This window comes from Mytilus galloprovincialis, chromosome 1 (genome assembly GCF_965363235.1).
Source record: "Mytilus galloprovincialis chromosome 1, xbMytGall1.hap1.1, whole genome shotgun sequence".
In the NCBI taxonomy this organism is placed as follows: Eukaryota; Metazoa; Mollusca; class Bivalvia; order Mytilida; family Mytilidae; genus Mytilus; species Mytilus galloprovincialis.
Window position 1 is genome coordinate 22,048,876 of NC_134838.1, and position 288,358 is coordinate 22,337,233.

The 288,358-nt window shown below is 32.1% G+C and overlaps 7 protein-coding genes across 14 annotated transcripts; 2 read left to right on the top strand and 5 right to left on the bottom strand.

The window, feature by feature from the left end:
• Positions 1 to 27,042: 27,042 nt before the first annotated feature.
• LOC143069144 (uncharacterized) lies at positions 27,043 to 36,489 on the bottom strand. Its single transcript, XM_076243631.1, has 4 exons — positions 36,336 to 36,489; positions 34,291 to 34,372; positions 29,344 to 29,519; positions 27,043 to 28,621 (listed from the first exon to the last, which is right to left on the bottom strand). Exons 1-4 carry the CDS (start codon positions 36,394 to 36,396, stop codon positions 28,410 to 28,412), a joined length of 531 nt encoding a protein of 176 aa, XP_076099746.1. The 5' UTR covers positions 36,397 to 36,489; the 3' UTR covers positions 27,043 to 28,409.
• A 9,099-nt stretch (positions 36,490 to 45,588) lies between these two features.
• On the bottom strand, positions 45,589 to 51,152 carry LOC143069167 (transmembrane protein 187-like). Of its 3 annotated transcripts, none has more exons than XM_076243679.1 (3): positions 50,739 to 51,152; positions 48,142 to 48,280; positions 45,589 to 47,317 (listed from the first exon to the last, which is right to left on the bottom strand). In XM_076243679.1, the coding sequence occupies exons 2-3, from the start codon at positions 48,254 to 48,256 to the stop codon at positions 46,494 to 46,496; spliced, it is 939 nt and encodes a 312-aa protein (XP_076099794.1). In that variant the 5' UTR covers positions 48,257 to 48,280; positions 50,739 to 51,152; the 3' UTR covers positions 45,589 to 46,493. The 3 variants fall into 3 exon arrangements, with proteins under 3 accessions (XP_076099794.1, XP_076099776.1, XP_076099784.1); XM_076243661.1 differs by lacking the exon at positions 50,739 to 51,152 and adding an exon at positions 50,261 to 50,530; XM_076243669.1 differs by lacking the exon at positions 50,739 to 51,152 and adding an exon at positions 50,044 to 50,123.
• On the top strand, positions 50,555 to 81,956 carry LOC143069153 (host cell factor 1-like). Of its 2 annotated transcripts, XM_076243643.1 has the most exons (22): positions 50,555 to 50,740; positions 56,692 to 56,913; positions 57,335 to 57,422; positions 58,138 to 58,346; positions 60,137 to 60,328; positions 60,730 to 60,875; positions 61,173 to 61,206; positions 62,777 to 63,007; positions 63,343 to 63,408; positions 67,581 to 67,705; positions 67,948 to 68,119; positions 68,302 to 68,495; positions 68,864 to 69,016; positions 69,658 to 69,922; positions 70,655 to 70,756; positions 72,102 to 73,922; positions 74,986 to 75,113; positions 75,796 to 75,942; positions 76,371 to 76,559; positions 77,012 to 77,312; positions 77,666 to 77,741; positions 79,593 to 81,956. In XM_076243643.1, the coding sequence occupies exons 1-22, from the start codon at positions 50,581 to 50,583 to the stop codon at positions 79,651 to 79,653; spliced, it is 5,082 nt and encodes a 1,693-aa protein (XP_076099758.1). In that variant the 5' UTR covers positions 50,555 to 50,580; the 3' UTR covers positions 79,654 to 81,956. The 2 variants fall into 2 exon arrangements, with proteins under 2 accessions (XP_076099758.1, XP_076099763.1); XM_076243648.1 differs by lacking the exon at positions 63,343 to 63,408.
• An 8,663-nt stretch (positions 81,957 to 90,619) lies between these two features.
• On the bottom strand, positions 90,620 to 138,825 carry LOC143069242 (uncharacterized). Of its 2 annotated transcripts, none has more exons than XM_076243787.1 (6): positions 138,782 to 138,825; positions 99,579 to 99,750; positions 98,855 to 98,971; positions 94,336 to 94,593; positions 93,845 to 93,915; positions 90,620 to 91,219 (listed from the first exon to the last, which is right to left on the bottom strand). In XM_076243787.1, exons 2-6 carry the CDS (start codon positions 99,736 to 99,738, stop codon positions 91,013 to 91,015), a joined length of 813 nt encoding a protein of 270 aa, XP_076099902.1. In that variant the 5' UTR covers positions 99,739 to 99,750; positions 138,782 to 138,825; the 3' UTR covers positions 90,620 to 91,012. The 2 variants fall into 2 exon arrangements, with proteins under 2 accessions (XP_076099902.1, XP_076099893.1); XM_076243778.1 differs by lacking the exon at positions 138,782 to 138,825 and adding an exon at positions 101,010 to 101,947.
• On the top strand, positions 112,536 to 153,416 carry LOC143069232 (ubiquitin-like modifier-activating enzyme ATG7). Its single transcript, XM_076243767.1, has 19 exons — positions 112,536 to 112,771; positions 118,581 to 118,635; positions 119,788 to 119,905; positions 127,453 to 127,530; positions 134,194 to 134,310; positions 140,755 to 140,898; positions 141,351 to 141,439; positions 142,753 to 142,874; positions 143,698 to 143,788; positions 144,198 to 144,342; positions 145,477 to 145,635; positions 146,363 to 146,414; positions 147,168 to 147,304; positions 147,869 to 148,033; positions 149,563 to 149,678; positions 150,459 to 150,543; positions 151,402 to 151,482; positions 151,971 to 152,090; positions 152,566 to 153,416. The coding sequence occupies exons 1-19, from the start codon at positions 112,627 to 112,629 to the stop codon at positions 152,614 to 152,616; spliced, it is 2,070 nt and encodes a 689-aa protein (XP_076099882.1). The 5' UTR covers positions 112,536 to 112,626; the 3' UTR covers positions 152,617 to 153,416.
• Positions 135,933 to 137,697, bottom strand: LOC143069257 (uncharacterized). The gene has a single exon (XM_076243797.1). It carries the CDS (start codon positions 137,631 to 137,633, stop codon positions 136,362 to 136,364), a length of 1,272 nt encoding a protein of 423 aa, XP_076099912.1. The 5' UTR covers positions 137,634 to 137,697; the 3' UTR covers positions 135,933 to 136,361.
• Positions 153,417 to 155,668: 2,252 nt separating the features above from the next.
• Positions 155,669 to 233,486, bottom strand: LOC143069265 (protein kinase C delta type-like). Of its 4 annotated transcripts, none has more exons than XM_076243810.1 (19): positions 233,330 to 233,486; positions 216,408 to 216,581; positions 202,803 to 202,947; positions 200,635 to 200,831; positions 191,113 to 191,173; positions 189,161 to 189,326; positions 179,175 to 179,206; positions 178,049 to 178,134; positions 177,613 to 177,742; positions 176,886 to 177,043; positions 175,688 to 175,741; positions 173,498 to 173,683; positions 172,597 to 172,770; positions 169,747 to 169,838; positions 163,997 to 164,059; positions 163,532 to 163,670; positions 162,522 to 162,710; positions 161,943 to 162,083; positions 155,669 to 160,356 (listed from the first exon to the last, which is right to left on the bottom strand). In XM_076243810.1, the coding sequence occupies exons 3-19, from the start codon at positions 202,930 to 202,932 to the stop codon at positions 160,210 to 160,212; spliced, it is 2,145 nt and encodes a 714-aa protein (XP_076099925.1). In that variant the 5' UTR covers positions 202,933 to 202,947; positions 216,408 to 216,581; positions 233,330 to 233,486; the 3' UTR covers positions 155,669 to 160,209. The 4 variants fall into 4 exon arrangements, with proteins under 4 accessions (XP_076099925.1, XP_076099935.1, XP_076099951.1 ...); XM_076243820.1 differs by lacking the exon at positions 233,330 to 233,486 and adding an exon at positions 227,649 to 227,795; XM_076243836.1 differs by lacking the exon at positions 175,688 to 175,741.
• Between the last annotated feature and the right edge of the window lie 54,872 nt (positions 233,487 to 288,358).

Below are 288,358 nucleotides of genomic sequence, written 5' to 3' on the forward strand. Positions count from 1 at the left end.
TGAACAGCAGGTTTATTCGCTCTCCTATTCTACAATAGTGTCAATTGACTTCTCTAAGTCAACGCAGGTCTAGTGTGCAAAAATTTTAAGTTATGGTATCTATGATGAGTTCAGTATCAAACATTTAAGATTCTTCACTTTATTTCTTTTGAAGAGTCTTGCAATATGACTGAATTCTTATCAGATAAAATTAATCCCCATCCAAGCTAAACTAATTACATGTAGGGATAAAAAAGGAATATTTAATAACACGTAGTAATTAATTTGAATCATTAATATTGGTTTTCATTTTTATATTGAAAAAAAATTGTAAAACAAAATAGTAATTTTATTTTTGTTGCTGTTTTTGCTTGCATAGTGATTGAGAATGAAAATCTTTGTAAATTTGTGCGTAAGTTGCGCGTTTCTAGATTTATCGTCATACCCAAACCCAAAAGTAGAAAATCCAAAACTTAAGGACTTATACAACCAAAAGATACATAATAAAAACAGCCATGGATTACTACTTTCAACCAATTGGTCAATTAAGGTTATATAACAGAACGTTATTTTCCAAATCGATACAGAAACGTATCCGGCTTGGATGCCTAAACAAGGAAGCATTTTGAGGTGAATATATCATTAATTAACTTTTTATCATTTTCCAACTAAAAATAAAAGTGTAGCACATTTTGCACAATTCTAATTTGGTTCATTTTTCAAATCTTATTTATATTTCACCTGTAAATGGAGTTTATTTTTTATGGATTTATATCTCTTAAAATTTTCGGCAATGATTTTTGTCCTATCATTTTCGATCTTTATATAGTTGATATCATTTCGAGGCCGAATAAACATATACTTTTATATACATTTTGGCAGGTACCACAACAATGCAGATAATGTATCAAGTTTTAACACTCCTGGCATTTACCATCAGCTCAGTGATATGCGCAAACAAGATGAATTTACCTTGTCAAGAAGCACGCCGTAAGTGTTGTAGAGTTGGTAGAAAGAAGGTAAATGTGGATTGCTCGTATAGTAATATGTCGACAATTCCAGTACTGCAGTACGATGTAACTTTTATCAATCTTCAGTTCAATTCTATAGAAGTTCTTCCCAGCGGGATACTAGGAAATCTTTCACAGTTGTCTACATTAGATATTTCGTATAACAAGCTATTTCGGATTGAACCAGGTGCTTTTGACGGTCTTCGTCGTTTAAGGAAATTAATTCTTCAAAACAATGCTTTGAAATACAATACTGTTTCGTTTCCATTAGGCATTTTTAAACCGTTGGTATCACTCGACTACTTGAACATCAAATTCAATGACCCTTCAAATAGTGAAAACTTTCCAGGTAGTGTCCTTTCAGACCTTATAGAGCTTACTGACCTCGAGCTTGATGTTTTTGAATCTCAAGATTGTATGGTGTTTCCTAAAGTCTATATGTCCTTCAAAAGACTGCAGAGACTGGTGACTGGCAATTGTACTATGAACACTATGAACAATACATTCTCTTATTTACCGTATCTTCAGTATATAGATATTTCTTCGTGTAATATCAGCAATTATCAAAAAGGGACATTGAACAAGAGGAATCTGACTTATTTAAGTATGCCAGGCAAGGGATGGACATATTTAACTTATGATCAAAATGTTATACGTGATTTAAACACAACAAATTTGACCATTTTAGTAATGAAACACAGTACGTTTTCATTAGAGTCTGCATTTCATTACAAGTATTTGATTCATTCAGGTTTAAGAGAGTTGTACATACACAATAACAACCTAAATCAAATAATAAATGAAGGTGAACCAGTAGAATTCACTCTCCCTTCTACACTTGAGATTTTAGATCTTTCAAACAACAAATTAAGACAATTCTGTATCAATCTCCGAAACGTGACTGTTCTTGGTCTATGCAACAATTTGATTGGTCCATTCTTAGAGCAGGATCTGTGCATACAAAATGAAGCTAGTAACCTAAGAAGAATAGATTTATCTTTTAACAGAATTGAACATTTTAGTTTCTCTATATTCCGGCAACAAGCAAATTTAAAGTTTATCAATCTGAGCTACAACAATATACTAGATATATCATTTGACGTTTCTTACATAAATTATTCTTCAATTTTGGATTTGTCCAGTACTAACTTAAACTTTTTCGATCCGACTACTATGAGCAATTTTAGTTTAATGATGCTCAGTTTCGGATTAAAACTGAATTTATCTAACAATACGTTTGAATGTAATTGTGAAGGAATTTTGTTTCTGTTATGGATATATGACAATTCTAATCACCTGGTAAATAGTGAAAATTATAAATGTAAATTTGAAGATGGCTCCGTCATGAAATTCTTGCATTTAAGAAATATCATTTATAATTTGCAAATAAATTGCATATCATACCATCTACTTGCCGCCTCTCTATCAATCATTATTCTATTGGCTTTTGTTATACAAGGAGCAAGACTCGTGTTCAAATATCGTTGGAGATTGCTTTATATGTATTACAGTAGAGGAAGAACAGTTGACAATGGGCAATCAGTAACAAAGTTCAAGTTCAATGCGTTTATTGCATATTCAGAAAATGATAGAGATTTTGTTCTGAATGACTGTATTCAAAACCTGGAGAGTGATGGGGAGTTGAAACTGTGCATTCATCATCGTGATTTTCTACCAGGCGAGGAAATAACAGCAAATATTACAAACGCGATTCACAAAAGTAAAAAGACCATTTGTATTATAAGTAAATCATTTTTCCAGTCCTACTATTGTATGTTCGAGTACAACATGGCATTGACGGAAGGAATGTATGAAAGAGAAGAAGATAACATTCTGATTCTAGTTTTCTACGAACAAATTATGCCTAGAAATTTACCATTAGTCATACAAGAGCAAATACGACAAAGGTCTTATATTGTGTATCGCAACGATGGAAGAGGAAACGTAGACTTTTGGGAGAGATTAAAAGAAGCTATAATGTGATGCAAAACAACAAGACATTTAATATGGAACTTATGGGGAAATTAAAAATAACTTGTTGGTAGGGAAAAGAAAAGAAAACTTTAGAAAACATGTCATTGAGACTAAAGATGTGATAAATCTGCTTTAAGTTAAATGTGGTTTCTTTTTCTTTACACCCCAGTTCTATTGATATATTTGAATTTTTAATTGAGATTTGAATTTTTGCAAAAAGTTAAAAATATCTATTCCGATATAGATAATATGGATAATTTGGATAAATTGGTTTTATGTCTTTCTTGTCCGTCAATTATGCAGTATGCTGCTTCATTTGTTAAAAAGTCATGGTCACTGAGGAGGGTGGACTCAACAACTGCATAATAGATACATATATGTATATAATGTTTGGTTCTTTTGTTGGTTTTATCTGTATGATGTATTGTAAAATTACTATGTTGATTTATGTATGCCTTCAACCCATATGGGTACAAATGTGCATTATATTCAATAAACTACTATAGCAAATTGATATATTTCATAGTTTCTATTTGAGAAACCAGTGTAAATTGAATAATTATATTGTTACGTTATATATATAATTACAGATACAAATATAGATACCTATGAAGATATCAAATTGTATACCATACTGATTGAAGAAAAAGTTTAAAATGTAGTTCGTCTTTTTTATCATTCACCAATGTTTCAATGCCATTCAACTGTTCTAATTTCCTGGCTCTGCTAATTTATAATCTTATTTTCAAACATCGGATCTTACTTTCAAAAATACATTTTATCAATTACCATATAAAGCAGCGTATATATTTCCATTTTTTTTCATTGATGTTTAACTACTAATGAGTATATGTAGACGTATCAAATTATAAGACTGGTGTCTTTAGTGAGTTTTAAGCAGCGTAGCAAAAACTAAAATAAAGTCGTGAATAGGATAAACACAATAAAATAGTTAAGGAAGAATTTCAATATAAACAATCACATCCACTGATGAGATTTTGACACTGGCACATTGGCTTCTAGTAGGCTTGGTATTAGGATAACGCAAAGCTTTTCCCTGATATTCTTATTCTTTATAAGGTTAATCCATTACAGCGCATGACAATTATAAACTCTTGTTAACATAATATAAATATAAACTGGGTTTTCGATATCACAAACTGGTCAAAACATTTACTAAATTTTATCACCGGTATAAGGAAATAATTCGTAAATATAACTCAACATGCAGACATCTTATACGTTCAGGTATTTCACATCCAAAATTTTATGGAAATATTCTTTATAAAGCACAAAAATGTCAGTATTCTCCTCAGAAACTAACAAAACCTTTAAATAGACTTATTAAAAGGGGATATAGTTACGATACTGTTGTCAGGTCATTAAAGATTGCATATTTTGACTTTAACATTGATTCACTGATAGGGTCTTTGCATCGGAACTAAACACATTTATTTTAAAAAAAAAAACAGTTGTTGGCATGACACGGGTTATGTTCTTCTCATATATTTTATGATAGTATGATACTAAACCCCTAACGGGAGGGATTGTACCTGATATTCATATGATGAAGACATAATCTTTCAATCAGTTTAATTGAGGTCTGGAGCTGGCATGTCAGTTAACTGCTAGTAGTCTGTTGTTATTTATGTATTATTGTCATTTTATTTATTTTCTTTTGTTACATCTTTTGACATCAGACTCGGACTTCTCTTGAACTGAATTTTAATGTGCGTATTGTTATTTTTTTACTTTTCTACATTGGCTAGAGGTATAGGGGGAGGGTTGAGATCTCATAAACATGTTTAACCCCGCCGCAATTTTGCGCCTGTCCCAAGTCAGGAGCCTCTGGCCTTTGTTAGTCTTGTATGATTTTAATTTTTAGTTTCTTGTGTATAATTCGGAGTTTAGTATGACGTCCATTATCACTGTACTATTATGCATATTTTAGGGGCCAGCTGAAGGACACCTACGGGTGCGGGAATTCTCGCTACATTGAAGACCCATTGGTTGCCTTCGGCTGTTGTTTGCTCTATGGTCGGGTGGTTGTCGCTTTGACATATTCACCATTTCCTTTCTCAATTTTATTTTTTACAGAGTTTGTCTTTAGTGCCGTGTGGAGACAGTAGAGTGCCTCCCCGTGCTTAAGGTTTATGCTCTTATATTATACTAGATTATGGAGTGTGTGTCCGAGCGAGAACTTCTCTATGTTCATTACTTTAGGAATATCTATCAAAAAGTAGTATTTTAATATTCAGCCCCATTCATCTATTTAGTCAGACGTCAGTCGCTACCTTGATATACCCTATCTTTTGTTAAATTTGTCGGGTAACTTATGACAATAAGCATTTGACGTCTTGAGCCGAACAGTTTTATCATTTTTACACAATTTAATCTACTGTGTGATGGTTCATATTCTGGACGCCAGTCTTTGCTCCTTTGTAATAAATCTACATACCAAAAAACAAATATGAAGCTTAGAAATGGAAAAATATTAAATACTAAACTCGTTCAAAGGGTATCTACACGTCTCAATCTTCAGAATCGCTTATCTAAAAATACTACCATAGCTAACGTTTTTAACAATAAAAATCGTGGTTACCCTTCTATCGATAAGTGTCATGCCAAAAAATGACTTACGTGTCCCCGTCTTTCCACCAACAATACAGTAAGGTCCACATTTAATGGTCGCACATTTTCTCTAAATTTTGAAACTGATATTACTTGAAAAACAAACAGTATTATTTATTTACTCACATGAAACAAACCGGGATGCGGTATTCAGTACGTAGGTGAAACTGGGCGATATTTATCTAAACGCACGCAAGAACACCTGTATCGTTTTAAAAGACCCAATAAATTCAAAAGTATCATTTATCAACATCTTAAGAAGCACAGTCATCCTATTAAATATTTAACAGTTCAACCTTTAGAAGTAGTAAATAAGCAGCCTGGTGAATCTCATTCCAAGTTTGTACGATCACGAAAAATAAATGAATTAAATTGGATTAAAAAATTACAGACAGTCTACCCTCTCGGTCTTAATGATAATATCATGGGAATTGGCAATATATCAAGAACCGATTCTGTTAACATTTTGGATATAGTTTCTAAAACTGTTCGTAAAAATCGTTCTCATGGACGCAGAAAAAATCGCAATCAAAGAAAATTTCGGACCAACCATACAAATATTTCGGACCTAATTTCCATTTCAAAAAACAACGGCAGACATTATCTGTTAACCAAGCTTTGTTCTTTACCTATAAATAAATTAAATAAAATTTTAGAGGATTGCAACACAATTTCATATTACAGTCCTAAGTATGAAATTGTCCAAATTATAATGGCATATTGTTATTCTAAACTGTTTCCAAAAATTGATCGCCCTGAAGATCATAAAAAACATTTTATTAAAATAAAGTATGTCAATAAAGGTTTTGATTTTGTAAATATTGCCGGTATTTTTAACGACCATTCTGTTAAAGACCAAATTCCTGGATATTTTGATAATACTGAACTCCCTCTCATTTGTTATATTTACAAGAAATCTACCCGAAAATATGTGTTTAATTATAGCCAATTGTGTAAAGATGTAAATATCACTGAAAATACACCTATGTCGTGTAATTGCAGTAATTCAGAATACACCTATGGACCAATTTCCCATGTTATAACAGGAGACCTTAACATCGTTCGCGACCGAGAGTTAAAATCATTCCTCAGTAAAGGACCTAAATATCGTCCCCCGTCAACTATTAACTGGAATGAGTGTCGTAATATCATCAACGACTCACTCCGCGCCTACTGGTTGAAATGGGTAAAACGGGAAAAAGCTGACAAAAAATCTTTGGACTCTTTTTTTAATTCAGTAATGAAGATAGTTGATATTCGAATACAACATTTTAAAGAACATTTTACCCTCAACAAAAACTATAAAAACCCTATTTCGCGTATCAAAAATAAACTAACAGAACTAGCCAAGGAATTTGTTTTTGTCCCGGCTGATAAAGCTGCTAATAATATCATTATTGTTTGACGTAAATTTTATATAGAGGTTCTGCAAAAGGAAATCACGAATTCACCAACATTCCAACTGACTTCATTTTCAGAAAACGACATCTGTAACAAACATAAACTTTTAGCTACTTCTTTACAAGCAGAACCAAACACAATGAAAGTCCCAACTATGTACTGGCTTCCGAAGCTGCACAAAAAACCTTACAAATATAGATTTATTTCATCTTCCAGCCATTGTTCAACTACTAAATTGTCTGTTTTACTTACTAGTACACTTGGTACAATAAAAAACCTGATAATAAATTGTTCAAATAAGGCCTTTGAAAATAGTGGAATTAATTACTTTTGGAGTGTCAAAAACTCGTTGGAAGTACTTGATAAATTGCATGCATATATTGGTGATTTTGAATCTGTTCAAAGTTTTGATTTTTCTACCCTATATACCACTTTGCCTCATATTCTTATTAAGAAAAAATTCACATCCCTAATTAACTGGGCATTTAAAAAGTCGGAATGCGAGTACATATGTTCAAACTCTTTTAGATCATTTTTAGTAGCAATAAACAAAAGAACTATGTCAATTGGACATGCTTTGATACTATTTATGCACTTGAATTTTTACTTGATAACATTTTTGTTCGCTTTGGAGATTCCGTATATCGTCAAGTTATTGGAATTCCAATGGGGACTAACTGTGCACCACTTATTGCGGACCTGTTTTTGTATTGTTATGAGTTACAATTTATGACTAAAATTAGCAAAGACCCATCAAAACAACATTTGATACAAAAATTTAACAATACTTTTAGATATTTGGATGATATATTGGCTCTAAATAATGACGACTTCAGTATGTATACTAAAGAAATTTATCCTGTAGAACTTACTTTAAATAAAGCTAATGATAACAATGACCACTGCCCTTTCCTCGATCTTGATATCTATATCATAAACGGGAAGCTTAATACAAAAATTTATGATAAAAGAGATGATTTTTCATTTCCTATTGTTAATTATCCATTTTTAGATGGTGACGTTCCCTTGTCACCATCTTATGGTGTTTATATATCTCAACTTGTACGATTCGCTCGTGTATGTAACAATGTATTAGATTTTAGCGAGAGAAATTTATGTATTACTGAAAAATTATTACACCAGGGTTTTCGATATCACAAACTGGTCAAAACATTTACTAAATTTTATCACCGGTATAAGGAAATAATTCGTAAATATAACTCAACATGCAGACATCTTATACGTTCAGGTATTTCACATCCAAAATTTTATGGAAATATTCTTTATAAAGCACAAAAATGTCAGTATTCTCCTCAGAAACTAACAAAACCTTTAAATAGACTTATTAAAAGGGGATATAGTTACGATACTGTTGTCAGGTCATTAAAGATTGCATATTTTGACTTTAACATTGATTCACTGATAGGGTCTTTGCATCGGAACTAAACACATTTATTTTTAAAAAAAACAGTTGTTGGCATGACACGGGTTATGTTCTTCTCATATATTTTATGATAGTATGATACTAAACCCCTAACGGGAGGGATTGTACCTGATATTCATATGATGAAGACATAATCTTTCAATCAGTTTAATTGAGGTCTGGAGCTGGCATGTCAGTTAATTGCTAGTAGTCTGTTGTTATTTATGTATTATTGTCATTTTATTTATTTTCTTTTGTTACATCTTTTGACATCAGACTCGGACTTCTCTTGAACTGAATTTTAATGTGCGTATTGTTATTCTTTTACTTTTCTACATTGGCTAGAGGTATAGGGGGAGGGTTGAGATCTCATAAACATGTTTAACCCCGCCGCAATTTTGCGCCTGTCCCAAGTCAGGAGCCTCTGGCCTTTGTTAGTCTTGTATGATTTTAATTTTTAGTTTCTTGTGTATAATTCGGAGTTTAGTATGACGTCCATTATCACTGTACTATTATGCATATTTTAGGGGCCAGCTGAAGGACACCTACGGGTGCGGGAATTCTCGCTACATTGAAGACCCATTGGTTGCCTTCGGCTGTTGTTTGCTCTATGGTCGGGTGGTTGTCGCTTTGACATATTCACCATTTCCTTTCTCAATTTTATTTTTTACAGAGTTTGTCTTTAGTGCCGTGTGGAGACAGTAGAGTGCCTCCCCGTGCTTAAGGTTTATGCTCTTATATTATACTAGATTATGGAGTGTGTGTCCGAGCGAGAACTTCTCTATGTTCATTACTTTAGGAATATCTATCAAAAAGTAGTATTTTAATATTCAGCCCCATTCATCTATTTAGTCAGACGTCAGTCGCTACCTTGATATACCCTATCTTTTGTTAAATTTGTCGGGTAACTTATGACAATAAGCATTTGACGTCTTGAGCCGAACAGTTTTATCATTTTTACACAATTTAATCTACTGTGTGATGGTTCATATTCTGGACGCCAGTCTTTGCTCCTTTGTAATAAATCTACATACCAAAAAACAAATATGAAGCTTAGAAATGGAAAAATATTAAATACTAAACTCGTTCAAAGGGTATCTACACGTCTCAATCTTCAGAATCGCTTATCTAAAAATACTACCATAGCTAACGTTTTTAACAATAAAAATCGTGGTTACCCTTCTATCGATAAGTGTCATGCCAAAAAATGACTTACGTGTCCCCGTCTTTCCACCAACAATACAGTAAGAACCACATTTAATGGTCGCACATTTTCTCTAAATTTTGAAACTGATATTACTTGAAAAACAAACAGTATTATTTATTTACTCACATGAAACAAACCGGGATGCGGTATTCAGTACGTAGGTGAAACTGGGCGATATTTATCTAAACGCACGCAAGAACACCTGTATCGTTTTAAAAGACCCAATAAATTCAAAAGTATCATTTATCAACATCTTAAGAAGCACAGTCATCCTATTAAATATTTAACAGTTCAACCTTTAGAAGTAGTAAATAAGCAGCCTGGTGAATCTCATTCCAAGTTTGTACGATCACGAAAAATAAATGAATTAAATTGGATTAAAAAATTACAGACAGTCTACCCTCTCGGTCTTAATGATAATATCATGGGAATTGGCAATATATCAAGAACCGATTCTGTTAACATTTTGGATATAGTTTCTAAAACTGTTCGTAAAAATCGTTCTCATGGACGCAGAAAAAATCGCAATCAAAGAAAATTTCGGACCAACCATACAAATATTTCGGACCTAATTTCCATTTCAAAAAACAACGGCAGACATTATCTGTTAACCAAGCTTTGTTCTTTACCTATAAATAAATTAAATAAAATTTTAGAGGATTGCAACACAATTTCATATTACAGTCCTAAGTATGAAATTGTCCAAATTATAATGGCATATTGTTATTCTAAACTGTTTCCAAAAATTGATCGCCCTGAAGATCATAAAAAACATTTTATTAAAATAAAGTATGTCAATAAAGGTTTTGATTTTGTAAATATTGCCGGTATTTTTAACGACCATTCTGTTAAAGACCAAATTCCTGGATATTTTGATAATACTGAACTCCCTCTCATTTGTTACTATACTATATATAAAAATATTAATTTTCGCGAACCATTTAGGTCACGGAAATTCCAAAATATGGCATCAGTAAGGAGAGTTGTGCAAATAATGTGAATACACAGAACCCCCATCCAAATTATCTTCAGCTAAAAGTATTCATCATTTTCTATTTTATATGTACTAACAACATTCCATTTTTCTATAATTTCGATTGAAATATTCCAAAATCTTAGTTAAAATCGATCGAATGCCCCAAATAAACATTGTCTGATTGGTTGAAGTACTGTGGCGTCGATGATTAGCATAATAAGCCTCGATGTAAAGAATAAGCCTCGATGTCAGGGCCGTAACTAGCCCCTTTTAATACTGAGGCAAAATATATGCGCCGAGCGTAGCGAGGCGAAAAATTTTTGGCGAGGGGTCTGGGTTAATAACGCAAAATCGTGCATTCTGAGAGTTTCCCGGACTCTTTCTTACATAGAAACGCAAATTATTTTTAGCTATTTTTTCGACAATATTCTGGTCTCAAAGCAAAAACATAGATTCATTGTTATTTAAGACTTTAAAGTTTTAGGGAAATTCAAAACATTAAAAGACCGATATGTAGGATAAATCAAAAATCGTAATTCTCATAATCATTAATACCGGATATATCTGTCTGTTCTTGTCTTGTATTGTGCTGATTTGAGATTTTTTATGACTAGATTTAAATATAGTGACAGTCATTAGTGCAGTAATATACGTTAAATACTAGTATTGCTCAAGTCGACACTAGGAACCATATTGACCTTGTTTTACGGTATTTATGGTTCTTTCATTATTGAAGAACCTCCAGCAACTATCAAGATGAAGAACAGGAATAAAAATTTGACCATTGATCATTTGTATTTTTTTCTATACATTGAAATTGTGTGCGATTAGCTTCCGTGTACGTGTACTTCATATTCCTTTATTTTCTGTTAAAGGGTCTGAACACGACTTAATGCAAACGTAAAAGGTCATCTGGCAATACATTGATGTTTTTTTTTCAACAAATGATTTGATACCGGGAAATTGGTGGTCTTACTTTAATTTAAACCATGTCAGCTATCTAGTTTTATCCACAGGCGCTTGGGTATATGATAGTTTTTTTTTTTTTTTTTTTTTGTTGTTGATTACGATAATTATTCAATTTTCTATATTTATAATACATATCTATCACTTCTGTGCATATCTCACCTACAGAAAATACATAATTTTGCAATCCATACTAAGAAAAATTGGGTATGATTTTATATACAAGAAAGGCATTTTCGTATTCTTTGAAATCAACTTCAATTCTCCATGCAGAAACGACCACTTTTTTCTGGGTCCAGTAGCATCGTATATTCTTAAAATATTTCTCGCATAATGCCTGGACATCGGCGGACGTGCAGCATTACACAGTGTGACACGTTTACAAATGAAAATCAACACTCAGACTAGTCACTTAGTAGGACAATAAATGAACAAAAGACAAACCCGGCACACAGAAGTACAAACAATAGACCATCAACTCTGAAAACCAAAAGTAAAATAGAAACATGGATTACGAAAAATATGCAGGGGCGATATCAGAGAGTGAAGAGAACTTGCTTCTTGCAAGACACTTTCAGTGAAAACTATTTGATATGAAGACAATCATATGAAGACAATCTTGTTTTATTTTATTTTTTTTTTTTGAAATTTAAAACATGAGGCATTTGCCTCATTTGCCTCAATGTAGTTACGGCCCTGGATGTAAAGCACATGCTTCACATGAATAAGGAGAGTTTTACAAATAATGTGAATACACAGATCCTCCATCCTATTTATATTTTGCTGGAAATGTTGCAGTGTTCATCATTTCTGTTTTGATTCTGCTCACAACATTCCATTTTTTCTATAATTCCGATTTAAATATGTGGAACCCGCAATAAAAATAGATGGCCTCAATGATCATGATGATCTAATAGCAACGCAAAAAATTCCGTTACCCTGAGTTCTACGATGTTACATTAGCCTGGGATCCGGCCCAATCTAGCTGCGCGTCGTAAGGTCAAGATTAGCCAGGATCCCAGTCTAAATAAATGTTACATAAACCAACCAAATCACACATACAGAACTTTGCGCTCAAATGTAATTCTTGGTGAAGTATACGGGTAACTTCGTTTACGAAAATTTATACACACTTTATCATGAACATATTACCTGGCTTTTGCATATTCACGTTTTTTATGCTGAACTTCTAGTCGAATTCAATTCTATACATTTTTTTTACATGAAGCAATAGGAGTAAGAATATTTATTTAGCGCCAATTTAACCAGCATCCTCACAAATCAACAAAATTATTTACCGGTATTTTTGTGAAATTTCAGTTCTATAGGTTATCAATTAGAGAAATTTTGGTAAGTATTACTTATTTATGTTAAGGTTCTACTGATGTGCTTCTCCAGATCTTTTTGACGGTCCGTTTTATCCCATTTATCTCAATACTATCTCCGATGACAGGAATGTCAACTCGACCTATTCGTGTCGAAAGGGAAAATCCAATCTATTTGATGAAATAACTTCTTCTTCAACGGTTCATGCATTATTTTTGTATTATTTGATAACCATTCACATTCACGTTGCATGTTTGCATGAAAATGGTTATGTACATGTATTAGTGAATTGTAAGGGCGATGCAGCATGCGAGGTCAGTGCGCGATCACGTGACATTATTGTTTGTAAACAAACATGCTCCCCGTGTAACACGTGTCTGAATTATCCTTTCAAAGTGTTATGAATCTTTCAATAACTATTTTATAATATTTTTTGTTTTTGTTTTTAGGTTTGCATATCAGTAGTCTAAGTGAATTAGAAATAGTTCCGAGTTGTGTGTGGTTTTTTTTTAATAGTCTATAGAATTAGAAGGTAAGTCTACATAAGTTATATGTACATGTAACTAAATTAAAGTCTAAAGTCTAAAAAGATGACTCCACTTTCCCTCTATATTTAAAACCCGCTTAACAATTTAAACAGCATTTGCTCCCCTTGAAAGCTAATTTGCCCCTTTCCCGTCATTTCCCTTTAAATTTGCTCAAAAGTCATACTTATAGTCCATTTACATTAACGGCTGATTTGTGATTTTACCATCTTAACTGAAATTTTCATATTGAACACATTTGACCATTCAGTATGAGTTCCGATGTTTTTTGTCTTATATGAAGGAGGTTTTAGGTCATGTTTTCCTAAACACCTTATTGCTATTTGTCTGTCCGGATTGTTAAAACCACAAAATCAGATAGTGATGAATATGCAAGTTTTCAACAATCCCGGAAATTACACCTTATTTAATTATCGCTATTTAGTCCAATCTGGGAAAAACAGTCATACACTGTATGTACAACTTCCTGTTGGGGTCATGCGGCCGAAAATAAAGGTTTTTTAGTAGAGAGCTGAGGGAGGAAAACTTTAGAAAGCGATCATCAAGAAACTTTAATAGAGTATGATCCACTTTTTTTCCAAATTAAAATTGAAGTAAAAAATTATTTTGTTTAAAGTATTTACAATAAGTTAAAACGGGTCTCATTAAAAAGTATTGTGCATGGTAAATTGTTTCAACAGCCCCCAGATAGCTTCAACTGGATGAAAAAGTTGTGTAATTTTAGAATTTATCCGGTATGGAATAAATAGCGATTAGGTGTATTGACATCCACGAAAAAATATAGAAAGTAAAATACATGTAACTCCCCTTTAGGTTTTGATAAATATTGAATATGACATTAAAAGTTATAAAACTTTATTCTTTGAATATGTTTCTAGCGTAACATGCACGCTTAGTACTGCTTTTTATACGTCCGTCAAAGACGTGACGTATTATGGTATACAAATGTCCGGTGTCCGTCTGTCTGTCCAGCGTAAACATGTGGCACCGTAACTTGAGAACAACTTATCCAAATTTCATGAAACTTAATATTGTTGTTTCTTATAATGGTCACATGATCTGTATACTTTTTGGTGAAAATAAGATTAAAACTTTTTGAGTTACGACACATTGCAACTTAAACAGGGGTGTGTTTTTTTCACATGTCACACCGTATCTCAAAACCAATTCTTGATTATGGCTTAAAACTTTAAACACTTCTTAGTTACATTAATCTTAATATCTGTATACTTTTTGGTGATGATTCAAAATTTCATTTTTGAGTTATTGAGTATTTATCATGTTTTTTCCAAGTCCGGATCCATAATTAGTATCAAAAACCGGAAGTGTGCCATTTGGCCACAGACCACAATTAATTTCTCTATCATTTCTTTAGAACATTTTGTATCATTAAAAAAATTGCACCATGCACTTTTGTCAAATTTTTTGTGTGTCTTATGTATAGCACTAGTCCAAAAATATATCAAAAATTCAGAAAGATTGAAGCAATCACTTTTACAAATTTAGCCAATATACATCCATACCCCTATGGACAAGTCAAGAGATGTTCCGAAAACTGTAAATATGACCTTTTTGCACTTGGCCTAATCACTCATTCCATATCAAAATCAGTTTAAATACAACATCCAAAAAATTATTTCACCTCTCATCTTTCATTTCCACCCAATAAAATCTAAGAAATGAGTGGGGAAGGGAAAGAAAAAAAAATAAGGAAAAATACACTCTAATTAAAAGGAACTACGAAAAGCGGGGTCATTAATTGTGGTCTTGGGCCATTTGCAATGTTTATGAAGCACCTGCTGTGCAAATTTCTTGGATTTTAACCTATTTGGAATACCTTTTGACATTAATAAAATGTTTTACTGCCTTTCTATGCAAGAGGAAGCAAGAGAGAAAAAAATATGTCATTTATCAGAAGCCTGTGTCAAAAACAGGGTCGATTGATAATTTTTTTTTAATTTTTTTTTTTGAAAGATCCAATAAAAAAGTTAGGGTCGGGGTTTAAAAACAGGGTCGGTCGGGTTACCTGAAACGGGGATCTTTTTTTTCTCGGCCCAAGGAGAGTTGTTCAAATAATGTGAATACACAGAACCCCCATCCAATTACGGTTATTTTTGGAAAACAAATAGTGTGATTTGTCAAATTCAGCTGATTTTTTAATCGTCTGGAAAAAAGTGTACATTTTATGAGGGGGGATAATCCCAAGCTTAAAAACACCCGATCCCGGAGTCCCGATAAAGGTCCTATCCCCCCTCTTTTATGGTCATGTCTAAGAATTACTGTTTAATCTTCATTTGGCAAGAATACTTCAGTAAAATACCCCCATTTCTACCCTCATACATGTATATGGACAGATCATATGTTATCCTATGTCATTTGAAATTGTGACGCTAGAATGCATTGAGGTCAAGGTGAATTCCGAGTATTGTCTGATAAGTTAAAGTCCGAGAAACTCGAAAAAAGTAAATAAACAAGAAGGAGGAAAATAAATCTTTCTATATATTTCTTTCGCCAAATTCTTAAGCAAATGACGAATTTCTATCGCCACAAGTATTATTTTTCGCAAATTTGGGAAAATGGCGACCGCCAGTGGAAACCCTGTGTGAGGACACCCTATCAAGCTTGCGCTCGTGTTGTGTTAAAACATTTTTAGTATGCTGAAAAATAAACAAATAATCGATATTGTAAAATATCATTGGTTGAAGAGCCAATGATTTACATACATGTATATACATAAATATATCAACCATAAAATACAACTAATTTAATTTACACCACAGTCCTGTTGGAAAAAACCTTTATGTCTATCATGTACATGTATATAACTTATCTCATTCTAGTCCATTCAACTGACAGAATCAGTGTAAATTTCATGAATTCTTTAATATCATGCAGAGCTCCAGATAAGCTGCGTATTTGCGTGATCCCGCAATACAAATAATAGAAAACCCAATGCAATTGTCCATTGAAGGGTTCAACAACCCAATTAATTCAACGGAAAACCCAATTATATGCCAAAACCATGAGTTCTCAACCCTTTTATTGGCTACCGTTTGTGTTATTTACCCTTATCTGTTTACAGTCGTCGCTTAAACTTTTTTTTATAATTTTTATAATTGGAAATTTCCTGTCGTTCTAAAAATAGATCCCTGCATCAAGTAGCTGTAATGGGTCCCTGTTTGAGTTTTCCGTTGCTTGATAGGTACACGTGTTTTTGTAAATATTTCGATCCTCTCGGTGTTTATCCAATTAGCGTGTGTCATGTAGTCATATTTTCTTTCGCATTGCTCGGGATTTTTCATAACATACATCGAATTAAAACGAAAGTGAATGTCCGGTTAAAATATTGAATAGAAGCATGTTTTCGGCTTATTTTGGAAAATTGAGGGAAAGTTATGATAACAAGACTCAGCTAGTGTCTTTAGGAACAGTCCATCGAACGCACGGGCGTGTGTGCGTACCATAACGAAAACATTGCTAATAAACACAGGGTTTCATCAAAAACGAATTCAGTTGGAAAAAGTGAGAGGCCCAATCAATTATGAAATGATAAAGCATCAGAAATCAAAAGTTCTAATAAAATACAACTAAACCCAGATTTATGTAAATTGAATAAAAGAAAATCATTCAAGTATAATTAGTTTATATACTATTTTTATACGACCGCAAATTTTGAAAAAATTTTCGTCGTATATTGCTATCACGTTGGCGTCGTCGTCGTCGTTGTCGTCGTCGTCCGAATACTTTTAGTTTTCGCACTCTAACTTTAGTAAAAGTGAATAGAAATCTATGAAATTTTAACACAAGGTTTATGACCATAAAAGGAAGGTTGGTATTGATTTTGGGAGTTTGGGTCCCAACATTTTAGGAATTAGGGGCCAAAAAGGGCCCAAATAAGCATTTTCTTGGTTTTCGCACTATAACTTTAGTTTAAGTTAATAGAAATCTATGAAATTTTGACACAAGGTTGATGACCACAAAAGAAAGGTTGGGATTGATTTTGGGAGTTTTGGTTTCAACAGTTAAGGAATTAGGGGCCAAAAAAGGGCCCAAATAAGCATTATTCTTGGTTTTCGCACAATAACTTTAGTTTAAGTAAATAGAAATCAATGAAATTTGAACATAATGTTTATGACCACAAAAGGAAGATTGGTATTGATTTTGGGAGTTGAGGTCCAAACAGTTTAGGAATAAGGGGCCAAAAAGGGACCCAAATAAGCATTTTTCTTGGTTTTCGCACCATAACGTTAGTATAAGTAAATAGAAATCTATGAAATTTAAACACAAGGTTAATGACCATAAAAGGAAGATTGGTATTGATTTTGGGAGTTTTGGTCCCAACAGTTTAGGAAAAAGGGGCCCAAAGGGTCCAAAATTAAACTTTGTTTGATTTCATCAAAATTGAATAATTGGGGTTCTTTGATATGCCGAATCTAACTGTGTATGTAGATTCTTAACTTTTGGTCATGTTTTCAAATTGGTCTACATTAATGATTAAGGTCCAAAGGGTCCAAAATTAAACTTAGTTTGATTTTGACAAAAAATGAATCGGTTGGGTTCTTTGATATGTTGAATCTAAAAATGTATATAGATTCTTGATTATTGGCCCAGTTTTCAAGTTGGTCCAAATCTGGGTCCAAAATTAAACTTTTTTGATTTCATCAAAAATTGAATAAATGGGGTTCTTTGATATGCCAAATCTAACTGTGTATGTAGATTCTTCATTTTTGGTCCCGTTTTCAAATTGGCCTACATTAAGGTCCAAAGGGTCCAAAATTAAACTAAGTTTGATTTTAACAAAAATTAAATTCTTGGGCCTCTTTGATATGCTGAATCTAAACATGTACTTAGATTTTTGATTATGGGCCCAGTTTTCAAGTTGGTCCAAATCAGGATCTAAAATTATTATATTAAGTATTGTGCAATAGCAAGTCTTTTCAATTGCACAGTATTGTGCAATGGCAAGAAATATCCAATTTCACAATATTGTGAAATAGCAATTTTTTTTTTTAATTAGAGTTATCTTTCTTTGTCCAAAATAGTAAGCAAGAAATATCTTATTGCAAGAAATTTTTTTAATTGGAGTTATCTTTCTTTGTCCAGAATCAACTTAAATCTTTGTTATATACAATATACAATGTATATTCACTTTTTACTACCATTTTTACCATTCAGTGATAACAAGCAGTTTTTTACATCTCAATATTTTATGATGTATTTAAATGAGTAGTTATTGTTGCAAACTCCATTAGAATATTTTAATTGAGATTAGTTTTGGAATAAGGGAAAGGGGGATGTGATTAAAAAATTGGGTTCAATTTTTCTCATTTGAAATTTCATAAATAAAAAGAAAATTTCTTCAAACATTTTTTTGAGAGGATTAATATTGAACAGCATAGTGAATTGCTCTAAGAGAAAACACAAATTTTAAGTTCATTAGAACACATTTATTCTGTGTCAGAAACCTATGCTGTGTCAACTATTTAATCACAATCCAAATTTAGAGCTGAATCCAGCTTGAATGTTGTGTCCAAACTTGCCCCAACCGTTCAGGGTTCAACCTCTGCGGTCGTATAAAGCTACGCCCTGCGAAGCATCTGGTTTATTCATTTTACGGTTAATTAATGAATACACACACCATGCACACAGCCACTGATCAGGCACTGGTCTCAGAATTTATCATATAAAGGTATAAGACGAGTGCCTGTGAATACACATATCCTTTTTTTGAAAAAAAACTGTTTGAAACTGGACACAAATTTAACCTACAATTGCTTCTCAGTGAATAAACCAAATAAAACAGCTAGCAAATAACCCTAACCAAAACCCTAAACCAAATAAAAGAGCTAAACAAAGACAGAAACATATTACATGTATTAATTTAAGATGGAAAAAAATTGGGGTTGATATTGCCTAAATATTCAATATTGTGTTGATGAAAAAACCCAATACATGAAGGAGCTTGGTGGTGAAAAACCCAATTTGATATTAACCTGAGGGGTGAATTGGAATTGATAATGCAATTAAAAAACTTTATCACCCAATTATATAAGAAAATGGTGGGTAAAAACCCCAATTTATGAATTCTTATCTGGAGCTCTGATCATGTACATGTATAATCATGGACTATTCTTTTATATAGCAATATCTGTTAGCCATTTAGAGGTCTTTTGCATTTAAAGTTCAGTTTAAGTGGGCTTATTTTGCGAAAACGAAGTCAATTTCCAGATCATAGTTTACATTTTCTTTATATTTTGCTGTGTCAAAATAACCTCAATATCAAGGACAATATATAGACCCAAAAACCATCTATCACATTCTACACATGAGATTTTAGCAGGAAAGACTGTGATTGGAGTATTTAACCATTGCAACTTTTTAATTTGATCTCCTCCACTAATTGAAGTAGAATATTTAATGAAGGTGTGTCCACAATTTAGAATATGTTTATATATGTTTAGAAATGATGTTGAGCCTGTTTTATAAATTGAAAAGGTTACATTTTCCCCCTTATTTCAAAATCTAAGCTTGAACCTCTGCGGTCTTACAAAGTTGCCCCCTGCCGGGAATCTGGTTGTAACATGTACAACAATCAAAGATCAACCCACACTAAACTGAATGTAATTGAAAGACATCTAGAGGTTGATATCAGAGGCGGATTTAGGGGGGGGGGGGCCTGCTTTTTGAGAAAAAATTTGTTTGCTTATATAGGGAATCACTGAATCATGACTTGAGCGAGCCCCCTCTTAGGTCAGTCAGTGGGCCCCCACTTGAGAAAATTTCTGGATCCGCCACTGGATATACGGTATCTAACAGAAGATGAAAAAGGGAACAATATGGTGAATTTTAGAGATTTATATTATTTCATGTACATGCATTTGAAATATATCAGATATATTGTTTCGATTTTTTTTAGTTCTAAGTTCCAAGGTGACCTAGCTTCCATTTTAGAAATCGGATTTAAATGCTAGTCTATCAGAGGGATTTTTCCTTTTAATTGGTTGTAGATATGGAATCTTATTTTACCATGAAGTCAGATTTGAAAATGACTTTGGGAATGAATGTCAGTTTTAGTCTTATATACAAACATGTATGTACTTTATAATTTTAGTCTTGCATGTATATAATTATGTGTACAATACATATATCACTGATTCAGTGGCAATGGTAAATAGACACTGACAAGTCTTAGATCTATAATATTTTATAGTTTTGAATGTTTTGTCCATTGACTAAAACTAGGTGGAGGTTTGTGTGTTCTTATTTCCAACAGAGGTACACTCAACATATATCAATATGTGCATTAAGCAAATTGATAGTTGCTAGATACGGAATGATTATACAACAAGAAAGTTTAAACCTGTGTTTATATACTTAAAATATGATAAAAAAAATCATGTCTTTTTCAGGACTTCAGAATCCAACCATGTAGTATGGAATGTTGATGAGATATGGTTTTGGTCAATGGATGTTAATGAAGGACCTGTAGTACAAAGTATATCACTGGATTTAGCTCTTTGTCTTAGTGTATTATTAAAGTACTTTGCTTTGAGCTCAGTTCATTGTTATGCAATTCATTCTTTGTGAAATAAAGATTTGACAGAAAACTCTCATGTACAAGGATTTGTCAAAGTAGTACCACCTCTATTTACAATGTAAGTATTAGGGAGATAAAAGCATTCTATTTTGATTTGAACCAAACATATTATAAAAAAAAAGAACAAATTTTCCCGAGAATGCTACTCCCACTACTAGCAATATGATGCTAGGTTGTTTTAATACATCTGTAGACTGTACTGCCTACTTATGACTCGGTCCTGAGTGTAAATGGTCCTTCAACTATGTGGGGGAAAATTATAAGGCCTATCTAGGCTTATCAATTTCTAAAACTCTATTTCATTGTACATATTTGAAATTTTTATACAACCACAGAAATTTTTGCAGTTGAAATACATGTAGGTATCCTGTCGTCGTCTTCCCAAGACGGATGGTTTCCAGATAATAACTTCAGTATAAGTAAAAAGGAAGCCATTTAATTATAACATAATATTTATAATCATAAAAGGAAGCTTGGGATTGTTTTGGGGCGGTTATATATATATATAGTCCCTAAGGTTTATGAATAAAGGTTCCAAAGGTGCCCAAAACAAGCATTAATCTTGTGTCAGTACAAAAAAATGTGTATAAGTATTTCAATTGTTCTGAAACTGTACCATAATATTTAATACCATAAGTAGAAGTTTGGGGTCTATTTTGTGGGTTATGGGGCAAACAGTCGAGGAATTGAGGGCCAAAAACAAACATTTTTGTAGATTCAAGACAATAAATTGGAGTTATCTTTCTTTGTCCAGAATGGTTGTTGAATTAATATAACCTAAAACCATTGCTTTATGAAATCTTCTTTGAAAATTGGAGTTATCTTTCTCTGTCCAGAATAGTAGTTGAATCGACTAAAAATAATGCTATATATACAATATACAATGCAAAATTCACTTTACTACCAACTGATAAATTTAAGCAGTCTTTAATAGCCATTCGGTGATTACAAGCACTTTGATTATCATTCTAGGGTTATCCCCTTTCACAAATGGAAAAATTTCTCAAGTTTGTCTCAACTAAATTTAGTGAAATGTGTATATAATGCTTATTACCGGTACCTCTAAACTCGGTTTAAGTTCAATTTTTAGCAGCTTCACTTTTACAGTTCTTGATTTATGTACCTTTATAACGTTATATGCTAGCGGAGGCATCATCACCATGACTATGACATTTACACTTTAATACTTTATGATGTATTAAAATGAGTAGTTGAATAATTACTGTTGCAAACTCCATTAAAAATTTGATTTGAGATCATTTTTATACAACCGCAAAAATTGAAAACTTTTTGGTTGTACATTGGAATCACGTTGGCATCTTCGTCTTCATCCAAAGACATTCGGTTTTCGCACTCTAACTTCAGTAAAAGTAAAATAGATATATATGAAATTTAGACACAAGATTTATGACCATGAAAGGAAGGGTGGGATTGATTTGGGGTATTTTGGTCTCAACAGTTTAGGAATAAGGGGCCAAATAAGAATTGTTCTTGGTTTTTGCTCTATAACTTAAGTATTAGTAAACAGAAATCTATGATATTTTAACATAAGGTCTATGGCCACATAAGGAGGGTTGGGATAGATTTTGGTAATTTTAGTTCCAACAGACAGGCCCCAAATAAGCATTTTTCTTGGTTTTTGAACAATAACTTTAGTATAAGTTAATAGAAATCTACAAAGGTTTATGACCACAAAAGGAAGGTTTGGATTAATTTTGGAGTTTTGGTCCCAAGGAATAAGGGGCCAAAATTAAACTTTGTTTGATTTCAGCAAAAAAATGAATTACGGTATTGTGCTTCTTTGATATGCCAAATCTAACCATGTCCAAATTTTTAATTTTAGGTCCTGTTTTCTAATTGGTCTACATTAAAGTCTAAAGGGTCCAAAATTAAAATAAGCTTGATTTTAATAAGAATTGAATTCTTGGGGTTCTTTGATATGGTGAGTCTTAACATGTACTTAGATTTTTGATTATGGGCCCAGTTTTCAAGTTGGTCCAAATCGGGGTCATAAATTATTATACTATATTGTGCAATAGCAAGAAATTTTCAATTGCGCAGTATTCTGCAATAGCAAGAAATCTTCAATTGCACAGTATTGCACAATAGCAAGAAATATCTAATTGCACAATAGCAAGAAATAGCAAGAAATTTTCAATTGCACAGTATTGCCAATAGCCAGAAATATTCAATTGCACAGGATTGTCCCGTTTTCAAATTGGTCTACATTAAGATCCAAAGGGTAAAAAATTGAACTTTATTTCATTTCAACAAAAATTGAATTCTTAGGATTCAAACGCATTGATTTCAGCAATTTCTTCACTGTCGTTCCCTCAATAACTGAATTAAACAGTTTCTAATCATTAATCATTCAAAACCTTTTTATTATACCAATGTCTCACACACAACATATTATAGTATACTGTTGTCTATCAGTCCATCATCCACACTTCAGACAATAACTAGAAAACACTTCCCCTTCTTTCAAGAAACTTTGTTGAAATGCTTATATCTATTAACATTAGCTCCACATCGATTTTATAAATTTTAGAATTTTCGTTTCCATGTTATGAAGAGAGATTTTATCCTTAAAAAAGAGAGAATTTTCCAATTTTGAACAATAATACAAAAATGCATCCATCACCTTTAATTAAACTTTGGTGAATTGTTTAAACTATTGACCTAAGGTCCCTTTTGATTGTAATAAATTTCAGGTTATACATTTCTGTGTTATGAATTTTTATATATGCTTAAAAAAAGAAGGGATTTTATAGTTTTTGGACACCTATAAGTGCAGGAGTTTCTGGCTACATTGAAAACCCATTGGAGACATATCATGCGCTTACTGTGCAGCTATTTATTAACAAACTCCATATTCAAACACTCAAACAACTTATTCATAGACAGGGGTGGAAGTTGAAGCCCCCTTTTTTTATCAGTCAATGCATTTGAATGAAGACATGTACACATCAACTCAATTTGTTAATACACATTTCCAGTCTAGCTTTCAATACATTTGTAACGACTTTTAACCCCACTGACAATTTGCGTCTGTGTCCATACTTGTTATATTTACAAGAAATCTACCCGAAAATATGTGTTTAATTATAGCCAATTGTGTAAAGATGTAAATATCACTGAAAATACACCTATGTCGTGTAATTGCAGTAATTCAGAATACACCTATGGACCAATTTCCCATGTTATAACAGGAGACCTTAACATCGTTCGCGACCGAGAGTTAAAATCATTCCTCAGTAAAGGACCTAAATATCGTCCCCCGTCAACTATTAACTGGAATGAGTGTCGTAATATCATCAACGACTCACTCCGCGCCTACTGTTTGAAATGGGTAAAACGGGAAAAAGCTGACAAAAAATCTTTGGACTCTTTTTTTAATTCAGTAATGAAGATAGTTGATATTCGAATACAACATTTTAAAGAACATTTTACCCTCAACAAAAACTATAAAAACCCTATTTCGCGTATCAAAAATAAACTAACAGAACTAGCCAAGGAATTTGTTTTTGTCCCGGCTGATAAAGCTGCTAATAATATCATTATTGTTTGACGTAAATTTTATATAGAGGTTCTGCAAAAGGAAATCACGAATTCACCAACATTCCAACTGACTTCATTTTCAGAAAACGACATCTGTAACAAACATAAACTTTTAGCTACTTCTTTACAAGCAGAACCAAACACAATGAAAGTCCCAACTATGTACTGGCTTCCGAAGCTGCACAAAAAACCTTACAAATATAGATTTATTTCATCTTCCAGCCATTGTTCAACTACTAAATTGTCTGTTTTACTTACTAGTACACTTGGTACAATAAAAAACCTGATAATAAATTGTTCAAATAAGGCCTTTGAAAATAGTGGAATTAATTACTTTTGGAGTGTCAAAAACTCGTTGGAAGTACTTGATAAATTGCATGCATATATTGGTGATTTTGAATCTGTTCAAAGTTTTGATTTTTCTACCCTATATACCACTTTGCCTCATATTCTTATTAAGAAAAAATTCACATCCCTAATTAACTGGGCATTTAAAAAGTCGGAATGCGAGTACATATGTTCAAACTCTTTTAGATCATTTTTTAGTAGCAATAAACAAAAGAACTATGTCAATTGGACATGCTTTGATACTATTTATGCACTTGAATTTTTACTTGATAACATTTTTGTTCGCTTTGGAGATTCCGTATATCGTCAAGTTATTGGAATTCCAATGGGGACTAACTGTGCACCACTTATTGCGGACCTGTTTTTGTATTGTTATGAGTTACAATTTATGACTAAAATTAGCAAAGACCCATCAAAACAACATTTGATACAAAAATTTAACAATACTTTTAGATATTTGGATGATATATTGGCTCTAAATAATGACGACTTCAGTATGTATACTAAAGAAATTTATCCTGTAGAACTTACTTTAAATAAAGCTAATGATAACAATGACCACTGCCCTTTCCTCGATCTTGATATCTATATCATAAACGGGAAGCTTAATACAAAAAATTATGATAAAAGAGATGATTTTTCATTTCCTATTGTTAATTATCCATTTTTAGATGGTGACGTTCCCTTGTCACCATCTTATGGTGTTTATATATCTCAACTTGTACGATTCGCTCGTGTATGTAACAATGTATTAGATTTTAGCGAGAGAAATTTATGTATTACTGAAAAATTATTACACCAGGGTTTTCGATATCACAAACTGGTCAAAACATTTACTAAATTTTATCACCGGTATAAGGAAATAATTCGTAAATATAACTCAACATGCAGACATCTTATACGTTCAGGTATTTCACATCCAAAATTTTATGGAAATATTCTTTATAAAGCACAAAAATGTCAGTATTCTCCTCAGAAACTAACAAAACCTTTAAATAGACTTATTAAAAGGGGATATAGTTACGATACTGTTGTCAGGTCATTAAAGATTGCATATTTTGACTTTAACATTGATTCACTGATAGGGTCTTTGCATCGGAACTAAACACATTTATTTTTAAAAAAAAACAGTTGTTGGCATGACACGGGTTATGTTCTTCTCATATATTTTATGATAGTATGATACTAAACCCCTAACGGGAGGGATTGTACCTGATATTCATATGATGAAGACATAATCTTTCAATCAGTTTAATTGAGGTCTGGAGCTGGCATGTCAGTTAACTGCTAGTAGTCTGTTGTTATTTATGTATTATTGTCATTTTATTTATTTTCTTTTGTTACATCTTTTGACATCAGACTCGGACTTCTCTTGAACTGAATTTTAATGTGCGTATTGTTATTCTTTTACTTTTCTACATTGGCTAGAGGTATAGGGGGAGGGTTGAGATCTCATAAACATGTTTAACCCCGCCGCAATTTTGCGCCTGTCCCAAGTCAGGAGCCTCTGGCCTTTGTTAGTCTTGTATGATTTTAATTTTTAGTTTCTTGTGTATAATTCGGAGTTTAGTATGACGTCCATTATCACTGTACTATTATGCATATTTTAGGGGCCAGCTGAAGGACACCTACGGGTGCGGGAATTCTCGCTACATTGAAGACCCATTGGTTGCCTTCGGCTGTTGTTTGCTCTATGGTCGGGTGGTTGTCGCTTTGACATATTCACCATTTCCTTTCTCAATTTTATCTTGTTAACATAACATTTTCTATGGAAACATGTCAAATATTCAATATTGCTTAAATAATATGCGTGTGTTTGAATTGAGTTTTTTATTTTGTGTTTCTTTAGTTTTTTGTTGTTGTTGATTTTTTTTATGATGTCTTGAGCATAATCATATATGCTTTTTTACCTCCAAACTCCATTAGTTTTCATTTATAAATGTACATGTGCTTAATCAAAGTCACTTTGGTGTCACTCCAGACCTGTGAAGCATTGACAATATGTAAATGAAAGAAAGTTTACAATTGAAATTTCAACACTTTATGAGCCTGATTGTGTATGTTCATATGAACAATTTCAAAACTAAAAAAGCACTCGCTAGTCTTTTGATTTTTATTGACTTTAAAGCAAACCAAAAGCATAATATACTTTTAAAACAATGAATTGGTGATAATATTTATCTTAATTTGTAAAATATATGTACATTTAATACTCCTTTATAACAATTAACAAAACTAATAAACCCTCTGAATAACTTTAATATAATTATCTAAGATCAATTGTTAGCTTCTGTAAAAAGTACCAATTCGAGTTAAACCCTGGGTTTTATTTGCATACATATAATATGGTTGGTCGCATCAGTAAAGGGGTACAAATGAAGATCTTGATTATATTCAAATTAGAACGCACTATGTGAAATATCAATCAAAACATGTAAATAAACAAACAACCTTAAAACAACGCTGATACATTGGCAAACCCTCATAAAATGGTACCTGCATAGCAGGTTTTGTAATTATAAACATATAAAAGTAACTGCCAGCAGTCACGTGATGATGAAGATGGGGATGAGGAGAATGAGGATGTGGATGGGATCTAATTTGTCTTCTCTCGTCAAATAATGACAAGAGAACTATTCGTGTCACTACATACCAATGAATTTATATTTATGATAAAAATCTTAATGCAAAAAGCACGATTCTAATATATCATTATTCAGCACCAATAAAAACACAACTTGATCAATGTTTATAGTAAAATAGGTTTGACAAACCATGGCCTTATGGGAACGACCATTTAACTTCAAGGAAAATGAATGGGTGGGTGGTAGGAGGGTGTCCATATGTTCTTCATACCTTATGGTGATAAATTAAAATCTTCTGACAAAAAAAATCCCCCTCGAAGTTAAATGGTTGCTCCCATACCAAACTGTAAGTTTGGTTTGCATTGAGTTTATTGAACTTAAGATTAAAACGCTGCCTTCAACGTGGGTTTTCATGATGGAATCGATCTTCATTCATTTTTATTTTCAACAGTTCAATACATTTCATTATTTTTCAATAAAAATCATTTAAAATCGAAAAGTTAAAAAGTGTTAAAAAGCTCAAAAGGATAAACTAATCTTCACACTGTGACGGCGTCATGTAAATAAAATGGAAATTCTTAAATCAATCACATAACATTTCTTCACAAATTGCTATGGTTTTCTCTCATTTAAATCTATTTGGAATTAATTTATATAAAAATTACTATACTAAAGACGAATTTCCACATTTGATGCTTAAAATGATTGTCAAATATATCACATTCGTGTAAAAAAAATGAAGCTGATTTAGTTTCCAATCATATGCATTAACTTTTGATTGAGGCATATACATATATAAATACAGGGTACATTCAAGGTTTGTGCTGTTCTGTCCACCATATCATGACCTTATTTCACTGTATGGCGGAGCTGCTAATCATCATGACCTCATTTCACTGTATGGCGGACATGGTGATGCTGGTGACGATATTCCTTGAAATGTAGTATTTGATGGCGGCGATGATACACTAATGTCTTCATACGCTGGTGGAGGATTTACATCACTACTTGTATACTGTGGTGGCTTTGTTACTAATGGTTGATACGGAGGCGCTGTCGGTGGTATATATGACCAGTTATTGTGAAGAGGTGCTAAAAACGAAAAAAATCACATTTATATTGGCATTCTTGAATTAGAAATCCGAAATATACAAAGGAAAGATTTGCAAAACATTATATTAACAAAGTATCTGTTATAGGAACTTCTACTTTACTATTCGAATACAAGTTCCCAAATGAGAAACATATTTGTGTTCCGTTCTTTCGAGATAATTTTGCTTTTGTACAACATTAATTATTATATAGAATTCTTTAAAAATACAGTCACAATAATACATGTCGTAGTCAAGAAAGACTGGTATAAAGTTTGGTAAGTTACTTCATTCACATCGCTTTTTCGAAGAAGAAAAAAAAGACTGGCTCCAGTTCGCAATAACTTGCTAAATAACATGCAGTCTCTGCCTTAACATTATCGTTCTTATGTAGTTCTAGAATACCTATTCAGATATATTTTGAGACAGGCAAACGCGACCAAGATTGCATCATTATTCAAATAAGAATGTTAAAAAAAAACATCACTGTAAAGAAATTATTTCTGGATGTATTGGTATGAAAAGGTATCTTCTTGATTCCGTTTGTTCGAAGATTAAAACGTAGAATCAATCATATTAATAACACAGTTGTATAAGATACATTGTTGCAAAATTTCATTTGGGCATTCCCTTGGCACATATATACTAGTATCTAAATTTCAAAATTACACAATGTTTCCAGTTTCTTTATTTGCACTCGAGTTAAACTTAAAACAAACTTACTGCTGTAAGGGGCTCTTGAAGTAACTGTGGCTATTGGTGTTTGACGTATAGTGTGGCCACGTATACCGTGTGTTTTACAGCAATTACAAGCGTGTACAACCACAATGACAATAGCTATGACGATACACAGAGCAATCAATCCACCTATGATACTACCAGCTACCATACTGGCAGACCTGATATAAAGACAAAAATAGAAGTAATAGTTATATAGGATATGGTTGATGGCAATGAGACACTGAAACAAAAGACATATAACAGGGGAAATTCGAAAATTGACCTGATCGTTCTGAAATTTTCTACTATATGATTGTAATAATTACAAAAATAAATCATCATTAATAAACTGCCTGCATTTGCTCTTTTCAACAGGGGATAATTCTCCTGCTTTTATTTTTGTAATCAAAGATGGTCAAACTTATACAAGAAAATAAAACATATACAAATAAATGATCTTAGACTTTATCACTGTTACAATAATTTTAATAAAAAAAATTGGAGCAATTTATTATATTGTTTCCTCTTAATTTAAGCCCAGATCAGCGAATTTGTTTATTGCATACGTCCATCAACGTTAGTTCAAAAGATTTTTAAAGTTTTTGTTTGTTGATTTCTTGTTTGCTACAAGCATGCTCAACTACGAACAGTAACATTTTAATTGTTTGACCAATCCAATTAAGTTGTGTCTGCGGTTGTGTAACAGTCATAATCGCTATTTTAGGAAATTTTCCTTTAATCTTACTGACTGATAATTTCCTTTCTCAGCAAAGTAGAGTGAAATGAAAAATTACCGCTAGATACTAAGGGCGCACGTGCCAGTTGTCAATGAAATTTACACAGTCAGTTAACAGGCTGTTGTTTGACTGGACAGTCAATACATGCGGTCGTGTGATTGGACATTCAATACATGCCATTGTATGATTTGACAATCGATACATGCCATTGTGTGGTTGAACTGTCAATTCATGCGGTCGTGTGATTGACATTCAATTCATGCGGTCGTGTGATTGACGGTCAAAGCATGCGGTTGGGTTATTGGTCAATAGTACATGGGGTTGTTCGTTCTTTCGTCTTCGGTTTTATAGGCCGACAATCCGGAAGGATATCGCGGACCTACATCTACCTATTGTACGGTTACAGATCTGTTGACCATTTTGCTTTCACCTTGTATCGAGGAGTATGGTATCGAGTATCTGGCCGCTCCAAGATTGACATAGCTGTTGTTACGGCCTCTGGAGACGGTATTATCAATGACGATGTGTGTGGTGGTGTCCGGAGTAACTCGGGATCGTCTAGGTCAAATACCTCGTCGTAGTCAATCCGACATCGCTTGCCTCTGTCGGTGGTTGGATGGAGATAGTATTGGCGATGTCATGCCTTTCTGGGGTTGAATGGACTGATGACAATGTCTGTTTTGATGACGATCCCCTCAGGTTCACCTTGGTATTACGTAGGTGTTATCTCCCTGTTTCCCTCTAGCGATGTTTTGGCTTCTTTCAGGTGATTCTGGTATACGCTGGTGATGGATGGCATTACCTAAGCCGATGTTGCAGCAGAGCTTTTGGCCTGCACCCACTGGTCATAACGCTTGGCGTCCCTTCTCCTGGTGGATAGTGGTTTGTTCTTTTTCAGGGCCGGCTTGGTTTTACTGGAGGATGCCTCTTGTTCCTTAGCCTTGTTCCATGTTAACTGTGCTATCACCTGGTCATTACTTGCCGAACATTTCCAGATAGGTTCTTTTCCACACACGTTCATGGCTGCCAATAAAGCGTTCAATTCATCAGGAAATTCCATAATGATTTGTCCAAGAAGGTAGTTGTGTTGTAAACTGTGATCAATAGATATAGGTGCGGGATTGGACAGTCAATACATGCGGTGGTGTGGTCGGACATGTGGTTATTTGATTTAACAGTCAATACATGTGGTTGTGAGATTGGACAGTAAATACATGCGGTTTTGTGATTGGACAGTCAATGAATATCATTGTGTTATAGGACAGTCAATACATGCGATTTGGTGGTTGAACAGTAAATAAATGCGGTATTGGTAAATGGGTTAGATGTTTGAACAGTCGATACATGCGGTTGTTTGATGGACAGTCAATACATGCGGTTGTTAGGTTGGACAGTCAATAAATACAATTGTGTGATTTATAACATATGCATGTGGTTGGGTGATTGAACAGTCAATACATGCGGTTGGGTGATTGGACAGTCAAAAAAACAGTTGTGTGATTGAACAGTTTATAATTATGCGATTATGTGATAAACAGTCAATGAATACGGTTGTGTGGTTGGACAGTCAATAAATAATATTGTGTGATTGAACAAACCAATATATCCGGTTGGGTGGTTGGACAGTCAATGCATGCGGTTGGGTGATTGGACAAACAGTACATGCCATTGTGTTATTAGACAGTCAATGCATTTAATTGTGAGATTGGACAGTCAATACATGCGGTTGTGTGACCGAATAGGCAATACATGTGGTTGTTTGATTGAACAGGCAATATATGCGGTTGTGTGATGGACAGTCAATGGATGCGCTTGTGGTTGGATAGTCAATGCATACCATTGTGTGATTGGACAGTCAATGCATGCGGTTGTGAGATTGGACAACCAATACACGCGGTCGTGTCATTAAACAGTCATGATTAAGTGATTGAACAGTCAATACATGCTCGTTAACAAAAGATTGACATACGAACGGCTAAATATAAGTTTAAATTTCTAAAGGAAATTTCTTGTTTAACACTTTTTTAAATTATAAATTTACATTTGTAAAACCATTTACCCATTATTCAATCCGTGGCTCTTTATAGTGTTTAAACTGGGGACATTTAATTTTTAATTTGCACATGTTGAAATAAGAAGTAATTTGATACGCACATTATGAAATTTGTACTGAATATTTTGAAATGCATAATAGGAATCGAATTCAGTTACTTGTCATTTGGCACACAAACGCAAATTTATGCTTATGCGTGCCAAATGACAAGTAACTGAATTCGATTCCTATTATTATTTCTGCACACAAAGAGTGAATGTATTTTCACCAAGGGTGAAATTGGAGTATGCTGCATTTTAAGATATTGACGATATACTTTAGGCATATTTCAAAGACTTTACATTGTTTTTATTCTCACAAAATTAGATTTAACAAATAAAAAACTGACTGTTTACATTATCCTTATGTCCATATAGTTTTTTTTATATATGAGAAAATGTTGTTGTTCTACATTGAGTGACATAAATATTTGCCCATCTAATGAGACAAATTTTGATATCCATTTCGAAATTATTTATTTTCATTACAAATACACTTTTAAGTTTATATTCTGTTGTCAGCTGTGTTAATAATGGTTAACATTATTATATAGTTCTTCCACGCGTACATATAACTGGATATAATCTTCTGAAAATCAAGTGGTTGTGTCTGTCAACACACTTGGATGACAACTGGAAGTGTCTAGTTACATGTCAGAACTATGCATGTTATGTAATAACTATTTTAACTTTTATAATAACAAAGTGCTGTGCCAAAATAAATAATTTAATGACATGCTTAACTTTATAATACCATAATGTATATTCACTTTATATGGCTATGTAATTTTATTATGTAGGAAAGTTATGAGTATGTTTATGATAAAAACAAAAAATGTGGGGCACCATCCATGACACAAAATCAGCACATGCACAACAACACATACAAAAAAGCAAAGAAACTGGCGCCCTCCGTTGTACGTTGGGAATCAGTCAATACACATTGGATTAAAAGCACGTTTAAAGAATAATCTACAAAAATTCGGATGTGGAAAAAAAAGCTATTTGGTAAAAATAAAAAAAGAAATAAACATCACATAAAAAATGGATTAAAGGTGTGATACAGTCCTACGTCAATTCCGGAAATTCATGTCCTTATTTACTGACCGGAGAAATCTCTTCAACCGCGTTTAATTTTAAAAATTATAACTAACGGTTTTATCCTGGCTTAATTCAGATGACTTGTTTTTATTTTTTATTTTTATGATTAAAGAAAGCTTAATTACTTAAATCAATTCAATATACGATGGTATATATTTTACACACACATATATAGAATGAAATTCAAAACAGTGTGGCTGTGGCCATTGATTGACACATTAAATTCATCCATTGACTGGGACAATTTACGTGAACGTTTGTCTGTAACGACCACTGTTCACGACGTACCTACGATAGACATTTAAACTGTGGGGTCACCAAAGGTTTCTTAACGCCTTTAATTATAAAATAATTCGAAAAATTAATCAGGAATAACCTTTATGTTTTGATTTATATAATTGATATAAATCAAAACATCGTGTTATTTCTGATTAAGTTTTCGAATTACTTTATTAAGGTGTTGAGAACCTTTGGTGACCCCATAGTTTAAGTGTTTTTAAAAAGTACACAGTGAGCAGTGGTCGTTACATACAAACGTTCACCTAAATTGTCCAAGTCAATGGATGAATTTAATGTGTCAATCAATGGACACAGCCACACTGTTTTGAATTTCATTCTACAATATCTTCGATGTTCAGATGCAGTTCAGTTCATATAATTTTTCATCACTAAATAGCTTTAGAATAAAAAAAAAAAGCAGAAGGTCGGAAGTACTTCAGATAGCATAAAAGCACAACTTACAAAAAAAATATGTACAGGTATTCTTGTGGTCATTATATCCTTTATATGTTTGTCGAATATATTCTTAAAATCAATTTTCCTAAATAGGCTTGAATAATTGTTTTCATGCTCTACGATAACATTATGCTTTATAGGCGTTTTTTACAACTTCTGGTATTTTTTTAGTTGAAATTCATATTATGTAAGGCCACGTACAGAGGGAAATATGATTTAAGCCAGAACCACTGAGGTACCTCTTACGGGGTTAGAATTAATCATTATTGATATGTAGATATCTTACCCATCATATCCCTCATAATAATAGTAGTAGTAAGAATTATAGTGGTAATATCTTCTACTATGGCTAGAACTGACAGGACATACTGAAATAGAGAAAACAGTCCGTAAATTATTGATAAGTAAGTAAGTAAGTAATGACTTTAGTTAAAGAGGGTGACTCAATTAGCTTTCGCTAATCTACCTTGAGGCCCTCACAAAGAACAAACAGTACAGATATTACAAAGCTTACAGTTTCTAACATATTATGTAAATGCAATATTCAACTATAAATTGTCTGTAGAACAAGAGAAAAATAAATTCATATATATATATATATATATATATATATATATATATATATATATATATATATATATATATATATACATAAAATACAAATCATTAGAATATTTGAGTAAGTTGTTATAAATCATTTATAGTCAAGAAATCAACACATTTTTGTTTAAAAGTGTCCAGGTTTTCACAACATTTTATTTCATTTGGTAGTTTATTCCAAAGTATTGGTGAGCTATATGCAAAAGATTTCTTCATTGAATTTGTGTTCGGTCGTACAACAGAATTGTTACCATTAAACAGTTGTTCTGGTATAAAAACCATGGTAAAATTATTGTTTTGTGGTCCGATTTATTTTACATTGACCTTAACAAAAATAAAACTGGACATCAGAGATTCTATAAATGACATAATCTCCATGAAGTCAAGAACTCATTCTATATTTAAAGTATTGAACAGAACTTCTGGTATTCTGGATATTTTGTACCTGTATGGAATTGCGTATTTATTATTTCTTATATATAAACCAAGAAGCTTTGAAATATCAAAGGCCGTTCCACATTTTGACTTTGGAAAATGTATGCAAGGGGATTATATATAAGCAACTAGTAGTGCGCATAACAAAATATTGGATACAAAGAAAAATTACCCAATATTTAAATGCAATGATATAGTTTATATCTTTTATTAACTTGTTAAAAATCAATGTGAAATTTGAAAATCGAAAATTGAATCTTGTAAGCTTTAATTTGATCTCAGTGAATGTCTACGCCACGAATCTCTAAAGTGTCTCTTTTTTATACCTTTATCTAATAGTTTGCTAATTAAGAGATATAACAAATTACTTGCTTTAACACTTCTTATCTTTTTACCCCAAGAAGGGTACGTAAAATCATGAAGTAATCAAGCCATATCACATGAATATGACTAGACATATATTGATTATATAGACAAAAATAGATATATTCAATTCTAGTAATAGACATCTTATGTTACGCCCATTAGCAAATATGTTAACTTAAAGACACATATATTAATAATTAAACATAGAAATGGGAAGAGGTTGGAAAAATAATAAGCAAATAACTTTATTTCAAACATTTTTTCAATGTTTGAGTTCTGTAAATGAATGAACAAATAACAGTGAAGCAAAACAATAACAAAAACACATTTCAAAAAGGAACATATGCAAGATACGGTATAGTATTTAACTTAACAAGAGGTTGTGATCTCTTAAGTTTTTCTATCTCTCAATCTTCCATTCAAGTCAATTGATAATAGTTTTATTATGTTAGATTCCCCTGATGTCGATGTTAGAAAGAAACTCAAGTCTAGAAGTAATTGGAGGGGGTTGCTTTCTCATGGAGGTAACTATACCCGACACTTCCTTTCTTTCAAGGTTCAAGATTTTATTTGAAAATTCCGTCACAGATAAATGTGTAACAAAGATCATAATTAATAGCAGAAATATGACATGGCGAAATAAATATGTGGTATCAATAATGTACATATAACACGCAGAAATAATAATAATATATAGGAATTCTTGCTGCATTGAAGACCCATTGGTGGCCTTCGGTTTTTGTCTGCTCTTTGGTCGGGTTGTTGTCTCTTTGGCACATTCCCCATTTCCATTCTAAACTTTATTTCAATAGTTCTAAACATATCAAGATAGTGTCTGCCACTTCCTAAGTGACTTCCCTTATAATAGACTCTATGTATCCACTATCATTATTGTTGTTAAAATAATTTATATACGAATCTAGTGATTACCTGAAAAGAGAACTCCAAAGAAATAAAAACAAAAATATCCAAAAAAGTCAACTACATCCATTTTGAAAAGAGTTTGTCGTCCTATATAATTTAAATCACCGACATCATAACTCTATTTATTTACATACATACGTCTTGTCGTTAAGACTATATTTCAATGGATAACCTCTTAATTCGTTTAAAATGTTTAGTCATGCGATCTTTTGTCCATTTTAAATACATCTATACCTACTATATATAAGACTACCTGTCACGAAATAGTCGAAACAATGCCATATGAAATCAAAATTTAAAAAAAAAATAGGATCTGAAATTAGCTTGGATGCGATAAGGAGTAAACAAACATTTTTATTGTATCTTTTATGAGTATAGAAATAAGTGTAGCTATATAATCGTTTACACGTTCCTTTCACAGTATATTTACATATTTTAGATAAGCCAACAAATTGGCAATGTTTAAATGTAGATATAGTATTTACAAGGCATCATAAATAATCATATAATACTCTTTTGAAAACGGCACGTTTCTTTACCACTATAATTTTTTGATATGTTCTTCAAAATCATGATAGAATGTGACACAAAAACAAATTGCTATACCCTAGAAATTCTTGCATAGGGAACGCATTGTAAAGCTGTTTTACGGCCCTCATTGTTGAAGAACGTAACAATGAAGGCCGTACGATGACCTATCGCTGTTAATTTCTGCATCATTTGGTCTCGTGTAGAGAGTTGTCTCATTGCCAATCATACCATATTTTGTTTAATAAATGAAGGCTTTCGACCATTTTAATTGCACCTAAAACCTTAAAACCCTAAAACGTTCGTTCTAAATGTGCCATATGAATTTGATTTTTTTTTAATGAAAAGTAATGAGAGGATCGAGAAACATAACATGATCTGCCTGAATATGATTATCTAACAAATGGCTCTAAAGCATGTGTCGCTCACAACAATTATTATGAACACTCTCGAACATTGTGAACTAGAATAATATGCTAATCTTTTTTGTTGATCGTGTATGCTGATTTTTTTATTTTATTTTAACCGTTTCTTTCTATCTTCTTCGGTGTTTGCCCAAAACACGAAATCGTCTTCTAAGGGCAGTCACTTCTACGAAAAATTTGCTGTTTTCTGCTCTTTGGTCGGGTTGTTGTATCTTTGACATATTCCCCATTTCCATTCTCAATCTTAAAAGTCTTGGGAAAACATTTTAAAGCTACACAAAACGCAAACATTTGGTCGTAGACACCATGTTAAATCTGAAATCAAATATAGACAATAAACATGCGAAATAAATCAAATGAAGACAGTTGACAGGGCCGTAACTACCTATGAGGCAGGGGAGGCAACTGCCTCCCGTGAATTTTCTACACCAAATTTTGTTTTGAAGTAATAAAATGAAATATGGACAATATGTACACGAAGAAATTGAATTTATATTATAAACAAAACAAGTTTACAGTTTTAACAGTGTTATCATGATACGTGATATGTCTGTCATTTTCCTGATTTTTGATCGATAGTGAACCGTTTCAGTATTTGCTTTATTTTATTTTTTTCGTGTGGCCGACCGTCTATTATTCAGTATTCGTACAAGACACATATAAAACTTTGCTTTCGACAATTTTGAAAAAAACATAACTATTCACACTTATAAAGGGGCTCAAGTAAGCAGATGAAGTTCCCTTTGTAATGTGAATCTTTTATGATATCGGAAATTCGTTACCGGCTGAATCAGCTGTTGGGTCATTTTTTTAACGTCTCCCGATCGTACGAGAACATTATGGATTGGTCAATGCCTTAGTAGTTAAACACTCCCATTCGTTGTAGCAGGGACTTTCTATACTAAGTATATACTACTATAGAAAGTCCCAGGTTGTAGTTATATACATTTCTGTTCAGCTTTCAACAATATTGAAATTAAAGCCGTTTCTCGATAAAAAAAAAATGTCTTGCGTTATAATGATCTTGCTTTATATGTTTTTTTTTAACTTACCAGTTTGATTTCTACCAAAATATCTTTAAATACAGATAATAATTGTTTGCATAAAAATTGCTTCCAGGTTCAAGCAATACTGATGTTTCTTAAAGTTAGAAAATCGAAGGAAAACGCTGCCTCCACTGAATTCGAACCCTAGTTACGGCCCTGGTTGAGCAAATAATCAAGACAATTTATAACAGTATACGTTAGATTTCATTGTCAGAAAAAATTTATAATTTGTTTGCATTACCTTAAACATGTGTTCTTCCGTGAGCAGAAGTAGTGTGATGATATCAACTTGCAATGTTCGTGAGAGTTTATGGATTATGCTGAGAAGAGTATATCTATATATGTTCCTGGTTTATGTTGAAGGCATTGTGACTTTGAGTCATAAGAGCGCGGTTTCTTTCCCTTTTTTTATGTGCGGGTAGTGATTTGATTTTGTTTCATGAATTTATACACCATATCCTGGAAGTATATATCCGTTGAACTGAAAAATAATGCAAACAACCAAAATTTAAATCCGAAGGTCTTAACTTTCCACCTTCAAAAACCCGATCCTATAAAATAAAGTTTAATTTCTGATTTGCATTCAACACCCACTCTATTGTCCAGAAGTCAAATGAGTCTAAATCAACAATGGTCATAGTGAGCTGGGATCCAGGGGGGGGGGGGGGGTGGAACCCCCTTTTTGCCGATCAATGCATTTGAATGGGGACATATATATTTGGAACCCCTCCCCCTTTGTCCTGGGTTGGGAACCCCCTTTTTAAAATGGCTGGATCCGCCGCCGCCCCTGTGAGCAGTGGATAAAAATGGAATTTAGTTTACGCACTCGCCAGATACATTCAGATAAAAAAAAAAAGGTGATTTCATACAAAACTCATACATGTGTGTCTGCGTAAATTTCTTTTTGAGTCAGCAATGAACACAAACTCAGACTTTTAAATTAGAACATTTAGCATTGAAATTGGAACTCCTTCCCCCAAAGTTCTACTTTCTACATACATACTAACTGTTTTACAGCGCAGGCACACACATATCATTTTTAATCATAATTTTTTTTGTTCAATATAATAGACGAGAACCATAACTTACAGTGATTTTGACGACATCAAAACAAGACAAAATTGTGTTAATACTCTTTTTAAAAGCATGTAGATTTCCCATTACCATTCTCATTTTTTTTATTAGGCCATGATAGTAATGACAACAGTATAAAACCCTTGCACATTTTTGTACGATGCTGCCTATGCCTACCTGGAAGTAATGCTCAAAGAGAGTCAAAAGATACCAGGGGGACAGTCAAACTCATAGAAATAAACTGAAAACGCTATGGCTATGGCTAAAAAAGAAAAAAGACAAATAATAGAACACAAGACACAACATAGAAAACTAAAGACTAAGTTGTTTGAAGTGTTGAATAACCGATGGAGTAAGTATATATATGGTGTAACAGCTTTCCGAATAATACGTTTAACGTATCACGAGTTTTTAACAACTTAACCCTATCATTTTGTTCAAATCCTTTTCGGATAAGTTATTTAACAGTTCGAAAGTTGAACTTCCTGACCGATAAATTCCTTAATTATAAATGTCCAATACAAGTTCAAGAGGGTTTAAATCAAAATGAAAGTGGCGAGTCTCTAGTACGTAATGTCCTTGGGGTGACGTCTACCCCATAAACAACATGTAGCTAAATTAATATGATAGACTCGCTGTTAAATTCGATACCAAGTGCATTTAAAGTCCTTCACATAATCTTTTCTCAAGTTAGATGGTGCAGGTTTCGAACAAGGCTTCAATACGGACAATTGAATGTGATATGATGCATTGTCTATTACTACAATACGTTTTGAAGGCAAATAATTATTAAGGGACTTACTCTTTCTCAACCCATTGTTTAAATATTTTTTACTTCATCTGTATGTCAATCTCGACCATCTGTTTACATACCTTTTAAAACTAAATCGCATTATGCCATACTTTAAAAAGCCTTCTCATAAGAGAGACGAAAGATACCAAAGGCATATGACATACTCATAAGTCGAAAACAATAATTATCAAAGGTACCAGGATTATAATTTAAAGGGGCACTAGCTGTCAAATTTATGTTCACCAATTTGACTTATAACAATGTAAAACATTTATCCAAACTATCAAAAGTCTAAAATAAACAGTTAACAGTGCATGGGGTAGATAATATATAGGTTCGTTTCGTGTGTATTTTAGTCCAGACGCCATCTAATTACCTATCGATTTGACCTCAGATGACAATATAAGCGATGTAAACATAAATAAAGATATGAATAGATTAAACCAACACGTGCAATTGGATTTTTATAGGTCTGTTTGATTTTATTTTATAGATTAAAAATAGACGTTTCTCATTGTTTTTAACCGTATGAGAATGATTTCATGTGCATGGAATTAGTAATCAAATGATTTACTGTAGTTTCACTTTCATTGTTGACATTCTTTTTTCTTTAAATAACCTGTACACGTACAATGCATGCGTTGTCAATCTCTAGCAGGGGTTAAATTAAAGTTCACATGAATACGGATGTAAATAGGTCGACTCATTCACTTGCAAGTGAATTACTAATTATCAATGTTTCTTAACGTAATTTGACAAAATTGAACCTTTTTGGCTGCAAAAAGCGAATTGTTATTTCACCATTTCACTTTCATTATTGATTGAATAGAAAAAAATCAAACTTTAGATTTTTTATATATCTCGTAGCTAGTGCCCCTTTAATACGCCAGACGCGCGTTTCGTCTACATAAAACTCATCAGTGACGCTCAGATCAAAATGGTTATAAAACCAAACAAGTAAAAAGTTGGAGCATTGAGGGCCCAAAATTCCAAAAAGTTTTGCCAAATACGGCTAAGGTATAATCTATTCCTGGGATAAGAAAAATCCTTAGTTTTTTTCAATAATATAAAGTTCTAAGACAAGAAATATATAAACAAACTGACAATTCTCAATGCCACGGCAAAAAAAAAAAAAAAAAACAACCCGAGATACTCCCGTGAAAAATGACGAAAACACATATACAACACTACACAAAACACAATATAGAAAACGAAAGACTAACCCCACCAAAAAACCGTGGTGATCTGCACTAAAGACTAACCCCACCAAAAAACCATGGTGATCTGCACTAAAGACTAACCCCACCAAAAAACCGTGGTGATCTGCACTAAAGACTTACCCCACCAAAAAAACCGTGGTGATCTGCACTAAAGACTAACCCCACCAAAAAACCCTGGTGATCTGCACTTTACGTAGAGGTATATTTTTTTTTTCTATTTCTAATCTCATTGGGACTGGTCCAATGGTGAGATGAAGTAATTTATGTCACAAATAAATACGTGTTTTTTTTTCTCCTCTTACATGTACTCAAATTTTGATACGTTGATTTATAGTATTTATAGTATTTTTAGTTGTAACAAAAGTTTTACCTTTTCTTTTTATTCAACTTGTTATTTCATTTACATAATAGACCAAAAGGAAGAAAAGGCTTAATCTGTTGATATGAAAACATGTTTCCCTCCACTCTAATATAGGTGGCGTTAACTCGGAAGAAAATTTAGTACCGCGACTTCAAACGTGAGTTGTTGCAATGCATCTGAGACCATCGTAAAAGAGAGAATATTAATATAAGTTGTCGTTGCCATTATTTGTTTACCACATCGACAGTTTTTTTTTAAAACATTCCTTAAAGATGTCAATTTAAAAGTTCACAACTTTAAGATTACTAGTAGTTAAAAGTTGGTTATAATAAAGGTATACTGGAAGCTATAATCCAATGTACATATAATGCGAAGATCCGTTGTCTATATGCACTGTCTACATATCTTAGATCAGTTTGGTAAAGGGAATATGGGGAATACGTCAATCAGCAAGAACACGGGAGAACTAAAGGGATATTCTACCTCATAAGTGGAAGAAAAATTGATAACGCGATGATAAAAAAAAAACACGAAAAAACACGACGAAAGGACAACTGAATAGTCTACAAAACTGAATATTAAGCAATGGAAACCCAACCGGGATTGATTTCATGGTACCCTTTGATGGGTAAGGCCTAAGCAGACCATGCTCCATATGTGACACCCGTCGTAATGCATATGAAAGTTCAAATTCTGTAACAAGTCTCATATGGTACCGACAAACTTGAGAAAGGAAAAAGGGAAGACTGTGATCGTCTTCTGTCAAAGACATCCCAAAACGGCCTTTGACCGTTCCTGGTAAAGTTAAATCCAGAAAATTGCTTCCGATCATAAAATTTATAGTGTTGTTTTCGTTTTTGACACCAGCACTGGGTCGATTCTGCTATTAATGGAACTTCAGCTCATTTCTCAGATGATTTAAAACAAACGATTTAAAACAAACCTATCTTAATTTGAGCATTTATAAATTTTGAAATTATTAAGAAACTAAGACCCCGTTCACACTAGGACATTTTTATCGATTTAAACTAGACCAGTCATTCTCTACCGTAGCATAGATTTGCGAAATCTGTGTCTTCTTTTCTTACATGTATGTTGATTTATTTTCTTTGCAGGAACCGCAGTATTTCCGGCGCCGTGTTGTAACTTCGTTGCTCCTGTTATTTTTTTCAAAATTAAAGGAAACTGCAATAACACCAGTATCAAAATTTTAACTTGACGTTGTGATTCAAGAGAAACAATAACTTTATCCAATGTTTGTTTCAAGTGTGTGTATTAGTGTATCAACACATGAATTTGATCAATCAGTTCTATTTATACCAGATCCAGAAATTTTCATAAGTGGGGGCCCTCTGACTGACATAAGAGGGGGCCCGCTCCAGTCACACTTCAATTATTCCCTATATAAGCAACCAAATTTTTCCCCAAAAAGGGGGGACCCGGGCCCCCTGCCCCCCCCCCCCCCCCCCCCCCCCCTAGATCCGCCTCTGTATACACAATGTTTAGTTTTACGGGTAAAAAGGTTATATCGATTGCGTTTTTAATTGTAGTGTGAACGCAGTGGTTTCGATTAGACCGATAGAGATCGTTATGATTAAAGATAATATGAACACTAACTGGTTTTATTTAGATCGATTCAAATTAGATCGATAAAAAAATGCTAGTGTGAACGGGGTCTTAGCTAGGTTTCCAAAATCCTCATGCAAAGATGGCCGTAGATTTGGGACTATTTAAAAAAAAATCTGTAGTTCTTTTTTGTTGATGAAGCTCTTCAACCTTTTCGGTTCTTATGTGTATACATCATTGACTTTAAAATTATATGTCTCTGGCTTTGCTTATGAAGGTAAATCTAGAAAAGCAACCTAACAAGTGCACACAAAGATAGAAGCATGCATTACATGCTTGTTTGAAAACTAAATAATATGTGGCAATTTTTTTGTATAAAAGTCCCACAAACTTCACGTTGATCACTGAACCATAACAATAAGATTGAAGCCAGTTGTGTTGCCTTTAGCTGAAGAGGGACTGGTTACTCTTCCAGGCGCGTAGCTCCCTATACGCTAACACGCAGTTGCGTGCACATCGATTCGGCAAGCAAAAAATAAAAATGCCAAAATAAAAATTTATAAATTAATTATGGTTAAAGGAAACACATATGTTGTCACTTTTTTAATTGATAAACTGTCATTAAATAACGGCATTTCAAAATAAACGTTTTATTGGAGATCATGTAAAAATCGGACAGTAACTTGCATCTTTTAACAGATTTGATCGGTCTAAAACGTGTAGTTTCTGAGCACTTTTTACAGAGTAAGGCTTATCTGTTTGCGATGCGATGTACGATACTACCAATCGACCATTAGATTTATCGAAACCCTTTGATATTATTGAAAATATGCCAAGGTGATGTATTCGACAGACTACCAGAGCCAATCACCCTGAAAACACGCCAAAACAGCATTGGAAAGTCTCATTGTATTTTGCGTTCACACACGTAGACCATATGATAATGGAATTGGAGAGTAGAGGGTGTCTGGTATTATCAGAAAATAGCTTCTAATCTTTGTGTCGTATCTGCTTCCTCGTGTTGTAGGAAATATAAACAACGAATAATTCTCAACATTGTCTGAGACATACAAAATGACCTGGTATGTATTTGGCAGACAATTTCTATCGGGAGGTCGCTCGATGGAGAACACGTACGCTGGTTTATAACATCTCGCGAGTGCTACCATGCAGATCTATCAGTGTATTAAGTCTGTTGAAAACAAATATACGATCAACAATGAACAACGACAGGTTATCATCGCTAGCATTACTGCATATTGATCGGGATTTCAGTGTGAATGTTGACAAAGTAATAGAGAAGTTCGTTTCTGCTTAGACCCGAAGAGCAGATTCTGGTCAATGTTGAGTAAATTCTGTAACTTCAAAAATGTGTTGTTTATGTATTAACCATGATTTACTCTATTCAGAAGATTCAAGTATTAATAGTTTTCGTTCATAAATTGTTTATAAGTCCTATCTACATGTAGCTCCTATTTAAACCGTCCTATGACCGAAAACTGAAAAAAAAAAAAAAAAACATTTTTCTACATTACAGGGTCCCAAAATGTGTAGTTGCTTGCACATCGTTTTCTTCTAGCTACGCCCCTGGAAGTCTTCTATCAAATTTGTAGTATCATTAGTAACAAAGTTTGATGGCAGTGTGTTTATTATGCATGTTATGGTATCTATATTCATAAGAGAATCAAAAAGGTTATCATTATCCCAAGTTTGAAAGCTATATACCTTTTGCCAAATTTTCAGAATTGTTGTATTGTTTTTTTTTTAATATCTCAATTTAGAAACAACTACAACAATTGCTTATAAGCAAATTTAAAATCAATTGGTTTAGAGTTTCAGAGAGAGTATTTTGTAACAGTTTACAGCTGAAAACAGATGACAGACATGTGTAATGGGAAAAGTTCTTACTACCCCTCATGGGCAGGTGAGCTAACAACATATTACAATTAGGACATTTTTATGAAAATGGTAATTAATAAAAGGGTCAATAAGCATCTATGTCATTAAGGCATCCATCCTCTTTATTCAGTCACTGCAGGATAAATAATCTTTCCATATAACTATAAACTCAATAGCCAATCACCTTTGACAGACATTCTTACAATTCAAATTTTTGAATAAGGACATACTCTGGCGACCTACTCAAGCACATTATTTCAGCAATAACAACTACCAAAACCAGCATTATATAACCAACATGTAGCCATACCAGGACAGAAGATTAGTGGCTAGAGTAAACAATAAAATCATCTTTTTTCTTTATTATTTTCAATGTTGCAAGATAAATTTATCTATGGATAATAAAAATTGAGCTAACAATGTGCATCTTGTAAATTCAAAATTAAAATCTTCTGTCACATACGTATCGCATCCAGGCCCGTAGCCAGGAATTTTTAAGGGGGTGGGGTATTTGGACTCACTAACTCAACTTTAAAAGTCACAATTCAAACAGAACATTGACTTTAACAGTGCTTATTTGTTTTCAAGGGGGGTTCGGACCCCTGAACCCCCCTGGCTACGGGTATGACATCAAATATTCAACATACACTAAAGTAATTATCATCACAGTCACAGTGTTAAAATTTCATTCTTTCCATGAAAAAGATTGCTTGTCTTACACTCAATATCAAGAATCAAGAATATGAGGTCAAGGTCAAATGAACCATGCCAGTTTATAATGTACATCTTACACAAGTTTCATTTTATTCTAACAAGTGCTTGCAGAGGGAGATGGGAATAACAAAAATGTGTACTTGCCTCCATCAATACAAATGAAGTTCAAAGGGACATAACTCATGGAAAGCAAATTTGACTTTAAATTAAAATATTTCAAACCAAGATGTTATACTTATCGTGTATATAAAGATAGAATTGTTCCCAGATTATTTAAAGCTTCCTTTTTTTTAAAAGGAACATAATTTAAACACATATACATATCAAAATGGATCAGAACTATGGTTAATAGTATCTTAGTAGTTCTTGAAACAATATTTAATTTATACACATGGTTGGTTAACATGGTTAAAAAGATGATAAATTTCATTTATTTCCATCAAAATTTTAACTTTGGAAACTTGTTCACAAGACAAGGAAGGAAAAACCAAGATGTTGTTCATAACAGAGCAAACTTAAAAATAATTGTAATGTTGACTCACTTATCTTTCTTACTTTCAAAATTATGCTTATAAAATGTCAAAGCAAAAAAGTACATGTTTACATAATGAATCTGATAAATGTCTGCAATCTTTGACAAAAAATGTCCTGAAATTTTTGTGAATATAGGATGCACTTTTGGTAAATCTAAATCAATTAACTTCAATCCAACAAACCCAGCACAACATAGGATAGACATTACAAATGGATATTTACAATCACTAGATGGAAATTTTTGATAGGCTAATATAGCTCCAATTATTGCTATAATTATATGAACTCCGAGTGCAATCTCAAATCCTACATCTGTATATAATGTCAAAGTATAGCTACCAACTGAAAATATCATACACTGAATGATGAAAATCATGTTCCAACCAGATGTTAGAAAGTGTCCCCATACAAATACCCACATAAAGAGTGGGTACGTATACCATTGATCTAAAACAGCAAATTGTTGAAGCTGAGTCAGAATTCTTAAAAGTTGTATGGGACCATAACAACCAGCCATAAAATTGAATATATAGGATATATATGCATCTATTAGTGTGATCCTGTTTGCTTGGAAGGCTGCTGATGTATAAGCACACCAATACGCTGCCATTATAACATATCCAAAATTAACGGCTGAATTTAATGGCATCTTCATCCACTTTGGTAACAGAGCTTTCATTCCAAGTCCAGGTCTCTCAGCATAATGTTCAATCCCATTCTCTGTGAAGACTGAATCAAACACACCCATGTAGACTAGGTAAAAAATGGAACAGGATGGTAAAACTACACTTAGAAATGCTCTGAACATTACTTTGTACATGGCAAAACCTGGAAATATACAAATAAAACATATTAGTTGGGTAAATAACATTGACATTTAGAGTGATTGACTTTTTGAACAGAAAATTGCCACATGCAATAGACAACTTTCGAGTTCGATGCATTTACTTCAAAAACTTTGGTTTTAGTGAAAGTCCCTCCTGTGTTTAGGTGACTTCCGTTTCAATGTTGAGCGAGTGGTTGAAAAACTATAAAGCTATATTGCACAAATTATTCGGAAAATTAAATTCTCATAATTGACAATCTGCACTGCTGTCATTAGGGAATTGTGATTAAGTACCTACTAAACAAACTTTATTTCTAGTTTATCCTGCACAATGACGATCACTAAGATGCTTGATGAACATATATATAGTGACATAATAGTGCAGAGATACAGGCGAGCCCCTCTATCTGGTAAATGACATCACAAAGGTGCGTATAATTGACGAGTTTTTTTCCGGTGACGGATGAACTCGAAAGTGGTCTATTGTTTCAAGATGCCCCCCATATATACTTTAATAAAATCATGTTATATTAAAGAATAAAGTAAATTTTTCCAGAGACAAGTGCCTGTGTAACTTGCCTATTGTTGAGGACCTTCTGGACAATATGCTTATGTCTGAATGGCTTTTGGATTTATTGTGTTGTAGGATTGCTGTCTTTTTACTGCATACTGCAGGGTAATGAAGAATATGACTTAAATAGGCACTAAACAGGTTTTATGGTCACCATCATCATGATCATCATTTCAATGTGTCTGATTTTCCAGAATTGAAGAAAGAGTATTTGATCAAAATGGAATACAATTTCCTTAAAATTTAATTTCTTACTGTCAATTTCAGCTTCATTTTGATCTGTGCCTTTTTGTTTTCCTAGAGAATCTTCACAATTCTCAGGTTTTACTCTTTTCTTTGTCATGTTTGCCATGGTTGTGTTTTCTGCCATTATATTCTAGTATGTAAATATTTCCTGTAAAATAATAAAATAAAGAAGTTTTATAAAGAATAAAATTCCAAACAACTAATTTGGTTTTGACACAATAAAGCCAGTTTCAAGTTACCTCGAGACACTGCATTTAATCCAATTATTACTGTCAACAATATATAAATCTTTTTATAAATCAAAGCATGCCTTGATTTCTTCTTAGATAAAACAACTGTCCACTCATCAGTCATCACAATATCAAAGACTCTTGGCTAATATTTTGCATAGTCAATTTTACACACAACTATTAAAAAACAAATAGCATAATATTCCCTGTAAAATAATTGTTCATGTTATTTCACTGAATATCAATTGCACTTCTAAGAGATTTCATGTATATGATATTTGACTAAGGGACCAATATCCCACAGGCAACTGTTCTATTAAAATTCAAACCCATGCATATTTATACAAGAATTGTTTTGTCATATTTTATCCATTTAAAAAGAATGTTTAATTTGAGTAAATCTATGGATGAATTGGGTCAATTCATCAAAAACAGCGCTTTAAAGCAGAGGTCTCTTAATTTGTAGGATTTAATAATGTCCTCCATGAAAAAATGTCCACCAGACACATTTTGACAATATTTACTTATTTAAATGTGTCCTGGACACAATTTCCTATGAAAACATGTCCTCAGGTATGAAAAAGTGTCCATGAACATGGACATTATTCACTACCATAATATTGTCCAGGTGGACATTTTTTTCACAGGACATTGTAATTATGATTGTGTCTGCCTGGGCATTTTTTGATATGATTAAAGTATTAAATGATATCCATTGCCTTGATATTACTGGACACATTTTAACTTTGATTACGAGCTTGAATTAATTGTTTCTTTGACATAAAAATTTTCTCATTGGCACTCATACCATCCTTATCTTCATATCTATATTTTTTAATATAATTATATACATGTTAGATGCTGTTCCATTTTATTTTCCTTTGAGGACACAATTTAATAACATTCACTTCGAAAATTTCTTCTGCAGATGGACCATATTTCATAACTGTTGCTGTAAAATGCTTTCCACTTAGGAGACAATATTGCATGGCAATGGACATTATTTATTTTCTATTGCCTTCCTCTTTGACATAATAAATATAATAAAGTTCTTCATATTTGATTTTACACTTCCTTCTTATTGTTATTCTTTCATTGCCATTAACAATTTGCTGGGAATTTCTTAGAACTTAAATTTCTCTACATTCACTTCCATCCATTATTTTTTTGTTTACATTTGTATATTGATCAATTTCTCATCAATACTTGATATTTTAATTAAAATTCAAGTACAATGAAACTTTGTAATGACCTTTGTATTACTTCCCTTGGAGGACAAAATTTACGAGAAAATTTAATAGCAACTACTATGAAAATTTGTCCTGTGAGTGGACACTATTTCATATTGTTAGCAGTAAAAATCTGTCCTTTTAAGAGACACCATTCCATGGCAATGGACATTATTGAATACCAAATTTCAACGAAAAAGTGTCCATGTGGACACTTTTTCATAGGACACTATTATGTGTTACAAATTAAAAATCATATTCTAATACATTTTCCGTGCAAATACCGTCTTTTAGATTAATTCATGTTCAGTTACATCATGTATATCATACATTATGTTATCAACCACACAGTGTTAAATTTTTGGCAAATCACAATAATTTCATCATTTTCATGTCCTGTTTTCAATGCCCACTTTGAAACCAAGTAATGTCTTGTGATGGATCTTAGTTACTTAATGTTTTATCAGTTTAGCTGTTTAATCTGTTAATAATTTCATCTCATGATCTTGTTCTCTCCATCATATATGGCATATGCCCTTATTTATATTTATATTGATCAGTCTTTAATACTATTAATAGTAAACATGTGATTGTTCAAATAGAAATAATTCTAATGTATCAACAAATAATTAACAAAAAATAATTTTAAGCGAAAAAAACACTTGTTACCCTTGTGTATAATGTTTGCAACAGAATCCAAGTGTGCTTGTTTGCAGAACCACACAGTTCAAAGGTGTTTTCCTGATCTATTTTTAGAAAAGCTGCTTTCCCGACTAGGAACCAGTTGACACAAAATAACGATAAAAATAAGTTATCAGAATAAATTTACAATATATGTAATTAAGAAATCAATGAGTACAGATGAAATAAAATAGTACTAATAAAAACACATTCATTTTTTCTTGATTCACGTCTTAATTTTGTCATGTGATATTCAAATTTTGTTTGGACATACGGGGTCGGCAGATGCATTGTGGGTTAATTTAAACATGGCGGCACCCATATTGAAATGGAAAAGGCTAACAAATGCATCGGGACCATGCCCAAGACCTCGACATGGACACCGTGCTGTTGCAATAAAAGATTTAATGGTCATTTTTGGTGGTGGAAATGAAGGGATCGTCGACGAGTTGCATGTGTACAATACCGGTATGTTTTGTTTACAGCTCTTCGGAATACAAAATGGCAGCCATCATTGTTTAACTGTCAAACTACAAGAATTTTCATTCCCCCGTTTGAGTGATTTTATCAATTAAACACTAGAAATGCATTTGCTCAAAATAAACGGGTTTCGATATATGTATTTATTTTGATAATTGAAACATAAAAATGGTAATGCTCATTCAATGGGGGGACTTTTTTGCGGCAAAAACAAAGATGGCGGCACCCTACATCTCTGCTTTATTTAATAGTTCATTGATATTGAAAGATTTGAATGCTTGACATTCTTTTGATGAATTACAAAAATCAAAATCAACTTTATGATTGTCATTGGAAATAAGGCTATGTTATTTCTCGTCTATTTTTGCGATTGGAGAAAGGTTTTTCAACTGAACGCAGAGTTGAATAAATCAAAATGGCGGATTGTTTTGCTGAATTTATCGGAGTGACGAGAAGACGTCATTAATTAAAATTTAAAACTTTTTTGATAATTATTACCATTTCCCGTCTTCAGAAGTATCGGTATTATTTTATTCATAATAACAGGATAAATTTTTAGCAGTTTTTTTTTTATTACCGGAAGTAACCTTATATTTTTGGGGGCACAAAAGGTTAAAGATGGGGTTCCATTGGGGAAATTAGAATATTAAAATTTCACGTCATGCATTTAAGTAATGATTAATTGAACTTAAAATATGGAACGTCTTTGAGTTAAGTTCTTTGTTAAAATGTAGGTAAGGGGAAGGATGTTTGGTCTGTTCACCCTATTAGGCTAATAAAAAGATCATTTGCAGAATTTATTTTGGTGAAGGGGGTAGGACCTTTATCGGGAGGACTGTATCAGGTGTTTTTATGCCCCACTTACGACAGTAGAGGGCATTTATTATGTTTTCTGGTCTGTCCGTCTGTTCGTTTGTATTTCCGTTCGTCCCACTTCAGGTTAAAGTTTTTGGTCAAGGTAGTTTTTGATGAAGCTGAAGTGCAATCAACTTGAAACTTAGTACACTTGTTGCTTATGATATGATCTATCTAATTTTAAAGCCAAATTAGACCTTTGACCCCAATTTCATGGTCCACTGAACATAGAAAATAAAAGTGGGAGTTTCAGGTTAAAGTTTTTGATGAAGTTGAAGTCCAATCAACTTGAAAGTTGGTACACATATTCCCTATGATATGATCTTTCAAATTTTAATGCCAAATTATTTTTTTTACCCAATTTCATGGTCCACTGAACATGGAAAATGATAGTGCGAGTGGGGCATCCATGTACTTGGATAGAAAGTAACTGTTTACAGTAAAAATGATGGTTAACATGATCAACCAAAAAGACATTTTAGTCTTTCTGTCCCTATAGAAATAAATTTTAACTGATGGTTTCTGAAATGCCATCATGGGTGTTTATGATGCACTAATAGTCTAGGATCAAGGTGAGCTCAGTAACCCCTGGGGCCTTTTAGCATCATGGTAATGTTATACTATATATACCTTAAATGTGATTAAATGTGATGCTACATGTATATGACTTGATTTTTGTCGAGCCTGCAACTTTTGTTGCAGAAAGCTCGACATAGGGATAGTGATCCGGCGGCGGCTACGGCGGCTACGGCGGCGGTGTTAGCTAACTTCTTAAAAGCTTTATATTTTAGAAGGTGGAAGACCTGGATGCTTCATACTTTGTATATAGATGCCTCATGTTACGAAGTTTCTGTCAGTCACATGTCCAATGTCCTTGACCTCATTTTCATGGTTCAGTGACCACTTGAAAAAAAAGTTCAGATTTTTTGTAATGTTGAATTCTCTCTTATTATAAGTAATAGGATAACTATATTTGATATGTGCGTACCTTGCAAGGTCCTCATGTCTGTCAGACAGTTTTCACTTGACCTCGACCTCATTTCATGGATCAGTGAACAAGGTTAAGTTTTGGTGGTCAAGTCCGTATCTCAGATACTATAAGCAATAGGGCTTGTATATTTGGTGTATGGAAGGACTGTAAGGTGTACATGTCCAACTGGCAGGTGTCATCTGACCTTGACCTCATTTTCATGGTTCAGTGGTTATAGTTAAATTTTTGTGTTTTGGTCTGTTTTTTTCATACTATATGCAATAGGTCTACTGTATTTGTTGTATGGAATGATTATAAGGTGTACATGTCTAGCGGGCAGATGTCATGTGACCTTGACCTCATTTTCATGGTTCAGTGGTTATAGTTAAATTTTTGTGTTTTGGTCTGTTTTTTTCATACTATATGCAATAGGTCTACTATATTTGTTGTATGGAATGATTGTAAGGTGTACATGTCTAGCGGGCAGATGTCATGTGACCTTGACCTCATTTTCGTGGTTCAGTGGTCAAAGTTAAGTTTTTGAGTTTTGGTCTATTTATCTAATACTATATGCCATAGGTCAACTATATTTGGTGTATGGAAATATTTTATAATCTTTATGTCAGTAGGGCAGGTTTCTTTTGACCATGACCTCATTTTCAAGGTTCATTGCACAGTGTTAATTTTTTGTGTTTTGGTCAATTTTTCTTAAACCATAAGTAATAGGTCAACTATATATGTTGTATAGAAGCATTGTTAGCTGTACATGTCTGCCTGGCATGGTTCATCTGACCTTGACCTCATTTTCATGGTTCATTGGTCTTTGTTTAGTTATTTTGGTTAATGTTAAGTTAATTAGACAGTTGTAATTAAAAGCTTTATACTTAGGACTATCAACATAATATCAATGATTAATATAGAAGGCGAGACATTTCAGCGTGTGCACTCTTGTCTTATAGATGTGATGCTTTATTTTTATACGACCGCAAAAATTTTAATTTTTCGTCGTATATTGTTATCACGTTGGCGTCGTCGTCTGCGTCGTCGTCGTCGTCCGAATACTTTTAGTTTTCGCACTCTAACTTTAGTAAAAGTGAATAGAAATCTATGAAATTTTAACACAAGGTTGATCACTAAAGGAAGGTTGGGATTGATTTTGGGAGTTTTGATCCCAACATTTTAGGAATTAGGGGCCAAAAAGGGCCCAAATAAGCATTTTCTTGGTTTTCGCACAATAACTTAAGTTTAAGTGAATAGAAATCTATGAAATTTTGACACAAGGTTTATGACCACAAAAGGAAGGTTGGGATTGATTTTGGGAGTTTTGGTTCTAACAGTTAAGGAATTAGGGGCCAAAAAAGGGCCCAAATAAGCATTATTCTTGGTTTTCACACAATAACCTTAGTTTAAGTAAATAGAAATCAATGAAATTTAAACACAAGGTTTATGACCACAAAAGGAAAGTTGGTATTGATTTTGGGAGTTGAGGTCTGAACAGTTTAGGAATAAGGGGCCAAAAAGGGGCTCAAGTAAGCATTATTCTTGGTTTTCGCACCATAACTTTAGTTTAAGTAAATAGAAATCTATGAAATTTAAACACAAGGTTTATGACCACAAAAGGAAGGTTGGGTTTGATTTTGGGAGTTTTGGTCCCAACAGTTTAGGAATAAGGGGCCCAAAGGGTCCAAAATTGAACTTAGTTTGATTTCATCAAAAATTGAATAATTAGGGTTCTTTGATATGCCGAATCTAACTGTGTATGTAGATTCTTAATTTTTGGTCCCGTTTTCAAATTGGTCTACATTAAGGTCCAAAGGGTCCAAAATTAAACTTAGTTTGATTTTGACAAAAATTGAATCCTTGGGGTTCTTTGATTGCTGAATCTAAAAATGTGCTTAGATTTTTGATTATTGGCCCAGTTTTCAAGTTGGTCCAAATCGGGGTTCAAAATTAAACTTTGTTTGATTTCATCAAAAATTGAATAATTGGGGTTCTTTGATATGCCAAATCTTACTGTGTATGTAGATTCTTAATTTTTAGTCCCGTTTTCAAATTGGTCTACATTAAAGTCCAAAGGGTCCAAAATTAAACTAAGTTTGATTTTAACAAAAATTGAATTCTTGAGCTTTTTTGATATGCTGAATCTAAACATGTACTTGGGTGTCAGTATTCACCTCAGAAACTTACAAAACCTTTGAATAGACTTATTAAGAAGGGATATAATTACGATACTGTTGTCAAGTCATTAAAGATTGCATATTTTGGCGTTAATATTGAGTCATTGATAAGGTCTTTGCATCGGAACTAAACACATTTATTCTAAAAACAGTTGTTGGCATGACACGGGTTATGTTCTTCTCATATATGTTATGATGGTATGATACTAAACCCCTAACGGGAAGGATTGTGCCTGATGTTCTTATGATGAAATCATAATCTTTCAATCAGTTTAGTTGAAGTCTGGAGCTGGCATGTCAGTTAACTGCTAGTAGTCTGTTGTTATTTATGTATTATTGTCATTTTGTTTATTTTCTTTGGTTACATCTTCTGACATCAGACTCGGATTTCTCTTGAACTGAATTTTAATGTGCGTATTGTTGTGCGTTTACTTTACTACATTGGTTAGAGGTATAGGGGGAGGGTTGAGATCTCACAAACATGTTTAACCCCGCCGCATTTTTGCGCCTGTCCCAAGTCAGGAGCCTCTGGCCTTTGTTAGTCTTGTATTATTTTAATTTTAGTTTCTTGTGTACAATTTGGAAATTAGTATGGCGTTCATTATCACTGGACTAGTATATATTTGTTTAGGGGCCAGCTGAAGGACGCCTCCGGGTGCGGGAATTTCTCGCTACTTTGAAGACCTGTTGGTGACCCTCTGCTGTTGTTTTTTATTTGGGCGGGTTGTTGTCTCTTTGACACATTCCCCATTTCCATTCTCAATTTTACTTAGATTTTTGATTATGGGCGCAGTTTTCAAGTTGGTTCAAATCAGGATCCAAAATTATTATATTAAGTATTGTGCAATAGCAAGAAATTTTCAATTGCACAGTATTCAGCAATAGCAAGAAATCTTCAATTGCACAGTATTGTGCAATAGCAAGAAATTTTCAATTGCACAGTATTGCGCAATAGTAAGAAATCTTCAATTGCACAGTATTGTGCAATAGCAAATATTTTCAATTGCACAGTATTGCACAATAGCAAGAAATATCTAATTGCACAATATTGTGCAATAGCAAGAAATTTTCAATTGATTGGAGTTATCTTTCTTTGTCCAGAGTAGTAGTTGAATCAACTTAAATCATTGTTTTATACAATATACAATGTATATTCACTTTTACTACCAACTGATAAATTAAAACAATCTTTACCATTCAGTGATAACAAGCACCTTTTGTTACATTTTAATATTTTATGATGTATTAAATGAGTAGTTATTGTTGCAAACTCCATTAGAAATTTGAATTGAGATCAGTTTTGGAAAAAGAGAAAGGGGGATGTGAAAAAAAAATGGGGCGGGGGGGGGGGGGGGGGGGGGTTAAATTTTTCTCATTTCAGATTTCATATATAAAAAGAAAATTTCTTCAAACATTTTTTTGAGAGGATAAATATTCAACAGCATAGTGAATTGCTCAAAGGAAAAAAAAGTATTTTAAGTTCATTAGACCACATTCATTCTGTGTCAGAAACCTATGCTGTGTCAACTATTTTATCACAATCCAAATTTAGAGCTGAATCCAGCTTGAATGTTTTGTCCATACTTGCCCCAACCGTTCAGGGTTCAACCTCTGCAGTCGTATAAAGCTGTGCCCTGCGGAGCATCTGGTTTTAGAATAAGATCGTATTTCAATTTCCCTTGTGTACCAGGATGCTACATGTATATGGAATATCTGGGAGGAACACTGTCAGCGACATAGGATTTTTAGGGACTCTAGTTATTTATTTTAAAAGTAAAACTATGGAATAATGCATATATATACCATGGATACCAGCACAGTATCTGTTCAAATTGGGGCTTTTCATTTATAACTAATTCTAGTATAACATCTATTTATTGGTAGTAAGCACGCACACTTGGTTAAAGTATTTTTCATTTAATTTTTGGTAATTTTAGCAACCAACCAGTGGTTTGTGCCAGCTGTTAGAGGAGATATCCCACCAGGATGTGCAGCCTATGGCTTTGTTTGTGATGGAACAAGAATTCTGGTTTTTGGTGGAATGGTGGAGTATGGAAAATATTCCAATGAGCTCTATGAATTGCAAGCCAGTCGATGGGAATGGAAAAGGTTAAAACCTAGACCTCCAAAGAATGGGGTTCCACCATGCCCAAGGCTAGGTAAGCAATGTGTTGTTGATTTGCAACACATATAATCTAATAAATGTAACTGATTTCTATGATAGTACAATGTATTTATGTGTGTTCAATGATTGATTCAATAGTTTATAGATATTTGTTTTGCAAGCCAGCTAGGAGTATCAGTAGACTGCAATTTCCAGTCTAATTTTTCTGCTTTGGGTTAAAACATTTGTGAGGAATAAAATTACTTGAGAGCAGGTCAAAACTCAACTGACATCACACAGCTTTATATAAATGAAGAATTGTACAAGGTGAAACCTCATAATTGCTTTAATTACTTGATTGTTTTTGTGTAATAACTGTTGGTTTCTCAATCATTTTCAGATCTGCACAGTCACAAGAAAAACTATGTACTTCTTTATCACCTATAAAATGTTTGCTTTTTCTTTTGTTTAAACAGGACATAGTTTTACCTTACTAGGAAACAAAGCTTATTTGTTTGGTGGTTTGGCAAATGATAGTGAAGATCCAAAGAACAACATACCAAGGTAAAAAATCACCTTTTTAATTATAAACAAATATATGTTTCAAAATCTCATTGTTCAAAGTCAGAATTGATTTGTAAACTTGCTAAAAAAACATGAATTGCTTTATTTCATTTAATGTTTGTATTGAATGTTGCATCATTTTCATAAGGCAGTCATTTTAAAATAAGTTTCAAAATTCTTTTAAGCATGATATTGATATATTAAGAAATGTATGGAATATTGAATACTATAAAATTATGTGCAGTTTTAACTACATTGAATACTAAAAAATGTATGTGGAGATCCATATTCAATCTATGGTAAATAAGTGTTTTCAAGTTACTTCAGGCTCTAAATCATCTCAGTCAAGCATCTTTGTACCTTCTGGATAGTGAAAAGTAATTATTTGTAAAACAAAATGCCTACATGTATAGTTAGGAAAGTAAATCTGATGTGTATTGCTATTATTTAGTACTTTAAACATAGTTTATGAAAGTGTATAACCAAGAATACATAAATCACAAGTAAAAATGAAACAAACTTATTTGTAAATATAAAATTTTAAAAGAACATTTAAAAGAAAGAAGTACATGTCATGCATGTCTGTCTTGCATACATGACACATAAAATTTCTCCAGATGTTTAGCTGAAAACTTTAATAATGTTAATATACTGACATTTTGAATAGCATGGTGTTATAACAATAAGGAGATGTATGTTTATTTTCTTATTTCAGATATTTAAATGATTTGTATACACTTGAAATGAAGCAGAACTCAAGTACCATGTCATGGGACATCCCACCAATAGTTGGTCAGCCTCCACCTCCTAGAGAATCTCATTCCTGTTGTGGATACACAGAAAAAGATGGGCGTCGCCCACGATTATTGATATATGGTGGCATGAGTGGATGTCGCCTTGGAGATTTGTGGCAGTTAGATATAGGTAAACAAAGTCATAACATTATAGAATATGTAAAAAAGGGATATAGGATATGTTGAGTATAACATCTGTGAGACAGCTACCACACAATAGTGTCAATAACACTGTACCAAAAAGAGATATCTAGAGATCAACATGATCAGTGATTTTGCTAGCGCTCGTCACTTTCGTATTTTACGAAAAGGTTTTCTCATTGACGAAAGTATTTCAAATCAATTTCGTCACTTTAATTTTGAAAGTGTAAAAAAAATTTCGCAATAAAAACCATAAATCTACCTGTCTTCATGTTTTTGACAAGTTTATGACCTCCAGGTAATTAACATTTTCAACAGGTGTTACAAGTTGTGATTACAACTAATCCGCTTATCGCCATCAGATGGGTCACTTATCCGTAATTTATTAATTAACCCCATCATTGAATGACCATCATATTTATTTCCCCAGGAAAATCTGTCAGTCGGCATTTCAACAACCAGGAGTATAATTTCGTCATTTAATAAAAAATGTAACAACCCGGACAGTTCGCATTTGGATTTCAATATTTCCCAAACGATCACAATCTGAAGTTAGTTTGTCGTAGATTCGTCATTCAAAGGCATTTTCGTCATATTTGATTTAAATTTTTCATCAAAAACTTTCGACAATTTCCATTTAAAATAAAGAACTTTAATGTGTTTATTCAAAAAGTTCACGATGTTAAACAGGTGCTTCCTGTACTGTGTTCTACGCATGCGTGAAAGTATTCTTTTGACTATTTATAGACATTAAAAAGTAAACGTAAAATATGAAATCATTTAGAATCAAATATATATCTCTTACTAAAGGAAATTAAATCGAAAAATGATAATTTTCTGATGAATCCGGACTCGTTTTGAATTTATTATCCATGTGTCACTTCCCGTTTTCGTTTCATTTTAAAACCGAAAGTAGTAAACGTGATCTATTGTTGATTTGTTTACAACCTCCTTTCAGTCATTATAATCGTTCCAAAAAGGATTTTATACATTTCCAACTTGATAGAAATGATTTCCAAATATCGACTTCGACGTTTTATAAGGATAATGATTATGCAGTGTAATAATCATTGCAAATTAATTTCTGCTTTAAAAAAAATAGAATCCAACTTTTGTTGATCAGGAATGACCCCTGGAACAAACTGAAGAGAAATTGTGAACTAAATTTCTGGATTCCATGTCAGAATCTTTCATAATGGCCAATACAGTCAAATCATACAATAACTGCCAATCATGCTGGTGCCTCAATCCCTTAAAATCTGACTAAGCTAGTAATATAATCATTGGTCCATTGCTTTTACACAAAATAAGGTTGATTTTAATAGCGCGCAAAAGTGACTAAAGCCCTCAAAATCCTAGCTTAAACCCTGAACATGATGCATGGATTTACTTGAAATTTGAAAAAAAATAATCCCCCTTTCCTTTTTAAAGTTTTTATGCCCCTGCCATAGTGGAAGAGGCATTAAGTTTTATTGTTGTCTATCTATTCGTTCATCTGTCCCTAAGTCCCAATTTTTTTATTTGTTTGTTTCTTGACATGCCAGAGTTGTCTGACTTAACTGTTGCAATAAAAAATTGTTCACATATTCCACACTAAACTTTGGTATTCTTTGATTATATAAAATAACACTAAAGTTTAAGAGCTGATACATAAAAAGGATAACGGCTACTTCTATAGAAAAAGTTGTTTAAAGTTTTAGATATTTAAGCAAGAACAAATTTTTCTGCCTTACATGTACAATCAGACATTTCTATGATTTGGATAAATTTATTGAACAGATTCTATGACATGGACGAAACCAGTTATTCAAGGAATCCCACCATTACCCAGGAGCCTTCATTCATCAACAGTGATCAGCAATCGTATGTTTATATTTGGAGGATGGGTTCCACTTGTTATGGATGATGTCAAAGTTGCCACTCATGAAAAAGAATGGAAATGCACAAATACATTAGCATCATTAAATTTAGGTGAGTATTACACACACACACACATACATACACTAAAAAAAAAGAGCATGAAAGTGGACTTTCCACAAAATTTTGAAGTAGTCACTTTTATTTCGCCTGACAGTAATAGAAAAAAATGGATGCATCTTCAGATCCAATGTCTACAGTTGATAATTAGTCAACATTAAGGTAAACATGAAATTATAATTATTTCAGTTATAAAATAACAAAATGCAATGAATGTCTTTATGATAGCTTAATTATTGAATGTTATATTTAATATTATATAATAGATGTTACTTGTAGTGGATAATTATTGTAGGTTGAATTAAAATATTTAAAGTGTTAGTGAAACTGGATATTAAGCTGATACTTCAAAGTTATTCAATTCAAGCTTTAAAAACTGCCATACTTTTCTTTAGATACAATGACTTGGGAACCTCTTGCAATGGAGGTATTTGAAGATGCACTGCCCAGAGCCAGGGCTGGACATTGTTCTGTGTCCATACACACACGACTATACATATGGAGTGGTAGAGATGGCTATAGGAAGGCTTGGAATAATCAGGTACTGGCCAGGTTCTCTATTAATGGTACCATGAGGTGCATCATTCTTCTTTCATGAAGCCTTTAGTCCACACTTGATTTAGAACATGACTAAAATAAAAACACATAAACTCAACTCATATTGCCTCTGTTCTGTATTGTACAGCGACATATTTGATTCTGACTTTCAGATGTTATTAAAAAAGTAAAGATGTTAAGGAATGATTTCATGTATGGGTATTAAAAATTTCCATCAAACTAATTAGTGGATTTGTTCAAACTGATTCTTTATCTTTTTAAAGTTTTCATGTTGTTTCAGGTTTGCTTCAAAGATCTATGGTTCCTAGAAACAGGTATGTATCTAAATCTTCAGTTAAAAAAATAATTTGTAAGCATTATTCATATATACATTTTGATTCATGAAGTAAAGCACTTCTTCCACCTGGGAAGTAACATATAGAACTGAGGGCTCACACTACTTCAGAATCATAGGGAGAAGTGACTTCTCTTTCTGAAACTGATGGGGAGAAGTGGTGAGATTTGAAAGAGAAGTGCTCCTTTGTGCGCTGCGCTACAATGTTTGGATTTTACTATAGTATAAACGGTCATATATAAATAATGTTCTTTTTATATTGTTCAATTCATATCTGAGTATACAATTAAAGTAACAGTTCAAATTCAAAGTTGTTTGAGTTTAGGTTCTTGTAAGAAACTATACCAACTAAATATCTAGCACTTAAAAGATTATTTTTTTTATGTCAAAAAGGTAAAGAAATTATGCTATATCAATTACAATTTAATTAAAAACTAAATTTTGTATGAAATTCAGTGTTTCTCATCAAAAGATATGTACAAAGTTAAGCTGGGCCATAATAAATTGAATTAATATAATAGTCTCAGAGTTAAGCAACTTCAATCAATATTTTGAATCAATCCGTATAAATTATATGGAATATATACACTAATCAATTAGATGTAACAGTCTGTCAATGCCTGTGGAATGCGTAATTTTCTGTTTTGTGATCAATATTGTTCTGTCAGCTGTTCCATCCATGCATCTGTAGTTATTATTGTAAAAATACAGATTTCGGTCATAGCTGGTCCGGTTCTGATCCGTAGTTAGAAACTGTCAATGGCGGACAAATGCAAGAAAATTTACAAAAATAAATGATGTTTGACAAGCTATTTGGAAAGGAACATGACGTTTATAATGCAATAAATGGAATAAACATTTACTGGAGACAACTTATTTTGCAGCCAAAAGTTACGTTGATGTATGTTTTCTAGTAACAAGCTCCAGAAGTGCATGAAGTTATAAAAAGTTTTCTTTTTATTAAATAACCTGCTACACACTGTAAAGACAATGCTTCAACCTCTTTTATTACGAAAATTTATCGTTTATATCTGAATTTCTTTGATTATCAATAAAAAAAAATGATGTTTCATCAACTTGGAAAAATTGAAAATGTCAGATGACGAAAACGACTGAAAGCGAGTATCGTAAACCACAGGGCGACTTGTTTTCGCTCTTGGGGGTCGGGGAAAGCGAAATGACGTTCGGGAAAGCAACTTCTTCGCCCTAGTCGCCTGGTAGCGTGAGCCCTGGAATTTGAAACCCTGACACCAAGGCCTAAACATTCCCCCCCCCCTCTTAATTTCTTTAGCAAAAGAGTGTAATTATCAAAGATGTGTATTATAAACATCTATTGACAGTTGTAATTTTGACATCTTTCATGTAAAATGCAATGATCAAGGTTAAATAAGTAACATAGGAAATCAACTGAATGGTCATTGCTTGATACAGGAACAGTAACTTGATTAACAACGTCAAGAGACAGTTGGATCTTATTTTTATCATAAAAGCCTCCAGCTCCATTGTGAGCTCAGTGATAGCCAACATTGACACATAATTGTTATTTACAGAAAAGCCACCAGCTCCCTCACGAGTTCAGCTAGTGAGAGCAAGCACTAACACATTGGAAGTATGTTGGGGAAGCGTACCCACAGCTGATGCATACCTGTTACAGTTACAGAAATATGACCTGCCACCTGCACAGGCCTTGACTCCTACTGCTGTACCTCAGACCAATCCACTGACTAAAGCAATTGCAGCACCACAGCAAACTACAACTGTGGTCAGACCACAAACACAAGGTGAATTTCATTTAATAGTTTTCACATTCATCTTTTGCATATTGTTTTTCCTGGATATGGTAAAATCATCCTCAAATATGATTCAGATAAGAATTAAATGCAGAAACAATATAAAGGAAAATGCGAATAAAATATTCTCAGGATTTTATTTTTTTAATGGCTTTGAAAGTTATTGGTATATTATCATTAACAAGTTACATTATCACAAATTTGGTTGTGCAAAAAAATAAATTTAAGTTATATTGATTCTGTATCAGTATTGAAAACAAAGGAATAAAAAAAAATACTTTTTTGTCTTTCTTTTTCTATCTTATGATTCTGTCTTCTTGCTTTAGGAATAGCACACCTACGTGCAGGGGCTTTGGGTGGTGTTTCCATGACAACACCCCAAACCATCAGAGGTAGACATTACATTACTGCATGTTTTATTTCTATTTCTTCTGCAATTATTGTGGTGTATGGATAGTAGTTTTTGTTGTAGTATGGTAATTAATAAGACATAGGTTGATGAATGCCCCCCCCCCCCCTTTTTACATATTAAATCTGTTGTACCTTTCCAAAACTATATGCATTATATATCCAAGAATTTCTATTAATGCCTAATACATGTTAAACAAATGTTTAACAAGATTATGTTGTAATTTTGTAAATTTTAACAATATTATTATATGTATAGAAATATATAAGCTTTATCAATATCAACCCCTTAAAGATGTATAGTATATTGTTGAAGTCTACTGTACTTTTGACAATTTAACACAGTTAGCAAAAATTGTTTCATATCTGGAAAAATGAAGAGCTCATACTTGGTTCTCTAAGAATTTTTCTCCTATAAGAACTTTCAATGAATGGATAGTTATACAACTGCTTCAAAAAATTGTGTGCATGGCATATTTATTTTTATGTAGTATGAATTCAATGTTTCAAGATTAATTAAGGAATGACTGTAATATTTTTTCTGTCTATGAAGAAATAACATAAAAAATTTGGTGCACACTGAATAACTTGGTAGCGGGTTATTTAACAGTGTGCACCACATTTTTTATGTTATTTCGAATAGACAGAAAAAATATTAGTCATTTCTTATAATTTAATTCTAAATTTCATTTTAAACCGTAGAAAACCTTGAAAAAACGTTGATGACGTCACGGTCACATGACTAAATTATGTCTATGGTCTGATAACAAAATAACGTCAGCCAATCAGAAGACGCGTTACATCCAAAATTAAATTAAATAAAGTTAAATTGTGTCTGGGTTTGAAGATAAGTTTGACAAGCATTTGTTTTAAATAATTTTAATTATGAACAGTGCCTGATGTCTATAGTTTTATAGTAGATAAAGGTGCAAACAGATATTGTTGATTGTTTCTGGGACATTCTACCATAGTTGCAAAAATTTCACTTATGAACAAAAGGATGATTTGTATTTGAATAGAGATTTTAGATCCATGAATGAAATTATAACTGGGATAGCAAATTATTTCTTCTTTATCTGTGCTTGGTTGGGTGTTCTTTAAACATCATATTTGTTAAGATAGCCTCATATAAAATCTGTCTCATAGTATAGTACTAAAAAAAATTATCTAGTCATTACATACACTCTAAAAGAGTTACAAGACTGGTTTTGTCATGGATTATATATTATTAGTTACACAGTGTTCAATTATCCTAATACAAGAATTTTATTGACCCGATAAATTCCGTATTAGGACAATTGAACACTGTGTAACGAATTTATCCTGATTTTGTTATATTACATATCATAATATTTAAATACAATATTAGGACAATATCAACCAAATATATTTTAGATATTTAATCTAAAACTGTGAAAAATTCAAAATATTAGGACTTATATATATAATCAACTCAAATTTTCTTTTTTTTATTAGGTCAATGTTATAAGGGAGATAATTCCAATTGACGTAATAAATAAGGGAGATAATTCCAATTGACGTAATAAAAAATTGTACTGAAATTCATTAGGACAATATCAGCCAATCAAATTGCGAGAAATTACTTTAAATCAGGATAAATATATTTATTATATACTTAGTAGAAAATACAGATAAATTGTATGTGAAATACAATCAATGGCAAGCGTGCTGTATCAGCCACCCGTGATGATATCGATATCAGCACGGTTGCAAAAGCTTTATCACACCTTTAATCTGTATGACATCACGTCATCGATTGCAGTCACTGTTGCAAAGGCTTTATCAAAACCCTAATCTGTATGACATCATGTCTAACCTATAATCCGTATGATGTCATTTCAATCCTCCTTATCTGTATGATGTCATGTCACATAAAAAACATCTACTTGAGATATATGTATATGATATGGCTTTTTATACAACCGCAAAAATTGAAAATATTTTGGTCGTATATTGGTATCACGTTGGCGTCGGCGTCTGCGTCGTCGTCGTCCGAATACTTTTAGTTTTCGCACTCTAACTTTAGTAAAAGTGAATAGAAATCTATGAAATTTTAACACAAGGTTAATGACCACAAAAGAAAGATTGGGATTGATTTTGGGAGTTTTGGTCCCAACATTTTAGGAATTAGGGGCCAAAAAGGTCCCAAATAAGCATTTTCTTGGTTTTTGCACTATAACTTTAGTTTAAGTAGATAGAAATCTATGAAATTTTGACACAAGGTTTATGACCATAAAAGGAAGGTTGGGTTTGATTTTGGGAGTTTTGGTCCCAACAGTTTAGGAATAAGGGGCCCAAAGGGTCCAAAATTGAACTTTGTTTGATTTCATCAAAAATTGAATAATTGGGGTTCTTTGATATGCCGAATCTAACTGTGTATGTAGATTCTTAATTTTTGGTCCCGTTTTCAAATTGGTCTACATTAAGGTCCAAAGGGTCCAAAATTAAACTTAGTTTGATTTTAACAAAAATTGAATCCTTGGGGTTCTTTGATATGCTGAATCTAAAAATGTACTTAGATTTTTGATTATGGGCCCAGTTTTCAAGTTGGTCCAAATCGGGGTTCAAAATTAAACTTTGTTTGATTTCATCAAAAATTGAATAATTGGGGTTCTTTGATATGCCAAATCTAACTGTGTATGTAGATTCTTAATTTTTGGTCCTGTTTTCAAATTGATCTACATTAAAGTCCAAAGGGTCCAAAATTAAACTAAGTTTAATTTTAACAAAATTAAATTCTTGGGCTTTTTTGATATGCTGAATCTAAACATGTACTTAGATTTTTGATTATGGGCCCAGTTTTCAAGTTGGTTCAAATCAGGATCCAAAATAATTATATTAAGTATTGTGCAATAGCAAGAAATTTTCAATTGCACAGTATTCAGCAATAGCAAGAAATCTTCAATTGCGCAGTATTATGCAATAGCAAGAAATTTTCAATTGCACAGTATTGCGTAATAGCAAGAAATCTTCAATTGCACAGTATTGTGCAATAGCAAATATTTTCAATTGCACAGTATTGCGCAATAGCAAGAAATATCTAGCAAGAAATTTTCAATTGGAGTTATCTTTCTTTGTCCAGAATATTAGTTGAATCAACTTAAATCATTGTTTTATACAATATACAATGTTCTCATTTCAGATTTCATAAATAAAAAGAAAATTTCTTCAAACATTTTTTTGAGAGGATTAATATTCAACAGCATAGTGAATTGCTCAAATGCAAAAAAAATATTTTAAGTTCATTAGACCACATTCATTCTGTGTTAGAAACCTATGCTGTGTCAACTATTTAATCACAATCCAAATTTAGAGCTGAATCCAGCTTGAATGTTGTGTCCATACTTGCCCCAACCATTCAGGGTTCAACCACTGCGGTCGTATAAAGCTGCGCCCTGTGGAGCATCTGGTTCAATATCACACATCGTATCAACCCTCAACCAATATAATCCCTCGAGCACAGCTCTTGGGATTATATTGGTGTCTCGGGTTGATACTGATGCGATATTGAAAAAGCCATATGATATTCTCTATATATATAAACTAATGCTTTGCATGTTAACATGCTTAGAAGATAGAAATATTACATGTTGTAGCATGATAGAGCTTTAATGAATGTTGTCATGTACAATTACAATATGTAAAATGAGCTATATGTAGATTCATTTTCAATCTTTTTTTCATAAATGATATATTTGATCTGTAACCATGATTAAGAAATGCATGGCAACTTTATGCTCAAGGCGATTTTCATTCTTTTAAAAAAACAATTTACATTATAGTCTTTAAGTCACTTTGGAAGAAAACTGTAATATTAATGGTTACTATTGAAAAAAAAACCTGCTATACCTTGATATAGATTTCTGTTTGAAATCAAATGTTTCAGGGAAAAAATACTTTAATTTTGTATACAAAATGTTTTTTGAATGTGCAGAGTATAATTTGAGCATTTGCTGTGATTTCCAAGAGTGAAATTTAGACATTAGAAGTGGCAAATGTTGAACTTTCCAGTGGATAAATAGAAGTATTTTGCTGTGAAATAGTTTGTCTAGCAAAATAAATATTCCTGGATATGGATTAAAAATATTTAATCGTATTAGTAGCAGCTTTTATTTATAGTCTTGTTTGTGTTTAGTTACAGCTGTGGCAGCCAGACAGAAGACACCTATCACTGTTAACCCAGCAGGATCAGCCATTAGAGTAGGGTCTCCACATATCGTTAACCTGACACAAGCTCAGAAAGCTAACATAGTCACATCAGTAAGAATTCATATTTTTCTTCAAATATTTTTTTTAATTGTCACTTAGTTATAAATAGTGTTTAATTCCTACATAAGAAGGAAATAAACCCAGGTTCAAACTAAATTGATATCAATTAAGTTAATGGAACAGAATTATATATTTTTTTGGATGGCATATATAAATAAAGCTAACTTACAGATATAAATAGAGATAAGATGATATTTAAACATAATTTGACATAGCTTTATAACATATTTCAGTCTAGTGGAATGACAGGCATTGCCGCTCTTGCTGCAGCCGCTGCTGCCACACAGAAAATACCTGGTACAACTGTCTCTACTGGTACTCCAAACGTTTCAGGGATTAAAGTGGTCACACCTACTATTGTTACACCTTCAGGAATGAAAGTTACACCGGTACAGAGTAGAATAGGTAAGTCTGATGTTATTGATAAGTCCAATGAGCACAGCAAAAGAGAGGCAGAACTGAATTATAACAGCTTGAGAAGAAATATATGCATTTCTGAAAATTCAAATAAAATTGCAGTTCAATTGTAAAAAACAATTTGCCCTAAATTATTTAAAGGCTCACTTTTGTATTTTATTTTTTATCAGGAACACCTACTCAGACAGTGAGAGTTGCTACACCAGGAACCACCATATTGAAATCTACACCAGGATCAATACAACAAACCATAGGAGGAAAACAAATCATCACAGTACACAAAGCTGGGGGAGGATCATCAGGAACAGGTCATCCACAGATTGTTACACTGGTGAAAACAAATCAAGGCATGCAAGTAGCTACGGTAAGAATTACAAGGTGGTTTTACCACTTAGTTGAATTTTCTTACATTTACTCTATGTATATACTGTAAATATAAAGATCAATGTAAAGTAAAGGTCCAAAAATCTGAATTTTCAGTAATGACATTTTCACATTTGTTTTTGAGGTATTGTTTATTAACAGAGTCATAAGAAGTCATTTTGAAAACATTACTTAACATTAGTGCCACACTATTACCATCTTTGCTCAGATAAACATTCCATATCAAATCTATTGAAAAACACATCTGTATGTATATTTGTAGCTAAGGGGAGACTACATGACTTGTAATAAAAAGTTTTAAAGAGTTAAAATTGAAAAATTAATTCCACGTATTAACCATTTATTTAGACCAAAGGACCTCTGCCACAAGGAGCCACTATTGTCAAGTTGGTAACCACACAAGCAAGTGGTGCTCATGGTAAACAAACAGCTATTATTACTACCAGTCAGCCTGGGCAGACACCTTCTACTATTCTAGGGATTAACAGTGTACAACCACAGGTAAATAGGTTAACTATGGTTTTTTATGCCCCATCTGTGGTGAAGGGGGGTTCAAGTTTTTCCCTGTCTGTCTTTTCATCCAAAAATAAGTTTCCATTCTCTTACTGAAATTTCCCTCAACCAAATGTAATTAAACTTTCATACAATACTTAATTCCACCAAATACAGATCTAGTTCAATTTGGATGGAGTTGATGGCTGAATTTGCCATACATTTACAAGCGGTGGCATCTGTCCCATTTATTTTCACTAAAAGTTCAGTGCATTTGTACTTTCTTAGATTATTGTAATTGATGTCAGGTTACTGGCATGGGGGTGTCATTTGATATTTTTTCTTGATTCTTGTAAGGGTTGTTCAAGAAATGAAAGCATAGGGGTCAGATAGGGGTCAGATAGCACTTTGATTACTTGTCCTTGTATAAAATGTCAATTGATTATTTCCTAAATTGTTAAGACTCCTTTTTGAAATAGTCCACACAATCAATTCTGAAACAGCCCCAATAATTTTGCAAACTTTAAAAGTAATTTTTCAGATATAATCAATTAAAGCAGGCACAACATTACAGTGTAACAAATTTTGATGTACTTCTTCTATTTCCATCTTATTGTATGATAGTTCTAATTCTCCTTTTCTTTTATCAGCAAGTATCATCCAACACTAGAACGATAATAAAGACCATTCCTTCGTCAATGTTGTCAATGGCCAAGGCTGGGACTGGTACTGTAACAACACAAGCTGGATCTAAAACAATCGTCATTGCAGCACCTAAAGGTAGCACTTCAGGTCTGTCTGGAAACCAGCATAAAATCATCACATCAATGCCAAAGTTGGGTGGTACTGGAAATACTCAGTTTATTGTTGTTAGTCCACAATCATCTCAGGGAATATCCACATCATCAATTACTGGTATGTCTATATAATATGGTGTGTATGGAGTATTAATTTAATAAATATCATGTATATGGAGTATTTATTCAGTGGGTCAATTTTAAAATCCAGTGTATGTAGATTTTTTTGTACTGACAAATGACATTATGTATGTATAAACCTAAAATTGCATTACTGCTTCATGCATATGGAGTTGAATGTTTATAAACTCTATAAACTCAATCAAAAACTTCCAATGTTGATGCTGAAAATTGTTAGTTATTTATTAGAACAGAGCTACACTAGGAATTATCACTATAGACTGTGTTAAGAGAGAGCCATATCTCTTGCACGTTAAAAACACCCTTGTAGATTTCGAAAAAGAGTAGGCCAATGCCGCTACAAGGCAGAACTCGCACCCGCGAAGTGGAAAGGGATTAATATAAGTTGCAAAACTTGTTTCCCAATCAACTATAAAGAAATATGTTTAAACTTAAGACATAATGGCATGCAGTGTGTAGAAAGAGGAGCTTATAATAATTATGGATTTTAGAGTTCAGGCCTAAGACTCAATAATATTTAACCATGGTTTCTAGTAAATTAAACACCAGTCAATCATTCTAGTTAACTATGTTATCTAAATATATAAATTTTGATCCCAATTTTTGTATTCTTTTTATACAAATGAAAGAAAGCCTTGCATAATGTTTTTTAAACATGTAGTTCATTTTATATTGAACAAGTCTTGAGAACAAACACTTTATTTTTCAGGAAAACCATTATCAGTGACGACACTTCCAGCAGGAACACAACAACACATTATATCGGGATCACCTTTAGCTAAACCAGTCGTCAATATTATTTCAACACAAGGTAAAATAATTTTTTTTACTGTTTTTTCTTTTGGACAATAACTCAAAAGTGCATAAACCAGTTCACATGAATTTTTGGTGAATTAAAAATATCTATTGACGTGAGCTCCCTTTCGTTTTTCATAAATTTTAGATTTAAAGTTTCCGAGTTTGAAGTTTTTTATTTATTAAAAATATAAGTTGCAATAACTTGTTTCCAAATCCACTATAAATAAATATGATTAAACTAAAAGGAGGATTTTCCTTTTTTCGGACAATAATTTAAAAACTCACTAATTTGCAAGAAACTTTGTTAATTGTTTATATCTATTTACATGAGCTCCCTTTTGATTTTTATAAATTTTAAATTTAACACTTCAAAGTAAATGAGGTTTTATTCATTAAAAAGGGGGATTTTCTAGTTTTCAGACAATGATTCTTTATGAATCAAAAATGCTTTCAGCAGTTTTCTTGAAACTTTGTCTAATTGTTGATATCTATTAATGTAAGCTCCCTTTCAATATTTATAAATATTAAATTTTATGATTAGTATTAATATGTGATTTTATTAATAAAAAAGGGGTATTTTTCAGTTTTCAGGCAATGCTTTAAGCAGTTATCATGAAAATTAGGTGACTGGTTTATATCTTTTAAGATAACCTCCCTTCAGTTTTTCATAAATTTCTGATATGACCTTGAGAAGTTATTGAACTTTATTCTTTGAAAAAACAATGGGCGTATTATGCACTTAATTGATATATGAAAACAGCTACATTTGTATACTAATATTGTTTATATGCATATAAAAACCACCAAATTACATCACACATACATATTATTTGACTTGAATGTTTACCTGTAAAAAAAGGTGATCAATACAAATAACCTCTTTAGGATAAAAAAGACATAACACAACCAAAACATTACCTCAGTCAAGCAAATGTTACACCTTTATTGTTAAAATATACAACCTAACCTGACAATAATTCTATCTATTGGCTGACTTTTGATGCTTGAAAAATCATTGTTATTTTATAACAGTAACAATGATCGATTTCATTTGTTTGTGAAAACTGAAATTTTAACTCTTATTGGCATCATACATCATGTACATAAAGACAGTTTAATAATGTGTTGAATTATTTATAATCCTGCAAGATATAAAGCTTGCCAATTTGTCTTCCATTTAAATTTTGTGAAAATATGTTAACTTAGGGAAAAGTACAAGTTAAAGTAAACATGTAATCTTATAAAATAGAAATCTAATAGTACTGTTGTTTAAATAAATGATTCAAAATATCATGATTCTGTAAGCATTAGTTTTTCCAACAACCAAACTTATAATGTCTCAAAATTTCTTATTTCAGGAACACAGCAGTCTGGTGGAACAATAATTAAGACCATAGCTGCCACACCATCCCAGTCTTCAGCCACATCATTATTATATACTACACAGGCTGTACCAACTCCATCAACACCTACTATATCCCTCATTACACAGCCATCAATCTCTCAGTCTCCAGTCACAATGACTACTCAGCCAGTATCAGTGGCAGCTCAAGGCATCTCATCAACACCAAAACCAGTTCAGATAACTATAACTCCAGCTAGTGCTAAACCAACGACAACAGCTCCAGTTGTCCTAACTCAGGCCGCTACAACACAGCAAGCCCCATGTACTGATGGTCATAATTGCCCGGGAGATGAAACTCAGCCACCAGCTGTTTGCACAGACGGCCATAATTGTCCGGGAGATGAACCACCTAAAGCAGTGTGTACAGATGGCCATAATTGTCCTGGAGATGAACCACCCGAGCAAGTGTGTACGGATGGCCACAATTGTCCTGGGGATGAACCACCCAAAGAAGTATGCACTGATGGCCATAATTGTCCTGGGGATGAACCACCCAAGCAAGTGTGTACGGATGGCCACAATTGTCCTGGGGATGAACCACCAAAGGTAGTATGTACTGATGGCCATAATTGCCCAGGGGATGAACCACCAAAAGCAGTGTGTACGGATGGCCATAATTGTCCTGGGGATGAACCACCTAAGCAAGTGTGTACGGATGGCCACAATTGTCCTGGGGATGAACCACCAAAGGTAGTATGTACTGATGGCCATAATTGCCCAGGGGATGAACCACCGAAAGCAGTGTGTACTGATGGCCATAATTGTCCTGGTGATGAACCACCCAAGCAAGTGTGTACAGATGGCCATAATTGCCCAGGGGATGAACCACCGAAAACAGTGTGTACTGATGGCCATAATTGCCCGGGAGATGGCGGAGATGAAGTTGATGGAACCCCACCTGGTGTATGTAAAGATGGCCATAACTGTCCTGGGGATGAAAATCCGACTCAAAGTGGAGCTTGTACAGACGGCCATAATTGTCCAGGGGATGAAAATCCGACTCAAAGTGGAGCTTGTGCAGATGGCCATAATTGTCCAGGGGATGAAAATCCGACACAAAGTGGGGTTTGTACAGACGGCCATAATTGTCCAGGGGATGAAAATCCAACACAAAGTGGGGTTTGTACTGACGGCCATAATTGCCCAGGGGATGAAAATAATCCAACACAAAGTGAAGTTTGTACAGATGGCCATAATTGCCCAGGAGATGAAAATCAAGGACAAACAACAGATTCTACGCAACAAGCCTCTATGACTGCTGATAGTGCTATAACAAACTCTGATCTTTTAAGTAATGTGCCAATGATTGATCCAGTTACAGCCGCCATTCCATCACAGCTGACGTCACATGACCCAGAACCAGAACCAATGGATATATCTGGATCACATGTTAGTGCATTACAACAACTGCAAGAACCTCTTGCCAACATTAATCCTACTTTACCAGCAGACATATTACAACCTTCTGAAGGTCAAATATCAATGCCTACACAAGAGGAAGCTTTAGCTGTGACACAAGCTCTAGCTCTTGTGCAGGATCAGGCTCTAGCTGCAGCTCAGGGACATGCCTTAGAACTGCCTGATCAGTTAATGGCTCAGCCAGAACCAAAAGATGAAGCTATGGACACATCTAATGGTTTATCTGCAAGTCTCCCCAATACCAGTGCTCAACAGTTGACTGGTCCTGCATCAGTAGATAGTTCAGCCATGTCACTTGGACTGGTACCACCTACACAAGGAATCCTCCCTCAGATCTCAAGCTCAATGGACTCGGGTAAATATAATGAATCCATTTAACAAGTAGAGTCTACTTTTGCTCTAAAGTAAACGGTGTAAAATATAAAGGAAAATTTCAAAAATTATCCAGTTTTTTAAAAAGATTAAATTCCAAACAAGAGAGGGACTATACTCCTAATTGAATTGTATTTTTATTATTTGGATCTTTAACAACAGACACCAAGGCAGGATTTTTAAAATGGATTCATTAACAAGCTGCATATAACAACACACATTTTTGAATTCTTATTCAAATAATTAATAGGATATTACAGTTAACAAACATGCCACCAAGTTGACTCCATGTAAGCAATTCACACAAATCTTGTTTTATGAATTATTTGTTTTGTATGAATTTACTTAAGAGACATTACAGTGATCGTTAAATTTTATGTATTAAATAATAAATGATCAACAACTCATTAATAAAAATTTTAATTTGTTTATGACGCCAAATAAAAATATATGTGTGGTTCCAGTTACATACTTTTAAAAAATAGGGTCGGTAGGTCAGCATTTTTTTTTTTTTTTTTTTTTTTTTTTTTTTTTTTGAATGTCAAAATCCGGAAAAAAATCGTGTTTACTGAAATTTTTTCCGGTATTATACACGCCCCAACCGGAAGTGCGCCATTTTTACATGTGTTTGGTTGTAAAATAAACAGTCATGATACGTTTTTAGTTAATTTTGTTGCATTCTGTTATGAATTGTTGCATTTTAGCCATAACAGATACTTGTGATGGAAATTCAGATGACAGAAATCTATGAATTTAATTATTTTAATTCACATTCCTCAAAATTTGATCGTTTGAAAATTTATTTTTCAGAAATGAAAAAAAAAAGTTCTAGGGTCGGGGGGTTTTAACTAGGGTCGGTCGGGTTACTGGAACCACACATATATTTTTATTTGGCCTGACTTCTATGAATAAGACAAAGGAAATTTTTGGCTTGTTGGTTTATTTAAATGAGCAGGTAACTTGTTAATCAATAATTGAAATTTCATTAATGCTTTTTCGTAAAATAAAATTGCACTGAATGCATTTTGTATTTTGTTCCTTCATAGATCCTTTGTCCACTTTGGCATCAGCAGCAATCTCGTCAAATTCAGCAATATCTTCTACAAATGGCATAAAACAAGAACCTGATGCAGCTAATGCAATTAAAATAGAACCAGGAACTGAAATCAAACAGGTAATTACTTATTGAAGAAAAAATTGTCATTTTATTTGTAATAAAATCATCATTTTGTCGAACAAAATAATTGACATCATTATTTTTGTGCTACAGTGAAGAATACAACTGAAAATTATAAAATAAATGCAAAGTTTGTCTATTTGAATAGATTTTTTTTTATTTTGTTGATACACTTCGTTGTTATTATCATTTTGTAAATTAAGTTTGATAACTTAAAAAAAGATTGAGCACAGTGTATTCTATAAATGTATTGTTTAAAAATACAGTGTGAACCCTAACTACAATGTGCTATGATGGAAAACTGAAATGAACTGAACAAAACTGCTGAGATCTCTTTGCAATTGAATCTTATGAAAAAGTCAAAATACTTCAATTTCTATACAAAAATAAATTATTTGATATGAATTAAATCTATTATGTTATAGCAGAATTTATTTATGTCTAATTTCTGGAAGCTGATTCTGAGCTGTTCTATTTAAAAAAAAAAAAAAAGCTATTCAACTGATGTCTCAGGGTCAAGTTATGTTTTACTAAAGAGAACAGTTGGAATCATGTGACTTTACCTTAGACTCACCTGAGTTCTACCTGAGCAAATTTTTGGTAACACATAGACAAATTTTTATTGCCCTTGATCATGTTGATAAAATGTAAATTAAAGTTTTGTTGGTTGTAATTTCAGGAAACAAGTACCACTCCAATTAAAATGCCAACAACTCCAATAAAGAAGGAAGCTAACCAGTGGTATGATGTTGGAATCATTAAAGGATCATCATGTTTGGTCGCACATTTCTATCTGTCATCCGATGGACTTCAGGGCAATGGGGATGTAAGTTTAATTTCACATTTTTTTCATTTTCCTTTATAGAAATAATTTTCTTTGGTTAAGAGAACATGAAATTATGAAACCTGAAAGAGGATCCTTGAACACAGTTCTTCATTTTCAAAAGTGTTTGTAAAAATAGAAGATTATACACCTTGTAATAATAATGTAAATGACTAATCTGACGATACACATTGGCTGATCTTGATATGCTTGGTATACACTTTTTGGTACATCATTGAAAGTCTTCCATCAAATCTAAAAGAAAGAAAAAACAATAAGAGCTCTTCTTAAATGTATAAGTTACTTCATATTTCTTGGTATACTTGTCCTGTTCAACGTCACTGGATGTTAAACAGCCAGCCATAATTACCATGATATTGTAGTATTATTATATCCTTATCAAACAGTAAAATATATATCTATTTGAACAGGATGTTGATGTTGTTAGCATACCTGATCACAGTGTTCTAAAGAAACAAGAGTTACTACCAGGAACAGCATATAAATTCCGAGTGGCAGGTATAAATGCTTGTGGACGAGGACCATTCAGTGAGATATCTGCATTTAAGACCTGTCTGCCAGGCTACCCTGGTGCCCCATCAGCAATCAAGATTAGTAAGGTAAGTTGCTAAAATATTCTTACACAAACAGAATTCACTGAAGAAAAACTTGTCATTCAACAAAAAGAGCCATTACTGTATTACTGTGACGAAATGATAAAAAAATTTAAGAGTTCAGGATGTATTTAATGATTGGAGAATTCCTCTATCTATTTGTTTCTCCCAACCCCACCTATAATTTTTCTATCCTAAACTGCTCCTGATCCTGTTGACAGAATTAAATGGAACTTCCAAAGACTCGTGCATCAGTTAATCAGAACGGTTGTAGTGAACTTCTAAAAAGGTAAATTTGTATTTATATTCTACAATGCCATATAAATAACAATGAAATCAATTATTTTTGAAGATTCCCTTAACAAATCATTGTGCCACTACTGTATCTGTGGCTGGGGTACAATTTTATCTAATTTGCATACAGTATATCTATAACATGTATTATCCAAAATTTTCAGAGTCCTGAGGGTGCACACTTATCATGGGAACCTCCACAAAACACAGCAGGAAAAATTACAGAATACTCTGTATACCTGGCTGTTCGTAATGCTGCATCACAGACGGATCAAAAACCAGGAGCTCCAGCTCAGCTAGCATTCGTCAGGGTCTACTGTGGACCTGCACCAACATGTACAGTGACAACAGCAAGTCTGGCCTCGGCTCACATTGACTATACAACAAAACCAGCCATCATCTTCCGTATTGCTGCTAGAAATGAAAAAGGATATGGACCTGCTACACAAGTCAGGTGGCTTCAAGGTAGGTTGATATGTTATGTCAATAGTGTTTTTCTTATTTAGCAAACTTGGTCTTTTGTTTGAAATTATTAAAAAAAATGGAAACACAGTATTGTGTATTTTTTAGACGCTTTTGTCCCTTTAATAAATATGTCTGTGATGCATTTTCTGTTAAAGCATTTAATCTGAAATACCAAGAAAAATGTGAAATGATAATCAGCAACATTTCACCCAAAAATTCTTAAAGGAGTATATACTTTAGTATAATTTTTTTATTGTAAGAAATTTCACGAAAAGAGCATCTGCCCTATAAGGAAAAATGTATTCAGTTCAACATTTTTAATTTTTATTGATATGTCAATATTGTTTACACAGATGCCCAAAGTCCTGCCACACAAAAGGTTGCTGTGAAGAGAACAATAACAACTACTGCTGTTACAACAGCTGATGTGTAAGTTTCATATGTGATGTAAATTAAAAATTCATTGTATATGTGAAAAGTTAAATACCTGGAGTGTGTACAAAAGTTGGCATGACTTCACTTCAAAGTGTAATCTTCCAAAACATTGCAGAATTTGTAATTTTTTTACCATGGTTATGGTCATGAATTTGGGGAACAATGATAGGTTGTTTGAAATGTTTTCTATACGATATTGAGTATTAAATTGAGAATGAAAATGGGGAATGAGTCAAAGGGGCAACAACCCAACCATAGAGCAGACAACAGCAGAAGGTTACGAACAGGTCTTCAATGCAGCGAGAAATTCCCGCACCCGGAGGAGGGCCCCTAAACAAATATAAATACTAGTTCAGTGATAATGAACGCCATACTAAACTCCAAGTTGTACACAAGAAACTAAAATTAAAAATAATACAAGACTAACAAAGGCCAGAGGCTCCTGACTTGGGACAGGCACAAAATTGTGGCGGGGTTAAACATGTTTATGAGATCTCAACCCTCCCCCTATACCTTTAGCCAATGCAGAAAAGTAAACGCATAACAATACACACTTTAAAATTATTCATTTCATATTTTGATATGTTGTTTTTTCTTCTTCTTCCCGGTTACGAGTCGAAATTTATTAAAGTGTAATTGACTTTTTAAAGTTTTATAATAACAAAATTGTAGCCAAGTTCAATTTTGAAGATTTTCACTTTCTTTAACCCTTTCACCGATTGCTGCCCAGACAGAAGCTACTCTGAGACGATGGCTTCCCTGGCTACTATTACTCAAGTGGGAGATCTTCATAATAAATGTCAATAAAAACTTGTTTGTAGTTATTTGTGTATTTATTTCATTCACTAACACCATGTTCACAGTTTTATTCATGTTTTAATAATTTTTTCTTCTCAAAATATTCAAATTTTCAGATTTTCGGCATTTTCTAGGTGAAATTCTCAAAATTCTGCTCTTTGACCCCAAATCGTAATTTTTTAACCCAAAACGGCAAAATTTTGAAATTTTTTATGAGGCTGTACAAATTCCTCACACTGAACGATGTCCATTCCAAGTGTTTTGTACTTAAAACGACATTTTATGTCAAAAAAGTATACTAGTTTGGCTTCAATTCTTCCATATTCTTTCAAAAAAAATGTTCCCTCATTTCAAATTCTCGTAAATTCTGTAAATTTCCTCTGATTTTGACACGGTTTTCAACAAACGGAAGCGCAATGTTTACACTTTCATCCGGGTATCCATCAAAGAAAGATAACTCATGTTTGCACTGTTTTAAGCGGGAAACATAAAAGAGGTATTCCGATCCCGGTAAAACGGGACTCATCGTCAGCTGTCTGAAGCGTGAATCCCGGTAAACCGGGACTCATCGGCGAAAGGGTTAAGTTGTTTTTTGAAGAGTTACATGTATTTTTTATATTTTTTTTATGTTGTTTCAAATGATAGTATGCAGATGCAGGTGAATTTCAACAAATTCAACCTTTGTCATTTATGACTTGGGGTACTGTGGATTCATAAATATTCGTTGGATACCAATTTTCGTGGATTCCATGGGTATACGCGAACCACAAAATAAAATGTTCAACGAATGACAGATTTTTCTGTGGGCATTGTATGCAGGTTTTGTCAAACCACTAAATTCAATATCCAGGACCATGCAAGTTTTTCTCAATCCATGGTACCCCCAAAAATATATGAGTCCACAATATTCAATTGACTGAAAAACAGTCCTGTGTATTGTTTTTATAATATGATAACTTTTGAAAAGTTTTAACCAATTTCAACTGCTTCCATAAAATAATGATGATCTTCAAATTGGTGTATTTTAATTCTTTTTTATCATTTCAGACGGCAGCAGTTAGCTGGCATAGGACAAGTTAAAAAGATCAAAACAGAAGAAAATCAGTGATAAATTGATCATTAATTGTTGTTGTTAGTTAGTTATAGTTTGTTAACTGAATGTAACTGTTAAGTTTGTAATATCAAAAAATTGTGTAAAACTTTACCTAGATATCAACTGGTATGGTTGTAAATTGAATGTGAGAAAAAACTATTTCATTCGACTTGTGCAAAGTTAAATGTTACATTGATATATGATTAATCCTGCTGACACTTATTCATATGGTAATATGTTTTGTTGAACTTGATTTGAAGATACTAAAAACTAGTTTATTTAATGGTTTTGTCAGAACATTGAAGAGTTATATTTCCCAGTTGACTGAACTAATAATTGTACATCTTGGGGAATGTTTGGTTATTTTTCGCCACAACACTTATTCAGCTTAGTTGTATATGATGGGGAAAGCTGGAGGTTGTACGAACTATTTCTTGGATAATTGACAGTCTTTAATACTAGTGCTTATACTTCTTATTTGTTAATAATGTTGGCAATGTTTTAATGCTGAAAATATTTTTAAGTTTCTTTTTTCTAATGTAGTCATTGTTTTAATGTAATTCACCCAAAATATCATTTAAAGCAGAAGATCTCCTCATAGATTTTGATCATACATTCGTCATGTAACATTAAAGTGCTTGTTAAACAATCATAAAATATCAATAGCAAATGAGGGAATTGTTCTAATTTTCATTTTTTTTCTCTCAAAATAACATATGATATTTATTTTCTTATTTGCTTAATTGTATTACTGGTAAAGATATTCTGTCAATTGTGCAGCTTTTTAAAGTGTATTGACTGACCTATGAGTTTGAAAACTTTAATGTAAACTATTATATTTGTTTGATTTTACCGATGGCTAAGATTGATTGTTATTTATTTAGATGGCGTTACATAAAAAAAGTGAGCAAACGCATATAAGTACATGTATAATTCCTGCGGTTCTATGATAATATCCTCTTATCCTTAAAATTATGCATAAACATGTTAATGAATTACAGATTACAAGTAAAAATAAATTATGTTCACCTTTACGGAGTTTCAATCCAAATCTATTTGGTGTAATTAAACAGAAATATCATGTTATGGAGGGTTATTTGCGAAAAATATCAGTCCATAACATGATATATCTGTTCAGAAGTTCACTTGTTTCTTCAAGTTGTGTAGCGACATCTTCCGAGCTTGTTTCAAGTCTTTTGATGGTTCGCTCTGTCTCATCACGCCAAACCTGGGATTTTAAAAACTGTCAACTGCTTGCAATATTTACAAAGTGAAACTATTGTTTCTTTCCAACAATATCCATGGTTTGGAAATTCACTTTTTCTTTGCATTAGTTCAAATTCAGTACAGAATAAATGGCAAACATAATAAAAACTAGAGGAAAATTGGCCTTAAAACAAAACAATAGAGAATAACAGGCAGCTAAATTATGAAGAAAGGATAAGAAGGGAGAGGAAAATGGCTGATTTTTATACGTTAAAAAAATAAGAAATGAAAGACCCCCTCAGACCTTCGTATATGCTCCTTTTCCATGGAAAGGAAATATGTTCCTGATCCTGAATATATGTATCTTAGAAATTATAAAGAATTTGTGTTATCCATCAAATTTTAATTTTACCCATGTAAATGGGTGTGTAAATTGTAAATTACTGTAAATATAGACATGATAAAAGAGAATTGTAGTTAACTCTCATTCATTATATATCATCCTGTATAACAACATTATTGTATGTACTCTTGTGGTTACTTATACCAATCATTGTTTTGAAATATGGATACAGAATTAAATAAATTTTCATTTATAAAGAACATCTGATAAACTATTAACAAAACGTCTGACTCAACTGGTTATACTGACAGCTATCTTAAAAGCAATAAATAAGATGAAATGGGAAAAACAAAATAAGTTGGTGACAGATAAGTGAATTTATTTCTGTTCATCACATTCATATGATTTCTGTCCTATAAAATATGAAAAGTTCTTGATAAGTTATCATGAAGGCACTCTGTTGTTTTACAGTAAGACCCAATAATTGATCAAAATTTTTGTATTTGGTAATATTGTGTAAACACAAATGATTGCAGGGTAAGGGTGCAGTTTTGATAGAAGACGGTTAGGGCATTATTTAGATGAAAGAAATCAAGATGTAATTGTATTTAAATATTAAGGATGATTCTTATATATATCCATATAAAAATGAAATAATATGTCAACATGTTTACTTGTATATTTCGTTTACACCATTGTTGTAATTGTAAAATAATCATCTGTACATTGCCATCAACGTATTGCTTTTAAATATAGCATACAAAATATTTTTGTTGAGTCTTTTTTTTTTGCCCAGCTGTAGCAGAGGGAGCATCAAGTTTACCCTTGTCTGTCTGCATATCCCAAAATTGGTTTCTTTTCTTCAACTGCAGTAACAACGAAGGTTTGTCAGAATAAAGATATATATATATATAACAACCACAGTTGAAGTTCCTGACTTGCATAATTAACATTTTTCAAAGTAAGACTAGATTTTAAATGAGTTGACTCTCTTACTATTATATCAATCTATGAGAAGAAAAGATGCTTAGAAGAAAAGATGTTGAGAAGAAAAAGCACAGGAAACCCACTTGATTTAATCATAAAGATGATTAAGTAGAGGATAAGACTTGAAAATGACGATATACTATGGTTATATAAATATGGTGGCTAACTGGCCTTTGTCCAAGACCTGAAAATGATGATATACTATGGTTATATAAATATGGTGGCTAACTGGCCTTTGTCCAAGACCAGAAAATGACGATATACTATGGTTATATAAATATGGTGGCTAACTGGCCTTTGTCCAAGACCTGAAAATGACGATATACTATGGTTATATAAATATGGTGGCTAACTGGCCTTTGTCCAAGACCAGAAAATGACGATGGTGAAGTGTTTGTAGATCTTACTTTACTGAACATTCCTGCGGTGTACAATTATCCCTATCTATAATGATTGGCCCAGTAGTTTCAGCGGAAAATGTCAGTAAAAATTTACTAATTTTTGAAAATTGTTAAAAATTAACTATAAAGGGCAATAACTCCTTAGGGCGTCAATTGACCATTTTGGTCATATTGACTTATTTTTAGGTCTTACTTTGCTGTAAATTATTGCTGTTTCCAGTTTAACTCTATCTATAATAATATTCAAGATAATAACAAACTAGAGGCTCTAAAGAGCCTGTGTCGCTCACCTTGGTCTTGTGCATATTAAACAATGGACACGGATAAATTCATGACATAATTGTGTTTTGGTGATAGTGATGTGTTTGTAGATCTTACTTTACTGAAATTCTTGTTGCTACAATTATCTCTATCTATAATGAACTTGGCCCAGTAATTACAGTGGAAAATATTTTCAAAAAATTTACAAAAATTTATGAAAAATGTTTAAAATTAACTATAAAGGGCAATAACTCCTTAAGGGGTCAATTGACTATTTTGGTCATGTAAACTTATTTGTAGATCTTGTTTTGCTGAATGTTATTGCTGTATACAGTTTATCTCTATCTATAATAATATTCAAGATAATGACAAAAAACGGAAAAATTTCCTTAATATTACCAATTCAGGACAGTAACCTAACAACGGGTTGTCCCATCCATGTGAAAACATCAGGGCAGATAGATCTTGACCTGCTAAACAATTAAACCCTGTCAGATTTTTCTCTTAAAGCTTCGGTTTTTGAGTTATAAGCCAAAAACTGCATTTTACCCTATGTTCTATTATTAGCCGTGGCAGCCATTTTGGTTGATTGGCCAGGTCACGCCACACATTTTTTAAACAAGTTACCCCAATGATGATTGTGGCCAAGTTTAGTTTAATTTGGCCAGTAGTTTCAGAGAAGAAGATTTTTGTAAAAGATTACTAAGATTTACGAAAAAATGGTTAAAAATTGACTATAAAGGGCAATAACTCCTTCAGGGGTCAACTGACCATTTTGGTCATGCTGACTTATTTGTAAATCTTACTTTGCTGAACATTATTGCTGTTTACAGTTTATCTCTATCTATAATAATATTCAAGATAATAACCAAAAACAGCAAAATTTCCTTAAAATTACCAATTCAGGGGCAGCAACCTAACAACCAGTTGTCCGATTCATGTGAAAATGGGCAGATAGATCTTGACCTGATAAACAATTTTACCTCATGTCAGATTTGCTCTAAATGCTTTGGTTTTTGAGTTATAAGCCAAAAACTGCGTTTTACCCCTTTGTTCTATTTTTTAGCCATGGCGGCCATCTTGGTTGGTTGGCGGGGTCAAAGGACACAATTTTTAAACTAGATACCTCAATGATGATTGTGGCCAAGTTTGATTTTATTTGGCCCATTAGTTTCAAAGGAGAAGATTTTTGTAAAAGTTAACGACGACGGACACGACGGACACCAAGTGATGAGAAAAGCTCACAGGTGAGCTAAAAAGAGAGCAAACAATAATACCCAGTATAAGAGTTATCTGTCAAATAATCTATGAAGAAGTATGTTCACAAGTTTGTTTATGTCAAAATACACATATTAATTGTCAAAAGTCCCATAACTTATTTACAAATGATTGGATGAAAATGACTATATGATACGGTCAACTGCACATGATGGCTAACAATCCTACTAAAATGAGTGTTTTCTGTGAAACAGAATTGAAGATGGTGTTATGATACTTAAATATGGTCATATAATTCTCATAGTAATTAGTCAAATCTTACTGACAATATAGCATGGTCAAGCCATTTGAGGGAATATGACGACAAATGGTCCAACCAAGTACAAAAATTAGGTCAAAAGGTCTTGGAGTATTGATGTGTTTGAGACAGAAATACCTTGATCCCACGCCAGTGTTACGAAATGAATGTACAGAAAACTGATAAAACACTTACCGGTATGTATTGTTTGCCATCATATTCAGAATACTTAATTATATTGTCATTCTGTACTGTATTTTATTCCCCACCTACGATAGTAGAGGGGCATTATATTTTCTGGTCTGTTTGTTCGTCCGTTCGTCTGTCCCGTTTCAGGTTTAAGTTTTTGGTCAAGGTAGTTTTTGATGAAGGTGAAGTCCAATCAACTTGAAACTTTGTACACATGTTGCCCATGATATGGTCTTTCTAATTTTGATGTCAATTTAAGTTTTGACCCCAATTTAATGGTCCACTGAACATAGAAAATGATAATGCAAAGTTCAGGTTAAAGTTTTTGATGAAGATGAAGTCAAATCAACTTGAAACTTAGTACATATGATCTTTCTTATTTTAATGCCAAATTTAAGTTTTGACCCTAATTTCACGGTCCACTGAACATGGAAAATGATAGTGCAAGTGGGGCATCCGTGTACTTGGACACATTCTTGTTGTAATGTTTAATTCTCTCTTATTATAAGTAATAGGATAACTATTAAGTATGTGCGTACCTTGCAAGGTCCTTATGCCCGTCAGACAGTTTTCACTTGACCTTGACCTTATTTCATGGATCAGTGAAAAAGCTTAAGTTTTGGTGGTCAAGTCCATATCTCAGATACTATAAGCAATAGGTCTAGTAAATTCGGTGTATGGAAGGACTGTAAGGTATGCACGTCTAACTGACAGGTGTGAACTGACCTTGACATCATTTTCATGGTTCAGTTGTTATAGTTAAGTTTTTGTGCTTTTGTCTGTTTTTCTTATACTGTATGCAATAGGTCTACTATATTTGGTGAATGGAATGATTGGAAGGTGTATATGTCTGGCTGGCAGGTGTCAGCTGACCTTGACCTCATTTTTATGGTTCAAGGGTCAAAGTTAAGTTTTTGTGTTTTGGTCTGTTTTTCTGAAACTACAAGCAATAGGTCAACTATATTTGTTGTATGGAACAATTGTTAGCTGTACACGCCTGATTGGCATGGTTCATCTGACCTTGACCTCATTTTCATGATTCATTGGTCAATGTTTAGTTTTCTTGGTTTATGTTAAGTGTATGTGACCGTTGTAATAAAGCTTTATATTTAGGACTATCAACATAATATCAATTATTAGTAAAGAAGGCGAGACATTTCAGCGTGTGTACTCTTGTTTCTCATTTTTTAGTCCTGAGTAAAGGCCAAACATATTGGGGGGTATCTTGCTTTCACAAATGCAAGAATTCCTTGATGATGTAACTCTTTTATTTTACTGTTTACACGACAGGGCCACATGTAAAGCAGCATCTGCTTACCCTTCTGGAGCACATGAGATCAGTTTTTTTGGCAAAGTCGAGGGGACTTTAGGTTTGTTATCTGTCCGTCCATCCATAGTCCATCAAAACAGTTTTCTATACTTTTTCTTCCTGATTGAAAATACATTTGATATTTGAGGTATTGTTTAATCATAAGTCAAATTTTGTTCTGGTCTGTGATTTTGAGCAGTTATTTTTGGTCCTTGGACTTCGAAAGTTCACTAATATGATAAGTTTTGCTTACTTTTTTGGTCATAATTTATGAGGTGGGTAATATAATAATGGTATACTGATATAAGAGGTCTTTTAACACATAGCTCCAAATGTTAGTAGAAGTCAAAACTAATTATGTGAAAGCATTTGTGCTAGTTTTATGAGATACAATTTCATGTAACTGAATCCAGATTCATCTGAGCATGGAGAGTTGTGTTAAATATAGACAAAAACAAACTCAATCACACTGAACACATTTTATTTTTCAGCTGCTCTCAGAAATAAACTTTATAAAAACACATTATATATACTAAAAACTTAATAGTCCACTTATGTAAATTGATAAATTATATACTTTAAAAATAAAAACTACAGCACTACTTATCTTACACTATTCTAAACTTTACATTTCTTAAAAAACAAACTATTAAAACCAATAATGACAATAGAATATTCATATAACTTCTACTGGTTCATAAAATATCTTGGAAAATAAAAAACGAACCTAAACCATCCTTCCAAAAAGCAATATTATATATAGATTTTTATGAATTTGTCCTTGATGACTTGATATATTAAACATTGAATTGAAATAACTTCAAAATAATGTGATGTGATCATTTTAAAAGGCAGAAATCAATACACAAACTAAAATTTGTCATAATTGAACCAAATGCATGCTATTTTTAAATAAAAAAGGTTGTTACATGTTAAAACAGAATGGGTCCCAAGTACACGGATGCCCCATCCGCATTATATTTTTTTATGTTCAGTTGACCGTGAAAATGGGGTAAAAACTCTAATTTGGCATTAAAATTAGAAAGATCATATCAGTGGGAACATGTATACCAAGTTTCAAGTTGATTGGACTTCAACTTCATCAAACCTACCTCGACCAAAAACTTTAACCTGAAGGGGGAACGAACGGTTGCACAGACCAGAAAAAATAATGCCCATAAATGGTCCATAATAATAATAAAATTAATAAGGGTTCCACGGAACCCAGTGTCTTGTCTACTTTTGCTGTAAATCGCAGGCACAACAAAAATGAGGAAAAAAATCAATAAAAATATTCCTCTTGATACTATCTTTTGATTGTAAGAAGCTTCTGTCCAAGTTTGGTAAAAATCCAGGATAGTTTTTTAATAAATGTTTTAAAAACTTTAACTGCAGACTGTATGTATGTAATGTTAACTGGAAGAAAATCTAAGTCCATTTAAAATTATAATACGGAAAAAAAGGATTTATTTTTTTACAAAATTTACTTCTGGATACTATCTTATGATCATAAACAAGCTTCTGTCCAAGTTTGTGACAAACCCAGGATAGTATAAGAAAGTTATTAAGATTTTAAAAACTTTAACCACAGAGTGAATAAATTTGGACGCTGCCCAGGACACCGACACTGACAGAATGTAGGATCGCTTAGTCTTGCTTTTTCGACTAAAGTCGAAGGCTCGACAAAAAGAGTTTTTTTTTTTATGATATCAACTTCACTTGCATATTAACAAAGCTGTAACTTGTTTAACCGTTTTACAAAAAAATGTTTTAAAATTGCTTCACAAATACATAATTACTGCAAAAAAAAAATATTGAACAGTTGGGTAACTTTTTTTGTTACCATAGCTTATGCATATGTATTTATAGTTCAGAAAAAGTTATTTACTTCGTCTATCCACTCTTACTGGTTCTTACGTACTTTGCTAAACCGAAAATATGCTGAAATTTGAAATAATATAAATTACAGTGGATTTTTTTAAACAGCTTATGCCAATTTATGTGAAACAAAATTGTTCCACCACAACATGAAAATTGTAGGAAAGAGACAGATTTGAGTGGTTTCTTTCTCTATATAAGCTCACATATGTCATTAGTATAGATTCACTTTTTAAAATGTATAAAAGTAAGAAGATTAGGTATAAGTGCAAATGAGACATCTCTCTACTAGAAAACATATAAAAGTAAATTTAAGCAATTAATAGGGTCACAGAGCGAGGGCTGTTTACCCAGTTATGGTCATTAAAAACTTTCATTATCAACAGGGTCAATGTTCAGGCTTCAACAATGTTCAAAACCTATACTGAATAGTAAGCTATAATAGGTCCAACATGCAAAATGTTAAAAAAAAACTCAAACTTAAAAAAAAAAAAAACAGCATTAAATTTATGTACATCACAAAAAAAATATGATAGATAAACAATCAACACTACATGTGTTACTTTATAATTCCAAGACAAAAAGCATGCAAGTTCAGGAATGCAGTATTTATAAATTTACAATTTGAAATGCAATCAATATTCTACATTTAAATCCAATCTTAAATCTCAGATATCTGATGGTATCTTTCTTTCTTATCGTTAATTTTAGAATGAAGTTTAATGCATATTATTTTTGTAAAATTAACTGTAGATTTATCTCTCATAGATAACAAAAATTGTTAAAAACCATTTAACTTTTGTCATTGACTATTGAAAGGCTCTGTAGTTCATTGGTTTGCATTTCATCCGAGGGTATCACAATCTAATCTTAATCAATGATGATATTTTCAAGAATAAAATTCATAATATTTATATTACACCATTTGTGAGAATGCCCATTAAAAATAATGCTATTCTGTGAAATAGGGATGATATGCTAAAATTGCCTTTGTATGAAAAGCTTATTCAATATGCAAACTGCTGTTGAATGGTAATTTTCACACTTTGCAGACAGGAGAGGAATAACCTTAAATTCTTATATTGTGCTTCCTAATTCATTTTAAAAAATACATAAAAATGTAAGCCTATTTAGTCAAATATTATTCACTGGCCTTAATATGACACATAATCATACTACATATTGTATATATCTACCATTTTTGTGTGAGTTAACATTTCATAATAAAATTAAATTTTCTTTGACAGAAATAATTGAACTAAAATGAAATTTGATAAATGAGAAACAACCTCAATGTGAACAATTAAAATGAAGAAAAATATTTCTGTGTACTGGCTAATTTCATTCCAAATACATTATCTACTGATAATATTTGTTCAGTGCTGCACAATCAATTCAAAAATATGGTTAGATGTAAACATTATAAGAAAAGTCACTTAATGATGTATATAAAATACAAATTTCGATTCATACTGGTCTTTTGATCAAAATCTATCATAATGTAAACATAATATCTCAAATAAAACAATAGGAAAAAACTCAACAAAAAAAGGACAACATTCTAGACAATTACAGTATAAAAAAACAATACTACACACTTATCATGTGTAACATATCTTTACCATTTCTGTAAACATGATATTTATGTAAAGTACTTATGAGACAATAACTCAACCATATAAAAAACATTAAAAAAACCATGTGGAGATGAATAAGTATCTACCACTATAACGGATTTATGATCATTTCCAATAAGGCTGGCCCGAATGTTTCACAATTCAAAGTATTATTTAAAATGAGCAAATGAAAAAATGAAAAAATGAAAAAAAGGGCAGTTTCACAATCTAAAGAGTTATAGGTAATTTCATTGTTCGTTATTTATTCAAAATGAAAATAATTGCAAACCATTGGTTTGTTTCAATTGTTAACCTTTTCACTACTCAAAGTTTTTTTTTGTGTGCTATGAATAATTTACCCATAATGCCATAGATTTTGAAGCTAAAAATTATAAATTCTACATTTACATGTTTTGATTTTAACTACAATGTTGTATTCTGGTATTCTTGATTAAATACCATGATGATTTGAACAGTGTAATCCCTAATGTTAATATCTAATTTGATCATGAAGATTATAGATTGGGTTTTTTTTCAAATTTGATTTTATACCAGGGTCATTGAATGGTTATTCCCTTTTATTAATGACATAAACGTTATATTGTCAGGTTGCAGATGCTAATCGCACTAAGCACCAACTATGAAATATGGAAGACATGTTAATACGGATTTTTTGTGTTATTAAAATTTGCTGTTACAAAATATTATAAATTATTATAAATTAAGGAATGTATCTCCCTCATGCAAAGCTCTGATTCCTTTCACAAATTTGGTTATACTTTTTGGACCTTTTGGATTATAGCTCTTCAACTTTTATATATGCTTTGGATTTCAAATATTTTGGCCACGAGCATCACTGAAGAGACATGAATTGTCGAAATGCGCATCTGGTGCAACAAAATTGGTACCGTTGATTTTATTACTACCACTGGGTCGATGCCTCTGCTGGTGGACTATTAGTCCCCGAGGGTATCACCAGCCCAGTAGCCAGTACCTCGGTACTGGCATGAAAATACGGATTTTTTGTGTTATTAAAATTTGCTGTTACAAAATATTATAAATTATTATAAATTAAGGAATGTATCTCCCTCATGCAAAGCTCTGATTCCTTTCACAAATTTGGTTATACTTTTTGGACCTTTTGGATTATAGCTCTTCAACTTTTATATATGCTTTGGATTTCAAATATTTTGGCCACGAGCATCACTGAAGAGACATGAATTGTCGAAATGCGCATCTGGTGCAACAAAATTGGTACCGTTGATTTTATTAATCATCAACTTAATAAAGCAACAATTACAAGTTGTATTAATTTACAAATAAAGACTTCTACTTTGTCAGACAAAAAAAATTATCTTTGCAAATTTAAAACCTACAACTTCTCTTCTGAACATGTCATAAATATATCAAAAAGATTTACTCAGAAGTGTACCACCAAGATGTTTGGGTAAAACAAATATATATAATTCTTCAACAAATTCCCATTTTACCCAGGGATAAACTTTTCACCCCTTTAATTTCTTTAAAAAAAAACTTTCACAATAATGTAAAAGGAATTAAATTTTATGCAGAGAATGACAGACAATATATCAATTCATTATAATATCACATTTTTTGGAAGCAATTCCTAAGTATCAAATGAACATCACTGCATGTTTAAACATACAATCATTTATCACACACTGGGGATCTTTTCTGTTCTTTGATGTTATTTCTAGTCAGTAAACTGTTTTTTCTTGTGATCTTCTCCAAGGATTTTACAGTTTTGGCAAAGCTTCCAGGCGATTCAAAATATACTGTCTGATTGTATGGCAATGGTTTTGGACTTCTCTGTCTAAGAAAATATTTCTGGCTGAAACTATTTTTACTAGTACTCTGTAAAATAAATGAACAGTTTAAATCAAAGATGTAAAAACATATAGCCTAATCAAAATTAATCATATTCTCTGCAACTTAACATGGAAAGAGTCTGTGCTTGGTTTCAATATTACAACAATATTACTATCGATTGGTTCTTTATTGATTATAATAAAACTAGGTTTATAACTCAACTGGTGCATGTCTATATTCATTATAAGACAGTAAGAACAAGATAGATATAAAGTTAAATCACTAAATGGTCATATATTTTAATGGGCAATTTCACTGATACAGTTGTCTTAATTATCCATTAACTTAAACTAGAGGCTCTAAAGAGCCTGTGTCGCTCACCTTGGTCTATGTGCATATTAAACAAAGGACACAAATGGATTCATGACAAAATTGTATTTTGGTGATGGTGATGTGTTTGAAGTTCTTACTTTAATGAACGATTTTGCTTCTTACAATTATATCTATAATGAACTTTGCCCATTAGTAACAGAGAACTATATTTGGTAAAAATTTACATAAATTTACCAAATTAATGAAAATTGTTAAAAATTGACTATAAAGGGCAATAACTCCTTAAGGGGTCAATTGACCATTTAGGTCATGTTGACTTATTTGTAGATCTTACTTTGCTGAACATTATTGCTGTTTACAGTTTATCGCTATCTATAATAGTATTCAAGATAACCAAAAACGGCAAAATTTCTTTAAAAATTACCAATTGGAGGGCAGCAACCCAACAACCAGTTGTCCAATTCATCAGAAAAATTCAGGGCAGATAGATATTGACTTGATTAACAATAAAACTTCTTGTCAGATTTGCTCTAGATGCTTTGGTTTCATAGTTATAAGCCAAAAACTGCATTTTACCCCTATGTTCTATTTTTAGCCGTGGCGGCCATCTTGATTGAATGGCCAGGTCATCGGACACATTTTTCAAACTAGATACCCCAAAGATGATTGTGGCCTAGTAGTTTCAGTGGAGATTTTGTAAAAGATTACTTAGATTTATGAAAAATGGTTAAAGATTGACTATAAAGGGCAATAACTCCTAAAGGGGTCAACTGACCATTTTGGTCATGTTGACTTATTTGTAGATCTTACTTTGCTGAACATTATTGCTGTTTACAATTCATCTCTATCTATAATAATATTCAAGATAATAACCAAAAACAGCAAAATTTCCTCAAAATTACCAATTCAGGGGCAGCAACCCAACAACCAATTGACCGATTCATCTGAAAATTTCAGGGCAGATAGATCTTGACCTGATAAACATTTTTATCCCATGTCAGATTTCCTCAAAATGCTTTGGTTTTTGAGTTATAAGCCAAAAACTGCATTTTACCCCTATGTTCTATTTTTAGCGGTGGCGGCCATCTTGGTTGGTTGACCAGGTCACGCCACACATTTTTTAAACTAGATACCCCAAAGATGATTGTGGCCAAGTTTGGATTCATTTGGCCCAGTAGTTTCAGAGGAGAAGATTTTTGTAAAAGATTACTTTAATTTACGAAAAATGGTTAAAAATTGACTATAAAGGGCAATAACTCCTAAACGGGTCAACTGACCATTTTGGTCATGTTTGACTTATTTGTAGATCTTACTTTGCTGAACATTATTGCTGTTTACAGTTTATCTCTATCTATAATAATATTCAAGATAATAACCAAAAACAGCAAAATTTCCTCAAAATTACCAATTCAGGGGCAGCAACCCAACAACCGATTGACCGATTCATCTGAAAATTTCAGGGCAGATAGATCTTGACCTGATAAACATTTTTATCCCTCGTCAGATTTCCTCAAAATGCTTTGGTTTTTGAGTTATAAGCCAAAAACTGCATTTTACCCCTTTGTTCTATTTTTAGCCGTGGCGGCCATCTTGGTTGGTTGACCAGGTCACGCCACACATTTTTTAAACTAGATACCCCAAAGATGATTGTAGCCAAGTTTGGATTAATTTGGCCCAGTAGTTTCAGAGGAGAAGATTTTTGTAAAAGATTACTTTAATTAACGAAAAATGGTTAAAAATTGACTATAAAGGGCAATAACTCCTAAACGGGTCAACTGACCATTTTGGTCATGCTGACTTATTTGTAGATCTTACTTTGCTGAACATTATTGCTGTTTACAGTTTATCTCTATCTATAATAATATTCAAGATAATAACCAAAAACAGCAAAATTTCCTCAAAATTACCAATTCAGGGGCAGCAACCCAACAACCGATTGACCGATTCATCTGAAAATTTCAGGGGAGATAGATCTTGACCTGATAAACATTTTTACCCCATGTCAGATTTGCTCTAAATGCTTTGGTTTTTGAGTTATAAGCCAAAAACTGCATTTTACCCCTATGTTCTATTTTTAGCCGTGGCGGCCATCTTGGTTGGTTGGCCGGGTCACGCCACACATTTTTTAAACTAGATACCCCAATGATGATTTTGGTCAAGTTTGGTTAAATTTGGCCCAGTAGTTTCAGAGGAGAAGATTTTTGTAAAAGTTAACGACGACGGACGACGGACGACGACGACGGACGCCGGACGCAAAGTGATGGGAATAGCTCACTTGGCCCTTCGGGCCAGGTGAGCTAAAAAGCACACCTAGAACAACAAAGAACAACAACTTACTGGTTGTGGTGTTATAGATCTGGTTACTCTACTTCCAGTCTGGTCTGCAAATCTTGACTCCATACTACGGACTACAAATATAACAATGCTTAAAATCTGTGCATGCTAGCTTGTAATTCAATAAATATGAAATTAAAAAAAAAAATATGAATTATAATTCAATAAAAAACATGTCTCATTAACTAGATGGTCTTTACTTTTTCTATTTTGTTTTCATAAGATAGTCTGCATTCCATCTGCATACATTTTGTTGAAGTTGAAAAAGTGCTTGTTTTTTGTTTTTTTTTGTTATTTCTAAACGTTGAATGATTCATTAAACAGTACCTTATTTGAGGAATAATAAGACATAAAATAATTCAACATATTAACTTGTCCTGGTAGACATTTTAAACTTCATAGAGAAGCAATTTGAAATGATGATAAAATTATTTTTTAAAGTATCAATTCCTTTTAACAAGATGAAAATAATGAGTGTAAATCAAAAGTCATACTTGGTGAAGGTTGTCTGTATTTTCCAGTTTTTGCCCAAGCATCAATTTGTTCTGCCAACTCCTTTAGAGGTGTAGCTCCACGTATATCCCTTAGCTCATCAGTAAGTGTAGTCTGACTGGATTCCCAGGAATAACATGTTGAATAGCTCTCCACGGTGGATAAAGACGAAGGTATATATGTGTTATCTGTATCACCAGACAAACTCTCTGTAGATAAACTACTCTCACTACAACCACTATCACTTTCATAACCTGTTGCTGTAAATAATGTAATTATAATGGTTAATAATTTACAAATCTATATTCACTTATTTTATAATCTCTACGATCTGATAAGCTCAGTATTAAGGGTGCAATCAACAGTTTTTTACGTGACGTCATTCTGTAACAGGGCATGTAATAGTGGACCCATCATGCAGAAGTCAGATATTCATAGTTATATAGATATCTATACATCAATGGAAAGATAATTCTATGAACTTTCTGAATAAATAAAAAAAAATCCAACATCTCTTGTTTAAACATGCAAATTGGTACAAGTTATCAGCTGGAAATTAGGCATTTCCCCCCTAAAAAACCTTAAAAACAGACCACCTTTGGACACACGGATCAGTAACCTGTGCATATATTTGAGATTTCTTATAATATGCATTTCGAAGAGCTTATCCGGCTGATTTAAGAAAATGTAGTTTCAGCCTACGTTCGCCTGCTCCGAAAGGAACTATCTTACCTGACAAATCAAAGTGCTTTTTGCAACAGGTGAAAATCAGCTGTTTATGGAGTTGCCTCCCATATAGTAGGAAGTCACAAAAACATTTTTTTTTTTTTAAATCTTGACAAAAGTGGCATTTTAATTGAACTTCAATATATGTTTTTCACATTGAACTTAAAAAACAATCAACTTTTTCATTTAGTGGTATATAAATAGCAGGGAATTCCATCAGTATGTAAATCTCACTGGGGAAATACCCCTAGTTTTTAGTACGAAACTGTTTATAGCACCCTTAAGCAAAACCTTGTATGCGATATATAAAAAATTCTCAGCTTTTCTGAATCTGTACACTATACCGATTAAAATGATGTCTTACTTTAAGGATTGTGACCACAAATAGTGAAACTACAGCTCTTTTTTTATGTCGCGCGGTAGTGGCATATTGGCCAGTGGCAAACAGTTTAACTGGCAAATCCCAAACATTTCCTGTATCACATTTTCATCAGTTTTACAAAGAAAATAAATCATAAAATAGGGTTTCTTTTAAATAAATAGAATAAAAACTATGAAATAGGCATGAATAAAGTTACTTTAAATAGATTTTGTTCCTAGTACTATATGAACTAAGTTATAGCTGAGTTGAGAAAATATTGAAATAGTGTTTTTCTTAGGAATGGCATGTGTACCTTTTTGACTATAAAAAGTACCAAATATATATTATAATGAATAAAACTTTATGTAACACTGATCAGGAGTAAAGGTCAAAGTAGAAAAAATCTACACTTTTCATATGCAACTTTTGGTTCCAAATATATGAGAGATTGAATAAAAATATCATGACGTCGCAAAAAATTAAAAAACTTCAATATTCGCACAGAGTCTGGTTTTCTTATATCTGGTTGCTATGTACAAATCTGTAATATTTGCATTAAATATACCAAACAGATGCTTTTAAATTAATGTATACATGCCGTACAATATTTTTCAGAATTATTTTACTCCATTCGCAAACACATTTCTATGCTAAAACATCACTAATATTTTGTATTTGTCCCTTAAGGGTGCAATCAACAGTTTTTTACGTGACGTCATTCTGTAACAGGGCATGTAATAGTGGACCCATCATGCAGAAGTCAGATATTCATAGTTATATAGATATCTATACATCAATGGAAAGATAATTCTATGAACTTTCTGAATAAATAAAAAAAAATCCAACATCTCTTGTTTAAACATGCAAATTGGTACAAGTTATCAGCTGGAAATTAGGCATTTCCCCCCTAAAAAACCTTAAAAACAGACCACCTTTGGACACACGGATCAGTAACCTGTGCATATATTTGAGATTTCTTATAATATGCATTTCGAAGAGCTTATCCGGCTGATTTAAGAAAATGTAGTTTCAGCCTACGTTCGCCTGCTCCGAAAGGAACTATCTTACCTGACAAATCAAAGTGCTTTTTGCAACAGGTGAAAATCAGCTGTTTATGGAGTTGCCTCTCATATAGTAGGAAGTCACAAAAACATTTTTTTTTTTTAAATCTTGACAAAAGTGGCATTTTAATTGAACTTCAATATATGTTTTTCACATTGAACTTAAAAAACAATCAACTTTTTCATTTAGTGGTATATAAATAGCAGGGAATTCCATCAGTATGTAAATCTCACTGGGGAAATACCCCTAGTTTTTAGTACGAAACTGTTTATAGCACCCTAAGGTGGTACCTAACAATACAGGGAGATAACTCTGTAAAATTAGCTAAACGTTTTAATTATGTTGTGTTGTTAAGGGTATATTAAGCTTCTCAATGATCAAAATAAGAGTTTGTCAAACTGCTATATAACCAGTGTAATTTTTCTGATAAAACGGTTGGTTCAAATATTTTGAAATTTTTATATTTTTGTAAAAGGGTCAAAGTAAATACTTTGTCAAAATTTTAAGAAAATTAAACGAGCCAAATTAATTTTAGTTAAAGTGTTAGGTACCACCTTAAGACTACATGTATAAGTTATTTGTTTCAGATCTCTAACTTAGAACAGTGCTTTATGTCACTTTCAGCATTTTAGTTTTTTTGTGGCAGTCAGTTAGTATTGGTGGAAGAAGCAGTAGTGACCGAAGAGAACCATAACCTTTGGCAGAAAAAACTGCCAATCATAGGCAATCATTCATTGGTGTTGAATGCACCTGCCACATGGTGGATTTCAACTCACAACCGTAGTGCTGTGAGCCTAGTTGAACAACTTAAATCACTAAGCCACTGAGCCCCCGTATCAAGTATGACATCAAAGGTTTATTTTGCCACATTTATAGTACTGGAATTTTTATATATATCATAGGAGAGTATTTTATTTTTTTTATCATAAAATGTTTCTTTTAAATGGTAATCAATTAAACAGGGATTTTTTTATGATAATTATTGTTCATATAAAACCACTTTCCATGTAATACGTAGATAAAATGGAAGCACTTTACTATCTGCTGACATTCTTATTATTAGAACATCATGGCATGTTGTTCGTAACTGTATCCTACATTTATCCCCCCCCCCCCCCCCCCAAAAAAAAATGGCAGTTCAAACACATGTTGGAGCATATCTTTCTTAAAGTCTACAAGGAATGATTCACTACCTACTTTAGAACAAATACTTTTTGGTCATCTATTCTTGATGGCACAATGTTGTAACTTTTATAAAGAAAAAATTGTAAGGGTTCTGCAGAATGATGCCAGAATCCAGTGTCTGGTCTACTTTATGAAGCTAATAAATATTTTAGGACATTTAACTGCAGATTGTATGTAATGTTAACTGGAAGAAAACTATGTACATAAGTAAATAACATACGGAAAAACAGGAAATATATTTTTAAATTTCCTTCTAGATACTAGCTTTTGATCATAAACAAACTTCTGTCCAAGTTTGGTAGAAATCCAGGAATGCTGGATGGTTTAAGAAAGTTATCAAAATTTAAAAAAAAGCTTTGAACAGAGTAAATGTTATGTTGTTAACTGGCAGAAAAAAACTAAGTTCATTTATAAGTAAATTAGGGAAAAAGTATTTTTTTACAAAGTTTCACTTCTAGATGCCATCTTCTGATCATGAATATAAAACAAGCTTTTGTCCTACTTTGGTAGAAATCCAGGATAGTTTAAGCAAGTTAATAAAATTTTAAAAACTTTAACCACAGAGTGAATGTTGCAGAAAAAATAAGTCCATTTAAAAGTAAAATATGGACAAACAGGATTTTTTTTTTTACAAATTATATTTCTGGATACTATCTTATGATCATAAACAAGCTTCTGTTTAATTTTGGTAGAAATCCAGGATAGTTTAAGAAACAGACCGAATGTAATGTTAACTGGGAGAAAAACTAAGTCCATTTATAGGTTAAATACAGATAAGCAGTATTTTTTTACAAATTTTATTTCTGAATACTATCTTATGATCATAAGCAAGCTTCTGTTTAAGTTTGGTAGAAATCAAGGATAGTAAAACTGTCATGATAGTTTAAGAAAGTTATTAAAGTTTCAAAAACTTTAACCACAGAGGGAATATGACAATGTGTGGATGATGTCGACAACGACAGAATGTAGGATCACTATGTCTTACTTTTTTTCAACAAAAGTCAAAGAGCAAACTCAACAAAAAACTTGAGTAAAACAAATTCCATATGACTTATGTCAAAATAATAGTTTTAGATTTGCTGTTCAATTGCTGCTTCATGGGACACATACATAAATGTAACTTTGTATAAGTTCATAAAAATCTTAACATTCACAGAATATTTGTAAATCAATATTCTTTCACTTACTATCAGCAGCTGCTGTTAATGTGTTGGGTCTATCTGTATTACTGTTATATTCTTGTAATATAGTGTCACTACTGGTATCTGTACTCAAAGTACGTCCAATTTCTTGGTTCTGATTGCCTGTTTTAAAAATAATTCTGAGTATAAAGTATTTTTTTTAAATCTACATTCGCAAAGAGAATATCTTATAAAAGGTGGTTTTGAATTTTGTCTTTGTCATTGTATTTTCTTATCACATTTTTTTTCTTTTATCTTTTCTTGTTCTGATAAGACTAAAGTTGATACTACATAAAAAGAACCTACCAGTAAAAAAAATAGTCTGAAAAGCTGTCTTCATGATAGACCTGAAGTCCTACAGTCCAGGCCAGAACAAAATTTGTACAGACAAACAATACTTTCATGAAAAGAGCCTCACAAGCCAAATAAATTTCAAGAAATTTTATGAAAAGCTAATGATTTTCTGGCTTGTACATTTTTGTATGTCAATAGGTTTTTATGAATCCTGCTTATGCTAGTCTAACTAAAGTCTTAACATTGTTTATGCTTGCTTGCATTTCTTACAACTTTTCATGTACCAATATAGATTTATCATTTTTTTTGGTGCAAACTCAATTTTGAGATTTGAAGATAAGTTTTTTTACACTTGTGGTACTTTTAAATCAATGACAACATGCAATTAGTTCAGTACATTTGTACCACAGTACGCAATTAAATATACATGAGTTACCTAGCCCAGTGTTTTTGATCTCCAGGTTTTCAATTTTTCTCTTGATGTCCCATAAGAGTTGATTATTGATGACATGTAAATCTTGATAGCAGTAAGCTGAAATTCCCAATACAAGTATAGCAACTGCACCGGATATCTTCCTGCAAAGCTTCTGGTACATATAAACTGCCTCCTGCAATTAATTAAAAAAAAAAAATTATGCAAAAATTGTGTGTCTTCATGAAGTTGTACATGGTGTAGAAACTAGCAATATGCTTTATTAATAAACTTTTAACAAACCCTTCAATTGGAACTAAAATGTTTATCTGCTTTAACTTGAAACTGGACCAATTTCTGCATTAAACATGTTAAAAGAAGTGATGATGCTAATATAAATACAGTAGCAAAGGCAGATAATAATGCATCCAAATTAGGTGCTGTTTTCCTAATGTTGCTGATCAACATGATCAATGAAAACCATCAAACACTAATGTTGTCAAATTATTGCTTCAGTGAATTTAAAAATATTCAGAAGATGAAACTAAAATAATATATATACAAGTATGATGGAGACAATGATATAATCTTTAAATCAGTTTAATTGAGGTCTGGAGCTGGCATGTCAGTAACTGCTTGTAGTCCTTTGTTAATTTATGTATTATTGTCATTTTGTGTAGTTTCTTTTGTTAACTGTTCTGACATCAGACTCAGACTTTTCTTAAACTGAGTTTTACTGTGTGTATTGTTGTGTGTTTGATTTTTCTACATTGGCTAGAGGTATAGGGGAAGGGTTGACATCTCCAGAAACATGTTTAACCTCACCGCATTTTTGAGCCTGTCCCAAGTCAGGAGCCTCTGGTTTTTGTTAGTAGTATGATTTTTAATTTTAGTTTCTTGTGTATAATTCTGAGTTTAGTATGACGCCCATTATCACTGAACTAGTATAAATTTTTGTTAAGGGGCCAGCTGAAGGACTCCACCGGAGGTACCAGAGTTTCTTGCTACATTAAAGACCCATTGGTGACCTTCTGATGTTATCTGCTCTATCATGTCTATGGTCTGGTTGTTGTCTCTTTGAACTATTTCCCATTTCCAATTTTATTCAAACATGTGATAAAAAATGTATCTGCTGTAGAGGCATGTATATGACATGAAAGAGTTAAACTTAGACTGTTTACTTTTCTTACATCATATTACATCAACATGATTAATAAATTATTTACTGACAAATATTGGTTTAGAGTTTTGATGTTCGGTCCCAAAACCTGGAATTCGAAGATGTTGTTGCAAAAATAGAAATACATGTAGGATTCTATCATGTCTATTTCTAGCTGAAATATATATGCACATACAATTTAGACCTTCGTTCTTTTTTATGTAATCAAACAATTTTATACGGATATTGCCCAAAAAATGTAAAATTTGAATATTAAATACATTATATAAACCTACATCGATATCACCACCACTTCCAGCTAGTTGATTTTCTTCTGATATCAGCCAAGATATGGCAAATCTCTCTGACAAGATGTTAACGGTTGCTACCCCAAATAACCAAAACCTTGCTGCCGCAGTACGAGGCGCTGATGTCAGAAAATAAGACATAAGCACCATAACAGCATAGTATAGAATCGAATATAAACCAGTGAATTCTCCTAACATCATTGACTGAAGGTGTGAAAATTTATCAAATAAATCGCCAATAAGGAGACGCTGTTCATTTGTTGCATTTTTATATTCATCAAATATTTTATGAATATTATCAGAAGATGTTGATATAATATTACTCAAATTGACAGATTTTTCAAGAATTTCTTGCTGGTTAGTCATTGATTCCTTTTGCTGGTGAAGCATTTCATTTTGAAGTTCACTTGTTTCTTCAAGTTGTGTAGCGACATCTTCCGAGCTTGTTGCAAGTCTTTTGATGGTTCGTTCTGTCTCATCATGCCAAACCTGGGATTCTAAAAAATAGCAAATGTTCTGTGTATGTGTAAAGAAGGTTGCCATTGAGTTTCGATCGGAATCCTTCATATTCTGTGTACATTCTGATAATTTCTGAGTAACATCACATTCATATATTGGTAGATTTTGCATTTGTAAAAAGCAGTTCAAGTATGCAAGAGCTAGTTTTCCTTGGACTTCAGCTGTCAACTGCTTGCAATCTTTAGTGAGTACAATTATTGTTTCTTTCCAACAATATCCATAGTTTGGAAATTCACTTTTACTTTGCATTAATTCAAATTCAGTTTTTCCAGCGTGAAATTTTGACTTGTCCAAGTTTGTGAACTTAACCTCTACTAAAACAATGAAAAACAAAAGAACAGTGAGGGAGGAAAAAAAGAAAACTCCCCTTAATATCATATTCTCAGAGTTGATTTTTCAAATCGTAAACAAAGCAAGTTATCTTCTCTTGGTCATGCTTGATATTTAAATTGTGTATTGCATTTCGAGAACAGTGCAAATTCTATATATATACAAGAACATTGGCTGCTATCTTTGGAAAAAAATATAGCAATAGAAATAAATAAAAAATTCTCGTCAAATATCAAATCAGTGGATGACGAAAACCCACTAATAGACTTTAAATCTATCCGTGGCTACGGAGGAACAGCAATTCTGTGGCAGAAAGATCTAAACAACACAGTTGGGAATTCTCGTATTCAAGTGATAACAATAAACAGCAGTCCAATTGCAACATGCTTAATTAATGCCTATATGCCATCTGCACAGAGTAGTGGGGACATTGAATATAAAGATACATTAGATCATGGAAGTAATATTTAGATCCCATATCCATTATTACTTCCATGATTAGATCAAATCTCCGAAATTATGGGGTATAGAGAAACATACCAGATAATTTTATGTGGTGATATGAATGCGTCTTTACATCGTGACAATAGGAAACGGGACACTGTCTTTGGAGAATTCAAAAACATAAACAATCTCCATATACCAGATGGTTATCCAATAAAGCCAACATTTTTTCATCACAATGGCAAATATACCTCACAAATTGACTATTTCTTGTTTGATGAAAGAATTATACAGCAATCAAATCCAAATGTGAAAATAGCTATGAGGCATCCTACAAATACCTCTGATCATACTCTAGTCACTGCAAATATGGCTCTAAAGGTTGAAAGATGTTCTCTACGACCTGTCAAAATATATACAAGGCCAAACTGGAGAAAATGCGACAAAAGCCTCTACAAGTCAACTATTGAAAGTAGTCTAGACAATACATCTGGAGAAAAGAAATTCTCGGGTACCGTAGAATCACGTATACAAAAATTGGAATTAACACTTCATAAAGCTGGTACAAAATCTATTCCGAGCTACAGGAAGCTGAAAAAACTAAAATCTGTTGGGAAAGGCATATGGAATAGCAAAATTAGCCAAGCATCTAAAGAAGCAAAGTCTGCACATAGGAACTGGATAGATAAAACCAACAAAAATCAGGATGCAGATCAAGAAAAGCTGGCTCTCAAAAACAAAAAACGTCATCTGAGACAACTACAGAGACAGGCACATGCATCAAAGAAGGAAAAGTTCATAAATGAAATCATGCAAGCTTCAGAAAAAGACAGCAAAACATTCCATAAATTAATAAAGCAACAACGATCTAATCATTCATCAAATACTGACGTTCTTTACATTGGAAATGAGAAATTTGAAGGAGAATGTATTCTAAAAGCATGGACAATACATTTCGAAAAACTCGGAACACCAAATCATGACAAAAATATCTTTGACCTGGAACGCTTCCACTTGGCTAAATTGCAAAATGACATCATTTTTGAAAATCAACATTCCAAAAAAGAAATTAAACAAGCAACACCAGGCCCCGGCGCCATAAAACTATTTGAGTAAAGTTTTTGTACTCCGCCTGAGAATTTTCTCAATTTTTTTATTCTCAGCAAAATGCACCGCCATAAAAAAATTCTCAGATATTTTCTTACTCAAAGTTAAGAATATTCTTAAATATTTGAGTATAGCCAAAACCATACTTAAGTATATAAAAAAAATCTTAAATGTTTTTTTTAAGGTGGTATGGGTGTCTTCCTCCATCTTGGATTGTAAAAAACAGAGAATCAAAGGTCCAGATTTTCCATCAAGTTAGCAAAATTTGATGCAGGAATGCAGATGTTTAATGTACATTTTCATTTAAAAGTACCAATTTATAAGAATATAACTTCTAAATATTGATATTTTTGCAAATGTTAATTATTTTTGGTTGTTTTTATTTTTTTTTTAAATTGGCATTTTAAGGGGAGGTAACTCTAAAAAAGTGCATTTTCTGAAGGATTCTGTATGGAATTTTCCTACTTTGTATTTTAGCCGGAAAAAACGTACGGTGACCCTATCTTTTCTTTTGATATTCTCAAAGCAGTGTCTGAAAGCTATCTTTTCCTGAAGTATTTAACAATTCTATCATTTTGTTTAGTTTCTTATCACAAAATGGTGTTTTTTCCTGTATAATCCATACAAAATGTGTCATTTTGTCCCGTCCTGTAGCTTGAGAAAATGCGCGGTGACCTATCATTTTTATTATATTTTTCATCATGTATCAATAGATACAACGTTTTGGCAAAGTATGAACAAATTCTATCATTTTTATTTTAGACTCCCATACCACCTTAAGGTAATTTGATAAAAAAATTACAAATGTTGATAGTGTTTTTGTTAAAATTTGCAATGAAGAACTTCACTTGTCACCTCAAATCCAATTCTATCCAAAGGAACATACACATCTTTATTCCTTAACATATTTTTTTTCATACATTTTTTAGGATGAATACTCAAAATCAATGTTGTCTAAAAAAGCTGATTAATGTGGTGCTTAAATGTGCATTTTTTTTTACATAAAAGATAAGAGTAAGGTAAAACGACTGAAATAGTCTCATAATTCTGTAAAAGCATATGAAAATTAAAAATGTAAGTTGATAACCCCACATTTGTTAGTTGGTTGTACCATATTAATCTTACCAAATTTTAAAAGATACTACAAAAAGAGCGACCAATTAAACAGCTTCTCATTGTATATACTTCTTCCTTTTAAACATATCCCGCTTGACGCTTGAATATCTGATCTTTCTTAGAAATAACCCAAATAAACGAGGCGATTAACAGAAAAGAAAATACCCCTCCCCCCCCAAAAAAAGAAGAAAAAATGTGCAAAAAAAAAATGAAGAAAAAAGACTGAAAAATGGGGTGCTAAAATGTACAATTTTCTTATTAACCGGATTTTTGTGACAAAAATGTCGGTTATTGATTTGGGGATGTACGGCGGGCGGGCGGGCGGGCGGGCTTCAATCAAATGTTGTCCGTGCATTAACTCATGAACCGTTCAACCAAAGCTTTTAAAATTTTGATATGTTGTTACTGACAACTAAATGAAGGTCAAGTTCAATAATGGCGATTTTGACTTTTACCGTTCAGGAGTTATGGTTCTTGAAAGATTGAAAAATGGAGTTTCCAGTCGTGTCCGTGCATTTACGCATGAACTGTTCTACCTAAGCTTCCCAAATTTTAATATGTTGTTACTGATGACAAAATGGAGGTCAAGTTCAATAATGACGATTTTGACTTTTACCGTTCAGGAGTTATGGTTCTTGAAAGATGGAAAAATTGTGTTTCCAGTCGTGTCCGTGCATTTTCTCATGAACCGTTCAACCAAAGCTTTTAAAATTTTGATATGTTGTTACTGACAACTAAATGAAGGTCAAGTTCAATAATGGCGATTTTGACTTTTACCGTTCAGGAGTTATGGTTCTTGAAAGATTGTGAAATGGCGTTTCTATTCACGTTGTTGCATTTACTCATGAACCATCAAATCTAAGCTTTTCAAACTTTAAGATGTTGATACTGATGACAAAATGGAGGTCAAATTTGATATTGACGATATTCACTTTCACCATTCATCAGTACTGGTTCTTGTGATATTGCCAGGACACAAGTAAATATTAATAAATCCGGTTTGCTGTCGTTGTGACAGCCTCTTGTATAAAAATTAAGATAAGGTAAAACGAGTGAAATATTGAACTGGTCGTAATCGGAATTGGTCAATTGATGTACGTAGTCATTGCAATTTCTGTACATCCATAACCATCAGTATTTTGCTCAAAAATCACGATCTTGCATCAGGAGTTAACAAATCTTGACGTTTTATTTCGTCCACTATTACAGACAAAGTCAACCTAACATCCTTCTCCTGCATTGTGTCAGAAATTACACAAACATTACACCATAATAAAACAGTTCGTGTCAGAGATCAGACCAATATGATCATTGACAAAAACGCTGCAATAGTGGAAAACAAATTGAAAACAACAAATCAGAAATATGGCAAAGAGACGAAGGTCAACTTTGTCCGAGTTGAAATCTCAGTTTCCTTAGATTTTTCAAAATTTAAAAATGAACAACTAACGGTAATTAAATTCATAAAATCAAATTAAAAAAAAAATGCATATGTTTTTTATATCTCAATGGATAGTTTTCATTATAAAACTTATGTACATATACTTTTTTCTGAAGAAAATTCTTTAATTTGTTCATATTAAGAAGATGTTTACATTATTCTAATTGTTTCCTTCCAGAAAGCAATTCCCCGACATATTTTCCATATGCAAAGTAACCTCCGTGTGACCGATCTCGTAAGAATTAGGTGATCGCAATACGCATGGATGTCCTTAAAATAAACTATTATCTGATTGTACATGTTAAACACGTGCTCAATATCCATGCTTTTTGGTGGATTGTTGACAAACAGGTGACAATCGTTAAACTTCGGCTTCAAAACACGAACTTTAATTACCTGTTTATTTTCCTAACACTGACCGATTGAAAAAAAAAATGACGATTATACGAAATTTATGCGAAAAAAATGATAAAATCGTGCACAGAATACTTAGTTTATGATGTTTGTATGCATTGGTTCAAAAATTGGAATAACATTATTTTTCACCGGTCACTTGTTTATTATGACTTTAAATAGAATTACAGAATCAAAAAAGTCTGAGCTCACGTTCGCCAGCATGCTTACTACATCTTATGTTCCAGTTTTGCAAGATCCATAATTCAATAGTTACATTAGATGTATGTTTCATTATAATACGTTATTCTGATTGGCTACCTGCACATCACGTGCTATTCCTGAAACAATTGCTTTAGACAATACAATTTATTATTCATGATGACACGAGGTCTCACAATAAAGTGCACAGGTGAATTAAATGAAAACTTGATAAAAATCGTGTTTTCATGATTCTATCTAAAAAAAAATGTAATTATAAGTATTGAATGCTTCTTTTTGTTACTTTATAGGGTTGTAAAAGCGTTGACCGTGCGCACATTTTTAGTATGAAACGCTTCCGCGCTTCATACAAAATGTACTTCGGTCAACGCTTTTACACCCCAATAAATTTACAAAAAGCAGCATTCAATACTTAATTGCAATTTAATACAACATTTTTTGGTAAGGGCTGTTTGACTGATACTCCAGGACGGATAATTACATTGTTTTCGATTTTTTTTTGTTTTTTTTTTTTGTTCATTTCCAATAAATTTTAAATATATGCTCCAAAATAGATGATAGATAGGCATTTTTTTATATTTTGTTGGACAGTTGGGCTTATCAATGTCTTTTCTCTCTTAAATCTATTTTTACAATTTACTACTTGTACATCAATTAGATTTCAGTACCGATACCTCATATCTGCTAAACCAAAGACATGTATAAATCAAATATACCTTTGGTTTAAAACAGATATTAGTTAAAATATTGATATTCAGGAATGTATCATTTGTACAGTACAGTAGTACAGTGACAGATTCGGGGTGGGGTGGGGTGGGGGTATTGTTGTCATACATATGTCGTTGATCTAGACAAATCATTATCATGTCAAAATCATGATACAGAAGGATATTTCCATATGCACGATCAGAATTTTACAGAAAATATTTCTTTCTGAATAGAGAAAAATAGAACATCTTCCCCTACTCCCCTTTGCATGACCCTCATAAATCGGATAGTTTTGTTTGTTTTATTAAACTGTTTTTATTTTCGAAAATAATATTTGTACAAGGTGTTGTTAATAACTGTAATGGACATTAAATACATGCCATGCCTTCTCACACGACGTCGTACTTTTATTTTCTCTTCCTGTGCAATATGATATTAAACTCATTACGCAGAGCAATTTTTATGACTACTTGCATAATTGTTAAATCGTATTAAACATGTTAAATTCTGTATCAGATTTATATTAATATTAAAGTTACGTATATCTTGAATATTGAAAACGGATTCAAATTATTTACTGGGCTTTCATATTGATTTCAAAATATTTGGTTTGTCGTTTTTTGGTTTTTTTTCCCCCATTATAGATGTGAGAAAAAAGCAGCTCTGTTTCTCTTAAAATTGTCACATGGTGTCTTATGTCGTCTGAATACATAATGTATGTTATTGATCCGTAATAATTATCTTTTCAAAATGTTTATTTGGCACGCCATACTCGATAGAAGTGCGGACGTGAAAGAAAGCACTCTTCACGTAAACGTCAACGAAGATTGCATTTTATCTTTAAAAAAAATACAAAATATAGATCTAAATAAAGAAATATAAAAAAATATATATACATATTTATAAGAAGCTACGGGTAAATAACTCAAGTATTTCAAGATCATTCTTTTATAATATCCATTAGGTTCTATATTTCTTATAATAACACAAATTATTTGCCGACTTTATATTCTGTGACTTTTTGTCAGGACTGTGGTTGCAGATGCTTACTAAATGCTACTTGTCATCTTATCTATCATAGATTCTTTTTATGTTTTATATTATTTCTCATGAGATAAAACTGCGTTTTAGAGAAGTTTGGTATACGTTTTAGTTTTCAAACAACTATTTTACCACTTACATCACTGAGAAAAAAATACTCAGCTGAGAAAAAAAATCTCAGCTGAGAATATTCTCAACGTTGAGAATATTTTTTTATGGCGGATAAAAAAGTTCTCATTCTTAGCTGAGTAAAATAATTCATTCTGAGAATATTTTTTTACTCAGCAAAAAAAAGTTTTATGGCGCCGGGGCAAGAAGTTAAAAGTGCAATTAAGAACCTAAGCACCGGCATCAGACGAAAATGGTATATGTTCTGAACATTACAAATATGCTGTAGATGAATTATCAGAAGAAATCGCAAGCATAATCAATGATATTTTCTCCGATTTGGATGTTCCGAAAAATCTAAAAAATGGTTTATTAACACCTGTTCTTAAAAAGAAGAAGGATAAAACCGTACCTGGAAATTACAGGGGAATTGTTGTAACAAGTATCTTTTCTAAAATCTTTGAATCAATCGTTAAAGGAAGGCTAGAATATGAGCTACTACCATCACAAAATCCATTACAGAGAGGGTTTACAGAAGGCGCATCAAGCCTCTTCGCAGCCTTTATTACAACTGAAACTATTCTAATATATCGTCTTCTTCAAATATTATTAGAACTTGTTGCACTGGATGCAGAAAAGGCATTTGACACCCTGAGTCATGAGATCATGTTAAATAAGCTTTATCATGATGGAATTGAGGGAGATATGTGGATCCTACTACGGAACATCTATCAAGATCTGTCTCTCAAAATCAAGTGGAATAATGAAACATCAGAAAGTATCAATATCATGCAAGGGGTTCGTCAAGGAGCAAAATTATCATCTCTGCTATACAAGCGATACAATAATACCATTCTCAATGCAATATCCAGTAGTAATCTAGGCGCAAAAATAGGCAACATACAAGTAGGCTCTCCTACATGTGCGGACGATATTGCCTTACTGGGTGAGCGGTCAGATTTACAGGCAATGCTCAATATTATAGACTTCCACACTAAAAGAGACATGGTTAAAATTAATCCAGACAAATCAGAGATAATGTGCGTATCTAAAGGATTAAAGCAACAAACGCATTCATACAGCTTCAATGGAAAAGAAATAAAAAGAGTAGAAAAGCTGAAGCATCTAGGTATCACCAGGGCAACAAATGGCAAAGTCAACTTGGACGAAAGGCTAAAAACTGGCCGGCAAACTATATATGCCTTGCTAGGTTCTGGCCTACATGCCAGAACAGGAATGTCACCGCTGGTACTTAAAAAGATCTGGAAAACATATGTTGTCCCCCGCTATCTTTATGGACTCGAAGTACAAATATGCATGAAAAAGGATGTATCTGAACTAGAAAAGTTACAGAGGAAAATGTTCAAACAATTTCAATGTCTATCAGATAGGACAGCATCTGCTTCAGTATATATACTAATAGGAGCTGAACCCATAGAATCGGTACTGGACAAAAACATGCTAGCCTTATTTCTCTCAATTTCTCGCCTAGATGGCTCAATAGAACATCAAATCCTAGAATGGGAACTAGAAATCAGCACAGAATTTGACAATTCTTTCATCTGTCGTATAAGCAAAATTTTACAAAAATATCAACTCCCAACAGCAGAAGAAATTATGAAAAATCCTCCATCAAAATATATTTGGAAAAAACAACTTCAAAAAGCCATAAATGATTACTGGTCTTCAATTTGGACAGAAGAATGTAATACAAAATCAACACTCAAACATTTATCGTTGCAAAATAATCCGGTAAATAATCCGCATAACATTTGGAAATGTGTTCGAAATAATCAATATGACATCAAAAAAGCGGAATTGAAATGTAAGCTAGTAACTGGTACCTACATGCTTCAAAGTATAAAAGCAAAATTCAGTAAAAATATAGTACTGCCTGACTGTAAGCTATGTAAGGACAATGATGAAACCCTTGAACATTTTCTCCTGGAATGTACTAGGCTTGATGTACGACAAAAATGCATGGCGAAGCTAGTCAACAAGCTAAGAGAGATAGAAGGGGGTGGTACAATCGACGTCAGTAATGATGAAATACTGATGGAAATTATACTGGATTGTTCTAAGACAAATATACTGAATAATCAGCCAATGGACAAGCTACTGGATATAGAAAGGCAAACACAAGATCTTTGCTACCAGTTACATATAAAGCGAACAAAACTTTTATGTGACATCAAGTAAAAGAAATGTATGAAGGCTCTAATTATTTTAGATTTTAACTTTTATAAATCTAAAGTATATATTTAAATACTGAAATAGCAAATAAGTCTTACTAAAATGTTCTAGATTTTAACTGTTAAAGTTTTCAAGTAACTTATAACACCGAAATCGTAAATATATGGTGTGTACTGTCTGCATGGGATGCCAAGCTAACTAGTACACTCTATAATATCTTCAAATCAAGAGCAATATCCAATATAGTCTGTACAGTCTGCATGGGATGCCAAGCTAACTTGTATCAGTCTATCAAGAAGTGCGTGATTTATACTTTTAATGATAGCCTTGGCAGGGCACTTATAGTTTTATTAAATAAGCTGTAAATAACATTTTTATCATAATATAGTGGTGAACGCTATTGCCGCAATAGTTCTGTGTACATTTCTTATCGTGATATTGTATTTGCAACTTGTGCTGTGTACATTTTTATTGTGATACAAGTGGTGAACATTAGCTGCATACATTTTTACCGTGATATCGTGTTGATTCTTATTACCGCAATTGTGATGTGTACATAATATTTTTAACTTATTATCGTCGTAATATTTTAAGACTTTTAAAATATTTCTTTTAGTCGTACATATTTTTAATGTAAATATAAAGATATCCGCAATCTCGGTGTGTAAATTAAATTGCTCATCCGATAAGTGGAGTGCTCCGATTAAACGGAGGTGAATACCTGTACAGAACAGAACAGAACACTGTATAAATATATAAAAATACATTGAGACATCATGCAAAACTAAATATACCACATGATCCTACATGGTTGGCCACTTATGGAATACGGTATTGAGAATATTGTGTCATGTTCCCAGACTAAACCAAGACAGAGACTAATAATGTAATCGGGACCCTAATACTGGGTGCGAACGTGTAGGGTGCGAAAATGTATTGGGCGCGAACGGACCTGATACCAATACTGGGGAGGTCTAAAACGCGGAAATTGAAAACGCGGAAGAGAAAAATGAGTGTATTATGACTGATATCTTTGGAACCACTAAAGCTAAATTAATAAATAAAACTGATTTTGAAAGCTAATATAATAGTCTATAAGATAAAATATTTGAATATGTTTTTTTATTGAAAAGTTGACCGGAAGACTTTCTTAGTGTGACTCTGGCAACACATTTTTGAACATTAAAACTTAAATTCACAAAAAAGCATATAACCCGGTCAAAGTCTGTAAATTGACTCTTAAAGATATTTAAATGAATAATAATATGATATAAAGAACAAAATAAATATATTACTATAAAAGGGCAAAAAGTTGACCAGAAGGCCCCCTTGTACACAAATATTGAAGTGAAATTTTCAACTTTGAATTAAAATTCACAAAAATATAAAAAGCCCGGTCAAAGTCTGTCAATTGACTCTTAAAGACATTTAAATGACAAATAATATGATATAAAGACAAAAATAAATATATTACTATAAAAGGGCAAAAAGTTGACCGGAAGGCCCCCTTGTACACAAATATTGAAGCGAAATTTTCAACTTTTAATTAAAATTCACAAAAATATAAAAAGCCCGGTCAAAGCCTGTTAATTGACTCTTAAAGACATTTAAATGACAAATAATATGATATAAAGACAAAAATAAATATTTTACTATAAAAGGGCAAAAAGTTGACCGGAAGGCCCCCTTGTATACAAATATTGAAGTGAAAGTTTCAACTTTTTAAAATTCACAAAAATATAAAAAGCCCGGTCAAAATCGAGAACATATGAGAAAATGATTTAGAAATATATAAATACATACCTCGCGGTTCCAAAGATATTAGTTATAATACACTCATTTTTCATTTCCGCGTTTTTTATTTCCGCGTTTTAGACCTTCCCCCTAATACTTTTACAATTTTGTACACTAATCACGTGACATTAAAAATGGTAGACCTATTTGGAAAATCTTAAATTCTTATTTCCTTTTATTGATAATACCATGTCGAGTCAACAAAAGAAACTTCAGTTTGCCCCATTCAGTAGTTTTCTTGATGCTGGTTTCTGGCACAAATTATCCGAAAATAAACTAAATGTTTATGGTTTGGATGAAACCCCTAAGTTCATCAATGGATTTTATTATAACGGTAAGTGAAAAATTATCGGAAATATGTCTGGGAATAATATATTTTTTTATACAAAATATCTACTTTAATATGAGGCATGCAGCCATTACCTGTAAATGGGGACGAAGTCTGTATGAATTATTTTTTTGTAACTTAGTATTTGTTAAAAAAAAGAAACGGAAATACCGTAACGTTTCCGATTTTGGTTCTGTTGTTAGGGATTTTAGTTGTGACGTTATTTAAATTATGACGTCATATGCAATGTAAACAAAGAAACGCTATCATCAGGTAACGTTTTTTCATATCAAGGAATTAATAAAAATGAAATTGGTATTGCGCGTTCCTTCCTATTTTATACTAGACTGATAAATATATATTTTACTCAAAGTTTCATACAAACGAGACCGGAAAAAGGAAGTACATTGTACATTTCTGCGCCGGTCCGGGATTTTAAAACACGACAAAAAAAATTTGAACGATTTTGAGATCATTAGTACAATGAAAAATTCGGGAAATTTTCCCGAATTTTTTTTTTTATTGAATTTTCTACTGTTATTGGGGACTTCGTCCCCATATTAGAGGCCCCTCATGGGGGGGTCCTAGTAATCACATAATCACCATTTTTTTGCCAATATAATCACATAATCATTAAATATTTGCTTATCTTTAGTAATCAAATAATCATAAACTAAAAATACAGTCCTAGGTAATCAAATAATCATGAAATATTTGGCTTAATAATCAAATAATCATTAAAAAAACGGCCAAGTAATCACATAATCAAAAACCCCATGAGGGCCCTCATATTATATGCTTTACTTTTCAACACTACCAGTTAAGTTGTATGTGGACATGGCTAAGAAAGACTCCCTGATATCCCATAATTCCTTGCCCAAAACAATCTTTGACTAATTTACATCATTTTTGGAATCTTCCGATCGTCAATTTCGCATGCCTTTATGACTTCATTTACCAGATAGAAGGCGTGCCTGTACCCCTGCTCTCTTAAAAACTTCCAGCACTTTCATTATATCATCATTCTGTAGGGTAGTATAGAAATAATTTATGTTCTTTAAGCATGGTAAGTACATTGTATCAGAGCTCCAGATAAGCTGCGTATTTGCGTGTTCACGCAATACAAATAATAAAAAACCCAATGCAATTGCCCATTGCAGGGTTCAATAACCCAATTAATTCAAAGGAAAACCCAATTATATTCCAAAACCATGAGTTCTCAACCCTTTTATTGACTACCATTTGCGTTATTTACCCTTATCTGTTTACAGTCGTCACGTAAACTATTTTTATAATATTTATAATTGGAAATTTCCTTTCGTTCTAAAAATAGATCCCTGCATCAAGGAGCTGAAATGGGTCCCTGTTAGAGTTTTCCGTTGCTCAATAGGTACACGTGTTTTTTAAAACATTTCGATCTTCTCGGCGTTTATCTAATTAGCGTGTGTCATGAAGTCATATTTTTTTCGCATTGCGGATTTACAAAAAAATGTATCATAACATACATTGAATTAAAACAAAAGTGAATGTCCGGTAAAAATATTGAATAGAAGCATGTTTTCTGCTTCTTTTGAAAAGCTAAGGGAAAGTTATGATGATAACAAGACTCAGCCAGTGTTTTTAGGAAGCGTCCATCGAACAAACAGGCGTGTGTGCGTACCTTAACGAGATCATTGCTAATAGAGCAGGGTTTCCTCAAAAACGAAATCAGTTGGAAAAAGTGAAAGGCCAAATCAATTATGACATGATAAAGCATCAGAAACCAAAAGTTCTAATAAAAGACAACTAAACCAAGATTTATGAAAATTGGAATAAAACAAAAACATTCAAGTATAATTAGAGTTTATAAACTATTTTTTTCATTTTACGGTTAATTAATGAATACACATACAGGCGCTGGTCTCAGAATTTATTATATAAAGGTATAAGACGAGTGCCTGTAAATACACATATATATCCGTTTGTTACAGTTTATATGAGAAAATACAAAACTGGCAGAGGGTTTGAAACGGAACACAAATTAAACCTACAATTGCTTCTCAGTCAATAAACCAAATAAAACAGCTAGCAAATAACCCTAACCCTAACCCTAAACCAAATAAAACAGCTAAACAAAGAAAGAAACATATTTAAGATGGAAAAAAAATCTGGGGTTGATAATTGCCTAAATATTCAATATTGTGTTGATGAAAAAACATACCTGTCAACTCACCCGTTTTTTGCGGGTGACACCCGTTATTTTCACCTCTCACCCGGGAGTTTTTCTTTACCCGGCGGGTCCCGGGAATTTCTAACATTACCCGTTTCACCCGGATTTCTGATCGGAATTGTTTCCGGTATTTAGAAGTAATACGACCTTCGGTTTTATCGGTCTTTTTCAATGTAACCAAAAGTCAAAATGTAGGACTGTTTACCTGAGCTACGTAACGATATGGCTACAAGATGAGTTCAGTGACTATCAGTTGACCCCATTAGATGAACTTCCACTTTGCACTTCCCTTGAAACTGACATTGGTACATTTTGGGGAGAAATGTCCAAGTTGCATGACATTTTTCTTAACAAGCCAAGATTTTTTGTTTTGTCAAAACTTGCTAAAACATTACTGGTTTTGCCAAACAGCAATGCAGACAGTGAGAGGGCATTTTCTTTAGTAAAGAAAATAGCTACAGAGTTTAGGGCTGCTCTTAATAAGGATACACTGTGTGCTCTTCTTTCTTGTAAAATGAATACACATTTGCATTGCTATGAACTGAAACCAAGTGCAGTTCTTTTAAAGAATGCAAAGTCTGCTACTATGGAATATAACAATAGTCTGAAATAAACTTGTATACATGTTCTAACTGTTTCATATACATATTGACTATATAAATTATATGTAAACATATTTTTGTTCTTCAATTGAGCCCGCAAAATGTCGTACGCGTTATGACCTGAGATTTTTTTTCTCAATGCAGGTCATGACCTGACTTTTCATTTTCAGAGGTTGACAGGTATGAAAAAACCCAATACATTAAGGAGCTTGGTGGTGAAAAACCCAATTTGATATTAACATGAGGGGTGAATTGGAATTGATAATGCAATCAAAAAACTTTATCACCCAATTATATAAGAAAATGGTGGGTAAAAAACCCAATTTGTGAATTCTTATCTGGAGCTCTGTTGTATGTAATCCTGGGTAACACGAATGACCGAATAACACTTGTGATGACTGAATTACACTTGAAATTTCAATATTATCACATATTAGTGACTTTTAAACATTGATTATCTATACTATTAAACGAGAAGACCTCATTTTGTGTGTCGCTTCTCTTCTTTCCACATTAAATTATTCATCATGTCTCTGTGTCCTATAGGTACCATGCATAGTCGCATTTGTCATCCATTCTTATGATTATACAGTTTGGGTTATTTTGGGAGAAAAACGAAAAAAAGGACGTCCGGATATTGTTCCGTCATTGGATATAATTTTAAATCACAATAGACTTCCGGTTTGCGTTTTCTGTATAGGGAAAACGGTACTATTTATTCTGCCATAGGCGACAATACTAACAAATGACTAACATTTTCTAATTTTACCACTTTTAATAACAAAAACCTGGATAAAACAGTTATGTGTGGTGTTAGTACTTTATTACTCTATTTTAAAAATTGAAGCCAAATAGTATCATCGATGTATTTTATAGCTTAAAAATGATTTACAGAAAGCGGATAAGTTCATAAAGATCATTTTAAATTTAATGTTGTACATTGAACATGGCGGCCATTGTGATGTCCATGGTCACCTTATTGGATGTACACACTAAATTTTAAAAGTTTTTTATGAACTTATCTGCTTTCTGTAAATCATTTATAAGTTATAAAATACATTGATAATATACTATTATTTTATAAATAATGCTTAAAAGTCACCAATAATGTACTAATATTAAAATTTAAAGTGTTATATTCGGTCATTACAAGTGTTATTCGGTCATTACAGGTGTTATTCGGATATTAACAGTGTTATTCGGTCATTCAAGGTACCGAGTTATCTTGATTCCTGTACGAATGAGCATGATGAGGGAGAGTGACCATCTCATTAGATATTAATTTCTCAAATAATTTGTGCAGTGTAATAATAAACTTTTTCACCCGTTTGCTTAATATGTGTTGGAAGTGAAGATGCATACATTTATGTCACATGGTGATGGAAGTCACATTACAGATTCGTCTAAAAACTAGAGGCAGATTCAAATGGTTTCTCATGGGGCCCTTTTGTAGGAAAAATCTGGTTGATTATATAGGGAATTACAGAAGCATGGCTGGAGCGGGCCCCCTCTTAGACAGTCACTGGGCCTCCCCCTTACGAAAATTTCTGGATCCACTTCTGAAAACCCTATCCTGGAACTGCTGTATTACAACTACTGTCTAACACAAAATCTTGCATTTGAGTTTTTCTGTTTCTCTACATTCAAGAAGATAAGTTTAATCACATAGCAGTTAGTCTCATTGATAAAACAAGAAGTAAAGTTGAATGGCTATATGGTCTCCATGGTTTCTCTGTAATGAAATATAATTGTTTACATCTTTGTCCTTTGGTCTTTATACATGTTATATATAGTTATATTATTGCAAACATACCATATCTTTTTATTTGAATAATCTTAAAGAAAATGCAATTTAATATTTTCAAAAAGAGGAAATAGTATTACATATAAATTTCAGATATACATATATTTCATTATTTCAAAATAAACTGTTTCAAATTTACAATCTTCACAAGTATGTACATGTTACAGCCAATACAGGTCATCTTTCCTTGTAATCACCAGTTTGATGTAAAAAATATTGTGTGTTGAGGTCAGCTATTTGTGTGAACATTAATACACAAATTACATGAAAAGATGTCCATGGGCGGTTGCCTCTCCTAACTCACTGTTATTATTGTTTGATCAGCATATATAGTTGTATGCATATAAATATGTTAGTGGCAATAAGTTAAATTAGGCACCAAGATTCAATCTTAGATAATAGGGTAATGTTTAGGCAGTAAGTTCATGAAGTTTATTTCCTAACTGATGTTAGGCATTACTGATCATTCCTTTTAAATCCTTAAGATCAGATAACAGCTATAATATATCCGTTTTGTATAGAAAAAATATTTGCACATGTAGATGAAAATACACTATTGTTGATGCAAATGATTTAGGAAAGAAGAAGAAGATTGGAAAAGTTTCATTTTTTAACCCCATGAATAAAACTGTGAAAATGTATAGTTCTTTTATGGTCTCAACATGTTAACGAGAACTTCTAACATTTAAAGAATATGCATAAAAAATTATCCCAGTCACCTCATATCTCCAGAAGCTTTGTTTTATGATTAAACAGGATTGACTCAGTTTATCCTATCTAATCTTGTCTTCTTTTTTGAAAGTTTTCATATAGACATAATAATGTAATCTATGTACATGATGATTTAATGTTTTTTACAATGTGATGTGTGTTTTCATCTAAGTAGTTTGTCTATTGTGTGATCTCCGTCATCACTGAGGTTGTGAGATAAAATCCTTCTACTTGTGAGGAATTTTGACTCAGATCTTAACTGATAAGGATGACCAGTTATCCTATAGAAGGTTAATGTTTCCATGCAATTTTCTAGGCCTCTACTAATAAAAACTGGCTGCCATGCATGGTATAGCCAAGATTGCCAAAAGTAATACTATACACCACCAAACAAACAGGCATATATTCAAATGCAGAAACAATGAAAACTGAACATTATGTTATAAGATGTATAGTTATAGATTGTAAGCTATGTTCATTATTTTTCAGGTGATCCAGCTGGGTTACCATGCAGATTGAATGTAGAATATTCAGCATTTGATAAGTAAGCTACAATGTATAAATATACCTTCATGAGCTACTTTTTGAGTAAATTGAGGTTCAAATTTCAGATATTTCCTCAAAATATGGATTTGTGGACGCATTTTTCCTATCGATAGAAATGCATAACTTTTTTGGTTTAAAAGATATACATGATATGTTTTTTTGTTAAATTATTTGTAATTTATGCAGTTATATAAATATTGCATATATTTGTACATTTTATTTTTACAAACAATTCAAATTTTTCAAATGATTATGAATGTAGGAAAAAAACATAATTTTTTGCTGTATATTAATCAAATTTTAAAAAATTGCGCTATTTATGTTTTCATAAAAATTGGTACACATAATCGTGATAATCTTCTTACGTAATCAAACCAAATGTCATTTTAAAAAAGAGGGGTCCATGAACTCGTTTTCAAATTAAATCAGTTTGAATGGTAAAAATCAGCCGAAAACTGCATCTTTTCCTGATAAGTGACTGTTTGACGTTGCGAAAATAACAATTTACGTTATCAACATCATTGCCTCCCCTTTAACTGTATCGTATGCCCTTAAGAGGAACAATAAATGAAGAGTCAATGATATTTGGTTATGCAGTTTTATTTTATGGTGGATCTTATGAAATTTAAAAATGTTACATTTTTCATAACATAACATCTAGGCCACTCATTACAGTTTAACATTTGTTTATAATCATACATGTCATGCATGTAGTTTGCATAAAATTTATGATTATAGTCAGGTCCTGGTTCTCACAAAGACAAGGCCATGAGTCCTCTCGATTGAAATATTTTGAATAAACTGAACACACACACATCATCATTTTATAGCATAAGTTTAAAATATTCTGAATTTAATGTTGTTTCATTGCTCTATATATTAGGTTATGGAGGCTAGATGATAAATTATATATAGCAATAAAATGTCTTATTCTTACTGTTGGACTCACCATGGCCAAAAAAGACAAGTTCCTGGGCTTGCCTTCAAAAATTCTTAGTGAGAACCTTGAGATATAGAGAAGCTGTAAGTGGCAAAATTAATCAAACTGTAAGTCCACTTCTTATGAAAGACATTTAAGTTATTGCCATCTAATGACAGTTTTTAGAGCATCTAGTTTCTCAAAGATGAAATATTTTCTTATATTTTAAAGGGTACCACAAGTTCCATCCAGATGTTTCAGATCACATGGTGTTCTCCGTAATATGAACACAATAGACAAATTTAAAGAATGTGATCACAAAGAATTACTAGAAAATGTTGGAAAAAAGGTTTGTTAAGTTTTTTTCCTCTTTACTTTTAGTTTAGGTATATAGTAGTTCACTTTTAAGAAATCCATAATGTGTTATGGCATGCATTTGTTATTTCTAGCATTGCACTGAATTGCATACTTTTAACTCTAGTCACCTAAATCGTGCTGGTTTTTTTTTACACCAATTAAATAGCATTAAGTTCCATACACTAGAAACTAATGCTGGTCTTCAACTGAAACAGGATATATATGACCAAAGTACCCAATACTAAAGGCTATAAAACAGTAAGAGGAAAAATATTTTGTTATTTCACATAACAGAACAGCATCTAGTATTATGAAATATGTTATAGCGAACCCTATGATAGTTTTCCATAGATTCACCTGCAAGTTACCTGTCGATTTAAACTTTTGTAAGTTCTATTGTCCCATCTAACAAATACAACAGGTATTGTTCTCTGTATAGTTTATTCACCAGGACCTTTAAATTTCTTCTAGGAGAAATATATCACTCATTGATTAATTTACCTGACCAAAAAATTATCTGTTTTTTTTATTGAAATACTTCTATAAACTCACATAAACTGTATGCAATATTGTATTTATTCAATATATCATTAATATATTTTCAATCTGTTCAATATAAAATCTGATTTAATAATAAAAAGTTAATTTTAGACACATTTTTTAGTATTTTCCAATGAATTTGCATGTTTTTTGTTGTTAATTTATAGACTATGTTTATGAAGACCTTAATTTAAAAATAATAATATTCAAATTTTTATTTATCAAACACACAAAAATATTTATTGAATATTTGATCAGAAATCAACTTTTAATTTTTAAATCATTATTAATATTGAACACATTAAAAACAAGTTTTTGGTATTGAATAAATACAACACCACATGCAGTTTTGTGAGTCCTTTCTTAGTATTGGTATAAGTATTTTTTCATCATTGACAGTTCAATTTTTTGTTCAGGTATATTAATCAATGAGTGATATATTTCTCCTAGAAGAAATTTAAAGGTCCTGGTGAATAAACTATACAGAGAACAATACCTGTTGTATTTGTTAGATGGGACAATAGAACTGCCAAAAGTTTAAATCGACAGGTAACTTGCAGGTGAATCTATGGAAAACTATCATAGGGTTCGCTATAATAGATTTTAATGCTACGAAGCAATATTTTTTTGTGTAGGCTTTTTGTGGAGAAGATTGTATGTTCATTTCAATGTCAGTTCAACTTACAGACTTTAGAATTGTTATTTATTGCTTCTCCAATAAGCTTGTGAACTTAATAAAAAATAAGACTTGTCCATTTGGATTTGAACGCGTTTGGTTTAGTACAAACTGTAAAGCCAAATATCTGTTTGTCATATTTTAAACAATATAATAAATTAACATGTAATAATTGCTGATGAACATTAGGCAAAAAAGAGGGGTCCATGAACTCTTTTTCAAGTTAAATCAGTTTGAATGGTAAAAATCAGCCGAAAACTGCATCTTTTCCTGATAAGTCACTGTTTGACGTCGCGAAAAATAAAATTTGATTAATATACAGCAAAAAATTATGTTTTTTTCCTACATTCAATCTGCATTGACAAGGAAGCAAATAGATCCTGATGACAATATTTTTGGTACATATGGTTTTAATAAATCTAAAGGTATCAGGATTTGTTCTCATAATGTTAATAGGATTGAAAGTAAATATGATGAAATCAAACACACACTTATGTTTTCAAAAAACCTACCTAATGTAATGGGCATGTGTAAAACAATTTTAACTAAGAACACCACAGATAATGAATTACAAATACCTGGTTACTTATCTGAAAGAAAAGACAGAACTTCCCAGGGTGGGGGTGGTTTGATTGTTTATTTTTCTGAAAAATTAAATTTTTCAAGACAAAACAACATTGAAATAGGAGGTATTGAAACAATTTGGTTTGAAGTAAAACCAGATTATAAAAAATCATTTTTACTATGTTTTGTGTACAGTCCTCCAAAGTCAACAATAGACTGGATTGATGATTTTGAAAAAGAACTAGGAATGGCAGTGAACATTAACTCAGATATTATATTATTGGGGGATTTTAATATGAATTTTAAAGCACCAAGCAAACCTCCTCAAAAATGGCTGAATGTTTTAGAATCATTCCATCTTCAACAATTGCTACAAGGGTCACAAAGGATACAAGTACATTGATTGATCATATCTATGTCAGTAATCTAGATAAGGTACAGGAATCACATGTCTCTAAAATTGCAATTAGTGACCATTATCCTATTTGTTTAACAAGGAAAGAAGTTAATAAAGACAAAAAGAATTCACACAGTACAATCACATACAGGAATTTCAAAAAATTTGATCAAAATGAATTTCTATTAGACCTACAAAGTACACCTTTTTATAAAATTGAATTTGAACACAATCCTTCTGTTTGTCTCCAATTATTTTATGATATGCTGAACAAAGTTTTAGATAAACATGCTCCTGTTGTTGAAAAGAGAGTTAAAAAGGATAGGCAACCTGATCGGTATAATAGCGAAATTATATATGCTAGGTACATGAGGGATAAATATAATGCACTTGGATTGTGGAGTGAATATAGATTTTGGAGAAATAAAACTAAACAAATAATAGAGAATTCAAAAAAGAACTATTATAAAAACATGTTAAAAGACTCTAATGACTCAAAATCTTTATGGAAATGTCTTCATAGCCTGAACCCAAAGTTTAAAAAATCCCCACATGAGTTAGCTACAGATGAGAACGATACAACAACAAACGATAAAAAATCTATAGCAAATACTTTTAATAACTTTTTTACTTCCTGTGCTGAAGAACTAAGAGAGCAAAGGGACATTACATCTGTTGACAAGGCAGATTTCAATAATCTTAGAACATTCATTAAAAATCAATTAAAAGTTAAACAACAAAAACATGAGAATTTTACCATACTACCAATAAAGATAAATGAGCTATTTGATGAGTTAATTAAACTTGATGTAAATAAATCATCAAGATCTGATAATATTGGACCCCAAATCCTTAAAATAAGTGCCTCATATATTGCCTCTCCTCTCACATATATATTCAACAGAATGATAGATACTGGTATCTATCCTTCATTACTGAAAAATGCTAAGGTAACATCAGTTTACAAAGATGGTGATAGGGTTTTAGCAACAAATTACAGACCAATTTCTGTACTTCCATCTCTATCAAAAGTATTAGAAAGGCATGTCTAAGACTCAAATAACATGTATAAGTACTTGTCTAAATTTAAACTTTTACATCCTACACAATCAGGTTTTAGGCCACATCATTTTTGTCAAACTGCACTTATTGACAAATGGCTGCAAGAAATGAATGATGGTAATCTAAACTTAGCAATACTGTTAGACTTTAAAAAAGCATTTGATCTTGTAGATCACGATATTCTTTGCTTAAAGCTTGCTATTTACGGATTCAGTGAGTCTGCAGTAGGGTTTTTCAGGTCATATCTAAGTAATAGAACACAGCAAGTAAACATTTGCAATGTTAATTCTGATAAAAAAGATGTGAAATTTGGTGTCCCCCAAGGATCTATACTAGGTCCTCTATTATTTGTCTTTTTTATAAATGACCTTCCCCTTTGCATTAAAAATTGTAAAACAGACTTGTATGCTGATGATACTACTCTTCATAAATCCGGGAAAAGTATAGAAAGTTTACATGATGATGTTCAAGAAGATTTATGCAAAGTTGAAGAATGGTGCAAAATGAATAATATGTTCATCAATACCAAAAAAACTAAATGTTTGGTTACTGGAACAAGTCAGAAGTTATCAACCCAATATTTTCAACCAAATTTAGTAATAAATTCAGAAACACTACAAAATTCATCATGTGAGAAATTATTAGGTGTTAAAACTGACAGCACACTTAGCTGGAAAAATCAAATTGATCAAATTTGTGCTAGTATTTCATCAAGAATATATACCTTCTTTCTAAATTAAAGAAATTTTTAGATATTAATGCCAGGAAAGCATATTATAATGGGTATATTCTGCCTCTCATCGATTACTGCTGTATTGTTTGGGGAGAATGTAAAAATGAAGGGATAGTAAGAATATTAAAACTTCAATAAAGAGCAGCAAGATTAATTCTTGATGCAGACCCATTATCCCCATCAGCCCCCTTATTTAAAGAACTTGGATGGATGACAGTAGAAAACAGAATCAAATACCACAAATATTTATTGCTATTTAAATGTATGCGGAAAGAAGCACCACAGTACCTATTTCAAAAGTTTCAACTTCTATCTATCTATCTTCTATCTATCTATCTATCACGCCTTAAGGGGTGTTACTCAAGGTAATTTGATTGTTCCAAAGCCAAAAACTGAACTGTTTAAAAAATCTTTTGCTTATTCTGGATCCGTTTTATGGAACGGACTACCATATGAAATGCGTAAAGTGCAGAACACTTATTCTTTTAAACAAATTATAAAACAATACTTGAGACAGTTCCAATATTCAGTCTGAAATTATTGCAACTATTACTCTTAGAAAGTATGATTTTAATGATTCGTATATTATATCTATTCACTACATGCAATCTGTAACTATTTTATATCTTTTAATCATGGTACATGTACATTGAACTATTATGTCTATACAATTGTGTTTATATGTTGTATGTCTGCGTTTTTCTCTTATTATTATTATTTCAATATTTTTTACTTGTATTGTATACATGTATATGAGGGCCTCAGGGAAGATTAGTAATTGTAACTAACTGTGTTCACCCTCTTTAAATAAAGTATTTATTATTATTATTATTATTATTATTATGTCACCCTGACGGAGGTCGGGTGACATATTGTTATTGTACGATTCTTTTTTTATGGCACCCTCAACGGAGTTGGGGTGACATATTGTTATTGTTCGTTTCTTTTTTTTATGGCACCCTCAACGGAGTTGGGGTGACATATTGTTATTGTTCGTTTCTTTTTTTCTTATTATATTTATTCTTCCACACTTTTTTGTCCATGCTATTTCTCGGAATTGGCTTGAACAATATTGATGAAACTATGCCATAATGTAGTCCACTATATGAAATTGTGCAAACGGGGTATGGCATCATCAAGATGGCTGACGTTGCCATGGAAACGAAACAAATGTGAAAAAATACTGTTTTTAGTTTCGGTGAACTGTATGGTAATGCTTTAACTCAGAATCATCATATTTTAATACAATGTAGGTGCCCACTATATACAGGTGTTGGATGATTTTGGCACTCATTGGAACTACTATGTTGCCATGGAAACTACTCCAAAAAATTCAAAAATCTCAAAATGTTCCAAACTTCATGAAACTTCACAGTAACGATGAGCAACATTGGAAGATGTGGAATTTGGCGTTGGAATTTCCAAAATCGCTGTTGTTACCATGGAAACAATGCAAAAAGGTCAAAACTTTGAATTTTCACAGAACATTCTAGAACATCAATGTTTAATTTATTCTAGAGACATTAAATGGTATATGATTGTGGAGGGAAAAAATTGCAGCGGGGGTTTGACTTTGGAATATTCAAAATGGCCGCCGTAACCGTGGAAACAGCAAAAATACAAAAAACTTCAAAATGCTTCAAATTTATTGAAACTTATAACAAATGTTGCTCAGCTAATGTAGACTTGACTTTTGAGTTTGGAATTTCCAAAATGGCCGCCATTACCATGGCTACCGCTCACCTGGCAATAGGGGAAGGGTGCCATCCGCTATTGCTTGCAATCGCAAATCTAGTCTTATTATTATTATTATTATTATTATTTTTATTCTTCCACACTTTTTTGTCCATTCTATTTCTCGGAATTGGCTTGAACAATATTGACGGAACTATACCATAATGTAGACCACCACATTCTATAGTGCAGTGGGGTATGGCACCATCAAGATGGCTGCCGTTGCCATGGAAACGAAACAAATGTGAAAAAATCCTGTTTTTTGTTTTGGTGAACTGTTTTGATATGCTTAAACTCAGAACCATTATATTTTGATACAATGTAGGTGCCGGCCATATACAGGTGTTGGATGATTTTGGCACTCATTGGAACTACTATGTTGCCATGGAAACTATACCAAAAATTTCAAAAATATCAAAATGCTCCAAACTTCATGAAACTTCACAGTAACGATGAGCAACATTGGAAGATGTGGAATTTGGCGTTGGAATTTCCAAAATATCTGTTGTTACCATGGAAACAATGCAAAAAGGTCAAAAATTTCAAAAAAAATAAAAATGCTGTAAACTGGATGAAACTTTACAGGAATGGTCACTGGCATAAGCAAAGTTGACATTTGAAGTTGGAATTTTCAAAATGGCCGCCGTAACCATGGAAACAGCAAAAATGTCAAAAACTTCAAAATGCTCCAAACTTAATGAAACTTAACAAATATGATAATTTGAATGTGTAGATGCACACTTTGACTTTGGAATTTTCTAGATTGCTGCCGCTCGCCTGGCAATGTGGGAAGGGTGCCATCCGCTATTGCTTGCAATGGCAAATCTAGTTTATTTTTATTATTATTCCACACATTTTGTCCATACTATTTCTTGGAATCGTATGGACCAATTGTAATGGAACTATACCAGAATGTTAATGACCATTGTCAGAAGTGCAGTCGAGGTTGGCACCTTCAGGATGTCTACTGTTACCATGGAAACAGAAAAAGAGTGAAAAAATAAAGTTTTAGTTTTTGGTGAATAATTTAACTATAACAAAACATCTAATCGTCATATTTTTATACAATGTAGCTGTCCTCTATATACATGCTGTGGATGATTTTGAGATTCATTGGAACTACAATGTTGCCATAGGAACTGATCAAAAATATCAAAAATTTGAAAATTCTTTAAAAATATATAAAACTTTTACAGAAATGTTGCCTGGCAAATCTAGATGTGGCATTCAACTTTGGAATTTCCAAAATGGCTGCCGTTACCATGGAAACAAGGCAAAAAACATCAAAATGAGAAAATGTGATGGAACATTCCAGAACATTAGTGTTGTACAGCTATTAAATTTTATATGATTGTAAAATATTATGGGGAGTACAATATGAAGCAGAAGTATGACTTTGGAATTTTCAAAATGGCCGCCGTTGCCATAGAAACAGTAAAAACATCAAAATTTAAAAAATGCTTTAAACTTTCTAAAAATTTGCAAACTGATGCATTGTAAAGTAAATTAGTTAATTTAATGTTAAAATTTCGAAATGGCTGCCGCTTAGTGGCAATTGGTGGACCAGGGTGACATCCGCTATTGCTTGCAATGGCAATTCTAGTTATTATTATTATTATTATTATTATTATTATTATTATTATTATTATTACAAAAATGTATTATTATTATTATTATTATTATTATTATTATTATTATTATTATTATTATTATTATTATTATTATTATTATTATTATTAATTTATTATTATTATTATTATTATTATATAATCAATTAATCAGTCAATCTTTAGAATATATTTCAAGCATAGTTAAGTTGAAATTTACTTGTAGGTCTGGGAAGATATTGTGAGCAAGAAAATAGAAGAAGATCCATCACTTTTATCACGATTTCTGCTATTAACATTTGCAGTAAGTATATTTGAGATTCATCAAGTTAAAAGCTAAAAGATATATCAGCAAATATGCTGAAAATATCTTATAAAATGGAATCTTCTTAACCAATTAGAAAAACAGATTTATTTAATACTGCATGTAGTAGCTCTGTTCTTGTCTTCTAATACTATTTGTATTAATGGTTGGTTATAAGTCTCATTTGTAATCATACAACATCTTCTTATGTACTATTATTGGTCAGAGAGTTCCTGATTGTTCTTGTGAAGAAGCTATTCTCATTATCATATATTTCAACCTAAAACTTTTTTTATTTGATCATCACTGAGGAGTCTTCTTTAATAGTTGAAACATATTTTATTTGCTTAAATATGGAAAAATTATGAGAAATAAAACTTAAGTTAATCAAACTTATATAGTCTTTTGCAGATGCAACTCATGTCTACTGTACACAATTTTAGTCCTGGTATCTATGATGAGTTTATATATGCAATAAATTGGGTTTACAATAGATATCACATCAGTCTTCAGTTAAGGATAAGAATTGATGACTTTTCAAATCAATTTTGAAATAAAATATGTTGACAAGAACTGCTATATACCTGACAAAAACTATTATTAATACTGATTCATATTACTTTTCAATCATATTTTCTTCAGGGCCGTAACTAGGGTTCGAATTCAGGGGAGGCAGGGGTTTGAGGGCCCCCGAATGAGGCCCCTAAAAGAGGGGGTTGGGGCACAGCCCCCGTAGATTTTTTCCTCTCATTAAAATGGCTAAAAAAAAATGGAAAACAACACGTTTAATAAGTTATTGCGTCCGAAGCGCTTTTCTGGATTTACCTTCCTCAGGACCCTTTTTCATTCGATTTCCTTACTTTAAGAAACATCAGTATTGGTTGAACCTGGAAGCAATTTTATGCAAAAACAAGCTGAGATTACTGTTCGAGGTGAGCCAATGCTCCGTCTTGAAGGCCGTACTTTGACCTTTAATTATTAACATTAAATACATTGTGACCGTGGATGTTTTTCTCAATAAAATCTGACCCGTTTTGCTTCGATTTCCTTTCTTTAAGAAACATCAGTATTGCTGGATCCTGGAAGCAATTTTTATGCAAACCATTCTTATTTGTATTTATAAAAATCTTTTTGTTAGAAATCAAACTGGTAAGTTAAAAAACATATAAAGCAAGATCATAGAACGCAAGATATATATTTTTTTTATCGAGGACCTTGAATTTCAATATTTTAGAAAGCTGAACAAACACACGGGTGTCATTCGGTTTATCGAGAGAAATCGGCGTGAAAGAATATCTAACGGCGGTCAAGTATTGAGAGACGATCGTGAAAGTTCTGGTAACGGATCGTGAAAGGCATTTAATGTACATTTTAGTTCAGAATCTTTGAAAAAATCGCTAAATTTTCAAAACGCGGACCAAATCCAAACAAAAAAATATGTCTGTCAAAATGGTATAACTTCCTCAACATAACTGTGAAAGAAGATAAAGAAAATATGAAGTACTTTTTGAAAAAACACAAAAGGCGCAATGCGTGTCTATGAAATTAATTACAAATAAAACGCTTTGTGTACCTATAATGGTCATATTTCAGAATATCATGATACATTTGAAATTTAATCTTTGGTCTATCTGATAGTACAGTAAAATTAAAGTATGTTCTTCCATTAAAAGCGTTAATTTGTTTATGAAAACCTTGAATTTCTTGAATTTCCATCAAACTTGATCGTGAAAGATCAGGCAACGTATTTTTTCGATCGTGAAAGAAAATGCGTGACCAGACTTTATACTAGTAATCAGAAATCAGTATTTCTTTTACCATTTAATAAATCTGCAAGTGGTTGAAGCCTGTAACTATTTTGATAAGGATGAACATTAAAGCTTTTATCTTTTTTTTCTATTCAACACTTAACCTCGAAAGTTAAAAAAAAAACAACTAATAACGTGTCTAAATAAGTGTGAACGATTTTGCTCTTTGAATCGGTCTAGTGCACTTCAAGCACACAAACACTAGTTAGCCAATAATATGGATATGCAACGTTTAAACCAAAATCAAACCAAAAATCATAGCAAAAACAGCACATTTCATGTGTAATATTGGATTGAACGATAACCAACATTTTGTGCAACAGAACTTTTTAAGTTCTTTATAAACAACGCAGATAAGGATTGATTTAACTTTATAGTACATATTATAGAATACCAAAGCGCAAATGCTGTAATGTCTTGATTGCTTTACTTATGATAGTATATTTGTTGAACGTCTATAATATAAAGGGTTTTACTAGAAGTGTCAAATGCGCTTAAGATTATCAATGTTTCATAAAAAGGTCAAGGTCAGATGAACCATGCCATACAGATCTCTACAAATATCCCGTACACCAAATTAATGTGTTCCGATCTTTACAGTGCCTTAGAAACTGACAAATGTAAAAGTTGTGCTTAGCCAATTAATTCGAAACATAAGGTCAAAAGTATATGAACCCTGACCGACAGCCAGACATAGACATCTTTCTATCATTTAATAAATCAAACAAAATTGAAGTCATCATGGTCATATAAGAAACATGAAGACAGACATGTACACCATACACGAAACATATTGTCGCTATTGCATACATGTATATATTCAAAAGGCCAAACAACATAAAACAAACATTGCAGAATGATGTATGATAATGAGTTCAATGTTAGTTGAAACCTTGCACAAGTCGAAAATATACAACTTACAATTCATAACAACAGACAGTTATCCTAAACTTAGCGAATCTTCGATACGGACTTGACCACTAAAATGAATCTTCATCCATGAAATAGTTTTATAAATTGACCATAAACCCACTTATTCATGGTATGGTATCAATATTTCTGACCTGACACTACGTACTTTTTATTGCTTAATTCATTAGAATTTAATATGCAATGTTTCGGGTTCTTTCGGGAATAATCCCAGGTAAACCCTCATCAGAGGTCGACCTTTATATATTTATTTCGTATCTAGTATCATAGATGGATGTGTGTCTGTTTCATAACAGTTTTTTTTTTCAAATTTACTACACGTGCATATAGGTCTACGTTGAAGCTAGTCTTTTTACAGACTAAAGAAACTGACCAAGTAGATCAGCACCTTTGGTTACTTGTTCATATATATAATGAAAAGACTTATTGTCTTTATTCACGTGATCTAATCTATCATAAATCTACACGAGATCTAATAGTTTTAGTTTTATAAATTGACCATAAACCCACTTATTCATGGTATGGTATCAATATTTCTGACCTGACTCTACGTACTTTTATTGCTTAATTCATTAGAATTTAATATGCAATGTTTCGGGTTCTTTCGGGAATAATCCCAGGTAAACCCTCATCAGAGGTCGACCTTTATATATTTATTTCGTATCTAGAGTCTGTAAAAAGACTAGCTACAACGTAGACATATATGCACGTGTAGTTAATAAATTAAAAAAACTGTTATGAAACAGTCACACATCTATCTATGATACTAGATACGAAATAAATATATAAAGGTCGACCTCTGATGAGGGTTTACCTGGGATTATTCCCGAAAAAACCCGAAACATTGCATATTAAATTCTAATGAATTAAGCAATAAAAAATACGTAGTGTCAGGTCAGAAATATTGATACCATACATTACCATGAAAAAGTGGGTTTATGGTCAATTTATAAAACTAGCATCAGATCTTTCACGATCCTTTTCACGATCTTCAAAAATGCGGTACGTGATCTTTCACGATCCAAAAAATCAATTTTGTGTGAATAGTTCTTTTTTAACCAAGTTTCAGATTATATTTATACGAAATAACTATGAGAACCGTTTAATTAATTCAAATACAATGCCCTTATTTTGATAAAGGTAGTTTATCTAGTCGAATTTGTGAAAAAATCGTGTTTGTTTACATTTTTTATGTCATTGAAATGTCGAGAAGCAATTTGCCTTTTGTCGTTTTGTAATAACTGTGTACTTTTGAAACTGGATATTCTGACATACTGATCATAATGTTGAACCATTTTGACAGACAGTTTTATTTTGTCGTAAATGTGTCTGTGTAATTAATTAAATTAGAATATTTACTGACCTTTCATATGTCTTCTCGATTAAATTTCTTTCACGATCCGTTACCAGAACTTTCACGATCGTCTCTCAATACTTGACCGCCGTTAGATATTCTTTCGCGCCCATTTCTCTCGATAAACCGAATGACACCCGTGAAACATGTATATAACTACAACCAGGGAATTTCTATACTAAGTATATAAAGTCCCTGCTACAACGAATGGGAGTGTTTAACTACTAAGGCATTGACCATATTCCCGTAAGATCGGGAAACGTTAAAAAAATGATCCAACTGCTGATTCAGCTGGTGACGAATTTCCAATATTATTAAAGATTCACAATACAAAGGGAACTTCCTATGCTTCATTGAGTCCCTTAATAAATGCGAACAGATATGTTTTATTCTAAATTATCGAGAAGCAAAGTTTAATATGTGTTCTCGTACGAATACTGAATAACAGATGGACGGCCAAACGAACAAAAAAAAAACCCAAACAAATACTGAAACGTTTCACTATCGAACAAAAATCGAAAGTAAAATATATCACGTATCATGATAACACTGTTAAAACTGTAAACTTGTGTTGTTTATACTATAAATTCAAATTCTTCATGGACATATTGTCAATATTTTATTACTTCAAAAAAAAAAATTGGTGTAGAAAATTTAGGGGAGGCAGTTGCCTCCCCTGCCTCATAGGTAGTTACGGCCCTGTTCTTTGCTGTTGGTGCAGTTCAAATCAGTAAAGAATTTGCAGCTTTTTGTATTTTTAGCTCACCTGGCCCGAAGGGCCAAGTGAGCTTTTCCCATCACTTGGCGTCCGTCGTCCGTCGTCGTCGTCGTCGTCGTCCGTCGTCGTTAACTTTTACAAAAATCTTCTCCTCTGAAACTACTGGGCCAAATTAATCCAAACTTGGCCACAATCATCATTGGGGTATCTAGTTTAAAAAATGTGTGGCGTGACCCAGCCAACCAACCAAGATGGCCGCCATGGCTAAAAATAGAACATAGGGGTAAAATGCAGTTTTTAGCTTATAACTCAAAAACCAAAGCATTTAGAGCAAATCCGACGGGGTAAAATTGTTTATCAGGTCAAGATCTTTCTGCCCTCAAATTTTCAGATGAATCCGACAACCCGTTGTTGGGTTGCTGCCCCTGAATTGGTAATTTTAGGGAATTTTTGCTGTTTTTGGTTATTATCTTCAATATTATTATAGATAGAGATAAACTGCAAACAGCAATAATGTTCAGCAAAGTTAGCTTTAAAAATAAGTCAACAGGACCAAAATGGTCAGTTGACCCCTTTAGGAGTTATTGACCTTTATAGTCAATTTTTAACCATTTTTCGTAAATCTTAGAAATCTTTTACAAAAATCTTCTCCTCTGAAACTACTGTGCCAAATTAATCCAAACTTGGCCACAGTCATCTTTGGGGTATCTAGTTTAAAAAATGTGTGGCGTGACCTGGCCAACCAACCAAGATGGCCGCCATGGCTAAAAATAGAACATAGGGGTAAAATGCAGTTTTTGGCTTATAACTCAAAAACCAAAGCATTTAGAGCCAATCTGACAAGGGTTAAAAGTGTTTATCAGGTCAATTTCTATCTGTCCTGAAATTTTCATATGAATCGGAGAACCTGTTGTTGGGTTGCTGCCCCTGAATTGGTATTTTTAAGGAAATTTTGCTGTTTTTGGTTATTATCTTGAATATTATTATAGATAGAGATAAACTGTAAACAGCAATAATGTTCAGCAAAGTAAGATTTACAAATATGTCAATGCAAAGGAAATAGTCAGCTGACCCCTTTAGGAGTTATTGCCCTTTATAGTCAAATTTTAACCATTTTTTCGTAAATCTTAGTAATCTTTTACAAAAATCTTCTCCTCTGAAACTACTGGGGCAAATTAAACCAAACTTGGCCACAATCATCATTGGGGTATCTAGTTTAAGAAATGTGTGGCGTGACCCGGCCAACCAACCAAGATGGCCGCCATGGCTAAAAATAGAACATAGGGGTAAAATGCAGTTTTTGGCTTATAACTCAAAAACCAAAGCACTTAGAGCAAATCTGACATTAAAAAATTGTTAATCAGGTCAAGATCTTTCTGCCCTCAAATTTTTAGATGAATCCGACAACCCGTTGTTTGGTTGCTGCCCCTAAATTGGTAATTTTAGGGAATTTTTGCTGTTTTTGGTTATTATCTTGAATATTATTATAGATAGAGATAAACTGTAACTGCAAAAATGTTCAGCAAAGTTAGATTTACAAATAAGTCAACATGACCAAAATAGTCAATTGACCCCTTAAGGAGTTATTGCCCTTTATAGTTAATTTTTAGCATTTTTCATAAATTTTTGTAAATTTTTAGAAAATATTTTCCACTGTAATTACTGGGCCAAGTTCATTATAGATAAAGATAATTGTAGCAACAAGAATGTTCAGTAAAGTAAGATCTACAAACACATCACCATCACCAAAGCACAATTATGTCATGAATTTATCTGTGTCCATTGTTTAATATGCACATAGACCAAGGTGAGCGACACAGGCTCTTGAGATCCTCTAGTTTTGTTTATTTTAGGATCTGAAGAAGTATATTTATTATTATTGGTTTGCCTTTCCATGTTTATGTATGCCAGAAGATGTTACTATGGTTACAGATCCTGTGAAGTTACCAGACAGGTTAAACAGCCAGCAGGTGAGTTCAGGACACCTTTTTATTAATTGTTTAAAAAGTACAGTATCAATTTGGGAATATACTGTGTTTGTTGTCTCCCTTTGACTATATAGTATAAGTGTATTGTAATTTTTCAATCGAAAAATGTCATAACAATTATTTGTATACTTTAATTAAACTGAAATCATTCTGCTCCTCGGGCATGTCAGGGAATCTTGATTGACAAATAAAATTGGTTGTTGTTGTGTGAAAAATTAGATGTTTTAATACCTCATGAAGCTACACCACAAAAGGCTTTTCGGCGTATGCTAAATTGTCGAAAATGAGCCATCATACATATCTAAGTTTATGTTATGAGCAAATGAAAGAGGAAAAGACTACCATTATTGCCTACCTGAAATGAATTGCACATCTGCATAAGAGTTGCATGGCCCATAGAAATATTGATAAAATGCGAAATTGCATTTTAAGCACTCTCATGTGTATAAATCTTGCCAGAGTTTAAAAAAACTTATATTGAGCAAGCGTTAATATGGATATTCCTTTCTGTGTAACAGTTTATTTTGGAGTCCTCCTGTCTGTCAATGTTTCAACTATGTTGATTTCAAAGAAAATTCAGAGACAATTGAATGATTTGGATTGAAACAACTAATACTCAAGTAGTGGGTGTAAATTACAGGATATAAACAATATATGTACTTTGTCAGAAATTTAAAATGCATTTTTCGTCAAGCCTCGCTTTTCATCTTGTTTCTTAAGCTTGTACAAATAAATTTTATACTTTCCAACAATATATATATACCAGGCTATTATTTAAACTTGTAATTATTTTTAATAAATTCCATGTTTATTTGGTATTAAAATGTTTTTTAAAAGTGTTTCATAACACTTCCCATACAATGTATTTTGTATAGATAGTGAAAATGTACTTCTTTCTACTAGAAAGTGTTGTGCGCAGCACAGAACATTGAAGTACAAAATAAACATGGAAGTTATTAAAAATTCAAAAATAATTCCAAGTTTAAATAATAGCCTGTTATACATGTTATATATTGTATATTTATTCATGCAAAAATTTCAATATTTACAATAAAGGGGTATCATGAGCTCTTAGCAAAGCTGCATATTTCAATTTGTTCTTTGTATTCCACTGTCATAGGTTAGGGGAGATAGAAATGTTAAACCCTGCCACAGCCTTCAAGTGCCTGCTCCAAGTCAGGAGCCTGTTATTCATTAGTTGGTGTTGTTTGCTGTCAGTCATATTTTATCATAATAGATTAGTCAGTTATTTTTCTCCTCTGAAATGTTTTAAATTTTGTAACTTTGGGAACTTGTATAGCTTTTTATATGATAAGGATTTTCTCATGGTTGAAGGCCATAAAGTGACATATAGTTGCTAATACAGCATTTTATCTCTTGTGGATATATGATAAGTTGCCTTATATACAATCTCACCACATCTTCGTATTTATTAAATTGAACAAACTGACACTGTATAATAAAATACAAACAAATGAGTACAAGTTTTATTTAGAATATACAGAATCAGGAGATACATTACTTCTTTCTTATAATTTGAATCACAAATTATTTACTTATGATATGACAATTGACCTAATGCAATACTGTTCCTAAATCATTTTTAGGATGTGTATTTTAGCATCTGATTTTCCTTTTCTTTCACCACATCCAACCCACAACTGCATATTGTTGTCAACAATATCAAGAGAATTTGGGAAGATAATACCCTGCCCTTTCATTATACTACAGGAAAGGATCTCTACAGACATTGAAAAGACATGTAAGGCATTACAGCTTTTATCAGTCACTATTATATTTCCAGTCGATGTTGTTACTAAACTCATTGCACGAAACACATTGTCAGTTTTATTGATCTTGGGATTGCCCTGATATATCCACTTCAGTTCCCCACCCTGACCCAATACCATCACCCTTGACCTACTTCCAGATATATGATCAATAACCACTATGTCATTGTTAAAATTTGTTTTGATTCTTCCAGGTAGAGTGAATAATCTCTTTATATGTTCATCATATTCAATACATTTTTTTTAAGTTCCATTCATTTGAAGAAGTAAAATCTTGCTGTTGAATTTAGTTCCATCAATAGAGTCACCATCACTCTTTCTGACTCCTAATATGATATCATTGTTTCTAGTAACATGAATTCCACGTGTTAGTAATGGTGCCAAGGAGAACAACGGTTTAATAACACCTGATTCTGTTAGAATTTTGACCTCACCTGTTTCAAATAATGAAAGCAAAATTTGATTGTGTGATACTCTGGACATATCAGAAACCATAGTACCAGTTAAACTTATTTTATTGGCACTAATTTTCTCATCAAGACACATCTTGAGCAATATTTGATTTGCAGTATTGCAAACCCATGATTCATGATGGTTTATTATGCACAACTGATCAACAGACTCCAAGTCCGTTGTATAAGACTTCATCACTTTAAAGTCATGTTTTAATTGTTCTTCAGATGCATTGATAGACTTAAGGGATCCAAATATATTCCCCATAATTGATGTTTCAAATTTTCCATAATTAAATTCTAATATTTTGTTTGGTAATGGATTGTCAGAGTCATCTTGTAAATTGCCATCGATCTCTAAATCTGTAGAAACAATAATGTCTCCCTGCTTAGATTCAATCACTGTTTCTAGTTCACTACATTTTGATTGCAGCCTTTTTTCATATGTTTTGAGTTGTTTATCTTTTGTTATCACTAATTCATTCAATGTTTGCTTCTCATTTCTCACTTGACTCCTTAGTCCATTGGCATATTTATGTAATTCACCTTGAATTTCCTTTTCTGTCTCATCTATTTTTTTCATAATCTCATCATAATGTAAGTTTCGTTTTATTTTCACCTGCTGAAGATTTCGGTTTTCACTTTTGCAATTTGCCAGTTGTTCCGACATTTTTTCATGAAAAGTGGTAATGTTTTTCAACTTTTCTTCACAAACCTTGTCCATAGATTGAAGTTCATGTTTTCTGTGTGTACTGGAAATACATTCTGGGCAAACTAGTATATCACAAGTTTGACAAAACATACAGTAAAGTTTTCCTGCATGTATTTTACATGGTATATTATCTGTTGCTACTGCAAGAAAATCATCCTTTCGGGCTTGAACTGATTTAATGTTGATAACTTCATGTTGAGCGCAGGTTGGTGTGTTCAAATGTATTCTTTTACACTGGTCACACATGTACTTGTTACATTGAACACATGACCATTTAACATTAGTGTTTGTCTCACAAAGTTCACAAGGTTTAGGCATCTGTGCACGTATAATTGATTTAGAAAAAGCCATAATTAAAATGCGAATCCAAAATTCATTCAAGTTGATATACTCCCTGAACAAAATGTTATTTGATTACAAGTATGTGATAAGTATAGATTATTACATGGCATTTTTCATATCAGACCCTTTATCGGCCCACGGTTATGATATCAGCCCAAGAGCCGCAGGCTCGAGGGCTAATATCATGAACGAGGGCCGATAAAGGGTCTGATATGAAAAATGACATGTAATTATCTTTTTATCATATACTTCAGCAGAAGAAATACAAGAACTATTAAAATTTTATTTTGTTTGTCTTTGCGCTTTCAGATAATATTTACAGCCGACAACCAAAAAAAATCTTATCTTTGATTGTTTTTATTGATATTACAAGCATTTTATTTATCTTGTCACAACAACTATCATGTTCTTCAATAATATTGTTACCTCATTTATGTCTTTCGAAACATTTTTAACTTAATTTATTTTTACTCCTCAACCATTTTGTGATAAGTCTTATCACTTGCTGTTTTCCGCGTTCTGTTGTCGTTTCAAACAAATTTCCGGAAATGCACGAAGTTGCATGTGATAAACGTCACAGAAATTAACGGAAAGGCATGTGATAACATTCCGGAAGCAGTCAATAAAGGTACCTTTATCAGCCCGCTATGGAGTTTCTTAGGAATCTGATCAATAAACCTAGTAATCTTTTCATAGCCTTTTGATATTTTCAAATGTTATTGAACTGTAAATTTTAGTAATATTTTATACAAGTATATGATAAGAGTGAGTTCATCCCAAATAAACACTGTAGATTGTTTAATTCTAGTAATGGGAAATGGTTAATTTAATTAAACTTGATTTGTGAAATTACCATACTATGCATCTTGTTTAAAATAAAATAGAATAAGTATGAAAATAATAACATAAACATTTTATTAGTATAATATTTATAAATCATATTTTCATTGTTTGCATTTTCATGTTTTCATATGGATGTTCATAGATATTTTCACCTATAAACTAAAGTTTGGTTGAGGCAAACTTAAGTTAGAGAACAGAAACCAACTTAAGAGGTACAGACGGACAATGGTAACACTTAATGCCCCCTCTCTTACTTTGGGGGCATAAAAACATAAACAAAGGGGCTAAACTAATTTTTGACAATGATTTTTTACCTGAAATATATAGCAGAATTTGAAACACTATACCTCTGACTGTAAAGTGGATTGATCCATGTTAAAATTCTATTGGTAGTGAAGACTGAAGACTTATGTTCTGAATACAACGGATATCACCTATTTCCTTTTTCAAGGAAAATTAGTGGTAAAAATATGATATCATTCTATCTGTATCACATCAAGAACAATAACAGTACAAAGATCACATCTAAATATAGATCTACATTAAAAGTATTTTATTTTGAGTAAGGAAGTAATAATTGATAGTCATCTTATAAGTCAAGCCTGTGATTTTTCTTAAATCACTCCTTCTGAACTTTTAAGTGGTTTTAGGTAATTTCATTTACAATTCTGACCCACTTGCAATTAAACTGTTTAACTGGTAAGATATTGTAACCAAAAACATTTTTGTTTACAGTCTATTCCAAATAAAATAGTTTTACTAACACTTTACTTAAACCACTTTCACCTACAGTCAGAGGTATAGTGTTTCAAATTCTGCTATATATTTCAGGTAAAAAATCATTGTCAAAAATTATTTTAGCCCCTTTGTTTATGTTTTTATGCCCCCAAAGTAACAGAGGGGGCATTAAGTTTTACCATTGTCCGTCTGTACCTCTTAAGTTGGTTTCTGTTCTCTAACTTAAGTTTGCCTCAACCAAATGTTATGAAACTTATACACAATGCCTATTACCACAAAAAACAGATCAAGTTTGAATTTTAGTGGTGTCCTTTTTAGCTCACCTTCCCCGAAGGGCCAAGTGAGCTTCTCTCATCTCTTTGTGTCGGTTGTTGTTGTCATCCATCGTCCTTAAGTTTTACAAAAATCTTCTCTTCTGAAACTGCTGGGCCAAATTAAACCAAATTTGGCCACAATCATCATTATGTATCAAGTTTTTAAAATGTGTCCGATGATCCCTCCCGCCATCCAAGACGTCCAACATGGCTAAAAACATAGGGGTAAAATGCAGTTTTTGCAGGCTTATACTTCTGACACTAAAGCATATTGAGCAAATCTGACATAGAATTAATTGGTTATCAGGTTGAGATCTATCTGCCCTAAAATTTTCAGACATATCAGACAACCCACTGTTGGGTTGCTGCCTCTGAATTTGTAATTTTATGAAAATTTTGCAGTTTTTGGGTTATTAGAGTTATGCCCCTTTACAAATTTAAATATTGCTGAATATTTCATTTCAGTTTTCAAACTTTAGTTTGCCATAACAAAATAAACTGAAACACAATTGCTGAATTCTTTGTTTCTGTTATGGTACTGAATTTTGCCTCAACCAAATGATATGAAACTATTAGTTTTGTGGTACTAAGCATCTTGTGTATCACAAAATTCAAATTAGGAACATATTTGGGTATTGTCACTTTTACTGTTTTTGGTTTATGTTCCTTTATTAGAGTTTATGCAAGCTGGGACATCAACTGTTTCCCATGGACACATTCCCTATTATTACTGTTTAACTTATAACTGGAAATTTGTACAGTTATTTATGGTTATTTTACTATTTCTAGACATGACATGTTTAATATTTAAATTAAATGTTAATGTTCCCTGAACATGTTCTTTTTACCAATATCTTTACATGCAGTTCTTCGTTCATGTCTCTCAGCAATTATTTCTTTGAAAGTATGAATCATAACAATTGTCTTAATAATTGCAAGAAACTGCAGCTGCTTCTGTGTTTAATGAAAACAATTTAATTCTAATTGGACCAGAAATAAAGTTAGAACCCTTTTTTTTTAAGATTTTTTTTTACATGAATGTAGGCTGTTGAACTTCACAAATTGAAGATATTTATTTTTGATTGATTTAAATGTGTTTTCTTCATTTCAAGCAAAAAGCAACCCAAATCATTTAGACCTATGGAAAAGAGAGAGAAAAGGTATGCTCAATAAATCTTATTTGTACATTGTATTTTCTAGTATTACGAAGAAAACTTTATATTTTCTCATTTTAGATATCAGAGCTGATAGCAGAATATGATAAATTTCAAAGTACATCAACAGAATTTGTTGGATATTTTATTATAGTACAGACTAAAGACAGTGTTGTTGTGGATCACCTTAAAAATGTGGAATCTTATTCCAAAGATACATGTAAGGTCAGTAGAAAAACTGTGGACAAATAAAAGATACATATATGGAGCATGTGCAAGATTCGTTCAATAATGTATATAAAATCTTATTTTATCTCTATCTCTTCTCACAGGTTTCTCAAATGTCCAAAAGTCCATTACTCAAAGCAAGACAATTCTAGTTTCTAGAAAAAGTTTGAGCAGTTCTTTTTTTTTTATATAATTTGATACTTACTATATAAGACTTTCATAAAATGTATCTAATCATGTATAAATGTAAGTGGCCTAAGCGACAAAGCACTGCTCTATTAAGCATTACAACTCCCTATCACATGTATCAGTTGGAAAAGAGAAGTCACTTCTGCCTTTGATTCTGAAGATGTATGAGCCATCTTCTTGTAAGCCACAGGCCAAAGTGTTACAGACAATTATTTAGACCTTTTTGTTTCTTGTTTTTATCTTATAATATTTTTTTATAGATATTTTTTGGTTTTGCTGACCCATGTACATTAGATAGTAATCCAGGATGGCCTCTTAGAAATTATCTGTTGTATATAAGTTACCACTGGTAAGTTGATACAGATAAGTTATAAATCAACCTCAAATTAGGTACTATTCTAATATGAAGAACTACTTTTATTGCCAATGCATTAATACACAGAATTGGCTTTTCAGCTTAATACTCAATTCTATATAGTAAAATCCATATTTCATGTACACTGAATTGGCTTTTCCACTTCTTACTCTATTCTAGACAGTAAAACCCGCATTTATGTAGACCCAGCTTCTAATACAATACCATTATCTCTATTTGAATGCAAAATAAACAAATTAGTCTATTTATTTTATGATTTCAGCGTAAAATTTTATAAAACATCTCGTTTGTATAGGGCTTTCCTGATTGCCAAAATTATCGTATTTGTCCGATTAGAATCAAAATGATTCATGTCAGATCTAGATTTCTTTTCATTTAACCATGGTTTGGTCATTTATGTTCATAATTTACAACTAGCTATTGCTTAGGATAAAATTATCAAATATTAATGCCCTTCTCATATTTAAATAAAAGCAAATGTACAGCTGTCATGAATCATTCCAATATTCAAATGAAATTTCCTTATGCATGAACTCTTGCACCTCATAATTATGTTGTCTCAAAAAGTAATTACACAACTGTTTACTATATACCAATGAACATTTGTAGAATTTGTATTCACTTATCCTTTGGGGCATACACTGATATATACTTGTTGATTTTTGTTAACCATTCTTAAGTATGCATTCTCAGATTTCCTTAAACTACAATCTTTCCACACCTCATTTACATTGTGTTTTTTATGCGGACTGAGGGGAAATTTAGTGTTACCAATGAGAGTCCTTCTGTCTGTCCCAATTTCTTTGCTGCAATCGTACTTAACTTTTTACTCATCCAAATTTCATGAAACTCAAAAGATTTGCTGAGAACCAAAACTTGCATACAGAGTTCGAATTTGGGCAGTGCGTCATGTGATGTTCTAGAGTTATGGCCCTTTTTTATGTCATTACTCTTACTTAAGTTTTCCTTGTCTAAATTTATTAAAACTCATTTACAGTGCTAAGATTCAAAACACGCAGATAGAGTTTCAGCACTTTATTGTAAGTTTTTCTCATCCAAATTTTATGAAACTCATAAACAAAGTTCAAATATAGGCAGTTAACCATTTAACATTGTAGAGTTATGCCCTTTATAACTTGGAAAATTGAATTTAAGAGACGGAGTATTCCTGTCCTCAAACATGTCCTTTCTTTTATTTTTTTACGTAATGTATATGATTTGTATAACCTTTTATTTCATATTTCCCGATTTTTCAGCACTTTATTATCTAATTTGGTGTTTTTCAGGGGAGATAAGTTTAAAAATGCTGAGATTTTATGTTTCCGTGATAGAAGTAAAGATGGAGTCAGAGACGTATCACACAGTATTATTCTTTCTCTGAATATATCCTCAACAAAGACACTTACTGGTTTGTATCAAAGTATATCAGACAAATATCATGTTCGATAAAAAAAAATCAAGCTTCAAGACTTAGTTTAGAAAATGATAGTTACCTTGGTAGAAAAATACAATTTCTCATCCCATTTTGTTTATGTTTAAGTTTAAAAATGGTTTTTAAGGTGAACTCATTGTCAAAATGAATTTATTGCACAATGGGTGATAAAATGGCTTGTTGTAGCAGTAACTTAAAACAAATTTACATAAATCTTTTATTACTTTATGTTGTTGGGCTGCTGCATTTTTTACATTTTTCCTACATATAGGTTTCAATTGACACAATTTGAGCAAGAATTACTTTACTTTTGTTGCCATGTTGGAGCTCTTTGTGCCCAAACCTAATTAAATCCCCAAATTCCACTTGTTAAACTGACCACTAGACTTTGAACAATTTTAATTTCTTTTGGCCTTGCTTAATTCCTTACCATGTTCTAATGAGGATATCTCCCTCTGTTCAAACTGAGACAGTGTGCAATACTGTGGATATCTTCTTATTTGTCCTCGAATAAATTTTTTGTATTTCATGGGTAAAGGTAGATCAGGAGTTTCATCTTTTCAACAAATCACAATATCTATAGACTTGTACTGAGAATTTGTCAAAAATTGTGAAAAATTTAATCAAGTATCCCTGGAAATAAAACTTTTTCTCAAACCACAGTATTTACATGATAATCGTTTAATTTTGCTTTTCCTTTATTGTTTACACATTTCTTTGCATTGCATGAAAAACTAAATGTACTTTTGATAGAAATACAGAATCTATGATATCTAAAATGCTTTCTATTTGTGCATAGAGTGTCCAAAAAGTGTTGGTTGGGAGAAAAATGAAAGACAGAAACTTGGTCCAAGAGTTGTCAATCTAAGTTCAAGTATGGATCCTGTCAGGTTTGTGTTTGATAACTACACAATGCCATGTAACAGGCCTAGGGTGAGGTGTTTTAAAAGAACATATCTGATGGGTCTACTTTTAGAAAACATGCTATATTAAAGTTAATCCCAAGTTCCAAACATCCAATTATTACTGTTTATAAAGCTATTTTGCAGGGTATTTAGAAAAAAGACTTGTCTTTACACAACAACAAAAATCATTTCACGATTCTAAATGCACAATATGCCAGTGTTAGGCAAAACATGCTCAGCCAAAAAGATCATTCAAACTACAAATGTACATTTTTTCTTAAAAATCCTATGAAATATACAATACAAAGTAAAATTCTTATATGAATGTTTTTGAAACCCTGATTCATATATTTGGAACTTGAATTTGTAAAGTATATTTTTATTTTTTCTTTAGATTATCAGAATCAGCAGTTGATTTGAATTTAAAGTTAATGAGATGGAGATTATTACCTGAACTTGACCTTGAGAAGGTTGCTGGAACAAAATGTTTATTACTAGGTGCTGGAACTTTAGGATGTAATGTAGCTAGGTGTTTAATGGTAGGAATAACTTAGTTTAATATTATCTTATAGACATTTTATGCAAACTGAAGATTAAGCTGCAAAAAGAAAATACAAATCAGTGAATAACATACTAAATCAAAAATTAAATGTTCAATGTAAGTTCAATTTGAATTTAATTGAGTATTCACATAGACTTTTTATTGTACGTAACTTTTTATATGTGTGTTAATTAAGAAAACTAGTAAAATTGGTATATAAACTACATATTTTTGAAGCAAAACATACATGAGGCACTCTAAAAAAAGTATACAAAATTTTATGACATGGATGTTATAAGTTAGTAAGCAAACTGTCAGTAACTGCGAGTACTCTCAAATCGTATTTTCTTGTTAATTCGACCTGTTGATACTGTTTATAATGCTTTTTTTGTTATTTTTTATTTATATGGATCTTGTCTGTACACCAGCTTTGATTATTTGTAATATCCTCAATTTTTCACTTATTCTTACAACATTTGTATAAACTTCAAGATTATAAAAAACCGTTTTTTTTCTATAGTGAACATTGATTGGTTAAATATTTCTCAGTGTGTTTGAATTTATTTGTCAGCTTTTTGGTCATGAATGTTTGTCTCTAATATTTATTTAACTGTGCATTTGTATTCAGATATCGCAGATCAAATTTATTCGTTCATTGTGTAATCATACGTTTTTTGATTGAGTTAAGTCTGCCAATTGATATTTTATCGTATGTTTTTCTATGTTGTGATGTTATGCTATTGTTTCGGAAAAAGGGAGAAGGTTTGGATCCATTAAAACGTTTAATCCCGCTGCAAATGTTTGCACCTGTCCTAAGTCAGGAATCTGATGTACAGTAGTTGTCGTTTGTTTATGTAATATACGTGTTTCTCGTTTCTCGTTTTGTTTATATAGATTAGACCGTTGGTTTTCCCGTTTGAATGGTTTTATACTAGTAATTTTGGGGCCCTTTATAGCTTGTTGTTCGGTGTGAGCCAAGGCTCCGTGTTGAAGGCCGTACTTTAACCTATAATGGTTTACTTTTTTAAATTGTTATTTGGATGGAGAGTTGTCTCATTTGCACTCACACCACATCTGCCTTTATCTAAGAACACTTATTGCAAACATAGAGACATATATTATTCCTTTTCAGGGATGGGGTGTAAGACATATTACCCTGGTTGATAATGGAAGAATATCCTACTCTAATCCAGTCAGACAATCATTATTCCAGTTCGAGGATTGTTTGAATGGGGGCAAACCTAAAGCAGAAGCTGCTGCAGAGGCTCTAAAAAAGATCTTCCCTGGTGTTGTATGTATATTGTTTAAATTCATAATTGCTTGAGGTTATTTTTCCAATTAGCTGCAAAAAAATGGAATACATCTTACTGTATCAAATGTTGAAAAGATATACATGTACTAGGTACTGGTGCTAATTTATCTGTGTAGACAGAATATTTAAATTTAGAAATTGTATATTACACAGCAATCCAAAAAGAAAGAAATACAAAATGATATCTTGTTATCAGTATTAAGTCTTCCATGATAAATATAAATTTAGAAAAGATTTAGAATGAAATTCAAAACAGTGTAGCTGTGGCCATTGATTGACACATTAAATTCATCCATTGACTAGGACAATTTAGGTGAACGTTTGTATGTAACGACCACTGCTCACTATGTACTTTTTAAAGACACTTTAACTATGGGGTCACCAAAGGTTCTGAACACATAAATAAAGTAATTCGAAAAATTAATCAGAAATAACACGATGTTTTGATTTATATATATTATATAAATCAAAACATAAAGGTTATTCCTGATTAATTTTTCGAACTATTTTATAATTAAAGGCTTTTAGAAACCTTTGGTGACCCCACAGTTTAAATTTCTATCGTAGGTACGTCGTGAAAAGTGGTCGTTACATACAAACGTTCACCTAAATTGTCCCAGTCAATGGATGAATTTAATGTGTCAATCAATGGCCACAGCTACACCGTTTTGAATTTCATTCTATTCATAGCTATGTATTTTTTCAGAAAGCTACTGGAATTTCACTGTCTATTCCAATGCCTGGTCACTCTGTTTCTGGTGAGTTTATATAAATGCATATGTCTGTAATGTAAATATCTTATGCTGTTTTAAAGAAGATTTTATTTATTTACAACATGTCTTTTGATAATTATTTAATGTTTTCACACTCTTATTCAGTTTGAAATAATTTAGAAGTTTAAGGTGGTACCTAACACTACAGGGAGATAACTCTGTAAAGTCAGCTAAACGTTTTAATTACGTTGTGTTGTAAAAGGAATATTAAGCTTCTCAATGATCAAAATTGGTGTTTGTCAAACTGCTATATAACCAGTGTAATTTTTCTGTCAAAATGGTTGGTTCAAAGTTTTTGAAATTTTTGTATTTTTGTTAAAGGGTCAAAGTAAATACTTTGACAAAACTTTATGAAAATTAAACGAGCCAAATTAATTTTAGTGAAAGTGTTAGGTACCACCTTAATATTCTTTAAAATGCATTCTCACAAGGAATATCATTCTAACTTTTTTACAAACAACGCTTTAAACAACTATATCAGTTGCAATACCTGATGCTGTGTTCACAAAGGGAAATAATTTAGAAAGTTTACCTACAAGAAGTACAAAGAGAATCATAATAAATTGTTCACTTTTTTAGAAAATACTTGTTTTCTAAAAAGGTATGTAAATGTATCTGTATGTAATCGACAAATCAATTTATACTCAATCTAAAAGGTCATTTTGTTCTTTTTTTCAGTTTTGATATTTAAATCATAACAATTGCTTTTTTTCTCATCTTTTCTGTGTTTCATTTCAGATGGATCACTAGAAGTAACAAAAAATGAAGTGAAACAGTTAGATGAACTGGTGCAATCCCATGATGCATTGTTCCTTTTACTAGATACCAGAGAAAGTAGATGGCTTCCAACTGTCATGGCAGCAGCTTATCAGAAGGTAGCTGTGTCCATTCCTTTTGTAAAAAAAAAAGCTTCTTGATGATGATTTCTTTGTGCTTTAATTCAAATCCCTCCATCTGAAACAATTAGTTCCTGGATTATTAATTCTACTGGCTTAAATCAACATCCTTCATCTATAACATAATCACTATGTAATACTTATCATCAAATGAATTTTATTTAATTTTCATTCTTTGTCTGTTGCTGTTCTGAAGTAAAGCCCTTTGAATTTGAATACCAACAAAATTGATATTTTGACAATGTAGTTTCTTAGAAATAAGACCTTTGACATTACATTTTATATTCAATTTCTAATGATGATGACAAATGAGTCGAGCAAACTGAAGGCATTTTAAAAAAGACAAATGCAATTGCTTGCTAGAAACAAAATGACACACTAAAACACAATAGAAATTTAAAATTTGTATGCACCAACGGTGAACAGATTTTCAGATCTTTATTGAATATTTATCAGGGTTGTTGTAGTGTCGTGTTATAGTATTTTGATATAAATTTGGTTTCAATATTTGCTTAAAACTTTTTTATTGTTTTTTCTTTACAGATTGTTATATGTGCTGCATTGGGTTTTGACACATTCCTTGTAATGAGACATGGTTTCCACACAGGGGTAGATAACCCTGAGAAGATTGCTTTCTCCAGTACCATGTCAATACCTGGGGACCAGTTAGGATGCTATTTCTGTAATGATGTAGTGGCACCAGGCAATGTAGGTATATTTGTATACACAGTGATAATATCTAAATACTGAAAACTGGATTGTCTTAATCTTTTCAAGTGGAAATAAAAGATTAAGTACTATTTAAGGAGATATTATCTCAAGAAAAATAACATTCATAGGATCATGATCCGATCATCTTATTCTACAAACTTATTTGTTTGTTAAAGTTTTGCCCTGAGGTTAGTCAAAATTGACATGCTACCACATAGGCTGGCAAAGCAGAACTGTAGAATGTACAGTATGAGACACTTATCCATCAGATTTCAAATGTCACGGATATACATAATTATAGGTATAAGTTACAACCTTTAACAATGATAAAAACCAATAATGTAAATGAACGTATAGATGCTTTTTTTAGCCAACGGTACATTACTGGTTTATCTCATTGTTGCAGACTGTACTGTGACCCACAATTGCATATATCCATGAAATTTGAACCCTATATTGAAGAATGTATTTTTGTTTAGTTGGTCTGAAAGAACATAAGCCTAAAAACATAAAATAATTGTGTTGTTTCATGTGAATAATGTATATCAAAAATATGAGGGATTTAGAATAACTGTTTGTTTAGCTGAAACATTCCATTGTATTTCTTTTTAAATGGCTTGGTGTGCTTTTGGAGTAACTCACTATACACTTTCCCATTTTTTGTTGTTACAGCATAATAAGGTATGTTAATAGGATTTGTCAAATTATCCTCTATTTTTTGCCCATTATGGTATGCAACACGATTGTTGAAAGGTATTTCATCCACAATCTTAATGGCACAAATCCAGTCATTGATTTTGTGGTTGTACAGTGTATGGCCATTCAGTAGTAATGGACGTTCATTGCTTCAGCAATGCCATATAACATTTTATGGTATAATTATGTATATGAAGAGCATGCTGTCATTTTATGCCATGTATTTATGGAAAGACCTAATAAAATAACAATACTAATGATATTGAATAAGTTTACAATATCTTCTTTTTTTTGTATAAATTATATTTGATTTTTACAAATAAGAAAATTGATTGAACAAAATTAACTTTTCATTATTTTTAACAATAAAAATCTTTTTTGTTTAAAAAGCCCCATGTACTTCTAATCTACAATTCTTTGGCAATTACAGCTTCCTTTTATTTTTTCTTGTTATGCTTATTGTTGATGGCCATTAGAGTTTTGTTGCATCATTTCATGTTTATTTGCTGCTTCATGTATAGATTTTTTTTTTATTCCAAGCCGAACATGACCTATAGAATGCCAAACTTGAAAACTGGACCCATAATAAAAAAAAACTTACTACATGTTTTAAGAACAAAGTTTAATTTTGGACTTTTTGAACCCTAATGTAGACCAATTTAAAAACCAGTCCCAAAATCAAAACTCTAAATCATTGGGTCAGGATATTAAAGAACCCTATTCAAAGACAAATGTTATGAAATATAATTTACAAGGACAATTTAGCATGTGAGCAATAATGGCTCTTGTAAGTAAAAAACATTATCATTTAGATTTGCATACTGTTGTAGTCAACAAGGGACAGAACTCTGGATCAGCAGTGTACTGTATCCCGTCCAGGCATGTCATATTTGGCTAGTGCTCTTGCTGGAGAATTACTGGTATCTGTGATACAACACCCACTGGGGTAGGTAATATCTAATAAATGAAATATATTGCATGTATTAGTTTAAGGTATGATTCTTTTAACTTAAAAAAATTTGTTAATTAACTTATCACCAATATTTGTTCGATATCTTTGTTTTTTTATCCAATTTTCAATTCTTTCAAGGTTTTAAGACCTGATTTATTTTTTATTGTCTAATATATAAACATCAGAATTTCCAATTCTTAAAAACTCATAAAATGCATCAACCAAATCATATATTTGATGATATAAGTACATTGTACCACTTTTCAAGATTTTTTACCTTTTGTTTAATGGGATTGTCAAATTTTAATGGTTAACAGTGAAAAATTAATGTTGTCTACCTCAGGGTCATTATTTTTTAGTGATTTGACCAAATTCTAGTTAAATCATAGAAACAATTGAAAATGTGGTGTATTATATTAGTCCATGAGACAGCAACGCAATGACAAAAATAAACAAAATACATCCAGACACCATACAATTCTCAAAAACAACAAAAGGCTTGAGATATGACATATGACAACTACTGGCATGGTTGCTGACTTTGGACAGCAAATGATCATGTGGCAAGGTTAAACCAGTTTTTTAGATCTCAAACCTTCCCCTTTTAATGTATTTTAATAGAGCTAAAATAATTATTCAAACATACTGATATTTCTGTGCTATGAATACATAAATTTTTTAATTACATAATTACTGTTATGGCAATGAACCATTGATACTAGATATTTGAAATAGTACTAAACCATTTTAATTTAAGAAATTTATTTGTTTTAGACCAAAGGCCCCAGCAGATACCAGTGCTAAGGATGAACATTTATCACAAGAGTTGTCATGTAACCTAGGGATTGTCCCTCATCAGGTTGGTGTACAGTTAACATTGATATGCTCAGCATAAGAAATATACAGATCCACCTAATAGATTAAAATACTTACCACTATATTTGTCTAGTTTTAAGATTCAATATGATGTAGAGAAGATGTGGTATGATTGCCAATGAGATAACTCTCCACCAGATACAAAAGAGGAAGATGATAGCTACTGATGTATCATTTATGAATATTTCCAAAAAATAACAACACAAGGTTGACAAGTACCATGACGATGATGTATGTATATGTTTGGTCTGTTTCTGATGAGCTGTTGAAATATTGTTTTCCTTCCACTGGTACTTGGTGTCACTTGCCATTTGTGCCTTTTCTATATTATTACAACAAGGAATCTAGAAAGTGAAATGGGTCTGTTACAGGTAAATGCAGCAAAGGAGAGAAGAAATTACTCATCTAGGAAAGTTTTTTTATGTCAAATTTAGATTGCTTTGAACAAAAAAATGATGATCATTGTAATATGTGTATTGATTCTAGATAAACTATTGAAAATACAGTTGGAGGGTAAAAATTGTGAGACTGTTTGATTAGTGGCAATCTGTGGTAAAAGTTTTTACAATTTATTGACTATTAATATCAAGTTGTGGTACTGATACTTAAATGGTGTATCTTTCTTTGAAATAGGGACCTTAAGTTTTTGAGATAAAGTTGATCTTTCTCCTTTGAGTCAGTCAGTATCTAGAATCTGTCATATGCATTTTTGTCTATTCTATTTTTACACACTCTAAATTTATTGGTTTGATTTCTATGGAATATTTAAATAACAACAGAAAATATATGATGTGTATAATTTTTGAAATGTAATAATTTATGTTATTTCTTCAATTTTCAGATTAGATGTTTCCTTTCTAGATTTCATCAACTATTACCTGCTAGTATGGCTTTTGATAAATGTACAGCATGTTCAAAAACTGTAAGTAATCAATGATTAATAACTATTAAATAGTAGGGAATTGCAAAAGACTGTATATGATATATTGTATATGTATCACTCGAATATTATTTGATTATGATCAGGATAACAAGACTACTTTAAGATAAACTAGTAAATGCACACGAAATTCCTGTTCAACTGGGCAATTGTTGAAACACATAGTTTATTTAGCAGGCAATTCTTTGACTGAGCATGTGTGAAAGTGTTTAAGACATGGAACAATAACTGTCTCTAAATTTTGATATCTCAAAAATTGGTGTTTTTTGGAAAAAAGTTTGTTTCAAAGACAAATTTAGGAAGTACAAAACACTACAATTATACATCATGGCACACATATTTCCAACTTTGGATGGTTTCAGAGGAGTTGCAACTCAATGAATATGGTCTCTTCCTTTCGTAGTATAGATATTTTAAGTTGAACATTTTTAAACCCAATGTTCCAAATTATGTACAACTTGTATTGACAGGTCATAGATGCCTACAAGAAGGATGGTTTTGACTTTCTACTAAAAGCTTTTAATGATCCAGCATATTTAGAAAATCTGACTGGTCTCACACAGATGCATCAGGAAACATTAGATGCAGAGGTATTTATGAAATAACAGTATAGTATGGGTAAAATACAGAATTGTGGTAATGTAACTGGTACCTAAAAAGGGAAATTGAATTCTGATTCTTTTACCATTTGGACACTCAATATTTTACTTCTTTTTTTTAAAAGTTAATTCAAAAGAAAACAGCTGTTGTAATGATTTCATATCATTTTCAAAATTAGAACAAATTTTAATTATGACTTTTAATAAGAAATTAGTCAAAGTTAGCTGCTTGTTCTACCTTTAATCTTCAAAATGTCTGTCCCTATCCAACATACCCTCATTTTTCAGTGGCAGTCCAAATTTCCCCTACCATTATCCCATATGACCTCTTGTTACTAAACCTACCTATTGTATTTATTGTGAACTTGTTCTCGTCTTGAACATGCATGAAATATTTGCCATTGGACATTAAGCAACCAATAATCAATCAATCATCATATTAATGTTTCCCTTCCTCTATTTTCAGGTATGGGATTATAGTGATGATGAGGAATGTAGTAGTATGGAAATCACATGACAACAGTTAACAATGTGGACAATTTCAATACTGATATTAATTATTGAACAATTATTTGTTAAGCGACAGGGTTAATAGTAAGACCAATATCTGTTGCTTTATTATAATGTATATACTTCTGCATAACTTTATAAATGCCAACTTTTATTTACCATTTTGCTTGTTGCCACTTTTCACAGAAGGTCCTTTTTCTGTTTTGTTTACATACTTATTTATTTGGGATTCTTTGACCTATTATTTATTAAAGTTCTTATTCCAAAGCTCACTTTTCAATTTTTGTTACAAGTTTTATTATTAGGGCTTTGTTGACCTGTTACCTATTGCCACATCTCTTTTTTCCAATTTATAAAATTTCAACATTCATGCCATTTCTTTGTTTACAACCTGTTGAAATTTTTTAAATATCCGTTGTTCAACATTTTCTACAGGTCCCATTAATCCAACTTCTTGACCTATTATATTAAACTATTAAAATTCCCTTTTATCATACTTCTGGTTGTGTTTTTCAAGAGGATTTGTTTACATTTTGAAGCTATTTACCTTTGCAATACATGTTTAAATGGATCTCATTTTCATTTGATAATAAAAAGGTATTTTCTTGGCCTGCATACCATTGCCATGTTTCATTGAAATCCTAAATCTCATTAACCAAACATTTTAAACCTGCTTTTAATGTGTTATATTTACAGAACAAGTGGTAGGGGTATGAAATTGTTCTTTTATGTGTTGGTAACAGTTGTCTGTTAAAGAATTATTTATTATTAATTATGAAGTTGAAAATAAACTTACAAGAGTCATGACTTGTAGTATTTTATATAGGAGAATACCACATTTGATTTTTTGTCCTTTGATTTTACCCCTATTTGGATAGCTTGATTCACTTTGTTTTATAGATAATTGGGAAAGATAAGGATAACTTTGACAGTTAGTGTTTAATTGCATAAAAATATGAAGTCAAAATAAGGAAATACTACGAACAAAACATTCAGAAACAATTATAAACAAGAGTGCACACGCTGAAATGTCTCGCCTTTTTTACTAATCATTAATATTATGTTGATAGTCCTAAATATGAAGCTTTATTACAACTGTCACATAAACTCAACATAAACCAAAAAAACTAAACATTGATCAATGAACCATGAAAATGAGGTCAGGGTCAGATGAACCATGTCAGGCAGACATGTACAGCTAACAATTCTTCCATACAACAAATATAGTTGACCTATTGCTTATAAATTAAGAAAAACAGACCAAAACACAAATACTTAACACTTAGCAATGAACCGAGAAAATGAGGTCAAGGTCTAATAAAACATGCGCGACTGACATATACATCATAAAATATTTCCATACACCAAATATAGTTGACCTATTGCATATAGTATTAGAAAAAAAGACCAAAAACTCAAAAACTTAACTTTGACCACTGAATCATGAAAATGATGTCAAGGTCAGATGACACCTGTCAGCTAGACATGTACACCTTGCAGTCCTTCCATACACCGAAAATATACTAGACCTTCTGCTTATAGTATAAGAAAAACAGATCAAAACACAAAAACTTATCTATAACCACTGAACCATGAAATGAGGTCAAGGTCAGATGACACCTGCCAGTTGGACATATACACCTTACAGTCCTTCCATACACCAAATATACTAGACCTACTGCTTATAGTATCTGAGATATGGACTTGACAACCAAAACTTAACCTTGTTCACTGATCCATGAAATAAGGTCGAGGTCAAGTGAAAACTGTATGACAGGCATGAGGACCTTGCAAGGTACGCACATACCAAATATAGTTATTCTATTACTTATAAGAGAGAATTTAACATTACAAAAAATCTCAACTTTTTTTTCAAGTTGTCACTGAACCATGAAAATGAGGTCAAGGACATTGGACATGTGACTGATGGAAACTTTGTAACATGAGGCATCTATATACAAAGTATGAAGCATCCAGGTCTTTCACCTTCTAAAATATGAAGCTTTTAAGAAGTTGGCTAACGCTACCGCCGCAACACTATACCTATGTCGAGCTTTCTGCAACAAAAGTTGCAGGCTCGACAATAAAAAACAATTAACAATATTGCTAAATTTTTATAAGCACAGATTGCCCATAATAGTTGTATATGGAGCAGGTGCACACAACTCCAACCTTCTATATCTTTGGTGATTATTTGGCCCTGTCCCCTAAGTCATGGTCTGTTGACTATGAAATTGTTGCTTAGTTGATATGTAATAATATAATTTGTGATTAGGCCAGTTAAAGGAGAAACACAAGTTGTACTTACATTGAAACTTTTGCATATATAGTTAATACGTTAAGGTTGATGAATGGGCCAGTTTTAAAGGAACCTGTTATGATAAGTCATTGGTATGTGGTTAGTTGTATTTGCATTAACCGTTACCATGGAAGTTATATGCACCATCAGTCATGGTTCATTGACTTGGTATGTTCTGTATAGTTTGCATGTTGAAGTTTGGCATGAATCAGTGTCTGTCTACCATGATATGCAGTGACTTATCTAGAAGTAGACTTTGCAGGGGTCAATCTTGTTGATTTCCAAAAAGAGCAGGCTTATGCTGCTACAAGACAGCACTCGCATCCACAAAGTGGAAAGGGATTAATATAAGTTGCAAAACTTGTTTCCCAATCCACTATAAATAAATATGTTTAAACTATCTGTCCTTCAAATGGTATTTCATAATGAAATTTTATTAACATGTCATGGTCACTAAGGATTATCATGGATGGTCTTTTACAAATCCTGCCTGCCTGTACCATTTTTGTTGGGACAGAAAGGGAAATTTCTGACATTGAATTGTCTAGCAACATCACGTTGACTTCTAGCGTCCTGTTTCTCATTAATCAATCTCATCAATATAGAAAAGCAATATAAGGTATTTATTTCTTATACCACAACAACTATTGTATCTCATAAACAAATACCACTTTTCAGGAAGAGTAATTGACGAGCAAGTCACTCTTTCGAAATAATGTATGTACAGGATGTGGAAAATCATAAACTAAAACCCAAGATATCTATTTTGACTTTTTATTTCATTAGATAAAATACAAATAAGTATTAGGTGGTTGTTAGTCTTTGGGTTCCTGGATTTCATATAGAAAGTAAACAATATACATATTAACAAAACAATTACCATTCAAAAATGTCTGTACATTATAAGCAACAGTTATTATGCCAAGTAACAAAAATACAAGTGAAGCTATAACAAAATTTTCATATGGTTTTTACACTTCTTTTTGTAGCATTTATCTATAAAAAACAACAAATATGACATTTTGGTATATTGTCTGTAAACACATATTCACAATTGCAGACAATAATCATTCTAATACAAATACAATGCTGTTTGTAAAATAGATTCTGATTAAATAATGCAATACTTTTGAAGGAACAAAAGGCATGAATGTCCTTAGCAATTGCATTTTAGTTTGTTAGTCTATAAATAAAAATCAATTACAGTAACACTGAAAAAAATTATATTCAGGTTGAGTCTAATTTTGAGAGTTACAAACATTTGGTTCTAAACTTTGTTGATAAATACATGAAAAACATTTTGTGAGGGTAAAATAAATTATCAAATTCAAAATATTATGTCTTTAATGTCAGATCCAAAAAGGTATTAATATTTCTATTATTTTAATTTTGACATGCAAAATGAAATTAAGGATTCATATGTCAAGTTTTTCTTTACTTATTGGCAGTTAGAGCTTTAAAATTCTCCAAAAGGTCTTGTATTAAAATTTTAACCTGAGGCTGAGTTTTGCTACATATAACTTGAATTCACTTATACTACACGATGTAAGTCAATGTTATGTAAATACAGATTTCTTCTTATTAGTTATCTATTATTCCATACTAATTAAGGTGGTACCCAACACTTTAACTAAAATTAATTTGGCTCGTTTAATTTTCTTAAAATTTTGACAAAGTATTTACTTTGACGCTTTTACAAAAATATAAAAAATTCAAAAAAATTTGAACCAACCGTTTTATCAGAAAAATTACACTGGTTATATAGCAGTTTGACACACACTTATTTTGATCATTGAGAAGCTTGATATTCCCTTAACAACACAACGTAATTAAAACGTTTAGCTGATTTTACAGAGTTATCTCCCTGTAGTGTTAGGTACCACCTTAATATAATTTAATGAATGTTTGGTAGACATCATCAACACAGTAACCCAACAACACATAAGACAAGTAGAGATCATCATAACAAGCTCACAAAACAATTTTTTTTTTATGGCATTAACTGATGGATGAACTAAGACAGAAATTGACTTTTGTGATTTTTTAATTTAATCAAAATATAATTGAGTCCTGAAGCCATGAGCCCTATAGGTGCCAGAAGATACCTTCTCTTTAATAAGCGAGAGAAATTCCGAAAACCAAATAGTAGTTCCTTGATTTAAGCAGTGAAAAAAAAAAACCCAAAGATTACGCTTACACAATGAATTAATTTAGTGCTCCTTACAACACATTTAAAGATCTACAAATTCAAACGTAGAAATTGGTTTTATAGATAATGCTGCCTTCTGTTGAAAATGCAAGGAAAAAGAAAAGATGTGATGAAGTCTGGTTTTGTTAACATAAAATAAGAAGATGTGGTATGATTTCCAATAAGACAACTCTCCATATATTTGCTTTAGCTACCAATGTCTTTAATTTGTTTGCCATCTTTCTATGAATAGTCACAGGTCATTTTTCAGATTTTGTTTTACCCCCCAAAAAAACCAACTTAATTTCATTGGTTAAATTTTAATTGTTTGGTATGTTGTTCACCAATCACAGTGTTTTGGTGTACACTTTTGAAAATTTACCCAGAAAGCATTAGATTCTGAAACAGTGATCATAACACAAATGTGGTGTATATAATATCCAACAAACATCATGATTACAAAAAATACATAGTAAAATTACATAATCCAGATGCACCAATATATTCAATATAAGCTTAAATTATGATTAGAAGACCTGCATCACACAGAATATAAAAAAATCCTTTGTCCTGAATGTAACAATTGCATAAATGACTCATATAAAACATTCATACGCCTACAAACACACATCAGACAGGCATAATTGGATAAATAATGGTGTGTATATGTATATATATATGTATTAGTATACAATAATAATAATAAACAACAATTCATATAAATGGAACCTGTATAAATAAGATAACAAAATTTTGCAGAACTATGACAATAAATTGACACAATAAAGTTTCTATCTTTGTTTTGGACTCCATCAAAATCTCCTCCAAATTTTGACACAACTTAAACTCTAAATGTCCAAGGCATACACATTAAATATTTTAAAGAATATTTCCAACTCAGCATGCATTCTTCACTTTTACTTCCGTAAATAAGTGTCGAGTAATATACGTAATACTAATTTATGGTAATGGTAAGATGTAATTGTAAGATCTAATTTGTATTAACAATCCAAAGAACATTCAATTTGAGTTGTTTATCTTAAATGTCTTAGGCCGTCTGCTTATGATTATGGTAATCAGACTGAGGAAAGTTATTACTGTGGATTCATTTATTTTCATCGAATGAGGGGGAATAACTCTTTTCTAATGGTTGATTGGTTTCTTGGTTTTCCTAAGTCATCATAGAAGCATATAAAAAATTTGCACTATGTTGAACATTTGAGGTTAAATACAATCAAGAAATCCATGAAAAATAATGAAGCAACAGTAATAAATATTGTAGTTGAATGACCAATTCTAAGCTTGATTGTGCAGATGAAAAAGTTTAATCAGTAATATTTATGTAACGATTAGGATAAACAAAATTAGATGAGATTGACGAATATTTACAATATATATGTGTATTAAATGTTACCAATTTACCTATCATCTGTACAATATATTTCGAACATTCCTGGAATAGCTACAATGCATAAATAATCAACCACTATGTATCTTGTTTTATACACTATTTATAACACACACGAACATTCACTCATACATACACAGTGAGTAAATTGCGAGTTAAATGTATGAAACATCCATCATATTCAATGGATTAATTCATCTCTGATCTCACATGGATTATCACTCATGTGGATCTATTGATTAATCACTGATCTCACACTAATTAATTGTGAAATCAATGATCTCACAATTTTTTTGGATCAATTGCTAAATTACTTCTTTCACACTGATTAATTGTTTAATCATAGATTTAACATGAAACAATTGCTAAATAAGTGATAATTTCTTAAATGACTGATCTCATATGTATTAATTCTTAAATCACTGAACTGACATGAATTAATTCTTAAATCACCTATCTGACTTGGATCACTTCCTTAATCACTGATCTGACATGGATCGATTGCTGAAACAGTTATTTCCCCTGGATAAGATAAATCTAATTGTAGTTCCCCTTTGAAAGGTTTATTCTTCAGTTACTTTGTAGATTTATAACAGAACAAAATAAATTTTACAAATAAAATGAAATTAAATATACAAATGGTAAATAAAGACAATTTACAAAACAGTTTTGTAAAGAATGAAATAAAATCATAATTTACAGAAATTTCTTCTTGCACAAAATATAGTACAGAGTAATGTTGATTACCATAATGCTTAATAGGTATCACCCAAAAAGTCACGCTAATTCTACAATGGCGATCGATTGATATTATTATCAACACTTATTTCGTTCAACTTAAATATCTAGAATATAGCGCTTATACTAGCTGCTATGATAATGAACACAACCCTGTATTCTCATTATTATAATGATTCAAATGTTTAGTGCCAACCAGTATACTAACAATGTAAACATTATATCGCAAGAATACCCAACACAAAGAATTTCAAAAAGAGTCTCAGCAAAAAAATATAAACAGAAAATATCTCCAATATTAGTTGCCATGCAAAGTTGGTCCTTTGAAAATATAAAAATAATGATGATGAAATGTTCAAAGTTCACTATTAAACAAAATTGAAAAAATCAACAGATTTATGAAATACCAATGTATAAATACAATGCACACTGCAAATTAAAGAAAACAGGCATGATAAATTCTCGAGGATGGTTCGTTAAATTATATATTGATTTATGAAACAATTGAAATATCTCTGGCATGATTCTTCGATTTATCTTAACTTGGTTAGAATGACCATGTTTACTAATTTAGTAAGTACAGAGAATGAAAAGAAGGCCACTTAAATTTGCATCAAAACATAATGCAGGTTTAGTCATCCCATATGAGTAACCTCTGTTGTGCAAATAAACCATAGATTTCCCTGACTACGATGTTACCAATTATTTTACAACTTTCATGGGTAATTTTAAATTCATCTACCAAGAAAACAACATGTTTCATTTCTAGATCTTAGTCACAAGGAGCTAAGTGGATGTATCCTGCTTGCCCATAAATAAAAATATTACACCTCTTTAACGGTTAGTAATCAAAACAATTCTAAATGACAAATGTATCATGCAATTATTTCTCAATTATCGTATCACAGATTGCATTTGATTGTACAATGTTATATGAGCATTTGTAACAAGTCATTTAATTGGTCGATCATTCATCAGCCATAGCACTGGTAAAGCTGAATCCCATAAAGACTTTCTGGTTCATTGTTTTGATATAATCCTTGTCTGGTGGCGTTATGTTTGGTTTTTCCATTGTAAAGTCAGTGTCAAAGTTAGATATATCATGAGCAGATTTCTGAAATAAAAAAAGAACATAAGTTAAATTACAGTATTTTTTTCATCCTGGTTTTTATACACCATTCTTCAAAGGGAGATATTATTAGTTATGAAAGTAGATATAGAATTGATCTCCTGTCATGTTCAATAGGGCAATTTTACATATTTTTAAAGCAAAAAAAAAATTGTTTAACAAGAATTATTTGATTAAAATAAACAATAATCCACACCACAAATATAGTAATCCTATTAATCAAAGTAAGCCATAAATTCACATGACAATAAAAACTTGATTTTAAATCAAACAGACACTGAACCATGAAAATGAGGTCAAGGATAATGAACACATGACAGACGAAAACTTCTGAAATATAAAGCTTTATACAAATAGTTTAAACTGCTCTCAGATAGGTATCCGTTGACTTGCTTACTGTGACAAAAATCTTTTTAAAATATTCGTCTTTAAACAGCAATTTCCCAAAACTTTAAATTCTAAATATATCCTACAGTAGTCTAAAATCGGTCATCTTGTCAGTTCGTTAGGTATTTGTGTTTGAACTTAACACACGGGGAAACTACGCATTGACGTCACTACACTACTTTCGGCGTAGAAAAACAGTGCAGAATAGAATACATTTTTTCTGCACTTTTGAATAAAAAAACATTTCTAAAGGAAAGTTTTCATTGTTGTTCTCAATTATTGCTAAAAAATGCCAATTTTCTAATGCCTGTTTCAATCCTGACTTCCGAATGTCTAAAAACAGTCTAGAACTTCAAAAAATCCCACTTCCGGCCTCCATTGCTTTGTGTACATTCCATTCAGCGTCATCAGTCTTGTGGCAGGCAATACAGGTCAAGCAAATCGTATTTTTAGGAATTTTAAAATGACATGCTCCTTACGTCTTTCGCGATTTTCCCGCAAAAAAAGCCCAACCAAAATGAAAGGAAAACTATATGAAAAAACGATGTCCATGCCATATTTTGTACAGGAATATAGAGAAGGTTAATAAAAAACAATTTACATTTATTTTTCATAGAATTTTTTTTTTATTGATTTAAAAAGATAGATATTCTGACCATGATGACTGTAGGTAAATATTCATACAATATTCCATTGATGTCGAAAGGGATGGCAAAAAATGAAATTTCATGTTGAATGAAACCCAAAATTATTGCAAACTATTTTAAAGCAATATCTCACAAAGAAATAACGTAATTGCCGTAGGCTGAAAAATCCCCTAATTGACAGTAGAGCAATTTGATTGGGTAGAATGAATTGACATCAAGTGATTTTGACGCCATTGAAATTTGATTGTAAACAAACAAGGTCAGAGGGTTCAGTATGGGACAGCATCGTACATTGAGTTACTAAGAAACAATTATGAGTTACCAAGCTTGACAATGTATGGTAATAAAAAATGAAAGCTAAGTCTACAGAAAAAATAAGAAAAAAATAGCCTTAGGATAACGACTTATCAACACACCTGGATATTTCATAATTATTCCAACTACAGACATTTCTGCGTATGATTTTGAGAACTTAATCAGACAGATTTTTAATTATTCATTTAAGAACTATCAAACTCTTCATGCAATATAACTTACAATTGTAGGTTTAAATGGTGGGTCAACCATTCGTCTTTCCATTTTATCCCAATCAATGTTCCTGAAAAATGCCTGCATTCTAATTGGTCCGGCTACACAATCAGTCATACCCATGCGTATCTTTGGATTTCTTTCAAATAGCTGGAATTAAAAACAAATAAACTCTGCAATCAAATATAGTTAACTACATCACTTTAACTATATTTTGATAATCAAAGTGATAGTCAAGGGTAAAGAGGTAAAGATTGCTTTTATTTTGCAATGTGAACTTAAATTAAACATGGAATTGTCTCTAAAATAGAACACATTTAGGCAAATTATATATTTTGAATTAGAGTTATCTTCCTTGGTTTATAATTAAGCATTTTCTGTTGAACATAATTTTTTTCTTAAAATATTTAAATATCATTAATAAATTGCAGAACATTGGCTCTTTATTTTTAGCCAATCAGGGACCAAACTGACAACCTCCAGTATATAAGGTGAACAGGCATATAGGACCAATGAGGTGGTATAGGAGTGTTGAAAATTTTGTATCTCATGATACAGTGGTAAAATAGACATTGTATATATACATACCAAACTAAGTAACGAAGAGGCCTCTTTGGCTAGCCATCTTGGATAATGTGGTGTGTCATTCATGATGGAATGGAACAAGTCTTCCTCATCATCTCCATGGAATGGTGACTGCCCTATCAACATCTCATATAATAAAACACCAAACGACCACCAATCAACAGAAGAATTATACTTCTGGCCTTTTAATATCTACAAAAATTAGGAATATTAATATCAAAAAACTAATTAACTTCAGCTTTTATGTTTGGTATTGAGATACTATTTCAATAAAATATATATTTGTTGAAACAAATCATTTATTTTTGTTATTCTATGAAATCTGAGACATTTCTAAAAGAAAACAGAAATAATAGACAAATTTGAATCAAGTTTCAGTTTTATGACATATTTATACGTTAAACGCCAAGGGCATTATAGCCTTGCGATTCCTTCTTATTTCTAAAATTAATCCTCTATTATAATACATTTCTTTCACAAATCAAGGTCAACAATCTCTGTCTAACCAACTTACAGGTACTAACATTAATTATGAAAATCACATAGTTGGCATAACACAACAGGTACCACATTAATAGGTAGCAGATTGAGATTCAATATTTCTGCGTCGTTTGGTCACTTGTGGTCAGTTATCTCATTAGCAATAAAAAAACATCTTCTTTTTTTTTTATATCTAATTGCTTATTGATTTTATTTGTTTAGTTTTGTGATACGTCTTCATATAAAGTCATAAGTTTAATAACTCAGTTTTTTTCTGTAAATCAGGAATATATGGTTGGAAGATTGTTGTTACCTTAATGTTCAGTGGCAAATATTTCATCCAGGACAATTACATCACAAATAAGATATGTAACTTCATTGATAACTATAACATGCAGATGACCTGTGCAAAGTAGGTATTTCAAATAATGTGCACTTCCTTTGAAAGTTCAAACGATATGGTCAACTGTAACAATTGTCATCATCTTCACCATATAAGCAACGATAGTTTCAAGACAAGTACTAAAACTTACTTCATATGCTATATAATCAGGTGTCCCACAAAAAGTTGTGGCTTTATTTTCACCAAATACTCTCTCTTTACACATTCCAAAATCAGCAATTTTGATATGTCCTTCTTTGTCTAATAATACATTGTCTAATTTTAAATCTCTGAAAGAAAAAAAAAATCATTTAAAAACAAAAAGAAATATTACAAGAAAATTAAAATAAATGAAATCCTCAAGGTCTCATTTGCTTTTTTTTGTTGCAAAACCATAAAAAAAGTAAAACAAGAATGATGGAATACACAAACTTCATTTTGGTTCTAAAGGAAAAACTCATGAACTACTACATAACAGGAACTTGGATCTGTACCTTCTAATAGTACAACTATATAAACAAGCAGGATTAATTTGTGAAATCATTTGGATAAATTATGCAAAAACCTTGGAATCCAACTGCCATTGGATTGAACACACTTCAATTTCATCACTTACCTATAAATTATACCATTGGAATGCAAAAATTCTAATCCTAAACATATTTCAGCTGCATAAAATCTGAAAATAGAGGAAATATATTGATTTTCATTTTTGTGTGTATATTCAGTCTTAAAATCTGAACCATTTAAATGGAATCTATACATAATATTAACATTGCTGTTTTTCAGATTTGTTTTTCATTATATATTTTCCCCTAATAAATCAATCCCTGATTTTCTCATTAGAATAGTGAGATAATGGATTTGATCTTAGTTGACAATGGTTGAAGGCCGTATGGTGATCTACAGTTGCTAACATTCACTTCATTTGCAATCACACCACATTTCCTTATTTTTTAAATTCAATTTATAAAATGTAAATCAGAATTAAGCCTGCTATCCTCACTTAGGCCAATATTGTCCCTTTGGTGTCAAATTTAATAGTGGAATTAAGAACAAACTATCCATTAATTGCTATATATCTGTAGTTCATAAATTCCTACAAAAAAATTACCATTAACAAACTAGAGGCTCTCAAGAGCCTGTGTCGCTCACCTTCGTGCATATTAAACAATGGACACAGATAAATTCATGACAAAATTGTGTTTTGGTGATTGTGGTATGTTTGTAGATCTTACTTTACTGAACATTCTAGTTGCTACAATTATCTCTATCTATAATGAACTTGGCCTAGTAATTACAGTGGAAAATATTTTCTAAAAATTTTTGAAAATTGTTAAAAAAAATTAGTATAAAGAAAGGGCAATAACTCCTTAATGGGTCAACTGACAATTTTGGTCATGTTGACTTATTTGTAGATCTTACTTTGCTGAACATTATTGCTGTTTACAGTTTATCTCTATCTATAATAATATTCAAGATAATAACCAAAAACTGCAAAATTTCCTTAAAATTTCTAATTCTGGGGCAGCAATCCAACAACAGTTTGTCTGTTTTGTCTGAAAATTTCAGGGCAGTTAGATCTTCACCTGATATACAATTCAGTTTTGTTAAATTTGGGCCAGTAGTTTCAGAGAAGAAGATTTTTTAAAAGGATACTAAAATTTTAGAAAAATGGTTAAAAATTGACTATAAAGGGCAATAACTCCCTAATGGGTCACTTGACAATTTTGGTCATGTTGATTTATTTGTAGATCTTACTTTGCTGAACATTATTGCTGTTTACAGTTTATCTCTATCTATAATAATATTCAAGATAATAACCAAAAACTGCAAAATTTCCTTAAAATTACTAATTCTGGGGCAGCAACCCAACAACAGGTTGTCCAATTTGTCTGAAAATTTCAGGACAGATAGATCTTGACCTCATAGACAATTTTACCCCCAATGTCAGATTTGCTCTAAATGCTTTGGTTTCAGAGTTATAAGCCAAAATCTACATTTTAACCCTTTGTTCTTTTTTTAGCCATGGCGGCCATCTTGGTTGGTTGGCAGGGTCACATCACACATTTTATAAACTAGATACCCTAATGATGATTGTGGCCAAGTTTGGTTAAATTTGGCCCAGCAGCTTCAGAGGAGAAGATTTTTGTTAAAGTTTACAGACGACGGCTGATGGACAACGGATGCCGGACGACAGAAGCCAAGTGATGAGAAAAGCTCACTTGACCTTTTTTTCCAATCAGTCAGTAGTCTATATTTAGAATATCTAAAAACCAGAGTAAAATAACACCAATAACAATGTTCCTCTTTGTTAGAAAGGAATTCAAAGTATAATCAAAATCATGGAAAGAAATTAGTTTCTCATTGACAACTTTCCAATTTCTGATGATTTGCTTTTACAACAGCTATGTTTTCTAGCTTCTAATTTCATGCAACAAAAGACAAAGGCATCAGCATATTTAATATGGTGATACTCTTCACTTTGTAATCTGAATCCAAATGAAAATATAATAGAGAATATATAATGCTGTAAGATAAATAAAGAATACAAAAGTTTTCTTTATTGTCATTTATATATATATTAAATGTTTTACTTTACATATTGAAACAAAGGCATCAAAAAAGCGATGTGCGACCATTATTAGCTATATAAAAGTCATTATCACTGTATCCTTTCCTCTTAAGGGTAACTGATAGTTTATACCTCGTAGTGATTGGACACTGGTATATAAATAAACCTTTATCTGCTACTTTAACAAAACTTTACGACAAAAGGGATGATTTCAGCTTTCCAATTGTGAACTTTCCATTTCTAAGTAGCAACATTCCAGCAGCACCTGCATACAGGGTATATATATCCCAATTGATACGATATTCCAGTGCTTGCATTTCCTATCATGATTTTCTTGATAGAGGGTTGCTGCTCACAAGGAAGCTATTAAACCAAGAGTTCCAAATGGTGAAGTTGAAATCATCCCTTTCGTAAATTTTAAGTTGGTTGACCGTTATGGAATAACCGTTTTACAAATGATATCGGATATGTTCCTTACGTCGTAACTACAATCCTCTTCCCTATTATAAATGTGACCTACCAAATTAGACTATTTACCCGATTTGTTATCACATAAGCAACACGACGGGTGCCACATGTGGAGCAGGATCTGCTTACCGTTCTGGAGCACCTGAGATCACCCCTAGTTTTTGGTGGGGTTCGTGTTGTTTATTCTTTAGTTTTCTATGTTGTGTCATGTGTGCTATTGTTTGTCTGTTTGTGTTTTTCATTTTTGGCCATGGCATTGTCAGTTTGTTTTAGATTTATGAGTTTGACTGTCCCTTTGGTATCTTTCGTCCCTCTTTTAAGAGATAAATAATGTTGACATTTACTCAAAATTACGCTTTTTTAAATATTTTTTGGTCATTTGGACAACTACTGTAAACTCAGTAATTATTAAGTGCATTTATTATTGTGATGTTAATTTTTTGCAATATTGAGAACAATCCTGTTAATTCATATACAAAATTTCAAAATTGGAGTTTAAATTTTATATTGCGATTTTAACACTGTCACATTTTTCACAATAATAAAAACATCGCAATATCATGAATATGAATATTTCTCAATTTACAGTATTTCAAACTAATGATTAAAATAAGTGGAAACATACATCTTTTACCAGTAAATCACAACTAGAGGCTCTAAAGAGCCTGTGTCGCTCACCTTGGTCTATGTGCATATTAAACAAAGGACACAGATGGATTCATGACAAAATTGTGTTTTGCTGATAGTGATGTGTTTGTAGATCTTACTTTACTGAACATTCTTGGTACTTAGAATTTTCTCTATCTATAATAAACTTGGACCTTTAGATACAGTGAAAAATATTTTGTAAAAATTTACAAAAATTTACCAAATTAGTGAAAATTGTTAAAAATTGAATAAAATGGGCAACAACTCCTTAAGGGGTCAACTGACGATTTTGGTCATGTTGACTTATTTATAGATCTTACTTAGCTGAACATTATTGCTGTTTACAAGTTATCTCTATCTATAACAATATTCAAGATAATAACCAAAAACAGCAAAATTTCCTTTAAAATTACTAATTCAGGGGCAGCAACCCAACAACAGGTTATCCGATTTATCTGAAAATTTCAGGGCAGATAGATCTTGACCTGTTACACAATTTTACCCCTGTCAGATTTGCTCTAAATGCTTTGGTTTTTGAGTTATAAGCCCAAAACTGCATTTTACCCCTATGTTCTATTTTTAGCCATGGCGGCCATCTTGGATGGTTGGACGGGTCACCGGACACATTTTTTAAACAAGATACCCCAATGATGATTTTGGCCAAGTTTGGTGTAATTTGGCCAAGTAGTTTCAGAGGAGAAGATGTAAAAGATTACTAAGATTTACGAAAAATGGTTAAAAATTGACTATTAAGGGCAATAACTCCTAAAGGGGTCAACTAACCATTTCAGTCATGTTGACTTATTTGTAAATCTTTTTTTGCTGAACATTATTGCTGTTTACAGTTTATCTCTATCTATAATAATATTCAAGATAATAACCAAAAACAGCAAAATTTCATTAAAATTACTTATTCTGGGGCAGCAACCCAAAACCGGGTTGTCCAATTCATCTGAAAATTTCAGGGCAGGTAGATCTTGACCTGATAAACAAATTTACCTCATGTCAGATTTACTCTAAATGCTTTGGTTTTTGAGTTATAAGCCAAAAACTGCATTTTACCCAAGGTTCTATTTTTAGCCATGGCGGCCATCTTGATTGGATGGCTGGGTCACTGGACACATTTTTCAAACTACATACCCCAAAGATGGTTGTGGCCAAGTTTGGATTGATTTGGCCAAGTAGTTTCAGAGAAGAAGATTTTTGTAAAAGATTACTAAGATTTACGAAAAATGGTTAAAAATTTACTATAAAGGGCAATAACTCCTAAAGGGGTCAACTGACCATTTCGGTCATGTTGACTTATTTGTAAATATTACTTTGCTGAACATTATTGCTGTTTACAGTTTATCTCTATCTATAATAATATTCAAGATAATAACCAAAAACAGCAAAATTTCCTTAAAATTACTAATTCAGGGGCAGCAACCCAACAACAGGTTATCCGATTTATCTGAAAATTTCAGGGCAGATAGATCTTGACCTGTTACACAAGTTTACAAGTTGTCAGATTTGCTCTAAATGCTTTGGTTATTGAGTTATAAGCCAAAAACTGCATTTTACCCCTATGTTCTATTTTTAGCCATGGCGGCCATCTTGGATGGTTGGCCGGGTCACCGGACACATTTTTTAAACTAGATACCCCAATGATGATTTTGGCCAAGTTTGGTGTAATTTGGCCCAGTAGTTTCAGAGGAGAAGATTTTTGTAAAAGTTAACGACGCCGGACGACGCCGGACGACAGACGACAGACGACGGACGACAGACGACGGACGACGGACGACGGACGCCAAGTGATGGGAAAAGCTCACTTGGCCCTTTGGGCCAGGTGAGCTAAAAAATGACCTTTTACATTAACAACTCTATTACCTCCCCGGTTATTGTATATAAGTATGCCCTTAATTGACTATTAAACCAGAGTAATATAAATAATTAGTTATTCTGCTGACAGAGATGTGATGATAGAAATTTCTCATTAACAATATATGGACAAGTGTCAAACATCAAAGAGAGAACACACCAAGGAATTCCAAAATTAGCAATATCAATAATTCCATAAGAAATCTCTATGATTAACAATTTTGCAGCTCATAATATATATGATAATTGTTTAGATTGGACTCCAATAACTATATTGTTTTTACTTTTTTTAATTTTAAAAGAATTAAGACTTGCAAAGCCATGTGCCATACTTATAAAGGATGATTGAAAATTATATGCTTTTGGGATTTACTTCATTTAACTGGAGTTTGATCATTTCGCAACCGAACAGTCACAATCCTCATTAATAACTTATTGGTATCTCACAATGGGATGGAAAGCTAAACTTCATTTCGTGATAACCTAAGGATACATTTGACAAAGTGTATTTTTATTTGGACAAAGAATTGGTCTTGAGAAAAGATGATAGTCCGTCCATATCTCTTGCACATAAGACAACCTTGTAGATTTCGAAAAAGAGCAGGCTAATGATGCTACAAGGCAGCAGTTGCACCCCCAAAGTGTAAAGGGATTAATATCAGTTGCAATAACTTGTTTCTCAATCCATAATAAATAAACAAATGTGTTAAAACTAAGAAAATAATTTACAAAGAGATGGCAACATATTGAGCTGAAAAAAAATAAGAAGAAATTTGATAACTTGAGATATTTGTTCTGAAATCAGAAATACTTACTGTGCTCTAGGGAATTCAAATTTCCCTGACAGCTGTATATGAAACATTAAATCTCCACCATTTAAATACTCCATTACAAAAAATAAATGACCCTGCAAAAGAAAATTAATTTACATCATTACAATAAGTCATTCATCAAATGTTTCATATGCAATTCTTTAACCTAGAACTATAATCCACGAAGTTTGACGAACACCTAAAGGCTTTCAGCTTGAGTTAAGCTATTGGAAACTTGGATGTTACTCATATATGATTTTACAGATTGATTGTGCCTTTGAGCCTTCAGATGTAACATTGGGTCAAAGATGATCACATATTTCAAATCATGGGTCAATAGTTGTATGCCAAATAACCAAACAGGAATGTCTAGAGTGCAAAGATATAAGACAGTTTTTTAATATAACTATTGGCTGTTAGTTTCAAGATACAATGTACAGCTTGGTGGTTGTAAACATGTTTTGAAATGGGAAAATGTGTATTTATATATTCATAAGCAATAACTTTCATTGCAGAAAAATAAATTCAATAGAAACTGTTCACCAAATCAATATATGATGGATTGATTGGTGACTGCTTTACACCACATTGGCACAAAAAGGCTATATCATGGAGATTATCCATCAATATTGGGAAATCAAACCATACAATTAACAAAAATTGTAATGAAAAAAAAATTGCTTGATGAAGATAGAGAAAACAACATAATTTGCCAATACATGTACAAAAGAGTAAATACAATATAAGAAAAATCTTTTCCACCACATGTAATATATTAAAACAGATAGTGCATGTAACAATAAACTGCAATAAAAAGAAAAATGCTGTCCAAAGGCATTTATCAAAGGGTAGACCATGTGATATTACAATCAGAATTATTCCAGGTTCAGATGACGCAAGTCACCAACGTAATGAGTCTTGAAAAATGATAAGCACAGATGGTTTATTACGTAACATTCAAAAAAAAGAAAATTAATATTTTGTCTTACAGCTAATGACGCTTGAAAATATGAACCCTTATAGTTTGTTCTGTTTAATATAGTTAACTCTAATACACTAAAATTGGGTTGAAAGTGCAAAAAAATCTGTTAACAATATTTATCCTATTATAAGCCCCTGTCCTAATAGATGCACTGAAAAAGAAATTGTTGATATACGTCAGTGAATACAAATTGCATTTTACTTTTTTGAAAGTGTAGTTGTAAATTTTGCTGCTCGATTATATGATGTTAGCATTAGCTTTACATAAAACCAAACAGAAGAACATAAGTCTATATTGCTGTTTGACAATGAAAATTGTTTTTTAGGATGAATCTATTGCTATATTTACTAATCATTATTTTCTGGAAAGATGTTACATGACCTATAATACATATACATGTACTTAACTTGAAAAATCTTGTTTCTGTGATTGCATTAACAATATCAATTAAGAATGCACAGGAAGCTTATTCTAGTATTAAATTGAGAAAGTAAATGGGGAATGTGTCAAAGAGACTTCAACCCGACCAAAGAGCTGAAAACAGTTGAAGGCCATCAATGGGTCTTTAACACAGCACAAAAATCCTGCATTCAGAGGCTGGCTTTAGCTTAATAGATTTCTTTAGTCAAACATGAAAACAACACAAAATTCAAAAAATGTCCACCAATTTCCCACTTGAATTCTAATTTTGACTTTTGAAATCCAATATAAAGCAGCCATTCTGATTTGTACTGGTCTGATTTGCTGTAAAAAGGTCAGGATTATTTCTATTTTTTGGTGTAAATAAACTCATCATAGATACCAGGACTGAATTTTGTATATACGCCAGACGTGCATTTCGTCTACAAAAGATTCATCAGTGACGCTCAAATCCAAAAGTGTTGAAAAGGCCAAATAAAGTACAAAGTTGAAGAGTACACCTTTCCTAGACATAAAAAATCTGATATTATTCAAGATTTGGAGACCAGACTTTTGTTATGAATATTATATTTCTCAGTATAAGTTATTTCTTGATTATACTGTTTTAAACATAAGACCTTGATCTTATAAATGATTTTAGGATTGTCTTTAATTTCAAAGTTATTACAAATAAGCATGTTTTTCAAATGCCATAGCAACATAAAAATTTCAATAAAATAACATTAACTGTCAGGGGTATAGAAAATATATTTTTCATATAAAAACAATGAAATACAAGCAGTTAATAAAATGCCATAAATATAATAACATTTCTATTTCATTTGATATTATAAACTATACACTTAGGGTTTAATACATACTTTTCTTTTTTATACCAAAATTAAATGTACTTAGTATTTCTTGTTACATTCTCTGGTATATAGCTATGAAATGGAATGAAGACATGACGAGAACAAAATCAATCAAACATGAAAGCTTTTTAAAAAAGGTAAATAAGAGTAGCCGCCTTCTTTTTAACATATTACAACATAACTAGAAGATGCCCACAAAATCACCTTTTATAGCTGACTTTGCGGCAAAAGCTTTGTTCATTGTTGAAGGCCGTACGGTGAACATAAAGTTGTTAATTTCTGTGTTATTTTGGTCTCTTGTGGACAGTTGTCTCGTTGCCAATCATACCACATCTTCTTTTTTATATTTACAATTGGGCAAGTGTTGAAACAAAGAGTTTTTTTAATTTCACAATTAGTATGCTGACTGAGCATGCATGAAAGCGTATAACACACGGATCAATATGGTCTCCAAATTGAGTTATTTTCTCCCAAAAAAAAATTTCAAAGACAAATTTAGGAAGTACAAAACACTACATTTATACCTCATATCATAAATATTTCCGACTTTGTATGGTTTGGGAGGAGATGCGGCTCAAGAAAATCAGTCAGTATAATTACCTGGGTATGAAAAGTACTGTGTAAATGTGTCAGATAGGGATGGCTGCAACCTAATGCTAAAACACGTTTTTCTATCATTGTACATTCTACATCATCATCCTCTAATACTACATCCTTTTTTAGCACCTTCACAGCATAATACTGCTTCTTTCCTTTATGTTCTGCTAACATGACCTGAAAATAATATTTTTGATGTGAACAAAACCAGAAACCAGATCAAGACCACTGAACAGTGAAATTTTGAGGTTCATATACAAGAAACTACTGTAATCACTAGTCAGTCATTAAATGCGGTGCATGAAAGTTGTGTTAAAACACAAAAAATTAAATCAAATCAAGAAACTAAATTCTATACTATCTAAGAGTAGTGGAAGGATTTATTTGGTGACATTGGATGTAGCCTTTATTTTGCGATAACTTACACTTATTGGGACATGGAAAAAGAGTGCTTAATTTTTCTGGGAATTCAGGATGATCCCCTTCCTAAAAGCATTTTCCAGTTTTAATTGCCTTACAACAGATGGAGCTGTAGGGGAATGCTGGAAGGCATGATCTATAAATTGTGTATGCATGATAAGCATGATAATTAAAGAATCAAATTACTACAGCATATACAAATAATAGTTTGCAGGGTGGTTTGGGCGTATGAAAACTTCCACTCCCTTTCATCATTTTTGTGGAATGACTCTTCTATCAGGGGGATGCTATGAAAACTATTTCTTATGTGTCTAATTTTATTGCATCATATTACCCTCTCAACATTTAAGTATACACTCAAAAGCAGGTGCCTTCACAAATTGAGCTCTTATAATTATCAGTTTCTTCATACTGTATTAACTGTTCCTTTAAAACACTGGCATGACATGAAGGTTAACATCAATAACAGGCTATTAATACATACCTTTCCAAAGCTTCCTTTACCCAGAACTTTAAGGAATGTAAAATCGGATGTAGTAAATTTCTTCCTGGGTGGACCAGGAGGTCCGCCTCCTGGAGGTTGGTGTGGAGCACCCTCTTTTCCCCAAATCTGGTCATAACCTAAATATTCGTCATCAGAACTTTCATCTTCTTTTCCATCAGAGTTCAACTGAAAAAACAATAGAAATTTCTTTAATTTTTACTTCAAAGCTAACTTCAAAAATGTCTCTCAAAAACTTTTCTAACTATTTTTTTCTTCAACTGACTAGCTTAAAGTCTGATAAATTGTTATTTTCCTGTAGATATTTCTCATAATGATTTAAAAAGGTACAAGTATAAAGTAAACTCATGTTAGGCTTTGAGTCACAGTTCTTGAGAAAAATGTGACAAAAATTTCACACATGGCCATTATGTGCAAGAATTGTATGTAATACATGTAATATATTAATGGAATTTGATATGCATTGAACATGAAAACGTATCACAATTATTATATGCTTTAAACTTTGCTGATGATCTGTGACTCTAATTAATTTATTGACTATCAATTACAGAAAGAAATGGAAAGAATTCTTTAGCAGGAATAAGGAAAAACTATACTGTTCAAAAGACTACAGGACTGTTTCATCTTAAGGCACATATAAAGGGGATATACATTGTATTTGATTTCCAATAACATGTTAACTACATTGTATTATATTAACTGCTGAGATTCAAATTGAAATATTTTCTATAAATAATGATTTTCAATCAAAAATTCACAATGTTTTTTTACAGAACATTTACAAGGAAAACTAATAACACAAAATTTACCATACATAAAAATTATTTTAGAATATCTTAACTTTGTAATCGATTTTGAGATACTCTTAATACGTGTTTGAGAAAATAGTATTACATGGTGAGATTAGAATGCCTCTTGATTTTTTTTATAGGAAATGTATGTGAAGAAATTATAATGTTTTAAAATATTTGTAGGAAAAACAAAGATTCAAGAATGTTTAATCAGAAGTGTATTTGTATGAATTAAATACAAAATACTGACAGATATGTAGAATACTTGGTAAAACATTCAATGCATTGCACAAGAAAAAGCAAGATGATTATAAATGATACAGGAAGAATTGATTATATAAAGGGCATACATTATTAATACACATCTAGCAAGATTGCAAACAATATTTTGTGCCAAAATAACCACATAGAACTGACACTCTTGTTATTCTCTGATAAAACCAGCTCACTTAATTTCAAATGAATATGCATGAAATATTAATGATGACGAATTCTGACAAATAGGTCAAACATTTCAAATAAGGTTAATGAAGCACCATATGCATTCACAAAGCCTTTCCTAAATAAAATAAGATGCATTACAAAATTTCACTCAAAGTCAGTTACACAAACCATATATGGATATTGGGAAAAGACAGTGGTTAAAAATATTTCAACCAAAATCGCTCAAACGAATTTATAAAAAAATCTTAATTATGTGTAAATTCAAAGACAAAAAAAGAGAAAATGTTTAAGATGTGATCAATTGTTAAACTTTAAAGCTATAAAAAGTCCTTTAATTTTGAACAATGGAAAAATGATTAGTCCCAATAATGTTAATCTGAAGGATCTTCATAAACTAATTCTCTCATTCCTCATAGAAGAATGGTTGTTAAATCAAGTCTTACACTGGTGAAAGCATTGTAACCAAAATTTATAAAATAAATTTCATGTTACAACTTGCTTTTTACCTCTGTTTCAATCCTTGTTCAAATGCCATGAACAAGAATTGCAACTATCATAGGAACAACAAATGTGACTATCCTAGGAACTAAAATTAAGACTTTCAATGACCAATAATTGAGGTGATTTTGTCAATTACTAAAAGGAATAAAATTCAGGCCATCTCTGTTTGTCTCTCAAACCTTAAAAATCATATTTGAGCAAGTAACTAATTCTATGATTTTTTTTTAAAAGAAAAAAAATTCTTTACTTATTTATAAGAGATTTTCCCCCATACACATTTTTGATATTTTCAAATAAAAGAAGTAACTGCCATTGTTAATGATGATGTAAGAAACAAAATCAATTAAAATGAGCAAAGATTTGAGAAACATGAAATTTTAAAGGTCCTAAAGCTGTTGAAGGTTCACTACAAGAACAAAAGTGTAGTCTTTACGTGTGAGGACTTTGATCCTTTCCCAGATTTACCATTTCGCATTGGTACATGTACCTGCAATTCAATGATGCAACTATGATAATATTGAATCATGCATGACAAACAAACATGCTATTATTACTACATTATATAATTTGAAGAATTTGATACAAATTAGTGTTAGTTTTATAATAAACATAAGTCTCAAATAACACATTACATCATAGGGAAGTACATTCCATGCAGTACAACATTAACTTTATGTAGAGTTAAAACATACGCATATTTAATTAAGGAAAACTAAAGTCTTGAATATAACAAAACTGCAGAGACAATTTTTTGTCTTGAAATTATTAACTTCCTATTTAAATTGGCATGTATAAATCAATTAAACAGAAAAATACATAAAAGACGAGGAATAAATCTCCTGCACTGTAGAGTTGTCTTCTCCTGAGAGGTCACACTGACTAGCCAATGGAACAATAGTAACATGCCTTGGTATAACAATCCTACATCTAATGTTTAAAAAGTTTGATACCAACTGCCTTTGACATTTATGAGAAATTCCAAATATTTAACTATCTTACCCATAATAAAATATTTTACTGTTTAAAAAGACCCCCCTGGCCAATGTTTTATGCAAAGATTTCATGACTTTTTTTCAACATTGGAAAACTAAGGAAGCATTATCTAGTACGTTCTCAAGAGGATTTAAATAGATTTTAATGGTTCTACTACTGATAAACATTAAAGTATAGTTTATTGGTTCTGTTCAGAATAATCTTACTTTTAATTATAATGATAAATTACTCTTTTGATAATGATCCCTAAATGGCAAAAAGATAAGTGAAAGTGAAACCTTGCTGCAGATGTTTTTTATTCCCTTAAAAGCTTTTTTCTCTTAAAAAAAAATCTAATCATATTTCTTTTCTCCCTTAGCTGCAAACTACTCTCCAAAAACAAAAATATTGAGAAACAATATAATTTAGGAATACATTCAATGGAAATAGTTTGTTGTGATTAACATGTAGGTTAAACTCATGCAATATTAACCTGCCTTTCATATTCAGTGGGAAAAGGGAATAATATGATACCTATCTAATTTTATATGTAAGATGGATATCTATCCAATATCTGATTAATCTGTTTGCATATATACAGACGAAACGTATATTGAACTATTAATGACACATAGTTGAATATCTATTACAATACTCACACTAGTAGTTGATGTATTATTTGACATGCCTGTCTTGCCTTTCTTTTGACTTGGCATTTTTCTAATTTCATTTAATTTTTCTGCCAACATTTTCTGATTGATTCCACATAGATTTGGCATCAATTTTTCACATTTCTTATGACAGTTTACACCACACACTATAAAAAAGTGAATTCAATCATTAAAAGATGAACTTTACAATAATATACTCATTGATATGTATGATAAACGATTAACAATCGTTTCAATGTCTCATATATTCTCTTGGTTTGATGATAATACAATATTATTTAGACATATTTGTTATAAAGTTTTGATTAAGATTTGGTAGGTTTTTTTATGTAACCTTTGTCAGTCAAGCAACAAATTTAAGAATATCAGACACCCTGGTATGGTTCCTTTCTTCATGGCAAGCCTTACAAACAGATGAAAATATCATTTTTTGGTGTCTGAAGTAGGTGCAGAGTTCGTATGCTTTCCCATGTTTTATTCTTTATATCTCTGTCAACTGAAAAAAGCACTGCAAAGTTGCAACCAGGTTTCATCAATAGGACATATTCAGTCATTCTTATTTCATTATATGTGGTGCAATAATAAAAATTTCTTTAAACTTTGGTCTACCGATTTGGAATATTTACTTGTGTATGAAATATGTAAGTATATAAACTATCAGTAAAAGTCTATCAAAATAAATTCTAATCTTGTTTTTGTAATTTTTTATCCTTACCATCACATTTTAAACCTTGTCTAAACAGACCATACAGCAGGGTGCCACAGTGATCACAGAATGTCGGAGACATGTAATTATTTACTTTAAATCGATGTGGAACATTTATGTTGAATCTCTCCGACATCATCTGTAAAGACAAATATTTGTACTCAAAAATATGCATAAAATGTCACTGGTTCCAAAAAAATAAAATAACAAAAATACAGAACTCTGAGGAAAATTCTAAACTGAGTGGTCTCTCTAGTTTAAATTACAATTGCATTGAATATTTTCATAATATAAAACTCCATGAAAAATAAATAAATAATGCTTCTTTCCTAGAGCATTGTTGCAAATTCTGTTTTTATTTTCATATACACGAAAACCTGATTTTTAAATACAGCCTGACTATTTTGCAAAGGATTGCTGTCTGTTACACAGTTATAATACTGACCTTGGTTTCCCTACTATCCTTAGCACTGCCAGGACAGGTTCCCAATATTTGATGATGGCACTTCTTGTGAACTGCACAATTGCAAACTACAAAATAAAAAATAAAACACATTAGAATTTATTTTAAAATCACCCTGTCTTATGTGCAAGGATAAGATATACTTTCTGTCCTTTTTTTGAAGGATGGATAAAATGTATCTAACTTAAAACATAAATTTAAACAAATTATTCAATGGAGCCTTTAAGAAAGTTTCAACAATGTACAGACAAACAGGACAGACAGTAAGGACTGGCAGATGGATGGACAGACACGGATAATACTTAATGCCCCCACTGCTATAATAGGGGCATAAAAATGTGAACAAATGTTAAAGCAAAAGCTTCACAAGTATACTGATTTAAGTATTTGTGTTACCTATACCTAAATTTTACATATAACACAGTGTTTAAACTTTGTCTGATTTGATGCCGTCTTTTTAGATCATATATTTTTCTAATCTAACCTGCATATATTTAGATCTTCAAAGATGGCGGTATATTATTACTATTAATGTGATTTCAACTGATCGGGCGGAGCTTATGTTTTAATTTGCATAAGGACAGTCTGTTTGAAGATGTGTGTGATAAGGATGATTGCCGTTATAATTATTACTGATTTCTAATCACCTATCAGTGTCATCAAAGGAATTTACAAAACAATTGCTGGACACTTCATTGATGAGTTTATCCTAAAACACCTATCTATAGATGGACTGGCTTATTATGAGCGATCCGGTTAAACTCCGCCCAGTCAAGTGAAATAAATCGAGTAATACCAGACTGATCTTTTGACAACTGATTCATTCACAAATTAAAATTGAGAATGGAAATGGGGAATGTGTCAAAAGAGACAACAACCTGACAAAAGTAGAAAACAGCCCAAAGCCAGAAGTGTGTCTTCAACAAAGCAAGATAATCATGTACCTGGAGGCAGGCTTCAGCTGACCCCTTAACAAAGCCCATATGTTACCACAACTGAACAAATCATAACTGGGGTCCAAATCAAATTAAAATTAGACCTATTCTGTTTGTTTTTTTTTGCTTTGCTCGTGTTTGGTTTTTGCTTTGCTTGTGTACCATAAACATACCTTTGCATTGGTATCCCTGTTTGTTGAGTCCCCTAGAAATAAAGAAAAATTCTGTCAAATACAGTTCAAAGCACATCATACAGATACACAATGACTTTACAAAAGACTATGTATACTTCAACAGTCACTGAACATCACAATTTAATCAAAAATCTATTTTTTTGGCAACAAAAATTAATATGATGAATACTTGTTTTTTTTAATGGTATATCAAAGGCATTATATGGACTACCAGTCTACATTAAATATTGATACCAAGTAAGGTTATCTAGAAGATGTCTTGTTTCTCCTGATTGTATCTTCTTCTTTTTTCATGAAAAGGATTGGTTTCCTGTAACGTTTTGCCTGCATTAAATCAATAAAGTTTTAAAAGTTTCTTGTAGGTCTACTTTGAAACAATAATTAATTGTATAACGTCTTGTTCTATGCTAATTTTCACATAGCTAGGCATTATATTTGTCAACATTTTACACCTACCATGTAACTTAAGCTTGGTATAATGATGTAGACAAGTATAACACCTACCAAGTTAAAATGAGCATAGAGCACAGCATGAATGAATTATTACTCAAGGTGGTACATAACACTATAGGGAGATAACTCTGTAATAAACAGCATAGAGCACAGCATGAATGAATTATTACTCAAGGTGGTACATAACACTATAGGGAGATAACTCTGTAATAAACAGAATAGAGCACAGCATGAATGAATTATTACTCAAGGTGGTACATAACACTATAGGGAGATAACTCTGTAATAAACAGCATAGAGCACAGCATGAATGAATTATTACTCAAGGTGGTACATAACACTATAGGGAGATAACTCTGTAATAAACAGCATAGAGCACAGCATGAATGAATTATTACTCAAGGTGGTACATAACACTATAGGGAGATAACTCTGTAATAAACAGCATAGAGCACAGCATGAATGAATTATTACTCAAGGTGGTACATAACACTATAGGGAGATAACTCTGTAATAAACAGAATAGAGCACAGCATGAATGAATTATTACTCAAGGTGGTACATAACACTATAGGGAGATAACTCTGTAATAAACAGCAGAATGTTTTAATCATGTTTTATTGTTAAAGAAATATTAATTTAAGCTTCTCAATGATTGAAAATAAGTCTTAGTCAAACAGCTATCAGGCTATAAATCAAATTATATTTTTAAATAAAGAGTGTGTTTCAACTTTTTAGAATTTTTCTTATTTTTGTCAAAATTTTATGATAATTAAAAATGCAAAATTAATTAATTGGGACCAACTTATACCCTAGTCCCACTAGGCCACGATCGCACTACGATCTGTGAAAAAAATGCAAATTTTGATGATCGTAGTGCGATCGTGTAGATCGCAGTAAGGTCGTATCACGGTCGTGGTGAGGTCTTCAAGATCGTGAAGAGCGTGGCCAACTTTGAACATGTTCAAAACAATCGTGGTGCGGTCGTGGCGAAATCAGGTCGTAGTAGAAGCGTAGTGAGAGCGCACTAAGATCGTAGTAAGATCGCAACGGTCGCTGTACAATCGCAGCGAGAGCGTAGCGAAAGCGTGATTCTATTCGGAGAGACTGCGCTACGATCGCACAGCGACGTTATCACGACCTGACTACGACCATCACGTTCTCACTGCGACCCAACTACGCTTCCACTACGACTATACCACGCTGTTCACGACCATAGTACGATTCTAGCACGCCCTTGCCGTCCTCATCACGCACTTCTTACGACCTGACTACGTTCACACTACAACCATCATTCTCATTGTCATTTTCACATAAAATATATAAAAAAACTCCCTAGATTTTGTTTGTTTGAATGTAATTATCCATTTGCTCTAACGGCTCAACCATGCTTCTCGTTTTTATAGATTAGACCGTTGGTTTTCCCGTTTAAATGGTTTAACACTAGTAATATTTTGGGTCCTTTATAACGTGCTGATTGATGTGAGCCAAGGCTCCGTGTTGAAGGCCGTACCTTGGCCTATAATGGTTTACTTTTATAAATTGTTACTTGGATGGAGAGTTGTCTCATTGGAACTCATACCACATCTTCCTATATGTTGTAATTAAGGTTGGATTGGTCGGTCCGACATCTCTGCTTGATCAGGATTCGTTACTTTGCTCCATCTGCCTCTACATCAACTCATACCACCATGCCCACGTGTACTGGTAGATTTTGGTGGCATGACTGTATTGTTTCCGAGAAATCTACGATTTAATCAGAGACAGAAGGAATTGAACTGTATTGATATGGAACACGATGTTGACGTTATTGCTGAGAACGTAGTAAGATCGCGCTATGAACGTAGTATAATCGTGGTAAGAACGTGTTATAATCGCAGCAAGATCGTGTTGCAATCGGATAACTCGTGGTATGGTCGTAGTGAGAACGTGAAGAGCGTAGAAAGATCTTGATAAGCGTAGTGAGGTCGCAGAATAAGCGCGGTGAGAACGTGGTATAATCGTAGCGGGATCTTTGTAGAAGCGTAGAGAGGACGTAGTAGCATCGTGAAAGCAACGAAAATTTACATTTTCATGCCGCTCATACCGCGACCTCACCACGATCTAAATTTATTTTAGATCGCGGTGAGCGTGGTGCGATCGTGGTCTAGTGGGACTGGGGCTTTAAGTAAATTTTATACCATGAATTATGATGAAATAATTGGGTTAATTGTGTTTCATAATTTAAAATATTATAACATGCTTAATGTGGTCACTAATAGCAACTCATCATAAAAATAAATTAAACATCTACTGCAAGATAGAGAACTTTTGTGTCTACCAGGCATTTATTAAATAGCACATACTCCGTAAGAAATGGCTGATTAATATTTTTCTCGCTAATAATTTAGGAAAAAAATATCTAGCTTCTATAAAAGATTATAATTTTTTGTTATTGGTTAACCTTTCTGTAAATCAATATTTTATAGGTAAATGTGCTGCATAAATGCAATTAAATGCAAGACAATGTTGGAGACACCTATCATGACAATATTATATCAAATTACACAGCTTCTAGTTTCATCATACAAGATCACACCACAAGTCATGGTAACAAAATATGTCATAGATGTATAATTGGCATAATCAATTTGCACCAAATATTACAGTTTTGAAAGGTATCAATTGTGCCACTCTCTACTTTTTCTAATGATATCAGCAGGAATAAATGAAATTAAATTATGCCACATTTACATGTATATATTTTTAACCTATATCATTCATGGAGAATCTTTAGAAAAAACAAATCAGTCCAATTGGGTGGTGTTTCATCTTACAAAGTCTTCCCAAATTATATTCCTAAGAATTCCACTCAAAACTGGGTGCTAACAGGGGGTCGTCTTAAACTTGCAGTGAAGTGAGTATTTTGCTCAGTGTTGAAGGCCTCTGACACTGTGACTTTGAGATGAAGAACAGCAATAATGGTGCTGTTTCTATGCTTTTTTGGGGTGTTTTTTTCTAACTGTTTTATGCTGTGCACATACTGATTTTTTAAGTCATGGATGGTTATCCCATATCCTGTGTTTTTTCTATAATTTAAGCATGATCCAGATAGCCAGACTTGGTACAAGAAATCATTAAAGTTTACAGTAGCTCCATTAAGTGGTATATATTCAACAACAACAAACAATATTACATCAAAGCAAAAACATTTTATGGAAATTATATATATTTTGACAATATAAACAAAACCTAAAATGATGAGATTTATAACTAATAAGTTATTTTGATATTAACGGCTACTTGTCAGGCTATAAAATCAATGGAGGCTTGTCCCAACTGAAATGTCTTTTGTCTGTCATTCAAAAACAGACAATAAAACATCAAAGACAATGACCAGTTATTGCAATATTGTCTGGATCAATACGGTAAACAAATATAGAAATGACTAGTTACTGCTGTCAGCTATTATTTTATGATTAATGTTGATTACTGATCTGTCAGTTTGTATACTTTAGTAATTATAAGTCCCAATGCCCCATCAGTTGCATCAAAATCAAACATATACAAAATCAAATTGACTTTTGATGAATTATCTCTTGAAGACAAGGATATATCATACTGAGACTACAACAAATAAACCAGTACCAAAGTTCTTATAAATAATTGATTCACTTTTTTTAGCACCAGTGCATGGTAAAAAGAGATACATTTCAAGTAAAATTTATTTTATTTATGACCTGAATGATGTTATAACAATAAAACCTCATTCCATTCACAACATAAGTTATGGTCATTGTGATGGTCACTTCCTACATTAATCCATACAATGTGTGATGTTGTTGATACTTGAAAAAAATACATCTAGTTTGTCATGTAAAAATATAAAAAGATTGAAATGTATCTCATTTAAAAAAAAAAAAAAACATGTCAAACATTAAGTTTAAAGCTTTTAGTTTTAAACAATATCAAAAATATAGACAGAATAAATGACACAAAAGAATTACTCGTAACAGGATCATCATTTAAATCTGACCGATCAAATTTCATATTTTATATGTTTGATGTATAATTTAGCTATGAATCATAGTATGATAACTAGGTGAACTCTTTTAAGTGGATGAAAACAAATATCCCCGTTTAATCTATGGAAATCACTAATCTAAGTCAAAATTCAAGGCTAAAGATCATCTTCAATGTTACAAATCACATCATATTGAGGTGATGTACCAACATGCCAATTATCAAAGCTTTGCTCAAAGGATAGAAAACCAGATGCTCCACAGGGCACAGCTTTATATGACCACAGAGGTCAAACCCTGAACAGTTGGGAGAGATCCGTTTGCGCCAAAAATGCGTCCTTTTGCGCCACAACTTTTTTTCTCTAATGCTACGTTTGCGCCACCTGTTTAAAAATTACATGGTATCATTTGCGCCAAAAATAAAATATACGATTGTGCCAATTTAAAGAAAAACATTCCTTAAACAAAGAAAACATTTTTATATTACAGTTTCCTGATTTGGAAGGCAAAAGGCAATCTAAAAGTGGAATATAAATTAAATGTCCATTCCTGAATCCATGTTTTGTATACAATTGCTGGAAATACTTCGGACAACACTTAAATGTTCCATCAGCAAACACATCTTCTGCCCCGCATACAAAGAAACTTCAAGCTAGCTTCACAACCGAGAATAACAATGCCACTTTCAATATCATTTACTAAAACAAACTCTTCTTCTTTATTTGTGATCACTCTAACTCACTTAAAATTTCGTGAAATTCTACTGAACTTTTTGGTTTGGCAGGGTACAGTTATCTGCTCTCTCTGTACATAGACTGTCTTATGGACTTCAAGTCATTTTTCTGTAGATGTTCCTCTTCATGATGGAATAGCTCCGAACATATGATCTTAGCTAGTCTTTCGGATATATTTTCTGTACCTTTTCTTTTGCATGCTGTTCGAAGTATTTGACACTCTAACTTTTGTGGGTCTGTCTCATGTATATGTGCAAGATTTCCACTCAGACAAAAATGATACTAAATATGTATTCATCTTTAATATGTACGATCAATATGTGTTCAGGTAAATTGGTGCAAATGAGTTCCGAAAACTGGCGCAATTGATACATTTGAAGAAAAAAAATTTGGCGCAAGTGATACCCCTGAAAAACAGTAATTGGCACAAAAGGAGTGTTGCCGAATAGTTGGGGCAAGTGTGGACATAACATTTAAGATTGATACAGCTCTGAATTTGGATTGTGATTAAATAGTTGACACAACATAGGTTTCTGACACAGAATCTAAGAACTTAAACTTAAAAACTAAAAAATTTTAAATTGGACATTTACCTATTATGGTCCAATATCCAAAATCTAAATACATGTACATGGTTAGATTCAGCATATCATAGAACCCCAAGAATTCAATTTTTTATGAAATCAAATAATGTTCAATTTTAGACCCTTTAGACCTCAATGTGGTCCAATTTGATAACCGGGCCCAAATATTAACCAGATGCTCCGCAGGGCGCAGCTTTATACGACCACAGAGGTTGAACCCTGAACGGTTGGGGCAAGTATGGACACAACATTCAAGCTGGATACAGCTCTAAATTTGGATTGTGATTAAATAGTTGACACAGCATAGGTTTCTGACACAGAATGAATGTGGTCTAATGAACTTAAAATTTTTTTTTTGCCTTTGAGCAATTCACTATGCTGTTGAATATTAATCCTCTCAAAAAAATGTTTGAAGAAATTTTCTTTTTATTTATGAAATCTGAAATGAGAAAAATTTAAACCCCCCCCCCCCCCTTTTTTTCACATCCCCCTTTCCCTTTTTCCAAAACTGATCTCAATTCAAATTTCTAATGGAGTTTGCAACAATAACTACTCATTTAAATACATCATAAAATATTAAAATGTAACAAAAGGTGCTTGTTATCACTGAATGGTAAAGATTGTTTTAATTTATCAGTTGGTAGTAAAAGTGAATATACATTGTATATTGTATAAAACAATGATTTAAGTTGACTCAACTACTATTCTGGACAAAGAAAGATAACTCCAATCAATTGAAAATATTTGCTATTGCACAATACTGTGCAATTGAAGATTTCTTGCTATTGCGCAATACTGAGCAATTGAAAATTTCTTGATATTGCACAATACTGTGCAATTGAAGATTTCTTGCTATTGCTGAATACTGTGCAATTGAAAATTTCTTGCTTTTGCACAATACTTAATATAATAATTTTGGATCCTGATTTGAACCAACTTGAAAACTGGGCCCATAAACAAAAATCTAAGTACATGTTTAGATTCAGCATATCAAAAAAGCCCAAGAATTCAATTTTTGTTAAAATCAAATTTAGTTTAATTTTGGACCCTTTGGACTTTAATGTAGACCAATTTGAAAACGGGACCAAAAATTAAGAATCTACATACACAGTTAGATTTGGCATATCAAAGAACCCCAATTATTCAATTTTTGATGAAATCAAACAAAGTTTAATTTTGGACCCTTTGGGCCCCTTATTCCTAAACTGTTGGGACCAAAACTCCCAAAATCAAACCCAACCTTCCTTTTATGGTCATAAACCTTGTATTTAAATTTCATAGATTTCTATTTACTTATACTTAAGTTATGGTGCGAAAACCAAGAATAATGCTTATATGGGCCCATTTTTGGCCCCTAATTCCTAAACTGTTGGGACCTCAACTCCCAAAATCAATCCCAACCTTCCTTTTGTGGTCATAAACCTTGTGTTAAAATTTCACTTATTTCTATTTACTTATACTAAAGTTATTGTGCAAAAACCAAGAATAATGCTTATTTGGGCCCTTTTTTGGCCCCTAATTCCTAAACTGTTGGAACCAAAACTCCCAAAATCAATCCCAACCTTCCTTTTGTGGTCATAAACCTTGTGTCAAAATTTCATAGATTTCTATTCGCTTAAACTAAAGTTATAGTGCGAAAACCAAGAAAATGCTTATTTGGGCCCTTTTTGGCCCCTTATTCCTAAAATGTTGGGACTACAACTCCCAAAATCAATCCCAACCTTCCTTTTGTGGTCATAAACCTTGTGTCAAAATTTCATCGATTTCTATTCACTTTTACTAAAGTTAGAGTGCGAAAACTAAAAGTATTCGGACGACGACGCAAGACGACGACGACGACGCCAACGTGATAGCAATATACGACGAAAAATTAAAATTTTTGCGGTCGTATAAAAATCTAAATACATGGTTAGATTCAGCATATTAAAAAACCCCATATATTCAATTTTTGTTGAAATCAAACAAAGTTTAATTTTTGACCCTTTGGACCTTAATGTAAACCAATTTGAAAACCAGGCAATACTGTGCAATTGAATATTTCTTGCTATTGTGCAATATTGTGCAATTATATATTTCTTGCTATTGCACAATACTGTGCAATTGAAGATTTCTTGCTATTGCACAATACTGTGCAATTGAAGATTTCTTGCTATTGCACAATACTATGCAATTGAAGATTTCTACATTAAGGTCCAAAGGGTCTTAATATAATAATTTTGGACCCTGATTTGGACCAACTTGAAAACTGGGCCCATAATCAAAAATCTAAGTACATGTTTAGATTCAGCATATCAAAGAACCCCAAGAATTCAATTTTTGTTAAAATCAAGCTAAGTTTAATTTTGGATCCTTTGGACCTTAATGTAGACCAATTTGAAAACAGGACCAAAAATTAAGAATCTGAATACACAGTTAGATTTGGCATATCCAAGAACCCCAATAATTCATTTTTTTGATGAAACCAAAGTTTAATTTTGGACCCTTTTGGCCCCTAATTCGTTTGGACCCAAAATCAATCCAAAACTTCCTTTTGTGGTCATAAACCTTGTGTTAAAATTTCATAGATTTCTATTAACTTATACTAAAGTTATTGTGCAAAAACCAAAAAAAATGCTAATTTGGGACCTGTTTTTGGTCCCTAATTCCTAAACTATTGGGACTAAAACTCCCAAAATCAATATCAACCTTTCTTTTGTGGTCATAGACCTTATATTAAAATTTCATAGATTTCTGTTTACTTATACTAAAGTTATTGTGCGAAAACCAAGAAAAATGCTTATTTGGACCCTTTTTGGCCCCTAATTCCTAAATTTTTGGGACCAAAACACCTAAAATCAATCCCAACCTTCCTTTTATGGTCATTAACCTTGTGTTTAAATTTCAAAGATTTTTATTTACTTTTACTAAAGTTAGAGTGCGAAAACCAAATGTCTTCGGATGACGACGACGACGAAGCCAACGTGATACCAATATACAACCAAAAAATGTTCAATTTTAGGGTCATATAAAAAAGTTATTTTCTGCATATTTTTTTTTATATGACCTTCAAGTCAAAGTCCAAGGCTATAGGGTGTTCATGATGATACAGAGCACATCATCTTATGGTTATACACCTTCATGCCAAATACCCCCCCCCCCCCCCCCCAAAAAAATCAAAATAATAAATGTAACCCAGATATCTCGGAAGAAATACCACTTAAGACTTGAATGTTTTTTTTTGTAGTTATATGTAGTTATATTGGGGTGTAAAAGCATTGACTGAAGCACTTCATACAAAAAATATGTGCAAGTTCAACGCTTTAACAACCCTTTAAAATTGCCTTAAAATACCCATTCATTTCTTATAATTACATGTTGATGCTACAACCATGAAATTATGAGTATGATGTTGTCACAGAGAGTATATACGCGCACATAGTTCAATTGTAGTAAACAAAACAAAATTTGGAATGCCTCGGCCAATCAAAATTACAGAATTGTATGAAACCTTTATGCAATGAAATGATTAAAACATAATATCTGCCTTCATCAAATGGGAGATATATTCAAAGACATATTCTACTTACAACTCGCCATTACTCATACACTTCAGATATTTGTTGAAATATGAAATATATACCTTTCAATAATTCAAATAGAAGTGGTTCCAAATCAATAAATATATCATAGAATGTACTATGATTTCCATTAAAGCTGCGTATTAACTTTTACATTATTGTTATCCTACAATAGGGTACTTTTTCAGAAAAGGTTTGATACTCAAATTCTAGTCAGAACTGATCGAGGATATACTTTTTTTAATTCTTATTACACAGCGATAATTTTCAACATTAATAAGTACGTGTGAACCAAAAAATACCAAAGTTATATAAAACTTAGAAAAGAAGATATTGTCTATAAATATGTAAGTCAGTTTATGAGGCCCCTCATGGGGGGGTCCTAGTAATCACATAATCACCTTTTTTTTGCCAATATAATCATATAATCATTAAATATTTGCTTATCTTTAGTAATCAAATAATCATAAACTAAAAATACAGTCCTAGGTAATCAAATAATCATGAAATATTTGGCTTAATAATCAAATAATCATTAAAAAAACGGCCAAGTAATCACATAATCAAAAACCCCATGAGGGCCCTCGTTTATATATGACCTTTTTTGAAATATGACCTTGAGAGATCAACACTTACCATATAAACTCATTACAGAATGAACAATATGTAAACTGGCGGAAGAACTTGGCAATAAATTGGTGACCTTTGACTTCATGTACTTTAGCTTGTTTGATGGCACCTCTCCTGCGTGTAATGCCTCCTGTTGCTTCTTTTTTCTCAGTATCAATAAATGGCACTTGTTCTGTAAAAAGGAAAATAATATTCAAAGAAAACAGACGTTAATTGTTTATGGTATTTTTTAAACTGAGTGAATAGTATCTGTTTACTGTTACAAGTGATGGCAAATAAATCATAAGTTTATAAACAAACCCCTAAGGGTATATCCAAATTTGTACAAACGAATAAAGCAAACAAACTTTGAGATGGAATTGACATTTTTGTTTCCATTGCACAAGGTCACGATTTCCCAGACTGCTTATGATGTGCTTACTCTAAACAAGGATTTGTAAATAAATTGGAGAATACTGATTGATATTTCAATCTGTTCTATTTATTAGTTGAAATAGAGCTGCAGATTTCCTTCCAGTAACTGTGAGAAGTCTAAGGGCAGTACTTTGTGACTGCGTCCTTTCATATTTTATTTTTGCTTTTTGTGTTAAGTACCAATCTGATGAGTCCAGCCACTTCTTAACTGATTTCGCCATTTTTTTCCAATGTTGTTCTACAACACCAGTTGACACATGTAAGGAAAAGGATTGAAGGTCCACAACATCAAAATAAGAAGACATGACATGTTTGCCATTTAGACAACTCTCCACTAAGAGACCTAATGATCAATAGGTTATTAAATCACCATATGTTTTAGTGTGCCAGATTTTTTTATGTCGGTCCCAACTCATGAGCATGTTATCTAGTAGCTATCTAGGGTTACCATGTAGTTATAATATCATTTTGTAATCTAGTGACCATGAATATTGTCTATGAGGTACAAAAATTGATTTGTTTTTTAAAAGTAAGGGACGACATCAAAAGTTCAATGTAGGATAAAAAACTTAATTCACATAGTTTTTTCACTGACCCCCCCACCCCCCCTCTTAACTTAATTTGGGAAAAATTGATTTACCAATAGGGATATATGTAAAAATCGATTTTAGATATACAAAACTTGCAGAATTTTAACCCCCCCACCCCCAAACTATTTGATTTAAGTTTTTTATCCTACATCGATCTTTTGATGTCGTCCCTAAGTCATAACTAAAATGTGTTATCATCATTGCACAAGGTCATGCTTTTATCAGACTGTTCATAATTTCTTAAAGTAAATATGCAGTTGTGTACAGATGTGTATTTTAGTCAAGGAAAATATGGTTAATCTATTAGTTGGAATTGGTGCTCAACTATTTTTCAGTAATGGAAGTACTCTTGGATTGGTACATACAGTAGTTTTTTTGTCTTTTCGTTGTTTTTCATAGTGAATCGTACCAACTTTCCCTTTTCAACTGATTTTCTGCGTGCTCTTGTGTTGTGCTTTAATACCACTGTCCAAAGTTAAGAGAGGGTTTAGTACACTCAAAAATGTTTAACCTTGCCATATTCAATATGTGTCTGTTCTAAGTCAAGAGTGGATAATCTAGTGTTTGTTGTTTGTTGCTGTCTGCAATATTTATTTATTGTTTATCCATTTTGACATGAATCAGGTAGATGTTTTTACTCTTTAGATGTGTTTCAAATTTTGGTATGGTGTGGCCTTATAGCTGTTAACTTGTCCATTGGTCTCTGGATAATAGTGATATTTCTTAGGAAGTGGTAATTTTTAAAGAAGTGGTTATTCTTAGGGAGTGGTAATTTTTAGAAAGTGGTATTTCTTAGGAAGTGGCATCCCATAGGTGGATCCCCTTTCATGGGAAAAATTTGATTGATTATATAGGGAATCACTGAAGTGTGATTGGAGCGGGCCCCCCTTAGGTCAGTCAGCTGGTCCCCATTACAAAAAGTTCTGGATCTGCCACTGCATCCACTGTACCTACCTTCTTGTTCTGAGAAAAATCTGACTTGTATCTGTAATCTTCCTGATGGTTTCAAATCTAACTGTAATAAAAACAAGAAGTAATTGTAACAGGATGCTGTTACGAAGTCTCCCAAACAAAGCTCCGATAACTCCCCATTCATATGGTCCCATGTTCATTTGATTTGATTTCTTGTCCCATACAAGAATATATATGGCTTACAAGTAGAGATCTCCACCATTTACAAGTTTTCAAACAGGAGGGGGTGGTGGTGACCCTAGGGACTTTACCTACATTTCATTTGATTTGTTTTATTGTCCCCTACAAGAAAATATATGGTTTAGGGGTGGGGATCTGGACCGTTTCAAGATAATAGTACATACTCAAATTGAACGGGGTGGGGGTGACCCCCAGGAACTTCCATCTAATTTGATGTGATTCGTTTTATTGTCCAATACAAGAATATATATGGTTTAGGGGTGGGGATCTGGACCGTTTTCAAACAAGAGGGGTTGGGGTGACCCCCTAGGGACTTCCCTTTTATTTCATTTGATTTGTTTTATTGTCCCCTACAAGAATATATATGGTTTAGGGGTGGGGATCTGGACCGTTTACAAGTTTTCAAACAAGAGGGGGTGGGGTGACCCCCTAGGGACTTCCCATTTATTTCATTTGATTTGTTTTATTGTCCCCTACAAGAAAATATATGGTTTAGGGGTGGGGATCTGGACTGTTTACAAGATAATAGGACATTCTCAAATTGAACGGGGTGGGGGTGACCCCCAGGAACTTCCATCTAATTACATGTGATTTGTTTCATTGTCCCATACAAGAATATATATGGTTTAGGGGTGGGGATCTGGACCGTTTACAAGTTTTCAAACAAGAGGGGGTGGGGTGACCACCTAGGGACTTCCCTTTTATTTCATTTGAGTTGTTTTATTGTCCCCTACAAGAATATATATGGTTTAGGGGTGGGGATCTGGACCGTTTACAAGTTTTCTAACAAGAGGGGGTGGGGTGACCCCCTAGGGACTTCCCTTTTATTTCATTTGATTTGTTTTATTGTCCCCTACAAGAATATATATGGTTTAGGGGTGGGGATCTGGACCGTTTACAAGATAATAGCACATTCTCAAATTGAAGGGGGTGGGGATGACCCCCCAGGGCATCCCCCTATATTTCATGTGATTTATTTTATTGTCCTATAATCATTTCTGAAGACTGCATGTATCTATCACTTATAGTTTTCAAGTTATATTCATTTAAAAAATTTTGAAAATAAAATCCCATAGGGTTCTATAGTAAAACCCTCCCTGCTTTCTACCCCCCAAAACACCCCTTAATAGACCCCAATGCACAAACGAAAGATTGATGGCTCATCTAGACATATTAGTCTACCATTTTATGAAATCCTAAGTCAATCTGACAAGCGGTTTTGGAGAAACGCTGCGGACAAGTTCATTTTTTAAAGCGGCGGAAGAAGAAGAAGAATAACTAGAATTGCCATTGCAAGCAATAGCGGATGTCACCCTTCCCCCTATTGCCACTAAGCAGCAGCCATTTCAAACTTGTTTAACAGTAAATGCACAAATCTGAATGGCTATTCATCTTTTTGTAAATGTTCAGTATATTCAGAGCATTTTAAAGTATTTCACATTTATACCGTTTCCATGGCAACGGCAGCCATTTTGAAAATTTCAAAGTCAAAAGTCTCATCTTAACTTGTCAGTTACCAATAATATCAAATTTCATTAAGTTAAAACCATTTTGAGAATTTTTGACATTTTTGCAGTTTCCATGGCAACCGTGGCCATTTTGGAAATTCCAACTTCAAAAGTCATATCTAGACTTGACAGTTAACAATCATATCAAGTTTCATCAATTTTGAAGCATTCTGAAATTTTTGCTCCTGTATCCATGGTAACATAGTAGTTCCAATGATTATCAAAATCATTCAAAACCTGTATATAGTGGACAACTATATTGCATAAAAATTTGATGATTTTAAGTTCAAGCATACCAAAGTTATTCACCAAACCCGGAAGTTTTTGGAGCATTTTGACCTTTTTGCATTGTTTCCATGGAAACGGCAGACATTTTGGAAATTCCAACGCCAAATTCCACATCTACCAAAGTTGCTCATCGTTATGCTAAAGTTTCAAAAAAAATGGAGCATTTCCATATTTTTGAAATTTTTGGTGTAGTTTCCATGGCAACATAGCAGTTCCAAAATGTGCCAAAATCATCCAAAACCTGTATATAGTGGGCACCTACATTGTATTAAAATCTAAAGATTTTAAGCTTAAGCATTCTCAAATAATTCAAGGAACTCCAAAATTTTATTTTTTCACCATTTTTCCGTTTCCATGGTGATGGCAGCCATTTTTTAGTTCCAATTTTGCACAGACTCTGGGGAGTCAGGGTTCCTTGTTATAGTGCACCATCATTCGGATTGGTACTTTTGGCTCTGAGAAAGCGGGCGGACAAAATTAGGTGGAAGTATAATAATAATAATACAGAAAAAGAAACAGAGGAAAAGCAATATGTCACCCGACATTGTCGATCGGGTGACATAATAAAAATAATAAGAACTGAGCAAAAACAATAAGTCTCCAAACTTTGTTTGGGAGACTTAATAAAGAACAAAATTGACATTAATTGGCCAAAAAAACAACATACCCCAAAAAATAAACAGCATTTTAAGAAAGTGACATAACTAAATGACAATACAAATTAATGCCATATTGTTTTCAGTATGTAAACAGAACTATTCTATACATGGCACAAATATCTCAGACATTAGTGCACAACTTATTGCTAATGTTTGTGTCCCATTTACCCATTAATATATTTATCCTATTAACTTATCAAGACCCACTGTGAATTTTAGAAGAACTTCTAGACTAAATTCAAATGAATTCAGTGTATGTGGTAAGTGTTTAGTTCAACAGGTTTGTTTGGCATATTCCAAACTTTTGGCTTCAAAGACATAGGTCTAATAAACTATTGCTGGCTGTAGTAACAAATCTATATACTATACAAAAATTACAGACACTTTTCAACTCCAAAATTTGTAATAAGAAAGTGTAAATGATATACAAAAAAGAAACAGAACTACCGCATGTGATGCAATTTAAAGCTTCATTGCCATAGTAATCATCATGTAATTAAGACATATACATGAAAGGTACCTATATCTGGTACACTGGTGAGAATGTACCTAGCAGGAAACTGGTGTCAGCATGATTACAATGTCCTGAGAAATGCTACATGTGTGTTTAGACAAAAAATAAATAATCCTAACCAAGTTATTTATCAATGATTATTTTCCAGATTGCGATACTTGCTGTAGAAATCATTTATCTGAAAAACAACTTCACTAATTACTTCATAGGGTTGTCGATCCATTTTACTATGTAAACCATATCATTAACTATGTGATAATCTGGTAGGTAATTTTTACAGATACGCCTTTTCTTATTTTGCTTCTTTTACTGTAAGAAATAGGTATACCAGATATGTGAGGCACCAAGTGCACTTCACTAAAAACTGGTTAAATTTGAATGTATGCATAAGTTACACATATTTATTAAGATTTTAGGCATATGAACATGTGTCTAACAGGTGCTTTATTAAAATTAGCTGTTTGTAAATTATAAATAATACTTAATTAGACAATTATTCCTAGATTTATAGCATATTAACAAGAAGCCTTTAATGATCAGCTTATGATTTTCAAATTAATTTTGATATCAAATAAAATTAATTAGAAAGGGGGACTTATTTATGCATCTTCTGAAAAAAAAATTGAAAGTCTTTGATAATGTTGGTGTTTTTTTAATTTAACCAAAGGATCCTATTTTCCAACACACAAAAATTTGATCAATACCTGGAAAGCTGGATAGATAAATTTGTCTTTAACATTCAGTGGCAAATAGTACATGCAACTCAGGATGAGAACATGTTTTAAAATGAGATATGAATATGTACTCTGTTTTGTAATTGTCTACTAGTTCGACGTGCTGGGCTGAATTTTAAACATGCTGATTCACAAGGTAGAAGTCACAAACGAGGATGACTCTAATCAGTCAAGTCTTGCTCTTTAATTACTTGTAATAAATGTTTCTCTCAGAAAAGCAGTATATACCAATTTTCAAGTCTTTGATTTGTCCAAGCCAAGGATGTTATTTCCATCACTAGAGCAGGCATGCTATGGAGAGACCATCAAGGTGTTAGCAAAATTGAATTATAAAATTTTATTACTACAAGTTTATAAGGCAAAAGTGTTCATATAAGGAATGAATTTGGATGGGTTTTAGAGGTTTAGTTTGGTGTCAAAAATGGTCAACTGACAGCACTGGTTTGTTCAGTATATGGCAATAGCTTTTGTTTCTTATAACATCAATTCTACATATTTTATTACAAGTAGCATCTTAAAAATATTAAAGTTTATTACACTGAAGAATAAAAAATAAATTACAATTAATCAATCTTCATCAAATTTAATACACATTAAGTGTATTCCATCATTAATCTAATTAGATCATTGATATTTCCTGTCAGAAGAAAACATTAACTCAAGCACCCATCTATTATTCGTAATCTTTAAAACTCATCTATTATCCAAGGAACGTTTTTATTGTTTGGAATCATCTCTTATGCTATATTAATCTTAGAATTGACTGTAGAATATAAGATAGGGTGGCATTTACTCACTGAGAATTGTAGCTGATTCAATATGTATCACAGGTAAAAAAAGACAAGAAATAAATGCTGCTAAATCAGATACTCCTATAGCACTCAAAAGGCAACAATCTGCAGATGCAGATCCAAGAATTTGAAAAAGGGGCCCACACATAGGTAATGTTTCGGAGTGAGACATGTAAAAATCTACAGATGTTTTAACCATATATAAACATCAATATGGGGAGCCAAAACCAGGTTCAAATTGGACAGGATACAAAAATTTAGACAACTGACTAAATTGTCATTAGCAGTTATTGTATCAGGTGGAAAAAGAAAATTAAAATCTTGTTCTAAAATGATGGAATGTCTCAGTAAACAAACAGTAAAGTTGCCATCTGAATTGTGTTAAAAACACATGCAATGTATCTACTATCTATTTGTTTATATTCTGATACATTTTTACTACCAATAAATTAATTACTTCCTTGTTCAAGTACATGTATTTCATATTCTGATGCTACTAATAAATTATTTCATTGTTCAAGTATTTCATATTCTGATACTACTAATAAATTCCTTCCTTGTTCAAGTAGACTACTAATAAATTCCTTCCTTGTTCAAGTATTCCATATTCTGTGACTACTAATAAATAAACTTCCTTGTTCAAGTATTTCATATTCTGATACTACCAAGAAATTACTTCCCTTGTGTGAATTATTTAAAATATAGAAGTGACAATTTAATCAATTTTTAATGAGCTGTTAGGAAGCATTGCATGCAAAAAACTATACAATATTGAACTGAAAAGAGAATTTAACAAGATTGATGACTACTTTTTATTAAATGAGGTTCCCGGAGATTTCTTTAGCAGGACTCATGATTAGATAGAAAACAAGTCTATTGATATAAAGTGAAAATTCCACAGAAGATCGTCTCCGATGGGATTTTTAACATCAGATGTTTACAGAAATATCAACTAAAAGAGATTAAGAGTACCCAGAGGAATTCCCTTTATAAGATGGCATTAATGATCAGATATCACACCACTGACGTAGGCACGTGTTAATAGAAACTCCACGGAGATACAGAGACAGATATTTCTCTACAACTGATTTAAAGGTCATCTTCGTTATATAAACTGTACTAACTTTTTTGGAAGAACTAATATCAGAAAAAACCTCAGCTAAACTGAATAAACTGTCATATTTCAGTGTTATTACAAATCCCTGGAGAAATTATCATTGTAATGTCTTCATGGTGGACAACTAATCTCATCAATAAAATCCAACTGATGGTTATAATTATGTAATGTATTTCTAGAAATCTTTCCTGGATTATCTCTATGAAATATAGGAACTGTATAAACAACAATTTGCATCATATTTCCAAAAGTATGAAATATTTCATTAAATGCAAAATATTAATACAGATTTTATATCAAATTAGACAATAAACAGAGTAATAAGACTAAGAAGGCCACAGTTCCTTAGAGTGTATAATGTTTATTAAAATGCAAAATATTATTCCAGATTTAATATATATCCTAGGCAATAAACAGGGCCCCAAGACAAACAAAGTCTACTTTTATCTTCAAAATTAAAAGATCAAATCTATGCAAAAAAAAGAAGAAAAGAAAATTCATAAAAAGCTTGTACAAAAACAAGTTTATGAATGCTTACATTAATCTAATATCCCATAAAGGAGATGTGAGGACATAATGGTGTATATATATCAATGAGACAGCAATCCAACAACATAAATAAAGATTTGAAATTAAGATGTAGAAAGCTTTTTTAAAAACAAATAGACATGAAGATGTCAAAAACAATTTGATTTGACTTCTAAACTGCAAAGTAGCATAACAGAAAACAGAATGGTCAGATAGATGAGCCTTAGTTATTGTATAGAAAGTACATACAACATACAAATGTGGATACAGACGTCTTGGCTAAGGTTTAAACACCACCTCTTCATATATATTCATTCTTGCGAAACACTATGAAAAATAAAAAGATGTGGTATGATTACCAATGTGACAACCTTCCATAAGACAACAAACAAGTTACAACACTTTACATATATTTCATGGAAAAATTATAACCCATTCATATATTGAGCAGAAAATGAACATTTTTGACTCATTGACAAATAAACTTCTACAAGACTACCCCTAGCCTATATAATATAATTTCTATGAAATTGCACTCTACTGATTTATTTTGCATTCTAAAAAAGTAGTGGCACGTTTGTGCATACCTTTTTATAGGAAAAGACAACCCCCAGTGAGATACTATGTATAATCTTGATACAACTACAGACTTTTATGTTGGTAAGCCAGAACCTAAAGTTACTGAACGAAGAGTATGGAAAGAATGGTTGATCTACATTCATTACAAAATTAATGAATTTTGATAAGGTGGATCCAAGGGTTTATTGAACCAAGAATATAATTTTTACCGAGGCCATGTACTGAGGTCAACCTAATTTCCTGGGATAATTAACCCTGTATCCACTACACTTAAGTCTTGAAATTGTTTTATTAGATGACAGATTTTTTTCGGGATGAGATGAATATTGATCCTACAATACATTGACTTGTTTGTGTTGCTGTCCACCTTATAGCAGTTTAATCAAAATTCCGGCCAAATTCGAATTGGTTTTCATCAAATCAAATCATCTGTTGTGTCAAAGAACCAGTCTTCTTTGTTAAAAGTGATAAAATAATTCATACTTTCATAACTTATAAGACTTCAATTCCACTACATAGCTGTAATGAAATCTTGAATTTTAAATAAATGGGGAATGTGTCCATGGAACACAGATGATGATCCCCCTTGCATGTAACTTTATAAAAGGACATAACTAAAAAAAAAAGTAAAAGTAACTCTACCCAAATAAGTGCTTAAGGTGGTACCTAACACTACAGGGAGATAGCTCTGTAAAGTCAGCTAAACGTTTTAATTACGTTGTGTTGTAAAGGGAATATTAAGCTTCTCAATGATCAAAATTGGTGTTTGTCAAATTGCTATATAACCAGTGTAATTTTTCTGACAAAACGGTTGGTTTAAAATTTTTGAAATTTTTATAGTTTTGTTAAAGGGTCAAAGTAAATACTTTGTCAAAATTTTATGAAAATTAAACGAGACAAATAAATTTTAGTCAAAGTGTTGGGTACCACCTTAATCTGTGTTTTGTGTTAATAATTTTGTGTATGAGTTTCATACCATTTGGTTGAGGCAATCTAAAGTTTGAGAATGGAAACCAACTTTAGAATAGACAAACAAACAGTTTATTGTAATGTGGCATTTGAAAGTAAGAGAGTCATTTTGTAACTGCAGTTTTTGTATCTCTTCTGAAATAAAAATTTCGAAATGCTTCAAAGTGGTCTTAAAATTGAAATTCAAAACACATATTCAAAATAAATGTTTTATGAATTAAAAGGGAAATAAGAATATATTAGATTATCTCCCCATGAAAACTTGATGCAATCTTATTGTAAAGAAAGTCACATACTGGTACATTTTGATGAAAACTACATGTTTGAATTCAAACAGACGTCTTATTCTTATTATCAAAATATCTTCTGGTTTGACGGACTTGATGGAAAACTACGCAAAACAAAAATTGACCCGTACAGGTCAGAATTTCAAAACATTTTCTGACTTGAAGAAATCATTTTATTCTGACTAGTTTATGTCAGAGCTCTGACTGTTGACATAAAAGACTGTTTAAAAGAATGGTATGAAACCTCTTAGGGACATTTTTTTAGCAGTTTAAAAATAAGCAGTCCTGTCATCTTTTAAGATTCATTACAATAACAATATTTATAAAATATCAAGGCCACACTGGAAGTGGTTTCAAGTCATATGGGATTGTAAGTATGCTTTTATTAAATCACTTCACACTTTGATGGTTTGACTGAGACTCATCTACAGCAGTTAGATAAAATTTCTGACCAGCTGAACAGTTTGATCTGATATTTTTGCACTGCATACAAATTATATTGCACAAATTGGATATATATTGTAACAGAAATTTGTAGCAATTAATCAAATGATCAGATATCAACAAAACAGACAACCTTCCAGTTTTTCCATAATAACAGCTGTTATAGGTAATGATTACATATAACTATGCTTATATATAATCATAATGATATTTTTGAAGGAAAAGTGTGTATCAAAATACATGATATTGTCATAATTATATCTAATTGGTACTGAATCATAGACATATAAAAATAAGAAGTTGTGGTATGATTGTTAAATGAGACAACTAACAACCAGAGAACAAATGATGTGGAAGTTAACAGCTATAGGTCACAGCACAGCCTTCAGCAATGAACAAAACTCATATCACATAGTTAAAGCTATGAAAGGCCCCAAAATGGCAAATGTAAAACATTTAAAAAGAGAAAACTAACAGCCTACATTATGTACAAAAAAATGAAAGGAAAATAAATACGATAAACAGCAACAAACAATAATGCCTGAATTCTTATCATTCACTTTTGTCTGTGTGGACCATTATCAACTGTATTTTTCCTTACAGTTATTGTTTTATAAAAAAAAAAAAAAAAAAAAAAAAAGAAGCTCCTATTTCCCTAAATTGTTCTCTGGGTAAAGATATACAACTTTTGATACTCTGATGGGTCTTTTTACAGTTTTCTATATAAAATCTGTTGAAATCTGTCAAAATAAACCAAGCAATCATCACAGAGGTTTCTTTGAAAAAGTAAATATTTGGCTTCCAGATAAATGATACAGTGAAAGAAATAACCAAAAACTATTTATATAACAGGATAGAATTCAAAGCCATAAAGACTGTTAATGGTTTGGGGTTTTTCTTTCTTACCCAGGCAGTTGCAATATTTCCATCTGTGCATTTTTCTGCCAATACTTTTGCTGATAATGTAATTTCTGCTAAAAATCTATTTGGTTTCTCCATGACAACAAGGTTGATAACTCTACCATCATACAAATGAGCATCAAAACATGTATTCCATTCAGGATAAATTGTGCGCTTTTTCTGAACTTGCTGAATACCTCGACCTGAAATAAATTTGCAAAACATTTAAACAAATCATAAGATCAGTTAATCACATTAGTTTTTACATGTAAAAATTTAGGCAGATGAACCAAAACAGAAAGACACCTTACAATCATTTTGTACATCTGATTCAGTGGAGCTACATACTTACAAGCATCTTTAATAGGAACTAATAATAAAATCTAAAAGATGAAATCTTTAAGATAACCAAAGAACCATGAAAATTGGGTCAAGGTCAACATTGTGAGAGCACATAAATCTTTTTTTACACCCAATATAGTTTATCTTTAACTTATTGTATCTGAGAAACTTACTGAATCACAAATACATTTAAGAGGGTGTCCATTGAAAAACCAGGCAGTGGATGGCACATGACATATTTTGTTTTCAAATTTTTTTCATCTATTTCATATCACAAATTCATTCTTTCTCAAAATCAGATTTTGTTTTTTTATTAACTGCGACAAATAAAGAGAAAAAAAATACATAGAAAGCACTGAAAATTCATTGAAAAGGGGAGATAACTCTTCATTTTGTACAAAATTTTGTTGCGTTGTTAGTGATCTTTAAAATCATTTTCTGAGCCATCCACTGTTGATTCAAAAATATCTTTGACATATATATTATTTGTATGATATTAAAATTGCATTGGAACCAAAAAATCAGTGGGAAAAAAATTATGTTGTGCCACCCATATCATAGGATTTGCCTGATATTTACTTGGACAGCCTCTTAAACATATAAAAAAGGTTTTTAAGTGGTATTTGATCCACTAGAATGTGGACAAGGACAATGGACTTATGCCAGTTGGAAACTTTAGACCATAGAGCCCCTGTTCCCTGATAGAGGGACTATTCTGCCTTCTGGAATGGGAAGCTTTATATAAACTGATAATAGTTGCTGGATTAGCATCCCTTTTTCTTAGACTTAAGTGGCAGCCAAGATGATAAAATTAAGTAGCCTTGGGTGAGCAGGCCAGCACTTTTAAGTTCTCAGCTTGACATACAAGATGTTTCAAACTTTATTAGTTACAAAAAGATACCTAAGTGTATACAGGTGTTTAGAATGTTCATTGAGGTTTTCTCACTCAGCCATTATCACCAGGTAGGTAGGTGCCCTCACATTACCCTTTTACATCATACAGTAGTTTAATTACATTATTTTCTGGCATCATCATCAAACCAGTACTAAACAGCAGTAAACAATTGAAGCTTTTGTTTGCTTTTGTATTTAATAATTTATCATTAATTTGATGAGACCCGTTTGAGTATGATTAACTTTCCTTACAAACTCAGGTCAAAATGATTCTTTCTGATGAGTAAATCCATCATATAAAAGCCTTTAATAAATGTTTTATTCTATCATAGTAGAGAGGTATGTACTTCGCTATAGCAAAATCATCAGGATATATATAGGTCACTTACATTAGTGTATTAATCATGAAAATAATATTAGAACCTCATTCTTTGAATTCTTGTTGTATAGTACATTGTTTACCAAACAAAATGCTATTTTGGTGTAGCTTTTGAAAGTATAATACAAATGCTAGGAAGATTGACAGATTGTGGCTTTTTTTATCTACATGTCTAGTATATTTAGTTACAACATGGGTTGATAATGAGATGAGTACCTTCTCATCAAAACTCACTGATTGCTCTTTTTGGATTTTATGGATTTCCTGGGATTATTCGTGTGTTTTTTTTCTTTCTTTTTTAACCTTGAATTGCACCTTCCTTAGAGATTTTGACCTTGAGTTCTTTTGCCTCTAATTTATCAGCCAGACCTTCAGTGTAACTTACTCAGTGGTAATAACTCCATATCAGTAATACCACTCAATTTCTACTCTTAATTCTGAGACATTTCATTACCTGGTGACTTGTACTGAGACTTTTTGTGTGACTTACTCTGTGGTAAAGAACAACATATCAGTAATACTACTCAATTTCTACTCTAATTCTGAGACGTTTCATTACCTGGTGTCTGTACCGACTCTTTCACATTTACAGCTACATAAGGGTCAAACATAGGGGCAACAGAGTCCATTGAACTCCCTTTCTCCACCTGGAGAAGTTTAACACGTATAAATCCAACTCCTCCCGCCATCTCTAATGGTCAAGTCTTGCAAATAAAAACAAATCTTAAATTAGAATTTTCATAATATACTGTGTTAATAAACAATAACATAAGTTAGGAGACTGCTAATGTTACGGCAAACACATACATGATAATGTACAGGGAATGATGGTGTTATCATTCATGAAACAAAATTTTCCAATGCAATGGAACAGTACTTTATAGCTGTTCTATATCTCAACGTCACCAGAATGACACAGTATTCTTGAATACTTTCAATGAGTACACCAATGGAGCTTTAGAACAAATACAAACAAATACAAAAAGGAAAAAAAGAACCCCCAAAAATCAAAGGGGCACTGTTTAACATTCTAATTTCAAATTTCGTGACAAAGTTAGTAAGTACAATTATGGCTGATAATAATTATTATTAACCAACTTACTACAATATGTATAGAAATGCCCATGCTTTATAAAAGGAAAATTTCAACATCTGGTCATTATGAACGGAAAAATTGCTACAACCAGTCATTACGAAATCTCAGTCATGCATTACGAAATATCAGTCATGCATTACGAAATCACACCCGTGCATTACGAAATCACAGTCATGCATTATGAACAGATGAAACTGGACATCGATTAAATCAAAATGTCGTTTATTTCTTTAAATAAGTGTGACATTTTTTTTATTTTTTTTAAAACTTAATATCATAAAAACAAGTTTAAATGATGTTCATTCACATTGTTTTGTAACGACTTGAAACGGAAATATTTCACAGCCTTTTTCGAGTACGACTTTCGATTATTATCACTGTTTCATTTCCGTTGTTCAATCCTCAGATTGCAGACTAAAGAATAGTTAAACTGTCTGATTTATTCTTCCCAGCTACTTTTTATTTGCTAGATGAAATGAATTTTAATAGCATAAAATTAAGTACTTGGATGAGAAATCAGAAATTACATCTGACAGTCACAATGTTGACCAAAATTCCATGCGAAATTGAATGCGAAAAGACAAGTAGAAGTTCAGCTATGAAAAAAATTTCCTGTATCTTCTTCACGGTAAGTTTCCTACTCTTTGTTTAATCGAAGAATTAAAACAATTTAATAAAAATGTTATGAAACGGGCTTTTCTGTATTGGTCCTGTTGTAGTTTGTGGATAGCTGTATAATATTTTGGATCCGAGACTCGAAGACTGTTCTTGAATGAAGATATGCCTTTATAGTTGGTTAATAAAAGTATCAATATATGGACTTTTTCATATTGGCCCTGTAACATGCCCTTGATATTAATAATGGCCTCGGACAGTTGTAATGGCCCTCGGCGTTGCCTCAGGGCCATTACAACCATCCTTGGCCATTATTAACACCTCGGACATGTTACAGGGCCAATATGAAAAAGTCCATACATTAATACTATAATACCATTCACATTTTTATAAATTTAAATAATAATCAAAAGCACATACCTACCCCCTGCAAGTTTTATTTCAGTGTTATGGTTTAGTTTGAATTCTTCAAAATATTAACTATTGTGGAATCATTTATTTCACACCCTTGTGGGTACCAGTTTTTTGGGATTGAGAAAAAAATAAAATTTTCATGCATAGCTAAAAGCTGAAAGTCTGAATTCAGGCTTATATTAAATTCATGGTTCACCTAAGCCCTGATTATGAAAGCCCTGAATATAAGTATGCAAAGAATAATAATGAAAGATCAGGGTATTCATATTCATTTTTCAATATTCTCTTCAGGACATTTGAATATTTAATCAAAGTTTATTTTGAGGATCAAAAGGGAAATGTCCCTGTTTGATAGATCAGTATGACATTTTCGTTCTTCCTGTTTGATATAAGTCCTGTTTGATAATATAGTATCTTTAATCCCTTGTCATTTGAACAATAGTTCGGATCAATAAGTCAAATGAAAATGAAAACAATATCTGATTGATATATAATATGTTGTATAAAATTCTGTCAATCTGATGTATATTATTTCATTCTGAAATGTAACATCAGATAATATAGAATGTTGTCATAGCTATCCGTGAATGGTACTACTCCTGAAGCATATGTACTGGTTTATTAGATATAAGGAAGATGTGATATGAGTGCCAATGAGACAACTCTCTATACCAGTAACAATTTATAACAGAAAACCATTATAGGTTAATGTATGCCTTCAACACAGAGCCTTGGCTCACACCAAACAGTAAGCTATAAAGGGCCCCAAAAATTTGGTTTAAAACCATTAAAACAAGAAAACCAACAGTCTAATCTTTACAAAAACGAGAAACATATATGAACAACATAAACAGACTACAACTACTGTACATCAGATTCCTGACTTAGGACAGGCGCAAACATTGTACATTTACAAAGAGCAGGTATCCCGTTTTCTACTCTCAAATTGCAGAGACACTTGCAATTCAAAGGCCTGTTCATTCATTTTCAAATGCATTCATTAATTGTTTAAATCCCAACAACAAAAGAGATCTATGAGATAGTCAAATCTTTAACAACAAAAAACAATGAGATAAAATACAATATTGTTTCATCTATTATCGGAGAATATCGGTATTACATGTATTTTTGTAAAGAAATAAAAATGTGAAACTCTTATTATTGGGATCATTGTGTTATTAAGTTTGTTTTCTAAATTTACATGTGAAAGACTTCACTATTGTTCGCCGACTTTTACACTTATGTATGCCATGTATATGTTTACACTTTTTTTCATGTTTTTTCTATGATGAGGACCTCAGGGAAGATTTATTGAGTTAAATACCTAACCCTGTAAACCGACTTATAATAAAATATTTTTGTTGTTATTATAATTTAATTCAGCAGTTTTAAAAGCATCTGAAAACTTAAGCCTGCAATATGATAGACCAGGTCTGAGCTTGATGTCATAAAAAGAAATACGGTATTCTTTTTCTAATCTTTAAAATTTCTCGCTTTAAATGACAAAATTGTCTTCAAATCAGAACACTTCTATCATCAATGAACCAACTTCAATGAACACCTTTGTATGAGAACTTCTATCATCAATGAACCAACTTCAATGAACACCTTTGTATGAGAACTTCTATCATCAATGAACCAACTTCAATGAACACCTTTGTATGAGAACAACTAAAATTAGAAAAACGTTTAAATCTAAAGAACAATGAAATATATTACTTGTTTCATTTATATCAGATGACGATCAAATGCCGCACACACAATTGGAATTCTAATTCAATGGATAAGAATTACAGAAAATCGTTGAATTTTATCAGCTATTTCAAAATTCATTTGTGTACTTCTATTCAAAAGCAGCTTTCTACTTCAGAGTTGATGTTACAATTTGTATGTATCAAGCATATATATCATCAAATGTTTCACTATCATTGAAATCTAATTACCATATAAGAGCACAAACAAACCTGAAGTCTAATTCTCCACAATACATTAGTCAAGCTTAGGTCAAATATATTAGGTATTCAATAAAAAAATGAGCAATCTCTTTGAGACAAGCTGACAGACATTATTGGAAGTTTTTCCATTCTAGGTAATAAGTTTTACCATTAAGAATCGGACTACATGACAGCCAATATCACTCTGTTAACAGTATCAATGGAGGAACTCTGCTTAGTCTGTCCCGATGATAGGCAGGCATGAAAAATTGATGAGCACCTCACGATTCTATCATTTATGGATGAATCTTTATCCCAAATCATCATAGTGTTTTTAATTATTTGAATGTTTATAATATAGATTCTACTATTACAAGTATGATAGGTGTATAAACAATATCATTGTTTTCTAAAATAAGAACAGTCAAAAAAAGAAAAACCTTTTTTTTAGAATTTTTAATTGTCCTACATGCATGACATGTTCAACTTGTAACCAGTTTAAACAATCTGTGAAAATAGCTTTCTAAATAATTAATCCACACATGTCATGAAGTAGATATAACACCTAGAATCACAAGACAATATATAAACAATAAATTGTGAACCAATATTGATGCAGAAATAAATGTTTTCATGTTCTAGATAATTAGCCAATATGAAAAATTGATGAGCACCTCATGATCTGATAGTTTAATGTTTGAAATATGAGCCAACAATTCAATCAAGCATTGACTATGGACATAATGCATTTGTTAAGTTTCCTGTGTATTTGGAGCATTAATCAAAATGTATTGACTTAAGTTTGAAGATTTATTTTACAAATCTTGAACAACATCAATCCTCCTGAAAACAAACCATAAAACTTTTGTTTGAACTATCTTTCCTACTTGCAATACATTCACAATGGTAGATAAAAGTCATCCTAGAAAACCAGGCACCAAAATGATATTGCATAAAAATGCTACAAATTGAGACAAATGCCAAATAACAGTAGAAAATACTGAAGATAACCTGGCTACAAATGGAGACAAATGCCAAATAACAGTAGAAAATACTGAAGATAACCTGGCTACAAATTGAGACAAATGCCAAATAACAGTAGAAAATACTGAAGATAACCTGGCTACAAATGGAGACAAATGCCAAATAACAGTAGAAAATACTGAAGATAACCTGGCTACAAATGGAGACAAATGCCAAATAACAGTAGAAAATACTGAAGATAACCTGGCTACAAATTGAGACAAATGCCAAATAACAGTAGAAAATACTGAAGATAACCTGGCTACAAATTGAGACAAATGCCAAATATCAGTAGAAAATACTGAAGATAACCTGGCTACAAATTGAGACAAATGCCAAATAACAGTAGAAAATACTGAAGATAACCTGGCTACAAATTGAGACAAATGCCAAATAACAGTAGAAAATACTGAAGATAACCTGGCTACAAATTGAGCCAATGCCAAATAGCAGTATAAATACTGAAGATAACCTGGCTACAAATTGAGACAAATGCCAAATAACAGTAGAAAATACTGAAGATAACCTGGCTACAAATTGAGACAAATGCCAAATATCAGTAGAAAATACTGAAGATAACCTGGCTACAAATTGAGACAAATGCCAAATAACAGTTGAAAATACTGAAGATAACCTGGCTACAAATTGAGACAAATGCCAAATAACAGTAGAAAATACTGAAGATAACCTGGCTACAAATTGAGACAAATGCCAAATAGCAGTATAAATACTGAAGATAACCTGGCTACAAATTGAGACAAATGCCAAATAACAGTAGAAAATACTGAAGATAACCTGGCTACAAATTGAGACAAATGCCAAATAGCAGTAGAAAATACTGAAGATAACCTGGCTGCAAATTGAGACAAATGACAAATAGCAGTAGAAAATACTGAAGATAACTTGCCTTCAAATTGAGACAAATGCCAAATAGCAGTAGAAAATACTGAAGATAACTTGCCTTCAAATTGAGACAAATGCCAAATATCAGTAGAAAATACTGAAGATAACTGAGTGGCTTTGAATTACCACGAATTCAAAATATCAATATAGAATATGGTAAAAGTGTGTATAGTAAACATCTCATGTATAAAATGTATCTAGTAGGATCAAGTACAGGAAATAGATATTTACACCAATAAGCTGCACACACTCTGGTGTTTACATTTAACCATTCATGTAACAGGACTGACCTATTTGAACTCAAGGAAAGGAACATTATAAAAGCGATGTTCCTTTGCTTTTTATGTTGTTTTTTTGCCTTGAATGTACTGATTTTTTTTATCATAATGGATGGATACCCCATATCCCATATCCCTTGTTTTTTCTATTATAATTGCTAAATACTTTTAAATTTAAAATAAGAATGTGTCCATATTATATGGATGTCCCACTAGCACTATCATTTTCTTGGTTCTGTGGACCTTGAAATTGGGGTTAAAATTTTGGCATTAAAATTAGAAAGATCATATCATATGGAACATGTGTGCTAAGTTTGAAGATGATTGGACCTCGACTTATCAAAAACTACCTTGACAAAAAAAATTTAACTAAACATTTTCACCTAAAGCTGGACAGACGAACAGACGAAAAAATGAATGGAAATATGAACAGACTAATGAACAGATGAATGAACAGATGCACATGAATAACATAATGCCCCTAGATGGGGCATAAAAATATTACTGACATTGTAACAATTGTTGGTTATAATCCAACTTATTGCAATTTGGTAGGATGCATACAGAAGACAAACATAAATAGGTTATACTGGACATGATGGAACAGTCATTTTGTGGAATTGATGGACCCAAGAGGAAACAGTCATTTTATGGATATGATGGACCCAAGAGGAAACAGTCATTTTGTGGACATGATGGACCTATGAGGGACCAGTCGTTTTGTGAAAGTGGTGGACCCAAGAGGGACCAGTCGTTTTGTGGACATGATGGACCTATGAGGGACCAGTCGTTTTGTGAAAGTGATAGACCCATGAGGATCCAGTTGTTTTGTGGACAAGATGGGCCCATGAGGGAGCAGTCATTTTGTAGAGTTCACATAGTTAAAATCTCACAATATTGCTTAGAATATGTAGTGTTATGAAAGAGAATTCCTGACTTCAGTAGGTCACTGGATTAAGCTGAGTTTTCTTTTATTGATACACAAGATTTTTTATAGTTTCATATGTAATTAAGCTACACTGATTGTTTTTGTCCATAAAGAATAAGTCTGGTAAATACTAAAATGCTAAATGTTTCATTCTCATACTAACAATTTCTAGCCAAATGAAGAATCTCAATATTTCTACTGAATCCCACTGTTCAATAATCCAACAAACTGTCATCTTTTTTACCCATTATAAACCTATCAGGATTATCCTGGACAATTATAATAATGCTCCTTCCTGAAATCTCTCCAAGAATGAAAGTTCCAAAACGATAATCCTTCCCACTGATGTCTCAAGTGTAGAAAGCTTTATATTGTAATGGCTAATCCATCACAATAATTCTTCATCTAGATGTCATCATCAACAGCAATAAAATAAATTTAAACATTTACCCCCTCAAGGATGACGTAGCTTGCATGCTGTCACAGTATGAACTTAATCCATAACAATAATTTCCCATCCAGACTAGTTCTTTATTTTCTTCCCAAATACCCATAAGGATATGTTAAACTGATTAAATGTCCATTGAGCTGAATAAAATGTCCATTAAAAATGTCCTAAGGAAACAAGGCATGCTAGACATGCTAGAACAGAGTATATACATGTACAAGCTAAAAATAATTTTATTTCACCCACATTTTAAATATTAGTCTTTATCATATGTTTATAGGTACATGTGGTACTTTTTAAGAAGTTCACTTATTTTTTGTGCATATAACAAAAAAATGTATAAATCATAACAATGAGGGGATAAAAATACTTGTGTACATATGGTGTATGGATGACAACATCACAATTTGGTTTTATTTTCAACAAATATGTGTTTATTGCCATTTAAAGGATCAAATATTTGATTAAATCTTACAAAAATAGATATATACTGACAGATATTTAATCAAAATAAATGAATGTTATTTAATGGTCCATAAAATTCAAAGTACCTGAGATGTATACATCACTCACCCAGTAATGTTAAATCTAGGTCAAACAACCAAATGTTTACATAGATATACAAATAATTCAAATTTCTCATACCTTTGCTCGTTACTAGTTTCAGTGTCAAAAATGTTCATAAATAGTCCATTTCAATTTATTCCACTAAAGCACATGAAAAACCTTAAAATATTTTGAGTAACTTTAAAATTTCAACAAGGAAGGATCAGTTAATCACCTTTAACCAAGTATGTATATATAGGAAGTTTAAAGAGTTTTAAAAGGGGAGATGTCAAAAATGAAATTTAAAAAAAATCAAATAGGGAAAATTTCAAAACTTATAAAACTGAATCTTTTACATAAATATTAAGATTTCCAATGATTTGTCTAAATAAAGTAATCTATTTCCATTAATGCCCACGTAGCCTTTCAGATTTTAATTTCTAATTTAAGCAGTGAATTCATGAAGAAAAGTAAAGTGCGCAAATAGAATACAATGTCGATGAAGCCAAGGTCAGATTACCCTTGTTATTAAAGCATATGAATAGAGACATAAATCAAACACTGTTAACAGGCTACCCACCTACTGAGAATATGAACTTGTAATAAGCTTATTAATAACATCCTAAAAAACTTTTTTATCCAATAAATCTCTTATCAAACTATGAATCTATTTAACAAGCTGCTGTCTATTCATGTTGGCATCATATGAAGAGTATGTTGCTTGTTTTACAATAATTCATCAGCCTAGAACTGACCCATATAATTACACTTGACTAATAGTTAGAAACTGACCAAAACATTGAGAGCATGTGAATCCTTAACCCATGGTTTTGAGGTCAATGGCAAGTGATCCTGACAGACTGACATAGATATAGACTTGTGTTCAAGCAGTGAGTGATTGATTAATTGATTGTTGGTAGCTTCAAGTCTGATGGCAAATATGTCATGTATGTTCAGGAGGAGAACAAATTCACAATAAGTACCATAGGAAGGTCCTTCCACGATGAAAGTCACAGAAATTTAGACTGCCACTAGAAAATAAGGGTATGTTGGATGAGGACAGAAATTTTGCCTTAACATGTCTCATAAGACTCTCTCTACATGAGGTAGAACCGGATTTGGACATTCTGTACTGCCACAACATTAAGCCCCCCCTTTGCAAAGGTGTTACTACCAGCTGAAAAAAGAACAATAGTGATAGTATTTCTAATCCCCTGCAGTCACCCCTGAGGTGTGTTCTAGCAATGTGGCACACTGCTTTAAGATTAAGAGCACTGAAGCACAGTTCTTGTCTGAATAGTGAATCATAAGGACAATATAATCATGTTTATGGATAAAAAGATGAAACGAAATAATAAAATAAACATACTTGCTGAATTTATAGTATTTTGATGTTATGAAAATGTATTTTTAGATGTTGAAATAATTTTTTTGCATGGAAAAGTATCTATTCATTTGCAAAACAATACGGTCAGTGGGGAGAACAAGAAGGGCAAAGATAAGTCATGCATAGATTTTTAAGGGGTTGGCTAGGACACTGTAGACTTATATATGTAGGACTCAAATCTATGACGGGTTCCAAATCTATGGCAGATTCCTAATCTATGGCAAATGTGACGTTACAAACGTCAAACAACTCAAATCTATGGCAGATTTTTGTTTTCTCCAAATCTATGGCAAATCTTTAAATTGCATCACAATGGAATAACACAATATTACATGGTCGCCGCCACAAACGATTAAATGAAGCTCATAGATTTGAACTATCTGCAGCTGGCAAAGTATATTATTGTGACTTGACTGTTAGTGTTGCTCTCCACCTATTGCAACTTATTCAAAATTCTGACCAAATTGCAATTTGTTTTATAAAACCAAACTGTTCAACTGGTCAGAAATTTGAACAAACTGCTGTAGAAAATCACAGTCAAGTCTTGAAAGTGCAAGGTGATAAAATAAAAATATACTTACAATCCTATAAGACTTTAACTCCACTTTACTGTTGATGTGAAAATTTGGTCTATCAGTTTGTTTAGATATTTTGTAGTCATTTTCATGCTAAAGGTGAAATGTAATTTTGAATTGCTATAAAAATGTCCAAACTAAGTTTTCATATAGTTTTTCTTTCGAAAAGTCTTCTATATTCACAAGAATCATACATTATGTGAATTAAAACATTTCATATTTAGTAAAATATGTAGGAAATTACAATATGTTTGTAGGAAGTTTCCATGGGGAGATAATCATTTTTACTTTCAAAAAGTCTTTATTCAAAAGAATAATGTTTTAAGTTATCTCCCCATGGAAACGTATCAATAAAATATTGTTATTTCACAGATATTTTAATGAATATATGATGCTTTAATTCAAATGTTGTCTGATTCTAATAAATATAGCAGACCTTTCAAAAGAAAAATTATGTGAAAGTATAGTTTGGACATTTTTATAGCAATTCAAAATTACATTTCACCTTTTGCATGGTAATGACTATAATATATCTATACAAACTGTTAGACTGATTTTGTCACAACAACATTAAAGTGGAGTTAAAGTCACATAGGATAGTAAGTATATTTTATTTTATCATTTTATCACATTGTACTTTCACATTTGACTGAACAGTTAGTTCAAAATTTTGACCAGTTGAACAGTTTGATTTGATAAAACAAATTGCAATTTGGTCAGAATTTTGAATGAGTTGCAATAGTCGGATAGCAACACTAACAGTCAAGTCACTGTAAGTGAAAGATAAAATTAATGGATATCTTTTTGATCAACAAATAAAACGATAAATATTATTTGAAAATTCAAACTGTTTTTATTTTTTTTAACTTTTTTTTTGTTAAGGGTCTTACCAGTTGGTCTAAGGAATGGGTTACATATAGGTACCATGATTATATTTTTATTTTTATTTTCTATTTTTACGGGGCATAACATTTCAAACCTGAAGTCTGTATTAAGAAATTCATCATTAAAAAAAAATTGGTTACCATCACGATTTGGTTGACAATTATTTTACAAATGTTTATAGACATGTCGTACATTTCCACTGGTTTCAGACAAGTCATTGATGATATATGTACTGCATTGTTTTCCATTTGCTCAAAATTTGCCATAGATTTGGAAACAACAAAAATCTGCCAAAGATTAGGATATTACAAAACTTGCCATAGATTAGGATTGTAAAAAATCTGCCATAGATTTGGGATAGCATGACGTAACATTTGCCATAGATTAGGAATCTGCAATAGATTTGGAAACCACCATAGATTTGAGTCCTACATATTATATATATATATTGTTTTGATCCAATCATAAAAACTTTACAAAAATATCTGAAGTTCAGTCAACCATAAAAATAAGTATATGTGGGATTTACTTGCATCAGTTTGACACATACTCATAGTTAAGTATCTGTGTAATTCATTTTATGTAATCAATCTTCAGGCAAGCCAAATATGATTAAGAAAGTAAAACAATTCTTATGCAAAGAGGTTGTCTGACCATGTGCATCAAAAGTACTTAAAACAGTCAGTCAAGCTATTTCATTCAATAAAACCTATGCCGTGAAAACAAATTTCAAAACTCACTGAAGCATCAAATTGAGAACAAGGTCAACAGGTATTTTAAGATGAAAAGTGATGAGCATAAGGCATCTATGCATGAAATATGAATACCATCTGAAATATTAATTATATTACCCATCTTACCCTTTACATGCAGAAAGAACATACTTTCCAGAAGCATTAGGAAAGATGAAAAAGTCATCACCATATAAAGGAAAATACAGCCTGTGGGTTAAAACTGGTCCAAATTATATTGACCTTTGAAGGGTTTTTTCCACAAGCCAAATTCACTGTAAATTTTTTCAACACTGGACATTATTTTCATTGTATTGCTCAGAGCTAAAACTGATTTTACATAATTGTACATAGTTGTAGATCGATTGATATGTTAACACAACTTTCAATTTCTCACCTTATCAAAATTCAAACGGCTTTATTATATATTAAAAGAGATGGTTTACTTTTCATGTATACATGGTAATCCCAGTTTTGTAACAATGAAACTTTAATAAAGTGGAATGTACATTGCCGTCATTGGAAAAGGAAGTTTAACTGTCACATGTGGTGGGTGGTTTTATCAAAGTTCAATCAGTGAAATAGATTTTGCACATAATTTAAAAAATTGATTTAAAACATTTCCTCTTTTGATCACTAGATACAGTATAAAAGATAAGAAGCAGACCATGTCCTATATACCTTACATGTACTTTAATTTTTGTGTTTCATCTAAAAAATAGTGTTATGAATGGCAAATTTCAACATTAGTTATTTTTTCTTCGAAATAAAAAAAAAAAAACATTTGCTATATGAGACAAAATATGGTTGGGAATTATCATGATGGAATTAGCCATTAAATTTTAAGATAGAGTATTTCAAAACAAGAATATGTCCCCAGTACAGGGATGCCTCATCCGCACTATCATTTTCTATGTTCAGTGAACCGTGAAAATGGTGGAAAATCTCTAGTTTGGCATTAAAATTAGAAAGATCATATCATAGGGAACAATGTGTGCTAAGTTTTAAGTTGATTGGACTTCAACTTCATCAAAAGCTACCTCGACCAAAAACTTAAACCAAAACTTTAACCTGAAGCGGGAGGAACAGACGGACGGACTAACACACTAACCAACAAACATAATGCCCATAAATGGTACATTAAAAAATCGTCCCTCTTTTCAGGTTGCCCAATATTGTACAATGTTTCACTGTCACATTGACATATATGCCTAACATCCAGTTTTATTTATATAGAGTTGTATTTTCTTAACCTACTTCATATTTTCTTTAACACAGAAGTTATTAGTATAAAGTCTGATTTTCTGCTGAAAACTTCCTTGAAGTAATGGTCATATCATATAATTATATTATGTGTACTCCAATGTTATAATTTGTTGTAAATCATTTATATTTAATAGACTGTTTCAGATACCTGGATTATCCGTATTCATTGACAAAGCTTAGATTTAAAAATCACTTCCTCATTAAAAGATTTTGATCATGTTGAAGGAGTCATAAAATTTAATTGAGAACGGAAATGGGGGATGTGTCAAAGGGACAACAACCCAACCACAGGGCAGATAGCAGCTAAAGGCCACGCATGGGTCTACAACGCAGTGAGAAAATCTAGCACCCATGTCCAACATTCTAGAGAGTAAAGGCTTTTTCAAGATACATGTAATAATGCTCACCTAGTAACCTATGTAATTTTCACATTAATCCCTAACAGAATTTCAAATAACACTAAGGTCAAGTAACTGATTGTTACTTCATGGTCATTATAACATTTTGAAAATATAGAGAATTTCTAGTAAAGTAATATACTACAAATAATTACCTTAAAATCAAAGTTTAGGCTTGATGACTGTGAAGATGAAACAATTAAGCATCATAAATAAATGTGAAACTAAATGTGTCAAAACCACACAGATGGCCCTGCTCACAGAAATAGCTTGAATCTATTTTGAGGAGTGAAAATTAGAGTAGTAAAGTCCATTTAGCCTATTTTCAAGACTGTTTCAAAAACCGTAATTTTGACAAAATTATGGTTGACTCACATATAAAAACTCAGCTCAATATGTGAAGTCAGAAAAAACAGCTGTGTAACCTTATTGCCTCCAAATTTTCAAAATCCAAAGCCAAGAAACTTGACAAAAATCAGCAGGGTAGAACCAAATGGAAATTTGTTCGGTGTAACTCATTATACTAGACAGCTTTGTGATGTAGAAAAGTCTGAATGGTTTAGCATACAAGGCATTTAATCCTTGTAACCTTGACCTTGAACTTTAATCAACATATCCATAAGTACAGGAACTATTTCAAGCTTAACATGTCACCACTATAGATAAGGAAACTAATGCACTAACATAGCATATAATTATGACTGCCTCTAAAACTCTTAAATTAAAATGTACCCTACCTTTGTAAAAAACTAATTAATTGTCAGTTTGATGTTCAGTCACAGTAATCAGAAGAAGCATTGATGTAAATGTCAACACATGGGTCTATAATGTTAATTCCATACAATCTAGCATCTGCTTATCATATTTTTCTTGTTCCACTTTTAAATATATGTTTCTTCTACATCTTTGACCTGAAAATATACCAAAACTAATATTGTCATATTGCTAATTCTAAACTAAACCATCATAACCATGACAACATTTTTTGATAGCCATATTATCAATTGTAAACTAAACCATGACAACATTTTAGGATATTGTCATACTATTAATTCTAAACTAAACCATGACAACATTTTGGGATATTGTCATAAATTATTATCAATTGTAAACTTAACCATGACATTTTGGGATATTGTCATACTATTAATTCTAAACTAAACCATGACAACATTTTGGGATACTGTCATACTATCAATTCTAAACTAAACCATGACAACATTTTTGGATATTGTCATATTATTAATACTAAACTAAACCAGGACAACTTTTTTGGATATTGTCTTACTATTAATTCTAAACTAAAACATGACAACTTTTTTGGATATTGTCATATTATTAATTCTAAACTAAAACATGACAACTTTTTTGGATATTGTCATATTATTAATTCTAAACTAAACCATGACAACATTTTGGAGTATTGTCATATTAACAATTGTAAACTAATCCATGATAAAATTTTTCGATATTACCATATAATCAATTGTAAACTTAACCATGACAACTTTTTTGGATATAGTCTTACCATTAATTCTTAACTAAACCATGACAACTTTTTGGGATATAGTCATACTATTAATTCTAAATTAAACCATGACAACTTTTTGGGATATTGTCACCTGTCCAGATACCTATGGTAGAGCTTAAATTTATAGACTTTATTTACTGCAAAAACAAAAATCAAGATGCTTTATGTGATGCCATTTGTTATATGACATAAATGAAAACTTCCATGCTAAGTGGGCCTAATAAAATTTAAAGTGATTGTCAAACAGAAAGTGACTTCCTGACAGATTGGTAAATTGCTTTCACAGAACAACTCAACAATAGACAATTCCATTACATTGAATACCACATGATACCAGTTCATTAACAAAACATTACATGCTCAATGGTTGTAATACTATTCAATGTATTATTAAACAGGAAGTGACTCCTAGGCTGATCTGGAAATCGCTTATGCAGTACATCTCAATATTACATGGTTCAATACTAAATATTCTTTATCTTATTAATAATACAGAAGTTGAACAATTGATGTGTAATGAAAATGTGTTATATTTTTATGAATAAACAGTGGGGTTCAATTCTCCATGTGACATCAGCCTCATTTCACTTATTAATTTGTTCATCACATATTTGACTTATTTAAGTGCAAACCTATGCATTTATAATACAATTAAATTTTATTACTTGTTAGACTACATGTATTTATAGTATTTCATTAATACGATTTGAACAAAGTATATTCTTGTTTTAGATTTTTTTCTAGTTCTAAATACATTACTTTAGAAAATGGTTTTATATGCAAAATTATATTATGTTCATGCTGAGAAACATAAGCAATAAAGCTGATTAAAATTCCATCAGTGTTTCGTTAAGCCCAATACTTATCAAGACGTTTTAGTACTTGTCCCTCTCCACTGTTTATACTAGATGATATAATGAGATAATTATATGATTATCTTCTCTTTATCATAGAACTAAGTGATAGCTTTTGGCATTCATAAGTACTCTCTGTAGGCTTTTCATGTCACTTATTTAAGGCAGGCTTTTAAACATGTTCTGTAATTATATTGAATAGAAATGAGTTGGTAGTGAACAAATCTTGTTCAGTGTCACAAACTGCAGTACAAATACCCCAATATTGTCTGGTTCCTGGTCCATGAAACCTGTTCCTATTGTTTGATTGATAGGTGTTTAATGCCATTTTCAGCACTATATTTGCTTTTTCAGGGAGGTCAGTCTTTATTGGTGGAGGAAGTCTAAGAGCATGGAAGAGAAACACTGACCTTTGTTAAGAAATCTGACAATTCTCCTTAATTAAGATTGGAGTCAGATGCACCCTGCCATTTGAGGGATTTGAACTCGCAATCTTGGTGTTGTTAGGCTAGTTATACAGAAGTTGGACTACTTCGACCACTCAGCCACTTGTTTATCTTAACTATTTAGCCAGTTCCAATCCAAACATTCCTTTTGAGGTATGGAACTGTGTGGTCAATTTCTTAGTGATTCATAAACTTATACACAAGTTACTGTCCTGAAACAAGAAAAATGCTTGTCTTTGGTCCCTTTTTGGCCCCTTAATCTCCTAAACAGATAAGCCAATAACCCCCAAATTCAAACCCAACTGTCTTTTTGTGGTATGGAACCTTGTGAATCAATTTCGTAGAGATCCAGACACTGAATTTCAAGTTATTGTTCCAAAACAAAAAATGTTGCCATCCAATAAAAGCTGCAATTCAAAAAATTTACTAGATTAAACTTTCAATTCATTTTTCAAGTACATGTACTATACATGTACACACAAATCTGATACATCAATAATGATGTTTTATTTATAACCAAAATTAGATAACCTCAAGTTGTATAAATATGTGCATTACTGTGCATTACTGATAAAAACTGCACAATAATCCTGTGTTACTATATGTATATAAAAAGGTAATACCTGTTATACAGGGAATAAAATTGATAAAACAAAAATCATAAATAAAACACTTGGTCAGGTAACAATATGAAAAGAAGGTAATCCTGTGATGTTAGGTATACCAAGATGAGACAGACAACACAAACCAATGACAAAAAGGAAGGTCAAATGAAGGAGAACAACCAATGAGACACATCATATATATGTATTTAAAAATGTTAAGGTGATACACAATTCAAATAAACAGCTAGCTAAAACCTGAAAAATCTCTAGCCAAAAACTAAGACAACGTCAAACAAATTGGTTAAAATTGTTTTGACTTTGACTGGACTAAATGGCTTTTAAATAATTATATCAAAAGCCCAGTTCAACCATGTTGGCAGAAAATATAAAGTTAAGAAATTTCATACTTTAATAAAAAAAAAACAAAAAAACACTCAAATATGAAACTGAAGTCTTCAACAGTTCTTAAACAGTTTTCCCATGGCTCACTCATTTATTAATCATACATCAGCAAGCATGACTATGTAGGAGTTCTGTTATTTCATTCAATCTCTATACAGCAATAACTAATAAATGAGACCTACCTATCTTTTTAATTAGTATTAATTCAAATGTACTCAATACTAAGCATAATCCTGTAATAAATCCAACATGTTTTGCTATTGTACACTGATACATTTATTCTGTCCTCATCATTATATAGCTTCCAGAGCTTTATACTGTTAGTTGCAATTTTATATCATCTAATAGTAAATTAGCTATTGGAAATAGATCTCACATTTACACATTGACACCATTTCACAATGAATTTTTCACCCAGACCTGCCAAACACTCATAATATTGAGAATTTTTCCATAAGTCGTAATTAAATATAAAGCATATTTAAACAGAAGGAAATTAGATAAGGTGAAATGAGTTTTCAGTAAGACCTCCTTTGGGTATGAGTTTATTGCATTTATTTTGTTCCACAATGTCAAGTTTTCTGTTTAATAAATGTCAATTTTAACATGCCTTTTACCGATTTTAGTAACAAATAATACTAATACATAGAAAGCAAAATCATTTCTAAAATGTTTCTTCTATAACCTAACTCCTCAATGAATTTATATCCATACATGTACTAATGAAACTATTCACTAAATATATAAGGGAATTATATCAGCTTATATATTGATAAAAACATCATATTACAGTTACTACTCATTGTACATCAATAAAATAGCAACAGTATTAACTACTAGTCAAAACAATATGTACAGAATGTATACCAGGTGAGGTGTATCTAATAACAGGGGAGGTATATATAGTGTTAACATGTCTGTCTTTCTTTTTACAATCATATACCAGGTAGTCCAGACTTGTTATTGTTATGTCTGCAGAAAATAGCTGCAGAAAATTTAAAATCATGTTGCAACTCAAACATATCTTATACTAACTGTTGAAAAGGACTAATAGCCTGATATTTCAGTGTTGGCCAGTCAAATAAAAGAAGGTTGTGTCAAAACATTAAAGATAACCTCAGGAAAAACAAATTTATTGCAAATGACAAATGAATATTATCAAAACTTATACAATGATTCAATTTTGCAGAGTAGAATCTAAAAAAATGTGTCAAGTTTCAAGGCTATATCATTAATTAAAAGTGTCAAATATTTTTATGTGAATTATCTCCCTTACATATATTTCATTGTGACAGTTTTCACTCTTTTGGCAAACATTTCACGATAAGATTATTGTCTGAGATAAAGGATTTAAATTTTTTTACTGTAATTGTTCTCCTCCAAGTTTTGGTCTTACAACAATAAGTTTGAAATTAATTGATAATTTAGCTGAATAAGAACCTTTTAGTTAAAGCTGCCATGTCCTTTGTGGATTAAGAAAAAATCATATTTATTTAAGTAATCTTGTATTTGAAATAACTGTTTTATTTTGTTATTAAAAAAATAAATACTGGTAGTCCAAACTTTTATTATGAAGGACTTATCTGATTAGGTAGTCATTCATTACTTGCCTGTCATGAGGTAAAACAATTATAGAAGAAAAAGAGTTAATTTGATTGATTGATGTTTAACACCATTTTCACAACTTCTTTGTGCTATTTTGTGGCTGTCCGTTTTACTAGGTGGAGGAAGCCAGAGTGCCAGAAGAATACTGACCTTTAGTAGGAAAAATGACAATTCCTTGTCAATTAAGATTTGTGTTAAGTGCACATACCAGTGCTAGATTCCTTCTTACAACATCAATGTAAAATTCTCAGGGTAGTGATACTGTGGTTCAAATACTTTTAAAGATGACTGCACTTGGTAATGGAGGCTCCCTAGTAGGAGATTGTTAAAAAATAGAAAAGAGATTGATGCTTAGGTATTATCGGATAATGAATTGAATATAATGGTTACTTAGGCAAGAACTGCAATTGTGAAATTGATTCTACATTTATATATTTGAATGTTGAAACAGCATTTACAATCAAAGACTTTTTTTTTAGAGTAATATACTTGATGACCACCACAGACAAGCCCAACCTTGACCTGTAACCCAACCGGTGACCCATCAAATCTTTCATGTGCCAGCTAGCAACAGCAACCTATGACGAGGGTTGAGGTGCATATCAAGGTCACCTCAATCTTGACCAGCCACCCTGAGACCCATCAAATCTATCATGTGCCAGCTTAAGTCAACCCCCATAATAACCCATGATGAGGGTCTAGGTTCCTACCAAGGTCATCTCAACCTTGACAAAGAAATGCAAATAAATCATACCTGAAGAAATTTGACGACAAATTGAAATTGTTTCTACAACTATAAAATTATATAAAAGGGAAGATTTTCTCTTGATACACAAAATGGACCAGAAAATAATACTCACAAAGTCAGCCTTCTTTATCTTTTTTATCTCAAGGTTAACTGTCTGTTCCAATTGATATTTCTTTTTAATTCTATTTACATTAAAACTACTGTTATCTAACTAACTCTATCAGTCTGAGCAATTTTGAGATATTTAATAATATGAGGCTACTAATTTTTTTTACAAGATGTAACAAAGTATGCAATGTTTTTGTGTGTTGACAGATGGGAAGGGGTACAAATTTATGACTTCTTTCCTTAGGAATGCAGTGACTTTTAGATCTTATAAAAATACATCTATATATAAATAACACATAGCTGAGAGGGTGATAAAGCAGATGGTTGCCTCAAGAAAACAGTGTAAATTTAGGTAAAGACAAGGTTGACAATGTTTTCTTTTTCTTTCAAAGGGTAACCATCTGCTCTATCACCCTCTTCTATGTTTTATTTAATGAACATAACATTTAAATTGAGAATGAAAATGGAGAATGTATCAAAGAGACAACAACCTGACCAAAGAGCAGAAAACAGCAGAAGGCCACAAATTTGTCTTCACAGCAAGAAAATCCTGCACCCAGAGGTGTGCTTCAGCTGGCCCCTTAAAAAAATGTACTAGTTCAACCATTCGTATTAAATAAAACACACAATTAATAAACAGAGGTGAATCCAGGATTGTGCAAAACTCAAAACAATAATATTTCAGGGGCACTTACTGCAAATAGGTCAAATTTTCAGGTTGTTTACTCAATACATCTTGTTGTAATATTCCTTTTTGCAATGTTCACTTTTATCCTAACACTTGTTTTTTGCATGATACCCAAAATGGCAGAAAAGTATATTTCAGAGTCATTAACCTCAAAACAGGTCAATAGGTTTTTATCCAACTCTCAGGGTAGATATACAACTAGTGATTCTGATCATATTTCAAAAATTTCTAACCTAACTGCTATACTTTTCATGATAACAGCAAACACCTGCCAAAATGAAAACAAATCAGAATTTCAAGGGCAATAACTCCAAAATGAGTTGTTAGATTTTCTCTAATTTTCAGGGTGGATAAATCTTCTAATGTTGATCATTTCAGGGTAGATAGATATTGTAATGCTGACCATTTTTTACACTGTTAAGTTTCTTTTTTATTGGTAAAGTTTTAGAGATATTAGCCAAAAGTGTAGTTGACCTTTGGTTCTATTATAATAGACATGGCATTCAGGTTAGTTGGTCCACCTGGATAAAAATCACAAACTATATAGTTAGCATCCTATAGATCTAGATGAAGCAGGCAAATCTTTGTTTTAACCATTAAGGAGTTACAGAGAAGATTTTTTTGTAAAGAAAAACAGATAATGTTCACAAAGTGACAGGGGTCGATATTAGCGTTGGTCTGGTGGTCCGAGACCAGTAGAATTTGTGTCGGACCAGTAGATTTTGTGAGTTGGTGGTCCGACAAACCAGTAGAAATTTGTCGATAAAAATCACGGATTGCATCGCAATCTTGATTTTTTCACAAAAATATTTTCCTGCAAACTCAATTACATGGTACTGGGCATATTACGTATTACAATTGATCAAGTTAATTAATATCTCAGCTGAGCGTCCTTCTCACTCAGACTTCTTCACAACAACACAAAATGTTTTAAAAGGAGTTAAACCGCCGGCCCAAAAATTTTAAATATTTGACCTTCAAAAGGAAGATCGGAAAAAAGTTTTATAAAATTGACAAAAGAAAACATAAATAACAACAATCCTGGGAAAACATCACGAGTGGTGAAAAATTTGCAGTGATTGACAGACCTAGATAAGAAATGGGTTTTTTTTAACAGGATCTTTAAATTTTAAGTTTGATTCTGTACTTGCTCATGAACAATCAGGAGAGCACAAAAAATCTACAGGAATAAAAGAAAGCATGAAACTAAAGTAAATATCTATCATTAATATATGTTAATTTTGCAGGACCAGTAGTCTTAGAGCAGGACCAGTAGATTTAACAGTCCACTGGTCCGGCTGGCCTAAACAGAAAAAGCTTAAAATTGACCCCAGCAAAGTAATGACAATTGCTCACATGGCCCTGGTGAGCTAATAATAATGTGTAACCATTTTGATAACAGTATTTAAAGGACAAAACTAGAAAGTCAGAGCATCTAATTAGATCTTTTGTTGAAAGCATAAAAATTTGACACCTGCACAAAGTTGATATACCTCTAAGACCAGCAGAGATCCTATGTTTGAAATCTAACTGGGAATCAATATCAATTTCCTTTTTGACAAGAGACAAGACACTAATCCAGTACGAATTAATTATTAATTTGTGTATAATTGGCAAAGGACAGAAAAAAGATAATAGATTTCTGACCAATAATTACTAACAGTAATTATCCTGGCATTTGAACAAATGTCTGTGTATTGTGGTTTTCAGAGGAAACACAAGTCTCAGATAACCAGAGTTTCTTTGAGACATGATTGGGTGACAGCTTATCAATAAAACCCATATTACAAGACACTTGCATCCATAATGGTCAAATCAACACCACTGAAAAATTAGTCTCCAATTACTAATTATACTCCTAGCTATGGTTTCCGATTTTTCTTTTTTTCAAAGAAAAATATTGGTGAATGAAGCAGAAATTGGACATGTGTTCAGGTGTTTTCTAAAAATCAATGAACACTTTGAACATTTCAATAATATGTTGTAAAAAATATCACTGTAGGGTCAGAAAAGGGGGAAAATACATCCTGCAAATAGGATCTACCCTAGGCAATTTCATTTTACTAGTGTTTCTCAATTTGATTCATGTAGGTGTCAATTTTATCAACCTTTTAAGTAGAAGACCTCCATCAGTGACAGATTTTAGAGGAAACTTGGTGTTAAACCTACTTGACAAGCTGTTTTCTATATTATGCAATCACCATTTTTAAGTATCATGAACATTTATAATATTTTTTTTAATTTTACATTCAAACGAATATAATTTATATTGATCACTATTTTTTTCATTCATACATTTGTAGCTAAAACAAGTTAGAAATTAGTACATGTATTTAATATAAATGAGGTAAGGGTAGTCTTATTGAACCAAATGATTTGACAAAAAACTGCTTTGCCAAGTGCAGCTGGATAAGACCGCAGAGGTTTGACCCTGAACAGTTAGGGCAAAAATGGACACAATATTTAAGCTTGATACAGGTCTGAGTTTAGATTGTAATTAAATATTTGACACATTACAGGTTTTTGACACAAAATAAATGTACTCAATGAACTTGATTATATGATTTGATTAATATTCAATTGAAGATTTTTTGCTAGACTGTGCTGTTACCCAATACTTAGTAAATATTCTTTAGACTATGTTCATAGAATTAGCAAAATAAATTGAGATCACCAATTTTTCTTTGGAAAATTGACAATTTCTTAAATCTTGAGGAAAAAAAATGCAACTTTTAACATTGTTTCACACCAAACAAAGCATTCATTAATATTCATTCATTTATGGTATATTCTAAACATCAGTTTCTATTAGCCTTTATTTGAATGAGAAAGTCTATTGTGACCAGTTGTCAATGTATGAGCTAAATCCAATCTATTTGAAATATGATAGAATCATACAGAGTATTAATAATATTTACTAGTTTAATTTTAGAGAGTATCAAATCTAAAGTGAGGGTAAGTCTTATTGAACCAAACTTTAAATGGAAAAATTAATATGAAACACAACAGTCACAATGAATATCCCTGGCCCTAATATCTGATTATAATTATAATCAGAGTGAAAACTAGTGAAAGTGTGGGCTACTGCTCACTGATGATACCTTCGCCCAAATATTTCAGTAAACAGGAAGCTGATGAGTGATGAATCTGAAAAGCATCACACAGTATAGCTGACTTATATAAACCTAGAAACCAACAGAAATCCTTGTATTGTAGTTCCTGAGAAAAATGTGCTGAAAATTTACAACTATGCACGCTATAATTGTAAAATGTTACAAGTGTTCGGTAAACAGGAAGTTGTTGATGATGAATCTGAAAACGCATCACACGGTATAGCTGACTCATATAAACCCTGTAATCAAAGTTCAGAAATCCTAGTATCGTAGTTCCTGAGAAAGATGTGACCAAAAATATTCATGGGACAGACAGATGGACTAATGGACTGACAGACTGACAGACAGACAGAGGTAAAATAGTATACCCCCACTTTTTTAAAGCGGGGGTATAATTAACATGAAAATGAATAGCTGCAAAAATAAGTAAAAGAAAGATGTTTCCTTATTTGACTTCATCAAGTAGTTTGACAATTGTGAAATTAAATCTTTCACTGAATTTGTGCAGTGAATAAGAATGGGCTTAAATAAAGTATCAGCAAAAATATACTTTTTCTTGACTTTTAACAGATTTCTAAAGAAATAAGTTTCTCAACTGGATCAGTCAATATGACAACCCTATATATATGCTTTTAGATATGTAAAACTGCAGACTATATCACACAGCAAAATCTGACAAATCATGCGTCTTCATGATGGATTAAACTTTGTAAGTTAAAATACAATGTTTTACTATAGGTTATTCATATATCTAAAATCCTAAAAGGCAGTATATAATACTTCGTGGAGATTTATTTATTTTTAAACCCATTTCATCTTTTCACTGTTCTAAACAAAGTAGTATACACTAGATCATATTACATCTATATGATGATTTTATCATAATTATTCACTTTGGTAAATCTTTTCGCTGATTTTATAGAAATAATTCATAATTATCTAATAAAAATCAAACTATAGTTTAAGCTTCAATAAAAAAAACTTTGCTTTAAAAAATAACTGCTATTTTTCAAAAGGAAATTTGTTTTAACAGGTAATAAACAGCGATATAAATACTTTGATAAATTGACATGATTAAAGCTTTTGAATAAAATATTGTGTGACATTTCATAAATATAAAGGTATTTTTTTGCCATGACCAGAATTCAAAATTATAGTTTTCTACTATATATACATGTATGTCTCACAATTTCATGACTTGTATCAGTCGATTGTCATGATTTGTGGTTTTATTTTTTTTTATACCTATACAGAATGCCTTTTAATTAATTACTCATCCTGCTTTAAATCTTAAAGAGTCACATATTCTTGGTTTTCCATAAGTTCTTTTTTTCTAACAAATTTTTACATCGGACGTTCGTAGAACTGAATACTTACACTGAAAATATTAAATAAAGTTTGAAATGTAGATTTCCCAAAAAGTATTCTATAATTTTGATAAAAAAATGTCATTGCTCAAGTGTGAAGTTTACATACATGTTTTCAAGTAAATCGTACATTCTTTTTTGTGTCATAAAATACTACCAGTATATATAAGAAATAGGACTAAAAAAAATTTTATTAACAATTAACTGTAAAGGGGCAGGGTCAGCAACCCACAGCATTTCTTCCAAAGAAATCTAACTAACTTATTGCATTATCTTTTAAAGATATAATCTGTGCACAAAAAGATCAAACTACAAATGCATTCAAAATGAACAACAATTACATGAAAACTATTTTGTACACATGTAAAATGAGTTACTTAAAAATGTTAAAAGTGCATTAGTGCTCATCATCTAGTACATATTACCAAGGAATTGTATATTTAAATATACAATTCCTTGATATTACTTACATACGCTGTTAATTAACTTTATTACAAGCTCTCACACTTACCATTCATTCAAATCCAAAAATCAGCTAAAATTATGTCTGATAATAAAATGTATTCCCTAGAATTACAATAGTTGTGTTAATACACAATTAATCCTTTCTTTCCTGACAAGTAACCCACAGAGGTATACAATTATATACAGGTAAACTCTGAAAAGATCAATGGATTATATGGTTATCATTATCTTGGTGTCTTTTTAGGGGCCTTCTCAAAATACATTAATTAACAAAATTATGAAAGTGAAAGGGGTTTTCTCAAACATTAAATTGCAGACAATTAAACCTAAAATTTAAGTTTTTGTTTTTTTTTCTATCCAATGTTTCATTTTTCAGTTCCAGATACAGTGACAGAAGTTTTCTATCAAAATAATATAGTGTATCTATAGTGTTTCTTACTTCTATGTCATAAACATATATCTATAATAGCAATAAACTTTTTATTTCTTTTAAACACCAGTTTCTGTTATTTTTTAAAACATAAAGAATCAAATTCCAGCTTAAGGAGGCTCGAGGGTATAAAAATTTCAGAAAAAAAATAAATATTTGTTTTTCATTTCAAATTTTATTTGTTACCTTTTGTAGTTGTTACTTATCATATGGTACAAAAATCATTCAAAACAAACAATTTGTGTTGGCCCCAGATGACTTTCAAAATGTATACATCATTGAAAAAGTTCCAAATTATCTCCCTTTGGTGGAAAAATGCCATTTTTTGGCTTTAAAATTGAAATATCTTTTTTAACTCATCGGTGACCTATATTTTTTAATATAATTTCCATATAAGCTGTACTTAAACTAAATTATTGTAAAATTTGAGCGATTTCTGTAATAAATTTCTTTCTTTTTTTTCGATATTACCTTTATTTCTCTTATTACTTCAACAGAAAAAAACCACCTTTACAAAAATGTATGATTCTTTCGAAGGCAGATTGTGAGCGCAAATGAACGGTGACACCACTTTTTTATTTTATTTTTCTGTTAACTATAAGATAAAGTTCATTTATAGAAAAATATAGAGAAATCCTATATAAATGATTTAGACCCGCGAACCCCCTTAACCTGATACAGACAGCCACAGTTAATTGATAAAAAAAATGTTAATAATGATATTTCAGAGCATATTTTCATTAAAAAAATATGTCTTGCTGTTCAAAAAAAAAAATTGTACATCAATGAAGAACAAAAGTAAGCCTAAGGCCTCCAGCTAAAATTTAGAAAGTCATTTTGTTTTTCCATATGCAGGATAATCTCGTCGTGTTAATCGATTGATTGATTGTTGGTTGCTTAATGTCCAGTGCATGTTCAGGACAAGAACAGGTAAACAATAAATACAATAGGTAGGTCTTGTAATAATAGAGGTCATCCAGGACGATGGTCGGGAAATTTGGACTGCCACTGGAAATGAGGGTATATTGTATATGTATAGAAATTTTGCCTTGCAACAGGCCACCTGGGAACCCAACAAACAGGGGTTCTTTACATGCAAAGAGTGTGGCACTCTCTTTACAAGAGGCATCAGATTTAACATCCTCATTCTGACTGGACTTTCGCTGAGTTGAAGACCCATTGGTGCTCTTCAGCTGTTTTCTGCTCTTTGGTCAAGTTGTGGTCTCTTTTCACACATTCCCCATTTCCATTCTCAATTTTAAGTCAGATAAAGTCAGGCACAATAAAACTGCCTAAAACTGATAGTAACAATTATTACCAATGAGACAACTCTCCACATAAGACCAGCTGACACAGAAATTAACTGTAAGTCACTATACGGCCCATACCACATAGTCATCAATAAAAGGGTCCAAAATGACAAATTAAAAATAATTCAAAAGAGAAAACTAATGGCCTAATTCATGCACAAAATAATTAAAGAAAAACAAATATTTAACACAGCAACAAATTCAAACCATTCAAATTGGATTATAAGGAAAACATATAACATTTGTCATGAAAATTTGCATTAAAAAAATTAAACATACCTCTGTCTCAATCTATAATAACACAACTGAGGCATGAGAAATAAAAATTAACAAACTAGGAACATAAAAAGAGCATTTCGAAAAGTTCATCAAAATGAAAATGTAGTATATCAAGTTTCATATAAATGCATTGCTATTGAAACACTATAGGAAGAATGTGACTTCGATATGATCAGATTGATGAACTGGGCAAAAAATTTTGAAGTTGTAAATTGATTTTGCATATCTTACCATTAAAGGAGTAGAATACTTTACAAAAGTGTGATGTTTAAATGTTGATATAGGATTTAACAAACTTATAATATTTTTGTGTTTAAAAAGGGAAAGGTACAAAATTTATCTTCTAACCTTAGTTTGGTTTTCTTCAATCTATCCAATCCATCAAAATTTTCCATGACCACTCCAGGTAAATGGAAACTAATGCAACTTTAAAGAAACCAAACTAGGACAGACAGAAAAATGGTGAAAAGTAACAATAATTGCCTCAGTTGCCTTCTGATTTTCACACAGACATCAAGTATGTGTTTCACTGCTGAGAAATGCTTTTCAATTGATAAAAACATATACATTGTAGGAAACTTAATTTAGGAGTTAAATACAGGAAAAAAATACTATTACCTAAAGAGAGGAATAAAATCATCAAGCTTAATTACAACATTCATGCAGTTATTACAAATAAAGAAAGACAACTCTGATGAAATAAAATACACTGCTGTCAATGGTGTATGGATATTGCCTACTACATTGTATATTATGCATTCTGTATTTTTTTAAAGTTTGGAAAGATGTCATGTATGTTAAAGTCCATCATGGACTTGCTTTCAGTAATAAAGTTTTTAAATAATCCACTTGATCAGAGATACAAAACCGATGTAACATTGAGATGAAGAGCAGCAAGAAAAGTGTTGATCCCTTGAGTCTGGTTTAGTCAAATGTCATCATTATGTGTACAGAGATTTTGGCCATAAATTAATAAACTACATTCCTTTCTTATTCAGGAAAAATTCCCATCAGGATGTTATTGAACAATATACAGTAATATCTAACCAAGAAGGCCTTATAGTTCCAGCAATGTCTTCATTTTAAATCCCAAATGTTAAAAAAAAATTATAAACTAGATTTATTAAAAAAAATCATAAATCTTTTGATCAATACCTTTTCTATTTAGTTTATTCCTAAGAAAAATCAGATTAGCAATTTACATCTGGTATAGACAATAACTTTTCTTATGTATGCAGTCTCCATATCATATCTGTCAGGTTTTTTTTTAATTAACACATTGAATGTTCATGTACTGATTGTATACTTAATGACTGAGTGATACTAGTTAAAAAAACATTTTGAAACTTCCTTCAGGTTGAAAAATAAATATTTGAAACACCCAGGAACAAACTAAACCTTTTGATTTATCAACATTCAGACCAGGAAGTAAAATACGGGTACATTTATATCATAATGAATGGACCATATAAATAATGTTGAATAATGAAAAGTAACGAACTCTTATTCAATCTAAATTTTCTCTAATTTATTTTATGTATAAATTGTTGGTTAATACAGTGGGGCCAAATGAAGTACGAAGTTAAAGAGCATTGAGGACCAAAATTCCTAAAAGTTTTGCCAAATACAGCTAAGATAATCTATTCCTGAGGAAGAAAAACCTTAGTATTTCAAAAATTCAAAAGATTTGTAAACAGTTAATTTATAAATATGACCATATCAATGATAATTCATGTCAGCACAGTGATTCATGATTCAGTGATTCTCTATATAAAAAGGCCACCCCTGAATCCGCCTATGGAATAACTACAAGAGAGGCTGTTTAGCACAACATAATTTTTATTTTCATTGATTTTTAAAACTCAAGTGGTCCAATGACACAGTTATCGTCCTTTGGTTTTCGTTGTCTACGAATATAATCCCTAGTGTACACAAACAGTGTATAACTTGCATGTTTTATTTGATACACTTTCCCAATTTATTTCTTGATATTAAATGCATGAAATATTAAGTAGGGGATGTATTTACATGTTTAAAAAATGTGGGTGCTGAATCTTTATGTTAAGAAGTGATTTGGTCCAGTTTAAAAAGGTCAGATTTTATCACGTCTGAAGCTGTCAAACTGAATTTTACACCCACTTAATACAGAATTGTCAGTATTTTGAGTTAGAGCTGATAGAAGTTTCTATAATTTTGATATTATTTGTCTCACTGGTAGTACACTACACTGTAAAAATCTTTTTGAGAAAGAGCAAATGCGATTTTTTTAATTTGAATTTATTGCCTAAAAGAAATTCACTACGAAATAACTGTGTTCTTATGCCAAATCATGATCATGAATTCATCAATTCCAAATTACAAAAAGTCCATAAGAAACAATTTATAATGCATGGATTCGTTATTTATACATATGCAATTCATGCATATTTCAGTCTAAACAGTTAAAAAGTGACACCACCAAAATTCAAACTTGATCTGTGTTTTGTGGTAATTATCATATACAGTGGCAGATCCAGGAGGGGGGGGAGTCTGGGCATTAGAACACCCCCTTTTTTTATTTCATTTTTCTATTACATATAAGATAAATATAGATTCTACCACTGCATCGAGTGTAATACGATATTTATCCACTCGAGACAGTTAAATTTTCAAATATAAAACATGAGGCTTGCCCGAGCATTTTAAATCTTCAAAATTTAACTGTCGAGAGTGGATAAATATCGTATTACACAAGATTTGGTGGTGGAATCTGTTTCTCTAATGATTTTCTAACATTATGCAGGCAAACTTATTCCTTCTTTTCGAATGATCTGCAAAAAGATGTGTTCTTTCTATGTGACGTCATCACCCATGGTCGCCTTTTATCATGCCGTCACAATAGGAATTCCAGAGGAAAGCAAAAAAATTCAACGTCATAATCAGATTTTAACCAATGAAGTACTGAGATCAAACGAACCACACTTTGGTTAAATTTTTTTTTTACAATGGGCGCAGAAAGGGATAAATTGACTAAGAATTAGAGAAAGTTCATTTATAGAAAAATATAGCGAAATCTTATATATATACATGTAAATAAAAAAATTGATTTAGACCCGCGAGCCCCCTTAACCATGTTAACTCAAAAAGTTTTAATCTTATTTTCACAAAAAGTATACAGATCGTTTGACCATCATAAGAAACAACTATATTAAAGTTCATGGAATTACTGCGACATGTTTACATTGGACAGACAGTGGCCAGACTTTTGCATACCATATTATGACCTGTCAAAATTTTGACAGAGGTATAAAAATTTACCAAAGTTTTATGCTAATTGGTTGAAGCGTTTTTTGAGTTAATGTCTGACATGTTGACGGGAAAAAAAACAGGCAGACAGTGGTATACCTTAATATGTCCTGTAAACGTGTATAAAAAGCTTGTCCAAATCCTGTACCCTAGCAAGCACCTGTTCTACTATCAAACACTTACAGTAATTACTTCACTACTATAGTGGTAAACGTTTAGATATGCACGTATCAATATTAAGACGTAAACAGTGTGACCTGAAAACAAGTCACTTTTGTATGCAGCAATGAGAATTTCGAAAGCACTGTTACATGGCATTATTCAAATGACTCGTTACATGACTTACAGTCTATGACTACAAACAAACGGGTTTTTTTTTCGGATAACTTGCATTTATATTCATATGTTTCAATGTCTTTATACCTGACTCTCATTAAAAGCTGGCTTAGTTGTCCTGTTAACTTTTCTTCAACTTGTTATTTAGTTTTGATTCTTCTTGCCTCGTTGAACTAGCTGTTCACCGATATACCGGAATTCATGTGATGTCACTATGTGGGGGTTTCCCTTCTCAAATTAACTTCTCGATATTCTCACCTGATGACGTCAAATACGATTGTTACCTGTCTTCTTTGTCAAATTTCTAAAATTAAGTTCAACTCGTGACATTTGTTTTCAGATAGTCCAATGAAAATGCTTCGATTTAAAATGTCCAACTTTCTAAATATACATCATACAAATACCTCGGCTATCTGCTTTATTATCACTATTATAAGACAAATCCTTGTTATATATCTAAATCACTTAATAACTACCTGCTTAGTTCAAATATCATTTAGTTTACCAGATTTGCAAATCCCTTGTGAAAAAAAAACAATTCAAAAGCACACAATTCTAATGCAAGTATAAAGCTGCGAATATCATACTGGACAAACCATATCTTCATATTTGTTCGGAATTTATTTATTTATGCGGGGGGGGGGGGGGGGATTATTTTATTCTTATTTCTCTAAGCATTTAAAAATTATTTCAGTAGGAAATTAATCAAATCGTGTGTCGTTGGGGTTCCTTATTAAAATTAAAGGGACATTAATACAAGATTGAGATTCAAAAGAAAATTTCTTCTTCTTCTTTCTTCTTCTTCTGATATACAGTTACGAGGGGGGGCAAGGGGTTTAACTGTTATGCTGTTATGGGGCATTTTAATTCTTTGTTATCTGTTATTCTGAAAATATATTTACTGTTAGCTGTTATTGTCTTATTCTTTGTTAGCTGTTATAGGACTATTATCTATTTTGTTATCTGTTATTGTGAGAATCTATTTGCTGTTAACTGTTATTGAAAATTGGAAGTTAGCATTTGACAGCCAATCTTCCGTCGAAATTGAAGATAATTGAAAATTGTGATTTGAATGGATAATAGTCTCATTGGCACGCTTACCGCATCTTCTTACAATGTATATCTATTGGGGTCTTTCTACCGGTTATATCGGGTGGCCCTGTATTTGCAGAAGAATTTCAGTATTATACATCACATAAACATATAAAATCAATTAGACCCAGGACCATTCCAGTATATATTATTATTATCCTTTGTAATAAATTACATTGTCTGTGAACATGTAGCAGTTTGTACAAATTATAATTCACTTATTACTTGTACAATAACTTATAGTATGGATTTTGTTATAAAAAAGGCATTGGTACACCCTATAGACTGTTTTATTCAATGACCACATAATAATCTTTATGTTGTACTATTACACCACTGTCCCTGATTAGGGGAGGATTGGACACCAACTAGCATGCTAAAGTTGACGCAGTCACATTCTGTATGTGCCTATTTCCAAGTCAGGAGCCTGGATTCAGTGGTTGTAGTTTGTTACTGTTGTTACTAAGTTTCTCGTTCACTATTTTGTGGATAAATTAGGCAGTTAGCTTTCTCCTTTGAACTGTTTTATATTACTAAGTGGTGTGGGTTTGAATTATGGCTTTTGGAATTATACAACATCTTTTTCTTTTAGCATTTATATTATAAGTGCTACTCCCTCTCTTTTCATTTACATGAAAGAGAACCCTGATCACCATATTTTTAAAAGCTTTTTAGCTGCTTCACATGGCGAAAGTGAAGCTCAGAAACCATTGATGCAAATACAGATGTGTCTTCAGTTTAATTTTTCGACAAATACCCTTTTTAAAATCCTACAGCTTCTCCAATGCTGTACCCAAATTTTCCATATTCTATAATTTCACATAAGATACATGATTGGTGTTTCACTTGGTGTCATCCAAATTTTCACTAGGTCCAATTTCTATTATACTATCAGAATTCTCACTTGAGTCAATTTCTATTATCAGAATAACCACAACTGGCATACGTGTTTCAGTTACAAGTCCTGTTTCCAATGATCTGGGTATTTTTGTATTTTATAAGTAAGTTTTATCATGAGGTCATTAAATTAAAAAAATATATTGTGCATCAATGTATTTTTTATTACTTGTAAAGTATATATTGCTTTTCAGAATTTTTTTTATCTAAAAATCAAATTGATAATAAAGTGTCACTGGCTGCACTACTTTCAAAAATTAAATAAAAAAACCTAAATCATTAAAAATTGATCCCTCAAATGCCCTAGATTAAAAATATCCCTATATCAAAAACAGAAACTAGTAATTTCGTTCAGAAAAATTCAACATCCATACTATAACTTATTGTACAAGTTACGGAAAAAAATAGACCAAGGCAGAACTGCCTCAACGGCCGAAACGTCTTGTTTATACAAATTTTCTAGGTCCATACCACAAGTTATATACTAAGATCTACGAGTCATCTACTGGATTGGTCCTGGACAGATTCATTTTCATATTTCATTACTGTTATCTGTTATTATCCCTTTTCAATTCCTTGTTATCTGTTTTTCACCAAACCAATTCACTGTTTTGCTGTTATGGGGACCCCCTTGCCCCCCCTCAGTTACAGCTTCATTAATATTGAAGATTACGAACTGTTGCATGCGCGGAGTTAGTATATATGATTAAAAATATGAAAAAAAAAAATATCTTTAAATTTGTAGAATACTTGGTGATATTTACATGAAAGAAAACAACAAGTGATTAAAAAATGTGTACCGTATGATTGTTATTTATAGAATTAAATTATGTTGTGGAGAACAATTGGTGTCAACTGATCTCTATAGGTTTAAATGGTTTGACATGCTACCACAACTTGTGGTAACAAGTTCCATTGGATGATTGTTTGCGGAAAGAATGACCATTTGTAGCTGTCTTTAAAGGTGGATATTTGCCGAAATGTTTGAGTATGTAATTTTCTTGTTCTAGTATCTGAAGGTATGAGGACTAGTGATGGGATTGCAATGAGTCCATGGATGACCTTGTAGAACATGATAAGTCTGGTTTTGAGGCGGCGCTCAGTGAGTGAGGGCCATTGTAGTTCGTTTAACATGGATGTAACACTACTGGTGTTGTGGTAATTGTTACATACATATCGGGCCGCACGCCTCTGTACCATTTCTAGCTTGTTTTTATATTCTGCTGTGTGTGGATCCCATATACTACAGGCATATTCAAGTTTTGGTCTCACTATTGATTGGTAAGCACGGGATTTGATACTTGTGTTAGAAATTTTTAAGTTTCGCCTCAGAAAGCCAAGAGATTTATTTGCATTTGATATGATGTTGTCGTAGTGATTGTTCCATTTTAAGTTAGACTGTAGGGTTACGCCGAGATATTTTGCAGATGTTGTCAGTTCTAAAATATGATTATGTAGGATGTAATCGTGTTTAAATGGTTTCTTTTTCTGTGTGATGGTTAAGATAGTGCATTTTCCTGGATGGAAGGCCATGAGCCGATCAGCCTCCCATTTAGCTGCTGCATTAAGATCTTTTGTAAATTTGTGCAGTCTTGTTGACATGTAATTTCTCGGTATATAATACTATCATCAGCGAAGAGTCGTAATTTGCTGTGTTCGAGGTATTCTGGAAAATCGTTAATGTAAATTAAAAAGAGTATAGGCCCAAGGACAGTTCCTTGGGGGACACCTGATGTTACTGGTGTTGTGTTTGATGTTATTCCGCCTATTACCACTGTTTGCGTACGGTCTGATAAGAAAGTCTGAATCCATTTTAGAGTGTTACCTTGAATGCCATAGTATTTTAGTTTGTAGAGTAGACGTTTGTGGGGAACCTTATCGAAGGCCTTGGCAAAATCCATAATAATGAGGTCTGTTTGTATATTTTTGCTGTTGTTGTTATGAAGTTCTTGTATAAATTGAATTAGTTGTGATTCACATGATCTAGATTTTCGGAAACCATGTTGAAAGTCGTAGAGTATGTTATTTGCCTCTAAATAGTTCATGATGTTACTTGTCACTATATGCTCCATCAACTTACAACAAATACAAGTGAGTGAAATTGGTCTATAATTTGCAGCTTGTATCGTTCACCCTTTTTAAATGCTGGTGCAACAATTGCATGTTTCCAGTTTAATGGTGTTTTTCCCGATTCCAGAGATTTGGTAAATATGGTGGTAAGGATAGGTGCTATTTGTGCTTTTAGTTCTTTTAATACACGTCCACTGATGTTATCTGGACCACTTGCTTTGTGTGGATTTAGTTTATGTAACAATTTTTCGACGCCTTGTATAGTGATGTTTATTTCTGGCATTTTTGTGTATGGGCTTGGACCCTTATCAGGAATATTAGATGGCGGTTCCTTAGTAAATACTGACTGAAATTGTTGGTTAAGAATGTCTGCTTTTTCAGTAGTGTCTGTAACAAGTATACCTTCTTTTTTCAGAGGCGCAATTCCTGTATTATCATTTCTAGTGCTTTTGATGAACTGAAATAGCTTTTTTGGTTTTGTGTTTGTGGACTGATGTTGGTCCGGTTTATTGATTGGTAAATCACAAATAATTTGTTCTATGTAGTTCCAGTATGCCTTCCTTTGTTCTTTTTGTACTGTTTGTTTTAGTTTCTTGTCTTTAGAAGGATTTCTACTTCTGTTTTTATAACACTTATTTTTCTTGTTAATGAGTTTCCTAAGGTTGTTGTTTATCCACGGTAGTCTATGCTTGTATGTGAGCATTTTGTGAGGTACATTTGACACTATTGATTAATTGAGAAGATCGTTTTTGAAGGTGTTCCATAGTGTATCTGCATCACTCGAGTCATACAATTTATTGATAGTATTAAGTGTTGTAGTAAGGTCATTTTTTATGTTGTTCCAGTTTGCCTCTTTATATTTAAGTATTTTTCTTGGTGTTTCTCTTACTCTTTTAAGCCAGGTGTCCATTTCTACATAAACTATATCGTGATCTGCTGAGCCGATAGGTGGTAAAGTGTTAAGTTTATTTATGCTAGATGGATTGTTTACAAGAATGAGATCTAATATTCTGTCTTTACGTGTTGGTTTGTCTGTGGCTTGGTGCAAGTTATGATTTGATATTATGTCTAGTAACAGCTGATGTTGTTTTGCATCTGGTTTGCCTAAGATGAATGCTGGTATTGACCAGTCTATGTGTCCAAGATTAAAGTCCCCTCCTAACCATATATTTGTGGTTGTTGTATTATCTAGTCTATTTAAGGAGATGTTGAGTTGTTCCAAAGATGTACCTTTATCTGATGGGGGTCTATAGTAACTACCAACACGGATCTTTTTTGTGCCAGAGATGTTTACTTCTGCCCATACTATTTCGCAATCTGTTTTAAGTTCTACAATTTCAGAACTAATAAACTCTTTGGTGATAGCTATTAGAACACCACCATGGTTTTGATTTTTGTTGTTTGTTGGTCTATCATTTCTGTATACATTGTACAAGTTGCTAGGAAAAAAAGTCAGTTGATGGTATTGACTTGTCTAGCCATGTCTCTGTGTCTATGATAATGTCTGGTTTATATGAATTGATTATTTCTAGTAGATCAGGTTTTTTATTGCAAAGTGATTGGAAATTTACATTGATTACTCTTATTGGTTTTCTTATTTTGGATTTTTGCTTTTTCTGTTGTAAACCCTTATTGTTTTTATGAACCGGTAATTCTATAGGTGATGATGTTGCATTTGGTACACCCGGGCTGCTCAAGTCTGAGCATTTACTAAGATCAGAATACTGATTTTCTGTATCTATTGAGTATGTGGAGTTAAATAATGATGTTGAAAAAATTGACATACCACATTGTAAGCACTCCCACGAGATGTTGCTTGCATCCATAAATTTGTAAATATTTGAGTGTATACCTTGACAGTTAATATGGAACCAGGTATCACAGCTGTCACAACATACAGCTTTGTGCTTCCAGGTAACTGCTTTGTTACAAGTACCACATGGCCATCTAGGACTTCTAGGCCCTGGGTTTGTTTCAGTATTGAAGGCATTTGCAAGCTGTTTGTATTTTAACAGAGGCATATTATAATATGTATTACAGTATTATATGTCTCTGATTTAAATTAAGTCGGGAAAATGATGGCTATTTAAAAAAAATCCGCCACAAACTATAAAACTCATGAATGGCCGGTATTTTTATTACAGCGACAACACAACTAAAGGCTAACTTTAAACCAGTCAAATTTCTGTCGAGTTTTTTTTACTGAATGCGTTGTTTTACACCCCCACATTTCATATGAAAAGACATGTAGCGAGGGGCTTGTATAATAACTAAATCATGTTACATAGATCAGATATTTAGATATAATAGACTAAAAGGATATGGGTAAGACTAGAGAGTATTTGGACAATAGGAAATAATAACAGGATTATAAACTACGTCATGAATACATGATGTCATACGTGTTATTAGTACATACTAAACCTTTCATTAGATTAAACTGAATGACTAACACGAAAGAATTAAAAAAATTTCAAACATGTGAATTGAATGAAACCAAACAATAGAACGATAATACTCAAATGTATTCAGATAATAACGAAGTGGCAACTTCTAATTATCTCACCTCTAAAGAGGCTTGTATAGGGTATATTGGGATGAATGTAGGACAGAAAGTCACAGGACAAAAAGTCACGGACAAAAAGTCACAGACAAAAAGTCACAGGACAAAAAGCCACAATTCAGTTTTGAGATTCTTTTTTCTTCGAACAAGAAAACACTTATTTTAAAAATATATTTTTGAATTTTTCTTAAAATTTCATAGAAGAAGCAACTTTGTAATTATTTTTTTTTCATTAAATTTCAATAATGATCAAATAATTGTTATGAAAACAAAATGTCAAAGTGGCTTGGTACTTCATGGCTTCATTTTGCCAATAAATAGAGTCACGTTTCTCCAACATTTGATAATTAGACTAAAACAACATTAGGGATTAGGGGGTCCCCATAAGGACTGGCATCGTGATAATTACCTGTAATTCACCTATATCAGGTCTTAACTAAAATATTGTAAAAAGGGATATTGTATATTAATTTTTTTTTATATCAAAACATTAACAAACCATATATTTTTGGTCGAGTATAACCCGAAACTGTTACGTAATTATTTTCATACGTATTTGATTTACAAAATTAAAAAGGTTATTCAACAAAAAAATCCTTATATAGACAAGGGAAATCTTAATCAAACTGAAAATTTCATAAAAAAATATCAAGAAATAATCTCGAAATTATTTTTTTTAAAAGATTTTTTTTTATTAAAAGTAACATGAAAAATCGAAATGTTCACTGACTGTACCTCATCTTAATAATTTATTCTATTACTTGATATATTTTTGTATTTGTGTTACATGTAAATGTTAAAATCTAAACCAATGCAAAACAGCCAAGTTTTATTTATGTAAAAAGTCTTCTAGTGCGAAGAACCATATATCTACTTAGTCGTTCTGTCTGTATATCACAAGAGCCGAAGCCAGTTTTCGTGGTATACTGTCTTGGCAGATGAAAGAGTCAGTCGTATATATCTGTTCACTTTTTCCACGAAAACGGAGCTGATACACTGAATTGGGTACATCACGTCGCGTCGTGATCTATAAAGTATTTAACTGTGGGAACTGGCTTGGTGAATATTGTGCACTACTAGTATTTTCGATTTGTACAATTAATGCAAGTTGACTAAGAATTTTAAATAAACTTGTCGATGATAATAAGCTGCGTTTTGTACGTTTATATAAGCTTAATGACTCAAGATATATAAATTCTTAATAGCTCTCAAAATACAAAATGTTAATTTTTATTCACGATCGAAACATTGTAATCTATAATACATTACTATGAAAAATAGACAAAATTATAAAAAAAAAGAAAGCAAAAAAATTGCTTCCGGCCGTACGGTAACGGACACTGTGTAGTGATTTATAATTTAGTCTTAGATTATTTGTTGCTTATTTATGTTTTTGTACAGTTCTTTTATTGTTCTGTTGCACCAATGTCTCAAGATAAGGGGGAGTGTTGGAGCCTGTAATTCAGTGGTTGTCGTTGCTGTGTAATATATTCGTTTTTCGTTCATTATATTGTACATAAATTAGGCCGTTAATTTTCTCGTTTGAGTTGTTAAACATTTGTCTTAAGCTTCTCGGGTCCTTTTATAGCTGACTATGCGGTATGACTTTGCTCAGCGTTGAAGGCCGTACGGTGACCTATATTTGTTTAAATATCTGTGTCAGTTGGTCTCTTGTGAATAGTTTTCTCATTGGCAATCATACCACATCTTCTTTTTTTATGTATAATTGTTAACTTCAATGTCATTTGGTCTCTTGTAGAGAGTTGTCTTATTGTCTATCATATCATGCACATCTTTTTTTTTATATAAAATAAAAAATTACATCACTGCGTTAGATTATATCGACTTTTACAATTTTGGGAGACTATTAAAAAATATATACCTTTTTAACAATATTTTGGTTAAGAACAGGTGAATTACAGGTAGATATCAAGATCCAGTCCTTAAGAGGACCCCATAATCCCTAATGTTATTTTGGTCTAATTACCAAATGTTGGAGAAACGTGACCACACCAAATAGGGTTAGATCCTTTGCATGATTCAATACATTCTCATTTATCTACGTTTATGAGCAATTTCCTAAACTTAAAAATGAATTTATGTAATAAAAAGAAAATATTTCAAAATAAATTTAAACAATTGTCAAAAAATTATTTGTGACTTTTTGTCCTATCAAATTTGTGACTTTATTTATGTCTTGTGACTTTTTGTCCTGTGACTTTCTGTCCGTTTACTTATTGGGATATGGGATATTTGCCATTTTTTTAGGGATATGGGATATTTGTCCTAAAATTAAATGGGATATGGGGTATTGATTCATTTTTAAGGATATTGAATTTTGAACATGAAAAAAAAAAATGTGGAAGTACAGAAATATTTACATCTCACTTGATAAAATTGCCATAACTAATTTACTAGAAAAGGTAATTCTAATGTTTGTTGATTTTCATTACAAAATAATTCCAGACAAATAAAAGCAACGGCAGTAAGAGTTATTGGTGTTCAACCTCTTGTTTATAGCATATGAGATTCTTAGAAATGGTACAATTGATTGTTAGAAAGTTCATGGCATTTCTCCAGTTACAACAATACATGAACATGGAATAACCTCTAAGAATATATTTCTCAGATGTTGATGACAAAACAGTAAAGGAAATTAATTTAGAGACCAAAGTTTTCAAACGATTGGCAGGTATAGGTAGAGCTGGAAGTGAAGATGGATGTGAAACGACTGCTCAATTTCAGCAACCTTTTTCTATGACTTCAGAGATACTGCTGTTGGTCAAGTGAAAATGATAACCCCTAACAGTAGTTAACAATGGTTAACTCATTGTATTTAGAAATTTTACACAAACTCTTGTCAACATTTTGGTTTAGTAAAGACAAACAGAACTTCTCAATAGATGATGCTATTTCAAGACTAGCTGATATTGATGACTTTCTTTGTCTTTGTGACATTGAGACTAAAACAATGACATCAGAAAACTCAATGCAGACGAAACATGACATTTCACAGTTAATCACTACGTTGAAAAGTCTTAGGGATGTTGTGAATGCAACAGAACCTTAATGCAAGACAACATTCTCGATGAAAAGTACATCCACAACCATTGTTGAAAATCTTTTCTATGAGATGAGAGCAATTGTTGACACACCACTAATGATACAATTCGCTCGCAGATTATCAAATGTGTACGAGAACTATTTAATAGAATCACACATAATGATTTTTTTTTTCAAGTTTTTTGCTTGAATTATCATTCACAGGAGGAAATGTCTCAGCCCAAAGAAGTAAAACTTTCAGACACAAAAATAAATGCAATGAGAGAATGGAAAGTAGAAAATGGACCTTGTGTTGGCCAATTAACGACAAGGAGCATGAGCACCAAAGAACCTTTGAATTGTTATTTCAGTGATTTTAGTCTTTGATGCATTTATTGTTTTTGGCTTTTAACTAGCTTTCAGTAACTGCAGTGAGTACTTTCAACTCGTACCGTTCGTGTTTATTTGACCTGTTAAACAATTTGTATATACGTGTTCAGTATGACGATAAATTTTCACTTCTGTTCTCGTACTATGAAAAACAAATTATTTATTTTGTAATAAAAAATATTTCCGTACTCCATGTAATGATGTATAATACCTTACAACAAAAATATTTGTATCTACCTGTGAACATTATTTTATTTGGCAGCATTTTGTCCAAGGTTATGGTTGTCTTTTTGATATTGATTTATACGGAAGCCCTGGAGTGCCATGCAAAAAAAAAATTTCAACTTGTGCGCACAAGTTACCAACTTGCGCGCACAAGTTACTATCTTGCGCGCACAAGTTACACAACTTGTGCGCACGAGTTGTACAACTTGTGCGCACGAGTTGTACAACTTGTGCGCACAAGTTACACGTGATCTTATAGACATGCGCTGTTTTGCTAAAGAGACTACTTTATGGAACGCCATAGCTGCCGAATACAAAGATATGTTTATATAAATGAATGCACATACTTTTCAATATCTGCACATGTTTTTTTCTGTGTATACACATACTTTTCATATATATGAACATAGTTTACTTTATATGCACTTACTTTTTATAAATATATGCACATACTTTTCCTACATATGCACATCGTTTACCTTATATGCACATACTTTTCCTACATTTGCACATAGTTATCCTCATATGCATATACTTTTTTTTTTCTATATATGCACAGACTTATTGTACATATGAATGTACAAATGTAGTTCTGCATGTGAATACTTTTCTCAGTATATATGAACATAGTTTTTCAACGTGAGAATTACAATTCATATTATGCTGTTCTGTTGTTTTTTTCAAACTGAACTAAGGGTTCCAATATCATAAAAAGAATGTTTATTAAGAATTTCTAAATGATGTATGTTGTTCAATTAAGCAACTTTTGAAATCATTTTCATATGAATGCAATACTATTTTGGTATGTATTATGGTATGGCGCTGTTGTCTTCATCTATAGTCACTTGCTTTAATGCCATAACTTTGTATTTTGTATGAGTCGTTTGTATTACATTTTAACACAAGGATTATTATCACTAATGGCGTGTTGAATTCAGTGGTGTTTGTCCAAACTATTCAGTGATAACGGATCACAAGTTATATTAATGCATTTAGTTTGGTATCCGCACTCTGTCGTTAATTTGCCAAAATTATTGAAATCCACACACAATGTTAATAATCACACGAAGTAAGGCCGAGTTAGAATTTGGGCAGTAATTTTTTGGACAATTATGCCCCTTTATAACTTGGAAAATTGAAATTTTTAGCGGGGTTATTCGTGTTTTCAGACTTTTTTTTGATACAGGTTTTATGTTTTATTATAAGAGCCGAACGCACTTTGTCGGTGTGGGAATAATCTATAAACAGTGAATGTAAAATGTCATAGAGTGAGACAAAGGTATTTCTGTCCAGCGATGGCGAAAACTATTTCTATAGAGCTTTATATTCGGTATTAAGATAGAATATCTGGATGCTTCATACTTTGTTTGTAATAGTCTTATGTTTCGAAGTTTCCGTCTGTCATATGTTCTTTGGTCTTGACCTCTTATAAATGGTACAGCGACTGGTTGAACAAAATTATAGTTTTTTTGTCCTGTGAATTTCTCCCTTTTTATGAGTGATCAATGTTAAAATTAAGTTATTATGTACGTTTCTCAGATGTAATAACGCAGTAGGTCAACTATATGTGGCACATTTTCATGATTCATAATTCTTTGGTCAATGTTAAATTTTTAAATTTACATCTATCCTTCTTGGGGTTTTTTTATATTAATTTTGTATTAACATTGTCTTTTTTTTTAAACGAATAGAAAATAAGGGTACAGTAAAACAGACAACGTTATCATTTTGTTAACCGGTACTCAGTATAAAATGAGTCAAAGCAAATACTTAAAATGAAACAAAAAATGGCTTAGACATCACATCACAACCATAACTGTGCGAGTAACTTTGCGATTCGGACGAATCTTCTTTGTAGCAGATTTTGTCAATAAAGATATCAATTTAAGTTTCCGAGGGTATCATGTCATATGCCGGATAGCCAGCGCCTCTAAAAAAGGCTGCAACTCCCTAAAAATAAATGACTTGAGAAGATGTTGGCTGCTCTAATACGGCCCGTTTCGTTTTATTATCTAAGACGTTTTATTTATTGCTTTCAGATGTTTAGTTTGAATATTCCTGAGTATACACAAGCGCTTCGAACGCACGAAATGTATAAAGTATTACTCGGAGTGACCTTGATTTCATAGTACCCATGAGTTCAGTTATCATAAGTTACGTATTATTGAGATCCACGTTCATTTTAGTTTTAGGGATGTTTGGTAGATGGCAATGGGATTATAAAAAGCTTATCCAAATAAACTTCCTTGCAGTCACAACCAACTTCCATCACTTGTAACACTGTAATATTCCGTACTTTCCGTTTTGAATTCCCCGTACAGTTCGGTATTTTTGTTATTTTACTTTTGGTAGCTGTATAGATCCACTACGGATGCAATATTTTATTGAAAAGTAATACTACATATATCCATTGTATGCTTGAGTTTTTGTTATAAAGAATAGACTATTGGATAGTTAAAGGAGAGGGGGTTAAAATTATCATGTCTTTGGAAAAGGGAAGGGTCTTGAATTTATTTTCCTCTTCAAGGATGAGACTTGACCGAAAGGAAGAAAAAAATAGAGACATTCAAATGTTTCCTCCCAGCATCCCCAATGAAAGAAATTGATTAGTCGCTTAGGTTAAAAGTGAAAATAATTTGAAATATATATTTTATTAATTTACGTATATGCATAAAATCTGGAACATTGGCTTGGGAAAAATAAATTAATGTTTCAGGTTGATTCAATGATTTATATTTATTAGTCTACCTGTTTAACTATCTGTCTATTGTGTTGGGTCTATAAAACTTGTAAAATGCGGTTGCTCTGACAACAAGAGTTGTAACCAAAGTAGACACGGACCTTATGTATATGTAGGCAGAACAATTGTGTAACAGAAGATAGATAGTTTGATTTTGCAAAAAAAAAAGAACACAATTAAGTCTGCTGCAAGTTTTACCTCACTGAAATGAAGTATCTTCTTCCGTATAACAAGATTGTTTTCTTTTCTCTCATCAAAATATTGCCACACATTGTGTAACAGCGCGTATAACTTTGTAGGAATTATCTCAATACAAGATCATGGTTAGGGTTATGTATTGTACCAATCATCTTGGTTCTCTCCTCTTTTGTGAATCTACTTAATTATTTCGAGGAATGAAATAGTGAAACATGACAGAATACCGCACACAATATAACAATCTGCAGACACACGCTCTGAAGCACATCCACATTTGTCATGTTTCCAAATATTTTTATTAGATTCTTCACATAACTAGAACAGTAAGGATTTTAGAAAATAAGAGCACACGAATTCCTTTAACGATTCGTTTTTATCAATGACATCTTTTAGAAGCAGTTTCAGCAGCCCGTAGGATAACATTTGTGTATGATTGAAAGAGTATATCATTAACTTTTTAGCAAAAAGTAAAATCACAAAAGAATATTCAGAACAGAAAGTCCCTAATCAAATGGCAAAATCAAAAGCTCAAACACATCAAACGATTGGATAACAACTGTCATATTTCTGACTTTGTACAGGAATTTTCTTATGTAGCAAATGGTGGATTGAACCTGGTTTTATAGCTAGCTAAACCTCTCAATTGTATGACAGTCACATCAAATGCCATTACAATGAAAACGTCATTCTCCACTCGATATCTGAAACGTTATATATACTTGAAAGTTTTTATGATAAATAAAATGCTTTATTTCACCAAAATTTTCACAAATTTACTGCTAATGAAACGATGTCTTCTCATACACTAATTAGCAGACATATGTTTCGTATGCAGTAACTTTAGCCATGAAACCTTTCGTAAGAAATCGGTAACTTCGGCAACAAAACCCGAAAGTTAATTTGCTGCATTTTTTTTACATAAAAAAAATTCTTTGTAAAAAACCACGCTGAATTTAAAACAAAATACACAAAAGACTTGTTTATCGACACCATACATTTGTTGAGTTTAATGTATTGCTAATAGTTGGTACTTATTGTGCACAATTATCGATGCACATGATTTTGTAAATCATTTAGAACCTTCTAAAACAAAAACAAAACTTCTAGTGAGTGCTTGAATCAAGGACAATATAAACCAAAAACAGAAGTTCTATTCAGTATCTGGAACGTTGACTTATTAACAATTTTTTTTTTCAATTCAAAGTTTTATTGCCATATAAACTTTACAGTTTGTGACATATAACAACAACAAAAACAAATAAAGACACATATGGACGATTACAAACTAAAATTTATTCAAAATATGATGATTACAACTTGCCAATTGAGAACATTCCGGTTCTCAAAAATAACATTGCCGTTTGTTCCGTCGTTTGTCATTTACCACTTCTGCTACATGGAACGCTGTGGTATTTTGATTTGTGTTCCACATAACATCATACAGGACACCCCTGATTTGACTCAAGTACAGCCAGAAGGAAATTTTTACTTAAATGATATGGATACTTCTCAAAAATTAAAACCATACATTTAATATTTTCGACTGTTTAAGGACACCTGCTACTAGTGAATCAACTCCCATCATCTATAATTGTAAACGTCAAAAAAGAAAGAGGAGCACATGTAAAACATGCAATATTTTAAAAACTGCTGCAGATTTCAGTTGTATGTGCGACTTTTTGTGTTTCTTTTGGTTCATATAACGTGACTCTGTACTTTTAAAGATTCCACCATTATGTTATTGATTATATGTCATAATGTTATTGTTTAATTATAAATTTGAAAATACTTTGAACGAAAAAATTGTTTTACTCGCGTAGTGGTATTAACCCTTTAACCCCCAATCTTGCCTGTAGGCGTGATGGCGACAACCATTCTGTGATAGCCAGTATGACCCTCCATACCTTTTTCCGACGTAGTCGGTATAGTTTCGGTTTGTGCCCTTTGAACTTAAGGACGCTTAACTATGGCAACATAATACGCATGCTCGAAAATGGTTTAAGTCATACTTGTTTGAACGAAGCCAACAAGTTAAGGTCAATAACGTCATGTTTAATACTAAATGCATAAAAACTGGTGTACCACAAGGTTCTATCCTGGGCCCTCTGTTATTTATTTTATATATCAATGATTTACCACTTAATATAGAACATTCATTAATAGATTTATATGCAGATGATTCTACATTACATTGTAGAGGTAATGATGTAATTCAGTTAGCTTCTAACCTTCAAAATGATATTCATGTTATTGAAAACTGGTGTTTGCAAAATTGTATGAAATTAAATGCCAAAAAGTGTAAATCAATGATTATTGGTTCAAAACAAAGGCTTTGTTTAACTGGAAACAGTTTAGATATAAATATTTCAAATGAACAAATAGAAAATGTAGATTGTGAAAAACTACTTGGTTTATATATTGACAAAAACTTAAATTGGAATCAGCAAATAGATAAAATGTCAATTACTATATCAAATAGAATCAATTTATTACAAAAGATAAGAAAATATTTACCTATGCATATACGTATTATCTATTTTAATGCTTATAATCTGCCATTATTTGATTATTGTTGCAATATATGGGGAAGTTGTTGTGAAAGTGGAATAAATAAACTTAATAAGTTATTAAAGAAATCTGCTAGGGTTATAGTAGAAGCTGACATAATGACATCATCCAGTTTATTGTTTAAAAGTTTACACTGGTTAAATGTGGAAAAACGAATTCAATACCAAAAGGCAATACTTGTATTTAAATCAGTTAATGGCATGGTTCCTAACTATTTAGAAGAAAATTTTCATTTTACTGATAATCAAAACTATAACTTACGTTCAGCTGATGAAAAACTATTAAATCTTCCGAAACCAAAAACAAATTTTTTAAAGAAAACATTTACATATTCAGGTTCTCAAATATGGAACAGTTTACCAAATGAAATCAAAATGAGTGATACACTTGTATCTTTTAAAACAAAATGTTACAAATTTTTCATCAATTGTGCAAATTAATATGCCTTTTCATTATTATTTCAATACAATTGTATATTGTGTATAATATAACTTTTTATCCTGCAATTGGGTGTCCTACTATACAGATACAGCCCTACAGATATCGCTATGCTGTATCTGTATACTATACAGATATCGCTTTAAAGCTCCGCCCACTGCCGGACTGCGTATTGCTTGAACCCGTGTGACCTCAGAATGTGTATTCCAGTTGCATTCCAATGACGAGGACAATTGTCGATTTCAAAACTTGAATGTGTCCGATTGTCTTACAAAATCAACCATGTCAATTTCAGCATGCATGTATAGTGAATGACAAGTCTGAAGCGTAGGACAACTCGTACACTTCTGTTTCAAATTTGACAATGTTTTGTTAATTGTTTTTACTGTTGAAATTAGTTGTTATGTTAAAATATATAATTATTTACCTTGAGCGATGTATTATTGTTGACCATTCGAGATTCTTTTTTTGCGAACCCGTCTTCTGCGTAATGTGTGATTTTGATATTACTACGCGGGCCTCAAGGGATTACAAATCGAAAATAAATGCTAAATATGATAGTTTTTGTGTCTTACAAAACACAAACAATATACAGAATTAATTGCAGGATAAAGACAATAACTGTTTAGTGTCTTTAAATATCATCTGTATTTGTACTCGGCTCGAAACAGGTGTAGTAGCTCGCTAAAAGCTCGCATACACCTTGTTTCCTAGCCTCGTACAAATACAGATGATATTTAAAGACACTAAACAGTTATTGTCTATATAATACTGTTTGTACTTATAACTATGTTATTATTATTTTGAGGACTCTCAGGAAGATTAGTTTTAACTAATGGGATCATCCTCTTGAAATAAAGATTATTTATTTATTTATTTATTTAAAATCCTTTCTGTGATTGGACAAAATGCTGTCATGGTGGGTGATTTGGTTGTGTTTGAAAAAACGTCTCGTTAATTATATCGTGATGGAAAGCAAGGGAAAAACTGTAAATATTTGAACTAGATCTCACAAAGATTTATATTTTTAAAATAATTGTTTCTCCAATAGCTCTTTGCATCCATGACAGCTGTTTATTCGGGACAATTATATAATTTTTAATGTAAACTTTGTAAAACATTGTAGGTATACACTATTATCGTAAATGCATGCATAGGTGGAATAGGAACACAAAGAGGTATAATATGGCCAATAAAAAACTAGTCTGTAAAATCTAGGTCACCGTTTTGTAAAATATCCGTAAAAAACAGACATTTAAGCAGACCTGACTTGACATTAATAATTCGCCAGCAAGACACTTAAGTCTCATATACTCCCAGTCAGCATAAATGGACTGCAGGATCTATAGGGTAAGACTTGAACGACAAAGAAACACAGTATGGTCAATGTTCACCTCTCAAGGTCGTTTTAAAATCGAAAAATTGACGGAAAATGACCATTTTTCAGTGGGGGTGGGTTCAAACCCACGAGAAAATCTTACACCTCAAACCCCACCCCACACCCATGCCATTCTCCCCCAAATCTCAATATATAGTTTAATAGATGAGCATCAGTTACAGCATCAAGAGTCTGCTAATTTGCATTTAATTTGCATATGATTGCAAATTTTCGAAAATGCCTGATTTTCCAGAAATCTCTTGGGGGCGAATGAGTTAACCATTTGAGGATTCTTAAAAATTCTAAACAACTTCTGAATAATTTTAAATCTCGGTCTGTTTCTGAAATTAGTTCTAATATAACTTTTGATTTTTTACCCTGTATACCACCATTCCCTATGTGAAATTATACTTTTTATGAAAAAACTTTGAACGACAAACATTATTTTATATTTCCTCCTATGTGACGTTTATATTTTCTGACGTCATACACGCGACGCAATGCATGTGGTTTTTAAATTTGATAGATGCTTTTTATGCTTTTTAGTTAAATATTTGTTTGTTTTGAGATATTGACACAATGATGACTGCTGTACCCATATTGTGACTATTTTACCTGTTATGTCTGTTTTGTTCACTCATCGTTGTAAATATAATGGAATTTGATGAGACTGTCACACAAGTGAGAGGTTTAGCGCTATAAAACCAGGTTCAATCCACAATTTTCTACATTTGAAAATGCCTGTACCAAGTCATGAATATGACAGTTGTTGTCTATTCGTTTGATGTGTTTTGTCATTTGAATTTGCCATGGATAATATTGTTTACGGATTTGAATCGTTAATGGCTACTTGATGTTGGTAAAACTCCAACAAAAAATGAAAAGAACACAAGCCGTTCTCATCATTTCTTCGAAAAAATTACACAATGAGATTAAAAAACATAAAACACACACTGAGAATTAAAAATTACACACTCAGATTTCATAAAGACGCACTGAGTCTACAATAGATGAAACACAAACACTAAGAATTTAAAATTACGCACTGAGAATTTAAAATTATACACAAAGATTACAAAAAGACACACTGAGATGAAATAACTAGAACTTTCAAGCCTTTCAATTTGGCGTAAAATGTTTTTATATAAATCATTGAAATTTAGAGATGTCAACTCAGTGAAGATTAACTAATCGAGTACTCGTTGGATTTACCGAGCGATACTCGAGTACTCGCTCGGTAAAACATTTACAAATGGAAACCTAAAATTATACTAATTTTATGTACTGTTGGTCTTTGCCTTATGAAAGTAAAACCCTTATCATTATTACCTTGGACTAAATAAAAGTCCAAGGCATTTATATCATAACTAACAGCCCATTTACTCTATGTACTAATTATGTAGGTTGCCAATAATCTAATCAAGTCATTAATATATATCTATAGAAAAATTATTACTCAAGCAACAGTGTTATGGAACCGTAAAAACACATTTAATTATTACTAAAAGGATGATGATAACAACTTACTGATGCCTTCAATCATTTTCTGAGGGCCGACACAGGGCGCGACGAATTTGTTCTTCTTGTAAAATATTATCTTGTCAACTTTGTCTGGGACAAGGCAATTTCTCTTCTATGTTAGGTAACTTATAGTCCTGCTGATGAAAATATTTACTCTAACAGTACAGGGATAGGGTATGGCTAAGATAAGCTAAAGGTGTAGGTTTTGATAAAGTGTTCTTGGTCATATAATATATCCTTCCTTTTTAATTCTAAATGACAGTTAAACGCAAACATTCGAATTGTATTTTAATTTTATTTGATTAATATTTAATTTTCCATGAGGCGCTCTCAAAAAAAATATGTTTTTTTTAAGCTTAAGAAAGCAACAACATTCTAACAGGAACCCGATTAGTCGAGTATTATTTTGGTAACTGATACTCGGTACTACTGAACGATACTCGAGTACGCGATTTCTCGTTGACATCCCCATTGCAAATACAACGTTGGAACCCCCTTTTTTGGACGATTAATGGATTTGAATGGGGGATATATGGTTGGAACCCCCACTTTATCCTGGGTTAGGACACCCCCTTTTAAAATGGATGGAGCTGCCCCTGCATGAATATGAGTAAGCAAAAAAACGATGTTTTAAAGTCGTGAAATTTATTACGAATGTTGGTTGGAGGAACCACATTCCATTAAAATGACAAGAGTTCGGGAGACCAAGATATTAATCTGGTGAATTATCCATCTCATGAATAATCATTAGTAATGAGCAGAGTAGTTACAGTGTGGGACCAAAAGGGACCTTCATCAGAAGCAGAATGGATCCGCCGGATAACTGAACCGCCGGTTAACTCTTAACCGCCAGATCACTTTGATCCGCCGGTTATCATAGTTACGGTATCTATATAAATAGGGTGCAAGCATTAATCCACAATTCTGCCACTGATGGGACCGAAACCGGTCAGGCTATGAAATATTACCAGGCGCTGTTAATTATATGTATAGGCATATACTATATTTTTATGCTTTCGTAATTTCAGTGTATAGTTTTGAAATCTCAGTGTGTAATTAACAATTCTCAGTGTCTGTTTTTTAATCATTTCATTTCAGTGAGGAGATTGAGGAAAACGGCTTGCCATTCAGCACTTCATGAATTTCATGCGTCCGAAGCGCTTTTCTGCATCTGCCTTCATCAAGCTTTACGTGAAAGGATGAATCGACCCCAGCTTGATAATAAATATACACAATTCGTCGGAGTTCCTTAAGACACTTATCAAAAACAAGAAGATAAAAGAAGCCAGCTCATCTAATTTTACATTCAGATATATTGATTATGTTCTTTCCATTAACAATCCAAGCTTTTCTAACTGGGTTCTATTAATATATTCTCCAGAACAAGAAAATAAAGAAACAATAGACACAGCTTCCTCCGTCTCATTTTTAGACTTATACCTCGAATTTAACAAAAGCGGTGATCTCAGTAACATAATCTATGACAACTGAGACGATTTTGATTTCTAAATTATAAATTTCTCTCACCTTACCAGCAAGCAATAAACCAACTTCCCCTGCATATGGGATATACATTTCCCAAGTCACGAGCTTGCAGATGCTACTCAGACTTAATAAAACGACACCAATGTCTGAGCAGAAAGTTAATGATCCAAGATTATGTCAAAGAACGTCTCGTCCTTTTCCCCTAAAAAAATCATCGGAAGATACCAAGACCTTGTTGAAAAATATTCCATATCAACATCACAAATAATACATGATGGTCTTGAAGTATTGATTTTAGGTACTGATGTTGATTATCATTTTGGCGTGGCTCGGTATAAATCCTGCCATTGGGTAATTGTGCTATGGTCATCTTTCATTTGGCTTATGTACTTTTTCTATATTCATTTTGTTTTTCTTTATGACATATTTGTTAGTTTTTATAGTGATAAAGATCATTACGCAATGCTGACTGCTGTACCCGAATTTCAATCTTATTAAAATATAGTGGAATTTATTATGTAAATAAGTAAATCTGGTATTTCTTGGCGGCATTCTTTTATGTTCTACATTCTGGTTAAATATTTTGTGATCCCATAACTTCAGTAAGATAAACTCGATATCAAGGATTAGATTTAGTTAATCCGATGCATGCGTTAATTGATGACGTTATGAGATCAATAACGTCATTAATTGATATTGCACTTTTATGCGTACTTTTATGTGTTTTGTTCTTATTTTATTAATTTTTATCGTCTATATTTCATGACTATTGAACAGCGGTATACTATTGTTCCCTTTATTTATGTATTAACATTTTTACTTGTATTCTTTTCATCTTTCTAAAAAGTAAATCCTTTGACCACTTTAGGAAAGTAAGCCGGAAAAAAGAGAGTGACTTCATGGCTCAAAACTTATAAAAATTATTTCTATAATATCATTAAAGGAATCCTTACATAATTTTATTTTCATAATATTATAAAAAAGCGCGACTTCCGTATTTTTTAATATAAATAAAAAAACAACACAAAAAAAGCGCGTAAATTTAGAGACGGAGGAATTAATTTTTAGCGAAAATGCGGCGACATCAAAGAACATTACGTAGTTCGTCACACCATTCTATTTGGCAGATCGATCGGCCCGTTTGCACTGAAGGAAGTAAGAATTTTGGCATATAATCGACCCTGTGTCACATTACTCGTTAAGTATTTTCATTATCAAATATATTGAGTGCATATGTCGTGTACATGTTGTTATTTTGCACAGGTTATTACTTGTACAAAAATTTTATACAAGTAATTACTTGTATGAAGCCATCATACAGGTTATTATTTGTACAAATACAATTATACAAGTAATTACTAGTACAATTTTTACTCAGAAAAAGATAATAACTTGTACAAATCATTATTCTACTATGAATTATTTGATGTTAACATGAAATCGTTTCCCTTTAAACAAATCATTTATAACTTAGCCTAAAGGCTGTTGAACTGTTACACCACTCTCCCAGGTTAGCAAAGTAAGATCTACAAATAGGTTAACATGTTGTAATCTTATGAAAATCTTCTCCTCTGAAACTTCTGAGACAAATTTAGCCAAACTTGGTCACAATCATTATTAGGGTATCCTGTTTAAAAAATATGTCCGATGAAAGCACCTGCCAACCAACATGGCCGATATAGCTAAAAATAGAACATAGTCGTAAAATGCAGTTTTTGACTATTATATCTGAAACTAAAGCATTTAGAGCAATTCTGACGTTGATAAAAATGTTTATCAGGTTGCTGTTCCTGAATTAGTAATTTTAAGGAAATTTTGTTGCTTTTGGTTATTATTTTGAATATCATTATAGATAAAGATAATTTGTAAAACAGCAATAATGTTCAGTAAAGTAAGATCTACAAATAAGTCAACATGACCAAAATGATCAATTGAACCCATAAGGAGTTATTTCCCTTTAAAGTCAAATTTAACAATTTTTTCGAAATTTTTTATTATCTTTTACAAAAGTCTTCTCCTGAAACAACTGAGCCAAATTTAACCAAACTTGGTCACAAATAGGCATCAGGATATTTAGATTTAAAAATGGGTCCGATGACCCTGCCATCCAACCAACATGGCAGACATGGCTTAAAATAGAACCTAGGGGGATTATTCAGTTTTTGAAAATTTGCATCTCTGAAACTAGAGCAAAAGTCTAACGATTGCATTATTTCATTCATCACTTGTAAATAAAAATATCATGTGAGCGACACAGGCTCCTTGGAGCCTCTAGTTCATAATTACCAAGATGCTTGATTTCTTGATTGACAACTTATTGGTTACGTTTGGTGGCCGTGTTTTTCAACAAACTATCGGCATTTCAATGAGACCAAACTGTGGCCATCTTCTTGCCTACTTGTTATTTTATTCTTATAAGGCTGACTTCATAAGTGAACTTCTTAAGAAGAAAGAAAAGAAGTTAGCAGTATCCTGTAACTTTACTTTCCGCTATATAGATGATGTTCTCTCACTAAATAATTGAAGTTAACATCAGGAAAGCAGTACAATTAAAATTGAAAATGGTGACCAAGGTCATGTTCAACGCAGCTGTCGGGGTGGCTGTAAAACAGGCAAATGTATATCTGTTTAGCCAAATTTGCCCAAGGTGTCATGTTAGCTTATGTTAACTTATTATAATGCATTGTATTCGTCTGAAATCTTCTAACATTTCTAAATCAGCACAAATAAACACTTGAAAGAAAAGAAAAACAAACACAATGAAAATTTCAAAATGCATACACTGAGTGATATCTACTAAGAAAAAAACAAACAAACAAATAAATAAGTAAGAGAAAATAGTAAATGAAAAAAAACCTGACAAACGACAAAAATATCCCATACTCACAAAGCCAAAGAAAGGAGTGTTTGAATAAAACATTTGAAACAGAAGAAGTTACAAATACAACTCAAAGATAATGAGTTGTACAAGTTATTATCTTTTTCTCCGCAAAAATTGGACAAGTTATTACTTGTATAGTTATATTTGTACATGTAATAACTTGTATGATGGTATCATACAAGTTATTTTGTACACGACATATTTACACATCATGATGAGTAGTAGTAGTGAATCTTATCTAGTCAAAGAGCCTAATTGTTGACATCTCACCTTTTTTTACAAAACAGTCCGAATAAAGACATGCTACACTACAAGGACACAGTATTTTGACTCTGAAACGACAAATCTTTTTTCTCTTATTCCTTAATAACCATTTAACCAAAATGTGATAAAACACAATCTAGTTCAAACATGTACAATAGTCAACAATTGTGCATCGACTCATTTATATTTGATACGAGTGTAAAACTTACATATATTTGGATGAAAAAAAAAAACAACTGTCATATCATACTTATACAATACTATCTATACAGTTTTGACAATCGAAAAGCTGCTTTAGTAGTGTTCCATTTACCAAAAGAAACACAAGTACTAAAGCAATCGTATGCCTTATCTAAATTACCAATCATCTCTTGGGCTATTCCCAAACAAAGAAAAGAAGATGATAATTGTACCTTTCCTATTAAATTGTATCTGTACAAAGCGTGTGTATTCGATTCTAGACCTTTCAACGACTCCATACACGACATAAAATCTCCTAAATGGTAGTTGGATAAAAACTTCAAAAAATAAGTTAATACAATTGGATCCATAGTAAATAATACGCTGTCCGTCACTTCAATGTCCAATTCATCTGGGATCAAAGAAGAATGAAATTCAAAGCGCACTATCGAATGCATTAACGAGTGCAATATCACAATTGCCGGTAATTCATCTGGTTTATATATTAAACCAGTTTCTTTCGTATCAACTGGTATTCTTTTAAACTCTAGAGAGACGAGATCTGCCTTTATCGCAAGTGATAAAATATGCGAAGCGAGTTCTAATACAATATGGTACATCTTGTGACGATAGAAAAAAGTAGCTACAAACAACCACCCTATATCAGCCTTTTCTGAATGTAAAGACATTAGTAAATTTTTCTGTTCTTGTTGAAAGTTATTATATTGTAGTTTATTATTGAAATGTTGAAATGTTCTGAAACTTCGTTGTACTCTAAGGTTTTTCGATTTTGCCCATAGAAACATAATCAACTTTACTGCTAGCTTTACTCCACTAAACTGCATTATTTTATTCAACATCACAAGACTGTTTTCGTTTTCCTGAAAATGTCTAGGTAATATATATATCAAAGACCAAATCATTTTGTGAATGCCAACAGAATCATGGTTAGGTTGATATATTGTATGGAAAGCTCCGCTGAAAGTACCAGAAACTCTGAAACATTGCCAACCAAGTTTGAAGGATTCTTGGAGAAGTCCAATTATTTGGATTCTGTCGTCTTTTTTAAATCTACATTCAAACAGGTTATTTCGTGGAATGAAATAGTGTACGAGAGTAGAATGTTGTACACAATATAATAGTCTACAGATACATGCTCTGAAGCATGATAATATATTTTCAGGTTTCCACATTTCTTTATCTGATTCCTCACACAACCAAAACAATAATGTTTTTAGAAAATAAGAACATAATATGCCCTTTAACGATTCTTTTTTATCAATTATATCTTTTAGTAGTAGTTTCATCAGCCCGTAACATAACATTTGTGTATGACTAAAAGAGTAAATCAGCAACTTCTCTGCAACCGAAAACGACATTCTCCACTCAATATTTTCATTTATTGACCCTTTACAACCTATTGGCACAAATAAAACGCCAAAATTGATAATTTTTGATATCAATTTTGAGGACGGCCAATAGCTCCTTGATCTTGATACCCAAGTCCAAGCTTGAGGAGGCCAACATTTACACCTAAAGCACAATGATAAGTCATATCTATCATCTTCTGAGGTCAAACACGGCCCATGTATTTTAAACCGCATTGGCATACTGGATATTGAATTCAGCAAAAAAAGTTTGTACTCTTGACTAGAAAAAAATAAATCCTGACCTAGAGGTAACAAAAAGCTTTGGTTAATTTTTTGGAAAGGAACACTTTTCGGCACACGGAGCAATACATAACATGGTTTTGTGTTGTCAGTATCCATTATTAATATTGAAGCATGGGTTATTTTAGCAACATTTTCGGCATCGCGTTCACTTATACATACGACTATATCATTATTCAAGTACATGATATCAACGTCACTTCCAATCATATCTAAACCTTCCACTGCACTACCGCTACTTATCTGAATCAATGACGGATTGGTTTGTACTATGAAATCCCATATATTGTAGATATTGCGTCTTAGGCGTACCATCTCTTTTGTACCAAACTTTCGACATGCATAATTGTAGGACCTTAAAGACTCATCTTTGCTAGTTGACATGTTGAATCGTTTGAACTCTGAAAAATGTACATAGATAAATCTGATTACATGCATCACTTCATCAGGATTATAAGATTAATAAGATGGTGTCGATAGCTATAAGTTTAACACATATGGAACAGGATCTGCTTACCCTACCGGAGCAGCTGAGATCATCCCCAGTGTTTTGTGGATTTCGTGTTGCTCAGTCTAGTTTTCTATGTTGTTTCTTATGTACTATTATTTTTTCTGTTGTCTTTTTCATTTTTAGCAATAGCGTTGTCAGTTTATTTTCGAATTATGAGTTTGCCTGTTCCTCTGGTATCTTTCTCCCCACTGGTATCTTTTGCCCCTCTTTTAATTATTAATACGGACTTCATCAGCTCTAATATATATATATAATAAACTCATCATAGATACCAGGACTAAATTTTGTATATACGCCAGACGCGCGTTTCGTCTACAAAAGACTCACCAGTGACGCTCGAATCCGAAAATGATAAAAAGGCCAAATAAAGTACGAAGTTGAAGAGCATTAAGGATCAAAATTCCTAAAAGTTTTGCCAAATACAGCTAAGGTAATCTATGCCTGTGGTAGAAAAGCCTTAGTTTTTTAAAAATTCTAAATTTTGTAAACAGTAAATTTATAAATATAACCATATCAATGACAATTAATTAATAAATAATCTTCTTTCAGTGTGCGTGTCGAAATGTACCACTCAGTTACAATACAGAAGATGTCTGAACAACGGAATAAGGTCAGACAAACGTTATTTTCCATTAGGAAAATTTCCATATTTAGATCATGCTCTGAAAGGATAAAATCACACAGTAACACAATTTTTAATATTTTGTAGTTTTCTTTCAGTTTCTCCACCTCCTTTCCTCAAACTTCTACAGGTTCTCGATAATAAATGACAACATCTTGAGATGTAAATCGAATAATATTATACGAACAACAAAGTTTGAAGTTTTTATTCAAACGGTACTATTTCAAAAAAAAAATTCGTCTTATTTAATGTAATGTACACAACCAAAAATACATTGATTCATAGCATAATATTGGAATTCATGCGGCAATTAGTACACTTACTGGCTGTAGACGTTCTAGTTCAAAAACTAAATCTTACTAAAAAGACTAGTCAATTAATAATAAAGACTATTAAGTTTAACAAGAACGACTAGTTTATGAAAAAAAATACTAGTTAGAATGTCTAGATATGTAAGTACATCTACTAGGTGTTTAGGTGAATCTCCTTTCTTCTGCTTGTTATATATTCAATGAAAAAGATTACATTCTTGTTTCTACGCATCTTTAAATCTGAAAGAAACTATAATTATAGTGACCTAACATCAAATATGAGACGGAAACTTAACCATAACAACACAAACTATTTCCTTATTCATCACAATTGTATAATGAGACAATGCATTGAATCATCTATAACTATTTTGTGAAACTCTTTCAAAGTAATTTATATAAAGTAAACTATTGTTCTTTTTATGTAAACGTAACGTGACGATTGAAGAAAATACATATAAAAACACTTCACTTTTTGATTATGGTATCCGGAGGGACATACATACTCGCGACGTCTTCTAAGGGGGTAAACTTTAAGTAAAAACTGAATGAACTGGGTATAAATAATTGCGTTGTTTTATACATGTAAACAATAAAATATCACTGCTGAAATCTGGGAGATACAAATATCTGGAATTTTGTATGGCCATTTGGCCAAAATAAACACTTGTAAGGCCCGACAGGTTATCATGATGTTCTCATATTGATTTAAATTAACAGTGAATGTAATCAAAGATTGCGAACAATTATCTAAGAACATTTGTTCAAATCAAAAGAACGACAAGTTCTAATGAATAACGAAAATAAAAAGCAAAGCAAAACTCTATTTTGCCTTTCAAATTAAAAAACTGAAAATCTAGATATAAACGGGAACATGAAAATTACGGTCCCATAGCGAAATCAAAAGTTAATAACTGTAAAAAGAATACCGACTTGTCCTACATCAACATTTTCAAGAGTGTTTCAACATAAGTTTGGGAACAATAAATAAAGTTAAAGTGTTTCATAATGAAATTCGAGTAACGCCAAAGCATCCACTTTTGGGCGAATCGAAACTTTTAGGAAGAATGTATAACGAAAACATTAAAACACATTGTCTCTCTTAGCCTTGACAACTTTCTTGTGGGGAAAATATTTGAAAACATCCTATTCAAATTTACTAAATTTTTCAAGTGTACAAAACTTATTTGATAACAATACTTGGGATCTTCTTATCAAATCACAAAGACAAAAAGAAGAATAGAATCGGAAATCTTATTGCCTAATAAGAATGTTACATCAGTTCTATAAGCAGGTTTTAAGTTATCAAGACATGTTGGTGTAAACTTTATTTCATTTAAACCATTTCGTCTTTTTTTTTTCTGAAATTATTACTTCAAACCCTAATGGTAAAAAACAGATATCAAATATTTGGTGCCGACAATATATTTTATGAAAACAGCTATATATGTTGATTTTTATAAATTATTAATGGAAAACATTTGCTGTTTAACTGAATGGAGAAAGTTATCTATCTAGGGATTTCCCTACCTTAAATGAATATTTCGGGTTCCATTGCTTTTCTTTCCAGTTTTTTAGATCTTTAAATCTTACATAGCGATTCCGTAAACAAATTTAACATTTTTTTTTGCCAGTAAAAAGAAACTTCGTTCTGTAATATTATACTTTTGCGGACAAATGTGTACCTGCATGAAACCTTATTCTTTATAATACCCAGGAGAAAAATATGTATGATATAACATCTAAACACAAATTTTTGTCTTGTATACCTCACTTAATACAATGATATGCCCACTTAACAATTTATTGTACCAGAGAGCACACTTTCGTACATTGTAACAAAAACTTCATGTTTTCTCACACTTTTTCTTTCAACACAAAGAATATGTTTCAATGACAAGCGATTTTCGAGCTACATTTTAGGACGAAAGCAATCTGTACCTAGTTGTAGAAAATCCGAGTGTTTGAATATTTAACTATTTTTTAAGGATATGTCATGTTAAAATTACAAACCTGACTATTTGGCTGGTGATGCCAGCGAAGCATCAATTAGCAATGGCATATATAGTATATGTTCAAGACACCACGTGTTTTCGTAGTTTTAGAAACTGGATATTCTTAATGCGATTTTCACTTAATGACAAAAACAGAAAACAAAAAATAAACACTCATGAGTTTTCACAAAAATATACAAACCTCTTTCTCCTGATTGTTACATTATGCAATAGTTTGAAATTCTTCCTAACAAAAGTATTATAAGGAAATTAAACAAATTTACCCGAATAATTTCCAAGAAAAAATACTTATAAGAAACCAAAAGGTAACCATCAAAACTATTTCATCGAAAGAGTTTCAAATTTGGTTACATAAATCTATTCTGTATATTAATTTATCTATGCAAATTTTCTGAGTGCGTATAAGAGGGTTACGCATTTTTTTTGTTTCACTGATGATTCTACAAACTTCGGACTTTTAAAACAAATTAAACTTGAACTTAAAGAACTATTTTGTCAAGATATAGTCATTTTGCTTTTGAGATCCTTTCAACATGTGTTTTTATTGTTGTATTCTTAAACGAATGCAACAGGTGTAAATAATAAGAATGAAGAATAAAAGTAAACCGATGAAAGGTCTACGTACATATTCCGTAGAAATTTACACAATTTTGTTCCAGTAAAATAAATCTGATCCTCAATTATATACCATTGCGGAGAAACTAGTTTCTTCAAGAAACCTTGTTCTTCATGTTACACAGGAAGAAACCATGTACATAATTTAACAACAAAACACAGATAGTTATCATGTAAATTTCTGCAAAATGCTCATCTGACAATTGTATCCAGCACAATTTCGGACATGGTAATCAAAACGTTATATGTTACGAAAGAATTTCCTTTAACGCTGGAATATTTTTTTATGACAATTATTTTCTTGCTGAATAAAAATGAATTTGCTCTGCATTATGTTTCCAAGAAATGCTTTTACAGAAAATGAACATAGATATGATATTTTATGTTAGCATTAAAGTTTTGACTTTTGAGCTGGAAATGCCGACGAAACACCCATTAGCAATGGCAACGACCCAGTGGTTGCAAAATGTTATCTAAGATACGAGGCTTATAATTTGGTACGCTAATTTTGTCTGCATCAAACTCATCGGTTGATCTCAAAAGTAATTTTAAAACAGCTGGAAAACCAATTCAAATACAAAGTTGAATCGCATTGATAACCACAAATTTCAAAAAGTTGTACCAAATACGGCTAATGCATTGTTTAGCTGGAGGAAGGCAAACCGTAATGCTTTGAATATTTCAACATAAGTGTATTTTCAAAACTATGCGTGATTAAAGCAGTTCTAACAAGAATGTGTCCCCAGTACACGGATGCCCCACTCCCACTATCATTTTCTATGTTTAGTGGACCGTGAAATTGGTGTCAGAACTCTAATTTGGCATTAAGATAAGAAAGATCATATCATAAGGAACATATATACCAAGTTTCAGGTTGATTGGACTTCAACTTCATCAAAAACTACCTCGACCAAAAACTTTAACCTGAATTTGGACAGACGAACGAACGAAAGGAAGGACGTACGAATGGACGGACGGACAGACGAACAAACGGACGAACGGACGAACAGACGCACAGACCAGAAACATAATGCCCCTCTATTATCGTAGGTGGGGCATAAAAACTGGATATTCTTAATGCGAATTTTACTGTATGACATTAAAAAGAAAATAAGGCTTTGGAAGCAAAAATTGATGACAAAAATATACTCACCTCTTTCTCCTGATTGTTGCATAATGAAAAGGACTGACAATCTTCCTCCTTTACCTATGTAAGTGAAAATCTGAAACAAAACCGAAATTATTTAGTAAACCAAACTATTATAAGGAAATAAAACATTTTCACCCAAACATTTTAATAGATCACAATTATATACAAGGAAATTAAAATGTTACAATTGAAACTTATTCATCGCACGAGTTTTCAAATTCGTAACATTAAGCATTTCTATATAATTGTTAATCTCTGAAAATATTCTAAGCTAATATGATATGTTCAGGCAAATTTCAGTTTCACATTTCAGCTTGACAATTCAAATGGAAGCGCTCAAATCTATCAATAAGAATTTTCGAATATCTGGCAATTTCAATTCTTACTGAGTGAGAACTGATTCTTATATATGGACTGTCTTTTTAAATCAATTATATATATCTAAATATTTCTCTTTTTGGAAACAATCAGTAATTGAAAAACAAGTTTCAAGTTTGACTTTGTCAGTGCTCATCGTTTGTTATTTTAGAGGATTCTTATATAAAAAACTTTCACATAAAATTATGTTAACCAAAATTAAATAAAGCATCGAGTTTTTGTTATTAAAATTTGATATTTGAATCTAAATTTGTATAGATTCTATCCTGGAAACCATTGCATTCATTTTAGAAAAATACTGTTAAATACATTTATAGGTATCATATAAAGTTCCATCTTTGAAACCTTTTAGTCTGTGAAAACCTTTAAGATTGAGAAGACAAGTGTAAAATACATACGAAATATACAACACAGGTATATAACTTGCACTTGTGACCTTAACCAAAGAAACCCCTTTTCTTGAATATATTCACTTCTTTTCTTTCATGCAGCTGAATCAGTAGCAAACATAGTAATAAAAGAAAGATGAATTAATACAGATTTCTTACTAGTATTGAAATACCTACTCAAGATATACCTTCATACTTCATGCTTTATGACTTATCGGTTTAGGAAGTCTTGTGAGTTTATCTGGTACCAATAGTACTGCAACCAGAGTGTTTTTTTTTAAACTTAAATGTACCGGAAGAACACACACCTATTTTACAAATCAATGGAAAGAGGAAATTATGTACAATAAGAAAAGTTTGGTCGTAAAACCCCATTGTGGTAACATTTTGTGAAATGGAGTGCAAAGGTCAAACCTCAAATATATCATAAGTTCATACATATAGAAAAAGAAGGATTTTCCTGAGATATATCCAATAAAATGCTACAGAAACGATCTAAAAGCAAGCCTATACTACAATGGATGCGAAACCGACCGGATTTAGATATTTGTATGAACAGGTGCCATTACAAAATGTCGTCAATGGTGAATCCTTTTTTTCATCTATGACAAAACAAATGTAGATGTGGCTTGGACTTTTTTACACCCATTAACTTTTACACTGCTTATCATTTTTCACCGCATCATATATCAGAATTACTTCCTGAATTGTAAAACCAGCAGTGTCTCGATATATTCAAGTTATTTTTTCTTCACAAAATAAAAATTTAAAGCCGTTTTTTTCTATTTCCTATGTATGATCTGTATTTTGGAAAATTAGTATGTGGTTATATATTCAAAAATATCATGTATTTACTTTTAATTGTTCACTGTAAAACAAAATTAATTTTATTACATGCACATTATCTCTGTGGGATTGTCCTAGTGAAAATGTGTAGTCTAATTTGTTTTAGCAAAGTAACTGAAATGTTTATTTGCTAATGTTGTTTTTAGACAATCGAAGAAGACACTTATTTAACATATTTTTGAAGGGCTAAAAACATTAGCTCGTGTCTTTATCAAAAAGGGATTAACAGAAAAAAAGGCCTTACATTTGAATTATATCATAGATCAAATTTATTCATTTAGTGCATGTTCAATAGTGTTTATATGTCTTATGATTGAGTTAAGCCATTTCAGTTGATATTTTATAGTACGGCATTCTATTTTGTGATGTAACACTATTGTTTCAGATAAGGGTGAGGTTGGTACATATTAAAACGTTTAAACCCGCTCCATTTGTAATGGTTTAGGTCTGTTCTATGTTCATTTGAAATTTCGACCAAAGATGAAAAACAGGATCTTCCATCACTGTATTGGATACTACATAAGTGTCCTTACCAACAACGGTACATTGCTGGGTCTTCTACGTGCTTTACAAAACTTCTTTCTAAATTCTTAACATCAATTTCAATCAAAGATATAATTCAAAGTCATTGTGAAACTACCTAATCTAGAGGTGGCGTGGATCAGATCTAGATGTGGATACTAAAAAAATCAAAAGATCTTTAAGACTACATCAATCTAAGTCTCTTTCATCTTGCAACAGTATTACAACATTTAACTTTTCTACACCTTATACAATTATTCCCCGTTCCAAACTAAAGGATACAATTGAAAGAGTTGGTCCTGCTTTATTCAATAATAAAGAATAGTCAACGTAGATACAAGGATCTTGTCTTAGGGAGGGGAAATCCGACATTATCAATATGCTTGATTTCTTGATTGACAACATATTTGTCACGTTTGGAGGACGTGTTTTTCAACAAACGATCGGCATTCCAATGGGAACAAACGATACCCCTCTTCTTGTCGACTTATTCATATGAAGCTGACATCATACAGGAACTCCTGAGGAAGAAAGAAAGAAGTCAGCAGTATCCTTTAATTTTACTTTCGGCAATGATGTTCTGTCACTAAATAATTCAAATTTGAAGACAATGTTAAACGAATCTATCCCATCGAATTTGAGATAAAGGATACAATAGATACAGCTAAGTCTGCTGCAAATCTTGACATTTAGAAATTGACAATACGTGTCGGTTGAAAACAAAACCCTACGACAAAAGATATGATTTCAGCTTCCCAATTCATAACTTTCAATATCTATGAAGAAACATTTCAGCAGCGCCTGCACACGGAGTTTATTTTTTCCCAATTGATAGGAAATTCCCGGGCTTGTATTTCGTATCATGATTTCCGAGACAGAGAGTTGCTGCTCACAGGGAAGCTATCATCCAAATGTTGGAGTTGAAATAACACCTTCTTACATTTTACGGACCCCATCACGAGTTGTTTAACCATTATGGAATATCTGTTTCATAGATGATTGCGGATATGTTCCATATGTCGAAACCACAATCCCGTCCCCTTTTCAGGAATGTGACCTACTGAATTAAACAGAGTTTGTACTAACACTACTAATATACATGACATGGCTTTATAGATATTTCGTCAAACGCACTTTTAATCGACAAAATTCTAGTGCATTGATTATGATTACTTTTTATTTGAAATAAACATAAAAGATTCTGCAGCTCGATGTATGCATTATATGTAAATCAAACCACATATGAAACAGTTTTTCACACTGTAAACCGTTATCTGCGTTTTGCAATAATATTCAATATTCTAGATATGAAGTTAAATAAACTCATCATAGATATCAGGACTATATTTTGTATATACGCCAGACGCGCGTTTCGTCTACAAAAGACTCTTTAGTGACGCTCGAATCCAAAAAAGTTAAAAAAAAAAAAAAAAAAAAGCCAAATAAAGTACGAAGTTGAAGAGCATTGAGGACCAAAATTCCGAAAACCGAGTGATAGTATTATTTTGTCTGTACTACACATGTTAGAGTTTTTGGTTCTCAATGCTCTTCAACTTTGTACTTGTTTGGCTTTTTAACTATTTTGATCTGAGCGTCACTGATGAGTCTTATTGGCATTCCAATGGGAACGAATTGTGCCCCTCTTCTTGCCGACTTGTTTCTTTCTTAATATGAGACTGACTTCATACAGGAACTTCTTAGGAAGAAAGATAATATCCTTTAACTACTTTCCGCTATATAGATGATGTTCTTTCACTAAATAATTCAAAATTTGGTGACTATGTTGCACGCATCTAGCCCATTGAACTAGAGATAAAGGATACAACAGATACAGTTAAGTCGGCCTCATATCTTGACTTACATCTAGAAATTGACAATGAGGGTCGATTGAAAACAAAACTTTACGACAAAAGAGATGATTTCAGCTTTCCAATTGTGAACTTTCCATATCTAAGCAGCAGCATTCCAACAGCACCTGCATACGGTGTATATATCTCCAAATTGATACGATATTCCCGTGCTTGCATTTCCTATCATGATTCTCTTGATAGAGGGTTGTTGTTCACAAGGAAGCTATTAAATCAAGAGTTCCAAATGGTGAAGTTGAAATCATCACTTCGTAAATTTTACGGACGCCATCACGAGTTGGTTGACCGTTATGGAATTACCGTTTCACAAATGATATCGGATATGTTCCTTACGTCGTAACTATAGTCCCCTTCCCTTTCATGAATGTGACCTACCGAATTAGACTATTTACCGATTTTTTATCTCATAAGCAACACGACGGGTGCCAGATGTAGAGCAGGAACTGCTTACCCTTCAGGAGCACCTGTGATCACCCCAAGTTTTTGGTAGGGTTTGTGTTGTTTATTCTTTAGTTTTCTATGTTGTGTCATGTGTACTATTGTTATCTGTTTTTCCTTTTCATTTTTAGCCATGGCGTTGTCAGTTTATTTTCGATTTATGAGATTGACTGTCCCTCTGGTATCTTTCGTCCCTCTTTTATGTAGACGAAACGCGCGTCTGGTGTATTAAATTATAATCCTGGTACCTTTGAAAACTATTAACATCACTGGGTCGATGCCACTGCTGGAGGACGTTTCGTCCCCGAGGGTATCACCAGCTCAGTAGTCAGCACTTCGGTGTTGTCATGAATATCAATTATATGGTCATTTTTATAAATTTCCTGTTTCAAAACTTTGAGTTTTTCGAAAAACTAAGGATCTTCTTATCCCAGGAATAGATTACCTTAGCCGTATTTGGCACAACTTTTTGGAATTTTGGGTCCTCAATGCTCTTCAACTTTGTACTTGTTTGGCTTTATAACTATTCTGAGCTGAGCGTCACTGATGGGTCTTTTGTAGACGAAACGCACGTCTGGCGTATTAAACTATAATCCTGGTACCTTTGATAACTAATTAGATATATGTTTACAATTGAAAATTGAGAGTCGAGATACTACAGTTAAGACATTTGAGTTAAAAGTATTAATTTTTGTATTAATTTACTCAATACTTAGCCTTTCATGCTTTATACCATTGCTACCAATAAATTTGAAATAACGATTTAAACTAATAAATGTTAAAATAACAAAAATACCAAACTGCAAAATGCATTCCATATTTTCTTAGTAAAATATGCTTTTTGGTTACTTGCTTGGATGATTATTAGTTAAAGAAATGTTTTCATAATTTTAAGTGATTTTTATCGATTGGCTGGTTTGTTGATTGATTAATTGATTAATGGTATGATGTATTGATTGATTTATTGGCAGATTGCATTAAGTAAAAAGACGTATATTTCGTGTTGATTAATTCATTGATTAATTGTTTTATGCCAGTGACAAGTATTTAACGAATATCAGTTAGCAGAGAACCGTAACAAACAGAAAACAAAACTGAACATCTAAGTTCATTTTTATTTTTTTTTTAACACATTCATAACACACAAATAAAATTGAAAGATTCTTAGTAAAAAAATAGTTATAAAGGAAGATGAAACGAAATTTTTCATGTTTTTTGGAGGGTTTTTGAGCCTGTTGGTTAATTGTCTGTCATATTTGTTTTTCATAAATTGTTTTTCTTTTCAATCATTCCGTTAATTTTCTCAATTGAATCGATAAATGTTTTTCATGTCGGGGCCTTTTATAGCCAATTAAAGTCCCTACATTTGCCTTTAGTTGCTTACATCCACTTCATTTGAACTTTGGTGAATAGTTGTCTCATTTGCTTTTATACAACATCTACTTTTTCCATACAGGTTCTTGATCCCTTTCGTTACACGTTTACACGTAAGAGAAAGATCTTAATTGTATGTAAATCATTTCTAGGATCCTAAGACAAATCATAAAATTGAGAAAGGAAATGGTGAATATGTCAAAGCGACAACCACCCGACCATAGAGCAAACAACAGCCGAAGGCAACCAATGGGTCTTCAATGTAGCGAGAATTCCCGCACCCGTAGGTGTCCTTCAGCTGGCCCCTAAAATATGCATAATAGTACAGTGATAATGGACGTCATACTAAACTCCGAATTATACACAAGAAACTAAAATTTAAAATCATACAAGACTAACAAAGGCCAGAGGCTCCTGACTTGGGACAGGCGCAAAATTGCGGCGGGGTTAAACATGTTTATGAGATCTCAACCCTCCCCCTATACCTCTAGCCAATGTAGAAAAGTAAAAGAATAACAATACGCACATTAAAATTCAGTTCAAGAGAAGTCCGAGTCTGATGTCAAAAGATGTAACAAAAGAAAATAAATAAAATGATGACTTTGTTCGTTTATGATTTCATTGGGAAAATGAAAGATTTAACTCCTGACTTTGAACAGACACATAAAGAATGTGTCGGGTTGAAACCTGAGACAGTAGTGTAATAGCAAAAAATAAGAACATAGCAAAAAATAAGAACAAACTATGAAAATCAGTTGAAAAAAGTTAAACTTATGAAGTCGATACAAAGCAGAAACACACCAAATAAAAAAAAAAGATTCGTCAGAGTGTGATATTTATCCACCCCTCATCCATAACAATAAAAAAAAGACAAAAAGTACAGATCTGACCGCATTTCTCTCTTGTTCCATGGAACCTTAACATGTCTATTTTACTAAACAGTGAACTGATTTCCAGTCTAACATTCTTTTGGAGGATGAGACATTCATCTTTCTATGAATTCGGAATGTCCATCAAATAGTTGTCACTGGAGGTCACGGAAACAACCCCCGAAACTATAAAATATGCGTCTCTATGTGTGATATAACTCTCAGTCAATCAATTTATCGTCTAATCAATCAAACGAACCAACGCAGTTAATCGATTGGTAAATATAAAATTCGTCAAATGCGATATTATACAAACTTTCAATCAAATCCTAATATAAACGTAACTACCGATCATTCAACCAAAAAAAAAAATGAATAATTTGTCACTTGATTTTATGCAACCATTTTATCAAACAACAAACTAATCAACAAACCTAGCAGTATTCATAATACGTAACCCCTACCGGGAGGTATTGGTCTTGATTTTCATACGATGAAGACAGGATCTTTCAGTCAGTTCAATTGAGGTCTGGAGCTGTCATGCCAGTAACTGCTAGTAGTCATTTGTTCATTTATGTATCATTATTATTTTGCTCAGTTGTTTTTAACTATACTGAAATCGGACTTGAACTTCTTTTAAACTGAGTTTTACTGTGCGTATTGCTATGTGTTTCTTTACTCTACATTGGCTAGAGGTATAGCGGGAGGTTTGAGATCTCACAAAACATGCTTACCCTCGCCACATTTATGCGCCTGTCCCAAGTCAGGAACCTCTGGGATGTGTTAGTCTTGTATTTTTTATAATCTTAGTTCATTTATATAATTTTGGGTTTATTGTGACGTCCATTTTCAACTTTGTATTTATTTGGCTTTTTAACTATTTTGATCTGAGCGTCACTGATGAGTCTTATGTAGACGAAACGCGCGTCTGGCGTATAAAATTATAATCCTGGTACTTTTGATAACTATTCACTTAACTAGTACACACATTTTATTTATGCGCTAGCTGAGGCCCTTCTCCTGGGGCAGGATTTTATCGCTGCATTGAAGACTCATAGGTGGCCTTCGGCTGTTGTCTGCATTTTGGCCGTGTTTTTGTCTCTTTGACATACTCCACATTTCCATTCTCAATTTTAGTAAAGATGAAAGGACCTTCTCTCACATTTTTTGGTTATATCTATTGAAAGCAGTGTCATAAAAGCTATTGAATTCTTTTGAGATGATCCCCTATTTAATTATCTTTACTCAAACCTTTTATAAATGATGACATGTTCTGGTTCTGGAGAAGAATACATAGGTCAAACGGGAATGTCACTTCTACCGACAACAAATTCGCCTACAGAATAACAGACAAATACCACTACATGAACTTTCAGGGATTATGTATAATCACTAACTGTACAAACCTTTCCCTTAAATTTTTTTCATTACTGATAATCCCTGAAATCATCCTAGGGTATTTGTAAAAAAAATTAGTAAAAGGTTCAGTGATTATGTAAAATCACTGGTCATTTTCAGGAAGTATATATTATCACTAATGAGTTTAGTGATTCTACATAATCCCTGAAAAATCAGGGATTCTACATAATCCCTGATTATACAATTGACTGTAACATATATACGTTTACCATGCATAATTTTTGAGTATTGAAACCGGTAGGAACAATATACATATTGTAGGCAATGTAAACTATTTTAAATACAACGATATACATTTGTACACGCATTTTATTCTTTTTTCATGTTCTTATATTAGTTTACTTTTGAAAATATTAATCTTTTTCAGATTAAACAATCTGAAATAGTTTCCCTTATGTTAACCTATACATAGTGTATAATATTATAAATAATTTTACCAATGTTTTTTTTTTACAGTTTTGACAACCTCAAAGCAGCTGTTGTAGTGTTCAATTCACCATAAGAAACACAAGTACTAAAGCATTCTCGTGCCTTACTTACATGCCCTACCATCTCATGTGCTATTCCTAGACACAGGAAAGAAGATATAATTTGTGTTTTTCCCAATGCTTTATATCTGTAAAGATTATATGTGCACTTTTCTAGACCCCTCAATGACTCCATACTCGACGTCAAGTCACCTAAATGGTAACAAGACAAAAACTTTAAGAAATGAGTAAATATGATAACCGCCAAATATAATGATGAATTGTTCGACACTTCAATTTCCAGTTCATCTGGTATCAATGCAGAATCATTTTCAAAAACCATGATGTTAGACACTAACATGTGCAGAAGATGCATCGGTGACATACTTTCAAAGTGGACAATTTTTACTGTAGTAGTTGCTAGAGTGGATGGATTTACCTTTAAAGAACGTGATAAAACAATTGAAATGATTTCTAATACAATATGGTACATCTTGTGACGATAGTAGAAAGATGCAAGAAACATCCTTCCTGTATCAGGACATTGCCTATGTTTAGAAATGATTAGTAAACGTAACTGTTGTTTAAAATGTGTTAATTGCAGTTTATTATTTATATGATATTTCATTATTGTGTCTCGCTGCACTTTTAAGTTGTTTGATTTTTCCAAAAGAAAGATGATAATGTTGAGGGCTAGTTTTATCCGACTAAATTGAATTATGTTTTTCACTATCACAAGACTGTTTTTGTCATTCTCAAAATAATCTGCCATTCGCTCTACCATACACCATATCATTTGATGAATTACCTTACAATCATAGTTAGGATTATAAAGTGTATGAAAATCACCGTTAAATGTTCCCGAAACAAGGAAGCATTGCCAACCGTGATTACGCACTTCTTTCAACAGACCAATCATTTGGATCTGTTGATCTTTTTTAAATCTGCATTCAAAAAAATTGTTTTGTGGAATAAAATAGTGTACCAGAGTAGAATACTGTACACAATATAACAGTCTATAGATACATGCTCTAAAGCATGATAATATATCTTCAGGTTTCCACGTGTCTTTTTCTGATTCCTTACACAACCAAAACAATAATGTTTTAAGAAAATAAGAACATAATATACCGTATAACGGTTCGCTTTTATCGATAACATCTTTTAGTACAAGTTTCATTAGCCCGTAGCACAATAATTGAGTATGATTGAAAGAGTAAATCAACAACTTTTCTGCCACAGAAAACGACATCCGCCACTCAATGTCTTCATTTGTTGATCCTTTACAACCTACCGGCGCGAATAAAACTCCATAATTTACAATTGTTGTTATTAGTTGGGGTGACGGCCAATGATTCATTCGCGACCTTGAAATCCATGGCCGAGCTTGAGAAGGCCAAGATTTGCATCTAAAGCAATATAGTTGGTCAATTGCATCGTCCTCTGTGGTTACACAAGGACCATGGATTTTATACCGATCCCCTAAAAGTGACATAAAATTTAGTTGACTGAGCTTAAACAGTTGACTAGAATAAAATATGCCTTGACCTCTATGTTCCAGAAAACAATGGATATTTTCGGGAAATGTAACATTTTTCGGCACACGAAGCAACGCATAACATGGGTTTGTATTATCAATATCCAATATTAATGTTCTTATATTGTTTTCTTCAGCAACATTTTCTGCTTCGCGTTCATTTAAACATACAATTGTTCCATTGATCACAGCCATCAAATCTAAGTCACTCCCTATCATGTCCAAACCTTCTACTGCACTACCGCTACTTATATGGCAGAGTAATGGATCGTCGTTACATATCATATCATATAGATTGTAAAGATTGCGTCTCAAGCGTACAGTCTCAAATGTACCAAACTTCTGACATGCATAATCATAAGACTTCAAAGACTCACTGTTCCTTGATGACATGTTGAATTCTGAAAAGTGCAGATACGTTCATAAATAGCAATTGATACATGAATAATTTCAGGAGGATATTTCGAAAATAACAGACTGTTTTTATTCTGGTCGAACATCGAGGTTTACACTGACTGAAATGTGAACTCTTTGTTACAAAAACATACTAGTATTATCTTCATACATATACCTTTAGAACGAGATGAAATTCTATAAAGAGCAGAAGAGATTATAAAGGATTAAAAAAATAGTATGTGTAAACATATTGACGAATTACAAATATATTTTACGCATTATTGCATTGTACAAACCAACGGGGATATATGATATATATATATATTTGCCAAACACTCACCATGATAACACACAAACACTCGTCAAAAGCAACATGCACCACAAAAACACTGAACTTCTACTTGTTACTGGTTTAACAGGGTTAAATAAGCAAAGATTATCAATGTGTATAATTACTGCATTAAGCCTGATTTGATTCAACAAAGAAGGTATGCTTGGTCTCTTGAAATAGTGGATTGGGATTGGATAATTTTATGCATGTAAACAATTTTAATTTGGTTAATATAAAGTGCAGTTCCAACTCTTATTTGAAAATACACATGACCTATTGAATTAACAAATTATGCTCCAAATTAGTAAGCATAGAATTATTGAAAACAGTACAGATTGCAAATTTTTAATATTCTTGAAATAACAAAAAAAATATTGCGGATCTGCCTTTCAAATTTATCTGCTGTACTGATAGCCGGTAAAACGTGTTTACATTATTGCACATTTTGAGGTCAGTTTTATCATTTCCGATTGACACGATTTTGCATACTCATCGTCACCACTATACAATGACGACAGTGAAAGGTATGCATAACATAACTCTTATTGAAGATTGTAAATATTCATCTGAGTTGGTAAGAATAAATTGGTCAAATTTAATTTCACGATTTATTCTAATTCAAAAAGATTTAATAAACATGCAAATTATATTCGATAAGTTTAAAAACTCCGGCTATGAAACTTTTTAAGTTGTTTGATTTCGTGGATAGGACATGCAATTGGCCTCAAATTGTGAACACCTACACTGACGAAATGTAAGGTTTTGGATATTTTAGTTTTAGTCTAAATGTAAACAAACCACAGCAATTTTGCTTGTCTAAAAAGTTTTTTCATTTGTTATTATAAAGTCAACTGAACAGACCTTCAGGACGATTGAAATATCCCGTCAACCTCATTTTCAAAAGTACAATTATTAACTACCAAATGGTAATAGGTAGTTTGCATAATTTGCAATATTGTCTCAACGAAAAAAAAGAGTCTTGGTGTATCAATGTCTTAGGAACGCCATCATAGATTGGTCATGTAGTATAATACACAGTTAAGAATTATGTTTCGCATTTCGGCATTCAAACGTAAAAGAAATCAGAAATCTTATAACTCATTTTAAAAAGTTAAAACACAAAAATACTGAACTCCGAGGAAAATTCAAAAAGGAAAGTTCAAAATCAAAAGGCAAAAGGCAAAAGTCCAAACACATCAAACGAATGGATAACAACTGTCATAGACTTAGTTACGTCGTGCAAATTTTATGCGACTGTCATTATTGAGATTATAGAGATTTGGCAAAGTTATAAATGTAGGTTTTATCCACCATTTTCTACATAAGAAAATACATGTAGCAAGAAAGGTATGTTATAGTTGTTTTTCATCGTTTGATATATTTGAGCTTTTGAATTTGACATTTGTTAAAGGACTCAATTAAGATTCTAAAATTGGAAGCAAAAGTAACTGAAAAAAAACATGCAAACCTCTTTCTCCGTTTTGTTACATAACGAAATGGTAGTACTTTTCTTTTCCAACGCACCTACAATATGCGAAAAACAATTACAAGTTAATTTATTTAACAAAAATGGCACAAGGAAACAAAACCTTGTTTTTCATAAACAATGTCCGAGAATACATTATTTACAAAGAAACTCAAATATGTCAACCGTAACAATTTCCTTCAAAGATTTCATAATTAGTTACAAAACGCATTCTTTTAAATTATGTATAAACATTTTCTGAGTGCATAAAATAGGGTGGTGGGAATTTGTCGTGATGACAAATTTGAAAAATAGCTGATCACGTTTTATGTACGTTTATCATTTTTGAATAATAATTATTTCTCAATTTCACAGCTCAATAATGGTCACAGCTACGTGTATATGCAATTTCTCTTAAATTAGGTTCCAAAGGTATCAGGCTTAGAATTGAATAAATGAGACATTGGATATCTTTAGATGTTTTTTTTTTGTCTGAAATAACGGTAATTTTGTTTGTCTAATACGTCTGTTGATTTTGTCAACATATTGTCCAATGAAGACTTACAGTACGAACTATATACCCCGTCATCATCCAAAAATAAAACTATGAACTGCCCAAGGGTGAAAGATAGTTTGTATAATCGGCAATATTCAACGCTCGAATTGTTCCAAGGGTGAAAGAGAATTATCTTTGACATAGTCATATTTATAAATTAACTGTTTACAAAACTTTCGAACTTTTGAAATACTAAGGCGTTTCTACCTCAGAAATTGATTACCTTAGCTGTATTTGGAAAAACTTTTAGGAATTTTTGTCTTCAATGCTTTTCAACTTTTTACTTTATTTGGCCTTTTTAACTTTTAAAATTTAATCCTGGTATCTATGATGAATTTATTTGCATAATCGGCAATATTAAACGCTCAAATATTTCATTTCAATTTATGGAATAATGAGGCGAAAACATCTGATCCATTTTTGACAAATTGATAGATAATTGCAATGGTTTCAGAAAAGATATGACTTAGATTCTACTTTGGATCAATTTGGTAACTTTATTGACAATTTTACAGTCCTCCCCCTTTGTGTGCAATATTTTGTTTCAAATGAAAACAGGTTGGTTGCGATGATAAGACTGGAAAAGATTTTGCCACTTTCAGTTTTGAACATATATGTTTTCATACAAAGTCTTTTTTGCAAGATATCAAGAGAATGAGGGTGGTAAAAATCTACGAGTGTCAATTTCAAGTTGTATTTCCTACCTGTGTATTGTTATCTTAACCATTTTCAAATTTCGTTTCATCAACGACGACGGAAATTTTCAAACCACAATCCCGTCATGTTTTCGTAGACTATGACCACCAAATTATACTTACCATCCGCTTTGTACTTAAATGAGTAACGCAACGGTGCCACATTTTGAACATGATTTGCTTACCCTTTCCGAGTATCTGAGATTACATTAGCTGTCAGTGGACCAAACCTATTTCAGAGATGTACATCATGCCAAGATGTGACATTTCAGATGAAACGACAAAAACAACAGGCATTTTCTTTTCGTCATGCCACTCCTATGATATATCTGAATGGGAAAGCGGTGAAAACGTGTACTATCCAACATGGAAGGATTCACAATGTTGACGAGGCACAAAGTGAACTCTAAATATGCTTAGTATAAAGACTATCAATCAGTATTTGACCGAATCAGAGGAGTACAAATACAGCTAAGGTAATCTTTTCCTGAGGAAGAAAAGCCTTAGTATTTCAAAAATTCAACATTTTGTAAACAGTTAATTTATAATTATAACCATATCAATGATAATTATTGTCACCACAGAATTGCTGACAACTGGGCTGGTGATACCCTCGGGAAATTAAAACTCCACCAGCAGTTGCATTGACCCAGTGGTTGCAAATAAACTCATCATAGATACCAGAAATAAATTTTGTATAAACGCCAGACGCGCGTTTCGTCTACATAAGACTCATCAGTGACGCAAGAATTTAAAAAAGTAAAAAAGGCCAAATAAAGTACGAAGTTGAAGAGCATTGTGGACCAAAAAAAAACAAAACACAGCTAAGGTAATCTATTCCTGAGGTAGAAAAGCCTTAGTATTTCAAAAAAAATTTCTAACAGCTAATTTCAATATAACCATACCAATGATAATTCATGGACTACTGGGCTGGTGATACCTTCGGAGAATTACCGTAAAACATCACCAGCAGTGGCATCGACCCAGTGGTTGTAAATAAACTCATCAAACATACCAGGAATACATTTTGTATATACGCCAGACGTGCGTTTCATCTACAAAAGACTCATCAGTGACAAAATATTTGTTATACATTTCCACCAGTTTTGACGAAATCAGACTGGGGTATAATAAATATATATAAAACTGCTATTAACTTTCAAAACACTTTCAAAGGCTTGAAAAAAAATCCAGAATTTGTACTTCAGGTAATTTTAATAGAGGCCATTGCTTAGTATATGTATGCAAATTTTCCAAAAAAATCATCGGTGAAAAAAAAATTGCTATATCGGTAGTTATCCACCTTAAGGAAGGAAATATATCAGCAGCAAATTTTCAAAAATATCTACAATATGAGATATGATTAAGACCGAAAAATTCCTTTTTATGTGAAATGGAACCTTTAGATGAAATTGAAACTTTACATCAAAACAAGGGGGCCTTGTTTTCTTCAAACCAATCTAGCCGAGAACGTTTATTACATTTTCACGTCAAAAGCACTTGTCAATGCATATATAAAGTATTCGCTTACACAACTGGATGCCGTCTAAAAAACGGATATTCAAAATTAGGAGACACAGTAAATTAGAAATCCTATTACTGATTAAGACTTAGTTAATTCAGTTGTAAATGCATAATCATAGCAGGTTAAAGGCAACAACAAAATATAAAACCACACATATTTTTGTAATAATTTATATAATTTTATATAAATGATATAAAGGATCATTAAAAGACTGATATAAAGTTTAAGTTTATCTTATTTTGAAATAAAAAATATATCTGCTGGCATTATTTTCTCGAACCGTAATTTAAAATGTTTTTGATGGAACACGATATAGAACCACACTTTGATGTTTTATAAAATGTTAAACAACTTGATTACACAAGCTATGTTTATATCAAATGAATTTGTTTCCCTTTCCTCCCATTCTTTTTTTTTAGAAGAGTATTGTCTCTTGAGAAGATCGGTCAATCCAGTAACTTCTCACACATGTTCCAAAAGACAAAACAAAAAATGAAATACCGAACTCCAAAGAAAATTCAAATTGGAAAACTTTTATCAAATGGCAAAATCTAAAGCTCATACACATAAAACGATTTCTATTTTTTTGTTATATATTTTAAAACTATGATCATACATTACAAAATCACGAAACACCGGGTTCAGCATATGTTCAGGAAAATCTAACAGTTCAAGTCATTCTCATGTTGTCTTTCTAAATGCAAATTTTATACTGAGATATTATATAAGCTCAAATAAGATTTTTTCATTGGTAGCAGAATTAACTGAAAAAAACATACAAACCTCTTTCTCAAGCTTGTTACAGAATAATATGGATTTACCTTTTTCTTTCTACGTAAAGAAAATCCGAGGGAAAACAAACAGGTTATTTATTTAACAAAAATATCAAAAGGAAGCAAATCTTTATTTTTCAATAAGCAATTTCCTAGAATAGAATTTATTACAAAGAATCTCAAATGTGCTAACCATAACAATTTCCTTTTAAGATTTCTGTTTACTTGTAAATTTTACGTATATTGTAAAATTAACATTTCTAATGTAAATGCAATAATAATTTCTTCATTTATTTCAAGCACTATTCCTTGATTTATTTCACTTGACTTGGCGGAGTTTAACCCGTTCTCTCATTAAATTCCAGTTCGTCTTATAGACAGACTGGTGTTTTTGGATAAACTCATCAATGAAGTGTCCAGTAATGGTCATTGATCCGGTTAAAATATGCAAACACTATAGGTGTATTCGCAAATATAAACAATGAGACTTAGCCATTGGTGTTCTCGTAAAGCAAAGTTTAAAAACATGTCACGTATTGGAATTTGTGGATATGAAAGTATAACTATGACGACTTCAGTTGCAAAATATGTATATGTCATTATTCTAAAAAAAAAAAAAGAGTCTTCCTTATGTTGTAAATGCTTTTTGGGGGAGGGGGGTAACAGGAATAAGTAGTAAATACAATTTGATCATATTAAGAGAAGGAAAGTTAGGGTCTAGATATTTAATTTTTCATATGTTTCTTTTTATAAATCACTTTTATATAAATCTAACAATCAGAAAAGTTTAAAACAGAATAATACAAAAGCCGATACTTAAAAATATTCCTGTTTAGAACGTATAAATGTTATAAGTCTTTAACTATTTTGTTCTTCCATAGTAAACTCAGTACTTTTGTTTATCTGTTTGGTAACACTGATAGGTGATTAGAAATCACTTATAATAATTATAACGGCAATCATCCTTATCACACATATCTTCGAATAGGCTTTATGCAAATTAAACGTAAGCTCCGCCCGATCAGTTGAAATAACATTGGTTTTAACTACGAGATATATAAAAAATCTAAAATATGTTTTTTTTTGTTCAATCATTACTGAAAGTGAAGCAGTGAAATAATTATTCGCTTTTAGCAGCAAGTATGGTTTAATTTTGTCAAAATAAGCTAAGAAACATTGATGATGAATTATTCACTTGCAAGTGAATATGTCGACCTCATTGAATCCGTATTTATGGAGAAAGGTATAAATCATTTAAAAAAAAATTGAATATACATGTAACTGTTGCAACACATTGAGCTGTGAGATTAAAGGGGCACTAGCTGTCAAATTCACGTTCATCGATTTGACTCAAATTCTCATAGTTGATTCATAATAATGAAAAACATTTATCCAAACCATTAAAAGTCTTAAATAAACAATATACACGACATGGGCACGAAAAGATGTAGCTTCTTTTCGCGGTATTTAAGTCTAGACGCCATCTAATTATCAACTATCGAGTTGACCTTTTTTAAAAGCGTCCGATGGCTATATAAGCCATTCTCGATTATTTTACTATTATCATCCTACGTAGCAGAAAATCACAATGAAACAAAATGTATAGTGATTTAACAATAAATCATATCAACTAAAACTATGTCCTCGTTGCAGAATGTATAATAATCAAGCATATGTCCCTAGTACACTACCGTTTTCTATGTTCAGTGGACCGTAAAAATGGGGTAAAAACTCTAATTTGGCATTACAATTGGAAAGATCATAGTATAGGGAAAATGTGTACTAAGTTTCAAGTTGATTGGACTTCGACTTCGTAAAAAACTACCTCAACCAAAAACTTTAAATTCAAGCGAGACAGACGGACGAACGTACGGACGTACAGACCAGAAAACATAATGCCCATACATTGAACATAAAAACTGAATTGAGTCAATCATTACTATTTCGTGTCAGTATTTCTGAATTGTTCACTTAACACAAATAGAATTGTAGTTGAAACCAAATATAGACAAATACAAAGGAAAACATTGACATCTGGTGTATTCGTAGTGACAATATATAAGTTACGTCTTATTAGCGATAATAATATAAATCAAAAAGTCGAATTTGATCCATTGTAAACATCGACACCTTAAAAAGGCTTGAAATATCAAATCAGTAAAAAGCCTGATGAATTGTATATAGCCAATGAACAAAAAAAAAGAAACAAGACCAGACATGTTTGCATGACATAGCCTCATTGCTATACAACTAATACAAAATGACAAAGATTAAGTAAAATTGTACAATTTGAAAGAAGAATAGTTTTCCGGAAAATGGAGAAAAATACAAATGCTCTCTGAAGGTTGAAAACCTTATAATCAATATGAAAAGAAAGGAAATAATTTATAGTACCCGCTCCCCTTAATTGTGTATCATTATACGTTTAATGATTCAAATTACTAAATATGTTTGGACTGTGCAAACTGTCGAGAACCAAATCCCGTCCTCAATGCTCTTCAACACATATGGAGCAGGATCTGCTTACCCCTCCGGAGCACATGAGATCACCCCCAGTTTTTGTTGGGGTTCGTGTTGCTTAGTCTTCAGTTTTCTATGTTGTGTCTTCTGTACTATTATTTGTCTGTTTGTCTTTTTATTTTTTGCCATGGCGTTGTCAGTTAATTTACAATCTATGAGTTTGATTCTCCCTCTGGTATCTTTCGTCCCTCTTTTGTACTTGTTTGGCTTTATAACAATTTTGAACTGAGCGTCACTGATGAGTCTTTTGAAGACGAAACGCGCGTCTTGCGTATTACATTCTGATACGGGTTCCTTTGCTAACTATTAACCGTATAAATGGAAGAGTGACATAATCTTTATCTAAGAACAGTGACTGGCATATTTTTTTTGTGTTGAACATCATGCTGTAAATGGGGGACTCATCTCATTTCTGTCTATGATGTCCGTAATTTCATTAACAGTTGTTTCAGATCTAATAAAATTAAATTCCATTTGTATTAAACTTCAACTCTTTAAATCTTGTGTAAAGTAAGTACAAAATATAGTATTTAGAAATAATGGTTATTGAGTATGATTGTAAAGGTCTGTACGAATTTCATATAACTTCATAAAACATAACTATTTCTACCATTCACTGTCTTGATTTCCTGAAAACAATTTTATTCAAGGCAGTATGTCTCTAATTTATTATAATTTTGCATACATAAAAACATGACATAATGGCCCAATTTTATGAAAATCACAGGCCATTTTAAAAGTAAAAGAATTTTTCAAAGTTGTCGAATAGTATCTGATATCATTTCCAACTGGAAACTCTCATTTTTTTAATTTTATTTAAAGACATAATAGGACAGGGTTCACGATTGGCACACACTGGTCCTTAATTTTATCTTCATCGTAAAATAGGAATTCGGTTCTTAAATCGGTGTAATTCAAAAGCTGTAATGCTAAGGAAACCATATCAATTCATAATATTACCTTACATGCTCTAAAGTCAGCTCATTTATGAGATGCTGTAATAAACAAAATACTTTGTGAATTTTTAGACCTAAAAGCTTCAAGAAAACCTTGGTCGCCACCTGTAATCCAAAATGCTGTGTGGCCAAAAGGTACCAAGATTGATATTGAAAAGATTTTACAGTAGGAATGGCGGTAAAGGGAAATTAAACTTATAATTATGAATTACAGAAATTCGAAACGGAGAGTCTCTAAGCAAATGACAAAATCAAAAGCTCAAACTCATCAAACGAATGGATAACAACTATCATACTCCTGATTTGGTACAAGCAGTTTCTTAAGTAGAAAGTGGTAGATTAAACCTGGTTATATAGATGGAATGTAATTCTTTATAATAATGGAAAGTCAAAATGTTTAACACATTGATTAAGGACATAATATCTCAGAGGAAAAAATTAATTTTACAATATTGAAGAGTAGCACATAGTCGAAATTGGATTCAAAAAGCTTTTATAATGAGTTGATGCATTTCATAAACTGTATTTAAAATAAAGTAGAATAACAAAAATACCGAACTTCAAGCAAAATTCAAATCGGAAAGTCCCATATCACATCGCAAAATGAAAAGCTCAAACGCAACAAACGAATGAAAAACAACTGACACATTCCTGACTTGGTACAAACATTTCCTTATACAAGAAATGATGGATTTAACCTAGTTTTATAGCTATCTAAACCTCACATTTGTATGAAAGTCACAAGCAATTCCATTTTATTGACAACAATGTCTGAACAAAACAAACACACATAATAGGTGAAAATGACACAAGTCAATTATTACGACCCCAGATTTTTAGGTGTGCATCTCTTTGTTTTTTCTGGAGGAGTTAGTCTGTTCATGTCAATATTTTCTGTGCAGCACTCACACAAGTTTTTTGTTATATATTGTTTATGTCGATTCTTTCCGTGCAGCACTGGTACAAGTTGTTTGTTATATATTGTTCATGTCGATACTTTCCGTGCAGCACTCGTATAAGTTTGTTTTGTATATTGTTCATGTCGATACTTTCTGTACAGCACTCACACACAATTTATATACTGTTTTCTCTACAGCAGACATGCAGCTATGCACATATTTATTTTCAAAATATATTACAAATAAGAATTAATCATATTGAATTTAGAGATTGTTTAGTCATCATGGTCATGTGAAAGAACTTTTTTTTTAAATTACAGATCATTCAAATACTTGCAGACTGATGAGTTATTACAGTGCATTCTATATTGAACTTACATGAGATGAAAGGACTACAGAAAAAAAGTATACTTGAAAACCATTTCTGAATCGTTCATAAAAATAAATAACCAAACTACATACTATAATAGGTATTTCACCTCCAGCCTATTTTATGATTCCCAGGTATACTAGTAATACATTTTCAAAAAGATACTTACACTTTTGATGTGTTTGTATTTATAGACGGGTAAGAACTTTTTACAGAACTTTTTAGATTGGCGGAAATATTTGTGCATGACCTGATAAATAGGATGGACATAAAAGGTACAGAATTTAGAATGCATCAGCCCATACCTAACAGTCCTTGAGTAAAAAAAGTCTTCTTTTTGGTGCCATACTTTGATGTGTTTGAGCTTTTGATTTTGCAATCTGTTTACGGACTTTCCGTTCTTAAATTTTCCTGGGAGATCTATATCTTTTTATTTTACTTTTTATTCCTATTTGAGCCGTCAAACAGGGCTTCCCATGAAGTTTAGAAATGTTAAAGCTATCCTTTGAACATAATGACTTTTTATTAATGAATACAACATACATATTTTTGTGACGTTGAATGACGACTTAAAATAATCGACACAATTTTCGAATTTTCGAAAAGACGCTCATACAGTATTTATAGAAAAACCCAACATAGATACCAGACTTAAATTTTGTATTTACGCCAGACGCGCGTTTTGTCTACAAAAGACTGATCAGTGACGCTCGAATCCAAAAAAATACAAAAAGCTAAATAAAGCAAGTTGAAGAGCATTGAGGACCAAAATTCCTAAAAGTTTTGCCAAACACAGCTAAGGTAATCTATTCCTGATGTAGATAAGCCTTAATATATCAAAAATTCAAAAGTTTTGTAAACGGTTAATTTATAAATATGACCATATCAATGATAATACATGTCAGCACAGACGTACTGACTACTGGGCTGGTGATACCCTCGGGGAATTAAAGACGGGTATCGACTTGTAACAGAAATTTTAAGATTAGCGGAAATATTTTTGCATGACATGATAAAAAAGATGAGAAAACAAGATACATGATTAAGCTGGCACCAGCCCAATTCCTCTGATAAATATTCAACGTTCCCTGAGTAAACATTCTCTTCCTCTCGGTGCCGTCCTTTGGTTTGCCATTTGATCACAGAATTTCCGTTTAATTTTTTCTTGGTTTGGAGTTATTTTTCTTTTTATTTATATTTGAGACGTCAAACAAGGCTAAGAAAATTAGAAATGTTAATGTTATCCTTTGAACATAAAGACGTTTTATTAATGAGTATCAACAAACATTTTTTGCGTCGCTGATTGACGACTCACTTTGACAATACTATGCATAAAGATTTGATAATCGAAAAGCAGCTTTTGTACAGTTCCATTTACCTTGAGATACACAGATACTGAAACATTCGTGCGCCTTATATAAATAACCCATCATCCTATGGGCTACTCCAAGACAAAGGAAATCCGATGCTATTTGCGTTTTTCCTACAATACTATGTCTGTACCAAGTTTCTGCGTTCGCTCCTAGAGATTGCAATGACTCCATGCACGACATAATATCTTCTAAATGGTAGTTGGACAAAAACTTCAAAAAATGAGTCATTATAATTGCATCCACAATAAATACGTTGTCTGTCACTTCAATCTCAAGTTCATCTGGTATCAAAGAAGAACCGATTTCAAAGGCCATGTGTAAACTAAATAAACAACGCAAAATATCCATCGCTGAATGTACACAATTCTCAATAGTTTTTGACATGTTGAAATCGTTTAACTGAAAAGTACGGAAATACATATAGTTTTATTGTTGATATTCACCCCACTTGTACCAAGTTTTAGATTAGTTTAATTGTCATACAAGAAATTTCTTGGTATTCCTAAACGGAAGATTATATAGACAGGAATAGTATACGTAACAACAAATTTATTTTCATTTTCCTAAGTACAATTAAGAAATAATTCATATAAACCATAGATTTGTTGGAAATGTACAAATGGCCTGTGTCGTGATATTCGAATTTTATCCTGAGAGTTGGCAAGGGATAAATTTTGAACTTTTTAAAAACTAATGCTTTTCTACCTCAGGCATAGATTACCTAAGCTGTATTTGGCAAAACTTTTAGGAATTTTGGTTCTCAATGCTCCTCAACTTCGTACGCGCGTCTGGTGTATATACAACATTTAGTCCTGGTATCAATGATGAGTTTAATTATTAACGAATATCACGTCCCAGGAATGTTTAAATTTACAAAAAAATCTATGGCTTCTATGAATTATTTCGTTTCTAATAAGACAAATACGGTCATTGAAAAAAAGAAGCGAGGGCGGGTATGCCGTGTGTGTATGGCTGTTCTTTTTTTACTCCCCGTTAATCCCCAAGGGTATTACAAGCCCAGTAGTCAGCACTTCTGTGTTCACATGAATTATCATTGATATGGTCATATTTATGAATTAACTGTTTAAAAGGTTTTATACCCTAGGAATAGACTACCTTAGCTGTATTTGGCAAAACTTTTAGGAATTTGGGTCCTCAATGGTTTTCAACTTCGTACTTTATTTAGCCTTATTCACATGATTTGAGCGTCACTGATGTGTCTTTTGTAGACGACACCCGCGTCTGGCGTAAATACAAAATTTTATCCTGGTATCTATGATGAGTTTATTTAGATAAAGCTAAAATATGCTAATAAATATGAACCTTGCATGCACTTTTTCGTAAATACCACCAGAAAAAAAGTGGTCTATTCTTTTAATTCCCAAACTCAATATTTACCCTCTGTAACCCTCTTGATACCGGCCGTTTTCTAAGGTTGCATTTCATGTGACATAAAATAAGACAGCTCAACGTCTGTGACGAAACATGCAAAACAATAACGTCATTCGATATATGACGTCACGACATAATGATTGTTCCATTTGGGACCCATTGAAGTAAAACATTAAACTGTTTAATCTTCGGTCTTTTGATTGAAAAAGATACAGCTATGCTGAGAAGCTTGCATAAATTTAACTATGGACATATGTGTCCCTCCGGCAGCAAGAGGGTGAAAATGGATTTTTGAGGTATGGTTGGTTTTAATTTCTATTAACATGGCCCTAAAGGCTCCCGTATAATACTGATTAATTAAAAGTTGCATAACCCAAACTGTCATATTTCGTGTATCAATTGATTGCTCATCTAACGTCCAGTGACAAATATCTAATGCATTTTCAAAACTCAATTTACAGGTTTATTAATGTGTCTGTACAACCAAATCTTTGTTTCTTTTATTTGAGACAGTTTTCGGGACTAGTTTCTCAATTTCATATATATGAGACCTGGTGTCTGAGACCGAACACATATTATGGGGTTCGTGTTGCTTATTCTTTGGTTTTCTATGTTGTATCATGTGTTCTGTTGTTTGTCTGTTTGTCTTTTTCATTTTTAGCCAGGCGTTGTCAGTTTATTTTTGATTTATGAGTTTGACTGTCCCTCTGGTATCTTTCGTCCCTCTTTCATAGAGAAAAGGGGGTCTATTTGATCAATTCATATGGCATATTTTCAAAGCGAAACGAAGAGATATTGGTATATATATCTAGGAACATAGGAACGTGCAAGGATAAAAAACGATTTTCCTTCTTAAAAAATCCTGGGATGTTGCGTTAATAATAACAATAGGAACATAAAAGGATTAGTTAAACATCCTTCAATTCAGCAAT

What these genes read in the sequence shown, in the direction of transcription:
- LOC143069144 (XM_076243631.1), bottom strand. Translation starts at nt 36,396, where the DNA reads ATGGATGTAGTTGACTTTTTTGGATATTTTTGTTTTTATTTCTTTGGA. An exon ending in TATTATGAGGGATATGATGG is followed by an intron (nt 29,520 to 34,290) that starts GTAAGATATCTA and finishes TCTTTATATCAG; the next exon opens with GTCTGCCAGTATGGTAGCTG. An exon ending in TTCAAGAGCCCCTTACAGCA is followed by an intron (nt 28,622 to 29,343) that starts GTAAGTTTGTTT and finishes TTTCGTTTTTAG; the next exon opens with CACCTCTTCACAATAACTGG.
- LOC143069167 (XM_076243679.1), bottom strand. Translation starts at nt 48,256, where the DNA reads ATGGCAGAAAACACAACCATGGCAAACATGACAAAGAAAAGAGTAAAA. An exon ending in AAATGAAGCTGAAATTGACA is followed by an intron (nt 47,318 to 48,141) that starts GTAAGAAATTAA and finishes GTATATTTCCAG; the next exon opens with GTTTTGCCATGTACAAAGTA.
- LOC143069153 (XM_076243643.1), top strand. Translation starts at nt 50,581, where the DNA reads ATGGCGGCACCCATATTGAAATGGAAAAGGCTAACAAATGCATCGGGA. An exon ending in AAGGCATGCAAGTAGCTACG is followed by an intron (nt 68,496 to 68,863) that starts GTAAGAATTACA and finishes CCATTTATTTAG; the next exon opens with ACCAAAGGACCTCTGCCACA. An exon ending in GACTTCAGGGCAATGGGGAT is followed by an intron (nt 75,943 to 76,370) that starts GTAAGTTTAATT and finishes CTATTTGAACAG; the next exon opens with GATGTTGATGTTGTTAGCAT.
- LOC143069242 (XM_076243778.1), bottom strand. Translation starts at nt 101,918, where the DNA reads ATGATATTAAGGGGAGTTTTCTTTTTTTCCTCCCTCACTGTTCTTTTG. An exon ending in GATCAAAAACACTGGGCTAG is followed by an intron (nt 98,972 to 99,578) that starts GTAACTCATGTA and finishes TTTTTAAAACAG; the next exon opens with GCAATCAGAACCAAGAAATT. An exon ending in ATACAGACAACCTTCACCAA is followed by an intron (nt 93,916 to 94,335) that starts GTATGACTTTTG and finishes TTATATTTGTAG; the next exon opens with TCCGTAGTATGGAGTCAAGA.
- LOC143069232 (XM_076243767.1), top strand. Translation starts at nt 112,627, where the DNA reads ATGTCGAGTCAACAAAAGAAACTTCAGTTTGCCCCATTCAGTAGTTTT. An exon ending in TGGCAGCAGCTTATCAGAAG is followed by an intron (nt 147,305 to 147,868) that starts GTAGCTGTGTCC and finishes TTTTCTTTACAG; the next exon opens with ATTGTTATATGTGCTGCATT. An exon ending in TAGGGATTGTCCCTCATCAG is followed by an intron (nt 150,544 to 151,401) that starts GTTGGTGTACAG and finishes TTCAATTTTCAG; the next exon opens with ATTAGATGTTTCCTTTCTAG.
- LOC143069257 (XM_076243797.1), bottom strand. Translation starts at nt 137,633, where the DNA reads ATGGCTTTTTCTAAATCAATTATACGTGCACAGATGCCTAAACCTTGT.
- LOC143069265 (XM_076243810.1), bottom strand. Translation starts at nt 202,932, where the DNA reads ATGGCGGGAGGAGTTGGATTTATACGTGTTAAACTTCTCCAGGTGGAG. An exon ending in TTTGAATTCCCTAGAGCACA is followed by an intron (nt 164,060 to 169,746) that starts GTAAGTATTTCT and finishes CTCTATTTTCAG; the next exon opens with ATTTTATGCAGCTGAAATAT. An exon ending in CTGATTATATAGCATATGAA is followed by an intron (nt 162,711 to 163,531) that starts GTAAGTTTTAGT and finishes TAATTTTTGTAG; the next exon opens with ATATTAAAAGGCCAGAAGTA.